Raw genomic sequence first — 248,183 nt, forward strand, 5'->3', positions numbered from 1 at the left:
GAAAATTGTATTTTAAATTGTGCATGCTGCAAACAGATATAATACCTGAAAGTAGTTATGTAACAATATATGTACCTACGCTGTAATTACATAGGCATTATTACACATTGTAAAAAGGGTTAAGTGTTGCTGCTAAAATGGCTATTCAACATAGTAGTCCTTTCACCTATCCACTAAGGTACTGGCAACAAAGACGGGAAGCTATTCAATATTATGTTCTTTATTCTGTAAACCCAGAGTAAACAGGGCCTAATTAAAAAGTGCTGTGAGACATTGCCATATCAGCAGTTCATCAGCACAGAAAGCTGATACATATTTACATAATCTAGCTTTAAAAAAATAATATACTCTTTTTAATCATCTCACTCATTTTCAGATTGTTTGTTTTGAGTAACATGTTTTGAGTCCTGAAATCACCTGGGTAATATTACTTAACATGCAACTATCTGAGCCACAGGCAAAGGCTGCCTAATGTCGTCCTGGAGGAAACCCTGTATTTCAAAAAAGTAATTTTTTATGAACAAGGCTTTATTCTATTAATGGGACATCACAAGGCATTTTGCGTGACTTGTATTAGACCTAGTGTCATGAAACCTTCACAACTTCAGTTTAATTTATCTGTATTTATTTGTATTATTTTACTGCTCTAGGTTGTTATTATTTCTTGGATAACCTTATCTACTATTATGTATTGATTTATTTTTCATTCACTCCGTAAAACACCGGAGGAATTGTCACTAAATTATCACTGTGAATCATTGCAATGTTTATGTATCAATTAATCCCGTAAGGGATGGGTTGCCAACTGGCAATTTGACACAAAAATAAAATGTAATTCATTCATTCACTGAATATTGAGGGGAATGACTACTTTCAATGTATGTGAAAAAAACAAAATCGCCAAAAAATGAGATCCAAGGTTTTTCCAGGACGCCGATGATATCGAAGAGAATAAGTCTCCACATTGTTCGAGAAGAACGAGACAACACTATCTCCCAGAAGAGCCTATCCCACACAGACAGTTCAATCTAGTTTCTAGTTAACACTATATTGCATTTAACCATAAAGCCAAAATTCACAGGTTATATCAAAGGTCATTACAAACAGATGAATCACATGATTGACTCATCTCGGTGACTTATCTATATTACATGCAGTTATGTTAGCTACAAACAATAACTGTGCAGTGTTAGTTGTAATCTACGTTGAACGAACCGGCAGTTGTGATATCCAATTTCATGCCACTTGTATCAGTGTAAGGATATCTAGCCTTGCAATAAAAGGTCCCTCCCTTTCTGAATGTTAGCCTCTAGTCTGGATGGCTGGAGTATTTAAAGGTTGTCCAAACCATCCCTCTGTCACACTCTCTCCCTCTAACTCTATGCTGAAATATATTGCTCTTCTCTTCCAAACTCCTTAGGTTGATAGAAGATGGCAACTGCAGGAAAAGTATGTATCTCTGTCTTCACCCCTCTCTTTCTCGAATACACATCTGTATATATATTTTTATTAATATATCTACTGCAACTTTTATCACTTATTTATTTTGTATTTGGGTTCATGTACAGTACACATACAGCTGTACACATACATTTTGCTTCCTACCAAGTGATTGTTATTGAGAGATATGCATGTGTAAAGATGTAACAATAGAGAATCCTCTGCATTTGAATTAGTTGATCAAGCCTCTCTCTAACTGATATTGAACTGACATGTGATGATGCACAATCTGTGATTTAAAGTGTTTCGGTACGATTTGATTAAGGTTGAGTGTGTACTTTAGAAAATGACAGTGAGTGGTGGCAGTAACGCAATTTTTGGATTATCCAAACTAATTGGATTGCTTTCAGTTCCTTTTGCATTAATTTCCCCTTAAAAGGCATCAGAATAAGACAAAAAGAATCCATCAAACGCATTTGGTGTGTCATCATAGTGCTCTCTGACTTGTGATGAGATTACTCAGGTGGAACAAACTTAAACTTGCACCCTTTTTCACTGCTGAATTTAACGGCATTGTGAAAATTTAAGAAATGTAATCCAAGAAGTAATCATCTAGTTTTTCAAAAGTATCTGTAATTAGATTACAATATAACGTTAAAAAACAATGATTAACTTCCCAACGCTGGGCTTACTATAGCTCTCTAGTAAGTTATTTTCAAGTTCATCAGAGATTTGTCCTGCAGAATAACAACCTCTTCTTTGGGATAAATATCCTTTTGGAATTACACAATAACTGGAATGGTCTTCAAAACCTGGCAACTGCGGTCACTCACTCACTCCCTCACACTCACACACGCTCACGCACACACACTGTAAACTCCATGCCTAATGTGAAGCATAATATGTTTTTTGGGGAGAGTCACTCTGAAACTATCCAAATTGTTTTTGCACAACCATTGACTTTGGCAGAGAGTGCATCTGGGATAAAGCCAATGGACAAAAAGATAAATATTTATATAGGGTTTTAGTTGCTCAACAGTTGAATGAATCAGATTGTACTGTAAACAATGAAGTATATAAAGACTGAAATGAAGCCCTTCGCTGAATTACACAACATAACCAAAAGTATGTGAACACCTGCTTGTCGAGCATCTCATTCCAAATTCATGGGCATTAATATTAAGTTGGTCCCCCCTTTGCTGCTATAACAGCCTCCACTCTTCTGGTAAGGTTTCCACTGAATGTTGGAACATTGCTGCTAAGACTTGCTTCCATTCAACCACAAGAGCATTAGTGAGGTTGGGTACTGATGTTTGGCGATTAGGCCTGGCTCGCAGTCTGCGTTGTAATTCATCCCAAATGTGTTCGATAGGTTGAGGTCAGGGCTCTGGAAGCCATGAAGTTCTCCCACACCAATCTCAACAAACCGTTTCTGTATGGACATCGCTTTGTGCACGGGCATTGTCATTCTGAAATAGGAAAGGACATTTTCCAATCTGTTGCCACAAAGTTGGAAGCACAGAATCGTCTAGAATGTCATTGTATGCTGTAGCGTTAAGATTTCCCTTCACTGGAACAATGAGGCCTAGTCCGAACCATCAACAACAGCCCAGACCATTATTCCTCCTCTACCAAACTTTACAGTTTGCACTATGCATTCGTGCAGATAGTGTTCTCCTGGCATCTGACAACCCAGATTAGTCTGTTTCCACTGCGCTAGAGTCCAATGGTGGTGAGCTTGGCACTGTGCATGATCTTAGGCTTGTGTGAGGCTGCTTGGCCATGGAAACCCATTTCATGAAGCTCCCAATGAACAGTTCTTGTGCTGACTTTGCTTCCAGAGGCAGTTTGGACCACGGCAGTGAGTGTTGCAACCAAGGACAGACAATTTTTACGTGCTATGCGCTTCAGCACTCGGTGGTCCTGTTCTGTGAGCTTGGCCTACCACTTGTTAGATGTTTTCACTTCACAATAACAGCACTTACAGTTGACCAGGGCAGCTCTAGTAGAGAAGAAATTTGATGAACTGACTTGTTGGAACGGTGTCATCCTATGGCGGTGCCACATTGAAAGTCACTGAGCTCTTCAGTAAAGCCATTCTACTGCCAATGTTTGTCTATGGAGATTGCATGGCTGTGTGCTCGATTTTATACACCTGTCAGCAACGGGTGTGGCTGAAATAGCCAAATTCACTAATGTAGTGAAGTAAAAGTAAAAGTTGTCAAAAAGATAAATATTAATGTACAAAAAACGACTTGAGTAGTACTTTAAATCATTTTTATGTAAGTACTTTACACCACTGGACCTGTTTTGGGTCGTGTTGTGTTTTATAGGTGATTAAATGCCGCGCTGCAGTGGCATGGGAGCCAAGCAAACCCCTGGTGATGGAAGAAATTGAGGTGGCTCCTCCCCAGGCACATGAGATTCGCATCAAGGTGAGAGAGACTACAATTAATGCAAACACACACACACAAGCTCTCATTTATGCAGCGCATAGAAGGCAATGATCAAGTGTTGATCATCACCATTGATATTACCCTGGCCAAGTATGAGGGCACTGCTGAGGACACACAGCACACATGAGTACACATAACGTGCCATGGGTCCAGTACACATAAATACTCATGAATACACATAACATGCCATGGATCCAGTATACATAAATACACATAATGTGCCATGGGTCCAGTACACATAAATACACATGAATACACACAGCGTGCCACACATAAATAAACATGAGCATACAGAAACACTTCTGACACTCACATTAGCATATTTTTAGAACACTTCTCAAAATTCATACCGCTTTGTTTTTGTCCTGTTGAGTGTAGATAGTGGCCACGGGTGTGTGTCACACTGACCTGTACCACCTGTTTGAGGGGAAACACAAGGATGGCTTCCCTTGTGTCCTGGGCCACGAAGGGGCTGGGATTGTCGAGAGTGTGGGGTCGGAAGTGACCAAGTTCAATCCAGGTTGGAAATATAGCTAGTAAACCTGTATTTTCAAATTGGATACAAATAACAGCATGTACGAAAAAGCTGTGTACTCTGCCTCTCCTCCTGTTAGGTGATAAAGTCATCCCTCTGTTCATCTCCCAATGTGGCCAGTGCCGGTTCTGCAAGAGCCCAAAGACCAACCTGTGTGAGAAGGGCTGGTGAGGTCCCATTACTAGCCTAGTCTTGAGAAACTTTCACAATACCTATTTTTTAAAATGTTTAATATAACTTTTGCATGTTATTCTTGCACTGAACATGAGCCAATCCCACCAGGGCCAGTGATAGGTATGATGTGATGTCAGAGTCAGACACCCGGTTCACTTGTAAGGGGAAGAAGGTTCTGCAGTTCATGGGGACCAGCACTTTCTCAGAATACACCGTGGTCAATGAGATCGCCGTGGCCAAGATCCATCCCTCAGCCCCTCTCGACAAGGTCTGTCTCCTTGGCTGTGGAGTCGCCACCGGATATGGCGCAGCCCTTAACACAGCCAAGGTGTGTTAATTGTAACTATCAGGTTTAGTTGTTGTGATGTCTTCATATACTAAAGTGTTGATGCATAGGACACCTTTCCCCCAGGTGGAGCCAGGGTCTACATGTGCTGTGTTTGGCCTGGGAGCTGTGGGGTTGGCAGCGGTCATGGGTTGCAAAAACGCTGGGGCCAAGAGGATCATCGCCATTGATATTAACCCGACCAAATATGAGAAGGCCAAGGTCTTCGGTGCCACAGAGTTTGTCAACCCCAAGGACCACAACAAACCCATCAGTCAAGTGCTGCATGAGATGACCAATGGAGGAGTGGACTTTTCCCTGGAATGTGTGGGGAGTGTGGCCGTAATGGTGGGTTTAGATTGTGTGTTTGTATGATGTTGAGATAAGTGCGTGCGTGTGATGTCTTGATTGAGTCAAGTGGTATAGATCTATAATTCTCTATCTATTCCTGTCTCTCTTTAGAGGAGTGCTTTGGAGTCGTGTGTTAAGGGATGGGGAGTAAGTGTGCTGGTCGGATGGACTGACATGGATGACTTTGCTGCCAGACCCATTCAGCTCATAGCTGGCCGCACCTGGAAAGGATCTCTGTTTGGAGGTGTGCCACCTATCAATCAACTGTCAAACATTATACATGTATTTGAGTGTGTGTGATATATTTCTAAATATGTGTCTGTCTGTGTGTGTGTGTGTGCGTGCGCACGCCAGGTTTTAAGAGTAAGGATGGTGTGCCCAAGCTGGTGAATGAGTACCTGGAGAAGAAGGTGAAGCTGGATGAGTTTGTCACCCACAACATGACCCTGGCTCAGGTCAACGACGCCATCCAACTCATGCAGACAGGAGACTGGTAACTTTCACCTTAGTACTGTTTGTCCCTGTGAGAAGTTGAATTTAATATTCAGAAAAATAAATGCTCGTGTTCTCCTTGTTTTGCAGTATACGGTCAGTCCTGAGTGTGGCACTGCAGTAAGAGGGTCAACTCAACCCAGCCAATATCACTTACTTTTCCTGCTCAACCAATCAACGAGCAAAACTATACAATATGGCTTGATAAACCAATGATTCACTATATCACAATATGTATTAGTAGGGGTGAATGGTAGGTAGCATACTGCAGGCATGCTGCTAGTAACCATTGTAACAACAATGATAATCATGTTTTGATTTTGTTATGTTGCCTGGAAGCCAATTATGTTTCTGCTTTAGTCATTGTCAAGTGGGAGTAGGATAAAGTACAAAGAGATCTGGCTATCATGTGTCAGTTTTGAATAAAACCATTCCCTACTTCTCGGTTGTTGCTCAATCAATGCTAGGTCAATAGATTGGCGGTTATTAGTTATCCTATCTCCTACCTTAGTTTGCGCATCTAAACAAAGTCGCTGTGAGCGACGATAACTTATCAGTATGGTATCCGGGCCTTTCAATACCCTTTATCAGTGTAATGTCTGTGCTCATACATTATTATTAATATATAAACAGAGTACATTTCCACACAAACGTGTTTCAACAACACTTACATGCTTCTCCGGGTTAGTCTGTTATGATACTTATTGTCGTGATTGTGTTTGTCAATGAGTGACAGTGACCCAGTTGTTTCTTTCTGATTTTTTTAATCAGACAGTGTAGTTATTTGTAATAAAATTGTCTGGGATCAGCTTGTCCCTACATTTGATGATATTCTGTCGTTAGATCATTATAAATATATGTGATTGAAATAAGAGTAGGATTGATTCTGGCATTAAAGATATTTATAACACATTGCTGCTATCAGAACATTGACTAAAAACCACAGAGTGATAAAGATACAGGCAATTTGTGTCACTTCAATGACTGCATTAGACTCACACAGATGAAAAGTGACAGAAGCAGCCTGGATCAAACACACAAACATCAAAGTGGTGAAGTGACACACACTGCATGTGATCACAAGCATACTTGCAGAGCAGCACACACTGCACACACTGACAGGGAATGGGAACCTGATCACATAGAAAATTAAAGCGAAATGTGTTTCAGAATATAACAAATAAAAAAGTACAGGTCTGATTACAGGTAATAAAAGCACTGCTTCAATTCCAATTCGATGCATCTTTATTTTCCCAGAAGACCAACTTGTTGCAGCATTAACAGAATGAAAACAAAAAACATACATTGGTAAATCATAACTGATTTTAAAAAGTATTTTGAGAGACTGAAGTAAAAAATTTTTTTTTTAAAGTCTGAAGATAGTACTTCCAGAATATCCTTATCCATGAGTTCACATTTTCTAACATTACAGTAAAAACAAAGTATTTTACAATAATACAAGCGAACTGTCTACTGTACATGGGTGGAGAAAATGTGTTTGAAGTCATTTGGGATTGTTAGGACAGATGTATTGTATCATTCAGAAAAGATGGGGAACAAAAACAGATGAACTTCAGATGACAGTTATTTGCTCTTCCTGAAAGGGTGCACACACACACACACACACACACACACACACACACACACCCCTTTGCCTATGCATGCATACACACTTTTTAAATGTAAAAACATTACAAAAAAGGTTTCACCTAAAATGTGATGGACCCCATTTTAAAAGACTTAGATTTCACATGGAGGAATATTTAGTGATGTTTGTGAGAACTCCATCCACATAATAATTCTGACCTGGTCCTTCAAAGTCAATACCACAGTCAACAGTTTACACAGTAACAACACACAGTTACTGGTTAACCAGCAGTGATGTGGAGTCAGGGTAGGCAGGATGGGAAATGCTTACCCTGTAATAATAATGATTTACTGTCATTTCTCTTTGCTTATTTGAGCTGTTCTTGCCATAATATGGACTTAGCCCTATTTGGTACAATACCATCTTCTGTATACTGTGCCAATTCCACAAATGAACTTTTAACAAGGCACACCTGTTAATTGAAATGCATTCCAGGTGACTACCTCATGAAGCTGGTGGAGAGAACACCAAGAGTGTGCAAAGCTGTCATCACAAGGCAAAGGGTGGTTACTTTGAAGAATCTAAAATCTTTTTTGATTTATTTAACACTTTTTTTGGTTAATACATAATTCCATGTGTTATTTCATAGTTTAGATGTCTTCACTATTATTCTACAATGTAGAAAATAGTGAAAAAAAGAAAACCCTTGAATGAGTAGGTCTGTCCAAACTTTTGACTGGTACTGTAGGTCACACAGGAACATTCAATGTCGTCTTGGTAAGCAACTCGTGTATATTTGGCCTTGGGTTTTAGGTAATTGTCCTGCTGAAAGGTGAAAGTGTGTTGGAAAGTGGACTGAACCAAGTTTTCCTCTAGGATTTGGCCTGTGCTTAGCTCTATTCTGTTTGTTTTTATCCTAAAAACTCTGTAGCCCTTGCCAATCATAAGCATACCCATAACATGATGCAGCCACCACCATGCTTGAAAACAGAGTGGTTCTCAGTGATGTTATGTTTGGGGCAAATTCAACACGTATTGTATTCAGGACAAAAATTTCACCTCAAACTCAAAGCAACACCACATAGTCAACAAAGCGTCTCAACACTTTTCATAATACCCAGATTAACGATATTGGACGCAACGGATTCACCTATTTTCGACGGGCCCACACGTGAATGCTTAGCTGAATGGAAAGGACTCCTTTTTCAAGGTTTCCACCAGTTCATCACACAGGACTTGTCCTTGTTGGATTAGATTGCAAAGGCATCGTGACTGTATTCATGGGTTTGAGAGACATTGTAGCCTCTCAGCAAAATGCAGCAATATCGCAGGTATTGTCTTTTATCGATGGCAGTTATATTGTTTAGGACCTTGAGCGTGGCTGAGGTGCACCCATGACCAGCTCGGAATCCAGATTGCATAGCGGATAAGGTACGGTGGGATTCGAAATGGTCGGTGATCTGTTTGTTAACTTGGCGTTCGAAGGCCTTTGAAAAGGCAGGGTAGGATAGATATAGATCTGTAACAGTTTAGGTCTAGAGTGTCTCTCCCTTTGAAGAGAAATTACCACGGCAGCTTTCCAATCTTATGGGATCTCAGACGATACGAAAGCGAAGTTGAACAGCCTAGTAATAGGGGTTGCAACAATTGCGGCAGATAATTTTAGAAAGAGGGTCCAGACTGTCTAGCCTAGCTGATTAGTATAGGTCCAGATTTTGCAACTCTTTCAGAACATCAACTGTCTGGATTTGGGTGAAGGAGAAATGGGGGAGGCTTGGGCAACTTGCTGTGGGGGGTGCAGAGCTGTTGACCGGGGTAGGGGTAGCCAGGTGGAAAGCATGGCCAGCCACAGAAAAATGCTTATTGAAATTCTCGGTTATCGTAGATTATCGGTTGCGACAGTGTTTCCTAGCCTCAGTGCAGTAGGCAGCTGGGAGGAGGTGCTCTTATTCTCAATGGACTTTACAGTGGCCCAGAACTTTTTGGAGTTTGTGTTACAGGATGCGAATTTCTGTTTGAAAAAGCTAGCCTTTGCTTTCCTTACTGCCTGTGTATATTGGTTCCTAACTTCCCTGAAAAGTTGTATATCGCTGGGGCTATTCGATGCTAATGTAGTACGCCACAGGATGTTTTTGCGCTGGTCAAGGAGAGAAGTTTGGAGTGAACCAAGGGATATATCTGTTCTTTGTTCTACATTTTTTGAACAGGGCGTACTTATTTAAGATGGTGAGGAATGCACTTTTAAAGAATATCCAGGCATCCTCTACTGATGGAATGAGGCAAAAATCCTTCCACGATACCCGGGCAAGGTCGATTGGAAAGTCCTGCTCGCTGAAGTGTTTAAGGGAGCGTTTGACAGTGATGAGGGGTGGTCGTTTGACCCATTACGGACGCAGGCAGAGGCAGTGATCGCTGAGATCCTGGTTGAAGACAGCAGAGGTGTATTTAGAGGGCAGGTTGGTCAGGATGATATCTATGAGGGTGCCCGTGTTTACAGATTTAGGGTTGTACCTGGTAGGTTCCTTGATAATTTGTGTGAGATTGAGGACATCTAGCTTAGACTTCTTACATATCATACGGTCAAGCTACTCTCACAACAGCTCAATAGGGTTGAGATCCGGTGACTGTGCTGGCCACTCCATTATGGAAAGAATACCAGCTGACTACTTCTTCCCTCCCTAAATAGTTCTTGCATCGTTTGGAGCTGTGCTTTGGGTCAATGTCCTGTTGTAGGAGGAAATTGGCTCCAATTGAGCGCTGTCCACAGGGTATGGCATGGCGGTGCAAAATGGAGTGAGTCTTCCTTCAAGATCCCTTTTACCCTGTACAAATCTCCCACTTTACCACCACCAAAGCACAACCCAGACCATCACATTGCCTCAAACATGCTTGACAGATGGCGTCAAGCACTCCTCCAGCATCTTTAAATTTTTTCGGCATCTCACGATCATCACACTTCTTTGTGATCCGAACACCTCAAACTTATATTAGTCTGTCCATAACACTTTTTTCCAATCTTCCTCTGTCCAGTGTCTGTGTTCATTTGCCCATCTTAATCTTTTATTTTTATTGGCCAGTCTGAGATATGGCTCTTTCTTTGCAACTCTGCCTAGAAGGCCAGCATCCCGGAGTTGCCTCTTCACTGTTGATGTTGAGACTGGTGTTTTGCGGGTACTATTTAATGGATCTGCCAGTTGAGGACTTGTGAGGCATCAGTTTTTCAAACTTGACACTAATGTACTTCTCTTGCTCAATGGTGCAATGGGGCCTCCCACTCTTTCTATTCTGGTTAGGGCTGTTCTGTCAAATCAAATCAAATTTTATTTGTCACATACACATGGTTAGCAGATGTTAATGCGAGTGTAGCGAAATGCTTGTGCTTCTAGTTCCGACAATGCAGTAATAACGAACAAGTAATCTAACTAACAATTCCAAAAAACTACTGTCTTATACACAGTGTAAGGGGATAAAGAATATGTACATAAGGATATATGAATGAGTGATGGTACAGAGCAGCATAGGCAAGATACAGTAGATGGTATCGAGTACAGTATATACATATGAGATGAGTATGTAAATGATGTCCTTGATGATCTTTATGGCCTTCCTGTAACATCGGGTGGTGTAGGTGTCCTGGAGGGCAGGTAGTTTGCCCCCGGTGATGCGTTGTGCAGACCTCACTACCCTCTGGAGAGCCTTAGGGTTGAGGGCGGAGCAGTTGCCGTACCAGGCGGTGATACAGCCCGCCAGGATGCTCTCGATTGTGCATCTGTAGAAGTTTGTGAGTGCTTTTGGTGACAAGCCAAATTTCTTCAGCCTCCTGAGGTTGAAGAGGCGCTGCTGCGCCTTCTTCACGATGCTGTCTGTGTGAGTGGACCAATTCAGTTTGTCTGTGATGTGTATGCCGAGGAACTTAAAACTTGCTACCCTCTCCACTACTGTTCCATCGATGTGGATAGGGGGGTGTTCCCTCTGCTGTTTCCTTAAGTCAACAATCGTCTCCTTAGTTTTGTTGACGTTGAGTGTGAGGTTATTTTCCTGACACCACACTCCGAGAGCCCTCACCTCCTCCCTGTAGGCCGTCTCGTCGTTGTTGGTAATCAAGCCTACCACTGTTGTGTCGTCCGCAAACTTGATGATTGAGTTGGAGGCGTGCGTGGCCACGCAGTCATGGGTGAACAGCGAGTACAGGAGAGGGCTCAGAACGCACCCTTGTGGGGCACCAGTGTTGAGGATCAGCGGGGAGGAGATATTGTTGCCTACCCTCACCACCTGGGGGCGGCCCGTCAGGAAGTCCAGTACCCAGTTGCACAGGGCGGGGTCGAGACCCAGGGTCTCGAGCTTGATGACGAGCTTGGAGGGTACTATGGTGTTGAATGCCGAGCTGTAGTCGATGAACAGCATTCTCACATAGGTATTCCTCTTGTCCAGATGGGTTAGGGCAGTGTGCAGTGTGGTTGAGATTGCATCGTCTGTGGACCTATTTGGGCAGTAAGCAAATTGGAGTGGGTCTAGGGTGTCAGGTAGGGTGGAGGTGATATGGTCCTTGACTAGTCTCTCAAAGCACTTCATGATGACGGAAGTGAGTGCTACGGGGCGGTAGTCGTTTATCTCAGTTACCTTAGCTTTCTTGGGAACAGGAACAATGGTGGCCCTCTTGAAGCATGTGGGAACAGCAGACTGGTATAGGGATTGATTGAATATGTCCGTAAACACACCGGCCAGCTGGTCTGCGCATGCTCTGAGGGCGCGGCTGGGGATGCCGTCTGGGCCTGCAGCCTTGCGAGGGTTAACACCTTTAAATTCTGACAATTTGCTGCACAAATTGTCAGAAACCGTCTCGTGTACAGTAGACATGGGTCACAATAGCACTTAACATTAGGCACCACTTTATTTTGATTACTTTAGATAGGATTGATTTAGCACCTTATATTGCTATATGAGATTACTGTAAAGATGGGTGTTGGGAAGGGAGAGAGTGAGTGGGCAACCAAGAATCGTAGGCAAGAGTCCATTTACCCTTCAATTATTAACATCATTGACACTTAGGTGGTTTCATACTTGCCTTTGAGGGAAAACACTGCAGTTACTGTAATTACCTTAGTAGACAACAGTAAAGTTGAATCATCTCCTTAATTGGCTGAATTAAAATATATTTACTTAGCCTGTGTGTTGCAGATTGTTGCCACGGCAGCAATTGGGACTCTTCCAAAGCCATGTTTCTCCTTAACCCAGGGTGACACAGAGCATGGGGGCAGATGCCAGATGGAACCTCCCGATTATCCTGTAAGGGGAAGTGTCTGGCCCATGGCTGGAGCACTTTGAGTGCACAAGGTGGACAAGGCGGCATCTCTGGACAGGGTCTGGCTGCTGTGCTGTGGGATTTCCACAGGCTACGGGGCAGCAATTAACTCACTCCAGGGGGACAAAAACACTTTCTAAAAGCTTTAACAAGAACAAGGAAAACAGCATGACATTTTGTAAATGCAGAATATTTCCTCACTAACACATCTGATTCCAAGTAACAACCAAATGATTGCAGCATTACCACAAATGGAAAAGGCAAGTGGAAGAAGGTAGGGAACTTTGAGGGCAAAAATGTTGACAGCTATGCCATACAGGTTGCAAAATAGCTGGGAAAATATTTTTGAAGTACCGATTCCATGGAACATGGTATATGACCTCATACAAGAAACACTTCAAATAGTTCAATTTAAATTACACAAAATTATTGCCACCAATATAATGCTATATATATGGAGCATAAAACAATCTCAGCTCTGCAGATTTTGCCACGGAGAGACAATCACTAGATAATTTATTCTGGTATCGCCCTTATTTTATTCTGGTATGTAAGCTCGTTTCTTGTCACAGGTTCAGGAATGGCTAAAAAAGCAAAACATTCATTTAAAATGAACTATACAAATAGCAGTGTTGGGCGATTTGGAAAGCCATAGTCAATCAACAATATAATAAAACTGGTAGCAAAGGTTTTCATCTTTATGTCACAATATGTGGATACTATGCAATTAGAAAGGTTCAAAATACATGTAAAACAGCACAGTTAGAAAAATATATGGCACATGGACACCAAATGAGCGGGGTCTACGATGGTAGGGGCTGAGAGCAGCTGAAGGGTAAGATTAAGGAGCTCATGATCGTTAATATGTCAAGGGAAAGCTGTATATAAAAGTGCCATGTTTGTCAAATGTATCTATGTAACAAAAAAACTAGAAAAAAAAATTATTTATTTTTGTCCTCTGAAGAGGTGGTAGTTGGATTGATTTTTTTGTTTTTAATACACCCGATTCAACTGATTGAGTATAGCAGGACAACTCTCACCTACTGGCTTTGGTGTTTCATTTCCATTCCCCTACAGGTGGGGGCGGGCTCCACCTGTGCAGTTTGGCCTTGGGGCTTTGGGCCTGGTTGCCATCGTGGGATGCAAAGCTGCAGGGGCGACCAGGACCAATGGGATCGACCTCAACCCAGACAAGTTTTAGGTGCCCAAGAAGTTTGGAGTCACTGAGCTGGTGAACCCCAGCAATCCCATCCAGGAGGTTTTGGTTGAGATGACTAAAGGACTGGATTAGTCTAGAGTGTGTGGGCAATGAGGTGAATGTCACCTTTACTGACCACTCCCTTGAGTGTTTGGGGAGTAAATGACTATTTTGTTGACAATATTGAGGAAGAAGAGCACACAGTGCTTTTCTCAATTTTATCTTATTGAATAATACATAAAAAGTGGTTCAAATCTTAATTGCAGCAAATGTTCTGTTACACCCAATGGTTAGAGTGGCACCATAGTAAGGTGACGGTTACCTAAGTGACATACTGTGTTCCAGAGGGTGGCAGCAGCCGGGCAAGAGATTTTCAATTGCCCATTCCAGCTGGTGACAGGACACACCTTGACTGGAACTGCTTGGATGAGACTGGGATGGGTCTAATGATGTCACAGTTAGAGCCAATAGCTCTGTGTAGTTGGCACCCCACAATATCCAATCATCAGTTTTCCAGCATTTTCTGGGATGTGGTCTTTGATTAGATTGAGGTCACACTTCACATCTGCTTTCCACAGGGTATAAAAGTGTGGAGAGTTTTCCTAAACTGGTCAGTGAGTACATGAACAAGAAGCTGGATGAGTTTGTGACCCATACACTGCCCTTTGAGAGTATCAGAGGGCTTTGGTTTAATGCATGCTGGGAAATGGTAAGGCATTGCAGAAGAATCACATTAAAGCCAGCTTTCTATTTACAAGGTTATAAATTAATACCATACTTTCCCCTTTCTTACTTTGCAGTATTTGTGTTATGAAATTCTAGAAAATTTATCAATTTGAATTTAATACAATAAATCAAAGAATTGTCTTACTGGTCAATTTCATTTGAACCTCTTCGCCAGGCTAATTGCGTATAGCATTGGGAGTAAGAATCTAGTCTAATTTATCATTTTCTAATGTGCACATTATGGGAAGAAAAACAAATGCAGAACTACCAGCTAATGTAAAACAATACTTCAAATGATTACTATTTTAATACAGTATTCTTGAATCGGGTATTAACTCACAGGTCGGTGGTAAACCCAAACTTCTGCTGCAATAGAGCCTTTGGCATTTATACAGTCCTCACACTCAAACAAAAAAAAACACACACAACAGCTGCTTATCACTCCATCATAGAAGAAATAAAAAGGTGGCAGAAAAACTGTGGAAAGACTGGAAATGGAGACTCAAGGCTGTTGCTCGCACCAGTAAATCGACAGCATATCAAGGTAAATAGTGATTGACTGGACTGAGGAATAACAGATATATGCTGCCTGGACATTAGCCAGCATGCTCTTTCTTAATTCACAAAAATTAAGGCCCAACGCACTACACCAGGACAAGTCCAATCCAGACCCCAGGGTTCGTAGCACTGCTGACTTCAATCCCGATTCAAACCAGACCGGGGGATGCCAGGTGAGGGACTCCAATTATTACTAAACTAGTTCACTCCTCAGGGCTCAGATTTGAATAGACCTGGACGACACACCTTAACAGAACACTACAGGTGAGCTGAACAGCCGGTCAATAGGAGCATGGCTGCCTTGCAATCAATTAAGCAATACAGTAAGGTAGCACATGTCTAAAAGTCATGGGGTCAAACTAAAGCCTGATCCCTTCCATGCCTCTTCAGTTATACACATCAACAGAATCCAAGCTAACAATCAAGGTAAGAATTCAACCTGCAACTGCGCAAAGCCACATTTCATGAATACACTTCCCTTCTCTTATTTGTCCTTTTTATCTCCTGATGAGACATTTTTTCTTAAAACAGCCTAGATTAAAAAAATCCACACAGCTGATATCAAATGTATTCAAGTACTTTCCGTTAATTTTGGAGAAGGACAGTAAATTCGTTGAACAGTGAGAGCTGGGCCACGGCGGGCGGGCCTCCAGGGGGTGTGGTGCCTCAGGTTAGAGGTGTGTGTGATACAACGGGGGTGCAAAAGAGAACGCATCCCGTGAGACAGTCCATGTGATGCTGTGTCGCCCCCCCCCGTTTAGATTTGGTTCAGGAAGTGGGGACGTCCGTTGTCATCCAGCCGGCGCGTCAGAATGTCACAGCCCGTCTCAGTCACCAGGAGGGTGTGCTCAAACTGGGCCGAACGCTTTCCGTCCCGGGTCACTGCTGTCCAACCATCAGGCCATGTCTCGTCCTGCCAACCACCTACACAGAACACACACACACACAGTATTAGACATAGGTATATAATTACCAACCATTACACACAAAATTACACCCGTCTCAGAGGGCCCTTACCTTCACAGATCATGGGCTCGATGGTGAATACATGGCCGGGCTTAATCACTCCGACTGCTTTGTTTTCTGCAAAGGAAAGAGTAAACCCACTGCTTTATACATCTTCCCCAAATCACAGTTGGGATTAATAAAGTAGGCTACTATGATATCTGAGAATAGGATGTCAATTTCACAAGCTTATTGGTGTAAGGAGAGGAAGTAGGGCCGGAACAATACCAGTATCTATTTTTTCCATGGCAAAAATGAAGGAAAAAAAAGCAGACATCTCTTTGGTCCTTTAAAAACCTGCTGTATGTAAAATAGTGTGCTGTAGCTTGGAAAATAAATATGACTAAATAAATGACAACAATTGTTTGTTTCCAACATTAGGGCTGTTTTACTAAACAAGTTACATCGGCTTTGTGTTGTTTCCTTGCCACGATACAAATGAGTATCGTAATACAGGTATCATCCCGGCCCTAATAAGTATTGTTACGTACTGGCATAGTGCGGCACGTTAGGAGCAGTGTGGAACAGTTTGTGGATGCCGTGGCCACAGTAGCTCCGCACCACAGAGAAGCCGTTAGCCTGGGCATGTTTCTGGATGATGTTACCAAGTTCCCTGTAGCGGATACCTGGCTTCACTAGAAAAGGGAGGGAAAAAAACAAAGTGGCAATCAGCAGTTGAAACAAAGCATTCTCCCCACCAGTTTTGGTAAAAAGCTGAGGGATGGGGCTGAAGAAAAGTTACCTCTCAAATTCAAAGACAGAACTGTGGATGCAAGGACTGACCATCCATGATATCAAAATCATAGTTTTAACCATGTTGAGGCGTTTGTTTACAAACATTGGAGTAAAACATATTTAAATTTTGGGTTAAGGATGGGGTATGGCAGTTGAACTAAGCTCATGAGGCATTTATAAGTTATTTTCTTCAAGAATCAAATGGTTACATATTAGAGTACGACCGATTATGATTTTTCAACGCCGACGCCGATTATTGGAGGACCAAAAAAGCCGATACCGATTCATCGGGCGATTTTTTAATTTGTAATAATGACAATTACAACAATACTGAATTAACACTTATTTTAACTTAATATAATACATAAATAAAATCAATTTAGACTCAAGTAAATAATGAAACATGGTTGGTGGTTCCTTTTAACATGAGTCTTCAATATTCCCAGGTAAGAAGTTTTAGGTTGTAGTTATTATAGGAATTCTAGGACTATTTCCCTCTATACCATTTGTATTTCATTAACCTTTGACTATTGGATGTTCTTATAGGCACTTTAGTATTGCCAGTGTAACAGTATAGTTTGTCCCTCTCTTCGCTCTTCCCTGGGCTCGAACCAGCAACACAACGACAACAGCCACCATCGAAGCAGCGTTACCCATGCAGAGCAAGGGGAACAACTACTAGAAGGCTCAGAGTGAGTGATGTTTGAAACGCTATTAGTGCGCGCTAACTAGCTAGCCATTTCACTTCGGTTACACCAGCCTCATCTCAGGAGTTGATAGGCTTGAAGTCATAAACAGCGCAATGCTTGAAGCACAATGAAGAGCTGCTGGCAAAAAGCAAAGAAAGTGCTGTTTGAATTCATGTTTACGCGCCTGCTTCTGCCTACCACCACTCAGTCAGATACTTAGATACTTGTATGCTTAGTCAGATTATATGCAACGCAGGACACGCTAGATTATATCAAGCAATATCAACCATGTGTAGTTAACTAGTGATTATGATTGATTATTTTTTTAATAAGATATGTTTAATGCTAGCTAGCAACTTACCTTGGCTTACTGCATTCGCGTAACAGGCGAGTACAACGAGAGAGAGGCAGGTCGTTATTGCGTTGGACTAGTTAACTGTTAAGGTCCCCAAGCCGACAAGGTGAAAATATGTTGTTCTGCACCTGAACAAGGCAGTTAACCCACCGTTCCTAGGCCGTCATTGAAAATAAGGATGTGTCCTTAACCGACTCGCCTAGTTAAATAAAAAAGCTATAAAAAAAATAATCAAATCGGCGCCCAAAAAAACCAATTTCCGAATGTTGCGAAAATTTGAAATCGGCCCTAATTAAATTCAGCCATTCCGATTAATCGGTCGACCTCTAGTACATATCATTCATTTGAGTCCCAAAATGGATGTAGCAACAGCTGACTTCCCCTTTAACTTTGAGATAGTGACCTAATTGTTAAAGAAATCATCATCATCATCATCTGGCAACAGGTAAGAGATCCTACCGGAGTCGATGGCTTGCATAAGGCATTCGAAGGTGGTCTGGACAAGTTTTTTCGCCCCTTCATCTGCCTCCCCAACGAAGAAGGTCTCGTTGAGGTCTCCGTGAAATCCATTGTGGTACACAGTAATATCCACTGCAAAGGAGGGGGAAAGAGATGCCGAACATGAGCAGAAATATATGCATGCTAGGGAGCAAAATGGCAAAGCTGAACGCTAATGAGACCATTTGTCTTGTCTAACCATGCTGTAAAGTCATTTTTTGGCTGCGTCACCGATTGGATATGGCTCTTCAGAAGAGACTTAACAGAAATTTATAGGACGAAGCCTACAATTTGGCTGAAGTCCTATAGACTGTTGCTAAATCAAATAATTTCTCTTGTCAAACCATACTGTGAGCAAGAAGTCTACGGCAGTCTGTCGATTGGGAACAGCCCATTCTCTATGTACATCTCAATAGTCTAAAGTGGCCGTCTAGTTAAATCCCATTATACTCAATGATCTGATAGCACACCCATTAGGTGCAGCAGGGTAGCCTAGTGGTTAGAGCGTTGGACTAGTAACCGGAAGGTTACAAGTTCAAACCCCTGAGCTGACAAGGTACAAATCTGTCGTTCTGCCCCTGAACAGGCAGTTAACCCACTGTTCCTAGGCCGTCATTGAAAATAAGAATTTGTTCTTAACTGACTTGCCTAGTTAAATAAAAGGTAAAATACAATTTTAAATTTAAAAAAAAAAGGATGCCAAATAGGGATTTGCTTTTTACCTGCCCTGTCACATCAGTAAAGAATAAGGGAGTGACATGAGGAAGCCACGAGACTATGGAAATTCCTCCCGGGAAGCCTACCGTTGAGGATATCCCCATCCACCAGAGGTCTCCTGTCTGGGATGCCGTGGCAGATGACCTCGTTGACTGACGTGCAGCAGGACTTGGGGAAGTTATAGTAGTTGAGAGGGGAGGGGTAACAGTTTCTGGCTGTGCAGGCCTGGAGCGAGAAATAAAAAAGTAATTACACAACAACCAAGATGAGGGAGAGAGGAGAATAGAGCGGGAAAGGAAGAGAATGAGGGGATGGGAGAGGGGGAAAAGGAGGCCAGGGTCTTTACCAAATGCACAGTGTAGTCAATCTCCTCCGTGGTCATGCCAGGTTTTACCATCAGGGCGGCGATGTCAAGCACCTCTCGGGCCAGCTACAAAAAGACAAATGTCTTTCCATTTCAAACTGTTTTTAGAACCATGTTAATAACGGCAACGGAGAAAGGTGACAAAGCAATTGAATAATTTACCTTACACACAACTGTCATGCCTTCTATGTCTTCGGCAGAAAGGATCTTGATCTGTGAAGTGCCCTTCAAAGACTGCTCCGACTCAGACATGCCTTTAAAAAAAAGCAAAGTGAGAGTTGACATACAGGATTTGTTTTAACATCAGTATTCCATCCATACACCAAACTCACCCTGATCAGCAGTCCATCAAACGGAGTCAAAGAAAGTCACTAAGACTTTCACTTGAAATGGACTGCTCAAACATAACTACGTAGTGTTATTACACTCCAAAGCACACAGCTACTATGTCAACCTCCTTGCTATTAACATAGAAAAGAGCTTAATGTGGAGTACTGACCATAGAACTACCTTCATCATCACACATCCTGAACAGGCAGTTAACCCACCGTTCCTAGGCCGTCATTGAAAATAAGAATTTGTTCTTAACTGACTTAAGTGTGTCCCTAGCTTTACTTAGAAGCCCACATGACAGAATAGTCATGAAGTAGACACGAAATGTCTTCACCTTACCTGGCTATATTAAAAGAATACAATGAAAACACCACGAGGATGTGGACCTACACAAATCGACCAAGAGGCATGATAATGTTGATCTGCAGACCTCCGGAAGCCATTCTCTGAATTCTGCAGAGTTCCAAATGAACCTCTACCCCCTATATTAGACACACCTGTAGAGCTGAAAGGATCCCCGTCTTCCAGCTGTGTGGAATTCTCTCTATATTATTTACTCCTGTGGAAATATATAACATCTACATATTTCTGTGCTATGGGGGCCTTGTATTGACATACTGTTATTATGGTTGAGCCACATAGTCTATTAAACTATTTTCATTGGAATGAAAATTACATTCTTATTGTACAGTTCTTATCTGTCATGAGATCACAAAACCAAAAACGATGTTTACATACAATGTGTAGACCACAGCATTGATATGCACTTCATAATCAGTGTAGGCAACATCGCTGACACATGGGCCACAACCAGAGTAGTCATCAACCACTTAAGAGACATGACTACTGTACAACACCCACATCACCACAATAAAATACAAACCATAGCTCTACTACAGCAACAAAGGATGAATGAAAAGGCCATGCAAAAATGTTGGGCCATGCTTTGGTTTCCTGCCAGGTGTTCACCAATTGAGACATATGAAAGAAACAAAATAGTTACACAATAAGAGAGCGACTGTGTGTGTGGTCATGTACCGCACATATGTAAACAGACAGCTGGGCGTGGGATGGGGGTGTTGTGGAGTAGGACGTACCTGCCATAAGACCCACTTCTGCTGCTGAAGTGATGAGTAGAAGAGCTTCAGACACCGGCCTCAGACTCAATCGCGCAAGCACACTTCCTCTCAAACACTCACAAGCGCTTGCATACATAGCCACACACAAAGTGGGAATGATTGTGGTATTAACCAAGACGAATAAGCTTCTTTCAGAGGGTAGCAAATGTATACAGGAATGTTCTGCTACAGAAGGTAAAAATGTTTACTAGTCTAAAGCACTGAGGTGGAGTCAATTTCATCTCAGTTTAGTAAATTAAGGAATAATTTCTTAAATGGAAAAGTTTGAGAGATATTGACCCAAATCTTGTTAACAACCTCTTGATACTAGCCATCCCGGATCCGGGATCGTGAATACAGCCTCAAGCTCATTACCATAACACAACGTTAACTATTCCTGAAAATCGCAAATGAAATGAAATAAATATGCTAGCTCTCAAGCTTAGCCTTTTGTTAACACTGTCATCTCAGATTTTCAAAATATGCTTTTCAACCATAGCAAAACATTGATAGCTAGCGTAGCATTTAGCATAGCATTTAGCGGGCAACATTTTCACAAAAACAAGAAAAGCATTCAAATAAAATCATTTACCTTTGAAGAACTTCGGATGTTTTCAATGAGGAGACTCAGTTAGATAGCAAATGTTCAGTGTTTCCAAAAATATTCTTTGTGTAGGAGAAATCGCTCCGTTTTGTTCATCACTTTTGGCTACCAAAAAAACCCTAAAATTCAGTCAAAACGCCAAACTTTTTTCCAAATTAACTCCATAATATCGACTGAAACATGGCAAACGTTGTTTAGAATCAATCCTCAAGGTGTTTTTCACATATCTCTTCGATGATATATCGTTCGTGGAAGTATGCTTTCTCCTCTGAATCACATGGAAGAATGCTTGCAGCTGAAGATTACGCACCAATTTCGACAAAGGACACCGGGCGGACACCTGGTAAATGTAGTCTCTTATGGCCAATCTTCCAATGATATGCCTACAAAATACGTCACAATGCTGCAGACACCTTGGGGAAACGGCAGAAAGTGTAGGCTCGTTCAGGGCGCATTCACAGCCATATAAGGAGACAATGGAAAACAGAGACTCAAACATTTTGCTTACTTCCTGTTTGAAGTTTCATCTTGGTTTCGCCTGTAGCATCAGTTCTGTGGCACTCACAGATAATATCTTTGCAGTTTTGGAAACGTCAGTGTTTTCTTTCCAAAGCTGTCAATTATATGCATAGTCGAGCATCTTTTCGTGACAAAATATCTTGTTTAAAACGGGAACGTTTTTTATCCAAAAATGAAATACTGCCCCTAGAGTCTCAAGAGAGACTAGCAAATAGTCAGATGGTACCTGAAACAAATATCTACAACAGCCATTTAACTCGGGGATTAAAGCAAAAATAAATCCCATGACAAACTTAATTGATCTGAGATCGATTTTGTCTGGGGACAAATTAACCTACCCTTCAATTAAGTCATGACCATCATGCTTTTAGGGAAAGATTGTAATTTTGTACATGCACTGAAACGGCGAGTTGCCCTTTTAAAACACGCCATTGTCCCCTTTGAGCTCTGTCACGTAGTGATGGGTATTGTGTTTTTTCTGTGAGCCGGTTCATTTGGCTCCCAAATGGTTCTTTGTTCATTAATGCTTAATAACTGACCTAACTATTAAGCCACTTTTAAAGCCTAAAATGTTGCCTACCATTATGCCAGATCATGAAACATGAGTTAAAAAAATTAGGTAAATAAATACCTGACCAAATTATATGGCCTGCAATGTGGTGTTAGCAACACCCGTGCATGTCAGTAGGGGGCATAAAGTTTAACAGCGAAAATAAAATGAGAATACATTTGGGAATATATATTTCGCAGAACAGACATGCTTCTGTATTAGGCAGTGTCATCTCCAAACCAGGACCCCTGCCCACCCCCAGATATGTTTTATTGAGGATCTACACTGATCTCAAAAGAGACCTAAATACATATGATGGAAATCCGCCGCAGGGACAAACCTTTAACCCCCGCCTCTACTCTAACCTACACAGATTAATTCATCCTGTTAACCTGTTTGAAGAGATATTGTGTGCACAACACTAGCATTCCAGTTCAACAATGAGATGTTGGTTCTCTGAACCAACATAAAAAGCCTAGGGGTAGATCAACTATGCTATTTAGCAAACAATCTTACTAGCCAGGTTCACAATGTGTAGACTAGACTCAGAACAACAGGAATAGATTGGATGCCATTAACAATTAAACAGCACTGTGGCAGACAGGCCAGACTGTCTAGTGATCAATGCTGGGCAAGGACAGCAAAGCACATTGACAATTAAACATTCAAATATTTCCAGATGTGCTGCTTATGGTTATATTATGTAACCCAGCCAAGATGTATTAGGCCCAGAATTTTCTAATTTAGAAAAGTGGAACAGTAGAAAAATAGAGGTTACGTTCTAATTTTGCCAAGACAGCAGTATATAGAACATCAGAACAGGGGGAGTGACTCATGTGAAATGGGTTACCTTGATGTGGGTGGGGGCCACAAAATTTGAATGCATGAGGGGCAGCAGTGGCTCGCGGTTCTGTGTACGCACACCCAAACATGTAGTCAACTGAATTTTACAATCAACCCATTTGTGCAGTTAAACCACAACTCGATGCATTATACCAGTGGGATTCAAAATCCTTGACATTAGATACAAATAATACCACAATAAGATGTTCTATACTTGTATAGAAACTGCATTCAAGGAACTAAAAAAACTAATATTTCAATAAAAATTCATTGGTACTTGAGTTAATTTCAAAACAAAGGGCAACAGATCAGTGCAGCCCTCACTACTTCCATTGAGTATTAAACACATAAAATGTCAATCTGCCTTTGAGATTTCTTTAGCCTAACAGTAAAATAAATTGAATTTTTTGGGGACAAATTTTTAAGAACTAGTCTCCTGCAAAAAACAGAACTAATCGAGGCTAATAACCAGAACATGTGGAATTGTCATCACCAATGCTCATAAAAAGTGAAAACAGATAAGTGACCCTGTACTTGTCAATACATGCAGCAGGTATATTTATGGTAGGCTACTGTAATGCTCTCTATTCCTATGTAGCTAATTTTCCCAATAAGTGCAGGCTTTTAAGTAAAACTACTTTAACACTAGTTCAAGTAGTTTGTTGTTGGTATCTGTACTTTATTTTCTTTAGGAATGTAGTGACGTAAAAATGGTCAAATAAACAATTTACTCCATACATTTTCCTTGACACCAAAAAGTACTTGTTACATTTTGAATGCTTAGCAGAACAGGAAGATGGTCCAATTCACGCACTTATCATGAGAACATCCTTGGTCATCACTACAGCATCTGATCTGGCGGACTCACTAAACACAATTGCTTAAATTTGTAAATTATGGTCTGAGTGTTGGAGTGTGCCCCTGGCCATCTGTAAATTTAAAAAACACGAAAATCGTGCCGTCGGGTTTACTTAATGTACGGAATTTGAAATTATTTTACTTTTGATACTTACGTAAAAGTCTTCAAATATTTGGTACAGTCATTTTCTATTAACGGGTCTTTACTCAAGTACGACAACTGGGTACATTTTCCACCACTGATTATATCCTGCCCTACCCCAAACATTGTTTAATAATTCATATCCCACAATGGTGCAGGAGACATACTCCTCAAATGGAAAAAATATAATGTGAGGGTTAGGTTATAGAAATAAGGGCAACCAGCAGCAACAACCACTTGTAATCAGTTGTCTTTTAAAATGTGACACTTGTGTCTCTCATGTGCACGCACAAGGGAGGGATGGTTGTACATACCACACACATGAGATGGAAGTGTTTTGTGAGTCTGTGGAAAAGCTGCTCCTACAAAATGTTCTCCCAAAAATGCTGGCCAGTGAAAGTGCAAATTCTCAAGTGTGGGAAACTGGACTCTGGCAACAGTTTCCAAAACTCAATCCCCCTCTCGTTCCATTTTGATTGAAAGAAGGGGTCGGCCTGCAACTCTCAAAGCTCAATTTGCTATTCGGTGGGCTGTTCATTCACAACAGAGGAGATCGGATCAGTGAACAGATGGATGCGAGGCTGCATATCGTGGAAGTCTTGAAAGCGATCTTTGAATTGCTCCTGTAATAATGTGATGTCAGCTGTGTACCAGCTGAAGGGGACAGTGTTCTCGCATTCAGACATGTCAGTGTGCAAATCTGCACATGTGTGAAAGTGGGCCAGATTCAGCAGGTCTAATGACAGGTGGTCTTTGAACAGTTCAAGATTGCGCCGAAACCCATTCACATTGGCGTAAAGAGCTACCAGTCTGATTTCGTCCTTGTGTCAAGCAGTTGGTTATTCTTTAGTAACACAGACCAAAGCAAATCAGGGGGACGAAAATAGGTGTATTCAAAGCAGACAAATCATGCTTGGAAGTAGATGGTAGATGTTCATGCTCTCCAGTGGTTCTCTCCTGTGGTTCCCTCCACAGAACAAAGGGATAGGATGTAGTTTTACAACAGCCCTAGCCTGTGGTTGACCAATTAGAATTCCTTGCAATAAAATGGGGCCAATGGCCAAATAACAAGTATCCCATTTCAGGTTGGACCAATAAGAAGGTGCCACACATAGGAATGTCAGTCCTGAACTTATAGCTACCAGATGTTGTACTGAAAACCAACCATATCCATTGATAATTCTCTATTGACCATTAGTACTCAATTTACTTTTAGTACTTTGACCTCTCGTCCTCTGCGTTTGTGTATTTATCTGCAAAATATTCTTACACCTTCAAATGCTGGGTTGTCAGTAAGAAAGGCCAGATCAGAGAGAAAGCTGATATCCCTAAATTCTTCACAAAAAACACTCGTATCCACACGGATGCTCTCCTCCAAAAACAGAAGACTGTGCACAACGAAAATAACCTCCAGGCATTTACCGCAGGTCTGCCATCGTATCCCTGTGAAGTTGAAGACATCAGAGGGAGGCCACAAACATCGATGTTTGACAGCTCTGTTCGCTCCTCGGATCAAGTTGGTAACTTGTCACAACATCCATGAATGAAGTTCAGCGTCTTTCCACAGAGCTTCCTACAATTATAAAATAAGCACAATTTGACTGCAAACATAAGCTCCATTTAATCTCCACACAGACACGTAAAAAAAACAAATAAAACTAAGTGATGTTTGTATTTTTATACACCGAAAAAATATGAAATGCAACTATTTCAAAAGTTTACTGAGTTAACTGGAACGAGCTGTCGTACATGTCGATCCAGAGCATTCCAAACATGCTCAACGGGTAACATGTCTGGTGAGTATGCAGGCCATAGAAGAAATAGGAAAATGTTCAGCTTCCAGGAATTGTGTACAGATCCTTACGACATGGGGCCATGCATTATTATGCTGAAACATGAAGTAATGGCATCGGATGAATGTCACGACAATGGGCTCAGGATCTCGCCACGGTATCTCTGTGCATTCAAATTGCCATCTATAAAATTCAATTGCGTTCATTGTCCGTAGCTTAAGCCCGCCCATACCATGGGGCACTAACCTTTAACTAAGAAAAACGCACAACGCCATACACGTGCTCCGCGGTTGTGAGGCCGATTGGACGTACTGCCAAATTCTCTAAATATGATGGAGGCAGCTTATGGTAGAGAAATTAACATTAAATTCTCTGGCAACAGCTCTGGTGGACATTCCTGCAGTCAGCATGCCAATGCACCCTCCCTCAAAACTTGACATCTGTGGCATTGTGTTGACAAAATTGCACATTTTAGAGTGGCCGTTTAATATCCCCAGCACAAGGTGCACCTGTGTGATGATCGTGCTGTTTAATCAGCTTCTTGATATGCCACGCCGCTCAGGTGGATGGATTATCAGAGCAAAAGGTGAAATGCTCACTAACAGGGATGTAAACAAATCTGGGCTCTTATTTCAGCTCATGAAACCAACACTTTACGTTAATATTTTTGTTCAGTTTATTATGTGATATTCAAATCAAATCAAATTTTATTTGTCACATACACATGATATTAAAGCCGAGTATAGCCTATGAATTTATGAAAACATGATTGAGTGGTCTTACTTGGTGAATGACGCAGTGCAGTCCACACCACTCTGGTGAAGCAATCCTGCAAATCCAGTGGGGCATCCTTACCCAATAGCGCAAGTGTAGCACAAGTATAGATCAACTGGCTGATATCGGTCACATCAGTACTCTCATACAACGCAAGGTAAAAGGAGCAAAATGTCAGAAAGTGGAGTCACAACTCAACGGCTCAGACACGAGACGTATGTGGCAGAGGACTCCAGACAATCACGGATTATAAAAACGGGAAAACTAGCCGTGGCATGGACACCAATGTTTTGCTCCAGGACAAGCTAAAACACCTTTGTCCACTTCGAGGGAAACACTGCCGCCGATGGGGGCCACCGCCTCTACCATTGACCGTGAGCTCTTGTTCTCCGTGGCCGAAGTAAGACATTGAAAGGTGTTAACCCTCACAAGGCTGGCGGTCCAGACCGCATCCCGAGCCACATCCATAGAGAATGTGCAGACCAGCTAGCTAGAGTGTTTACAGACATAGTGAATTCAAAAAGTATTCTGACCCCTTGACTCGTTCAAATCCCCCCCCCCTCAATCTACAGCCAATATCCCATATTGACGAAGCAAAAACTGTTTTAGACAGCTTTGCAAATGTATTTTTAATTTAAAGAAAACACATTTACATAAGTATTTAGCCCTTTACTCAGTTCTTTGTTGAAATGCCGTTGGCAGCTTTTACAGCCTCAAGTTTTCTTCGGTGACACTTAAAGCTTAGCACACCTGTATTTGGGGAGTTTCTTCCATTCTTCTCTTCAGATCCTCTCAAGCTCTGTCAAGTTGGATGGGGAGCGTCGATGGACAGCTATTTTTAAGTCTCTCCAGAGATGTTTGATCGGGTTCAAGTCCAGGCTCTGGCTGGGCCACTCAAGGACATTCAGAGACTTGCGCCAAAGCCACTCCTGCGTTGTCTTGGCTGTGTGCAAAGATCACTGAACTACATGACTATGGCCCTGTAGAACTCACTTCTGTCATGAAGCTCTTCGAGAGGCTAGTAAAGGATCATATCACCTCCACCTTACCAGACACCCTAGACCCATTGCAATTTGCATACCGCCCTAATAGATCCAAGGACTATCGCACTGCCCTATCCCATCTGGACAAGAGGAATGCCTATGTAAGAATGTTGTTCATTGACAATCTGAAATGGTCCACACAGAAAGTATGGTGAAGGCGGCGCAACAGTGCCTCTTCAACCTCAGGAGGCTGAAGAAATTTTGCTTGGCCCCTAAGACCCCCATTAACTTCTACAGATGCACAATTGAGAGAATCCTGTCGGGCTGCATCACAGTCTGGTACAGCAACTGCACCAAATGCAACTGCAGGGCTCTCCAGCGAGTGGTGCGGTCTGCCCAACGCATCACTGGGGTCACAACCCCTGCCCTCCAGGTAATCTGTCCCAGCTACAAAGCTGGGACAGCGACTGAAAAACAGCTTCTCTCAAGACCATCAGATTGTTAAATAGTCACCACTAGCTGGTATCCTGCCCTGAACTTTAGTGACTGTCAAAAGGTTACTGTACCTTAGACACTGCTACACTATGTACATAGTCAAGGAACCCTGGTCACTTGAATAATGTTTACATACCGTTTTACCCACTTCATATGTATATACTGTATTCTAGTCAAGGCCTATCCTATTTAACCATTGCTGTACACAGTCTTCAGACCCCTCTACTTTACACAATGTTACGTTACAGCCTTATTCTAAAATGAATTAAATTGTTGTTTTTCCGCAATCTTCACAATACCCCATAATGACAAAGAAAAAAACATGTTTTGAAAGTTTTGTAAATTTATTTTAAAATACTAATATCACATTTGGACACACCTACTTGTATTTTTACTATTTTCTACATTGTAAAATAAGAGTGAGACTTTTTGGTGACTACATGATTCCATGTGTGATTGAGATATAGATATATACTGCTCAAAAAAATAAAGGGAACACTAAAATAACACATCCTAGATCTGAATGAATGAAATATTCTTTACATAGTTGAATGTGCTGACAACAAAAATCACACAAAAATGATCAATGAAAATCAAATTTATCAAACCATGGAGGTCTGGATTTGGAGTAACACTCAAAATTAAAGTGGAAAACCACACTACAGGCTGATCCAACTTTGATGTAATGTCCTTAAAACAAGTCAAAATTAGGCTCAGTAGTGTGTGTGGCCTCCACGTGCCTGTATGACCTCCCTACAACGCCCGGGCATGCTCCTGATGAGGTGGCAGATGGTCTCCTGAGGGATCTCCTCCCAGACCTGGACTAAAGCATCCGCCAACTCCTGGACAGTCTGTAGTGCAACATGGAGTTGGTGGATGGAGCGAGACATGATGTCCCAGATGTGCTCAATTGGATTCAGGTCTGGGGAACGGCGGGCCAGTCCATAGCATCAATGCCTTCCTCTTGCAGGAACTGCTGACACTCCAGCCACATGAGGTCTAGCATTGTCTTGCATTAGGAGGAACCCAGGGCCAACCGTACCAGCATATGGTCTCACAAGGGGTCTGAGGATCTCATCTCGGTACCTAATGGCAGTCAGGCTACCTCTGGCGAGCACATGGAGGGCTGTGCGGCCCCCCAAAGAAATGCCACCCCACACCATGACTACCCACCGCCAAACCGGTCATGCTGGAGGATGTTGCAGGCAGCAGAACGTTCTCCACGGCGTCTCCAGACTCTGTCACGTGTGCTCAGTGTGAACCTGCTTTCATCTGTGAAGAGCACAGGGCGCCAGTGGCGAAGTTGCCAATCTTTGTGTTCTCTGGCAAATGCCAAACGTCCTGCAGTGTTGGGCTGTAAGCACAACCCGCACCTGTGGACGTCGGGCCCTCATACCACCCTCATGGGGTCTGTTTCTGACCGTTTGAGCAGACACATGCACATTTGTGGCCTGCTGGAGGTCATTTTGCAGGGCTCTGGCAGTGCTCCTCCTTGCACAAAGGCGGAGGTAGCGGTCCTGCTGCTGGGTTGTTGCCCTCCTACGGCCTCCTCCACGTCTCCTGATGTACTGGCCTGTCTCCTGGTAGCGCCTCCATGCTCTAGACACTACGCTGACAGACACAGTAAACCTTCTTGCCACAGCTAGCATTGATGTGCCATCCTGGATGAGCTGCACTACCTGAGCCACTTGTGTGGGTTGTAGACTCAGTCTCATGCTACCACTAGAGTGAAAGCACCGCCAGCATTCAAAAGTGACCAAAACATCATCCAGGAAGCATAGGAACTGAGAAGTGGTCTGTGGTTACCACCTGCAGAACCACTCCTTATTGGGGGTGTCTTGCTAATTGCCTATAATTTCCACCTGTTGTCTATTCCATTTGCACAACAGCATGTGAAATTTATTGTCAATCAGTGTTGCTTCCTAAGTGGACAGTTTGATTTCACAGAAGTGTGATTGACTTGGAGTTACATTGTGTTGTTTAAGTGTTCCCTTTATGTTTTTGAGCAGTAATATATATATATATATATATATATATATATGAATGAGATACTTCAAAGTAGCCACCCTTTGCCAGCTTTACACACACTTATTATTCTCTCAACCAGCTTCACCTGGAATGCTTTTCCAACTGTCTTGAAGGACTTCCCACATATGCTGAGCACTTTTTGGCTGCTTTTCCTTCACTGCGCATGAAAAACAAATGATAGTCCCACTAAGCCCAAACCAGATGGGATGGCGTATCACTGCAGAATGCTGTGGTAGCCATGCTGGTTAAGTGTGTCTTGAATTCTAAATAAATCAGTGTCAACAGCAAAGTAAAACCACTCCTCCATGCTTAACGGTGGGAACCACACATGCGGAGATCATCTGTTCACCTACTCTGCATCTCACAAAGACATGTCGATTGGAACCAAAAATCACATCCTCGAGTCTTCTTGGGTATGACGCTATAAGCTTGGCACACCTGTATTTGGGTAGTTTCTCCAATTCTTCTCTGTAGATCATCTCAAGCTCTGTCAGGTTCGATGGGGAGTGTCCCATCTGCACAAAGGAACTCTGAAGCTCTGTCAGTGACCTTCAGGTTCTTGATCACCTCCCTGACCCTTCTCCCCCGATTGTTCAGTTTGGCTGGGTGGCCAGCACTAGGAAGAGTCTTGGTGGTTCCAAACTGCTTCTATTTAAGAATGATGGAAGCCAAATATGTACTTGGGGACCCTCAATGCTGCAGAAATGTTATAGTACCCTTCCCCAGATCTGTGCCTCGACACAATCCGGTCTCGGAGCTCTACGGACAATTCCTTCAACCTCATGGCTTGGTTTTTGCTCTGACATGCACTGTCAGCTGTGTGCCTTTCCAAATCATGTCCAATCAATTGAAAAATGTGGAAAAGGTCAAGGGGTCTGAATACTTTCTGTATACTAACCAACATATTCTTCAGATATACTACATCGTCTATACTAGAGGTCGACCGATTAATCGGAATGGACGATTAATTAGGGCCGATTTCAAGTTTTCATAACAATTGGAAATCTGTTTCTGGGATGCCGATTATGCCTTTTTTTTTTACAACTTTATTTAAAGAGGCAAGTCAGTTAAGAACACATTCTTATTTTCAATGACGGCCTAGGAACGGTGGGAACCTCTTAGAGGTTAGGGTCATTTTTTTCAACTTTTTGATAAAAAGCGTGCAAAATTTCAACGTCCTGCTACTCATGCCAGGAATATAGTATATGCATATGATTAGTATGTGCGGATAGAAAACACTGAAGTTTATAAAACTGATTAAATCATGTCTGTGACTATAACAGAACGTGTGTAGCAGGCAAAACCCCAAGGAAAAACTGTTCACAAAACAAATATATATATATCCCTCCGCCAGTTCCCTGTATTGTCTATGGCAAGGGAAATTAGATAGCGCCCAGTTTACAGTTCCTACAGCTTCCACACAATGTCGCCAGTCTTGGGAATTGGGTTGAAGTTAATCTTTGGTGAAATGAAGAATAGGCACTTCCTGTCAGAGGGTACAGGGTGGAAAGTTATGAAAGAGAGAAAATCGTCCATGATTTCTTGACTTGCTGCTATTGAATACAGATCGCCCCATCATCAATTTGATCGATTATTAACGTTTTCAAATACCTAAAGTTGGATTACAAAAGTAGTTAAGTATTTTGGCAAAGTTTATAGGCAACTTTTTTCATTTTAAAAAATGACGTTGCGTTTTGGAAAGCTGTTTTTTTCTGGATCAGACGGGCTTTATAAATGGACATTTTGGGTATACATGGACGGAATTAATCAAAAAAAATAACCAATTGTGATGTTTATGGGACATATTGGAGTGCCAACAAAGAAGCTCGTCAAAGGTAATGCATGTTTTATATTTTATTTCTGCGTTTTGTGTAGCGCCGGCTACGCTAATTCTTTTGTTTACGTCTCGTTCAGGTATTTCGGGGGGGGTGCATGCTATCAGATAATAGCTTCTCATGCTTTCGCCGAAAAGCATTTTTAAAATCTGACATGTTGGCTCGATTCACAACGAGTGTAGCTTTAATTGAGTACCCTGTATGTGTGATTTAATGAAAGTTTTAGTTTAATCTCGTACTATTTGAATTTGGCGCTACGCATTTCTGCAGGCTATTGGCCAGGAGAGACGCTAGCGTCTCTATAGCCGTAAGAGGTTAAAACCTGTTGAGGCGATGGGTTCCCCTACGGGAACTCCACCCCCCCGTTCAGCTGAAAAGGTGGCGCAGGGAATGCAAAAATATTCTTTAGAAATATTTAACCTCCACACATTAACAAGTCCAATACCTCAAATGAACGATGAACAAGGTGTTTATCTACCCAGCGTGTCAGATTTTTTAAATGTTTTACGGCGAAAACACAACATATTTATGTTAGACCACCACCAAACCAAAGAAAAAACATAGCCATTTTTTCCAGCAAAAGATAAAATCACCAAAGCAGGATAAAAAAAAAAAAATCAAATCACTAACCTCTTGAAAATCTTTATCAGATGACAGTCATATGACATGTTACACAGTACATTTATGTTTTGTTCGATAATATGCATTTTATATCCATAAATCTCGGTTTACATTGACGCCATGTTCAGAAAATCTTCCAAAATATCCGGAGGAATTATAGAAAGCTACGCCAGATAACAGAAATACTCATAAACTTTGACTAAAGATACATGTTCTAAATATAATTAAAGATACACTGATTCTTAATGCAACCGCTGTGTCACTTTTTTTTTACGTTACGGAAAAAGCTTAACATTGCAATAATCTGAGACACAGCTCAGACGTAACAATATTTCTCCGCCATGTTGGAGTCAACAGAAATACAAAATTACAACATAAATATTCCCTTACCTTTGATGATCTTTCATCAGAATGTAGTGCAAGGAGTCCTAGTTCAACAATAAATCGTTTTGTTTCATAATGTTCAATTCTAGTGTCCAAGTAGCAGCATTTGCTACCACTTTCAGCTCACATGCCCAAAAAATGACTTCTGGTCCAGGATAAGTTTGCATGGAAACTTCCAAAAGACATATTACAGGTCGAAGAAACTGGTCAAACTAAGTGCAGAATCAATCTTCAGGATGTTATAATCATATATATCCAATAGCATTCCAACCGGATCATTCGTTTTCATCTGGGGCTGATTGGAATAGCCGAAGCACTCAAAGACAAACGCGCCACAACAAAATGGTATTCTTTTGCGACACCAATTACTTTCCTTCCCATTAGGTCAAAGTTCACAGCAAATGCTCCATTACACTTTCTACTGAATGAGGACATCTAATGGAAGACGTAGGAAGTGTTTCCAGATCCATAACTTGTTGGGAAGGGAGGGGGCGATGACGTCAAAGTTGCCCCAACTTTCAGGATTTCAAAACTTGTTTGGAAGATTGCCTGCCCTGTGAGTTCTGTTATACTCAGACATAATTCAAACGGGTTTAGAAACTTCAGAGTGTTTTCTATCCAATATTAATTATAATATGCATATATTAGCAATTTAGGACAGATTTTGATGCAGTTCACTATGGGCACGCAATTCATCCAAAGTGAAAATACTGCCCCCTATCTGTAAGTGGTTTTAACTGCCTTGTTCAGGGGCAGAACGACAGATTTTTACCTTGTCAGCTCAGGGATTCAATCTTGCAACCTTACGGATAACTAGTCCAACGCTCTAACCACCTGCCTCACGAGGAGACTGCCTGTTACTCGAATGCAGTAAGAAGCCAAGGTAAGTTGCTAGCTAGCATTACACTTCTTATAAAAAACCATCATAATCACTAGTTATAACTACACATGGTTGATGATTACTAGTTTTATTACTAGTCTATCAACTCCCGAGATTAGGCTGGTGTAACCGATGTGAAATGGCTAGCTAGTTAGCAGGGTGCGCGCTAATAGTGTTTCAAACATCACTCGCTCTGAGACTTGGAGTAGTTGTTCCCCTTGCTCTGCATGGGTAACGCTGCTTCGAGGGTGGCTGTTGTCGATGTGTTCCTGGTTCAAGCCCAGGTAGCGGCGAGGAGAGGGACGGAAGCTATACTCTTACACTGGCAATACTAAAGTGCCTATAAGAATATCCAATAGTCAAGAGGTATATGAAATACAAATCGTATAGAGGGAAATAGTCATTCAGTATTGTTGTAATTGTCATTATTACAAATAAATTGAAATCTTTAAATTATTATATATATTTATTATAATTTTTATTTGATTTAAATTGACCGATTAAATCGGTATCGGCGTTGAAAAATCATAATCCGTCGACCTCTAGTCTATACATCCCATAACATATTCATATTCCGGATTCTGACATTGCTCTACCTAATATTTCTAAATGTCATTATTTTACTTTTTAAATATGTATCGTTAGATATTACTGCACTGTTGGAGCTAGGAACAAGCATTTAGCTACACCGCAACATCTGCTAAATACAGTGAGGCAAAAAAGTATTTAGTCAGCCACCAATTGTGCAAGTTCTCCCACTTAGTAAGATGAGAGGCCTGTAATTTTCATTATAGGTACACTTCAACTATGACAGACAAAATGAGAAGAAAAAAAATCCAGAAAATCACATTGTAGGATTTTTTATGAATTTATTTGCAAAGTATGGTGGAAAATAAGTATTTGGTCAATAACAAAAGTTTCTCAATACGTTGTTATATACCCTTTGTTGGCAATGACAGAGGTCAAGCGTTTTCTGTAAGTCTTCACGGTTTTCACACACGGTTGCTGGTATTTTGGCCCATTCCTCCATGCAGATCTCCTCTAGAGCAGTCATGTTTTGGGGCTGTTGCTGGGCAACACGGACTTTCAACTCCCTCCAAAGATTTTCTATGGGGTTGAGATCTGGAGACTGGCTAGGCCACTCCAGGACCTTGAAATGCTTCTTACGAAGCCACTCCGTTGCCCGGGCGGTGTGTTTGGGATCATTGTCATGCTGAAAGACCCAGCCATGTTTCATCTTCAATGCCCTTGCTGATGGAAGGAGGTTTTCACTCAAAATCTCATGATACATGGCCCCATTCATTCTTTCCTTTACACGGGTCAGTCGTCCTGGTCCCTTTGCAGAAAAACAGCCCCAAAGCATGATGTTTCCACCACCATGCTTCACAGTAGGTATGGTGTTCTTTGGATGAAACTCAGCATTCTTTGTCCTCCAAACACAACGAGTTGAGTTTTTACCAAAAAGTTATATTTTGGTTTCATCTGACATTCTCCCAATCTTCTTCTGGATCATCCAAATGCTCTCTAGCAAACTTAAGACGGGCCTGGACATGTACTGGCTTAAGCAGGGGGACACGTCTGGCACTGCAGGATTTGAGTCCCTGGTGGCGTAGTGTGTTACTGATGGTAGGCTTTGTTACTTTGGTCCCAGCTCTCTACAGGTAATTCACTAGGTCCCCCTGTGTGGTTCTGGGATTTTTGCTCACCGTTCTTGTGATCATTTTGACCCCACGGGGTGAGATCTTGCGTGGAGCCCCAGATCGAGGGAGATTATCAGTGGTGGTCTTGTATGTCTTCCATTTCCTAATAATTGCTCCCACAGTTGATTTCTTCAAACCAAGCTGCTTACCTATTGCAGATTCAGTCTTCCCAGCCTGGTGCAGGTCTACAATTTTGTTTCTGGTGTCCATTGACAGCTCTTTGGTCTTGGCCATAGTGGAGTTTGGAGTGTGACTGTTTGAGGTTGTGGACAGGTGTCTTTTATACTGATAACAAGTTCAAACAGGTGCCATTAATACAGGTAACGAGTGGAGGACAGAGGAGCCTCTTAAAGAAGACGTTACGGGTCTGTGAGCCAGAAATCTTGCTTGTGTGTAGGTGACCAAATACTTATTTTCCACCATAATTTGCAAATAAATTAATTTAAAATCCTACAATGTGATTTTCTGGATTTGTTTTCTCATTTTGTCTGTCATAGTTGAAGTGTACTTATGATGAAAATTACAGGCCTCATCTTTTTAAGTGGGAGAACTTATACAATTGGTGGCTGACTAAATACATTTTAGCCCCACTGTATGTGCATGAGACCAATAACATTTTATTTTATTTGTTCTATCTTCCCATCTACATGATGGTGAACATCAAATTCTGCAAGTCACTGTGCGGAGTGAGACAAACTCGAGTTCTAGGCCATCTTGTCTGATGGAGACACAGTGAAAAGATCAGTTCAGATGGCTAAGGCTTTTGGGGATGACAAGGGCTTCTTTGCTTTCCCTAATTCAAGTGCTACTTGATAAAATGCCTTTACACAACATTCTTGTGTTGTAGTGGCTTCTGTAAAAAGGCACTGCTGTTTGTGTATCTTGGATTTTAGATTTGTAACGATGGCTGCACTAGCAGCACCAGTGTACTTGCCATATTTCTCTTTATGGTTGCTGTTGTAGTGGCGACTGACGTTCTAATCTTTCATCACAGATACATTCTGCAAGCACACCAAACATTGTGGTCTACCTTTGAATTCAGTGAACAGATAATCAGTCTCCCATTTTGGTTGAAATATGCCATTTTAATGCTAAAATTTCCTTTTTCTAGAGCTCATGATCGCTTGCACGAGCCAACTTGCTTGCTGGCAGGCGTTTTACCTGCAGCTCTTCCATTCTAGTTCAGCACAGTTCACCCTATTGGTAAAGAGTAATTACTACAACAATGTATTACGCTTCAGTAGCCATACAGGAGCTCCCCAAGTGACCAAAGTAAACATTGCTAATATTACATTGCCCCCCCCTCCATTTATTTTGTACACTGCTGGTACTTGCTGTTCATTATCAATGCATAGTCCCTTCACCCCTACCTACATGTACAAATTACCTCTAACCTATACCCCCGCACACCGACTTGGTACCCCCTGTATATAGCTTTGTTATTGTTATCTTACTTTAGTTCATTTGGTAAATATTTTCCTAACTCTTCATGAACTGCACTGTTGGTTAAGGGCTTGTAAGTAAGCATTTCACGGCAAGGTCTACATTTGTTGCATTCGGAGCATGTGATAAATAGTTTGATTTGAAATATGACGGTAAAGTTAAAGTAGCCTATTGTTAGCTGACATGGGCTAATTGAGTGATTGTCAGTGACTGACATAAGATAAAAACTGCTAATTCACAAGACAATTTTGAAATTGCACCTTGTGTATTCTACTATAAGTCTCAAGAGTTAGTCGAGACCTCGAATGAGTTCCAAGTGAACATACATTTTTGTAAAAATATATATATTTTTTGTAATTTCTACACAGACCACCAGTTGCCCATCCCTGACATGTAACATGGTTAGTGCTGGCTAGTTTATTGGTCAAATCTATGTTATCCAGTAGTTGGCCAGTATCAACATCCTAATCAGATTCATATTCCAATCATGCTCATGTCTATCCAAGTTTGCATGGTTACCTAGCAACATTAGGTGTTTTACCAGGATCATTTGGTCATGGAGGAAAATGTTCAAGCCACTTGCCATCCAGAGAACGTGAACTGGAATACACAGTGAGAGTGAGGACTGGCTACTACTTACTCTCAGACTCTGCAGCTTCAGTAGAGAACTACACAGGTGTTGTAACATCATTCTAAACTAAATTACTTTTTGCATCTTTAGAAGGGTTGTGGAATTATAGGCAAATTGATGCATGGGATTCGCCTCAAGCCAGGTTCGAACATTGAAAATCTATAGCAAAATGGAGCCATTTAATACGTAGAAACAGAATTATTCAAACAGCCAAATCATTGACTTGGAATCCCACTCTATTCATTCTAATTCTATGCATTTAATCCCATCCTACAGCTGCAACATCAAGGGCATCCTGACCGGTTGCATCGCTGCCTGGTACGGCAATTGCTCGGCCTTCGACCGCAAGGCACTACAGAGGGTAGTGCATATGGCTCAGTACATCACTGGGGCAAAGCTGCCTGCCATTCAAGACCTCTACACCAGGCGGTGTCAGAGGAAGGCCCTAAAAATGGTCAAAGACCCCCAGCCATAGACTGTTCTCTCTACTACTGCATAGCAAGCGGTACCAGAGTGCCAAGTTTAGGACAAAAAGGCTTCTCAACAGTTTTTACCCCCAAGCCATAAGACTCCTGAACAGGTAACCAAATGGTTACCCAGACTATTTGCATTGTGTGCCCCCCCCATACCCTATTTTACGCTGCTGCTGCTACTCTGTTTATCTTATATGCATAGTCACTTTAAATATACATTCATGTACATACTACCTAAATTGGCCCAACCAACCAGTGCTCCCGCACATTGGCTACCCGGGCTATCTGCATTGTGTTCCACCACCCGCCAACCCCTCTTTTTACACTTCTGCTACTCTCTGTTCATCATATATGCATAGTCACTTTAACGATACCTACATGTACATACTACCTCAATATGCCTGACTAACAGGTGTCTGTATATAGCCTTGCTACTCTTTTTTCAAATGTCTTTTTACTGTTGTTTTGTTTTATTTCTTTACTTACCACACATTTTGTCACGCACCATTGGTTAGAGCCTGTAAGTAAGCATTTCACTGTAAGGTGAAATACAACACCTGTTGTATTCGGCGCATGTGACAAATAAACATGGATTTGATTTGAATTCAGATAACTTTTGAAAAACTGGGCTCTGATGATCACGAATAACAGACATGACATTCTCACTCGCGTCCCGGTGTGCCATTTGGATGGATGTGCCATGAGTGGAGAGACTAACCATGGCTACCTGGTGGCTGATCAGTAGTCAGGTGACAGTTAACTTATGCAGTGAATCCTCACCATTGAGGTTACCATGGTTACATAATGAGTGATCAGCTTAGGTGGAATCTATGGCTGGGGCAGAAACCCATTTTTCTATGAATGATGTCACCTGATGTTAAACATAGAAACAGTACACATTTCTCAGATAAAGTGTCATGTTTCAATAACACAATTCATGACAAAGAATACTAGCCTTGAGAAGATTTTCAAATGGACAGCAAAGGATTTCTTAAAACTTAAAAGCAACTGGAGGCAGTCTAGGAGGAGTAGCATTACCTAGTGGATGGTCGGCATAGTCAGGTCTTTCGATGTTACCGGGGACATGCCTCATGGGAGTCTACATGGGGAACCAATGACAGGAGAGATTGATTACATGGAGCTCACAGAAGGAACCAACAAGACGAGAGTTGAGACATGATTACACAGCTTCCAGGGGCTAATGAATAAACTTTACACAAAGCTTGTGTGGCTTATGTCTATTAAATCATGTTGTGTTGACATATGTTGGACTACTATGTAGTCAAGAAAAAAAGCTCCTACATAAAAGCTCTTATCGGCGCATTAGCCCAATTTAGAAATGTACCAGAAAGGTGGCCTTACGAGTGGGTAGTGAGGGCGTAGTCTGCCCGTGTAGCGGTAGCCAGGCCATGGATCTGTGTTGGTGTCGTTCTCCACGCAGTTCTTTGCCTCAACCTGGTTCTTATCCTCCTCTGCAAAAAGAGAATGTAATATAGGACATCTGATTTGACAACATTTTGAAAGATCACAGTTAGGTGTTCACACATACAGATTAGACTACTCTTGGGCAAGTTTATCTTGTGAGGGCCCAGTGTGGGTTCAGGTTTTTCTTCCAGCCAAGCAGTAAAATGCCCAAGTCAACAAAAGAATTGCTTCTTTTTTTTTTTACATTGATAAATGTAATCCAGTGTGTTGCTGCCTGGCTGAGGGGGAAGCCTGTACCGGATATCACAGATTGTCCACCCCTGCTCTAATGGCTGGTATGTATTACAATGTCAAAGTCCATTTTGAATGGCTACACCATTGCTCTATTTCAACATCAAAATTAGAGGAGGGAAAGGTTGGGCATTTATGCAGGCTTTCACATATTCTATGCCTTCAGATGATAGGTCATGTAGGAATGGGAACAATGACAGAAAGCCCATGAAGCAACATTGTGATCCGTTTGAAAAATTATTTGGAAGTGAGTTGGTCTGTGTGATAGGATATTGCTAACGACACTACCTACTTGCTTTTTTGTGCATCTGCTTGTGAGTAGCCCAGCTCCCTTTGAAGCACTCCTGAATGAGGGGACAGAGAGGAGAGATATATCCATATGAGACTCTGCACATCAGGGGTGTGCGACCTTAAATCATCAATAGCAGCAGTATCTGCTGGCTGTTTGTTTCTCATTGGCACAAATTGCAGAATCAATTCCTCTAATCGTCTGTGGACTGGGATTTGTGCTTTCCTGCTCAATATTATACAAAGGCAGAGAGACCAATGGGCCCTGTATTGCACACATGCTACATAAACCACTTAACAGTTTATTTCAAGACTAGGGAAAACAGCCAGTTGACCATGACTAACATCTCTGCTGCTCAGTTAATGGATATTTTGACCAGTGACCACCAGAACAGTGAGAGCAGCAGGAAAAAAATATCCCACCAACCGGCTGGCTTCATGGATAGAGGCTCTGACAGAGCAGATCTGCCTACCTCCCAATCAGTCTCTGCCAAAACTGAATCTAGGCCTACTGCCAGACTGTGATAAGCTTTAAACGAATTACACTGCCTTTTACCTTTAATGACACACAGCTAAACCACAGACAGATGGCTTAGTTAGAAATATGTTTGGCTAAACTGAAACTGGGGCCTGCATTCTTCTTTCCTTGAATCCTTGGCAATTTCAATGATTGACATTTAAAACAAACAAGCCACAGGTGGGTTACTACAGCCAGGCCAGGATCAGAGAAATCAAATTAATTAGCATGGCTACATCAACATGTAGAAAGCATGCCTCATGCACAGTGTAATTTAATTCATTGCAATAACCAATACCAATGGGTAAACTAGGCTAACTACCCAACAAGCTTGCTAGACTTCAAAGTTTATGCTTTTTAAACAAACACAGCGCAGTCAAATGAGTTAACTAGTTAGAATACACAAACAACAATAAACTAAACAAGCATTTTTTCATACGGGAGGATAATGTTAGCTATTGGCTTCAAATAAAGTTCCTAGCTAATGTGTTTGCAAACCATTGCTTTTTCGCTACGGTTTTAAGCAGAACATGCTTGTAGTTAGTTAGCTACTGTAGCTAACTAGCATCATATGCTAGGCTACTTAAAGGGGTGTGAGGAAACTCAATTAGGGCAACTATGTCAGCGCTAGCTACCTCGTGATGAAGGATGCTGGGCCGTTGTGTGGATCATGTCAGACCCCTTTCAAATTGAATGAATTAGAAAACGAATGCTACCTGAGAGCAAAAGTATGAGCCTTGGATCCCGAGCTTGATACAGGTTGGACATTGAAGTTTGGCCTCGCTACTACAGCCTTCTGTTTCGCATTCCCGTGTCTCGATAGCCGCCATGCCTGCCCGCAGTCTATAGGGGTGGAGACTGGGAGGAGTGGACGGTCTGTCGGCTGGAGAAAACCTCGCCAGCGGGAGATATGTGTTCCCTTTTGCAGGGACATCACCGGATAGAAATTACAATATGGCTGCCACCGCAATGCCATATATGGACATGTGTGTGTGACGACCAAACTCAGTTGCTCTACTCGCATGTATCCTCTTTGTTTACGTTTTTTGCCTTTAGCTTGCGACACAGCCGTCAAGACATCATGGATGAGATTAATGGATCATCGGAAATGGGGATAAATATATGTATTTTTAAAACTCATCTGAATACGATGCTCACAAGTTATGTTCATAAAACGATCAGCTAGCTAGTAAACTAGCTTGGTTAGCTAACGTTAGTTTAGCTAGCTACAAATAGAAAGATGAGAGAGATGGGTAAATATAGTGAAGACATCAAAACTATGAAATAAAACATTTGGAATGATGTAGTAACCAAATATATTTTTGGCATTCTCTCAACCAGCTTCATGAGGTAGTCACCTGGAATGCATTTCAATTAACAGGTGTGCCTTGTTAAGTTAATTTGTGGAATTTCTTTCCTTAATATGTTTGAGCTAATCAGTTGTGTTGTGACAAGGTAGGGGCAGTATACAGAAGATATCCCTATTTGGTAGAAGACCAAGTCCATATTATGGAAAAGACAGTCCATCATTACTTTAAGACAGGAAGGTCAGTCAATCCAGAACATTTCAAGAACTTTGAAAGTTTCTTCAAGTGCAGTCGCAAAAACCATCAAGTGCTACGATGAAACTGGCTCTCATGAGGACCGCCACAAGAATGGAAGACCCAAAATTATCTCTGTTGCAGAGCATAAGTTTATTCGAGTTACCAGCCTCAGAAATTGCAGCCCAAATAAATGCTTCACAGAGTTCAAGTAACAGACACATCTCAACATCAACTGTTCAGAGGAGACTGTGAATCAGGCCTTCAAGGTCGAATTGCTGCAACAACAAAAACACCACTAAAGGACACCAATAAGAATAAGAGACTTACTTGGACCAATTAACAAGAGCAATGGACATTAGACCGGTGGAAAGTTGTCCTGGTCTGGAGTCCAAATTGGAGATTTTTGGTTCCAACCGCCATGTCTTTGTGAGACGCGGTGTGGGTGAACGGATTATCTCTGTATGTGTATTTCCTACAGTAAAGCATGGAGGAGGAGGTGTTATGGTGTGGTGGGTTACTGGTGACACTGTGATTTGTTTAGAATTCAAGGTGCACTCAACCAGCATGGCTACCACATCATTCTGCAGCGATACGCCATCCCATCTGGTTTGGACTTAGTGAGACTATCATTTGTTTTTCAACAGGATAATGACCCAACACACCTCCAGGCTGTGTAAGGGCTATTTTACCCAAGAATGAGAGCAATTGAGTGTTGCATCAGGTGAACTGGTCTCCACAATCCCCTGACCTCAACCAAATTGATAAGGTTTGGGATGAGTCGGACCGCAGAGTGAAGGAAAAGCAGCCAACAAGTGCTCAGCATATGTGGGAACTCCTTCAAGACTGTTGGAAAAGCATTCCAGGTGAAGCTGGTTGAGAGAAGTTTGCAAAGCTGTTATCAAGGCAAAGGGTGGCTATTTGAAGAATCTCAAATATAAAATATATTATGATTTGTTATATTATGATTTGTTTTTTGGTTACTAAAATCAAATCAAAGTTTACTTGTCAAGTGCACCGAATACCTTACAGTGAAATGCTTACTTGCAAGTCCTAACCAACAGTGCAATTTTTTATAAAAACATAGGTATTAGGTAAACAATAGATAAGTAAAGAAAGAAAAAAAACTGTAAAATGACAATGAAAATAACAGTAGCGAGGCTATATAAAGGTGGTACCGGTACATTGTCAATGTGTGGGGGCACCAGTTAGTCGGGCTAATTGAGGTAATATGTACAGTTGAAATCGGAATTTTACACACACTTATGTTGGAGTCATTAAAACTCATTTTTCAACCACTCCACAAATGTCTTATTCACAAACTATAGTTTTGGCAAGTTGGTTAGGACATCTACTTTGTGCATGACACAAGTCATTTTTCCAACAATTGTTTACAGACAGATTATTTCACTTATAATTTATTGTATCACAATTCCAGTGGGTCAGAAGTTAACATTCACTAAGTTGACTGTGCCTTTAAACAGCTTAGAAAATTCCAGAAAATTATGTCATGGCTGTAGAATCTTCTGATAAGTCAATTGGAGGTGTACCTGTGGATGTATTTCAAGGCCTACCTTCAAACTCAGTGCCTCTTTGTTTGACATCATGGGGAATCAAAAGAAATCAGCCGAGGTCTACAAAAATTGTAGACCTCCACAAGTCTGGTTCATCCTTGGGAGCAATTTGCAAATGCCTGAAGGTACCACGTTCATCTGTACAAACAATAGTACGCAAATATAAACACCACGCAGCCGTCATACCGCTCAGGAAGGAGACATGTTCTGTCTCCTAGAGATGAACATACCTTGGTGCGAAAAGTGCAAATCAATCCCAGAACAACAGCAAAGGACCTTGTGAAGATACTGGAGGAAACAGGTACAAAAGTATCTATATCCACAGTAAAACGAGTCCTATATCGACATAACCTGAAAGGCCGCTCAGCAAGGAAGAAGCCCCTGCTCCAAAACCACTATAAAAATCTAGACAACGGTTTGCAACTGCACATGGGGACAAAGATTGTACTTTTTGGAGAAATGTCCTCTGGTCTGATGAATCAAAAATAGAACTGTTTGGCCATAATGACCATCGTTATGTTTGGAGGAAAAAGGGTGAGGCTTGCAAGCCGAAGAACACCATCCCAACCATGAAGCACAGGGGTGGCAGCATCATGTTGTGGGGGTGGTTTGCTGCAGGAGTGACTGGTGCACTTCACAAAATAGATGGCATCATGAGAAAGGAATAGGATGTGGATATATTAAAGCAACATCTCAAGACAAATGTGTCTTCCAAATGGACAATGACCCCAAGGATACTTCCAAAGTTGTGGCAAAATGGCTTAAGGACCGCAAAGTCAAGGGATTGGAGTGGCCATCACAAAGCCCTGACCTCAATCCTATAGAAAAGTTTTGGGCAGAACAGAAAAAGCTTGTGTGAGCAAGGAGGCCTGCAAGCCTGACACCATCTCTGTCAGGAGGAATAGGCCAAAATTCACCCAACTTATTGTGGGAAGCTTGTGGAAGGCTACCCAAAATGTTTGACCCAAGTTAAACAATTTAAAGGCAATGCTACCAAATACTAATTGAGTTTGTAAACTTCTGACCCACTGGGAATGTGATGAAAGAAATAAAAGCTGAAAGATATAATTCACTAATATTATTCTGACATTTCACATTCTTAAAATAAAGTGGTGATCCTAACTGATGTAAACAGGGAATTTTTACTGGGATTAAATGTCAGGAATTGTGAAAAACTGAGTTTAAATGTATTTGGCTAAGGTGTATGTAAACTTCCGACTTCAACTGTAGGTATAGTTAAAGTGACTATGCATAGATGATAAACGGAGAGTAGCAGCTCCCGTTGCCGTACCAGGCAGTGATGCAACCATGCTCTCGATGTTGCAGCTGTAGAACCTTCTAAGGATCTGAGGATCCATGCCAATTCTTTTCAGTCTCCTAAGGGGGAATAGGTTTTGTCGTGCCCTCTTCACGACTTATTCCATATGTGTTATTTCATAGTCTTGATGTCTTCACTATTTACAACATAGTAAATGTACAATATAGTAAAAATAAAGAAAAACCCTTGAATGATTAGGTGTTCTAAAACTTTTGACTGGTATTGTAAATTGCACAATAATTAGATATTTTTAGATGTTTTAAGGCAGGCTATTGTTTTCTGTTTATTCAACCCGCCCTAAACCCACTCGCTCTTCATCCACACAATATTTTTTTTAATTTCACCTTTATTTAACCAGGTAGGCCAGTTGAGAACAAGTTCTCATTGACAACTGCGACCTGGCCAAGATAAAGCAAGCAGTGTGACAAAAAACAACAACACAGAGTTACACGTGGGATGAACAAAAGTACTGTCAATAACACAGTAGAAAAATCTATATATAGTGTGTGCAAATGGAGTAAGGAGGTAAAGCAATAAATAGGCCATATTAGCGAAGTAATTACAATTCAGCAAATTAATATTGGAGTGATAGATGTGCAGATGAGGATGTGCAAGTAGAAATACTGGTGTGTAAAAGAGCTGAGGGATGAGGTAAGTAAGTTGGATGGGCTATTTACAGATGGGCTGTGTACAGCTGCAGCGATCGGTAAGCTGCTCAGATAGCTGTTGCTTAAAGGTAGTGAGGGAGATATAAGTCTCCAACTTCAACTTTACTGACCCTAAACCCACCTGACCTGTACCTGTGCATCACTAGTGACCACCTTGGCTGGTTATTTTGTAGGTTGAAATTAAGTGTATTTGTGTGTGTACAATAAAGCTGTGTATTATTGACTGTGAGCACAAGTCATGTAATTTCTGATTAGTTACACAATAAAAGTATACTTATTATCTATTTTTTATTATCTTCTTTGACGATTATCCCATCAGTTGAGGATGCCTGGTCATTCTTTAAAAGTAACTTCCTCACCATCTTAGATAAACATGCTCCGTTCAAAAAAATGCAGAACTAAGAACAGATATAGCCCTTGGTTCACTCCAGACCTGACTGCCCTCAACCAGCACAAAAACATCCTGTGGCGGACTGCAATAGCATCGAATAGTCCCCGCGATATGCAACTGTTCAGGAAAATCAGGAACCAATACACGCAGTCAGTCAGGAAAGCAAAGGCCAGCTCTTTCAAGCAGAAATTTGCATCCTGTAGCTATAACTCCAAAAAGTTCTGGGACACTGTAAAGTCCATGGAGAACAAGAGCACCTCCTCTCAGCTGCCCACTGCACTGAGGCTAGGTAACACGGTCACCGCCGATAAATCCATGATAATCGAAAACTTCAATAAGCATTTCTCAACGGCTGGCCATGCCTTCCTCCTGGCTACTCCAACCTCGGCCAACAGCTCCACCCCCCCGCAGCTACTCGCACAAGCCTCCCCAGCTTCTCCTTTACCCAAATCCAGCTAGCAGATGTTCTGAAAGAGCTGCAAAACCTGGACCTGTACAAATCAGTTGGGCTTGACAATCTGGACCCTCTATTTCTGAAACTATCCGCCGCCATTGTCGCAACCCCTATTACCAGCCTGTTCAACCTCTCTTTCATATCGTCTGAGATCCCCAAGGATTGGAAAGCTGCCGCAGTCATCCCCCTCTTCAAAGGGGAAGACACCCTGGACCCAAACTGTTACAGACCTATATCCATCCTGCCCTGCCTAAGGAAAGCCAAGTCAACAAACAGATCACCATCTCGAATCCCACCGTACCTTCTCCGCTGTGCAATCTGGTTTCCGAGCCGGTCACGGGTGCACCTCAGCCACGCTCAAGGTACTAAACGATATCATAACCGCCATCGATAAAATACAGTACTGTGCAGCCGTCTTCATCGACCTGGCCAAGGCTTTCGACTGTCAATCACCATATTCTTATCGGCAGACTCAGTAGCCTCTGTTTTTCTAATGACTGCCTTGCCTGGTTCACCAACTACTTTGCAGACAGAGTTCAGTGTGTCAAATCGGAGGGCATGTTGTCCGGTCCTCTGGCAGTCTCTATGGGGGTGCCACAGGGTTCAATTCTCGGGCCGACTCTTTTCTCTGTATATATCAATGATGTTGCTCTTGCTGCGGGCGATTCCCTGATCCACCTCTACGCAGACGACACCATTCTGTATACTTCTGGCCCTTCCTTGGACACTGTGCTATCTAACCTCCAAACGAGCTTCAATGCCATACAACACTCCTTCCGTGGCCTCCAACTGCTCTTAAACGCTAGTAAAACCAAATGCATGCTTTTCAACCGTTCGCTGCCTGCACCCACACGCCCGACTAGCATCACCACCCTGGATGGTTCCGACCTAGAATATGTGGACATCTATAAGTACAAACTTACCCTAGTAAAACTGACTATCCTACCGATCCTCGACTTCGGCGATGTCATCTACAAAATAGCTTCCAATACTCTACTCAGCAAACTGGATGCAGTTTATCACAGTGCCATCTGTTTTGTTACTAAAGCACCTTATACCACCCACCACTGCGACCTGTATGCTCTAGTTGGCTGGCCCTTGCTACATATTCGTCGCCAGACCCATTGGCTCCAGGTCATCTACAAGTCATTGCTAGGTAAAGCTCCGCCTTATCTCAGTTCACTGGTCACGATGGCCACACCCACCCGTAGCACGCGCTCCAGCAGGTGTATCTCACTGATCATCCCTAAAGCTAACACCACATTTGGCCGCCTTTCCTTCCAGTTCTCTGCTGCCTGTGATTGGAACGAATTGCAAAAATCGCTAAAGTTGGAGACTTTTATCTCCCTCACCAACTTTAAACATCTGCTATCTGAGCAGCTAACCGATTGCTGCAGCTGTACATAGCCATCGGTAAATAGCCCACCCAATTTACCTACCTCATCCCCATACTGTTTTTTTAAATGTACTTTTCTGCTCTTTTGCACACCAGTATTTCTACCTGCACATGACCATCTGATCATTTATCACTCCAGTGTTAATCTGCAAAATTGTAATTATTCGCCTACCTCCTCATGCCCTTTGCACACAATGTATATAGACTCTTTTTTTCTACTGTGTTATTGACCTGTTTATTGTTTACTCCATGTGTAACTCTGTGTTGTTGTCTTTTCACACTGCTATTCTTTATCTTGGCCTGGTCGCAGTTGTAAATGAGAACTTGTTCTCAACTAGCCTACCTGGTTAAATAAAGGTTAAATAAAAATAAAATAAAACAATTAGTATTGCTTGTTTAATTCACAATTATTGAAATAAATGTAACTTTGAGTTGTCTCGAGATGGCTATACATATTCATGGTACGAGGCTAATAGCATGGCATCTCTGCATTAAATGCAGGCGGTAGTGGGCAACAACCTCATCGAATATTCAAAAGAAGATTACAATAATGAGATGTATCCACCAATCCAAAGAAAGGATAGGCGGGAGCTAGACATTTCGCCTTGCCGCTTTGGGAATAACGATTCTCATTGTTAGGGCAGAGACTGAGATATGTATCTCGTCAGTATATCCATAATCTTTGGCTCTAATAAATGTATTTAAAAAATGGAAGGCAGTCGGGGGGAGGCAAGACTAGGTGAGACCATTCTAGCCAATGCGAAGGGCAGATAATGCGTTTGAACAACAGGCTAGTTGTCCACTAGTTACCCCAGCCACAACGTCATACTGTCTCTTATCGTAAAAAAATATTTACGGCTGGGATTAGGCAGAAAATTAGCACTGTAGGTAAAATTAGGGTTAGGTTTAAAATCACATTTACGAAGTTAAATTGTAGAAATACACTTGGATTACGACGTTGTGGCTGTGGTAACGAGTGTCAACTAGGCAAAACTCCGATATAAAGTGTTTTTTTCTCAGTTGCTGGGGTGTCACGTGTACTACTTTTATCAGTACACTCGTCACAACCTAATAATTACTCAACTTCTATTGATCAAATAAGTCATACGTAGCAAATAAACCATTAAAATTGTGTTTACCAAATTCGACACTCATCAATTTCCATTAAAAAACTCGTCGCTTGGTGAGCAAAAAAAAACGCCACCTGCTGGAGAAGACAGATTTAGGTATGTCTAGTTACCACAGCCACAAAGTCAAAATTGGCTATATAGTGGACAATCAAAAATTATTTTTGGCCTTAGTTTAAGGTTCGGGTTAGGCACACGGTTATCAGTGTGGTTAGGGTTAGGTTTAAAATCACGTTGAACACACATTTAAGAAATAGGCGGGGTTTATGACTTTGTGGCTGTGGTAACTAGTGACGACCGTTATCCCTCTCTCTTCGCTCTTCCTCTCTGGTCCAATGAATTTCAGCGTTCTACACCAAGACTCATAAGATGGCGACCGCGGAACCGGTGAGTACCTTTACCGAAGAAAATATTTTATAACGTTATTGGAATCCGTTGTCCAATATACATTGTTATCCAGAATGTAATATTAATAGCTCGAATCTAATCAATTCGAAGGAAATGCATGTTTACATGGTTGTATTTTCAGATATTCTTGCCCTTGTAGAAACTTTTTGTGCCACGACCCAAGCAGTGCAAAGACAACTGAGAGGGGAATGTACACTAGCTATGTGAATCGCCTACTGTAGCTAACTAACAACAAGTTCGGTAAATGTTGTCACAGCTGTTAAATTCGCTCAGTCGGGCATTTGCGCGTACCTACATTTAGTACATTTAGTACAAATGTACAGTAGTACATTTCCAACATGATGTATTTTGTCAAACAAATGTGTTTTAATGAAAAAAAGTGCACTATAAATGGTATAATTAGCTAGTTGTCAGCTTGGGCTTTCTTGGACTAGTCTGTTGCTTCCACTTTAGGCTAGCTAGCTAACTAGCTGCCAGACAGTTCACCAACTTGCCCAATCATTATGGCTGGTGCAATACATTTACGCACAACAGTATTTACACCATAGATGAAAGTAAACTGTTTCTTTCATTGATTTGAAATACTGTTGGACCATCTAGCCTATGTAAATAGTGTCTGGAAATTATGTTGCAAAAAACTAAAGTCCGATGTCATTACCTATACTCACGTTCAACCCAGCGTTGTATATAAAAACGAAAACAATCAAACTTACCAATGACCCAAGACATGGCAGTCCTGCAAGGTCATACTTCTTACTAATTTCAAGTTGTTTTCCACTAGGAAATAAATATAAATCCACCCCAACATGCTGAAGAAGGAGCAGAAGCAGAGACTGGTCAGGAGATCGTGAGCCCTGAGAGCTACATCAAACACCCCCTACAGAACAAGTAAGTTGACCCAGGCTACTGCTTTCTGATGACCATTACAGGCTGCTACTCTGTGTTAAGGAAAGTTTACCTGTGAAACTTTTTAATATATTTGAGATTCTTCAAAGTAGCCACTAGAGGTCGACCGATTATGATTTTTCAACGCCGATACCGATTATTGGAGGACCAAAAAAGGCGATGCCGATTAATTGGCAAATATTTATTTCTTTATAATAATGACAATTACAACAATACTGAATTAACACTTATTTTCACTTAATATAGTACATAAATCAATTTAGCCTCAAATAAATAATGAAACATGTTCAATTTGGTTTAAATAATGCAAAAACAAAGTGTTGGAGAAGAAAGTAAAAGTGCAATATGTGCCATGTAAGAAAGCTAACGTTTAAGTTCCTTGCTCAGAACATATGAAAGCTGGTGGTTCCTTTTAACATGAGTCTTCAATATTCAGAGGTAAGAAATTTTGGGTTGTAGTTATTATAGGAATTATAGGACTATTTCCCTCTATACCATTTGTATTTCATTAACCTTTGACTATTGGATGTTCTTATTGGCACTTTAGTATTGCCAGTGTAACAGTATAGTTTCCGTCCCTCACCTCGCTCCTCCCCGGGCTCGAACCAGGAACACAACGACAACAAGGTAACAGACTTTTTGTGGAGTGCAAGACTTTTTGTGGAGTGCAGGCAGACTTTTTGTGGAGTGCAATGAGAGAGAGGCAGGTGGCTAGAGCGTTGGACTAGTTAACTGTAAGGTTGCAAGATTGGATCCCCCGAGCTGACAATGTGAAAATCTGTCGTTCTGCCCCTGGACAAGGCAGTTAACCCACCGTTCCTAGCCCGTCATTGAAAATAAGAATGTGTTCTTAACTGACTTCCCTAGTTAAATAAAGGAGTAAAAAAAAATGGCCAAATCGGTGTCCAAAAATACCAATTTTCAATTATTATGAAAACTTGAAATCGGCCTTAATTAATCGGTCGACCTCTAGTAGCCAACCTTTGCCTTGTTGACAGCTTTGCACACTCTTGGTATTCTCTCAACCAGCTTCATGGTGGTATACAGAAGATAGCCCTATTTGGTGAATGACCAAGTCCATATTATGAATGCATTTCAATTAACACGTGTGCTTTGTTAATTTGTGGAATTTCTTTCCTCAATGCGTTTGAGCCAAACAGTTGTTGTGACAAGGTAGGGGTGGTATACAGAAGATAGCCCTATTTGGTAAATGACCAAGTCCATATTATGACAAGAAAAGCTCAAATAAGCAAAGAGAAACCACAGTCCATCATGACTAAGACATGAATGTCAGCCAATGTGGAACATTTCAAGAACTTTTAACGTTTCTTCAAGAGCAATCGCAAAAACCATCAAGCACTATGATGAAACTGGCTGTCATGAGGACCGCCACAGGAAAGGAAGACCCAGAGTTACCTCTGCTGCAGAGGATAAGTTCATTCGAGTTAACTGCACCTCCGATGCAGTCAAATAAATGCTTCAGAGTTCAAGTAACAGACACATCTCAACATAAACTTTTCAGAGGAGACTGCCGTGAATCAAGCCTTCATGGTTGAATTGCTGCAAAGAAACCACTACTAAAAGGACACCAAAGAGACTTGCTTCGATCAAGAAACACTAGCAATGGACATTAGACAGGTGGAAATCTGTAATTTGGTCTGATGAGTCCAAATTTGATATTTTTGGTTCCAACCACCGTGTCTTTGTGAGATGAAGAGTAGGTGAACAGATGATGGAGGAAGAGGTGTGGGGGTGCTTTGCTGGTGACAATCAGTGATTTAATTTAGAATTCAGAATTTAAGGCACACTTAACCAGCATGGCTACCACAGCATTCTGCAGCGATACAGCATCCCATCTGGTTTGCGCTTAGTGGGACTATCATTTGTTTTTCAACAGGACAATGACCCAACACACCTCCAGGCTGTGTAAGGGCTATTTGACCAAGATGGAGTGCTGCATCAGATGACCTGGCCTCCACAATCACCTGACCTCTACCCAATTGAGATAGTTTTGGGATGAGTTGGACTGCAGAGTGAAGGAAAAGTAGCCAATAAATACTCCTCATATGTGGGAACTCCAAGACTGTTGGAAAAGCATTCCTCATTAAGCTGGTTGAGAGAATGCCAAAAATGTGTGCAAATCTGTCATCAAGGCAAAGGGGGGCTACTTTGAAGAATCTAAAATATATTTTGATTTGTTTAACACTTTTTTTAGGTACTACATGATTCCTTATGTGTTACTTACTTCATAGTTTTGATGTCTTCACTCTTATTCTACAATGTAGAAAATAGTCAAAATAAAGAAAAAACAATGAATGAGTAGGTGGGTCCACAGTTTTGACTGGTACTGTATATATAGTGTGCGACTCACTTTATTGTTATAGCTAATAAGTGTTCGTAACACAAGCTGGGTCTGTCTGTGCATTTCACTTTGTAACTGCAGTCAAGCTCAATTGAACTGCCTAAGGATTTGACATTGAATGAATATGGCACAAAGCAGTGAACCATGTGTGTGTCCCCCCCCCCCCATCATCCATAACTTCCTAATTTGCTTTGAGGCTTATGGGCTGTTGATTACGTTTGTTTACCAGCCGTTTAATTAGTCAGTGTTTACTTTATGTAAATACCATTTCTGTTTTGCCCCAACAGATGGTCTCTCTGGTTCTTCAAAAATGATAAGACCAAAACATGGCAGGCAAACCTCCGCCTCATCTCGAAGTTTGACACGGTTGAAGATTTCTGGGCGTAAGTATCAATAAGACTAAAGTTAGTTTTTTTGAAGACATGGATTGAATGAGTATGAAAAGGTTAATTGGAGATTATACCAACATGTCTTCTTTCATCATCTTGATCGCTTTCAGTTCCTTTCCAATATACTGCAATTGTGTGTGTTGTACTAAGAAAATTATCTTGTCATTTCAGTCTGTATAATCATATTCAGTTGTCAAGCAATCTGATATCTGGATGCGACTATTCCCTCTTTAAGGTAGGTTTGTGGCATTTCAAAAAGCGAACAAGGAAGTCATTTTATGTATTTTATGTAACTTCATGGTATCTTTGCAACTAAGCCTAATTGTAAAGTGTGCCTGGAAGGAAATTGTTCAGGACTATTCAGCCATGGCATTTTCTCCTGTGGTTTTAAACCAAGTAAAGCTGTCTCTCTCCTCTGGTGTGACAGGATGGCATTGAGCCCATGTGGGAGGATGAGCGAAACAAGCAAGGAGGGCGTTGGCTGATCACGCTCAACAAGCAGCAGAGGAGACAAGACCTGGACCGCTTCTGGCTAGAAACAGTGAGTTAGTGTGGGGTATATGTCTCAGTGTGTGTTTTTGGAATGAAATACAGCCTCAAGCTTCTACCTGTGTAGCTGGATTAAGGAATTCTGTGATGCCACTGAAATGTTAATGTATGGTTCCATATTTTTTCCGGGCACATCACCTGTCCAGCTTCTCTGCCTCGTTGGGGAGGCTTTCGATGACTATAGTGACGAAGTGTGTGGCGCAGTAGTCAATATTCGCACTAAAGGAGACAAAATCGCCATTTGGACCGCAGACTTCGACAACAGGGAAGCCGTAACACACATAGGGTAAGTTGGATCAATTTGAAGTCAATGTTTCTTAGTGTAGTTAGCGTTCCAACTTTGCTCTTGCTTTATAAAACAGACTCCGCAAGAAAATGTATTGACTTACTAAAGAGTGTATAGTCTTAGTATTTCAAAATTATTTTGCCTTTGGTTAAATTACTAAGATCAATACATTTTTTAAATGTATTTTGCTACCACCTCCCGTCTCATTGCCCTGTGTGTGTCAACAGGAGAGTCTATAAGGAGCGCTTGGGAATCCCCATGAAGATGACCATTGGCTACCAGTCCCACTCTGACACCGCCACAAAGAGCGGCTCCACCACCAAAAACAAGTTTGTTGTCTGAAAATGAACCGTGTGCCTTGTTTTGTTTGGTCTACTTTTCATTGTGGGTAGGTTATATTTACTTAATATAGCAATGGCTGCGTGACGAAATCTGGGAAAAATTCATGACTATATACCAAAGCTTCGACAGAAACAGCCCTAGACCTGTGAACACAGGAAAAACTTATTAACAGGACACACTACTTTCTCTGGAACCCACGCACACACACCTGCCAATGCTATTAATTCACATGTCATAGCCATGCAGGTGAACATGCAAACCTCAAAATGCAAATGAAGACTGTTCATAGTAGGAAATGTAAGATGTTTTGAGTGTTCTTAAAAAGAAAATTATTTTTTTGATTTATTTAATGGCAGGGAATTCATTTGAAATGCAAAAATAAAACATTTCTCAGTGCCCTTGTATACAGCATTGTAATTGCTGTAATCCTTAATGATGTTACACTTTTTTAATTTATTATACCAATTTGCTTTTTAGCATTTTTTTTAACTTGTTCTGTGCTATGGCCTTAAAGGTGATTTGTTTTTTGTCATTTTTCTTTTTTTTATGCTAAATGACATGTTATAGAATATCCTTTTTTGTGATTTCACTTGTTTTTGAGAAACTTACCCTAACCAGCAAATCACTTCTTCATCCTTGTGTAGTTTTAGGGGCCCTTCTATAACATGCCATTTACATCAAAAATAGGGATTTGGTTGTAAAAAAAATTACTTCTCCTTTGAACCTCAAGCGCATGTAATCAAGCCTTTCTGATAATTTCATGACTCAATTAGTCTTTGTTAACTACATGATTAAAACTTTGGTTTTGCAATTCGGTAGAAGCTGTTTTTATATTATGGAATACTTTTTGCAACTTGTAATTTGTACATTCCTTGTTAGAAATGGTTTGATATTAGACTTAGTGATGCTGTATTGCAATATATGCATTTATTAGTGATTGGTTTTGAGCTTCTGCCTGCAATGGAAACACAGCACGAATGAGTCTTTAAATAATGTTTTTCTGTGACTTCAGATAATTTTTAATTATATAATATGGGCCTAATAATATACCATTTCAACCCCAGGAAACAATCTAACTTTCTATGCCACTTGTATTGCCATAGCTAGTTGGTCTGCCCCTGTCACCCCTAGAGACTTAATGTAGAGCTGAATAATGTATAAAGCAATATTATAGTAGCTACACCTACAGTATCACCTGTTGTGGCATTTCATGAAAGCCTACAACCCATGCAAATCAGAATATGTTGTTTACATGACAATGTCTTGACACCAAATTAGAGTGCTCAAATACTTACCATTTCATGGCTCATGAAAGTATGAGTTGCCATTATGCCAGGCATGTTTCATTCTTTTGGCCAAACACAAGTGCTACCAGTTACTTTCATAACTGCTGTTCAACATTCATACATTATGAAATGCATTTGGGTATTTTATTCCCAATTCATAAATAAACTGAGCTTTGCACTTCAGTTTGAAGTATTATCCAATTGCTTTACTGTTAAGGTCAGTAATTCACTCATCTGAATGAAGTCACCAAGTTTCATCTCCTTTTCTTCCATCTAGAGGGTGCTATGTACAACCAATCTTTGTATAGGTGCTTATTTGATCAATCAGTATGGGACCTTGATTGTCAGTTCTCTGCAGACCAGCATCAACTAGATCCACTGCATACAACTAGATCTAATAAATGAATGCCTGATCTAGTGATAACAGGTGACTTTTTGGCTTTCTGCCAAGGTTGCTAATCATATGGGCAAGGCTACAATTTAGAAAATTGCATGCACAGTGAGTCTTTTCCAGAGGTGTTATTTTGAAATGTAGACATTGAATCAGAAATAAAGAAGTCCAACAAAAACAAACCCTTAACAGTAAAACTTTATTTCAGGGGTACCTACGTAAGGAGTGCTTCATTTTTCAAGTTTTATTTAACTAGGCAAGTCAGTTAAGAACACATTCTTATTTACAATGACGGCCTACCAAAATGCCTCCTGCGGGGACGGAGACTGGGATTAAAAATAAAATATAGGACAAAACACACATCACGACAAGAGAGACCTAAGACAACAACGTAGCATCACCACAACATGACAACAACATGGTAGCAACATGGCAGCAGCACAACATGGTACAAACATTATTGGGCACAGTCAACAGCACAAAGGGCAAGAAGGTAGAGACAACAATACATCACGCAAAGCAGCCACAACTGTCAGTGAGAGTGTCCATGATTGAGTCTTTGAATGAGGAGATTGAGATAAAACTGTCCAGTTTGAGTGTTTCTTGCAGCTCGTTCCAGTCGCTAGCTACAGCGAACTGAAAAGACGAGCAACCCAGGGATGTTTGTGCTTTGGGGACCTTTTAACAGAATGTGACTGGCAGAACAGGTGATGTATGTGGAGGATGAGGGCTGCAGTAAATATCTCAGATAGGGGGGAGTGCGACCTAAGAGGGTTTTATAAATAAGCATCAAACAGCAAGTCTTGCGACTGGTATACAGAGATGACCAGTTTACAGAGGAGTATAGAGTGCAGTGATGTGTCCTATAAGGAGCATTAGTGGCAAATCTGATGGCCGAATGGTAAAGAACATCTAGCCGCTCGAGAGCACCCTTACCTGCTGATCTATAAATTACGTCTCCATAATCTAGCATGGGTAGGATGGGCATCTGAATCAGGGTTAGTTTGGCAGCTGGGTGAAAGAGGAGCGATTACAATAGGGGAAACCAAGTCTGGATTTAACTTTAGCCTGTAGCTTTGATATGTGCTGAGAGAAGGACAGTGAACCGTCTAGCCATACTCCCAAGTACTTGTATGAGATGACTACATCAAGCTCTAAACCCTCAGAGGTAGTAATCACATCTGTGGGGAGAGGGGCATTCTTCTTACCAAACCACATGACATTTGTTTTAGAGGTGTTCAGAAGAAGGTTAAGGGCAGAGAAAGCTTGTTAGACACTAAGAAAGCTTTGTTGTAGAGCATTTAACACAAAATCCGGGGAGGGGCCAGCTGAGTATAAGACTATCATTTGCAAAACATTTAATTTCAAGGGATCACCAGGATAATAATTCATTTATTACTCATATACAGCATTCCAAAGCAGTACATAAACATTTAATACATCATAGTGCTATGGCATTGGCTCTCAGGACTGCAGATGTTAGCATACACACAGGAGACAAAGTCCTGTTTAAAGAGTTTACGTATCTATTCCTTTCTGTCCTTGTATTGTAGGCTATAGTGGAGAGGATGACAGGTGATCAATTTCCAGAGGGTCTGGTCAGGGCTTTCATTTCACTCCCGTCAGGATCAATGGGAGAATTTGTTGTATGGGATTATGGGAATGAAAAGGATAATCAGAGAACCACTTAAGGACTTTGTAAGGTTGTGTTCCAAGGTGCGAAGGATTTAGTTAAATGCGTTTGGTATAGAATTACAGTCAGGTCCATATTTACTGGCAGCCTTGATAAAGAAGAGCAAAAGAGACTGTATAAAATAAATAATACAAATACTGAGCTTTATTTTTTTATTATTTTATTATTGTGAAATTATATTATTTTATACTAATACAATTGCTCAGAGAAAGACATTTTGTTTAACAAGTAATACATTTAAAAAATGAAAAAAGATAGGGGTCAAAATGATTGCCACTCATGTTTTCAATACTCCAGCACCCTCCCCTTGTGAGGATAACAACACTGAGCCTTTTTCTAAAATGTTTTATGAGATTGGAGAACATGTTGGGAGGGATCTTAGACCATTCCTCCATACAGAATCTTTCCAGAATCTTGACTACCTTCATCTGCGTTTATGGACTCCCCTCTTCAATTCAAACCACAGGTTTTCAAAGTGGTTCAAGTCGGAAGACTGAGATGGCCATTGCAAAATGTTGAATTTGTGGTAAATTTTACCGTAGGTGTGAGGTACTTTTCTGCATATGCTTCTGTTTTTCAACACCAAATCCACTACTGGTGTGCATGGCAAAATAGCTTTATTTTCATGTCATCTGACCTTTGCATCGTTTGGAGTTTGATAAACGGCATTGGCACTTGAATTGGAACCAGTACTATGATCAGATGACATGAAAATAGAGCTCTTTGGCAAAGCACACCAGTGGTGAAGTGTACTCTATCCAAAAGGGAGAGGCAGATGTATGGCTCTGGTTAGAGGGTGCATGAGCCAAAAGAGAAGTGTGGGAAAAATACCTAACATCTGCAATCCTAATGGGGACCATAGGGGATAGGGCTCACCATTTAGGTTTATTAGATTCATTACTAGTGCAGCACTAGTTTACTGTGGGCATTATTAGAACTGCTCAGTTGGTTGGATGACCCCCATTGATCTGGCAACACCAGGGCACTGTTCAGTAATCTAATGGATGATTTATGCTCTGGATTCCATTACGACTGGATTTAATTATACTGCTTATTATGTTGTAGCATGGATGTTATTTCCTGAAATGGTACATTTGTTGAACTGCTAAATGTAGACCTGCATTGATATGTTATGCCATTTTGTATGGAATTGCAAATCAAAATATGTTGTTTACTTGAAAATACTAGATGGTATTTACATTTAATTATTGAAAACAATATAGGTTGTACACTAATTATAGAAATGCTTGTGCCTGAATTATGGAACAGCTTAGATGTTTCCCACTGCACATTATGGAGTAACATTGATGTGTTATGCTTCCTACACAAAGCAGCATGGATGTCATGTCATAGTTCTGCCATTTCCTTAAGTCTAGAGCAGTGGGATGCTGCATCTATTTTGGTCTCCCTCTTCAGTCCTCTGTGTCAGCTGGCTCAGAGGGAGGCAGCAAAGGCGGTCTGTCACCGCGGGGAGAAGCAGAGGGCTAGCTACAGTGGGGTAGCTAACCCTCAGAGATGCTAACCCCACAGGTACATGCTAATGAAGCAAGCAGAATCAATAGCACAGCCTTTCCACCCCTATTTCACCTACTTCCTCTATTACCACAGCAATCATGACTCCTCTTTGTACCATGCACATACCAGTCTCCAGAGATATAGTTAGAGGAGGATGTGTCCGAAAATAGGAAGGAAAGGGAGAAATTGAATTAAAGAGAGCGAGATGGAGAGGGGTGAAAGAGAAAGCCAGGGAGAGGTATAAAAAACCTTTTTGAGCAGATGTTTCAGAGAGAAGCTTAGAGGGAGAGAGAGAGAGGCTATAAAATAGAGAGGGGAGGAGTAAAAGCCCTCCCTGTAGGTTTTTCTTCACCCATTCAGAGTGCTGAGGTAGGGCTAGGGCTGATCACAGGTGATGAGCAAGAGTACAGTGAAGAGGGGGGAGGATCAGAAGAGCAAGGGGGATAACTGAACCGCTGCCGCGCCTCGACAAAGGAGCTCACACCAATGAAGAGCCTTTCTTTATTTCTCTCTTTCCCGTTCTCTCTTTCTCATCTCAGCTCATCCCCCCCAGTCGCCTGCCTGTTCCAGTGTTTTCACAGGGCTTTCGAGATGGCTCATTAGAATAGTGGGAGAAATTAGGAGTGTGACCGTGGGGAGGAAATGCACAGTAATCAAATAGATAGTGAGATGAAAGTATATTGTTCCCATTAAGGGCAGAGTAGAAGGGGCTGACACAAAGCGGATTGAGCGGGCACTCGGAAGCTGTGTGTGCGTGTTAGAGTAAGTCTGTGTGCGTGTGTCAGCTTGGCTGCGTGACCCTCAGTGAGCTAATCTGGAGTATGGATTTTGTAATGAGGAGCAGCACTTAAAGGTAAGAATCACCTCAAAATATCCCTGTCACTGAGAATATGCCATATTATTAAGGAATTGTCTTTTTTTTCCAGAGGGGAGAATTCTTACCAACTGTACTCGTGTTTCAAATCTGTAACTGACATTTCTAATACAGGGAAGATTTGACTGAAATGATCCTTTCTCCAAAGTCTGTCTTCTATTGCGCATAGGCACTCTTTCAGAAGGAGAGAGTGAGGGTTGGAGATTTCATAATTTTCTTGTTGAAAACCCTCCTGAAAAGGCGTAGTCCTATTCTGTTGTGCATGGGTTATGTGGATAAGTGATATAGGGGCGAGTGGGAACTGTCTGGGTGAAGTGAAATGAGTGGATGAGGTATGTATATGAATTAGGTGGATGCTGTGTGTGAGATTATCAGTGGATTTGGGGAGTCTGGATGAAAGTGTGGTTGAGGTTGACAGAGCGGATAGCTCTGTTGATGAGGTGAGTTTTGTGGATATGTAACTGTTATAATCACATTATAAATCAGTGTATAAGTGAGTAATAGTGGGGATAAGATTGAGGAGGAAATTAATGGATGAGGAGTACTGTATGGACGGAATAAATTGATGAAGTCTTTGGATGAGGTTGACGACATGGGCGAGGTCTATGGATGAGGTGTGTGTGTATGAAAAGTACATTAAGGTTGAGATGAACTGGATGGGATGAATGAATGAAGTATGTGGATGATATGAACTGCTTTGTTGAGAAACATGGATGAAACATATGCAATTAATGAAAATTGCGGAAGAGGTGAAATGTATGGATGCGACTTATAGATGAGGGAGTCGGTTACCCACTGAGCTGTCCTGATGAGGTGAGGTTAGTGTATGAATTTCTTCTATGTGGATGATTGCACTTTTGAAAGCTTGCAGATAAGGTGAGATATTGTGTGGCCGTAGCCCTTCATGCAGACGAGTGCTCAACGAAACCCATAACTTAATACACACATCTCCCCTGACCTTAAACATGAGCAAATCCTTCTGAATTATACATGAGCTGTGCTACTGAAGAGGTCTCCAGGCTGGACCTACTGTCTGTCTATTCTGTCTGTCTGTCTGTTGGAGCTGCTAATGGAGGGAAGAGGAGCCCAGTTTCCAGTAAAGAGGCGTTACCGCTGCCCGCGCAGGGATATGAGAGAGTGTGTGAGGTGTTACCATGGCAACCTGTGGTAACGCCATGGCAGCAGCTATTCTTGATTCTTGCTGGGGTACAAACAGAAATAAAACAATTACATCACAACAAAACTGTAGCCTACATGATAAATAAACCAATACATCTTACAGGATATTACACTGAACAAAAACATAAACGCAAGATGCAATCATTTCGAAGATTTTACTGAGTTACAGTTATAAGGAAATCAGTCAATTTAAATAAATTCATTAGGCCCTAATCTATGGATTTCACAATACTTGTCACGACCGTGGTATGAATAATTGGACTAAGGCGCAGCGTGAGTAGAGTTCCACATTTTAATGATAGCGAAACTTCCAAAAAACAAAGATATAACGATCGTGAAATACATAGCGCACATAGGCACTCATACAAAACAATATCCCACATCGCAGGTGGGAAAAAGGACACACTAAGTATGATCCCCAATTAGAGGCAACGATTATCAGCTGCCTCCAATTGGGAACCATACACACACCAACATATAAATATAATAGCTAGAAACCCCCCTAGTCAAGCCCTGACCTATTACACCATAGAGAACCCAGAGGGCTCTCTATGGTCAGGGCATGACAATACTGGGAATACATATATGCATATGTTGGTCACAGTCACTTGGGCTCCTGAGTGGTCTATGGCACTATATCTCAGCGCTAAAGGCAGCACTACAGATCCTGGTTTGATTCCAGGTTGTATCACAACCGGCCGTGATTGGGAGTCCTGTAAGGCGGTGCACAATTGGCCTGATGTCGCTGGGGTAGGCCGTTGTTGTAAATAAGAATTTGTTCTTAACTGACTTGCCTATTTAAATAAATAAAAGATACCTTAAAAAAAAGTAGGTATGTGGATCAGAAAATCAGGCAGTATCTGATGTGACCACCATTTATTTGCCTCATGCAGTGCGACACACCTCCTTCACATAGCGTTGATCAGGCTGTTGATTGTGGCCTGTGGAATGTTGTCCCACTACTCTTCAATGGCTGTGCGAAGTTGCTGGATATTTGCGGGAGCTGGAACACGCTGTCGTATACTTCGATCAAGAGCATCCCAAACATGCTCAATGGGTGACATGTCTGGTGAGTATGCAGGCCATGGATGAACAGGGACATTTTCAGTTTCTAGGAATTGTGTACAGTTCCTTGCAACACGGGGGTGTGCATTATCATGCTGAAGCATGAGGTGATGGCGGCAGATGAATGGCACATTACAATATACAATATTACATTGTGTGTGTGTGTAGAGTGAGTGTGATAGAGTGTGTATGAGTGTTTGTGTGCATGTCTCTTCACAGTTCGTGTGGTGCCATGAGGTGTTGTTTTATCTGTTTTTAAAATCTGATTTTACTGCTCACTTGAGTTTCTTGATGTGGAAGAGAGTTGCATGTAGTCATGGTTCTATGTAATACTGCGTGTTTCCCATAGTCTGTTCTGGACTTGGGGACTATGAAGAGACCTCTGGTAGTATGTCTTGTGGGGTATGTATGGGTGTCTGAGCTGTGTTAGCTGTTTGAACAAAAGGTTCACTGGTTTCACCACGTCAATACCTCTCACAAAGACATGTGTTTTCTCCCCTGAATCAGAGAGGAGCGGTGAGGAGAAGAGAACTATCTCTCGTGAGGGGCAATGGGCATATTGTTCTCTCATTTAGCTCTCATATAGTTTGTTGTTCCACTCTTTGCAGCCATTTATTCAAGGGAAGCAGTTTATAAAGCTTTGTTTTTTACAGCCACATCAGACCAAGGATATGAGCTGAACACAAGGGAGTGGCAGATAGATCGGAATACTGATAACAGTCGGCACACTTGAGCATTTCCCTCTCTCGTACACTGAATATGGATGGTGTGCTACGTAGCACAGTTCTCTGAATGTAGTTGTGCCACTCATCTTCCTCTGAGGCAAGCTGGGGTGTTTGGTTGTTATTGGCGACTGGGTTTGTAGTTCTGACAGGAAGACGAGGCTCCTCTGTAGTGTCCTCAGTCTGGGATAATTAGAATTGCAGATGTAGTCTTCTGTAGGCGTTTGTTTAAAAAAACTCAAGGTTTTCCTGTCTGCGGTGACTCAGAAACACTCTTGTGCAGATCATTCACAAGAGCAAGGGCATATTTGTACGCACAAAGGACCTATTTTGTTTCACACAGACAGGTACGCTACCCATCGTACCACTGGCATCAATTGGACTGCCATGAAGCCTGAATTGGTACAGAATACCCACCCCAGAAACACACACACACACACACACACACATGCACACACACTCACAACTGTACATGGAAGATATTTTCCAGTGCAATACAGTATTGTATAAGAACTCATAAAATGACAGACTTTCTGGAGGGTGCTTCCAGAGGCTCATGATTTCCCAGGTACTGGAATGTTGTCATGAAATGTAAGCTTCATCTTGAGGCTGTTCCTTTATAGCTTGGTGGTTCAGATCTGTTTTGTACTCCTCCCAGCCATGTTTGTTGACTGTTACACCCAAGTAACATGCATGGCTTGGCAACGATAGACAGATTTAGCTATACAGACAGCACATAAAAATAGGACCAATGTTATGACATTAAAAATGAATGATGACACTAGTTTGCACCAGAGACTTCACATGCCCTATAATGGCTGTGACCTCTTTTGGTTTACTTACTGTTTATTTGATCCGCGGGCTATATCAGGAAATAATTACTGTTGACACTTTTCTTTGAACCACCTGTGTGTAACACACTTTGAATACATTATCAACCATGGCTCTGTTTTAGAGTATTGTGGTTAATTCAACATTTGTAGACGTTATGATTATTTTACACAATGTTGTATACATTGAGTGTACAAAACATTAAGAACACTTTCCTAATATTGAGTTGCACTCCCCCTACCCCTTTTGCCCTCAGAACAGACCTAATTTGTCGGGGCATGGACTCTACAAGGTGTCTAAAGCGTTCCACAGGGATACTGGGGCATGTTGACTCCAATGCTTCCCACAGTTCAATGTCCTTTGGGTGGTGGACCATTCTTGGTACACACAAGAAACTGTTGAGCGTGAAAAAACCCAGAAGCGTTGCAGTTCTTGACAAAAACCGGTGTGCCTGGCACCTACTACCATATTCTGTTCAAAGGCACTTAAATGTTCTATATTGCCCATTCACCCTCCGAATGGCACACATACACAATCCATGTCTCAGTTGTCTTAAGGCTTAAAAATCGTTCTTTAATCTGTTTTCTCCCGTTCATCTACACCGATTGAAGTGACATCAATAAGGGATCACAGCTTTCACCTGGATTCATCTGGTCAGTCTATGTCATGGAAAGAGCAGGTGTTCGTAATGATTTTTACAAGCAGTGTACACGTTTGAAGAAAGGCAAGTATACACTACCGTTCAAAAGTTTGGGGTCACTTAGAAATGTCCATGTTTATGAAAGAAAAGCACTTTTTTGTCCATTAAAATAACATAAAATTTATCAGAAATACAGTGTAGGCACTGTTAATGTTGTAAATGACTATTGTATCTGGAAATGGCAGATTCTTTTATGGAATATCTACATAGGCGTACAGATCCCCATTATCAGCAACCCTCACTCCTGTGTTCCAATCGTACGTTGTGTTAGCTAATCCAAGTTTATAATTTTAAAAGGCTAATTGATCATTAGAAAACCCTTTTGCAATTATGTTATCACAGCTGAAAACTATTGTCCTGATTAAAGAAGCAATAACATTGGCCTTCTTTAGACTAGTTGAGTATCTGGAGCATCAGCATTTGTGGGTTCGATTACAGGCTCAAAATGGCCAGAAACAAATAACTTTCTTTTGAAACTCATCAGTCTATTCTTGTTCTGAGAAATGAAGGCATGATGATCCATTACACATCATTTCTGGTTAGATGGGTTGCTGCATAGCTATTTTCAGGTCTTTCCAGAGATGTTAGATCGTGTTCAAGTCCGGGCTCCGGCTGGGCCACTTAAAGACATTCAGTGACTTGTCCCAAAACCACTCCTGCGTTGTCTTGGCTGTGTGCTTAGGGTGGTTGTCCTGTTGGAGGGTGAACCTTTGCCCCAGTCTGAGGTCCTGAGCGCTCTGGAGCAGGTTTTCATTAAGGATCACTCTGCACTTTGCTCCGTTCATCTTTCCCTCGATCCTGACTAGTTTCGCAATCCCTCCCACTGAAAAACATCCCCACAGCATGATGCTGCCACCACCATGCTTCACCGTAGGGATGGTGCCAGGTTTCCTCCAGTCGTGACACTTGGCCTTCAGGCCAAAGAGTTAAATCTTGGTTTCATCAGACCAAAGAATCTTGTTTCACATGGTCTGAGAGTCCTTTTGGTGACTTTTGGCAAACTCCTCACGGGCTGTCATGTGCCTTTTACTGAGGAGTGGCTTCTGTCTGGCCACTCTACCATAAAGGTCTGATTGGTGGAGTGATGCAGAGATGGTTGTCCTTCTGGAAGGTTCTCCTATCTCCACAGAGGAACTCTGGAGCTCTGTCAGAATGACCATCAGGTTCTTGGTCCCCTCCATGGCCAATACCCTTCTCCCCCGATTGCTCAGTTTGGCCAGGCGGCCAGCTCTAGGAAGTCTTGGTGGTTCTAAACATCTTCCATTGAAGAATAATAGAGGCCACAGTGTTCTTGGGGACCTTCAATGCTGCAGAAATGTTTTTGTACCCTTCCCCAGATCTGTGCATCGACACAATCCTGTCTCGGATCTCTACGGACAATTCCTTCAACCTAATGGCTTGGTTTTTGCTCTGACGTGCACTGTCAACTGTGGGACCTTATATAGACAGGTGCGTGCCTATCCAAATCATGTCCAATCAATTGAATTTACCACAGGTGGACTCCAATCAAGTTGTAGAAACATCTCAAGCATGATCAATGGCAACAGCATGCACCTGAGCTAAGTTTAATACATTTGCAAACATTTCTAAAAACCTGTTTTCGCTATGTTATTTCGGGGTATAGTGTGTTGATTGATGAGGAATTGTTTTTATTTAATCCATCTTAGAATAAGGCTGTAAAGTAACAACATTTAGAAAAAGTCAAGGGGTCTACATACTTTTCGAATGCACGGTATATATCAGTATTAGGCAGCTTGCTGTGCCATGAGGTGTAATGGATCATGATGGACGGATATCAAACCCGTCAGGCAAATGAACGTTCAATGATAAGACCACCTATTTCCACAATCATCAGTTTTAATGACAGTCACTGGCAAAGTTACCATTAGGCAGAAGAGGCAATAGCATCATCAATGAGCCTCATGAGCTGGGCATAATTATTACCTTGTATTAATAATAAAACAAAAAATACAAATAAAATATGTAAATAATTTCTCCCCTTGAGGCCCCCACATCCTCCGTTCAAGGAATTTCATCATGGTAGCACATTTAGAGATAGATTTATAGCCATTCATCTAAAATAATAAAAATAGATTAAAAATACATGTAAAAACACTTTCTGTTTGTCATAGATGGATAAGACTAATATGAGATGAAAGGTGAGTTCCTAACAGGTGCAGAAAGCCAAGCTAGATCTCTGTGAGACGTTCACAGCGATGGGGGCAGGCGTTCTGATCAAGAGAAACCTTCATTTTCTCTAACACTAAACATACAAATGTGTATTTTACAGTTATAAGGAAGGTGAAATATTATAGTTAGTCTTTTTATAATTTTATTATACTATATTTAGAAAAATATATAAGTAATTTCAAGCCTTAGTCACACAGTTTTGTTGAATAGGAAATACATATTTTATATTATTTCATATTTTTATAATATTTGTACTTTGTACCTGAGTTGGTGTCCTCAAAAGTGACTACACTTTTATAAAATTATAACTATCTTTACCAGAAAGGCTGCGATTTTAACCTTTCTTGGAGTGTGCAACATTACATGATAAATAATAACTTTTGGAATTACATAGATTACATTTACGATTGCATTTAGTTACATTTAACTTTAAACCATGTTAAAGATTAAGAGACAATCACAGAAAGTAACTAATCAGAGAGATGAAGTAAAACACATATACTGTATGTTTATATTATCAGTAAAAAACACTTATTTTTACGGCTAATCTTATTTCCCTGGATTTACTTTGATTATTTACATTTGAATAACTTATTGTGTTTTTACTCAAAAACATAGGAAATTACATATACTTAGTAATATTGTGTATAAATTATTGCCTTAATTTTTTCAAGTAGATTTAACATCTCATTTTCTATAGTGTACTTTGATCGATTGTGATTAGGTTGATAAAGTAAGTTGTGATAGCAAGGAAACAAATTTGACTCAACCACGTTTTGCTCAGAGGCAAGATCCCTGTTGCACATCCCCACCGTTTACTATAATGTAGGTGCTGCCCTATAGAGGTAATTCCTCAAACTTTCTGCAAACAAAATAAATATTCAATGTTTCTCATAATTCTCCAAGCTGATTCATCTGAGGTAATATTCAGGTCCATGGCACGAAAGTGAAATATTGGAGTGTTGTGACTGAATTACTGTTGGGAGAGAGAACGGGCTTAGGGGACAATGTAGGGTAGAGCACATCGGTGGAATGTGAGTATTTGATAAGCAAGTACTGGGAGAATAATGAGAGAGTGTTCAGAGAGTGAGTTTTGGCAGAACAAATATTTATGAGCATTGCATTGCAGAAATGAGTGACTGAGCTAAGAGCGTGGCCGCTGTTGGGACATTGAGAATTTGAAGCAGGAGTGTTGCAAGTGTGTTTCTTCTCCCTAATCTTGTGAAATGTGTCAGCATTCCTTGTCACTGGGATTGTCAGCTACTTTGGGGATTAATTAGCATACCAGGATCTGAGAAGTATCCACTACATGTTAAGTGTGACTCTCCCCTCTCCTTCAATCTATAGGCTTCTAGTACCCAGCACACCCTTGTAAATTACATTTAACTTGGGAGTGGTAGTGATATAACAGTATATACAGTGCATTTGAAAAGTATTCAGATCCCTTGACTTTTTCATAATTTTGTTATGTTATAGCCTTATTCTAAAATTGATTACATTGTTTATTTTCCTCATCAATCTACACACAATTCCCTATAATGACAAAACAAAAACACGTTTTTAGAAATGTTCAGACCCTTCACTCAATACTTTGTTGAAGCACATTTGGCAGCGATTACAGCCTCAAGTCTTCTTGGGTATGACGCTACAAGCTTGGCAAACCTGTGTTTGGAGAGTTTCTCCCATTCTTCTCTGCAGATCCTCTCAAGCTGTGACTAGGATGGGCATTCTATGTCCTTTTTTCTATGTTTTGTATTTCTATGTCTTGGCCTGGTATGGTTCTCAATCAGGGACAGCTGTCTATCGTTGTCTCTGATTGAGAACCATACTTAGGTACCCTTTTCCCCCACCTGTTTTGTGGGAAGTTAACTTTGACTTTGTTCAGGGCACATAGCCCAAAGATTCACGGTTTGTTTTTTGTTGGCATCATTTTTAAATAAAGAAAATGTACGCTTACCATGCTGCACCTTGGTCCAGTCCTTCAGCCAGCCGTGACAGAACTTCCACCACCAACGGACCAAGCAGCATGGTAAGGTGGACTCCTGGACATGGGAGGACGTTCTGGACGGCAAGGGAGTCTACACATGGGAGGAGATCCTGGTGGGAAGGGATCGCCTTCCATGTGAACAGGTGGAGGCAGCTAGGAGAGCAGAGGCAGCTGGAGAGAGGAACCAGCGGTATGTGGGAACACGGCTGGCAAGGAAGCCCGAGAGGAAGCCCCAAATATTTGGGCGGAGGCACACGGGGAGTGTGGCAGAGTCAAGAAGCAGACCTGAGCCAACTCCCCGTGCTTACCGTGGCGAGCATGGGACTGGTCAGGCCCCGTGCTATGGGGTGATGCGCACAGTACCGCCCTCCTGTCCGGAGCTGCCAGAGCCGCCCTCCTGTCCGGAGCTGCCAAAGCCGCCCTCCTGTCCAGAGCTGCCAGAGCCGCAGCCCCTCAGTCCAGAGGCGCCCCTCAGTCCAGAGGCGCCCCTCAGTCCAGTGGCGCCCTCTACGAGGGTCTTCAGTCCTGGGCCCGCTAATGGCCTGGTTTTTGCTCTGACATGCACTATCAACTGTGGGACCTTATATAGACAGGTGTGCTTTTCCAAATCATGTCCAATCAATTGAATTTACCACAGGTGGACTCCAATCAAGTTGTAGAAACATCTCAAGGATGATCAATGGAAACAGCATGCACCAGAGCTTAATTTCCAGTCTCATAACAAAGGGTCTAAATACTTATGCAAATAAGGTATTTTTGTTTAGTACTTTTTATAAATCTGCAAAAATGTCTATAAACCTGTTTTTGCTTTGTCGTTATGGGGTATCGTGTGTAGATTGATGAGGGGAAAAAAATATTGAATCCATTTTAGAATAAGGCTGTAATGTAACAAATTGTGGAAAAAGGGAAGGGGTCTGAATACTTTCTGAATGCACTGCATAATAATATTAATAATTATTGCCATTTTAGCAGATGCTTTTATCTAAAGTGACTTTCACTCATGTATACATACATTATAGTTTTTATTTTTATTTTTTACAGTCCATTGAATCGAACCCACTATCCTGGCATAGCAAGCTCCTTACCCTAGAAAGAAAGAAATTAAAAAGAGAGAAAAAAGGCTTTATTTGAACATATCAAAACACTTTACTTGTGTGTTATAAAGCCCACATAACACTGTCATAATAATTAAACGATAGATGATAGTTGTGGCAGCTTGTATCATATTACAACTCAGCATGTTAAGTCTCAAACCCTTTTTCTTAAATGTGCACACCTCTTTCAATTTTCAAAGGCTCATTCTTAGATCATTCACATTTAGCAAGATTCTATGGAGTCTGAAACAACTGAGTCAATGCAAACGACGACAAACATGATATAAAATCATAACATGCCCTAGCTGAGTTTCTCTACTTCACGATCTCAAAGGAGTTGAAATACATTTTTTATTTAATTTAACTAGGCAAGTCATAAGAACAAATTCTCATTTACAATGACAGTCTACCCTGACCAAACCCTCCCATAACAAATTGTGCGAGATACAGCCCGGGATCGAACCCAGGTCAGTAGTGATGCCTCTAGCACTGTGATACAGTACCTTAGACGGGGTGGCAGGTAGCCTAATGGTTACAGCATTGGACTAGTAACTGAAAGGTTGCAAGATTTAATCCCCGAGCTGATAAAGTAAAAATAATCTGTCGTTCTGCCCCTGAACAAGGCAGTAAATCCACTGTTCCTAGGCTGTCATTGAAAATAATAATTCTTAACTGACTTGCAAAGTTAAATAAAGGTAAAATAAAATATTAAAAAAGACTGCTACGCCCCTTGGATTCCTCACCACTGGATCCCCTCAAGTACATTGAGTAGCTGTTTGTCGTTGCGAAGAAAGTTTTATTAACAAGGAGCAATAAAACTGGTCTTCTTTGGACTAGTTGAGTATTTGGAGCATCAGCATTTGTGCGTTCGATTACAGACTCAAAATGTCCAGAAACAAAGAACTTTCTTCTGAAACTATTCAGTCTATTCTTGTTCTGAGAAATGAAGGCTATTCCACGCGAGAAATTGCCAAGAAACTGACGATTTCGTATAACGCTGTGTACTACTCCCTTCACAGAACAGTGCAAACTGTCTCTAACCAGAATAGAAAGAGGAGTGGGAGGCCCCAGTTCACAACTGAGCAAGAGGACAAGTACTTTAGAGTGTCTAGTTTGAGAAACAGATGCCTCACAAGTCCTCAACTGGCAGCTTCATTAAATCGTACCCGCAAAACACCAGTCTCAACGTCAACAGTGAAGAGGCGACTCTGGGATGCTGGCCTTCTAGGCAGAGTTGCAAAGAAAAAGCCAGATTTCAGACTGGCCAATAAAAATAAAAGATTAAGATAGGCAAAAGAACACAGACACTGGACAGAGGAAGATTGGAAAAAAGTGTTTGAGGTGTTCGGACCACAAAGAAGAACATTCGTGAGACGCAGAACATTTTAAAGATGCTGGAGGAGTGCTTGATGCCATCTGTCAAGCATGGTGGAGGCAATGTGATGGTCTGGGGGTGCTTTGGTGGTGGTCAAGTGGGAGATTTGTACAGGGTAAAAGGGATCTTGAAGAAGGAAAGCTATCCCTCCATTTTGCAACACCATGCCATACCCAGTGGACGGCACTTAATTGGAGCCAATTTCCTCCTACAACAGGACAATGACCCATAGCACTTCTCCAAACTATGCAAGAACTATTTAGGGAAGAAGCAGTCAGCTGGTATTCTGTCTATAATGGAGTGGCCAGCACAGTCACCGGATCTCAACCCTATTGAGCTGTTGTGGGAGCAGCTTGACCGTATAGTACGTAAGAAGTGCCCATCAAGCCAATCCAATTTGTGGGAGGTGCTTCAGGAAGCATGGGGTGAAATCTCTTCAGATTACTTCAACAAATTGACAAGTAGAATGCCAAAGGTCTACAAGGCTATAATTGCAACAAATGGAAGATTATTTGATGAAAGCAAAGTTTGAAGGACACAATTATTATTTCAATTAAAAATCATTATTTATATCCTTGTCAACATCTTGACTATATTTCCTATTCATTTTCAATTAATTTAATGAATGTTATCATGGAGACAAGAACATTTCTAAGTGACCCCAAACTTTTGAATGGTAGTGTATACTGAGTTATATTGTATGCTCATAAAAATTACATCAAAGATCCACCACCATATTTTACAGAAGTGATGAGGGATTTTCTGCATATGCATTGTTCTTTTGAAGGCCAAATGCACTGCTGGTGTGCGTGGCCAAAGACCTCTTTTTTCGTGTCATATGACCATTGCTTCGGTGCATAGTGCCAATGACGTTGAGCAAAAACCAGGCAGTGTTATGGTCAGATGACATGAAAATAGAGCTATTTGGTCACACACACCAGTGGTTGGTTTGGCCTTAGAAAGAACGATGCATATGCAGAAAATACCTCATCCCTACTGTGAAATATGGTGGTGGATCGTTGATGTTTGGGGGATATTTTATTTAAACTTTTCCTGGGGCCCTTGTTAAGGTCAACAGCAAAATTTACTTTACAAAGTATCGGAACATTTTAGCCAAAAACCTGGTTGCCTCTGCCAGGAGGCTGAAACTTGGCCGCAACTGATTCTTCCAGCAAGACAATGACCCCAAGCATACATCTACATCCACAAAGAAATGGATAATGGACCACAAAATCAACATTTTGCAATGACCATCTCAATCTACGGACTTGAACCACCATTGAAAACATGTGGTTTGAATTTAAGAGGGCAATCCATAAGGGCAGACAAAGGATATCAAGGATCTGGAAAGATTATGTATGGAGGAATGGTCTAAGATCCCTCCCAGTGTGTTTTTCAATCTCATAAAACATTTGAGAAAAAGGCTCAGTGTTGTTATACTTGCAAGGGGATGGTGCTGGAGTATTGAATAATAATCATTTTCACCCCTAGATAGATTGTTTGAAGCATACAATATACAATAGCCCAGTATTTGTATTATTTATTTTATACAGTCTTTTTTGCTCATCTTTGTCAAGGAATCCAATAATTCCGGATCAATTGAGATGGTATAATGTATATCATGGAGTTGAGAAACCCAGCTAAACAGGCCCTAGACAACTTTTTAAAGAATAATCTACATGACTTAATTTACTATCTTCCAAAACTTCATTGGGAAGAACTGAATAGGCACTGGATTACTTTGTAAGATTACCACAAATACTGTATATAGCGAGCGAGATGGCCACCACAGTTAATTCTAATTATACATTCATCCTATATACACCATGCAATCTACACCTTGTAAATACCAGATATCTCTGGCAAGCAGTGAGGCATACTTATTTGATCAAATTAAATTAAAGATAGACAGCACACCCACTGTAAACCAAAAAGTTAATTATCAGGCACAGTGAATCAAGGCTAGTTTTTTTTTTCTCGCTTTTTGGTAGAAATCTGTATGAATGGTAATTGTTGCTTTTTCTTTACCTTAAGGCACAGTTTCAGAGTGACGGATATAGTAATAGTTTATGAACCATACTGAAAAGGGCAATATGGAAAGAACAGATCTGAGCCAGAACTGTACAAGTCAGGTTGGCACTATAGTGAGAAAAGGGTATAGAGATGTTCCATTCTTTATTTAAATGTCTTGCTTCAGTTTGACGCCAGTCACACCGGTAGGCCAATAACTTACAGTAGGGCTAAATCATATAGTGCCAAATGACATAATAGCCTACAGGGCATACAATAGAATAATGTGGGCATTCATTCACTTCAAGTGAAGTGGAACTGAAACATTTATTCCAACGTTGAGTATTAGGCTAACCTGCCAAGCAGTGACAGAGAAACAACAGAAGTGGTTGTCTTTCCCTACTCCCCATGTCAACGTGGTTTTCACACAGAGAATAATAATTGAAGCCAGTCAGGCCAAATTCTGTGACAGTACAAGCTGCTAATCCCTTGGTATGATTTGGTGACAGGGGAGAGTGCTAATCCTTCGATACGATTCAGTGCCAGTGAGGACTGCTTAATCCCTTGGCACAAGTCTGATGGAACTCTTCAGGAATAAAACATGAGCATGCCGGGAACCAGGGCCAGTCGCTCCAAAGGACTTCCTGTTGTTATCTGGCAGCCATTGTGATAATTCAAAGGAGGGTTGTCAGCATATCAAAAAATGAAGATCTATGGATTTTCCTTGGATGACATGCAAGAATGCCAGTGTATTGTGGATAGCATGCAAGCCTCCTTGACAATGAAATAGGCTAAATAGAATAATACATTAATGGATGTATTTAAGGTGCATTTGGAAAGTATTCGGATCCCTTCACTTTTTCCACATTATTTTACGTTACAGCATTATTCTAAAAATAATAAAACATTTTCCCCTCATCAATCTACACACAATACCCCATGCTGAACATGATTTGGAAAGTCACAGAACTGTCTATATAAGGTCCACAGGTGACAGTGAATGTCAGAGCAAAAACCAAGCCATGAGGTCGAAGGAATTGTCCGTAGAGCTCTGAGACAGGATTGTGTTGAGGCATAGATCTGGGGAAGGCTACCGAAACATTTCTGCAGGTTTGAAGGTCCCGAAGAACACAGTGGCCTCCATCATTCTTCAATGGAAGAAGTTTGGAACAACCAAGACTCTTCCTAGAGCTGGCCGCCCGGCCAAACTGAGCAATCAGGGAAGAAAGGTCTTGGTCACGGAGGTGACCAAAAACCCGATGTTCACTCTGACAGAGCTCCAGAGTTCATCTGTGGAGATGGGAGAACCTTCCAGAAGGACAACCATCTCTGCATTACTCCACTAATCAGACCTTTATGGTAGAGTGGCCGGACAGAAGCCACTCCTCAGTAAAAGGCACATGACAGCCCGCTTGGAGTTTGCCAAAAGGCACCTAAAGGACTCTCAGACCATAAGAAGCAAGATTCTCTGGTCTGATGAAACCAAGATTTAACTCTTTGGCCTGAATGCCAAGCGTTACATCTGGAGGAAACCAGGCACTGCTCATCACCTGGCCAAAACCATCCCTACGGTGAAGCATGGTGGTGGCAGCATCATGCTGTGGGGAGCACACAGCCAAGACAACGCAGGAGTGGCTTCAGGGACAAGTCTCTGAATGTCCTTGAGTGGTCCAGCCAGAGCCCGTCTTGAATCCAATCTAACATTTCTGGAGAGACCTGAAAATAGCTGTGCAGCGACTCTCCCCATCCAACCTGACAGAGCTTGAGAGGATCTGCAGATAAAATGGGAGAAACTCCCCAAATACAGGTGTGCCAAGCTTGTAGCGTCATACCCAAGAAGACTTGAGGCTGTAATTGCTGCCAAAGGTGCCTCAAATATTTTTTTTTATACATTTGCAAATCATTCTAAAAACCTGTTTCTGCTTTGTCATTATGGGGTATTGTTTGCAGATTGACTATTTAATACATTTTAGAATAAGGCTGTAACGTAACAAAATGTGGAATGTGGGTCTGAATACTTTCCGAATGCACTGTAGTTAAGCACTGTATTTATTCATATTTTCATTAAATCTACATTCACCATAAAAGTAACTTCTTTCATCATCATATGTTATTCAACCAATGTTACATGATTTGAAATAACATAGAGGCACTGCACTGAAGACGTTCACAGCCAAGCATCTTGCATGAGGAGTTCTTGGAACAATTAATATTGGATGAACAAGCCATGATATATTTCCCTTGTTCTCATTTCCTTTGAAATCCAAGGAATCCACTGTTGAATCTCATAACACCGAACTTTGGTGGTCAATAGTTTGGATCAATATGTCACCACATAATTGCAACAGCCTTCCACGCATGTATTACAAATGTCTCCCTAGGGCTTAGTGGGAACCATAAAAATGTTGACAACAAGGAGAGAGTGCGCTTTAAAGAGGGTTTTCCCCTCCTTTTTTATTTTTATAGCCTCTGAATAGATGTATGTTAACACTTGACCTTTGAAAGGATCCCTATCTGTCATCTTTCTCTGTCAGTTTATGTTGACAGTTACAGACACAAAGCCTTTAAGGAAGCATATCATATTACAATATTTCACTGCTGTTTCGGACTGCAAATGGCAATATTCATGCCCATAGGGGGCACAGGGGCACGTGTCCCCTCAGATTTGTCCTGTTAAATGTTTTAATTAATTGTTGTTCTTTCTCTGTAATAGCCACCTAGCACTTTTATGAAGGTGACTTAGCTAACACAGATAGTTTCCCAATTCTCCCAACTCATAACTAGCTATCAAGAAGCAATTGCAGGTTGTCAAGCTAGAGTAGCTAGCTTGTCTAACTATCTTAGCTGGCATGCCTGCTGGCAAGGTTGGCACCAATAACTAAATGTACTAAATAAGACTCACATTCCTTTCAATCTTTACCCAGAGTTTTGCAGAGATGCAGAGAAGCATATACAGTTGAAGTCGGAAGTTTACATACACCTTAGACAAATACATTTAAACTCTGTTTTTCACAATTCCTGACATTTAATCCTAGTAAAAAGGTCAGTTCGGATCACCACTTTATTTGAAGAATGTGAAATGTCAGAATAATAGTAGAGAGAATGATTTATTTCAGCTTTAATTTCTTTCATCACATTCCCAGGGGGTCAGAAGTTAACATACACTCAATTAGTATTTGGTAGGATTGCCTTCAAATTGTTTAACTTGGGTCAAACATTTCGGGTAGCATTCCACAAGCTTCCCACAATAAATTGGGTGAATTTTGGCCCATTCCTTCCTGACAGAGCTGGTGTAACTGAGTCAGGTTTGTAGGCCTCCTTGCTCACACATTCTTTTTCAGGTCTGCCCACAAATTTTCTATAGGATTGATTTCAGGGCTTTGTGATGGCCACTCCAATACCTTGACTTTGTTGTCCTTAAGCCATTTTGCCACAACTTTGGAAGTATGCTTGTGGTCATTGTCCATTTGGAAGACCCATTTGCGACCAAGCTTTAACTTCTTGACTGATGTCTTGAGATGTTGCTTCAATATATCCACGTAATTTTCCTTTCTCATGACGCCATCTATTTTGTTAACGTGCACCTGTCCCTTCTGCAGCAAAGCACCCCCCACAACATGATGCTGTGTTGGGTCATTGTCCTCTTGAAAATTAAATGATAGTCCCACAAAGTGCAAACCAGATGGGATGCCGTATCGCTGCAGAACGCTGTGGTAGACATGCTGGTTAAGTCTGCCTTGAATTCTAAATAAATCACTGACAGTGTCACCAACAAACAGTGGGATAGGGCTATCTTCTGTATACCCCCCTACCTTGTCACAATACAACTGGTTGGCTCAAACGCATTAAGAAGGAAAGAAATTCCACAAATGAACTTAACAAGGCACACGTGTTACTTGTAATGCATTCCAGGTGACTACCTCATGAAGCTGGTTAAGAGAATACCAAGAGTGTGCAAAGCTGTCATCAAGGCAAAGGGTGGCTACTTTGAAGAATCTCAAATATAAAAAATATTTTGATTTGTTTAACACTTTTTTGGTTACTACATGATTCTATATTTGTTATTTTATAGTTTTGATGTCTTCACTATTACTATGCAATGTAGAAAATGATAAAAAATTAAGAAAAACCTTTGAATGAGTAGTTGGTATCCAAACCTTTGATTTATATATACATTTTTAAGAACCACCAGTACAGACAGCTCAAGAGGTATGCTTAGATTCCAAATGTAGAAAAATAGAAATATTTTTTCACATAGAATTAAGCATAATGATTATGTCTAGATTGCAGGAAAAATCTGTTTCAGGTAATTGAATAATGTAACATTCTCTAACTTATGGCCCCCTTCCGGACCCCCCCCCCAGCCAATCTCACATACTTTGTGCCCCCTTTGGAGTGCATGACTCCCCTGAACATCAAGTTACATTTTATAGGACTTTTAAATCCATTATAATAATGTTTCATGCTACATACTGTACCTCTGTTAACGGTCTCTGTATGAATCAATACTCTGTGTGGTTTTAGAAAGGTGGTGAAACTTTGGGTGTGGCATCTATTTAAAGATGAGCCTCAAGTGGGTTAGAAAGAAAGTGAGCTCTATGAAACAGTGACGGTATATAACATGAAAAATGGATGAGTTCTACCTTCTGAGACTAAAATTAGAGAGAAACCTAATACGCAGAGTGTCCTTCAAGTAACACTTGATTTAAAAGCAACAAGCTGGATGTGAAAAAAATGTGGCATTCAACAGAACACCCGGACAAGATTGGTGGGAAAATGTAGTGCCAGTTGACACACCTGATGATCTCTGTTGCTGGAACCTAAGCTACCAATGAAAATAAAAACATAATCTTTTCAACCATACATTACACGCAGCCTGATTTATTTGTATCATTATTGTAACTGCTCTCTGGAGAGAATATAAATAGCAAAACTATCATGCAAGCACCCTGTATGGTCTACTGCATCATATAATTACTTGCATCAGGCTTGCATCAGGTGAGTAGGACATGCTCCATGTCGACCTGTGCTGGTAGACTAGACTTAAGCATCCATGAGCACTTGTGAATATTTTTGCAGTGCTTATGTATGTGTAATGCTTTGCTTTTGAGCATAAAATTCCCTTTTAAGTCCATTTGCTCATAACCCTTGATCACCCATCCCCTAAGGAAAACAACAACAGACAAATATTTGGTTTGTGTCTTTGAATCCAAAAACTAGGGGCACCGTAAGCCATATGCAACAGACCTTGTAACCCACAGTGCTGTATGAGAGAGAGAAAGAGAGAAAGAGAGAGAGAGAGACTGCTGAGTTGATAACTCTACAACAGTGCTTGAGAGCATGCAGGTCTAGTGGTGCAGAAAGGAGCTGTTTAATTGGCCAAGTTCAGAATGCACAAACACTAATTAGCACAGAAGCGTACAGATCAACTGCGAAATCTCAACAGCCTCATGATAACCTGGATGACATTTGCACTCTGCAGGACATTAAATTGCTGTTTGCAATTTCCGAAGCTATCATATTTTGGTATAATGGCGCCGGAGGGTATGGCTGCCATTTTACAGGATCCTAAGCAACTGTGCTATTTTGTTTGTTTCTTCGCATTGTTTGTAACTCATTTTGTACATAATGTTGCTGCTACCATCTCTTATGACCGAAAAAAGCTTCTGGACATCAGAACAGCGATTACTCACCTCGAACTGGACGAAGATGTTTAATGAGCCTGACGCAAAGGATATACTGCTTTGTCAAGACAAGGCCCAAATCCCCATCACAGCGTGAAGAAAAGATGTTGGAAAAGGGGGAGGAGGGCGGGGTACCTTGTAAGAATTTGCTGACGAATTGGTAAACCTTCCCTACGTATTATTGGCCAATGTGCAATCATTGGAAAACAAACTGGACGATCTACCCCCAAGCCTGGTATGGCAACTCCTAAACATCTGACCGTAAGGCGCTACACAAGGTAGTGTGTACGGCCCAGTACATCACTGGGAACAAGTTTCCTGACATCCAGGACCTACAGTATATACTAGGCGGTGTCAGAGGAAGGCCCAAATAATTGTCAAAGACTCCAGTCACGCAAGTCTGTTCTCTCTCCTACTGCACGGTATCGGAGCGCCAAGTCTAGGACCAAAATGCTCCTTAACAGCTTCTTCCCCCAAGCCATAAAACTGCTTAACAAATAATCAAATGGCCACCTGGACTATTTTACATTGACCCCCTGTCCCCACTGTCCCCCATAGGTTTTTCCACTGCTGCTACTCGCTGTTTATTATCTATGCATGGTCACTTTACAAATTACCTTAACTAACTTGTACCCCCGCACATTGACTCAGTACCGGTACCCACTGTATATAGCCTCATCATTGTTATGTAATTTTGTTGTGCCACTTAAAAAATAAATCACTTTAGTTTATTAAGTAAATATTAACTCTCATAACTCTATTTCTTGAACTGCATTGTTGGTTAAGGGCATGTAAGTAAGCATTTCACGGTAAGGTCTACACCTGTTGTATTTGGCGCATGTGACAAATACAATTTGATTTGATTTGATGTCTGGAATGTGGTCTCATACACAAGCACAAATACCTATACAGTGCCTTGCGAAAGTATTCGGCCCCCTTGAACTTTGCGACCTTTTGCCACATTTCAGGCTTCAAACATAAAGATATAAAACTGTATTTTTTTGTGAAGAATCAACAACAAGTGGGACACAATCATGAAGTGGAACGACATTTATTGGATATTTCAAACTTTTTTAACAAATCAAAAACTGAAAAATTGGGCGTGCAAAATTATCCTGAAATGTGGCAAAAGGTCGCAAAGTTCAAGGGGGCCGAATACTTTCGCAAGGCACTGTATATACTGTACAATCTGGGTTTTTTATGCTTGCATTGTCTCTGCAGAATATATATTGCATGGACAGTAGTTCCACTATATTGGTGACCATTCTTATAAACAGTTATTAAATGACCTAAAACCGTTGTTAAATTACAGTTGAACAGTTAAATCACAGTTGTTAAATTAATCTAAATGCTCAGTAATTGGTTAGTAAATGTGTGCAGTTCATCTCTATTATACAGTAAGTGAACACAAAATATTATTATGTCTAGCCCAATGACGTCTCACTCCAAGTCAGCAAGGCAAATGTGTGTTATCATGCAGAACATGTAATGGGTTCTGCTCAAGTCGCTGCGCTAAATGCATACATGTGAACTCTCTCATGTGCAATCATCTCATTCTGAGACTTGACTGTGCATAAATATTGTGTGCTCTGTAGTATGACCACAATAACTGTGGGGCAAATGTAAGAAAACAAATAGAAAAAGCAAGGGGTTAACCAAATATAAAAGCTGTTCATAACTACAGTCCAGACCAAAACTATACACACTAAATATACAAAAGTATGTGGACACCCCTTCAAATTGGTGGATTTGACTATTTCAGCCACACCCGTTGCTGACAGGTGTATAGAATCGAGCACACAGTCATGCAATCTCCATAGACAAACATTGGCAGTAGAATGGCCTTACTGAAGAGCTAAGTGACTTTCAACGTGGCACTGTCATTTTTATTTATTTATTTATTTCACCTTTATGTAACCAGGTAGGCCAGTTGAGAACAAGTTCTCATTTACAACTGCTTCCTGGTCAAGATAAAGCAAAGCAGTGCGACAAAAACAACACAGTTGTTTATCCCAGTTACACATGGGATAACCAAATGTACAGTCAATAACACAATAGAAAAATCTGTATACAGTGTGTGCAAATGAAGTAAGGAGGTAAGGCAATAAATACGCCAATAGTGGCGAAGTGATTACAATTTAGCAATTTACACTGGAGTGATATATGTGCAAACGAGGATGTGCAAGTAGAATTACTAGTGTGCAAAAGAGCAGAAAAACAAAACAAATATGGGGATGAGGTAGGTAGTTGGTTGGATGGGCTATTTACAGATGAGCTGTGTACAGCTGCAGCAATCGATAAGCTGTTCTGACAGATGATGCTTAAAGTTAGTGAGGGAGATATAAGTCTCCAACTTCAGGGATTTTTGCAATTCGTTCCAGTCATTGGCAGCAGAGAACTGGAAGGAAAGTTGGCTAAAGGAGGTGTTGGCTTTGGGGGTGACCAGTGAAATGTACCTGCTGGAGCGCGTGCTACGGGTGGGTGTTGCTATGGTGACCAGTGAGCTGAGATAAGGTGGAGCTTTACCAAGCAAATACTTATAGATGACATGGAGCCAGTGGGTTTGGCAACAAATATGCAGTGAGGACCAGCCAACGAGAGCATACAGGTCTCAGTGGTTGTAGTATATGGGGCTTTGGTGACAAAACTGATGGCACTGTGATAGACTACATCCAATTTGCTGAGTAGAGTGTTGGAGGCTATTTTGTAAATCACATCGCCGAAGTCAAGGATTGGTAGGATAGTCAGTTTTACAAGGGTATGTTTGGCAGCATGAGTGAAGGATGCTTTGTTGCGAAATAGGAAGCCGATTCTAGATTTAACTTTGGATTGGAGATGCTTAATGTGAGTCTGGAAGGAGTTTACTTTCTAACCAGACACCTAGTTATTTGTAGTTGTCCACATATTCTACGTCAGAACCGTGCAGAGTAGTGATGCGAGTTGGGCGGGTGGGTGCGGGCAGCGATCGGTTGAAGAGCATGCATTTAATTTTATTAGCATTTAAGAACAGTTGGAGGCCACAGAAGGAGTGTTATATGGCATTGAAGCTCGTTTGGAGGTTTGTTAACAGTGTCCAAAGAAGTCATAGAAGTTCGTCAAATTTATTATATTCTAAAGCTGCCCTGGTCACTGTAAGTGCTGTTATTGTGAAGTGGAAACATCTAGGGTCAACAATAGCTCATCCGTGAAGTAGTAGGCCGCACATGCTCACAGAACTAGACCGCCGAGTGCTGAAGCACGTAGCATCGTAACAATCATCTGTCCTCGGTTGCAACACTCACTAACGCTTTCCAAACTGCCTCTGGAAGCAACATCAGCACAAGAACTGTTCGTCGGGAGCTTTATGAAATGGGTTTCTATGGCTGAGCAGCTAAACACAAGCCTAAGATCACCATGCAAAATGCCAAGTGTCGGCTGGAGTGGTGTAAAGCTCTCCGCCATTGGACTCTGGAGCAGTGTAAATGCGTTTTCTGGAGTGATGAATCACGCTTCACCATCTGGCAGGCCAACAGGCATTTCTGGGTTTGGTGGATGCCAGGAGAACGCTACCTGCCCCAATGCATAGTGGAAACCGTTCAGTTTGGTAGAGGAGGAATAATGGCCTGGGGCAGTTTTTCATAGTTTGGGAAATCTTAAAGCTACAGCATACAATGACATTCTAGACGATTCTGTGTTTCCAACTTTGTGGCAACAGATTTGCCACATAGCGAGGTCCATACAGCGGTCCATACAGAAATGGTTTGTCGAGATTTGTGTGGAAGAACTTGACTGGACTGCGCAGAGCCCTGACTTCAACCCCATCAAACACCTTTTGGATGAATTGGATCGCCGACTGCCAGCCAGGCCTAATCGCCCAACATTTGTGCCCGGCCAAACTAATGCTCTTGTGGCTGAATGGAAACAAGTCCCCGCAGCAATGTTCCAGCATCTAGTGGAAAGCCTTCCAAGAAGAGTGGAGGCTATTATAGCAGCAAAGAGGGGAACAACTACATATTAATGCCCATGATTTTGGAATGAGATGTTTGATGAGCTGGAGTCCACATACTTTTGGCCCTGAAATGTACTTTGGACTTCACTTTTTGTGAATGCAACAAAGAAGTGCTTCTGTCTGTAGAGAATGCAATTCTCCCAATGCTTGTGTGTACATTTATTTACATCAATGACAGGGTGGGTAGAATAACATCATAGATGAAACATGCACCACACTTCTGTCTGTAATACTAGTATCAAAGACACACTTAGCAATATGACATCATCATTTAACGGGATGAGCAACGAAAACAAACTTAAAATCTGCCAAGACGGTCACTATTGGCTCTTCACGATTTGCGCCCTCTCTGGAGGCAAGCCCACAATGTGAAGCGCCAACAGTGTCAGTCTTTAAATTGTATTATTGTGGTTCTCTGTAAGCAGGAAATTGCCCTATTGTGCATGATAATACCACATTGCTGCATATATCATGCAAGGCAGAACATGGGTCTAATAAATACCCTCCAGCAAGTCCGAGGCATGCAAGTTACATCTATACGGGTACTAGGCGAGACCCAGATGCAGACACGGGAGGCAGATGGTTTGAGTCTTCGATATTTATTATAATCCAAAAGGGTAGGCAAAGGAATGGTCGTGGACAGGTGAAAGGTCAAAACCAGTTCAGAGTCCAGGAGGTACAGAGCGGCAGGCAGGTTCGAGGTCAAGCCAGCCAGAATGGTCAGGCAGGCGGGTACAGAGTCCAGAAACAGGCAAGGGTCAAAACCGGGAGGACTAGAAAAAGGAGAATAGAAAAAGCAGGAGCACAAGAAAAACATGCTGGTTGTCTTGAACACACAAGACGAACTGGCACAGAGAGACAGGAAACACAGGGATAAATACACCGGGGAAAATAAGTGGAGACAATCACAAGGACAGGTGAAACAGATCTGGGCGTGACAATTCCAAAATAATGGCTTGTAAATCAATAATTAAACATGGCTGGTGAACATTCATTCTAATTAAATCATTGGGATCTCCCTGTGCACTCATGCATTGTACACTTGTGTCAGAAAAAGAGAAAACACAACCACTAATTGGCTGGTCATGTAATTGATCTGGAATTGAGTGGATATGGATTGATAACCACAGAAAATGGAGAGGCGGTTCTGAGAGTAAATCAAATCAAGTCAAAATGTATTGGTCACATTCACCATTTAGCAGATGTTATAGCGGGTGCGAAATGCTTGTGTTTCTAGCTCCTAACAGCGTAGTAAAATGTCAAACAAGTACACAATAATAACTAATAAAAATCGAGAAACAAGAAATCAAGAATGTCAGATCAAATCCGGTTAGCAAACCAAATAACACTGTGTCAGTCATCCAAATACAATCTATGCGTATATACACCAAAATACACTGCTCAAAAAAATAAAGGGAACACTAAAATAACACATCCTAGATCTGAATGAATTAAATATTCTTATTAAATACTTTTTTCTTTACATAGTTGAATGGGCTGACAACAAAATCACACAAAAATGATCAATGGAAATCAAATTTATCAACCCATGGAGGTCTGGATTTGGAGTCACACTCAAAATTAAAGTGGGAAACTGCACTACAGGCTGATCCAACTTTGATGTAATGTCCTTAAAACAAGTCAAAATTAGGCTCAGTAGTGTGTGTGGCCTCCACGTGCCTGTATGACCTCCCTACAACGCCTGGGCATGCTCCTGATGAGGTGGCGGATGGTCTCCTGAGGGATCTCCTCCCAGACCTGGACTAAAGCATCCGCCAACTCCTGGACAGTCTGTGGTGTAATGTGGCATTGGTGGATGGAGCGAGACATGATGTCCCAAATGTGCTCAATTGGATTCAGGTCTGGGGAACGGGCGGGCCAGTCCATAGCATCAATGCCTTCCTCTTGCAGGAACTGCTGACACACTCCGGCCACATGAGGTCTAGCATTGTCTTGCATTAGGAGGAACCCAGGGCCAACCGCACCAGCATATGGTCTCACAAGGGGTCTGAGGATCTCATCTCGGTACCTAATGGCAGTCAGGCTACCTCTGGCGTGCACATGGAGGACTGTGTGGCCCCCCAAAGAAATGCGTCTCCAGACTCTGTCACGTTTGTCACATGTGCTCAGTGTGAACCTGCTTTCATCTGTGAAGAGCACAGGGCGCCAGCGGCGAATTTGCCAATCTTGGTGTTCTCTGGCAAATGCCAAACGTCCTGCACGGTGTTGGGCTGTAAGCACAACCCCCACCTGTGGACGTCGGGCCCTCATACCACCCTCATGGGGTCTGTTTCCGACCGTTTGAGCAGACACATGCACATTTGTGGCCTGCTGGAGGTCATTTTGCAGGGCTCTGGCAGTGCTCCTCCTGCTCCTCCTTGCACAAAGGCGTAGGTAGCGGTCCTGCTGCTGGGTTGTTGCCCTCCTACGGCCTCCTCCACGTCTCCTGATGTACTGGCCTGTCTCCTGGTAGCGCCTCCATGCTCTGGACACTACGCTGACAGACACAGCAAACCTTCTTGCCACAGCTTGCATTGATGTGCCATCCTGGATGAGCTGCACTACCTGAGCCACTTGTGTGGGTTGTAGACTCCGTCTCATGCTACCACTAGTGTGAAAGCACCGCCAGCATTCAAAAGTGACCAAAACATCAGGCAAGAAGCATAGGGACTGAGAAGTGGTCTGTGGTCACCACCTGCAGAACCACTCCTTAGTGTTGCTTCCTAAGTGGACAGTTTGATTTCACAGAAGTGTGATTGACTTGGAGTTACATTGTGTTGTTTAAGTGTTCCCTTTATGTTTTTGAGCAGTGTATATAGTACGAATGATACTACAGCAGTATATATACAGTTGAAGTCGGAAGTTTACATACACCTTAGCCAAAAACATTTAAACTCTGTTTTTCACAATTCCTGACATTTAATCCTAGTAAAAATGCCCTGTCTTAGGTCAGTTAAGATCACCACTTTATTTTAAGAATTTTAAGAACAATTGTTGGAAAAATTACATATTACAAAAATTACTGTATATATATATATATACAGTTGAAGTCGGAAGTTTGCATACACTTAAGTTGGAGTCATTAAAACTAGTTTTTCAACCATTCCACAAATGTCTTGTTAACAAACTATAGTTTTGGCAAGTCGGTTAGGACATCTACTTTGTGCATGACACTTGTAATTTTTCCAACGATTGTCTACAGACAGATTATTTCACTTATAATTCACTGTATCACAATTCCAGTGGGTCAGAAGTTTACATACTAAGTTGACTGTGCCTTTAAACTGCTAGGAAAAATCCAGAAAATGATGTCATGGCTTTAGAAGCTTCTGATAGGCCAATTGACATGTTTTGAGTCAATTGAAGGTGTACCTGTGGATGTATTTCAAGGTCTACCTTCAATGCCACGAGTGTGCAAAGCTGTCGTTATAAGGTACAGTGTGGCTCCTTTGAAGAATCTCAAATATAACATTTATTTTGATTTGCTTAACACTTTTTTGGTTACTACATGATTCCATATGTGTTATTTCATAGTTGTGATGTCTTCACAATTATTCTACAATCTAAAAAAAAAAGAAAACCCTTGAATGAGTAGGTGGTCCAAACTTTGGAATGGTACTGTATATATTACAGTGAGCTATGTCAAGAATCCAGTATATAAACACGCAGTGTGTATAAGCAGTGTAACAAAAAGGTAATGTATAGTAGTAGATATATTAGAATGAACTACAGTATGTGAAGAACGCAGTATATTAATACACAGTATTCATATATCTCTTTATACATATTCAGTATGTCTTATATTGAGTTTGTATGAACACTGAAAAATTGAACAATTGAAAGTAAAGCAAGTGAATATGTAAGATTAAACTAAGTGAACATGAGTTGTCTCTCTGAACAATAACACAGTCAGTGAGTGTGCACTCATATAGTATAAAATAGTTTAAAAAGTTTAAAAGTCTCCTTTTATTTTAACTTGTGTTGCTGGTATAAACTACAAACTCAGCAGGCAAATTAGGCTTTTACCCAATCTAGCACAGGCTTTTTTCATAATTTCTTATATTTCCTGTTTATTTTGTCTCTCGCTCTCTTCCTCGCCCCAACCGTGACTCATGCGTCTACCCTAGGCTCTCATTCGCCTGTCAGATTTTCTACAGTTTAACTGCATATCAAATCCAACTGCGTCTCTTATCCTAAAAAGCTCTATACCCTGTAGGTCTGTACTTCTGAATGACCCCTCACCCTTCTCTTCTTATCCAGACTTCTCAGGGTTGTTCTCCATTGTCCAACAATTCTAGTGGTCCAAAGTGGCAACAAACATTCTGGCATAGTTTCAAGGGAGTAAGGATGTGCCAGACCAGACCAAGCACACTGGCATCCTGTCAGAAAGACTGACTAATTGACATACTGTACAGACCAATAGATACACCAGCAGAGAGACAGATAGACAGGTAACTTGATAGACTGATAGAGACAGATACAGACACAGACTTAGTCTCACTGACAGATTGTCGGAAAGACTGATTGGCACACAAACAGACACACACTCACATACAGAAACAGACACACACTCACATACAGAAACAGACACACACTCACATACAGAAACAGACACACACTCACATACAGAAACAGACACACACTCACATACAGAAACAGACACACACTCACATACAGAAACAGACACACACTCACATACAGAAACAGACACACACTCACATACAGAAACAACACACACTCACATACAGAAACAGACACACACTCACATACAGAAACAGAAACACACTCACATACAGAAACACACACATACAGAAACAGACACACACTCACATACAGAAACAGACACACAGACACACAGACACACAGACAGACACAGACAGACAGACAGACAGACAGACAGACAGACAGACAGACAGACAGACAGACAGACAGACAGACAGACAGACAGACAGACAGACAGACAGACAGACAGACAGACAGACAGACAGACAGACAGACAGACAGACAGACAGACAGACAGACAGACAGACAGACAGACAGACAGACAGACAGACAGACAGACAGGTACCCGATAGGTAAAGGCAGAGGGATAAGAAGACCCAGACCCAGACAGGCTTGAAGAAAGGCAGATAGATACCCAGAGATACTTAACAGACCAGCAGACGGGTAGGCAATCAGACAGCTCGACAAATAACCAAGCAGGCTGACAGTTGAGACACTGTAACCTCGACGCTTGCGTGTTAATGAAGCAGAGATTTTAAATATATTCAATGCATGTTTTGTGCAGACCTTGAGAATATTAAAAAACGAGTCCTCTTTTTTTCATTAATTTGATTGGCAGACCACATAGAGCGGATGGGAGGGAGGGTTTGTGGTTGCTATGGCAACGGCCTGCTCTTTGTAAAAGGCTACATTCCTGGTATCTGATGTGTCTGTGTCACAATCGATAAAACACAGCCCGTGGGGATTGGAGAATATAGAGAATGGGGGTTCTTCCAGGGCAATGACGGCGAGAGAGAGAAAAGGTGTGAGGAAGATGTGTGAGAAGGGAGGACCAGAGGACAAGAGAACAGTAGAGGAGCAGAAGCAAAGAGAGAAAGAGAGACAGAGAGACAGATAGATACTGAAAAGAGCGAGATATATAATAAGGGAGAGCGAAAGGGTGGGAAAGAGAGAAAGATGGTAGTGAAGACACCAGAGTGCAGCTCTTCAGAGTCGGGGAGAGGGATGAGTGCTGTGTGTGTTTTTGCGTGTGTGCATGACGTGCGTATGTGCGTACTCACCCCATCTTTTCAGTGAATGTGTCACTCACCTCAGCGGAAATGTGCACGTATGTCTGTCTTTGTGCTTACCATCTGCTCACCTCGACATGGTTTTGTGTTAGTTTATTATTTTTAAATTGTAACAGGACATAATAACCGGAGTAGGATCCATAATAGGCAAGGTTTATAGAATACACAACAGATGCATTCAGGCAAACGTCTCAGACCATCTACTATGCCAACAACCTGTTGACCAGGAGGCATTTTCTTCCCTATCCTTCTATTTTCTTCCTGTGGGAACAGAGCAGCCCCTGGTTCAACTCCGTCTCCCGCCTCCTTGCATATCCAATAGGGTCTCTGCCTCGTCTCTGAGTTGCGACCAGGGTCAGTCCTGGCCACAAGCATTGTAACAATGTGCTCCTGTTTTTTTTCACATGACAGATACCATGTCCTATTCTGATGCAGCTGAACGTCATAGCACATTTTTCAATGAAGCATATTGCTTTGTGTCAATGCACTTGATTTGAATTTCTTTTGACAAAAATCTGCTGATAAAGGAAAAGTGTTGATAGTGTGATAGGAAAGAAAGTGTTAGAAAGGATGGCGTGAGAGCAAGAGATGGGGAACAGGTGAAGAGTGACGGAAGGTGGGGGGAAAGAAAGCAGCAGGGGGAAAGCTTTGTTGGCAGTAAAGCTTTTTTTAATAAAAAACAGTGCTATTTTGCATGAAAATTAATATTAGATATTCTAATGTGCTGCACTTTGTGTGTGTTTTTGTGCTGCAGGGCTGTACCGTGATGGTGGTCTGCATGGATACCAAGCTGTGCCGTGACAGAGGGCAGCGTGGGTAAAAGTCATGCGGCGCTCTGCCCTGTACCACTGCTACCCTCTTCTGGGCGGGGCTGTACTGCTCTTGCTGGTTAGCTGCGTCCTGGGTTGCCCCGCTCGCTGCGACTGCTCCGCCCAGACCAAGTCAGTCAGCTGCCACCGCAAAAGACTGCCTACCATCCCCGAGGGCATCCCCATTGAGACTCGGCTTCTGGATCTGAGCAAGAACAAACTGCGGAGCATTACACCGGACAACTTCTCCTCCTTTCTACAGCTCGAGGATCTAGACCTCAGCGATAACCTGATAGGCGTGGTCGAACCGGGCTCCTTCAAATTTCAGCTTTCCCTGCGCTCGCTGAACTTCCACAGCAACCTCCTCCAGCTGGTCCCCGCCGGTGTGCTCTCTGGCCTGGCCAATCTCACCAGTCTGGACCTCAGCCACAACCGGTTGGTGGTGCTGCTGGACCATGGCTTCCAGGACCTTCGGAAGCTGATGTCTCTGGAGGTGGGTGACAATGAGCTGGTGTTCATCTCCCAGAGGGCCTTTACTGGCCTGCTGGGCCTACAGAGCCTCACCCTGGAGCGCTGCAACCTGACTGTTGTGCCCACTGATGCCCTGGGGCACCTACACAGCCTGGTGGAACTCCGCCTGCGCCACCTGGGCATTGGTGCCCTGAAGCCCTACTCCTTCAAAAGACTTCCCCACCTTCGCCACCTGGAGATTGACTACTGGCCCTGGCTGGAAGTCTTTCCCGCTCTGTCGCTACACGGTCTCAACCTCACCACACTCACCGTCACCAACACTAACCTGTCCTCTTTTCCCGGCCCTGCTCTACGCAACCTGCCCTACCTCACGCACCTAAACTTATCCTTCTGCCGCATCCAGCACATCCAGCAAGGGGTGCTAGACAAGCTTCCGCGACTGCAGGAGTTGCACCTGCGAGGGGCTCAGCTGGCTTACATTGAACCCCTGGCCTTCCTGGCACTACCAAACCTGCGCATGTTGGATGTGTCGCACAACCAGCTGGACTCTGTGGAGCAAGCTGTGTTTGCGTCCCCTGACAGCCTGCAGACGCTGCTTATGGGGGGGAACCCTCTGGTGTGCGACTGCCGGCTCCTATGGCTGCTGAGTGGCCGGAAGCCACCCTTGCTGCAGCTCCCTGACCCCCAGCCCGAGTGCAGTGCCCCTGAGCGCATCCGTGGGAAACCCTTGCGGGACCTCAAGGAGCCGCTGGTGTCACGGTATGTGACCTGCACCAAGCCACGGATCGGGCCCAACACCACCCAGCTGCTGCTGACAGAAGAGGGGCAGCCTGTCTGGCTCAACTGCATAGCAGACGGAGCTCCACGGCCATCCATGGCCTGGGTGACGCCACACAGACGCTATGTCACAGCCAAAAGCACCGGGAGGGTGACAGTCCATACCAACGGCACCCTGGAGATTAAGGCTGCGGAGCTGCACGACAATGGTGTGTACCTGTGTGTGGCCAGTAATGCGGCGGGCAATGCCAGCATGTCAGCCTCGCTGGCTGTGAAGAGCCTGGGCATCAGCGATAGATCGCTCTACACCAACAAGAGCGGACTCTTGGCGGACTCCAACGGGACCTGGGCCAACGGCACCCTCCTGTACAATATGACAAACCCCATAGACCTGAAGACCATCATCATCTCCACAGCCATGGGCTGCCTGTCTTTCCTGGGCGTGGTCATCTTCTGTTTCCTCCTCCTGTTTGCCTGGAGTCGTGGGAAGGGAAGGCACAAGAGCAACTTCGACATTGAGTACGTTCCCCGCAAATCGAATGGGACAGCAGCAGAGGCAAATGAAACAAGCGGGCCCAGACGAGTCAACATGAAAATGATTTAAATTTACAAACACATATGATAGTAACAAACAAAATACAGTGCATATCATTTTCAAAGTTTTCTTTGATACAGTGGAGTTGTGAAAATGAAAGTGATGTACCGATATAGTGGTGTTGATATGAAGGTGATCTAGTGATTCAGTGGACATGTTGATATAATAGTGATATATGATACTGTGGAATTGTTTATATAAAATGATGTTATCATACAATACACTGGATATAATACTATATAGCCCACATATCAATGAGAGTGAGGCAGTGATACAGCGCTGAGCCTGTGCTACGCTGGTGATGTGATGACTAATGATGTTGTAGACTCGGCGTGACACCAAGGTGAGAAAGGAAGTCTCTGGGAGTGACAAGGGAGAAGTTGAGATGACAGTGGAGCTGTCATTGCTCTGTCATGTCTGGAGAAAATTGTGTCTAATAACCATCTAAGCAGCAGGTGTGTTTGTTGAGTAAAATGTAGTGTTACGTATGTTTGTATGCACATGCAAATCACTACGAACAATATCCAAGAGACCTGCTTCATAAATATTTTTAAATAGGCCATTGTTCCTCTTTGTACCACCTCAAGATATGCATAGCGGGATTTTGGCAACTCGAGCTTCAACTCAAGAAACATGTATACACACGATATTTACAACTTCAAGTGGGATTTCAGCTAAAAGCACTAGAAGAACTCAAGGTATCTTCCTGCTGAAGAAATAGTAGCAGCTGAAAATTTTGGTTATTGCTTGGAAAAAAACACAGAAGATAAATATCTTATGTTAAATCCCCTTTTATTACATTATAAATCAATTGCAGATTTTCCTGCCAGCAAAATCCCCTGATGTAATGTAAAATAAACAGTCAGTGACTAGACTAGACACTAGCAAAGATTTACTGGCCAATGTCCCCTTTGAACAGGACAAATCTCAGCCTGGTGAGTTATGGGTTGTATTGTATCCCCTCTCATTTTTCTTTGGCCCCAATGCTTCAAGCTGGCATGTCCCGAGGCCTCTCTTGGGTTAAAATAGGTTTCTGGGTATTTCATTGATGGCATTTGAAAGTTGTGGTGTTTTTGTGGAAATGTTTTAACTGTTGAAAAAAAATGTGTATAAAAGAATAACATTAAGGGCAACTCTTTGTAAAAGCGGGGATTTAGGTGTCAACATGTGTGATCCAGTTGTGATACAATGTTAAAGGTTGTTTAAATGTTTTCATATGATAAATTTATGGGTATATTTTCAAACGGAAATAAATCATAATCATACAGCTTCATGTGGTCATTAATATTTTGTCATTTCCAAGACGTATCAGTACTTTCATTTTTCCTTGACGTCATAGGCCTAAACTGTATGATAGTGTAATAGCGAACCAAAGATGTGCAGACTCCTTAGCTAAATGTAAACTAGAAACTAACACGTGGTGTGTTGTTGCAAGGATATAGATAGGTTGTTGTAGCGATCCTATGACGCAGGCCAAGGAAAGATGACAAATGGGTATATATTGTTTTCCCACCAGATGTTTAATTCAGCGCTCTTCTAAAACCACACCGAATATACCCAACGACCCTGAATCTCTCCGTCTCCTGAAACTCAGATAAATGCAGCTCCTGCTGACGTTTTCATTCAGCACCCTTCTCTTTACAGAGATCTGTTAAAGCACTTGATGCTATCACGTTAATGGTTAAAAGTTGATCTATCTTTGGAGAATGCACACAGGGAATATTCAAGAATACAAGATCAAAGTCCCACCTATCTGATTTTTATCACTTTTGTTGCAGTTGTTTCTCCACAGAGTGCTCCAGTAAAGAATAGGGAGAAATATCACATGGATAATATGACTGTCTCCTATCCGTAGGCCATTTCTCTTAGATGAAGAGGATTTACTAATCAGTGCTTTAATGATTGGTGCTAACACAGGCGCCTAAGCATCTGTGAATCATTTGAGATGCTCTGCTTTGTGATCTGGAGAGGAAACATTATGTTATTAGCTTTATTTTATGCCTGTAATTAAACTTGGTGTCTCTACATGGATTATAGCAAACATATTGTGCCAGCAGTAAAATAAAATTAATTGAAAATAATGCAGGGAAACGTTCCAACCGCTTCTTAAAATGTTTCTATAAAGAGTCAGACCAAATAATATCCCCTACAACACAAATGGCATGCATTCTGATAATCGCACAGCAGCCAGGCAGAATTACATCCTCATCTCTACTTAGAATGAGGCCCGAAGCACACCATTAGCTTGAGCATCCTGCTTAACCTCACACGGGTCTAGACCACTAACCTCACTGCTTCCCTTTGCAATTCGCCATTAAAACAAGGCAAGTGTCAGTAAGACACACACTGTGAAAGATGAGGGAAATAAAAAGATTGAAGCGCATCGCATCATACATTGACGTTGTTATATCAGAATATGGATTCACACCCGAGGAAAGCACTGGAGGGAGAGTCCACTATGACGTCATCAAGCCCAGGTTCTTACTCCTTGAGCACATTAAATCAGGATGATTTCCCCCTCACTAATTACCTTGGGCTCTGAGACTTTAGGACCCCATTGAGTGTCACTATGAATACTGAGAGAGAGGAGAGACAGAGAGGGGGGTAGAGAGAGAGAGGTAGAGATGGTAGCACGGGAGGCTACTGAGGGGAGGACGATTCATAATAATGAATGGAATGGTATCAATGTTCCAGCCATTACTATGAGCCCGTCCTCCCCAATTAAGGTGCCACTAGCTACCTGTGGATGGTAGGGCTAGCCGTAAAGCTATGGTGTTGCAGGGGACTACAATCACCTTAGGGATGAACACGCCCTGGCTGTGAGAGAACACAATCCTGTAGGCAACTGAACAAACGGGCCGTATTTAGATAGGCATCATAGTGCGATAGCTATTAGATCAATTGGATATACACTGAGGGTACAAAACATTAAGAAAACCTTCCTAATATTGAGTTGCACCCCAACCCCCCTTTTGCCCTCATACCAGCCTCAATTTGGGCATAGACTCTACAAGGTGTCCAAAGCGTTCCACAGCGATGCTGGCCCATGTTGACTTCCCACAGTTGTGTCAAGTTGGCTGGATGTCCTTTGGGTGGTGGACCATTCTTGATACACACAGAAAACTGTTGTGTGTGAAAAACCCAGCAGCGTTGCAGTTCTTGACACCAACAGGTGCGCCTGGCACCGACTACCGTACTCTGTTCAAAGGCACTTAAAACATCTGTCTTGCCCATTCACCCTCTGAATGGCACACATACATAATCCATGTCTCAATTGTCTCATGGGTTAAAAATGATTCTTTAACATGTCTCCTTCCCCTCATCTGTACTGATTGAAGTGAACAAGTTATATAAATCAGGGATAATAGCTTTCACCTGGATTATGTTAAGATGGCGCTGAAGAGGATGGCTGACATTTTACATGCTCCTAACCAACTCTGCTATTTTGTTTTTTGCATTGTTTGTAACATATTTTTTTACTTAGTTTGTACATAATGTTGCTGCTACCGTCTCTTATGACAGAAAATTACTTCTGGACATCAGAACAGCGAATTCTCACCTCGAACTGGAAGAAGCTTTTTCCTTTACCGAGTCCAACATGAAGGATATACTGCTTTCCCGGGAACAGGCCCAAATCCCCGTCATTTGCTTGAAGAAAAGAAGGCGAAAAAGGAGGCGGAGGTTGGGCTGCCTTCTGAGAATTCATAGGCGATCGAGTAAACTCCCACTGCCATCCGTTCTATTGGCTACTGTGCAATCATTGGAAAATAAAATTAATGACCTACAATTAAGATTATCCTACCAACGGGACATTAAAAACTAATATCTTATGTTTCACAGTCATGGCTGAACGACGACACGGATAATATAGATCTGGCAGGATTTTCCATGCACCGGCAGAACAGAGAAGCTACGTCTGGTAAGACGAGGGGTGGGTGTGTGTATCTATTTGTCAATAACAGCTGGTGTGCAATGTCTAATTTTAAAGAAGTCTCAAGGTATTGCTCACCTGAGGTAGAGTACCTTATGATAAGCTGTAGACCACACTATCTACCAAGAGAGTTCTCATCTATATTATTCGTAGTCATCTATTTACCGCAACAGACCGATGCTGGCACTAAGACCGCACTCAACCAACTCTAGAAAACACAAGAAAATGCTCATCCAGAAGCGGCGCTCCTAGTGGCCAAGGACTTTAATGCAGGCAAACTTAAATCAGTTTTACCAATTTTTTTTACCAGCATGTCACATGTGCAGACAAAAGAAAAACAACGACACTTTTACTCCACACACAGAGATGCATACAAAGCTCTCCTCTGCCCTCCATTAGGCAAATCTGACCATAATTCTATCCTCCTGATTCCTGCTTACAAGCAAAAACTAAAGCAGGGAGTACCAGTGACTCGCTCAATACGGAAGTGGTCAGATGACTCGGATGCTACGCTACAGGACTGTTTTGCTAGCACGGACTGGAATATGTTCCGGGATTCATCCAATGGCATTGAGGAGTATACCACCTTAGTCATTGGTTTCATCAATAAGTGCATCGCTGACATCGTCCCCACAGTGACCGTACGTACACATCCCAACCAGAAGCCATGGATTACAGGCAACAGCCGCATCGTGCCAAAGGCTAGAGCTGCCACTTTCAAGGAGTGGGACACTAATCTGGACACTTTTAAGAAATCTCGCTATGCCCTCAAACAAGCAAAGCTTCAATACAGGATTAAAATTGAATCCTACTACACCGGCTCTGACGCTCGTCGGATGTGGCAGGGCTCGAAAACTATTACGGACTACAAAGGGAAACCCAGAGTTTGAGGGCAGTGACGCAAGCCTACCAGATGAGCTAAATGTCTTTTATGCTCGCTTTGAGGCAAGCAACACTGAAGAATGCACGAGAGCACCAGCTGTTCTGGACGACTGTGTGGTAACGCTCTCGGTAGCCGATGTGAGCAAGACCATTAAACAGCTCAACATTCACAAAGCCGTGGGGCCAGAAGGATTACCAGGACGTGTACTCAAAACCCACGCGATCCAACTGGCAAGTGTCTTCACTGACATTTTCTCCCTGACCAAGTCTGTAATACCTACATGTTTCAAGCAGACCACCATAGTCCCTGTGCTCAAGGAAGCGAAGGTAACCTGCTTAAATGATTACCTCCCTGTAGCACTGATGTCGGTAACCATGAAGTGCTTTGAAAGGCTGGTCATGGCTCACATCAACAGCATCTTCCCAGATACCATGAACCCACTCCAATTCGCATACCGCCCCAACAGATCCACAGATGAGGCAATCTCAATCCACACTGCCCCTTCCCACCTGGACAAAAGTAAGACCAATGTGAGAAAGCTATTAATTTACTACAGCTCAGCATTCAACACCATAGTGCCCACGAAGCTCATCACTAAGCTAAGGACCCTGGGAGGTCAGAGAACTGGCAGTGTGGTGCCAGGACAACAACCTCTCCCTCAATGTGAGCAAGACAAAGGAGCTGATCGTGGACTACAGGAAAAGGTGGACCAAACAACCCCCATTAACATTGATGGGGCTGTAGTGGAGAGTGTCGAGAGTTCCCAGTGCCTTGATGTCCACATCACCAACAAGCTATCATGGTCCAACCACACCAAGACCGTTGTGAAGAGGGCTTGACAAAACCTTTTCCGCCTCAGCAGACTCGAAAGGTTTGTCATGGGTCCTCAAATCCTCAAAAAGTTCTACAGCTACACCTTCGAGAGCATCCTGACCGGTTGCATCACTGCCTGGTATGGAAACTGCTCGGCATCTGACCATAAGGCGCTACAGAGGGTAGTGTGTACTGACTAGTACATCACCGGGTCCAAGCTTCCTGCCATCCAGAACCTATATAATAGGCGGTGTCAGAGGAAAGCCCATAAAATTGTCAGAGATTCCAGTCATCCAAGTCATAGACTGTTTTCTCTGCTACCGCACAGTAAGCGGTACCGGAGTGCCAAGTCTAGGACAAAAAGGCTCCTTAACAGCTTCTACCCCCAAGCCATAAGACTACTGAACAATTAATCAACTGGCCACCGGACTATTTACATTGATACCCCCCCTCCATTTGTTTTGTACATCTATGCATAGTCACTTCACCCCTACCTACATGTTACGGTTTTCTTCCGTCGAAAGAGAGTCGGACCAAAATGCAGCGTGGTTAGTTAGATACATGTTTAATAGCGAAGAAAAAACGAACAAAACAAAAACAACAAACGTAACGTGAAAACCTAAACAGTCTATCTTGTGCTAACACACACAGAGACATGAACAATCACCCACGAAACACTCAAAGAATATGGCTGCCTAAATATGGTTCCCAATCAGAGACAACGAGAATCACCTGCCTCTGATTGAGAACCGCCTCAGGCAAACATAGACTTTGCTAGAACACCCCACTAAGCCACAATCCCAAAACCTACGAAAAACCCCCATACATAAACACAACACAAAATAAACCCATGTCACACCCTGGCCTGACCAAATAAATATAGAAAACACAAAATACTAAGACCAGGGCGTGACAGAACCCCCCCCAAGGTGCGGACTCCCGGCCGCACACTTAAACCCATAGGGGAGGGTCCGGGTGGGCGTCTGTCCACGGTGGCGGCTCCGGCTCGGGACGTGGACCCCACTCCAACCAAGTCTTAGTCCCCCTGTAACGCGTCCTTTGATTGGCGACCCTCGCCGCCGACCTTGGCCTAATAACCCTCACCAAGGACCCCACTGGGCTGAGGGGCAGCTCGGGACTGAGGTAGAAGCTCGGGACTGAGGGGAAGCTCGGGACTGAGGGGAAGCTCGGCACTGAGGGGAAGCTCGGCACTGAGGGGAAGCTCGGCACTGAGGGGAAGCTCGGCACTGAGGGGAAGCTCGGCACTGAGGGGAAGCTCGGCACCGAGAGGATGCCTAGTATCGAGAGGAAGCCCAGTACTGAGAGGAAACTCAGGCAGGTAGTAGGCTCTGGCAGATCCTGGCTAGCTGGTGGTTCTGGCAGATCCTGGCTGACTGGCGGATCCTGGCTGACTGGCGGATCTGGAAGATCATGGCTGACTGGCAGATCCTGGCTGACTGGTGGATCCTGGCTGACTGGTGGATCTGGAAGATCATGGCTGACTGGCGGATCCTGGCTGACAGGGCGGATCCTGGCTGAATGGCGGATCTGGAAGATCCTGGCTGACTGGCAGATCTGGCTGCTCCATGCAGACTACCAGCTCTGGCTGCTCCATGCAGACTAGCAGCTCTGGCTGCTCCATGCAGACTAGCAGCTCTGGCTGCTCCATGCAGACTGTCAGCTCTGGCTGCTCCATACAGACTGGCAGCTCTGGCAGCTCTGGCTGCTCCATGCAGACTGTCAGCTCTGGCTGCTCCATGCAGACTGTCAGCTCTGGCTGCTCCATGCAGACTGTCAGCTCTGGCTGCTCCATGCAGACTGGCAGCTCTGGCTGCTCCATGCAGACTGGCAGCTCTGGCTGCTCCATGCAGACTGGCAGCTCTGGCTTCTCCATGCAGATTAGCAGCTCTGGCTGCGTTGAACAGGCAGGAGACTCCGGCAGCGCTGGAGAGAAGGAAGGCTCTGGCAGCGCTAAACAGGCGGGAGACTCTGGCAGCTCTGGAGAGGAGGAAGGCTCTGATAGCGCTAGACAGGCGGGAGACTCCGGCAGCGCTGGAGAGGAGGAAGGCTCTGGCAGCGCTAAACAGGCGGGAGACTCCGGCAGCGCTGGAGAGGAGAAAGGCTCTGGCAGAGCTGAACAGGCGAGGCGCACTGAAGGCCTGGTGCGTGGTGCTGGCACTGGTGGTACTGGGCCAAGGACACGCACAGGAAGCCTGGTGCGAGGAGCTGCCACCGGAGGACTGGTGTGTGAAGGTGGCACAGGATGGACCGGACCGTGAAGGTGTACTGGAGAGCCTGAGAGCAGGACTGGCACAGGATGTGCAAGGCTAGGTAGGTACACAGGAGGAGTAGTGCGTGAGGCTGGCACACTCTTCACCAGCCGTCTAACACGCACCTCAGGACGAGTATGGAGCGCTGACCCAGGTGCCATCAAATCCCCGACACGCTCCGTCGGGCGAATATCGTATCTAAAGCACCAACCTAGCAACTCCCTCATAACTCTCTCCTCCACTTTCCCCATTAACTCCTTCACAGTCTCTGCTTCACTCACCTCCAACACCGGCTCTGGTCTCCTCATTGGCTCCTCACGATAAACAGGGGGAGTTGGCTCAGGTCTGAACCCTGACTCTGCCACACTCTCCCTGAGCCCCCAATACATTTTTGGGGCTGACTCTCGGGCTTCCATCCACGTCGCCGTGCTGCCTCTTCATACCAGCGTCCAGGGTCCTTTTCCGTTCAATATCTCCTCCCACGTCCAGAAGTCCTGTGATCACTGCTCCTCACGATAAACAGGGGGAGTTGGCTCAGGTTTGAACCCTGACTCTGCCGCACTCTCCCTGAGCCCCCCCCCCAAGAAATTCTTGGGGCTGACTCTCGGGCTTCCTTCTGCGCCGCCGTGCTTGTCTCTTCGATTCCATTCTCCTATAGCCCTCTTCGCACTGCTCCAGCGAATCCCAGGCGGGCTCCGGCACTCTCTCTGGGTCGACCGCCCACCTGTCTATTTCCTCCCAAGTCATATATTCCAACCTTGGTTGCTCCTGCTGCCGCTGCCTGTCACCATGCTGCTTGGTCCTGGTGTGGTGGGTGATTCTGTTACGGTTGTCTTCCGTCGAAAGAGAGTCAGACCAAAATGCAGCATGGTTAGTTAGATATATGTTTAATAGCGAAGAAAAAAACAAACAAAACAAAAACCACAAACGTAACGTGAAAACCTAAACAGTCTATCTTGTGCTAACACACACAGCGACATGAACAATCACCCACGAAACACTCAAAGAATATGGCTGCCTAAATATGGTTCCTAATCAGAGACAACGAGAATCACCTGCCTCTGATTGAGAACCGCCTCAGGCAAACATAGACTTTGCTAGAACACCCCACTAAGCCACATCCTAAAACCTACGAAAAACCCCCATACATAAACACAACACAAAATAAACCCATGTCACACCCTGGCCTGACCAAATAAATATAGAAAGCACAAAATACTAAGACCAGGGTGTGACACTACATGTACAAATGACCTCAACTAACCTGTACCCCTGCACACTAACTCAGTACCGGTGCCCCTTGTATATAGCCTTGTTATTGTTATTTTATTGTGTTACTTTTTATTTATTTTTTACTTTAGTTTATTTGGTAAATATTTTCTTACCTCTTCTTGAACTGCACTGTTGGTTAAGGGCTTGTAAGTAAGCATTTCACGGTAAGGTCTAGACTTGTTGAATTCGGCACTTGGGACAAATAAAGTTTGATTTTATTTTATTCACCTGGTCAGTCTATGTCATGGAAAGAGCATGTGTTCATAATATTTTGTACACTCAGTGTATTTGACTTAAAAGGACAAAGGGCGAGAGAGAGACTGGAGACGAGTACGAAATTAACATAGTTATTAATTTGTTAAAAAATATATTATTAATTCATTAATTTATTTGACATCTGCTGCAGTTAGACAGTCTACAATTTTAATGTATGAATGATTAATTAGCTAGTGTGACTTTCCACCCATTGCCCCTACAGCAGACACTAAATCATAAAGGAAGACAACCACGATGATAGGTTCTGATTAATTCCGTCTTTTATTCTCCTTAGATATATCTTAAAAGTGTGCTTTAAATAGTTCCATTCTATTGATGCTTGTTTGAGCTGGTGTAGCCTTTTCAATACATGATTCCTGTTGCTAAAACACAAAGGTATTCAGTTTTATGAAATCAGTATATTTTGGTTGCAATACCAGGGCCTATAACTTAGAGCATATTTTGAAGACACAAAACAGCTATTCCTTAATTTTGGTTAGTGGTTGTATGTCAGACAACGGTCAAGGCAGTGAGGCAGAAGTCAAGCACTTTAGCTGATGGAGAGGTCATAGCGGTGCTTAGGGGGTCATGGCTAATTAGTGAGAATGAATGACCATGGCCTTGAGGGCGAAACCCAATTACTGACTAAATGGAAAAGTAAGGCACCAGTTATCAGTAATGGAAAGTTTTAGCGTTAAACTCCTATTACCTCAAGTTCTAGGCAAATGTTAGCAATTAAATTGTTTTTCTGTGTGGGATGAGGTTTTTATTGAATACAACAGCAGACCACAGGAGGTTGGTAGCACCTTAATTGAGGATGACGGGCTCGTGGTAATGGCTGCAGCGGAATAAGTGAAATGGTATCAAATACATCAAACACATGATTTCCATGTGTTTGATTCCATTCAATTCTCTACTTTCCAGGCATTATTATGAGCTGTCCTCCCCTCAGCAGCCTCCACAACAGCAGACATACCACCCTGGCTGTCTTTTTGCCTGAAGCTAAAGCAGGGCTGGGCCTAGTCGGTGTTTGGATGGGAGACCCCCCTGGCTAAATCAGACAGATGCTGGGATCAGTGGCTCAGGCTAGCAATGGAATACAGTTCCCAATGGTATACAAATTGAGACATAGTGACAAGCACAGAATAAATGCAACCATTCATCATCTGTCCATTCATGGGTGTTGTTATTGGTCTTTCAAATACTCTAACCCAAGATGATGCCTAAGAGATGGCCTGCTCTGTGTCTTTCTCTGATCATTGTCAGTCTGATAGTCTTATCCAAAATCCACAGTTTATTGGCTTGTTAGTTTTTCAGTATGGCGTCGAAGTGCAGCTGTCAAAAAGGGATTTAAGCCAGCTGAGACTGGATTCTTTGAAGTTCTCTGTTTCCAACCATTACAGAGATGATTGTGTGTGTGCCTCATTTGGAATGAGAGTAAAAGGGCTCTGGGTTATTATTGTGCCCAGCACCCACAGTTTCTTCTTTGAAATATGGCAGTTGAACCCTCTTGAGAAGCCTGAGTAAAATGTCCTATCATCACTTGAAAAAAAATTGTTGATGTGATTTGGGCTTATAACAGCTTATTTTCACAGCCTGCCTCTTTTTATACTTTTATCTGACAATTTCATAACATAACCAAGGATTCCATGATTCAATATTGTTTGATGTAATCCAATCCCAATAATTTAAAGAGAATTTGTTAATGATCTACAGTGAGTACTGTACTTCGTTACAAGGAGAGGGTGGTAAAGAGGCCCTGGGAAGAGAAGTGGATGAGTTGCTACCCTAGACACTCAGTGATATAAGGTCAGTTCATAGACCGTATATAAACATATGGTCAGTTGCACATTTCCACCCCTAATGGATTGGTGAGGGTAAGATTATCCTACATGGCTAAAAGGGAATTAAAAAGTTAATTTTAAATGGGCCTAGCTGGAGGTATAATTCATTGACCTTCCTTCAACAACAAAAAATCCTCCCTGCCTCACTCAACGCAACCCAGATACCTGTTGCTCATGCAGTGATGTTTGTTTGTAAAGCAGGTGCAAGTCAAGAGTCAAGTAAAAGTAAATATAAACAGAAAGATATATGAATCACCACCTAATTTGTATTATTATTTTGTTTTGCAGGGGAAATAACATAATCTCTTTTAGATACCTTCATATTTCGCCAGAGGGCAGTATGCCCTCACGGCAAATTACGTAGTATTGACAAATGAGGAAGTGATTATTATGTTGTTTTTTCAACGCTAAACCTTCTGTGGCTCTTCATGGGAGCTACAATTGAAATACGATGAGACTTTGGTGAGTAACTCCTCTCTTTCAAATGTAGATATAATTGAACATGACGAAATGGCTACAAGTGGGATGCACTGTTGAGCTCTACATCCCGAGGGGTTCATACTGATTGTGGCAGCCGGTTAAATGGCGTCCTTTGACAAGGCAAGAAGAAGAAGCAGATGTATGTCAGGAGTGTAGTATTATCACAAGGAGACTTATACTTGGAATACGGAGGTGGAATGGAGGGAAATGAGGATGCAGAAGAGGTCTAAGAGCGAGAGGGATAAGAGCGAGAGGGATAAGAGCGTGAGGGATAAGAGAGTGAGCTTGAGTCTGTTAAAAAAGGGAGATGGTTTGTTAAAGAATAATGTTAGAAAGTGTAAGCAGGGTGAGAAATGTAAATGAATGAGGGTGTGGTGGAGTTCTCGGAGCCCGAGGCTTGCACCGAAGGTCGGGATAAAGATGATAATGACAGTAGGAGTGACATTTTTGGAAAAAGTTGACTCTTGCCTTTTGGCTGATCCATTTGTGGCTTCAAGGGTGTGTGAAAACCGACATGGGTGCTGTGGAATCGGTGAGGGTAACCAGAAGTGGTCTTGTGATAATTGTTTGTGTTTCTGCTGGTCAGAGGGACCAGGCGCTCCATGTTAAACGAATAGGGGCAAGAGATGTGAATTGTTTTGCTCTCAAGAAAAGGGCGCCATTGAAAGGAGTGTTCTGACCAACTGAAGGGGAAGATTCCCGGTGTTTGTGATGCTCTTCGTTTGGTGCGACGAAGGCAGGGTGGCGTGGGCAGTGAATCATAAGTCATTATTTGCCAACAAAGTGATGTTAGGATATAAGTTATCCTGTACGACCTCTTGTGCCGAATACATTGTTGTTACAGGTGTCAAGCGCATCTGGCAGCAGTGTATAGGAGGCAGGTTCCTAGGTGTGCAGAAGGGCATAAAACAAAGGAATGTGTAGCATTGGGGGAAGCAGTGGTCTGTGTTAATTGTAGGGGTGCCCATGGGGCTGAGGATCAGAAATGTCCAGTGCTAGAGAGGCAGGTTGAGGTTTCCAAAGTTAGTGTAATGCAGAAGTTGTCATATGCTGAGGCAGTGAAGAAGGTAAATGATTTTATTTATTTATTTATTTTATTTTACCTTTATTTAACCAGGTAGGCAAGTTGAGAACAAGTTCTCATTTACAATTGCGACCTGGCCAAGATAAAGCAAAGCAGTTCGACAGATACAACGACACAGAGTTACACATGGAGTAAAACAAACATACAGTCAATAATACAGTATAAACAAGTCTATATACAATGTGAGCAAATGAGGTGAGAAGGGAGGTAAAGGCAAAAAAGGCCATGGTGGCAAAGTAAATACAATATAGCAAGTAAAACACTGGAATGGTAGTTTTGCAATGGAAGAATGTGCGAAGTAGGAATAAAAATAATGGGGTGCAAAGGAGCAAAATAAATAAATAAATAAATAAAAATTTAATACAGTTGGGAAAGAGGTAGTTGTTTGGGCTAAATTATAGGTGGGCTATGTACAGGTGCAGTAATCTGTGAGCTGCTCTGACAGTTGGTGCTTAAAGCTAGTGAGGGAGATAAGTGTTTCCAGTTTCAGAGATTTTTGTAGTTCGTTCCAGTCATTGGCAGCAGAGAACTGGAAGGAGAGGCGGCCAAAGAAAGAATTGGTTTTGGGGGTGACTAGAGAGATATACCTGCTGGAGCGTGTGCTACAGGTGGGAGATGCTATGGTGACCAGCGAGCTGAGATAAGGGGGACTTTACCTAGCAGGGTCTTGTAGATGACATGGAGCCAGTGGGTTTGGCGACGAGTATGAAGCGAGGGCCAGCCAACAAGAGCGTACAGGTCGCAATGGTGGGTAGTATATGGGGCTTTGGTGATAAAACGGATTGCACTGTGATAGACTGCATCCAATTTGTTGAGTAGGGTATTGGAGGCTATTTTGTAAATGACATCGCCAAAGTCGAGGACTGGTAGGATGGTCAGTTTTACAAGGGTATGTTTGGCAGCATGAGTGAAGGATGCTTTGTTGCGAAATAGGAAGCCAATTCTAGATTTAACTTTGGATTGGAGATGTTTGATATGGGTCTGGAAGGAGAGTTTACAGTCTAACCAGACACCTAAGTATTTGTAGTTGTCCACGTATTCTAAGTCAGAGCCGTCCAGAGTAGTGATGTTGGACAGGCTGGTAGGTGCAGGTAGCGATCGGTTGAAGAGCATGCATTTAGTTTTACTTGTATTTAAGAGCAATTGGAGGCCACGGAAGGAGAGTTGTATGGCATTGAAGCTTGCCTGGAGGGTTGTTAACACAGTGTCCAAAGAAGGGCCGGAAGTATACAGAATGGTGTCGTCTGCGTAGAGGTGGATCAGGGATTCACCAGCAGCAAGAGCGACCTCATTGATGTATACAGAGAAGAGAGTCGGTCCAAGAATTAAACCCTGTGGCACCCCCATAGAGACTGCCAGAGGTCCGGACAGCAGACCCTCTGATTTGACACACTGAACTCTATCAGAGAAGTAGTTGGTGAACCAGGCGAGGCAATTATTTGAGAAACCAAGGCTGTCGAGTCTGCCGATGAGGATGTGGTGATTGACAGAGTCGAAAGCCTTGGCCAGATCAATGAATACGGCTGCACAGTAATGTTTCTTATCGATGGCGGTTAAGATATCGTTTAGGACCTTGAGCGTGGCTGAGGTGCACCCATGAGGGATCCTGAGAGGAGTGGTGTGAGTAGTCTATCTGTACCAATACAGAGAGATGAACCAACAAGTGATATTTGCTTCAGTAAGATTGGATTTTTGGCTTTTATAGCAATGGTTATCAACTGTACTGCAAGGATGGAACGTAGCCGCAGATAATAAGAGGTTGTGGTGGCAGCTGCAGAGAGGTATGTGTGTGCGAGTCTTGATGTCAGAGTTACAGGGTGTGTTGAGTGGTGGTGTCCCATCCTTTCAGGCTGTTGGCCTGAAGTAGGACTAAATAGAGGAGTATTTATTTGAGTGTAGTGTTAGATGGTAGGGTATTTATTATTATTTTCTTCAGTGAAGTACAAGGGAGTTATACTCCAGTCTAGTAGGTGGCGGTAATGCAACATGTATTGGATGCCAACTGCCGTCAAACCTCAGAAGAAGAATGTATTCAGACATGCGGCATGTCAGGATGTGTAGTACGTCGTTTGTTTCACATTTATTAAACCCCTGAAAAACATGAACCTTGAACGCTGTAGACAGTAACCCTAAACCGTCAAAATAGATTTCAAAAGTGTTTTTTGATGGTGATTGATTTGTATTTGTGAAGGTGCTAGAGTGCAGTATTATAGGTGATACTATATTCTAACATGTTTATTTGATCTTCCTATAACACAGGTTGAACAATAAAGAGCTGCATAATTCTACCAACCAGGCTTAGGCCTGGTCACACTATGTTCCTCCTGTCTAGTCTTCTTCTTGACACCCCTCCCAGGAACAGTAAATAGTTACAGTAACATGTCTTCAGGCCCACCTCAGTCGCCCACAGTGGCTAAGACAGAGGTGACTGTTGAAGGAGAATGCCCTATCTTCGCTGCCACCTTTGCCTACTGGGACAACATCCTGGGTCCGCGGGTGTGTCACATCTGAGCTCCCAGGTGCGAGCAACCACTGTTGCTGAGCGATGGCGACGTCATCTTCCTGGCCAATCACACGCTGAACGGGGAGATTCTGCGCAGCACAGAGTGCGGCGCCGTGGACGTCAAATTCTTCTTCCTAGCTGAGAAAGGTGTCATCATCATCTCGCTCATCTTTGACGGCGAGCTGAAGGGTGAAAAGAACACCTGTGCCCTGTCCATCATCCTGCCGCAGACAGAGCTGGCCTTCTACCTGCCCTTGCACACTGTCTGTGTGGATCGGCTCAAACACATAATCCGCAAGGGACGCATCTGGATGCAGAAGGCAAGTATTCAGACGCCATGTTCCAAATCTGCCTCACACTAGGCCATCCCCATTCCTAGAGAAATTGATGTTCTTGTTCTAACCCAGTACGTGAATGATCTATGCTCCCCAAAGAGCGAAATGGTTAAAATCAAGTAAGTCAGGACTAACACCTGAATCATGAAGCCTGCCATGCCTTTTTTTGTAATTGACGTACAGGGCTACAACACAATTTCTGTGCTGTCATCAGAGATTGTCCCCATCATGGAGCTGCTGTCATCCATGAAGACACACAGTGTCCCAGAGGACATAGACGTGAGTATCTGAAGCGATCATGCACATTGGGCAACACTTTCACCACGCAAAACAGTACTTTGCAAATACTACAGTAGAACTATGCATACCCATTTATGTAGGAACTTTTCTTAAACAGTTACGTCCACGAGAAGGAGACTATTATCACTATTGTCACATTATTACATCCAAGACTGACATCGAACTAGTTTCACTGATTTGTTAAGTCTCACACGGCTTTCGTTACACACCCCCAAAATGACGTTGAAAAGGAAACTAAAACTTCAAAGCCTCCACATCATTCATCTATGTGAAAAATGTTCTAACCACTGAGGCTCGACTGAAGCTTTAATTAATATTTTGATGTTCAATGAGACAAATTGTTAACTCACTATTCCACTTGTCTCGCTATAGTAGGTATAATTTTTTTTTAAAGTATCTTGTCCTTCGTGTTGATTATTTCACCAAGAATTGTGTTTGTTCCCTGATTGCTAGATCAAGGACACCATCCTAAATGACGATGACATCGGAGACAGCTATCATGAATATTTCCTGCACAAGTAAACACTTAGGAAACTTTGTCTGGGATTCAGTCCTAGGCCTACCTGGTATAGAAATGTAATTATGAAAATTGGAAGCATCTGCTTGCGAGTTGTCTACCTGGTATTTTTGCAGTGGCTAAAACTATTATTTCACCATATTTAACCAAAAATGATGAGTAATCGCACTTGCCCACTATCAAGAAACAACTGAGTGCTCCTGGGGTTTTATTTTCTGGGATAGTCACAGGGTTGAAGAATGTTTCACTCTCCCTCAGTTTTAGCACCTTTCCTCTCCTTTTTTGTCCAAGCTGGGTTGGTCCATTGGGTACACATGGCTTACCTTGCACACTATATTTGTGATTAGGTCATAGTTATCAGTGGAGTGCAGTTATGCACCCCTGACAGATCTGTCGAAACAATTATCTTAGCTGCCAGTGGAGATGACAAATGCACTACAATTTATTTACTCCGCTTTTGAGTGTTCTTGCAGTAGTCAGGAAACACTTGTGTCATGAGATGTATTTGATTAATCCTCTCATTTAGATATTTAGAGACCGATATTGAATGACAGACACACACACAGCAAATCTTTTACTATCTTTGTGGGGACCTAACATTCATTTCCATTCAAAATCCTAAACCTCCTAACCCTTAACCTAACCCCCAAACCTAAAATAGCCTTTGTATTTGTGAGAATCTGGGAAATGTCCCTGGACTTTTGGTGATTTCTCGTACCCACAAGGATAGTAACACACACAAGGACACATTTCATTACATTTTAAATCTTGCTCATGTTCTCATTATACTAAATTAATATCAAGTGACAATCCCTCATCCTTGTCATTAATAAATAATACACCAAATGAAATTTGCCTCCGTCTCTCAGGGCAGTCAGTTCTCATCTCCAAACTTGTGGCTGCTCCATGGTGGTCGGAAGCAACCCAGACAAAGTCAACAAGGTACTGACAGGCTGCCAATACTCTGTGCTAAGCACATGCATACACTGGCTGATGTATCAGCATATGTATTCACACTCATCCACACACTAGCTGTATCAACATGAATGTTCTACACACAGATGTGACTGCATATGTTATTGTGTATCTAAAATAATACAGCATACAAAATCCCACAATATTGGTTCACACACACCTCCAAATCCTCTCTCCCCCTCGTAAATGCAGCTGTTGTTGAGGTATTCCACATTGATATTCATTCATGTTTTCTTGCGCTCTAGGTAGTGCTCACGCTGTGCCTCTTCCTCACCCCTGCTGAGAGGAAGTGCTCTCGGTTCTGTAAAGCTGACTCTACTTTCAAGTATGACACAGGACTGTTTGTACAAGGCCTCCTCAAGGTACCCAACAACACCACTCTAAATGACAGTTTTCCTACTGGGTGTACCAGCCCAGCACTAACACACCTGTTTCAAATAATAAACTAATAATGAGCTTCGGTTCAATGAGAGATACATTAAAGCCTTGTTTTACTCACATCGATATTAACCCATTGTAAGTGCATGTAAATGTAATGCAAATGAATAGTCTTTATTCAAACCAAGGCCTCAAAAGATGAACAAACGCTCATACCTTTACAACAGACTGCCACTTTGGCATTGTGATTTCCCCCCTCATTACTCTCCCACTCCTTTCTCCCACCCAGGACTCCATGGGCAGTTTTGTCTTGCCCTTCCGCCAGGTGCTGTACTCACCCTACCCGACCACTCACATCGATGTGGACATCAACACGGTGAAGCAGATGCCGCCCTGCCACGAGCACACACACATTCAGCGGCGCTACATGCGCTCAGAGCTCAGCGCGCTCTGGAAGGCGGCCAGGGAAGAGGACATCGCCCCCGACACTGACACCGGCATCCACACCGAGTCCTTCACCCCCGACCTGTATGCTCTCTTCTCTCCTGTTCTGTTCTTCCAATTAGATTGGAATTGGCAATGTTTATTTTGCTGCATAACTCATTGCTTGATTTATTTGAAATGTATCAAATTTGTATTTGTCTTGTTTACATTTACATTAATGAAAGAAATATGGATGTTATTCTGTTTTTTGACCACTAAAAGCTCCACTCTTTTCTCAGAAATGTTTTTCAGGACGGTATGCATAAAGACACCCTGGTAAAGTCATTTATAGATGAGGTAGGACACTGGCACAAAGTAAGCAACATTATTTGTGGTTCGAAAAATGTTGTCATTTGTCAGCCGTTAATGGCTTATCAGGTCCAACTGTATTAGTTAATTCTGTTTTGTTCCCAGGTGTTCATGCTGAAGCCAGGTCTCAATCTGCGAAGTACTTACTTGGCCCAGTTCTTGCTGATCCTTCACAGGAAGGAGCTCACACTACTCAAATACATTGAAGATGAGACGTGAGTTACCTCTCACCATGGAAGCAGATGTAATTGGTTTTAATATGACTTTTGCCACAGCACAGCAGCACACCATGTAGTACAACTTTTGATAACAGTTTGAATTCCTCACCCACAGGCAAAAGGGAAAGAAGCCTTTCCGATCCTTGCGCAGCTTGAAGACCGACCTCGACCTGATGGTGGAAGGCGACCTGAATATCATCATGGCGTTGGCTGAAAAGCAAAGGGCTGGACTGCACTCCTTTGTATTTGGGAAGCAATTCTACACCAGTGTACAGGAGCGAGATGTGCTCATGAGCTTTTGACTCTTACTCTCATGACATGTTTATCAGCTTTTAAGAAATGGGAAAGAAATTGACATATGACTTGTCCAAAAGCTGCCTTTACTAGGTTACATGTTTTGTCCACTAAAGAGGGTTGAAGTGTTAAAAATAAATACAGTATGACAACCAGAATATCAGATGCCCATTTAAAGTCCAAAAACTTTGTGCTGCTGTCCTTTATTGCTAATCTTCATTGTTTTATTCAAAGCATGAGTCTAGTGTCTTCCATGTCTGTGTTGTACAACAAGCCCTTGATGGGACTCCACTTTATTTGTGAAACTTAATTGTTTGGATACCATTTATATCAATAATAGCACAGATTGTACAACAAATGGTACTTCCTCTATCTATGACTGAATGACCACAACAGCCATGTCCAGGTTATGAACCATGTATTGCCCTTTTGCAGTATGCACTGTATGTCTGAGCATTCATGCTGATTGTTGACTAGAGACAGGTTTGTTTAAGTTTGACATGTACATCATGATGTGTATAGAATTGAATTGTTTTGACATTTTGTCATCATAATTAACGTTTGACATGATATTAAATGTATCGTAATGTGTGTAAGGCTTTCATGTGGCAACTTTGACTCATCTCACAGTGGCCTTTAACGTACAGTATTTTTCTCACTAGCTTTCATTTGGTAGATGTGGTATATACTAGTGAAACCATAATGTTATTAACCCCACTTGCCTTCATGCTGATGCAGCCTTATTCTCTAACATTTGTAAATGCATCCATGATGATAAAAACATTTGTCAATACAAAATGGTATGCATATTTACTACAATTAGTTTACACACATTTACTAGTCTTCCAGAATGTGCCTTGAAATTTCCCAGTGTTGTCTGAATGACCTATTTGGTACAGCCCCTCCCATAGGCTGTTTGGCAACCTTTTATGAAAATGAAAGAACTTTGGATTACCTTGGTTCTCTGAGTAGAGTAACGGGTTGCCAAACAAGTCATGTGAACTCCTTCCTGTCACGCAATGTGATTGAGATAAAGATGTATAGTCACACCACACCTTTACTGTACCCACATGACCTGTCACTATGAAAAGGTGGTGTGGTGTGACTTACTATTATTTCAATTGAAGTATAGAGGTGGGAGGAATGCCATGAAAGCTTGGTGACCCATTACTTTACTCAGAACCAAGGTAATCCAACGTTCTCTTTCATTTTCTAAAAGGTTGCCAAACAGCCTATGGGAGAGGCTGTAACAGAGGTCTTTTGGACAACGGAGTGGGAAAACTCACCATTTATCTTAGTCCAGATGAGTCCCTAACAGGGTAACAGAATTTCAACTGTGGTATACAACTAAATACACACGCAAGCTGAAAGCTTGCACTTAAAACATGATGCTTCACCAAGAGTGGAAGGCCTCTGTACAGAACATCCATTTCACTGACGGTTGATAAGTATGTACAAGGTTCTCGGCATGCTCAGAACCACAGACTCCACGGATGGTGTGGACATAACGTTAGGTATGTAGTACCTCATGAAAGTCATGGGTGTTGACCAACTTGCAGCAACACAGAGTCCAGGGAGCTCCATCTGAACAGTGCTATGAATAGACCATACCCCTGGTGGAGTTGGCTACTACGCCATCTGGAGTTGGTCTATAGCTCAATGCCAGACAGATAGGTCCGGCAGGCCAGATAGCTAGGCTGTCATTGTAAATAAGAATGTGTTCTTAACTGACTTGCCTAGTTAAAAAAAAAAAAGAAGGTCCGGCCAGATAGCTAAGTCAAGCTGGCCGACAAGACCTTGCTTTCTGGACGGCCGAACCTTGCTATCTGGCCAGCAGGCTGGACATACCTATTTGGCCAAAAGGCAGGCCAGTAAACATTCACATGCGTGAATAGGAAGGAGTTCTCACAGATTGTTGGCGACCCGTTACGAAAAACAAAGAGAACCAATGCATTAGGTAGCGCCCATGCATAATAATACAACCTTACAGTTGATACGCTGAAATAAATGCCTATCTTCAAGTAGGATGTACAAAATCCTTTGTATTGGTTGATTTATCGACCACCATTTACCCATTGGTCAAACTTTGCATGTGGTGTTTGCGATAGTAAAACCAGTAAACTAGCTAGATCAGAGATACTTTTGAGGAGATGGGAAACTCTAATGGAATCTAAGTTAGCGCCCATCGTGTACATTGGCCATGCTACGTCAATGGACCGTGCGGTGCATTCTGGGCGATTCTGGGACATGGCGAGCTCTCCTTCAAGGAGTGAATGGGAGTCAATTGGGCGCTAGCTCAAAAACGCAACCGTAGCATGAATTTCGTTAACAAGAAGTACAACATTACAAATATTTTCCATGATGTGAGATAAGTAACTTGCAGTATGTAATATTGTATAGCATTGGAATCGTACAATTGCGTACTTTTCAGTAAAATAAGCACGTTTCTCGACTCACCCTGACTTTGAGAAGGGATTGCTTGGCATCTGCGCGATGGATCATAACAACGTGATCGCGATTGGTCGATAGTCTGTTGGGTTATACGTTCATCCATTCATTTCCCAATTGGATCGCTATCTCCTCCTTTCCGTAATATCTCTGGCTAGATGGCATGTTTTCTGGAGAGCCGCTAAGGATGTCTAAAAGAACGAAAGGATAGAACTCCCGAACAATTGGAGCAAAATGAAATCGAATGTCATACAAAGTATATCAAGGTTTGTGTTATCTGTTTTTGCCCTTAGACTTTCTATACGGAGAAAGACCAAGTCGTTGGGTGCGGCCTGGCTGTTGTAACATGCTAACTAGTCTAGCAAACGTCATTAGCTTGCTTACCTGAAGCTTTGGGGAACCGTGGCTGTCAACAATGCTGCAAGGCAGACATGGCGTTGCAAGTGTCTGTTGGTTTACTTGAAATGACCCTATTCATGTGTTTTGTCCATAACTTGTAGATACATTAATGACCTCAGAATTCCCCAAATCTCAAAATAATTGTTAGCGGACCGAGTGTATAAACTGGCGCTCGTGCCCACACAGCAAACAAATCTAGCTAGCGAACGTTACTAGCTAACTGATCAACTGAAGTAGTTTTCAAAATGTTGATCATTACCGGCGGACCCTCCCCTGGTCGTTGGATACAATAGATTCAGGACCCCCCCCCACCCAAACATGGATGTGCACAGCAGCCAGTATTCATTGCAATCATGAAAATGGTGATGGAATTGAGAGTGCGAGGTCGTACACTGTTGTTCTGAAAGCCACATAACGTTAGCTAGCTGGCTAGCTAAGCCAGCTTGCCTCTTGGCTAGCTAACTAACTTGCAAACAGAAATACTCCCATTTATGACCGTCACAGAATTATGTAGTCAAGTATATTTCATCAGGCCAGACAAAACTATTTGTCATGATGGTTGCTTCACTTATGCTGTTGTCAAACATCCAATTTACCATTGCAACATGTTTAAGCCTGCCTTGAAAGATTTAAGCAGCAGAGGCTCTTTAGAGGAGGAAGGGGAGGACCATGCTCCTCTGTGAATTTCATAAAAATAGTAAAACATTAAAGCTATCCTTTTAGATAAAACTATACTAAATATATTCACGTCACCAAATAATTTCTCAATACACACCGATTTGCAATGAATGTCTACAGTGTCCTCAACAGCACTCTGTAGGATAGCACCATGGTGTAGCCAGAAGACAGCTAGCTTGTGTCCTCCTCTGGGTACATTGACTTCAATACTAAACCTAGGAGGCTCGTGGTTCTCAACATCTTCCGGCTACACAGTAATTATGACAACTTCCGGAGGACGTCCTCCAACCTATCACAGCTCTTGCTGCATGAACTGACATGTTGTCCAAAGAATCAGATACGTAATCTACTACTGAAAGCACAAGCTACAGCTAGCCTAGCACTGCATAGTGCATCAATGTGTTGAGTAGTTGACTCGGAGAGAAAAAGACAGTAGTTTAACAGTTAACTAATTAATTTCTTCAAAAATGGAGAACCGAGAGAGAGTTATATTTCATCTATTTGTTTTACTTCCACTTACTTAGCTAGAAAATGCAGCTAGCTAGTTTAGTCTACTCAAACACCATGCTCAAACAGAGGGATGCTATGTTAGCTAGCTGCCTTTGACTATCCAACACAAGACTGGAACAATTCAAAGTCAAGGTTGAAATTACTGTCTGCTTGCATAAGTGTCAAAGAACACATTTCACACCCATTCACATTTTCTCAAGAGATACTGAAAGAAATCATATTTCTCCACTCGTGTTCCCGAGACAAAACGTACATTTGTTTAATTTCACTGCGAGAAATGTATAATTCTGCAGGAGTTGATAGTACAGTTGAAGTCGGAAGTTTACATACACTTAGGTTGGAGTCATTAACTTGTTTTTCAACCACTCCACAAATGTCTTGTTAGCAAACTATAGTTTTGGCAAGTCGGTTAGGACATCTACTTTGTTCATGACATATGTCATTTTTCCAACAATTGTTTCGAGACAGATTATTTCACTTATAATTCACTGTATCACAATTCCAGTGGGTCAGAAGTTTACATACACTAAGTTGACTGCTTTTAAACAGCTTGGAAAATTCCAGAAAATGATGTCATAGGCTAATTGACATCATTTGAGTCAATTGGAGGTGTACCTGTGGATGTATTTCAAGGCCTACCTTCAAACGCAATGCCTCTTTGCTTGTCATCATGGGAAATTCAAAAGAAATCGGCCAAGACCCCAGAAAAAAATTGTAGACCTCAACAAGTCTGGTTCATCCTTGGTAGCAATTTCCAAACCCCTGAAGGTACCATGTTAATCTGTACAAACAATAGTAAGCAAGTATAAACACCATGGGACCACGCAGCCTCATACTGCTCAGGAAGGAGACGTGTTCTGTCTACTAGAGGTGAACGTACTAGAGGTCGAGCAATTTAGATTTTTCAGCACCGATACAGATTATTGGAAGACAAAAAAAAAGCAGATACCGATTAATCGGCCGATTTTTATATATATTTGTAAGAATGACAATTACAACAATACTGAATGAACAATGAACACTTATTTTAACTTAATATAATACATCAATAAAACCAATTTAGTCTCAAATAAAGAAACATGTTCAATTTGTTTTAAATAATGCAAAAACAAAGTGTTTGAGAAGAAAGTAAAAGTGTAATATGTGCCATGTAAGAAAGCTAACATTTACAGTGCCTTGCGAAAGTATTCGGCCCCCTTGAACTTTGCGACCTTTTGCCACATTTCAGGCTTCAAACATAAAGATATAAAACTGTATTTTTTTTGTGAAGAATCAACAACAAGTGGGACACAATCATGAAGTGGAACGTCATTTATCGGATATTTCAAACTTTTTTAACAAATCAAAAACTGAAAAATTGGGCGTGCAAAATTATTCAGCCCCCTTAAGTTATGCTGCGATTACAGCTGTAAGTCGCTTGGGGTATGGCTCTATCAGTTTTGCACATCGAGAGACTGAATTTTTTCCCATTCCTCCTTGCAAAACAGCTCGAGCTCAGTGAGGTTGGATGGAGAGCATTTGTGAACAGCAGTTTTCAGTTCTTTCCACAGATTCTCGATTGGATTCAGGTCTGGACTTTGACTTGGCCATTCTAACACCTGGATATGTTTATTTTTTTAACCATTCCATTGTAGATTTTGCTTTATGTTTTGGATCATTGTCTTGTTGGAAGACAAATCTCCGTCCCAGTCACAGGTCTTTTGCAGACTCCATCAGGTTTTCTTCCAGAATGGTCCTGTATTTGGCTCCATCCATCTTCCCATCAATTTTAACCATCTTCCCTGTCCCTGCTGAAGAAAAGCAGGCCCAAACCATGATGCTGCCACCACCATGTTTGACAGTGGGGATGGTGTGTTCAGGGTGATGAGCTGTGTTGCTTTTACGCCAAACATAACATTTTGCATTGTTGCCAAAAAGTTCAATTTTGGTTTCATCTGACCAGAGCACCTTCTTCCACATGTTTGGTGTGTCTCCCAGGTGGCTTGTGGCAAACTTTAAACAACGCTTTTTATGGATATCTTTAAGAAATGGCTTTCTTCTTGCCACTCTTCCATAAAGGCCAGATTTGTGCAATATACGACTGATTGTTGTCCTATGGACAGAGTCTCCCATCTCTGCAGTTCATCCAGAGTGATCATGGGCCTCTTGGCTGCATCTCTGATCAGTCTTCTCCTTGTATGAGCTGAAAGTTTAGAGGGACGGCCAGGTCTTGGTAGATTTACAGTGGTCTGATACTCCTTCCATTTCAATATTATCGCTTGCACAGTGCTCCTTGGGATGTTTAAAGCTTTGGAAATATTTTTGTATCCAAATCCGGCTTTAAACTTCTTCACAACAGTATCTCGGACCTGCCTGGTGTGTTCCTTGTTCTTCATGATGCTCTCTGCGCTTTTAACGGACCTCTGAGACTATCACAGTGCAGGTGCATTTATACGGAGACTTGATTACACACAGGTGGATTGTATTTATCATCATTAGTCATTTAGGTCAACATTGGATCATTCAGAGATCCTCACTGAACTTCTGGAGAGAGTTTGCTGCACTGAAAGTAAAGGGGCTGAATAATTTTGCACGCCCAATTTTTCAGTTTTTGACTTGTTAAAAAAGTTTGAAATATCCAATAAATGTCGTTCCACTTCATGATTGTGTCCCACTTGTTGTTGATTCTTCACAAAAAAATACAGTTTTATATCTTTATGTTTGAAGCCTGAAATGTGGCAAAAGGTCGCAAAGTTCAAGGGGGCCGAATACTTTCGCAAGGCACTGTAAGTTCCTTGCTCAGAACATGAGAAGATATGAAAGCTCGTGGTTCCTTTTAACATGAGTCTTCAATAGTCCCAGGTAAGAAGTTTTAGGTTGTAGTTATTATAGGACTATTTCTCTCTATACCATTTGTATTCCATAAACCTTTGACTATTGGATGTTATAATAGGTACTTTAATATTGCCAGCCTAATCTCGGGAGTTGACAGGCTTGAAGTCATAAACAGCACACTGCTTGAAGCATTGCGAAGAGCTGCTTGCAAATTCACGAAAGTGCTGTTTGAATGAATGCTTACGAACCTGCTGCTGCCTACCACCACTCAGTCAGACTGTTCTATCAAATCATAGACTTAATTATAACATAATAACACACAGAAATACAAGCCATAGGTCATTAATATGGTCAAATGGTCATTTCGAAAACAAAACATTTAATGGGTGGCATCTATGAGTAAATATTGCTGTTACATTGCAAAACCTTCAATGTTATGTCATAATTACGTACAGTTCTGGCAAGTTAGTTTGCAAAAAGCCAGGCGGCCCAAACTGTTGCATATACCCTGACTCTGTTGCACCGAACGCAAGAGAAGTGACACAATTTCCCTTGTTAAAAGAAATGCATGTTAGCAGGCAATATTAACTAAATATGCAGGTTTAAACATATATACTTGTGTATTGATTTTAAGAAAGGCGTTGACGTTTATGGTAAGGTACACATTGGTGCAACAACAGTGCTTTTTTTCTCGAATGTGCGAGTTAAATCACCCGTTTGGCGAAGTAGGCTGTGATTCAATGATAAATTAACAGGCACTGCATCGATTATATGCAACGCAGGACAAGCTAGATAAACTAGTAATATCATCAACCATGTGTAGTTAACTAGTGATTATGTTAAGATTGTTTTTTATAAGATAAGTTTAATGCTAGCTAGCACCTTACATTGGCTCCTTGCTGCACTCGCATAACAGGTAGTCAGCCTGCCACGCAGTCTCCTCGTGGAGTGCAACGTAATCGGCCATGATCAGTATCCAAAAATGCTGATTACCGATTGTTTTGAAATCGGCCCTAATTAATCCGCCATTCCGATTAATCGGTCGACCTCTAGAACATACTTTGGTGCGAAAAGTGCAAATCAATCCCAGAACAACAGCAAAGGACCTTGTGAAGATGCTGGAGGAAACGGGTACAAAAGTATCTATATCCACTGTAAAACGAGTCCTATATAGACATATCTTTATGAAAAACTGAATTTAAATGTATTTGGCTATGGTGTATGTAAACTTCCATATTCAACAGTATATTACGCTACATGTGAGAGGTTGGCAAGATGGCGCGACAGAGAAGGTCGCCTCTCTTCGAGTCCTTAGGAAACTATGCAGTATTTTTAGTTTTGTTATGTATTATTTCTTTCTTTGTTAGCCCAGAAAATCTTAAGCATTTTTACATACACCCGGAAAGAACTATTGGATATTAACATTACGATCAGGAATACGACTTTCCCGAAGCGGATCCTAAGTTCGGACCACCACACAGGACATTGGATCTAATCCCAGAGGCCGACCCAAAACAACGTCGCTGCAGAAGAGGTAGACGGACTGACCTCCTGGTCAGACTTTTGGAGGCGTGCACACCACCCACCGCTTCCCAGTATATTTTACTCGCTGATGTCCGGTCTCTAGACAATAAGGTGGATGAAATTAGGGCAAGGGTTGCCTTCCAGAGAGACATCAGAGATTGTAACATTCTGTTTTTTAGAACCATGGCTCTCTCGGGATATGTTGTCAGACTTGGTACAGCCACCGGGTTTCTTCATGCATCGCGCCGACAGAAATAAACATTTCTCTGGGAAGAAGGGCGGGGGTGTTCCAACCTCAACTCCATTTTGCTCCTACCGTCCTACAGGCAGAAACTGAAACAGGATGTACCCGTGACTAAAATCATTCAACGCTGGTCTGACCAATCGGAATCCACGCTTCAAGATTGTTTTGATCACGCGGACTGGGAAATGTTCTGGGAAGCCTCAGAATAACATCGATTTATACCTTGACTTGGTGAGTGAATTTATAAGGAAGTGCATTGGAGATGTTGTACCCACTGTGACTATTAAAACCTACCCAAACCAGAAACCATGGATGGATGGCGGCATTTGCGCAAAACTGAAAGTACGAACCACCGCATTCAACCATGATAAGATGACTAGGAATATGGCCGAATATAAACAGTGTAGTTATTCCCTCTGCAAGGCAATCAAACAAGCAAAATGTTGGTATAGGGAGAAAGTGGAGTCACAATTCAACAGCTCAGACACGAGACGTATGTGGCAGGGTCTACAGGCAGTTGTGAAAACCAGCCTCGTCACAGACACCGATGTCTTGCTTCCAGACAAACTAAACACCTTAGACCGCTTTGAGGATAATACAGTGCCACTGAAGCGGCCTGCTACCAAGGACTGCGGGCCCCCCCTCTTCTTCTCTGTGGCCGACGCGAGTAAGACATTTAAACATGTTAACCCTCGCAAGGCTGCTGACCCAGACGGCATCCCGAGCCGCGTCCTCAGAGCATGTGCAGACCAGCTGCTTCAAGATGGCCACCATTGTTCCTGTACCCAAGAAGTCAAAGATTACTGAACTAAATGACTATCGTCCTGTAGCATTCACTTCTGTCATCATGAGGTGCTTTGAGAGACTAGTCAAAGATCATATCACCTCCACCTTACCTGCCTCCCTAGACCCACTTCAGTTTGCATACTGCCCCAACAGGTCCACAGACGATGCAATTGCCATCATACTGCACACTGCCCTATCCCATCTGGACAAGATGAATACCTATGTAAGAATGCTGTTCATTGACTACAGCTCAGCATTCAACACCATGGTACCCTCAAAGCTCATAATCAAGCTGGAGGCCCTGAGTCTAAACCCCGCCCTGTGCAATTGGGTCCTGGACTCTCTGATGGGCCGCCCCCAGGTGGTGAAGGTAGGAAACATCTCCACTTCGCTGATCCTCAACACTGGGGCCCCACAAGGGTGCGTGCTCAGCCCCCTCCTGTACTCCCTCTTCACCCATGACTGCGTGGCCAATTCAGACGACACAACGATAGTGGTTTTGATTACCAACAACGACAAGACAGCCAACAGGGAGGAGGTGAGGGCACTCGGAGTGTGGTGTCAGGAAAACAACCTCTCACTCAACGTCAACAAAACAAAGGAGATGATCATGGACTTCAGGAAACAGCGGAAGGTGCACCCCCCTATCCACATCGACGGGACAGTAGTGGAGAAGGTGGAACGTTTTTTTATTTATTTAAAAAAAAAAGTTCCTCGGCATACACATCACGGACTAACTGAAATGGTCCACTCACACAGACAGCGTGGTGAAGAATGTGTAACAGTGCAACTTCAACCTCAGAAGACTTGTCACCTAACTTCAACCTTTGGCTTGTCACCTAAAACCCTCACAAGCTTTTACAGAGGCACAATGGAGAGCATCCAGTCGAGTTGTATCACCGCCTGGTATGGCAACTGCTCCGCCTTCTACCCGCAAGGCTCTCCAGATGGTGGTGCGGTCTGCACAACGCATCCCCGGGGGCAAACTACCTGCCCTCCAGGGCACCTACAGCACCCTATGTTACAGGAAGGCCAAAAAGATCATCAAGGACAACAGCCACCTGAGCCACTGCCTGTTCACCCCGCTACCACCCAGAAGACAATGTCAGTACAGGTGCATCAAAGCTGGGACCGAGAGACTGAAAAACAGCTTTTATCTCAAGGCCATCAGACTGCTAAACAGGCATCACTAACACAGAGAGGCAGGCTTCTGCCTACATAGACTCGAATCATTGGCAACTTTAATAAATGGATCAATAGTCACTTTAAAAAATGCCACTTTAATTATTTTTTACATATCTCACATTACTCATCTCATATGTGTATACTGTATTTTATACCATCTATTGCACCTTGCCTGTGCCGCTCGGCCGTCGCTCATCCATATACACTGCTCAAAAAAATAAAGGGAACAATTAAACACAATGTAACTCCAAGTCAATCACACTTCTGTGAAATCAAACTGTCCACTTAGGAAGCAACACTGATTGACAATAAATTTCACATGCTGTTGTGCAAATGGAGTAGACAACAGGTGGAAATTATAGGCAATTAGCAAGACACCCCCAATAAGGAGTGGTTCTGCAGGTGGTGACCACAGACCACTTCTCAGTTCCTATGCTTCTTGGCTGATGTTTTGGTCACTTTTGAATGCTGGCGGTGCTTTCACTCTAGTGGTAGCATGAGACGGAGTCTACAACCCACACAAGTGGCTCAGGTAGTGCAGCTCATCCAGGATGGGACATCAATGCAAGCTGTGGCAAGAAGGTTTGCTGTGTCTGTCAACGTAGTGTCCAGAGCATGGAGACGCTACCAGGAGACAGGCCAGTACATCAGGAGACGTGGAGGAGGCCGTAGGAGGGCAACAACCCAGCAGCAGGACCGCTACCTCCGCCTTTGTGCAAGGAGGAGCACTGCCAGAGCCCTGCAAAATGACCACAAATGTGCATGTGTCTGCTCAAACGGTCAGAAACAGACTCCATGAGGGTGGTATGAGGGCCCGACGTCCACAGGTGGGGGTTGTGCTTACAGCCCAACACGTGCAGGACGTTTGGCATTTGCCAGAGAACACCAAGATTGGCAAATTCGCCACTGGCGCTCTGTGCTCTTCACAGATGAAAGCAGGTTCACACTGAGCACATGTGACAGACGTGACCGAGTCTGGAGACGCCGTGGAGAATGTTCTGCTGCCTGCAACATCCTCCAGCATGACCGGTTTGGCGGTAGGTCAGTCATGGTGTGGGGTGGCATTTCACAGCCCTCCATGTGCTCGCCAGAGGTAGTCTGTCTGCCATTAGGTACCGAGATGAGATCCTCAGACCCCTTGTGAGACCATATGCTGGTGCGGTTGGCCCTGGGTTCCTCCTAATGCAAGACAATGCTAGACCTAATGTGGCTGGTGTGTGTCAGCAGTTCCTGCAAGAGGAAGGCATTGATGCTATGGACTGACCCGCCCGTTCCCCAGACCTGAATCCAATTGAGCACATCTGGGACATCATGTCTCGCTCCATCCACCAACGCCACGTTGCACTACAGACTGTCCAGTTGGCGAATGCTTTAGTCCAGGTCTGGGAGGAGATCACTCAGGAGACCATCCGCCACCTCATCAGGAGCATGCCCAGGCATTGTAGGGAGGTCATACAGGCACGTGGAGGCCACACACACTACTGAGCCTCATTTTGACTTGTTTTAAGGACATTACATCAAAGTTGGATCAGCCTGTAGTGTGGTTTTCCACTTTAATTTTGAGTGTGACTCCAAATCCAGACCTCCATGGGTTGATAAATTTGATTTCCATTGATCATTTTTGTGTGATTTTGTTGTCAGCACATTCAACTATGTAATGAAAAAAAGTATTTAATAAGAATATTTCATTCATTCAGATCTAGGATGTGTTATTTCAGTGTTCCCTTTATTTTTTTAAGCAGTGTATTTTGTGAAGTGCACTAGTCCCTCCTGCAGCAAAGCACCCCCACAACATGATGCTGCCACCCCCGTGCTTCACGGTTGGGATGGTGTTCTTCGGCTTGCAAGCCTCCCCCTTTTTCCTCCAAACATAACGATGGTCATTATGGCCAAACAGTTCTAATTTGGTTTCATCAGACCAAAGGACATTTCTCCAAGAAGTACAATCTTTGTCCCCATGTGCAGTTGCAAACCGTAGTCTGGCTTTTTTATGGCCGTTTTGGAGCAGTGGCTTCTTCCTTGCTGTGCGACCTTTCAGGTTATGTCGATATAGGACTCGTTTTACTGTGGATATAGACACTTTTGTACCTGTTTCCTCAAGCATCTTCACAAGGTCCTTTGCTGTGGTTCAGGGATTGATTTGCACTTTTTGCACCAAAGTGCGTTCATCTCTTGGAGAACGCTTCTCCTTCCTGAGCGGTATGATGGCTGCATGATCTTGGCTGATTTCTTTTGATTTTCCCATGATGTCAAGGAAAGAGGCACTGAGTTTGAAGGTAGGCCTTGAAATACATCCACAGGTACACTACCATTTGACTCAAATGATGTCAATTAGCCTATCAGAAGCTTCTAAAGCCATGACATAATATTCTGGAATTTTCCAAACTGTCAACTTAGTGTATGTAAACTTCTGACCCACTGGAATTGTGATACAGTGAATTATAAGTGAAATAATCTGTCTGTAAACAATTGTTGGAAAATGACTTGTCATGCACAAAGTAGATGTCCTAACTGACTTGCCAAAACCATAGTTTGTGAATAAGTGGTTGAAAATGAGTTTTAGTGACTCCAACCTAAGTGTATGTAAACGTCCGACTTCAACTGTATAAGTACAGGTAAAAACACATTTTTGACTACACTGGGTCTTTAAATGGAAATTAGTTCATTTTAAATGTATGGTTTCCACATGTTGCTATTCCAGTCTCAATAGTCTGTTACTTGTTTGCCACACTCTGCACATCTATAAATGATCGATTCTTCCATGCTCTGAAGTGAAGTCTGCAGAGTTTCTTAACTTCATCCAGCAGCTAATTTTTTTACATATATTTTTTAGAGAGACAATACTTAACTGTAGCTTCCATTTTAAGAACAAAACGAAACTTAACAGCAATTGGAGTAGCATAAATGGTTTCTTTTCAAAACGTTTTGCAACAGAATCGTCGTAATGAAGACACCCCTGGTTTCACTTAACACTCATACGCACAGGAGTGTTTATGAACGGCAGTGCTTACAATGCCTTTGGAAAGTATTCAGACCCCTTGACTTTCCACATTTTGTTACTTTACAGATTTAGTCTAAAATGGATTAATTACAAATTCTCAGCAATCTACACACAATACCCCATAATGACAAAGCGACTTAAGGTTTTTCATTTTTTTTGCAAATGTATTAAATAGAAAAAACAAAACCTTATGTAAATAAGTATTCAGACCCTTTGCTATGAAAATCGAAATTGAGCTCAGGTGCCTCATGTTTCCATTGATCATAGAGGTCTGTGACAGGATTGTGCCGAAGGCACAGATCTGGGGAAGAGTACCAAAAAATGTCTGCTGCATTGAAGATCCCCAAGAACACAGTGGCCTCCATCATTCTTAAATGGAAGAAGTTTGGAACCACCAAGACTCTTCCTAGAGCTGGCCACCCGGACAAACTGAGCGATTGGGGGAGAAGGGCGTTGGTGGGGGAGGTGACCAAGAACCAGATGGTCACTCTGACAGAGCTCTGGAGTTCCTCTGTGGAGATGGGAGAACATTCCAGTGGCCAGACGGAAGCTTTTCCACTAAAAGGCACACAACAGCCCGCTTGGAGTTTGCCAAAAGACACCTAAAAAGGCACATGGTGGCATTATGCTTTGGAAGTTTTTCAGCGGCAGGGACGTCTATCGAGGGAAAGATTTATGGAGCAAAGTTTAATTTTTTATTTATTTTTTAAATGTAACCCTTTTATTTAACTAGGCGTTCAGTTAAGAACAAATTCAATTTTACAATGGCGGCCTACCGGGGAACAGTGCCTTGTTCAGGTGCAGAACGACAGATTTTTACCTTGTCAGCCCAAGGATTCGATCCAGCAACCTTTCGGTTACTGGCCCAATGCTCTAACCACTAGGCTACCTGCCGCCCCAGAGTAATCCTTGATGAAAACCTGCTCCAGAGCGCTCAGGACCTCCGACTAGGGCGAAGGTTCATTCTCCAACAGGACAACGATCCTTAGCTCTCAGACAAGACAATGCAGGAGTGGCTTTGGGACAAGTCTTTGAATGTCCTTGATTGGCCCAGCAAGAGCCCGGACTTGAACCCGATCTAACCTAACAGAGCTTGAGATGATCTGAAGAGAAGAATGGGAGAAACACCCCAAATACAGGTCTTCCAAGCTTGTAGCTTCATACCCAAGAAGACTCAAGGCTGTAATCGTTGCCAAAGGTGCTTCAACAAAGTACTGAGTAAAGGGTCTGAATTACTTATGTAAATGTATTAAAAATACAAATATCACATTTGCAAAAATGTTGTCATTATGGGGTGTTGTGTGTTGATTGCTGAGGAAAAACAACAACAATTTAATACATTTTAGAATAAGTCTGTAACGTAACAAAATGTGGGGGAAAAATCAAGTGGTCTGAATATTTTCCGAAGACACTATCTCCATTAATATGTATTAACATTTGTGTAATAAACATTTAGAATTTCTTCACTACACGCACTGTCCTGTTTTTATTAAAACTTTTCTACACAGTGCGAACTCAGGTGGGTTAGGTAGGGATTTACACTCTGGTTCTGTGTGTGTGTTCACCACTGTACTGACCTCTAATTTTACTGCTTAACAACTGGCCACACACACACCATGCTTGTGCATTCAGCCTTACTTACACACACACACACATAAGAGGTGTCACTCTTGCCTCACTCCACATGACCTGCCTGAGAAACACTTGGCTCCATTCATTCAAAACTATACTAAATAAAAATATAAACCAACATGTATAGTGTTGGTTTCATGTTTTGAAATAAAACATCCCAGAAATGTTCCATGTTCCATACAATAAGCTTCTCAATTTTGTGCACAAATTTTTCCTTTAACCAAGATAATACATCCACCTGACAGGTATGGCATATCAAGAGCTGAATAAACAGCATAATCATTACACAGGTGCACCTTGTGCTGGGGACATTAAAAGGCCACTCTAAAATGTGCAGTTTTGTCACCCAACACAATGCCACATGTGTCAAGGTGAGGGAGCGTGCAATTTGCAAGCTGACTGCAGGAATGTCCAACAGAGCTGTTGCCACATAACCGGATGTTCATTTCTCTACCATAAGCCGCCTCCATAATTTTAGAGAATTTGACAGTACATCCAACCGGCCTCAACCGCAGACCACGTGTAACCACGCCAGCCCATGACCTCCACATCTGTCTTCACCTGCGGGGTGGGGGGCAGGTATTTCTGTCTGTAATAAAGCCCTTTTGTGATAAACTCATTCCGATTGGCTGGGCCTGGCTCACAAGTGAATGGGCCTATGCCCTCCCAGGCATAACCCAACCATGGCTGAGCCCTTGCCCAGTAATGTGAAATCCATAGATTTTACATTTTTGCATGTTGCGTTTTCTATTTTTGTTCAGTAAACAATCTGGAAGTGTCTAGGTTAAACAATGTCGGACTGTACCGTGAGAGAGCACGTCTTAGCTTACGCCTGAACCCCAAGAGATGCTGGTTAGTTTTACGACCTGGCTCATAGTTCGTAACAACTAGCATGTCATGCAAATCATTTAACAATGTAGTCTACTAGTTTGGAAAACCTTTCTGTTTTTCAGGGTCCCTCAGCTGTTGCACATTTTTGTGGCACACCTGATTCAACCATGAAAAGGCATTGATGATTAGTTGACTAGTTGAATCTGTTCTAGTGCTGGGACCGAACAGAAATGTTATGTCTGGGGTTTTCCCAGAAGAATGGATTTTGAAACACAGAGTTGTTTGGCTGTCTGCTTTGAGTATCACTGTACTCATCTTATGACCCACTTTGGTATGTTTCAGTGCTGGTTGTCATACTGAGCCACAGCTGTAGCCATGGATGCTAAAGCTAACGACAGCACCTTCCCCAGTTTTGGAGACTTGGATGAGTTCCTCACCAAGCATGACTCCAATTTTGTGTGGCTCCTTGTGGGTAAGTGTTGAGGGAATTTTCTAGACTTGGGGGTGGGGGCAGTACCTGAGTTAGTGGGAGTGCAGGCTGCATTGAATCACAGCCATTTCTCACATTTGATTTGATGAATGGGGAGCACTTAACTCTAAGTATACTGGTGTGAAGCCTCATTTAACACTATCATATCATAACAATGATTTGAGGCATAGCCATTTGAGGCATAGCTATCTACAGTGCTTTCGGAAAGTATTCATACCCCCTGACCTTTTACACATTTTGTTACGTTACAGCCTTGTTCTAAAATGGATTCAATTGTTTCACCCCTCATCAATCTGCACACATTACCCCATAATGACATAGCAAAAACAGGTTTTTAGACATTTCTGAAAATGTATAAAAAAACGATCACATTTACATACAGTACCAGTCATTAAAGGGTTTTTCTTTATTCATACCCTTTACTCAGTACTTTGTTGAAACACCTTTGGCACCGATTACAGCATTGAGGCTTCTTGAGTATGACGCTTCAAGCTTGTCACACCTGTATTTGAGCACACCTGAGTTTCTCCCATTCTTCTCTGCAGATCCTCTCAAGCTCTGTCAGGTTATTTGCTGCACAGCTATTTTCAGGTCTCTCCAGAGATGTTCAAGTCCGGGCTCTGGCTGGGCCACTCAAGGACATTCAGAGACTTGTCCGGAAGCCACTCCTGCGTTGTCTTGGCTGTGTGCTTAGTGTCATTGTCCTGTTGGAAGATAAACCTTTTCCCCAGTCTGAGGTCCTGGGTGCTCTGGAGCAGGTTTTCATCTAAGACCTCTCTGTATTTTGCGTTGTTCGTCTTTCCCTCGGTCCTGACTAGTCTCCCAGTACCTGCCGCTGAAAAACATCCCCAAGCATGGTGCTGCCACCACCGTGCTTCACCATAGGGATGGTGCAGGTTTCCTACAGACGTGATGCATGGCATTCAGGCCAAAGAGTTCAGTCTTGGTTTCATCAGACCAGAGAATCTTGTTTTTCATAGTCTGAGAGTCCTTTACATGCTTTTTGGCAAACTCCAAACGGACTGTAGTGCATTTTACTGAAGAGTGGCTTCCGTCTTGCCTGATTGGTGGAGTGCTGCAAAGATGGTTGTCCTTGTGGAAGGTTGTCCCATCTCCACAGAGGGACTATAGAACTCTGTCAGAGTGAACATCGGCTTCTTTTTCACCTTCCTGACCAAGGCCCCCCCCCCAATTGCTCAGTTTGGCCCGGGCGGCCAGTCTTGGTGGTTCCAAACTTCTTCCATTTAAGAATGATGGAGGCCACTGGTGTTCTTGGGGACATTCAATGCTGCAGAATTGTTTTGGTACCCTTCCCCAAATCTGTACCTCGACACAATCCTGTCTCAGAGCTCTACCGACAATTCCTTCGACCTCATGTGGGACCTTATATAGACAGGTGTGTGCCCTTCCAAATCATGTCCAATCAGTTGAATTTACCACTGGTGGACTCCAATCAAGTTGTAGAAACATTTCAAGGATGATCAATGGAAACAGGATGCACCTGAGCATAGCAAAGGGTCTGAATACTTATGTAAATACGTTTAATCTTTTAAAATAAATGTGCAAAAAAAATATCTAAACCTGTTTTCACTTTGTCATTATGGGGTATTGTGTGTAGATTGAGGAAATGCTCTGTTTTTTCTTCCAGCCACCATTCTGTCCTGTGGATGGATCATCTACCTGACCTATTACAACTCCCGCAACATCGGCCTCATCTTAACCCTCATCATCAACAGACTCTGCAAGAATGGCTACATTCACATCGGTGAGTGCAAATAATGAAATTAAGCTTGCAGACGTGTTATGGTGAAAATTGCCTGAGATTTGCAGAAGCAGACTTTTATCGGTCACATACACATGGTTAGCAGATGTTAATGCGAGTGTAGTGAAATGCTTCTGCTTCTAGTTCCGACCATGCAGTAATATCTAACAAATAATCAAACAATTTCACAACTACCTTATACACACAAGTGTAAAGGAATTAATAAGGATATGTACATATAAATATATGGATGAGCGATGACCGAACAGCATAGGCAAGATGCGGTAGATGGTATAGAGTACAGTATATACATATGAGATGAGTGATGTAGGGTATGTAAACATTATATAAAGTGGCATTGTTTAAAGTCACTAGTGAGACATTTATTACATCCAATTTTTAATTATTAAAGTGGCTAGAGACTTGAGTCAGTATGTTGGCAGCAGCCACTCAATGTTAGTGATGGCTGTTTAACAGCCAGATGGAAGCTGTTTTTCAGTCTCTTGGTCCCAGCTTTGATGCACCTGTACTGACCTCGCCTTCTGGATGATAGCGGGGTGAACAGGCAGTGGCTCGGGTGGTTTTTGGCCTTCCTGTGAACATCGGGTGGTGTAGGTGTCCTGGAGGGCATGTCATCTGCCCCCGGTGATGCATTGTGCAGACCGTACTACCCTCTGAAGAGCCTTGCGGTTGTGGGCGGAGCAGTTGCCATACCAGGCGGTGATACAGCCCGAAAGGATGCTCTCGATTGTGCGTCTGTAAAAGCTTGAGTGTTTTTGGTGACAAGCCACATTTCTTCAGCCTCCTGAGGTTGAAGAGGCGCTGTTGCTCCTTCTTCCCCACGCTGTCTGTGTGGGTGGACCATTTCAGTTTGTCAGTGATGTGTACGCCGAGGAACTTAAATTTCCACCTTCTCCACTACTGTCCCGTCAATGTGGATAGGGGGGTGCTCCCTCTGCTGTTTCCTGAAGTCCACAATCATCTCCTTTGTTTTGTTGACGTTGAGTGTGAGGTTATTTTCCTGACACCATACTCCGAGGGCCCTCACCTCCTCCCTGTAGGCCGTCTCGTCTTTGTTGGTAATCAAGCCTACCACTGTAGTGTCATCTGCAAACTTGATGATTGAGTTGGAGGCGTGCATGGCTACGCAGTCATGGGTGAACAGGGAGTACAGGAGAGGGCTGAGAACTCACTCTTGTGGGGCCCCAGTGTTGAGGATCAGCGGGGTGGAGATGTTGTTTACTACCCTCACCACCTGGGGGCGTCCCGTCAGAAAGTTCAGGACCCAGTTGCGCAGGGCGGGGTCGAGACTAAATGTTGAACTGATTATGATTTTTCAACGCCGATACCGATGATTGGAGGAGCGAAAAATGCAGATACCGATTAATCGGCCAATTTTTATATATATATTTGTAATAATGACAATTACAACAATACTGAATTAACACTTATTTTAATTTAATATAATAATAAAATCAATTTAGTCTCAAATAAATAATGAAACATGTTTAATTTGGTTTAAATAATGCAAAAACAAGTGTTGGAGAAGAAAGTAAAAGTGCAATATGTCCCATGTAAAAAAGCTAACGTTTACAGTGGGAGCTAGCATGTTGGAGTGAACGGCTGTGCGTGAGAGGCTCCTGCAACTTTTTTGCGAAATAATCTAATTTAACCTACTTTATGGCACTTTTTACAACAAACGTTTCTTTCTAATACAAGATTGTACTTTTTATATGAAAATGCAGAGTAATAAGCGACCAAAGGACAATAAATCCACAGCGGAGGCCTACTCCCCACTAAACAACGAGACAGACATGGCGGGAGGCACATGCAACAACGTGACACTTACAGAACTTACCCGGGCTTTGGGGGAGCTACGTGTTGCTATAGCTGAGGATCTTAAGGCCACTATTGCTGAACTGGACACCAAAATCGAGAGCATCATTCGAACGGTCGCTTCGCATGGCCAGAGTATTGTGGACCTTGAGAAAGCTTCTGAATTCAACGCTGGTAGGATCGACGAGTTAGAGAAGCTATGCACGTCATTGCAGGATACTGTGCAGAGGCTTTCTGTGAAAGTGGTGGACCTGGAGGGCCGATCCAGACGTAATAACCTTTGCGTTGTTGGTCTGGCAGAGGGGGTAGAGGCGGGCTCTCGCCCCACCGACTTCTTCGCCAAGCTATTGAAGGATGCAATGGGATCGGATGTTTTGGATTCGGATCCCCAGCTGGACCGCGCACATCACTCCCTTGTCCCAGTGCCTGGACCGGGCCAACGTCCTCGCCCAGTAATCATCTGTTGTCACAGTTTCAAGACCAAGGATCTTATCCTGCGTGAAGCTCGAATGAGGGGCAACCTGTCACATAAAGAGCATCCATTCCGTGTCTATGAGGATTATGCGCCCGATGTGGCAAAGCATCGCGCCGACTACAGAGATGTCATGACCAAACTCTACAAACTCCATCTTCGCCCAGCCTTACTCTTCCCTGCAAGACTAAGAATTACCCCGCCTTCCGGTGAGAAGATTTGTCTCTCCTCGGTTTTGGACGCAGAGAAGTTTATCCGGGGATATACACCAATCCCCTGTACAGGTTAGAGTGCCTTGTTATTGCATGTTAGGGTTTGCTCAAGGACTCGAATCCATACTATACCATATTGGGTGAAAATGTATTAAACGGGCTCAACAAGGGCTACCGAACATGTAAGACGCTGAGCAGACCAATGAATTGCGGTCAGAGCTCTCATTTAACGTTAAATTCACTTTCATCCCGGCTGTGCTCAGAGCGATGCATATTTTTTACTTCCAGGTTTGATCACTGACACCTTCTGACGGATATACTTAGATTCCCCCACTTTTGTTTTGTTTCGTTATTTATTTTACAATCCTTACATTATTCTTACTACCATACCATTTATTTATTGCTTGCGGGGGACTGGGGGTGATGGTTGGGAGGGGGCAGACACCTGGTTAGCAAGTTGATGTTTTGTGCCGTTCTGCCTTTGTCTGGCCGTGGGCCTCTCTCCCGACTAGAGTCCCACCAGCCCTCTGCAGTGCTTATGTCTCTGTAGGTGTGCGTACATATAATTACTAATTGTACTTTATTACTATTTTCTCTTAGCATTCAACAACAAGTGGGACACAATCATGAAGTGGAACGACATTTATTGGATATTTCAGACTTTTTTAACAATTCAAAAACTGAAAAATTGGGCGTGCAAAATTATTCAGCCCCTTTAAGTTAATACTTTGTAGCGCCACCTTTTGCTGCGATTACAGCTGTAAGTCGCTTGGGGTATGTCTCTATCAGTTTTGCACATCGAGAGACTGACATTTTTTCCCATTCCTCCTTGCAAAACAGCTCGAGCTCAGTGAGGTTGGATGGAGAGCATTTGTGAACAGCAGTTTTCAGTTCTTTCCACAGATTCTCGATTGGATTCAGGTCTGGATTTTGACTTGGCCATTCTAACACCTGGATATGTTTATTTTTTAACCATTCCATTGTAGATTTTGCTTTATGTTTTGGATCATTGTCTTGTTGGAAGACAAATCTCCGTCCCAGTCTCAGGTCTTTTGCAGACTCCATCAGGTTTTCTTCCAGAATGGTCCTGTATTTGGCTCCATCCATCTTCCCATCAATTTTAACCATCTTCCCTGTCCCTGCTGAAGAAAAGCAGGCCCAAACCATGATGCTGCCACCACCATGTTTGACAGTGGGGATGGTGTGATGAGCTGTGTTGCTTTTACGCCAAACATAACGTTTTGCATTGTTGCCAAAAAGTTCAATTTTGGTTTCATCTGACCAGAGCACCTTCTTCCACATGTTTGGTGTGTCTCCCAGGTGGCTTGTGGCAAACTTTAAACGACACTTTTTATGGATATCTTTAAGAAATGGCTTTCTTCTTGCCACTCTTCCATAAAGGCCAGATTTGTGCAATATACGACTGATTGTTGTCCTATGGACAGAGTCTCCCACCTCAGCTGTAGATCTCTGCAGTTCATCCAGAGTGATCATGGGCCTCTTGGCTGCATCTCTGATCAGTCTTCTCCTTGTATGAGCTGAAAGTTTAGAGGGACGGCCAGGTCTTGGTAGATTTGCAGTGGTCTGATACTCCTTCCATTTCAATATTATCGCTTGCACAGTGCTCCTTGGGATGTTTAAAGCTTGGGAAATCTTTTTGTATCCAAATCCGGCTTTAAACTTCTTCACAACAGTATCTCGGACTTGCCTGGTGTGTTCCTTGTTCTTCATGATGCTCTCTGCGCTTTTAACGGACCTCTGAGACTATCACAGTGCAGGTGCATTTATACGGAGACTTGATTACACACAGGTGGATTGTATTTATCATCATTAGTCATTTAGGTCAACATTGGATCATTCAGAGATCCTCACTGAACTTCTGGAGAGAGTTTGCTGCACTGAAAGTAAAGGGGCTGAATAATTTTGCACGCCCAATTTTTCAGTTTGATTTGTTAAAAAAGTTTGAAATATCCAATAAATGTCGTTCCACTTCATGATTGTGTCCCACTTGTTGTTGATTCTTCACAAAAAAATACAGTTTTATATCTTTATGTTTGAAGCCTGAAATGTGGCAAAAGGTCGCAAAGTTCAAGGGGGCCGAATACTTTCGCAAGGCACTGTATGTATGTGTGTGTATGTGTATGTATATATACGTATATGTGTGTATGTGTGTATGTATGTATGTATGTATGTATGTGTATGTATATATATATATATATATGTATGCATATATTTATATTTATTTCTTATTAAACATGTTTTTTTATGGGGGGAACGTTTAATTTAACAAATCCTTGTTCCGATCTCCTGACCCACAGTATGTAAAGGTACGGCTGACTATGTCGGTTGCGGATGGTTTATTTTTTGACCGGCAGTGCTTAGCAATCTAATCTTGAGGCTATATCTTGCTTATCTCTGGGATTGACCCAGGATGACGCTTAAATGCGCAATATGTTTAAGTTGCAACTTATTCGGTTTAGGTTTATTAGATGCTAACTGAACACTTAACTCGCGGGAGCCTCCTCAGTTCATATGTTAGTAGAAGTTCTAGGATAGTGAGAGGTGAACATATAGTTGGGATTTTATTTTTGTTTTACCTCTTGTTCGAGGTCGCGCTGTGCTTTTTGGCATCGGCCAGACAATGTGTTTATTATTTTATTTTTCCTTTTTTTCCTGTTTGTACATGCCTGTTAAATGTGGGTTGATGGAGGGGTAAGTGTTGGGGAAATTAGGGGTACAGGGTGGGAAGTAAAGGTGCTTGCAGGGGGAGGGGTGGGTTGGATACTGCTCGGGTGTAGGTGCTACATATGCTGATCGTGATGGTTTGGTGCGCTTTCTTACCTTTTTATCAAGTTACATGGTATGCAGGCCACCATAGGAACTACAAACGAGAGGAGGGCGGGGCTTACATTCACTTCCTGGAATGTCAAGGGTTTAAACGAACCAATTAAGAGGGGCAAGGTCCTAGCCCACTTGAAAGCACTCTCGTCTGATATTATATTTTTGCAAGAAACCCATCTGAAGAATAACTCTCATAGCAGACTTAAGTGTAGGTGGGTGGGGCAAGTGTATCACTCTAACTTCTCTGCCAAAACGAGAGGCACAGCGATTCTGGTACGGAAAGGAATTCCCTTTCTACATAAAACCACTATTGCGGATAAAGAGGGTCGGTATGTGATCGTAATAGGAGAAATCCATACCTCAGTAACTCTACTAAATATCTATGGGCCAAACATTGACAACCCCTCTTTTTTCAAAAGAGTCCTTGCCCTGATTCCAGATATCTCCCATACTAACCTGGTCATTGGAGGGGACCTTAACTGTGTGCTAGACCAATATTTGGATAGATCCTCTACCCGGCGAACCCCTACCTCCTATTTAAGCGAATTCTTGAATACCTACATAAAAAATGTGAACTTATTTGGTATATGGAGGATCGCTAACCCTACGGGTAGGGAATACTCCTTTTACTCTCATGTTCACAAGGTTTACACTCGAATTGACTACTTTTTGTTGGATGCTAGACTACTCCCCTATACCTGTAATGTGAGGTATCATGATATTATAATCTCGGACCACAGTCAACTCACCTTCTTCCTGAGATTGGGTGACATTGTACCAAACGAGAGGGTCTGGAGGTTGAATCCTCAGCTCATCACAGAACCAACATTCTGTGAATATCTTAAAGACCAAATTACATTTTTCTTTGATACCAACGACAACACAGAGACCTCCCCAGCATTATTGTGGGAAACACTGAAGGCTTATCTGAGAGGCTGTATCATCTCCTTTCAGGCTGCCAGGAGTAGGCAAAACAGAGGAAAACTGGAAGAACTGGAGGGACAAATTCACTTACTGGATAGGGAGAATGCTAGCCACCCATCTATGGAGAAACATAAAAAAATTACCTCTTTAAAATTTGAATATAATCAGATTCTCTCAACTAAAATTGCTAAATCTTTGCTCTATGCCAAGCAAAAATATTTTGAGTTTGGTGACAAACCACACAAATTACTCGCCAGACAACTTCGAAAAAATGTGAGTGACCGAATGATTCACAGGGTTAAATCTGCATCTGGGGAATTACTCTCTTCCCCCAAAGACATCAATGACAGATTCCGGCAGTTTTATGAGACTCTATATACATCTAAAGCGGATCCTAACCCCTTAATTATGCAAACATTTTTGGAGGACTGTAATCTTCCTGCCCTGAACCAGGAAGATTCTAACTTCCTGAATAAGGAAATATCTCTTGATGAAATTCGAGAAACAATTAAATCTCTAAAGAGTGGCAAGACCCCGGGCCCAGATGGATACCCTGGTGAATTCTATAAAACATTCAGCAACATGCTCTCTCCCTACCTGCACAAAATGTTGGTTCAGGCCTTTGAGGATGGAGCTTTCCCTTCTACTTTGGACGAAGCGTTCATTACAGTTATACATAAGAAGGGTAAAGATCCAGAAGAGGTAGGGTCATACAGACCAATATCTCTCCTTAATACAGACCAAAAGAGTTTAGCAAAAACTCTGTCTAACAGGCTTAGCACTTTAATTGGCAAATTGGTCCATTCGGATCAGACCGGCTTTATCCCTAACAGAAACTCATTCTTCAATCTCAGGCGCCTCTTCAATATTATGTATTCTCAGAGGTTACCCAACGTGGACCTTGCCGTCATATCTCTTGACGCCGAAAAGGTCTTTGACCAAGTTGAGTGGCCCTATCTATTCAAGGTCCTACAGAAATGTAATAATGGAGATAGGTTCATAAATTGGATCCAGCTTTTATAAAGGAACCCCTGTGCCAGAATACTCACTAACCAATCATTGTCGCCCCGATTTAACTTCAATAGGGGGACAAGGCAGGGTTGTGCGCTGTCGCCTATGCTCTTCGCCCTAATTATCAAACCGCTCGATTAGATCACGATTAGACGATTAGATCTCATGCAGCAATACACGGCTATAATACTAAAGATACCCTAAATAAGATCTCCCTATACGCAGATGACATCCTCCTCTATGTAACAGAACCCCAGGCTAGTATCCCAGCTATTCTTAATGTGATCAATTTGTTTGGTACCTTCTCGGGATACAGAATAAATTGGAACAAGAGTGAATTAATGCCCATACGGTCGCAAAATACCTCCTGGCTAGAACATCTCCCATTTAAGTTATCTTCAGAAAAATTTACCTACCTAGGAATTGTAGTTACCAAACAGTACTCTACTATTTAAAGAGAATTTCCCCTCTCTGATACAAAAACTCAAAGCAAACATACTATTTTGGAGAACTCTACCAATTTCTCTGCTCGGAAGAATTAATGCCATTAAAATGGTCTTCCTCCCACAACTGCTCTACCTATATCAGAACATCCCAGTATTCATACCTAAATCCTTTCATAAACAACTGGACTCAATTATCAATCCTTTCATCTGGGATTATAAAACACACAGGATAGGTAAAAAACACCTCTGTAAATCCAAGATGGAAGGAGGATTGTCTCTCCCAAATTTTATATTTTATTACTGGGCCGCTAACCTCCGCGTTGTTACGTTTCTGTTGGACGACGTACTTCCGGCATCCAGCTGGCTTAGTATGGAACGTGAGGAGTGTCACCCCTTCTCTATTGGCGCTGTGATTTTGTCACCTGTCTATCTGGAGATGTCACTTTATTGTAACAATCCTATTATACATAGCACAGTCCGAATCTGGAAGCAAATTAAAGTCCACTTTGAGCTTAGATCAATGTCATTCATGCTCCCTGTCGCCAGGAAATCCCTCCTTTGCCCCTTCTAACCTTGATAACACCTTTGAGCGATGGGGAGAGTTGGGGATAAGTACCATAGGGGATTTATACATAGAGGGGACCTTTGCTTCCTTTGAGTTGCTGAGGGAAACTTATAATCTTCCCAGATGTAATTTTTTCAGATACCTACAAATTAGAGACTACGTTAGAAAACACCTCCCAACATTTGGGAATGCTAAACCTTCCATGTTTGACGGATGCATAAAAATATGCCCCACCTCAGATAAACTGATATCGCGTCTATATGATGCTTTTCAATCTGTTAGCACACCTTCTACAGTTGCCATCAAGGCAAAATGGGAGGAAGAACTAGGGACTGACATCTCGGTGGCAGACTGGGAAGAGAGCTTGGAGTATATCCACACATGCTCCATTAATTCCAGACATCGTCTCATACAATTCAAGGTATTACACAGATTACACTATTCCAAAACTAAACTGCATAGGATATTTCCTGACACATCCCCTACATGTGATAAATGTCAGGCTACGCAGGGTACACTACTCCACTGCTTTGCCCTATGCTCTAGCTTGCATGGTTATTGGTGTGGAATTTTTGGGATCCTCTCTGAAGTTTTGGAGACTTCAATAGATCCAGACCCACTTCTGATAATCCTGGGAGTATCTGAGTCCCTAAACGGATTAACCAACCCCCAAAAACAACTAATCTCGTACGGTCTCATCTCGGCAAAAAAACTAATCTTGTTGTTTTGGAAAAGGAGGGAAGCGCCCTCTACCAAATTATGGCTCAGTGAATTGGCAAACACTGTACACTTAGAAAGAATTCGATATATTCTGAACAATAAATTATCAACATTTGATCAAATCTGGCATCCTTTCCTCTCCTACTTGGACGAGTCAGCGCTGTGAATTTGTACATATTAACGCACTCTCAATTGTAATATTTTAATCTACCTTTGGGCAGCATGTGCTGGCCCTGCCACCCGAGCAGTTGGGGGTGGGGGATAAGAGGGGGGGAGGGGACATCTTCCCTCTTTCTTTCTACGTGTCCTTGTTTTGTATGTCGTGTTTTGTATTATTTGTTCTGCACCCAGAACTCTGGGTCTTGTTGTTCCTCTATGCTCTTTTATGTTTAGATAAGAATTGTATACCTGTCTTGTATACCTATACACCATTCTTGTGTGTGTTTAATAAAAATATTTGAAGAAAAAAAAAAAAGAAAAAAAAAGCTAACGTTTAAGTTCCTTGCTCAGAACATATGAAAGCTGGTGGTTCCTTTTAACATGAGTCTTCAATATTCCCAGGTAAGAAGTTTTAGGTTGTAGTTATTATAGGACTATTTCTCTCTATATCGTTTGTATTTCATAAACCTTTTGACTATTGGATGTTTTAATAGGTACTTTAGTATTGCCAGCCTAATCTCAGGAGTTGATAGGCTTGAAGTCATAAACAGCGCAATGCTTGAAGCACAGCGAAGAGCTGCTTGCAAATTCACGAAAGTGCTGTTTGAATTAATGCTTACGAGCCTGCTGCTGCCTACCACCGCTCAGTCAGACTGCTCTATCAAATCATAGACTTAATTATAATATGATAACACACAGAAATACGAGCCTTAAGTCATTAATATGGTCAAATCCGTGAACTATCATTTCGAAAACAAAACATTTATTTTGGTGAAATACGGAACCTTTCCATATTTTATCGAACTGGTGGCATCCATAAGTCTAAACATTGCTGTTACATTGCACAACCTTCACTGTTATGTCATAAATATGTACAATTCTGGCTAATTAATTACGGTCTTTGTTAGGAAGAAATGGTCTTCACACAGTTCGCAACGAGCCCGGCGGCCCAAACTGCTGCAATAACCCAGACTCTGCTTTCACAGAACGCAATGGAAGTGACACAATTTCCCTCGTTAAAAGAAATTCTTATTAGCAGCTAATATTAACTAAATATACAGGTTTAAAAATATATACTTGTGTATTGATTTTAAGAAAGGCATTGATGTTTATTGTTAGGTACACATTGGTGTGCAACGACTGTGCTTTTTTCGCGAATGCGCTTGTTAAAACGCCCGTTCGGCGATGTAGACTGTGATTCAATGATAAATTAACAGGCACCGCATCGATTATATGCAACGCAGGACAAGCTAGATAACTACACATGGTTGACGATATTAATAGTTTAACTAGTGATTATGTTAAGATTGATTGTTTTTTATAAGATAAGTTTAATGCTAGCTAGCACCTTACCTTGGCTCCTTGCTGCACTCACATAACAGGTAGTCAGCCTGCCACACAGTCTCCTCGTGGAGTGCAATGTAATCGGCCATAATCTGTGTCCAAAAACGCAAAATCGGCCCTAATTAATCGGCCATTCCGATTAATCGGTCGACCTCTAGTCGAGACCCAGGATCTTGAGCTTAATGACGATTTTGGAGGGTACTATGTTGTTAAATTCTGAGCTGTAGTTGATGAACAGCATTCTTACTTAGATATTCCTCTTGTCCAGATGGGTTAGGGCAGTGTGATTGCGATTGTGTTGTCTGTGGACCTATTGGGGCGGTAAGCAAATTGGAGTGGGTCTAGGGTGTCAGGTAGGGTGGAGGTGATATGGTCCTTGACTAGTCTCTCAAAGCACTTCATGATGACGGAAGTGAGTGCTATGGGGCGATAGTCGTTTAGCTCAGTTACCTTAGCTTTCTTGGGAACTGGAACAATGATGGCCCTCTTGAAGCATGTGGGAACAGCAGACTAGAATAGGGATTGATTGACTTGGCCCCTCAGTTGACCTAATATATGGAATTCGGTGTGAATAATTTGTTAGCGTGTCTGAAACGCGTTGTTAATCTGACTTACTCGGCTGAGTTTTAGTATCACTGTCTGTCTTTTCTCTCCACAGGCTCCTTCTCTTTCTCGGTGCTGTCGGGGAAGGTCATGTTCAGGGATGTGTACTTCATCAACAAAGACATGTCCATCAGGTGCTTACTTTTACACTATTCTGTTATGTTTTCTGCTTTCTATATAATACATGCTTATATTCTAATACTATTTTATTATACTTAATGTATTTTGTGTTACAGAATACAAGATGGTTTCTTTATATTCCGTTGGTGGAAAATGTATAACCCTAAGCAGAAACAGCATGGTGAGTGGACTGTAGGAGAGACATAATGGTTTGGATTTGGATAACAAGTCTGTAGGAGTGGCGGGATGCCACAGGAAACTCAAATAGCTTGTACTCAGGAGTACTCTTCTCCATGATTCTTGACCAAAGTTACAGATGACCTTGTTCTTGTCTTCTCCAGACCCCAAAGCTGAGACCAGGCTCTACGTGACCGTAAATGGATTTGAGTTCCACGTTTACAACCGGACAGACCTCTATGCACGTCTAGAGGAGACCTTTGGGTTGGACCGCACCCTCATACCGCCCAAAAAAGATGAGGAAAGGGAAAGAGAGGAACAAGAAAAGATCCTGGACAGTGTTAACATCAAAGGAGAGACTCCAGACCCATCGTCATCTTGGAGATCCCTCATCCCCGTCATCAAAGTCAACATCAGCACTGTGAGTTGCCTTTAGCTTAGCTACATATGAGACATCACTCCCACACACAAGTCAATGTTTAGGTTCTATGAAAGTGCACATATGTATAATTCTCATCATCAACTCTGTGTATTTCTCCAGGGTCGCTTGGCATTCGGGAACCACCACCTCCCCCAGACGATATGTGTGAACTTTGAGGATGCCTTTCTGACTTACGCCACCAAGCCCCCGTCCAGCCACCTAGACCAGTACATGCACATTGTCAAGGGCTCTCTGGAGAATGTTCGGGTCATGCTAGTACCCAGCCCACGCTACCTGGGCATGCAAAACGATGAGTGAGTTGACCTTCGATCTAATCCCAAACAGTTAATCCCTGACCCCATTACACGAGCATGCAAAACGAGAAGTGTTTAACATCTTAGGAGCCACATTAATAGTGGTATAGCAGTATTCTGAGATTCTGTGTTCTCCTCTATAGGCCGCCCAGACTGATGGGAGAAGGGTTTGTGGTCATGCAGTCCAATGATGTGGACATCTACTATTACCAGGATGAACCAGGTACGACCATAGTATGTAGAACTCTGGTCATGATGAATCGTGTAAGATATGGGTGTATTGGCACTGTTTCTACATGGATTTGGGTTTGACGTGGTTTCATGAATGTTCTTGTGTTTTGGAATGACTATTTATGTTTGTGTGTGTGTGTGTTATCAGGCCTGGTCCCAGAGGAGCAGGAGAGTGGGGATCCAGAGCTATGTGGAGAAGGAACCAAACTGCAGGATCTGCCTCCCTGCTGGGGTCTGGACATAGTCTGTGGGAAAGGAACTGACTTCAACTACGGGCCCTGGGCGGACAGGCAGAGGTACACGTACACACATACGCACACTCTACATTCTCTCCTGTGTGCAGAGACCATAAAAATAGAATGACTAAGGGTTATATTTCTGTATGCAGGGATTGCCTGTGGAAGTTCTTCCTACCAGCAGACTACCAGTCCATGGGTGTTACGGAGGTGGCTCAGCCCGGCAAACCCAGACAGATTCTGGCCTTTGAACTCCGCATGAACATTATCGCAGACGCCACCATAGACCTGCTCTTCACCAAAAACAGGGTACCAGGAGAGCAGGCTTCTCACTCTGTTTCTCTTCTCTTCTATTCTGTCTCTTTTTTTGTTAGTATTAGATAATGACAGATCTAAATAGCTCTAAACTGTTATAATCCATTTCACAATGGGATCATGCGTTTCTCTAAATATGTGATCTAATGATTTTCCTGCTCTTAGGAAACCAATGCCATACATGTGAATGTCGGAGCAGGCTCTTATCTGGAAGTGAACATCCCCATGACTGTGGGGGAGACTGGTGAGTGGACAGTGAGAAAGAACTGAGGTTAGAAGAAAGTGGATGTCTGTGTCTATGGTTACAGGGTAAGATGCCGGTGCGATGCCATGAAATCATGCATTAATCATGACAATATTACCATCACCGAACTTCAGCTGTGAGCATTTGTTTGATCCTCTCTCCCCAGGCTACTCTCCCACCATCAAAGGCCAGTTGCTCCATGTAGACACCACCACCAGCATGCAGTACAGGACTCTGCTGGAGGCTGAGATGCTGGCTGTAAGTACAGCACAGTAGGAATCTGCAGGGGTCCTATTTAGCCACAAGCCATATCCAGAGTTTCCATTACACATTTTTTTAATGAGTGATTGAATCAAAACAACTGTGTACAAATGAATTACCAAGCCCTTGATGAGTTAAATCAGGTGTGTTAGTGCACCTCCTTGTGAACATGAAAGCGTGTTGACATGATTGTTGCCTCTGACACTTCTCCCCTTAGTTCCATGTGATTGCCAGCTATCCCAGTGTATGGAACATGCCCCAGTCCTGGAACTGTGAGATAGAGGTGTACAAGGCCACCTATCACTTTATTTATGCCCAGAAAAACTTCTTCACTGGTAAGACCTTCTCTCAATCTGTTTATAGGGCGATTCCACACCAGCTTAGTCCGAAAATATTTGTGGTATCTGAGATTTTTCTGGCAATTCTCACATAGTTACTTCTTTGTGAACAAGGATTTCTGACATGCTTTTTACATTTGTATCACTAAGTGGCCATTTTATACTATTTTTAGAGCTATACATGCCTCCTGTAAGACCCTATGATCTGTGAACCGTACAGGATACAGACATCTTGGTGTTATTGTTCTCTCAAATATGGAGTATGTCTAGATTCTGAAATAAAAATTCGGACTTTAATTTATTCAATATTTAAAATATCAATCTCTCAAAATGGCCCTTTTTGGATTTAGCTTAACTTTAGACATAATGTTTGTAACAATATACTCTTCAAACACGTAGCATTTCCAGAGTGGGCTTTTAAAGGCAAATTTCACCGGTGCTTAATTTCACTATATACAGTGGTAATTATTATTATTATTATTATTATTTTTTTAACTAGGCAAGTTAGTTAAGAACAAATTCTTAATTACAATGACGGTCTAGGAACAGTGGGTTAACTGCCTTGTTCAGGGGTAGAATGACAGATTTTGACCTTAACAGCTCAGGAATTCGATCTAGCAACCTTTCGGTTACTGGCCCAACACTCTAACCACTAGGCTGTCTGCCGCCCCACTAGGCTACCTATAGGTATTCAGACCCCTTGACTTTTTCCACATGTTGTTACGTTACAGCCTTATTCTAAAATGTATTAAATAAAACATTTTCCTCAGCAATCTACACACACTACCCCATAATGACAAAGCGAAAACTGTTTTTTGGAAATGTTTAGATGTAAATAAGTTCTGTTTTTTGTTTTAATACATAAGTATTCCGATTCTTTGCTATGAGACTTGAAATTGAGCTCAGGTGCATCCTAATTCCATTGTCCCCCAAAACACAGTGGCCTTCATCATTCTTAAATGGAAGAAGTTTGGAACCACCAAGTCTTCCTAGAGCTGGCCGCCTGGCCAAACTGAACACTCGGGAGAAGGGCCTTGGTCAGGAAGGTGATCAAGAAACGGATGGTCCCTCTGACAGAGCTCTGTAGTTCCTCTGTGGAGATTTTATCTCTGCAGCACTCCACCAATCAGGCCTTTAAGCTAGAGTGGCCAGACGGAAGCCACTCCTCAGTAAAAGGCACATGACAGCCCTCTTGGTGTTTGCCAAAAGGCACCTTAAGACTATGAGAAACAAGATTCTCTGGTCTGATGAAACCAATATTGAACTCTTTGGCCTGAATGCCAAGCATCACGTCTGGAGAAAACCAGGCACCATCCCTACGGTGAAGCATGGGTGGCAGCATCATGCTGTGGGGATGTTTTTCAGCGGCAGGGACTGGGAGACGAGTCAGGATCGAGGCTAAGATGAACGGAGCACAAAGTACAAAGAGATCCTTCATGAAAACCTGCTCCAGAGACCTTAGACTTAGACGACCCTAAGCTCTCAGCCAAGACCACACAGGAGTTGCTTTGGGACAAGTCTCTGAATGTACTTGAGTGACCCAGCAAGAGCCCGGACTTGAACCCAATCGAACATCTCTGGAGAGACCTGAAAAAAGTTGTGCAGCAACGCTTCCCATCCAACCTGACACCCAACCTGTTTCAGGATCTGAAGAGAAGAATGGGAGAAACACCCCAAATACAGGTGTACCAAGCTTGTGGCGTCATACTCAAGAAGACTCAATGCTGTAATCGCTGCCAGAGGTGCTTCAACAAAGTACTGAGTGAAGGGTCTGAATACTTATGGAAATGTGATAATTATACATTTGCAAAAAGTTCTAAAAACCTGTTTGTGCTTTGTCATTATGGGGTATTGTGTGTAGATTAATGAGATTTATTTAAAAAACTCAATTTTAGAATAAGGCTGCTGCGTAATAAAATGTGGAATAAGTCAAGTGGTCTGAATACTTTCCGAAGGCACTAGCTCCATTAATATTTATTAATAATAAACATTTATTTCCTCACTACACGCAAATACAAGCGTTTTTGCATCTCACGGGTAGAAACGGGCCAGCTACATTGCCTGGTTGTAAGCAAACCACAATGTCCAGAATTCCTAGGGATTTCAGAATGTCCAGGACCGCCCGTGGAGGTGTGAGAAATATAAAAATGTCTGTTTTGTAGCCAGCACTTTCAGCCAGAGGATTTCTGACGGATCTGAAGTCTCAACTGATGGGGTTGCCATGTCGTCGAATGTTGAAAAGTGATGCTATTCTATCGATTTTCCCCTTCACTTCAAAGAGGGAGCTAACTGATCAGACCAACATCACCCGTGAAAAGAAGTCAAGCTGAGGTAACGCAGCTAATGTTACCAAGCTAACTGGTTAGCAAACAAATTTGTTTATCTAAACCAACATCTAGCTAGCTTTCATAATACACTGGCCAAACATTCCAAAGCATATCAATGTAATTAGGCAGCTGCTATCTGGCAATGTGATTTAACGTTGTAAGTTAATGTCAGCTTCCTTAGGTTAGGTAAGTGAACCATTAGCTAGATAAAGAACTTCCACAGAGCCTGACTTGACTGTGTTCTATTTAGAGTCCGATCCCATCAACATCTGCAAAGATATCAGCACCAGGAGCTAGTGTAAGTCTCCTCAAATCTAACTTAAATCTTTCCATGACTCCATGATGAGCAAAAAAATATACTGGAGCTAGGCATAAACTTGGTCCATGTCTTGTTATCATAGTTGGTATGTTTACAATGAGGCTACAACTTCTACTGTAGTTCTCTGTATTATTGTTCATGCAGGACTTGACTGACTGGTGTCTGTTGGGGGTGGGTGTGTAAAGGTTAGTATGCATGATCTATTGACGTGAGGGGGGTGGGTGGATGTAGTTCGTTGCTTTGCGTGTGTATTGATGGGGGAAAAGTAGTAAAATGTTGGTTAATCACTGACTACTGAGTGTCCTACCCACTAACCCTGCTACTGATGACAATAACATTGATACCAGCTTTAGTAGTACAGAACCTGTAGACCCATTTAGATTAAAGCTTTCGGCCTGGAATAAACTCAAGATCAACATCATCTTACTTTGAAACCAGCCAGGACAGCCAAAGGTATTTATAAAAGCACAATACCCTCTTGAGAAAACAAAATCACCAATACACTAAACTGTCTACAAAATTGTGCTTCTCAAACTTTTCTTATCCTTGCAGTCAGTTCTGTGGCAGGCGGGAGAGGGGCTGTTGGTATACTCTTCTAGCTTGTCTACTCAACAGCACAACTGTAGTTGCTTATACACAGCTAGACTGCCTACAAGTCAAGCAAAACGCATACCAGTCTACTGTGCCCTTATTTGTTTACAGACGAACATGGTCTATTGTATGGTTACACATCCTCATGATCAGTCTTCATGTCTTTCCAGGAGACTTGCAGTACACACAAATCTTCTAAAAGAGGTCGAAGCAGTGTGCGGTGAAGAAAGTGTACGAGAGGCTTGTCCACCTGGTTGTGGAGTGCAGAAAGGACCAGACAGTTCTCTACAAGGAGCCAGAGTCAAAGCCCCCCCCAAACCCAACATACCCAAAGCTTGCTAAAAACAGCTGCCATTACCCAACACAAGAAGAGGTTAACCATCTGAAGAAGATTCTGGAACTTGCCTGGAACATTCAACCAACATTGTGGTGTATATATTGCTAGCTGTCAGTGGTGATTTTAGCATGTTAAATCTTGGTGGGGCAAACAAATGTTTTTTTTATGCATGCCAGCAAAGCCACAACACAACGTCAAACAATACATTAGTTGCACTAGAGAGGACTAAGACTGAATCCTACTACACCGGCTCTGACGCTTGTCGGATGTGGCAGGGCTTGCAAACTATTACGGGCTACAAAGGGAAACCCAGCTGCGAGCTGCCCAGTGACGCGAGCCTACCAGCCTACTAATACCTTTTTATGCTCGCTTCAAGGCAAGCAACACTGAAGCATGCATGAGAGCACCAGCTGTTCTGGATGACTGTGTGATCACGCTCTCGGTAGCCGATGTGAGCTTTAAACAAGTCAACATTCACAAAGCCGTGGGGCCAGACGGATTACCAGGACGTGTACTCAAAGCATGTGCGGACCAACTGGCAAGTGTCTTCACTGTAATAGCTGCATGTTTCAAACAGACCACCATAGTCCCTGTGCCCAAGGAAGCGAAGGTAACATCCCTAAATGATTACCTCCTCGAAGCACTCACGTCGGTAGCCATGAAGTGCTTTGAAAGGCTGGTCATGGCTAACATCAACATGGCTCACATCAACACCATCATCACGGAAACCCTAGACCCATTCCAATTCACATACTTCCCCAACAGATGACGCAATCTCAAATCGCCATCATTGCCCTTTCCCACCTGGAAAAAGGAACACCTATGTGAGAATGCTGTTCATTGACTACAGCTCAGCGTTCAACACCATAGTGCCCAAAAATCTCATCACTAAGATAAGGACCCTGGGACTTAAACACCTCCCTCTGTAGCTGGATCCTGGACTTCCTGACGGGCCGTCCCCCAGGTGGTAGGGTGGGCAAATACACATCTGCCACGCTGATCCTCAACACTGGGGCCCCTCTACGGTGCGTGCTTAGTCTCCTCCTGTACTCCCTGTTCATCCACGACTGCATGGCCAAACACGACTCCAACACCACCATTAAGTTTGCTGACGACCCAACAGTGGTAGGCCTGTTCACAGACAACGATGAGACAGCCTATTTGGAGGAGGTCAGAGACCTTGCAGTGTGGTGCCAGGACAACAACCCCTCCCTCAATGTGAGAAAGACAAAGTTTTTTATCGTGGACTAAAGGAAAAGGCGGGCCGAACAGGCCCCCATTAACATCGACAGGGCTGTAGTGGAGAGGGTCGAGAGTTTCAAGTTCCTTGGTGTCCACATCACCAACAAACAATCATGGTCCATCATCAACCCAGAAAGGAAGATCACATCAGTGATTAGGCCTATGTGGTCTAAAAAGGAAGGAAAATACAATATCAACTATTTTCTACATTGTAGAATTATAGTGAATACCTAAACTATGAAATAACACATGAAATCATTTAGTAACCAAAAAAATGTTAAATCAAAAAATATTTGCACACTCTTGGCATTCTCTCAACCAGCTTCATGAGGTAGTCACTGCATTGCATTTCAATTAACAGGTGTGACTTGTTACAAGTTAATTTGTGGAATTTCTTTCCCTAGTACGTTTGTGCCAATCTGTTGTGTTGTGACAAGGTAGGGGTGGTATACAGAAGATATCCCTTTTTGGTAAAGACCAAGTCCATATTAGGGCAAGAACAGCTCAAATAAACAAAGAGAAACGACAGTCCATCATTCCTTTAAGACATGGTCAGTCAACCCGGAAAAATGTCAAACACTTTTAAAGTTTCTTCAAGTGCAGTCGTAAAAACCATCAAGCGCCTTGATGAAACTGGCTCTCATAAGGACTGCCACAGGAAAGGAAGAACCAGAGTTACCTCAGCTGTAGAGGATAAGTTCATTAGAGTTACCAGCCTCAGAATATGCAACCCAAATAAATGCTTCACGGGGTTCAAGTAACAGACACATCTCAACATCAACTGTTCAGAGGAGACTGCTTGAAATCAGGCCTTCATGGTCAGATTGCAAAGAAACCACTACTAAAGGACACCAATAAGGAGAAGAAACTTGCTTGGGCCAAGAAACATGAGCAATGGATATTAGGTTTAAATCTGTCCTTTGGTCTGATGAGTCCAAATTTGAGATTTTTGGTTCCAACCACCGTTGTAGGTGAGTGGATGATCTCGTGTGTTAAAAAAACCAAAACAACTTTAAACCTTTATTTAACTACGTCAGTTAAAAACCAATTCTTATTTACAATGACTGCCTAGGAACAGTGGGTTAACTGCCTTGTTCAGGAGCAAAACGACAGATTTTTACCTTGTCAGCTCGGGGATTCAATCTTGCAAACTTTCGGTTACTAGTCCAACGCTCCAACGACTAGGCTACCTGCCGCCCCGGTGGTTCCCACTGTGAAGCATGGAGGAGGAGGTGTGATGGTATGGGGCTGCTTTGCTGGTGACACTGTCAGTGATTTATTTAGTATTCAATGCACACTTGACCACCATGGCTGCCAGAGCATTCTCCAGCGACATGCTATCCCATCTGGTTTGCGCTTAGTGGGACAATAATTTGTTTTTCATATGTGGGAACACCTTTAAGACTGTTGGAAAGCTTTCCAGGTGAAGCTGGTTGAGAGAATGCCAAGAGTGTGCAAAGCTGTCATCAAGGCAAAGGGTGGCTACTTTGAAGAATAAAACATGTAACACTTTTCTTTGGCTACTAAATGATTCCATGTGTTATTTCATAGTTTGTCTTCACTATTATTCTACAATGTAGAAAATAGTAAAAAGCAAAACCTTTTTTGAGTAGGTCCCCCCCCAAACTTTTCACTGGTAGTGTGTGTGTGTGTGTGTATACACCGTTCCAGTATTCAGGGCAGAGCTCCACCTGTTTAGAAAAAAATATTTATAATTTTTTTGCTCAACAGGTGGAGCTCTGCCCTGAATGATGGGTCACCACTGGCTTTTGAACATATGTATATAATGGTGTTATTAAAAAACCAATCAAGTGCTGACTTCGACTTCTTTATCAATTCATTGTGATATTCATGAATTGTATTTGGATAAACTAGCTTCAGTCTTACACCAACTCCCTGCATCATTTGTTTTAGTGGTATCGTTTAAACAAATGTTGGCAAGTACACGTGTTTTAACAAAATGGTAGATTAGGGTTGATGGGAGTAAAATACATTTTGTCCGTAAATTGTATGTAGCATGTATAAGATGGAAGTAGAAGCCCAAGTGTTGTTGTCCATTAGTTTTATCCAATTAAGGGAGGGGTGGTAGGGCTAGGGGAACATAAAAGGAAAATATACTAAACAAATAGTGTGTATAGTGCCTTTGGAATGTATTCAAACCTATTGACTTTTTCCACATTGTGTTACGTTACAGCCTTATTTAAACATTCTTAAATTATATTTTTTTCCTCAATCTACACACAATACCCCATAATGACAAAGTGAAAACAGTTTGTTTGAAATTGTTGAAAATGTATTAAAAATAACATACCTTAATTACATAAATATTCAGACCTTTTGCTATGAGATTGGAAATTGAGCTCAGGTGCATCCTGTTTCCATTGATCATCCTTTATGTTTCTACAACTTCATTAACCTGTGGTTAATTCAATTGATTGGACATGATTTGGAAAGACACTCCTGTCTATATAAGGTCCCACAGTTGACAGTGCATGTCAGCAACAACATGTATTCAGCATTGAAGGTCCCCAAGAAGTGGCAGAACACTGGCCTCCATTATTCTTAAATGGAAGCTGTTTGGAACCACAAACTTTTCCAAGAGCTGGCCACCTGGCAAAATTGAGCAATCGGGGGAGAAAGGCCTTGGTCAGGGAGGTGACCAAGAACCCGATGCTCACTCTGACAGAGCTTCAGAGTTCTTCTGTGGAGATGGGAGAACATTCCAGAAGGACAACCATCTCTGCAGCACTCTACAAGTCAGGCCTTTATGGTACAGTGGCCAGACGGAAGGCACTCCTCAGTAAAGGCACATGACAGCCCGCTTGGCGTTTTCCAAAAGGCACCTAAGACACAGACCATGAGAAACAAGATTCTCTGGTCTGATGGGGTATTTCCTCCAGACGAGATGCTTGGAATTCAGGCCAAAGAGTTTCATCAGACTAGAGAATCTTGTTTCTCATGGTCTGAGAGTCCTTTAGGTGCCTTTTGTTAAACTCCAAGCGGAGTGCTCAGTTTGTTTTGCCGGCCAGCTCTAGGAAGAGAGCAGGTTCAGTCAACCAATGACGACACTGCAGGCGCGAAAAAATTTAAATACAGCCATAGTGCATAATTTTGTCTGAAACATCCTCTCATAAATATGTAGGGAGACTGAAAAAACACCCAAATAATGTCTAGCGGAGAAGTTTCTCTGATATGACCCATTTTATACATACAAATGTATAGGTAAATAACCAATCACCGCCATCCTTTAGGATCGCACATTCAGCAAGTCAGCAGCAGAGGGAGTTACCTTTTGAATCCATTTTCCACATTCACTGTGTTGGTGGTGCTCATCAATTGATCATACCTTCAGAATTACGAAAGAGCATACTCTGGATACACTGAAATGTGATGTACTTGTAGAGTATTTTGTGACAAACGATGTCTTAAAATAATCTAAATCTACAAGGGTAGTAATAAAATATGTTATGTTGGATAAATTCATGTGAAATATTTCATTTCAGGATCAAGACATACTCCATATTTTAGAGCACACTATAAGGACTATAATGACACCAAGATGCCTATCATGCACGGTTTACAGAGCCTAGGGTCTTACAGTAGATATGTCCAGGTCTAAAAAGGGCATAAAATGGCCACTCATCATTACATTTTTGTTGTTGATACAAATGTAAAAACCATGTCAAACAATCTTCCTCCCAATTAAGAATGAAAATTGAGGGCTTATTTGGCATGGAATTGCACTATAGACATTTGATGTACACATATTGTACTGAATCAAACGCTGCTGAATGTAGACACTTTGGTTCGCTCTTGTCTGTCTCTAGACCTGATCGGAGACTGGGCCAGTGACGGTGCCCCGGATATCTACTCTTTTGTCCCTTACGCCTGGAAGTTCAAGGTTGTCTTCCACCAGTTTGAGATGCTCTGGGCTGCCAACCAGCACAACTGGATCGACTGCTCCACTAAGCAACAGGAGAATGGTGAGACAGCTGTTGGAATTAAATGATGAACAAACTCAAGAATTCGCAAGGAGTGAACTTAACATTGTATGTAGTGAACATATACAATTTGCCTGCACTTTTGATGCACATAAGAATCAAAATGATTAACGATTTACTGATATTGTATAACCCTTTGTCTTTCAGTGTATCTGGCTGCTTGTGGGGAGACTTTGAACATTGATTTCACGTTGCCTTTTAATGAGTATGTCCCTACCACCTGCAATACAAGGTTCTGTCTGAGGGTGAGTACAGTAGCTAATAGCAGATGGAATTTTTAATGATTTCAAGATCATGTCATGTAAGGAGTACCCTTACAGTACTTCCCGATGTGGGCACGTATAAGTCTGTGTCTCTGTGTTAATCCCAGGCTGAAGACACAGACTTGCGGCTCTCCCTGCCAGACTGCCACCCCAGCAGGTACCCACTGCTCACCCTGGCCAAGGACTACCAGAATAGCAAGTTGCCACCTGACATGTGCATGCCTGGGGAGAGCCAGGGCCAGAGCCATGGCGGCCCTCCCAAACTCAACAAGTCCGGCTGGAGGAACATTACCCACGCAGAGTGAGTCAGACCCACTAACACTTTAATTAACGGTATTCCACCAGTATTTAGCCATCATTTACTAGGAAACTGTGTGGTAGAGGTGCTAGGGCTGTTGCGGTGATTGTATTACCGCCACACCAGCAGTCGGAAGTCATGACCACAGTAAACACAGTAATCTTTTATGTACTTTGGATACGCATTACTGGTACCCAACTCGCTAAGAATCCTCAGAGTGCTAATGGCCTCATACTCAGGGTTCTATTGTCCCTCTAACCACTCTGACAGCAATGCAAATGCAATTGAAAATCACATCAAACACTTATCAAAACAGTATGTTCTTTTAAAACTCACCTTACTGTGATTGATGAATTTGAAGAAAGAAGTTCAACAACAGGTTGAAACAGTGAAAAACATGGTTGTTTCAAAGCCTAACAACGAAATGGACATCGCTTTCTAAGGTGATGATTAATTCAAACCACCCATATGCATATTAGATCTTGTGCATAAATATAGGCCTATATATGAGCCCAAGCCCGAAAAAAAAACCTGAATTAAAATAATGATTGTGCCTTTATACAATACATAGCCTACTGCAAATTACACATGACAGAAAATGTTTTATAAACAAATACTGATTTAAGATAGTATCTTTGGTATATTAGCTTAAATTTAAACAAATTCAGATTTAACCTACAATTAGTGAAATTGTATTTGATTTTGAATAGCATAGTAATAGTTAAAAAAAAAAAAATTGTTTCATAATTAATATGAAAATATTTGTATTTTAGTATTGACTGACAGTGGTCTCAGGACAATTTGTGTTTGAAGAAGTCATCCATCTTGTTTTTAATATTTTTTATTTTATTTTGTATAGTGCAGTAGAGTTCTTAAGCTATTTAGAATGGTATCATGTTGGGGGTTAAGACAATGGGATGATTCTGTAAGGTGTTCCGGGAAAGCACATTTTTAGAAAGTGTCTCACTTTGACAATACTCACCCTTATAAAATAATGGCATGGGACTTTTAAGCAGATCTTGTCTGCTAAATGAACAAACCAACAGCCTATGGGCTGGCACATAGCCAGATAACATACCGTAGGCCAACTCATTTTCTGTTCTTCTGAAATACATTTTCTTTAGACCTAAAATAAATAATGGCGTTATTGTGATGGTGTATATTCAATTGATTTATAATAGTTTTTTAATGTAGATGTTCCAAAGCCGTGCATGCAGCTTGTATGCGTGGAGGCCTAGAGATGCTAAATGCGTTTATGTTAATTAACGGTCAATTACTGTGATACAATAACCGTCTGACAAAATTTCAACCACAGCCCTTTGTGGTGCTTGTTTCGCTGTATCCCAAAGAAATAAACAAGTAAATAATTATTACTATGTAATTACCATTTCACTATGCCATTTGTTCCTTGTGCTTCAGAGCTGGCTGGGTGGACTGTTGGACCGTCCCAAACTTCCTGCTCATCATTGATTACACCTGGCACCCCATCTACCCCCAGAAGGCAGACAAACAGCTCAAGCAGTCCTGTGAGCAGATTCCTAAGATGTTTAACTTCATTTGCGTTTATATGTTCCTGCTCTGTACTTCTACGTGAGTGTTTCTCTGTCCCTGCAGTGTCGGAGATGGAGGATGCCATGTTGTCGTCCTTACGCCCCCCTGAACACTCGTCTGTGCCCCACCCGCCACCACCTCGCAGCTCTGCCCACAACAGCAGGGTGACCACAGATCCCTCTGAGCTGCCCCCTGACAGGCTCCATGTGGAGATAGAGATGTCCCCCGACTCCCAGATCATCCTTTACGGGCCCCTGCTCAAGGCCCTCGTCTCCATCAAGGTACAGGCAGGGAGACAACATACAGCACAGGAAACTGTGCAGACTCATAGACATCCAGAAACCCCCTAGGGAGGGTAAATGTGAGATTTGAGGAAAACATTTGAGTAAATTGTACATTCTTCAAATCAAGGATTCAGCCCTTTGGTTAGAAAATGTCACAAGATTTAACCCTCCACACATCCCTCTCCCCCTTCTGTAGGAGAACTACTTTGGTGAGGACGACATGTACACAGACTTTGAGGAGGCGGTGTCCAGCCCTGTGCTGTCCTCCCTGTCCACCTCCTCCACCCTGGGTTGGTCTCCACTGGGCCTGGACGATGACGGGAGGGATGGTGCCACTCTCCACCCCCTGGCCCTGCGCCCCTGGGAAATCACCGTCCTCATCAACCTCTACAAGGTGCACGGACGCCTGCCCATGGTAAGTCCATCCCCACCTACCCCTGCAACAACCAGCAATCTTTATCAGCAACTAACACATTATGTTGTCTATCAGCACCACTTTGTACCAGTTGTACCAGTGCTGGAGATACCCCTTAACCCAGACATTCTTCTAACTCTCTCTCTCCACGTGTGTCTGGACAGCACTGCGGCAGCGACAGTCCTGAAGCCCCCTCGGGGTTCCTAGAGAAGCTGTGTTTTGAGATGAAAAAGGGCTACAAAGAGACCATGCTCCAGCTTGTGCTCTCACCGGCTCACATATTCATCAGTGACAACTACCAGGTGAGTCAATCATAATCGAAAGGAAAGGAGCTTTAGTGATACATTCATACAAGAGCCCTCACATTTCACTTCAAGGGGTGCACTTGTTCATGTTGACAAGGATTTAAAAGCACTGGATTGATGTAGACATGGCACAGAACATGGTTTATGATTGTATGCTTAGCAGTAGCCATGGGTTTGTTATTACTGGAGCCTCAGAGCTAAGAGATTTACCTGAAATGCCCTGGTTGGTAATCTCTTCCCTCATGCAATTATCTGCAGAACTGAGTTCTGCTGAGAATAATAGACTGCAACATTTTTGTTGTGGGTATGTGGCTCAATGTTTTGAGAGTACTGTGAATGTGGATCAACTGGCTGAAGATTTGAATTGCAAAGAATCAAATAGACACTTTTTACCTATTAGCAATGCACATCGCACAATACTACCATTTGACTGTCAAACTGTAGGAACTAACCATTCTAAGAGGTTGTTTTGTGCTTTCACAAGATTGTATGCATGTGATGGATGTATGATAGATGTGCATGCATAATGTCTGGATGTTTGTGTGATGTGTGTATATGCATATAGGAAGCTAATCCCACCTGTCTTTAGGCTCCAACAAGTTTATTATTATTACTAGCACTGTAATGCGATTAAAATAAGGAATAAAAATAATGGCATTGTTCACAATTTTTGAATTTGCTAAAATGTGCCAAAAACTACTTATAGGCAATCTGTTTTGATTGTAAGGGAAATAAACACTAAATACTCTTCATCAGAACCTTTTAATGGTATTTTCAACATAAACAACACAAAAGTCACTGACATACAATATAGCCAGTGGTGGAAGAAGTAAAGATACCTTAATAGAAAATGACTCAAGTAAAAGTCACCCAGTAAAATACTTGCGTTAAAGTCTAAAAGTATTTGGTTTTAAATATACTTAAGTAACAAAAATAAATGGAATTGCTAAAATGTACTTAAATATCAAAGTCAAAGTAAATGTATAAATAATTTCAAATTCCTTATATTAAGCAAACCAGATGGCACAATTTTCTCTTTTTTTTATTGATGGATAGCAGGGGCACACTCCAACACTCCAACATAATTTACAAACAAAGCATTTGTGTTTAGTGAGTCCGCCAGATCAGAGCCAGTAGGGTTGAATGACCAGGGATGTTCTCTTGATAAGTGTGTGAATTGGACCATTTTCCTGTCAATGTACTTTTTAGGTGTCAATGAAAATGTATGGAGTAAAAAGTACATTATTTTCTTTAGTTATGTAGTGAAGTAAAAGTTAGGTTTGGCAAAAATATTACAGATACCCCAAAAACGACTTAAGCAGTACCTTAAAGTATTTTTACTTAAGTACTTTACACCACAGCTATTAATGCTCCCAATGTTTAAGTAGGCCTAATCCATCTTGTTCTTGAAATTTAACACTTGCATGAACACACAAGTTGTTAAACATTCAGGGTTGACTTTAGGGAAAAAGGTTTTAAACCTGTCCAACATGGTTATCAATTCCACAGAAGACAATAACAACAGATCAACCAGGTCTGAGTTCATGTAATATATAAAACAGCTATTCGATCTAACCTAGGCTACTTATCCATGTTCTTCAACATGAACTAGTCACAAGCTGCTACTACTAAAAATGTGTGACCATTTGCTTAAATAGTTTGACCTGAGAATTACAACAAAAACATTAGCTAAATGGAATGGATATCCTGTTCTGATCAAAATCATTGTGGGAAATTAGAGTTGAATCAGCCATGGCACTGTAAACATTTTTTTGATTAGCTAGCTAGCTAACATTAGCATAACTAGCTAGCTGGTTCTGTACAAATTATGCTTTTCCTGTTATCTAAAGAGAGGCCTAGGAATGTATTTATGGTTGAACTTTCTATAAGTTTTCCTTCAAATAGTTGCTCAAAGCTGTGTGCATAGTGGATGTTTAAGCACCACAGTAGAGATAGAAAGCGCTACAGAGATGGAGTGCACACTGTAAGCAGCACAGAGCATGTTGTGTGTTGCACTTAAAAGTTTTTGTGTGGAAGCGCGTTCGCTTAAGCGTGTGTTGAAGAAATGGAGATGTGATTAATGCGTTAAGACGTTAACTTTGACAGCCCTAATTATTACCTGTATCCACACAGCGGCCCACATCTGATGGTGTTCTGAGGGACGGCCACCTGAGTCTGTCTGGTCTGCAGATGCGTGCCCACGCCATGTTCTCAGCCCAGGGCCTGCCTCTAGGCACAGACACCCTGGAGTACGCCTGGCTCATAGACATGCAAGCCGGGGCCCTCACTGGGAGAGTCACCATGCCACAGGTCTGTCTACACTGCTGTTCTCTCTGTGTGTGTCTGTGTGTATATCTAATGAATGTGTTGTTCCTCAGCTGGCCAGTGTGATGGAGTGGGGTGAGACGTACATGTTTCACGTCTTCTCCCGGGAGTTCCAGCTGGAACAGCCCAAGCCCTCTGTCATCTGCCAGCATGGGGTGGACCGCCGTGTGTGTGACTCCAAGGTAACACTTAGACACTTTCCCGTGCATGGAAATCACATACTAGAGAATCTGTAGTCTGCTGGTTTTCTATATTTGTGTAAAAAATATAAGACAGTAATAAACCAGTGTAACTATTCTGTTCTCTTCTCTTGTAGATGGCCTGCCTGCCTGGACACTGCCGGACTTCTGAGGAGCTCAAGTACACCATGACCCGTCTGGCTGTGGATGGGGCCGACCTCTTCATAGTGGAGCACAGCTGTGCAGCCAACATCAAGGTAATTCTTAAACTCCAGAACAAAATATTTAACGTTAGGGGGTACTTGACAGGACTCGACATTAACGATTATCCTCATGGCTGGGACAAGTAAAAAAATGTATTTAAATAAGTCAGACAAGAAGAATACAGATTTAAGTTGTCCAAATGGACAAGTAAAAAAATATCCCCCGAAAATCACAATATCAAACAATTACTCCAATCAGAATTGGATCAGAGAGACCAACATTGGATTAATATTCAAATAAATGTTTCATGTAGGCCTACATAAATAAAAAAGCTCACATGTCAAAGTGTAGGTGATATGCATATTAATTACAGCCACCTGTCCAAAGCGATGCTGACCTGGAGGCGGCAGAAAATGTAGCCAAAGGTTAATGAGACTTTTAATTACATAAATAATGTACCTTCAGAAAGTATTCATACACCTTGACTTATTCCACATAATTTTGTTACAGCCTAATTTCAAATTGGATTAAAAAAGATATATATATTTATGATCTCACCCATCTACAAAAAATACCCCATAATGACAAAGTGAAAACTTGTTTAGAGAAATTTTAGCAAATTTATTGAAAATTAAATACAGAAATATCTCATTTACATAAATATTAGGTTATTGTCCTGCTGAAAGGTTAATTAATTTCCCAGTGTCTGGTGGAAAGCAGACTGAACCACGTATTCCTCTAGGATTTGCATGTGCTTAACTCCATTCCGTTTAAAAAAAAAAAATCCTGATAAACTCCCCAGTACTTAACGATTACAAGCATACCCATAACATGATGCAGCCACCACTATACATGAAAATATGGATTGTGGTACTCAGTAATGTGTTGTGTTGGATTTGCCCCAAACATAGAACTTTGTATTCAGGACAAAAAGTTCATTGCTTTTTTCACATTTTTCACAGTATTACTTTAGTGCCTTGTTGCAAACAGGATGCATGTTTTAGATGATATATATATATTTTTTTACTCTTTCAATTAAGTTAATACTACAATGTTCTTCAATTTTCTATCACAGTTTAATTGTTTTAAAGTCACCATTGGCCTCATGGTGAAATCGCTGAGCGGTTTGCTTCCTCTCCCACAACTAAGTTAGGAAGAACGCCTGTATCTTTGTAGTGACTGGGTGTATTGATACAGCATCCAAAGTAGAATTAATAACTTCACCATGCTCAAAGGGATATTCAATGGCTGTTTTTTTAAACTAATATTTGCCCTTCTTTGTGAGGCATTGGAAAACCTTTTGTGGTCAAATCTTTATTTGAAATTCACTGCTCGACTGAGAGACCTGTATGTGTGGTGTACAGAGATGAGACGGTCATTCAAAAATTAGGTTAAACACTATTATTGCACACAGAGTGAGTCCATGCAACTTATTATGTTACTTGTTATCAAATATTTACTCCTGAACTTATTTAGACTTGCCATAAAAAAGGGGTTGAATACTTATTAACTCAAGACATTTCAGCTTTTCATTTTGAATCAATTTGTAAAAATGTCTTAAAACGTAATTCCATTTTGACATGGATATTGTGTGTAGGTCAGTAACAATTTAATCCAATTTAATAAATTTTTTATTTCGGCTAACGCAACAAAACAACAAAAGTCAAGGAGTGTGAATACTTTCTGAAGGCACTGTAAACACATTGAAACCAGCATTTTTCTCTTGTTCTATTGGTTTTCAAATCAACGTTATTTTATTGTCCGGCAGCCAAAGGAATAATCCTAGTCATATTAGTAACCCATGCTAGTTGATGCATCTTTAGGTTTCCCCTCTTTCTTTATTTCTAACTGATATTTTCATCTCTGTCACATGGATCCACTCACGCGTGCGGTGTGCTTTTGAGAACAGTGTTTTCCCGCTAATTGCATTTTGGAATATTTGCGCATAGCCTACAGCCATGTGCACATTGTTGAGCTTATATTATAAAGAAATAAAACTTTATCAACATCTTAAGCTAAACGGTCTGATCTGTTGCATCATTGCTTTAAAAATAAAACAAATTATGTGCACTGTTTGTATGGATCTGTCGTCCCAGACGTGTCCCAGAGTCTGTTTTGAACCGTATAAATATTTTTGATCATCCCAGGGATGACAGGACGCACTTAATTTCTAGCCCTGGAGGGAATTATTTTATAACGATGTAAAAAAAGTATTTGGTTGTAATTGTAATGTTGCAATGTTTTATAGGCTACCAAGGGTGGCCAACCATCCTCCAGGAGAGCCTTAAAGGGGCAGTGTTGTATTTTGAGACAGGTTTGAATATGCAAAGATGCCAATAGGAAGTGTGTAGCCTACATTTTTGTATATTTCTTTATGGTAAAAAAAAAGATAGTAATACATTTTATTTTGTAAAGTGGTTCCTTGAATCATAAAATGATGTAAAAATGTAAGCTTTTGGACAAGTAAAAAAATCTGTCCTACTTGTCCAGAGTGACGAGTGTCAAAAATGTTAGAAAGTTAATGTCAAGCCCTGCTTGAGGACAGGAGTTGAAAAACACTGCCTTCCCTTCACCTAGACCGGCGCCATCCGACTGGCCAACTGCAACCTTCACAATCAGGCGGTAGGAGAAGGGATCAGTGCTGTGGTTCAGGACGTAGAAATCCACCAGTACATTGAACAGCAGCAGCAACAGCCCCAGTCAGACGGGGTCCGACCAGGGCCCTCTCCAGGTCAGGGGTTAGGGCTGGGCCAGCCCCCTGTACTGCGGAGATCCTTCTGGTTGGAGGCTGGCTCGGTCAACTTTGCCCTGATCACAGCTGACGTGGCACTGGCTGCGGACCACCCAGCCAAGTACGAGGTGCAGAGGCGGTTCCTGGAGCTCCATGACGCTCACACCAAGAGGTAGGAATGGAGGAAGGAATGAATACACTTTATTGATCCCAAAGAAAATAGGGGGAAATGGATCCCTAGAGAAAATTGGTCTTGCCACCACCAGCAGCAGTCACAGACACAGAGACATGAGTGTGCTGTCTCTCTCTTTCCCTTCCTCCTCCTCCCAGTCTATGGTTCCTGTGGCCAGATGAGACAGGGCGTAACAAGCGAAGCAGGAATAAGTGTGGCTGCCTGGGGGGCTGTCGTTTCTACGGGGGTACCAACACAGGCCTGGACTTCTTCCATCTGGAGGAGAAGACCCCCTCGAGCTCTGCCTTCTCCTCCAGCGTTGAGTCAGACATTTGCTACGGCCAATCACTGCTGCAGCCTGGAGAGTGGATCGTCACCAGGGAGACAACCAAACTGTCCGATGGTACGGGAGTTATAATTTATTTATCAAACGGTACAGGATTATAGTTCATAGAGATTGTAGACCGATGCAGAGGTCATATCTGGGTTCACTGTGAAAATTGTTAAATGTCAAGGATGCTGTTCTGTTCCATTTCAGCTTTGATCTGTGTATCTGGAACACACGTAACCTACAGTAGTGTGTATTCCCTTCTATAGGTAAGGGTTTGGCGGTGATGAAGGACACCTGTACCCCCAGTCCGGCCCCGGATCCCGGAATGCGGGGTCAACGCCTGAGCCTTCAGGTGCCTCCGCGCTCCCACAGTTCGGCCTCCTCCTCTGAGGAAAATAGTTCCTCCAGCGCTGCATTGCCCCTACTGGCCGGGGAGAGGGACAGCCCGTCGCCCAGCACTGAGGAACGCATGTTCCCCATGAACGGCAAAAGCACTGCAGAGTGAGTAGCAGATGAGTGCTCCAGGGGTGCAACAGGCATACACAATGCTCGCACATATTCACAATTGACCAACAGCTCCCATACTAGCCCACGAAGAGTGAAGAAGCTGACTTTTTGTTGATTCCAAAGTGCATTATCTTGGTATTCTCAACCCCTTCTCCTTTCTACACAGTACTCTTACAGATGTTCCTGAGGGCTCCCCAATCTCTCCCAATAGTGCCCAGGAGCGCTCCTCCCTCCGCTCCCCTCTCCGCTCGCCCCTCAAGCGCCAGTCCTCCATGCAGTCTGCCCGGCTAGGCAGCACCAAGAGCCTGTCGGCGGCCGTCTTCACCGACAAGCCTCCGCCGCCCCTCGCTGGCGTCCAGTTCAGCAGCGAGGTCTCCCGTAGTGACGAGAATGCCCTGGACTCTCCGCGCCGGAGCTACAGCTCCTTCCCCTTCACGCCGTCCGCAGACTCCTGCACCTTCCACCAGTACCGCTCGGCAGACTCCAGCATGTCGGTGGCTGACAGCGAAGCTTACTTTTCAGCAGCAGAGGACTTTGAGCCCATCAGCAGTGCAGATGAGGGTCCAGGCACCTACCCTGGGAGGAAGAAGAGGAGGCAGCAGCAGCAGATGCAGTATCAGCCCCAGCAGCAGCCCTACCACATGGACCACTACAGGTTGGGACTGTAGCTGCTAAATGACTGCACCTCCTTTCCCGACCCTTCTCCCTCTTACCTAAGCACGTACTTTCTAAGAGAATGTGTTCTCAGTCAACTTACCTAGTAAAATAAAGGGAAACAACACATGCTTGCAGTATTTAAACCAATCTGTTGTGATTCCAGCCGCAGCTCCATCTACCACAGCGTGGAGGGCCCCCTCACCTATGTGTTGAACGGGGATCTCATCACAGAGCCCAGGCCTCTACCCATGCCCCCCATCCTGCCCCCGCTGCCAGCCCACCCCATCCCCAGCCACCAGTCGCAGGCCTCCTTTGTTTCGGCGCTGGGGTTGGAGGAGGAGGGCTCGGTGGAGGTGGAGAAGACCCCCGAGCCAGGCCTGGTGACACGACAGCCCCACGTCATGGCCTGCTACCAGAGTTACCTGGCCCACTACCAGGTAAGGCTGAGCCACATTATTAGATAGGAAAAGTAAGACGTATTGTACATACATTTGACACCCCTGTATAGGGAGGGTATATTACTGTTAACTTTCATATCAACTTAGTGAAGTTGAATTGAACCATATGGCCTATCCACTAGAAACTCATGGACAATATGGACACATACAGTTGAAGTCGGAAGTTTACCAACACTTAGGTTGGAGTCATTAAAACTTGTTTTTCAACCACTCCACAAATGTATTGTTAACAAACTATAGTTTTGGCAAGTCAGTTGTGTCATGCACCAAGTAGATGTCCTAAGTAATTTTTCCAACAATTGTTTACAGACAGATTATTTCACTTATAATACACTTTATCACAATTTCAGTGGGTCTGAAGTTTACATACACTAAGTTGACTGTGCCTTTAAACAGCTTGGAAAATTCCAGAAAATGATATCATGGCGTGTACCTGTGGATGTATTTCAAGGCCTACCTTCAAACTCGGTGCCTCTTTACTTGACATCATGGGAAATTCAAAAGAAATCGGCCAAGACCTCAGAAAAAAATTGTAGACCTCCACAAATCTGGCTCATCATTGGGAGCAATTTCCAAATTCCTGAAGGTACCACGTTCATCTGTACAAACAATACTACACAATTATAAACACCATGGGACCACGCAGCCGTCATAACGCTCAGGAAGGAGACGCGTTCTGTCTCCTAGAGATGAACGCACTTTGGTGTGAAAAGTGCAAATCAATCCCAGAACAACAGCAAAGGACCTTGTGAAGATGCTGGAGGAAACAGGTACAAAAGTATCTATATGCATAGTAAAATGAGTCCTATATTGACATAACCTGAAAGGCCGCTCAGCAAGGAAGAAGCCACTGCTCCAAAACCTCCATAAAAAGCCAGACTACGGATTGCAACTGCACATGGGGACAAAGATTGTACTTTTTGGAGAAATGTCCTCTGGTCTGGTGAAACAAAAAATAACTGTTTGGCCATAATGACCATCGTTATGTTTGGAGGAAAAAGGGGGAGGCTTGCAAGCCGAAGAACACCATCCCAACCGTGAAGCACAGGGGTGGCAGCATCATGTTGTGGTGGTGCTTTGCTACGAGAGGGACTGGTGCACTTCACAAAATAGATGGCTTCATGAGAAAGGAAAATTATGTAGATTATATTGAAGCAACATCTGAAGACATCAGTCAGGAAGTTAAACGCTTGGTCGCAAATGGGTCTTCCAAATGGACAATGACCCCAAGCATACTTCCAAAGTTGTGGCAAAATGGCTTAAGGACAACAAAGTCAAGGTATTGGAGTGGCCATCACAAAGCCCTGACCTCAATCCTATAGAAAATGTGTGGGCAGAACTGAAAAGGCGTGTGCGAGCAAGGAGGCCTTCAAACCTGACTCAGTTACACCAGCTCTGTCAGGAGGAATGGGACAAAATTCACCCAACTTATTGTGGGAAGCTTGTGGAAAGCTACCCGACACTTGCTACCAAGTACTAATTGAGTGTATGTAAACTTCTGACCCACTGGGAATGTGATGAAAGAAATAAAAAGCTGAAATAAATCATTCTCTCTACTATTGTGACATTTCACATTCTTAAAAAACATTCTTAAAATAAAGCGATGATCCCAACTGACATAAAACAGGGAATTTCATGTCAGGAATTGTGAAAAACTGAGTTGAAATGTATTTGGCTAAAGTGTATGTAAACTTCCGACTTCAACTGTATATAAAAAATGTATACTTCATATGAATACATTTTTAAAAAGTAATACCGAATTACCAAAGATTGGTAATTAACATGTAAGCTATGGCAAAGTTATCAGAAATGTGGGTAACTTTTGTAAATTACCAGTAGTTTTGCAAACCTACAACTGCATTGTTGTTTATCAGGGAGAATAGGGAATCATGACAGCTCTCTTCGTTACATCTTAAACCTTCTGACCGTCTTCTGAATACACCCCAGGTGTCTAACTGGTCTCAGAAGCAGCCCACCAATAAGAGGACCTCCAAGTCCTCACTACACCGCCCCCTGGACCTGGACACGCCCACCAGTGAGGAGAGTTCTGCCTCCTTCGACCAGCTCTCTGTTCCCAGCTTTAAGGTAAGAAACACATTCTATATAGACAGTGTGTGTTACTGTGTGTGTCTGTTCATCCGTGGAGTACCCTGAGGTCTTAACCATTTCTCTTATGTTGTAGGTGGTTAAACAAGGCCTCTCTGCCAGCTCTCTACTAGACAGAGGTCTTTCGTTGATGGGAGACACACACAAGTATTTCAAATTTATTTTGCTAGGCTTTGTTTGTGTGTGTGTCTATGTGTGTATGTGTGTGTGTGTGTGTGTGTGCGCGTGTGCGCATCATATACACTGAGTGTACAAAACATTAGGACCTCCTGCTCTTTCCATGACATAGACTGTCCAGGTGAAAGCTAGGATCCCTTATTGATGTCACCTGTTAAATCCACTTCAATCAGTGTACAGTGCGTTCAGAAAGTATTGAGACCCCTTCCCTTTTTTCCACATTTTGTTACGTTACAATCTCATTCTAAAATGTATAAAATATCTTATTTACAAAAGTATTCAGACCCTTTCCTATGAGACTTGAAATTGAGCTCAGGTGCATCCTGTTTCCATTTATTGTCCTTGGGATGTTTCTACTACTTGATTGGAGTCCACCTGTGGTAAATTCAATTGATTGGACACGATTTGGAAAGGCACACACCTGTCTATATAAGGTCCCACAGTTGACATTGCATGTCAAAGCAACAACCAAGCCATGATGTTGTCTGTACAGCCCCGAGACAGGATTCTGACGAGGTATAGATCTGGGGAATGGTAACAAAACATTTCTGCAGCATTGAAGGTCCCCAACAACACAGAGTCCTCCATCATTCTTAAATGGTAGAAGTTTTAAACCACCAAGTCTCTTTCTAGAGCTGGCCGCTCGGCCAAACTAAGCAATCGGCGGAGAAGAGACTTGGTCAGGGAGGTGACCAAGAACCTGATGGTCACTCTGACAGAGCTCCAGAGTTCCTCTGTGGAGATGGGAGAACCTTCCAGAAGGACAACCATCTCTGCAGCTCTCCACATGACAACCCACTGAGTTTCCCAAAATGCACCTAAAGACACTCAGACCATGAGAAACAAGATTGCCTGGTTGGATGAAACCAGGATTTAACTCTTGGCCTGAATGCTAAGCGTCACCTCTGGAGGAAACTAGGCACCATCCCTATGGCGGTGACAGCATCATGCTGTTGAGATTGTTTTTGCGGCAGGGACTGGAAGACTAGTCAGGATTGGGGGAAAAATAGACTGAGCAAAGTACAGAGAGATCCTTGTTGAAAACCTGCTCCAGACACCTCAGACTGGGGCGAAGGTTCACCATCCAACGGGACATCGACCCTAAGCACACCGCCAAGACAGGACAAGTCTTTGAATGTCCTTGAGTGGCCTAGCCAGAGTCTGTACTCGATCATCTCTGGAGAGACCTGAAAATAGCTGTGCAGCGATGCTCCCCATACATCCTGACAGAGCTTGCAAGGATCTACCCAAGAAGACTCGAGGCTGTAATCGCTGTCAAAGGTGCTTCAAGAAAGTTCTGAGTAAAGGGTCTGAATGCGTATGTAAATGTGATGGTTATACACTGCTCAAAAAAATAAAGGGAACACTAAAATAACACATCCTAGATCTGAATGAATGAAATATTTGTATTAAATACTTTTTTCTTTACATAGTTGAATGTGCTGACAACAAAATCACACAAAAATTATCAATGGAAATCAAATGTATCAACCCATGGAGGTCTGGATTTGCAGTCACACTCAAAATTAAAGTGGAAAACCACACTACATGCTGATCCAACTTTAAAACAAGTCAAAATGAGGCTCAGTAGTGTGTGTGGCCTCCACGTGCCTGTATGACCTCCCTACAACGCCTGGACATGCTCCTGATGAGGTGGCGGATGGTCTCCTGAGGGATCTCCTCCCAGACCTGGACTAAAGCATCCGCCAACTCCTGGACAGTCTGTGGTGCAACGTGGCGTTGGTGGATGGAGCGAGACATGATGTCCCAGATGTGCTCAATTGGATTCAGGTCTGGGGAACGGGCGGGCCAGTCCATAGCGTCAATGCCTTCCTCTTGCAGGAACTGCTGACACACTCCAGCCACATGAGGTCTAGCATTGTCTTGCATTAGGAGGAACCCAGGGCCAACCGCACCAGCATATGGTCTCACAAGGGGTCTGAGGATCTCATCTCGGTACCTAATGGCAGTCAGGCTACCTCTGGTGTGCACATGGAGGGCTGTGCGGCCCCCCAAAGAAATGCCACACCATGACTGACCCACCACCAAACCGGTCATGCTGGAGGATGTTGCAGGCAGCAGAACGTTCTCCACGGCGTCTCCAGACAGTCACGTCTGTCACATGTGCTCAGTGTGAACCTGCTTTCATCTGTGAAGAGCACAGGGCGCCAGTGGCGAATTTGCCAATCTTGGTGTTCTCTGGCAAATTAAAAACGTCCTGCACAGTGTTGGGCTGTAAGCACAACCCCCACCTGTGGACGTTGGGCCCTCATACCACCCTCATGGGGTCTGTTTCTGACCGTTTGAGCAGACACATGCACATTTGTGGCCTGCTGGAGGTCATTTTGCAGGGCTCTGGCAGTGCTCCTCCTTGCACAAAGGCGGAGGTAGCGGTCCTGCTGCTGGGTTGTTGCCCTCCTACGGCCTCCTCCACGTCTCCTGATGTACTGGCCTGTCTCCTGGTAGCGCCTCCATGCTCTAGACACTACGCTGACAGACACAGTAAACCTTCTTGCCACAGCTCGCATTGATGTGCCATCCTGGATGAACTGCACTACCTGAGCCACTTGTGTGGGTTGTAGACTGCGTCTCATGCTACCACTAGAGTGAAAGCACCGCCAGCATTCAAAAGTGACCAAAACATCAGCCAAGAAGCATAGGAACTGAGAAGTGGTCTGTGGTCACCACCTGCAGAACCACTCCTTATTGGGGGTGTCTTGCTAATTGCCTATAATTTCCACCTGTTGTCTATTCCATTTGCACAACAGCATGTGAAATTTATTGTCAATCAGTGTTGCTTCCTAAGTGGACAGTTTGATTTCACAGAAGTGTGATTGACTTGGAGTTACATTGTGTTGTTTAAGTGTTCACTTTATTTTATTGAGCAGTGTAGTTTATAAATTGTTTATAAATGAATGCCTGGCTGGGCTGATGAGACAGTGGATTGCACAGTCAGATGGAACAGAGTATATAGGCATTTTATTGTCATAGATTTAGCCTGTGGTAACTTGTGGAATAGGCACCGGCTAGAATTTGGTTTTAACCAATCAGAATTCAGGAATTAGACCCAGCTGTTGCACAAAGCTAGCTATGTCAGCCATTTGCTAGGCCATCAGAAGCATCTGCAATTCAACTGTATTAGGACAAAGTTTTGGAGTGGAATCAACCAATCACATTGACTTGTAATGGGTGGAACTGCTTTTACAAAAAAACGTATAGAAACTTCTGGCATCTCAAAGGCCAACAGGCCACTGTGCAATATCGAGCAGTAGTTTTCCCACGGTCTAGCTAGCTAGCTTTTGTTGTAGGCTAGTTTGTAGCGGCTGTAGCAGGTGTTATCAAAGAGGATGTTCTTGCTAATTTGTTAGGTTCTCCTTTTACAAGAATAACTTTCAACAAGAAGTTAGGTTTCAAAGGTTCATCTGTTGAGTGAAACTAGTTTTTATTGAAACTCGCATGCTGTTGTTAGCCATTAATAACTTAAGTGAGTGTGAAACTTATTTGCATTTAAACTGTAGTTCACTGGTTACTTTGTGTGCTAAACGTGAAATGTGTTTTGCCATGGGAAGTAATAGTTGTACATTTTGATTGGGAAATGCTTAGCCTAATGTTTGTGTTTTTGTATTCCTATGATTGGGACCTACTGGCTTATTATGTATGAGTGAATGGACTGCTAATGTTCTATTGGCCCTATGCAGTGGTAAAGGTGGGTCCTGTGTGAAAAATTCAATGTTTTCCTATCGATTTCAGATTTTCACTCTCAAAATAATAAGAAAAATGACAATGTGATGTTCTAAGTCCACAACAATGCTTTAACCACATCATGAAAAACATTGTTCCCAAGTCTGGGAACATTTAAAAAAATATATAGGGTGTCGTTGCCCTTTAATTCAATTGAGCAAAACAAATGCCCTCCCCATTGATACAACTCAGCATTATATAATTCTGTCAGGTAGGCCTACATTGCAGTGAACTTTTAACTGGAAAGGTTTTTTGGTTAAGCCTTTAGAAATTATCATGATGACTGAATTACGCATCTAACCAAGACCACGGAACAACTTTTTCAATACCTTGTTTACCTACCCATTGTTGCCTTAGTTGGCATTTACTGGTAGATATCAGGAGTTACTGATGTCATTCTTCTGTGAGCTGCTCAATGCGACAACCAGTTGAGAGCTGCACGCTCTTCCTGCCTGCAGATGATATTCCATTGACACTAGGCTATGTGTACTGCTCGCTTTGTGATTGTGTAGGCTAATTGGTGCATGATTTCACTATTATACTACAGTCGTGGCCAAAAGTTTTGAGAATGACACAAATATTAATTTTCACAAAGTCTGCTGCCTCAGTGTCTTTAGATATTTTTGTCAGATGTTACTATGGAATACTGAAGTATAATTACCAGCATTTCATAAGTGTCAAATGCTTTAACCTGTTGAGCATGTTGAGTCCCAATTGGGAACCAGCCCTCCCACCGTCAGCTGGAATGTGGCGCATGGAACGCAACAAATATTCTTAAAAATATTTAACCTCCACACATTAACAAGTCCAATAGCTCAAATGAAAGATAAACAACTTGTTTATCTAGCCAGCAAGTCAGATTTCTAAAATGTTTTACGGCGAAAACATAGCACATATTTATGTCAAACCACCACCGAAGACACACCGAAGACCAAGCTAATTTCCATAGCCAAATTCCACAAAATATGCAATCACCAAACGCAGGATTAAAAGAAAAATAATTGCACTAACCTTTTGAAATCTTTATCAGATGACAGTAATATAACATGTTACACAGTACATTTTTTTTTTTTCAATAATATGCTATATATATCCATAAATCTGTTTACAATGACGGCATGTTCAAAAAAATGCTACTCAAATGTCCGGAGAAATGACGATAGCTCCGCCATATGCCGTCAGCTAACATGGAATACACAACATAAACTTAGACTAAATATGCATGTTCTACATATATATAGAAAGATACACTTCTTCTAAATGCAATCGCTGTGTTACTTTTATTTTTAACGTTACAGATTTCGTTCACTAGGCTATAATATGAGTCGGCGCTCAGGAATTAGCATTTTGGCTCCTCTACTGGAGTCCACAGAAACCCATAATAAACACACAAATATTCCCTTACATTTGCTGTTCTTCCATCAGTAGACCTGGAAGGGTTTATACTTACCAAAAACAGCTTTAGTTTGGAAGTCTGTGTCTTTCGGTGATCAAACACGACACATTTCGGTTGAAATGCAGCCAAAAGTCAAGTGGGTGCGCACCAAAACGTCGAAATTACATATTATATGTCGACTAAACTTGTAAAACTATGTTCAGAACACAGCATTAGCATGTTATCTAGCTTCACAGCAATTCTCAGGACGAAGAGAAACACACGAGTCGTTTAATCAATCTTGGAACAAAGACAGAGCGCGCATGAGAGTAGCCTGTTTTCTCGCGTGACCGCAAGGTTTCGGCCCGACAAAACCCTCGTGAGCGCGTGATTCTCGCAATGAGAAGCCCCATTGAAAGCATTCATCGCGCTGAAGAGATAGAAACTGTTCCCAGGACTGTAAGTGCTTGGGAAGGGTGGGGGCGATGACGTCAAAGTTGGGCCAACTTTTATGATGACAAGAGAGAGTTTGGGAGAATGAGTGCCCTGAGAGTTCTGCTTTACATAGAGACATAATTTAAATGGTTTTAGAAGCTTTAGAGTGTTTTCTATTCAATAATAATTTTTATATGCATATATTAGCAATTTTTGACAGATTTTTTTTCTGTTTACTATGGGCACCCAATCACCCCAAAGGGGGCAGCAATCAGCCCTATTTGTCAGATGTTACTATGGAATACTGAAGTATAATTACCAGCATTTCATAAGTGTCAAATGCTTTAATTAACAATTACATGAAGCCATCCTGGCATGCTGTCAGTTAACTTCTGGGCCACATCCTGACTGATGCATCATCAATGCTTGGAGTTTGTCAGAATTTGTGGGTTTTTGTTTGTCCACCCACCTCTTGAGGATTGACCACACGTTCTCAATGGGATTAAGGTCTGGGGAGTTTCCTGGCCATGTGCCCAAAATATTGATGTTTTGTTCACCGACCACTTATCACTTTTGCCTAATGGCAAGGTGCTCCATCATGCTGGAAAAGGCATTGTTCATCACTAAACTGTTCCTGGATGGTTGGGAGAAGTTGCTTTTCCTGAGCAAGCCTTCTTCACAACAATTGAACCGCTCTCCTTTAAGTTCTTGATGATCTGATAAATGGTTGATTCAGGTGCAATCTTACTGGCAGCAATATCCTTGCCTGTGAAGCTCTTTTTGTGCAAAGCAATGATTTTGCAGGTAACCTTGCAAGTAACCATGGTTGACAGAGGAAGAACAATGATTCCAAGCACCACCCTCCCTTTGCAGCTTCCAGTCTGTTATTCAATCTCAATCAGCATGACAGAGTGATCTCCATCCTTGTCCTTGTCAACAATCACACCTGTGTTAACGAAAGAATCACTGACATGATGTCAGCTGGTCCTTTTGTGGCAGGGCTGAAATGCAGTGGAACTGTTTTTGGGGGATTCTGTTCATTTGCATGGCAAATATTGACTTTGCCATTAATAACATTGTGGAGTATATGCAAATTGCCATCATACAAATTGAGGCAGCAGACTTTGTGAAAAATAATATTTGTGTCATTCTCAACTTTTGGCCACGACTATACATAATGAATAAGTCGTATACCTCCATTACACTACTTTGATATGCAACAGTAGGGATTAAGAAGTGAGTATACACAATGCCCACTGAAAAACAAAGTGGGTATAAGGCCTATACCTGCATATATAGCCTCCACTACACCACTGACACTTTGTGTTTTACAAAATGTGCACTCTCTTACATGTGTGCTGGTATTACGATTGCTGTCCTTTCAGCATCACAAGCATGTCACACACTGAAGGCCTAGATCCAATAGGTTTGCCACTGCGCAAACATGTTTATTATAGATATAAAGACTGTTATAATTTCCCCCTGTCTCCCCTTACTAATAGTGAGCATGCAACTTTCCAACAATTTCCCGACTCTTCCCTACCAGCGAGTCAAGGAAATTCGGACAAAGTTTGAGGAAATTTTTCAATGAAAGTAAAGGACAGTAATGTTACGAGTAAAGTAGGAATCACAGGTTTCAATAGGCGATAAGATAAGTGAAAGTGAAAATGTATCCGACACCGAGACAAGACCGAGACACCGACACAAGACTGAGACACTCAATATGTGGTCTCCAGACTGGACTCTACAACACTGAACAAGGTAGTAGGTGCCAGGCGCACCTGTTTGAGTTAGTCAAGAACTGCAACACTGCTGGGTTTTTCACGCTCAACAGTTTCCCATGTGTATCAAGAATTGTGCACCACCCAAAGAACATCCAGCCAACTTGACACAGCTGTGGGAGGCATTGGAGTCAACATGGGTCAGCATCCCTGTTAAACACTTTCGACACATTGTAGAGTCCATGCCCCGATGAATTGACGCTGTTCTGAGGGCTAAAGGGGGTGCAACTCAATATTAGGAAGGTGTGCCTTATGTTGTTGCACACTCAGTGTATGTATGTCTGTTCCATATAATTACATATAGAACTAATTTAATAGAATCTCTATGGTCTGCTCTGTGTTTCTCACACACAGATCTGTAACTGCATCTCTCTCTATGTGACTATAGCCAACCGTACACTCCTCTGGATAAGAAGGCGATGGAGAACACAGACGACACCACCACTGAGGACTGGACCTTGGAGCAGCCCCTCTCCCAGACCAGAACCACCGCCATCGTGGAAGTGAAAGGGGCAATCAATGTGGTGCTCACCCCTCTAGTGGCTGAAGCTCTGGACAGGTAACATCAACTGGGTTTATATTAAGTTCTTGTATGCTATAGCCACCAAAGGCTTGTGTAAAAATACTGTTATAGGTAATCTTATAGACCAGCTCATCATAGAAAATTCTAAACATATTGCCTTTCCATCTGCAATCAGTGTCTCCCCACAGCAGCTGTGCCCAACAAGTCTCCTTGTCATATTACAGGAATATATATTGCTAATGTCATTGACAATGTATGAGGTGTTATTACAGATACATTGAGTCTATGGTCCACTACGTCAGTATACGTCACCCTGCAGCCATTCTGGATGACCTGCATGGGATGGTCCTAAACGAAGCCTATCAGATCAGCAAGTCCACTGTGACTGAATCCGTAAGTAAATCTCACCACGGAGTAAATCTGGCTAAAAGTAGAGCGCTATAAGGGTCTGTCTATAAATAATGTGGCCAATGTGTGACATTGGGATCAACATTTCTTAATGGTTTGAAACAAAAATAAAAATGATTTTCATGCAGTTCCACATGTGTACTTAGTGGAATAAAAGTGAATATATACAAATGGACCCATAACTCCACCTATACAACAACATTGGCCAAGGACATTCAGGGGCTTTTACAAGTACTTCATTTACATTTTCAAGGTCCTCAATAATTACAATTTACACTTAGTGTACAAAACATTAAGGACACCGCTCTTTCCATATCAGACTGTGACCAGGTGAATCCAGGTGAAAGCTACATTACGATTCCTTATTGATGTCACTTGTCAAATCCACTTCAATCGGTGTAGATGAAGGGGAGGAAACAGGTTAAAGAAGGATTTTTGACAATTGAGACATGGATTGTGTATGTGTGCCATTCAGATGGTGAATTGGCAAAACAAAAGATTTAAGTGCCATTTGAACCAGGTATGGTTGTAGATGCCATGCATAGTGCTGTTATGGTGACCGTATTACCGCCACACCGGCAGTCAGGCGTCATGACCACAGCCAAATAACATGTGAATGTTCACTCACGGTAACTAGGCTTCTTCAAAACTGTGCTCAGATGCCTCTGATTGTCATTAGTTTTGAATGGTCATCCAACTCGGAATTGCAAGTCAGAAACTATGGCATCTTTCTAGACCGCCGACTTTCCGACCTGAAGAACACTGAGGTCATGATTTGACCTAGTGTAAAAAAGCAAATTATTTGCAAATTATTTTAAAAAATGGTTCAGCTGTGCCTAGCAAGTGCTACACCAACTGATCTATTTTGTAATCAAAGCTTGAGTTTTGAAATATAATATGGTTAGAGAAGAACAATATTACCAGGCCAGGCATACAGCCAATATGCTGTGATAATGTATTAGGCCTACTGCTCAAACCCCATACTTACAGAGCTGTTTTTATTAGCTTAATGTTACGTTTTTTAAGTCGTGTTTTAAAAAAAATCAGAACGCTAGATCTCAGCTTGCTTTTTGACTGTGAAAGTGATCTTGACTTAGAAAAGGTTGGTGACCACTGGGAGATGCCTACTATATTTATTTCTCAACATTCTATTGTTAAGCACATTGCTTCACTTTACAACCAAAGTAGCCTACCTGGCTGGCATGAAAATTAACCGCAGGAAAAGCATCCTCCATTTGCTTTTCAAGTGCATATGGATTTTTGTTTTTACCCTGCTCCTGTTCTGACTGGTGCATGATAATGGCCCATTCTAAATCAGAACTAATTTCACACATATTGTTTAGTATATATAAAGACCAGATTAAATTGAGAATAGTCTGAATGGTGAGAATATTATAACCTGTGAATTTTTTTGCGACTTTCAAATCATATTTGTGTGCATCATTTGACCTAGCCCATAGGCCTATATGTTTTGCTACGGTTAGTATTACAACTGAAATGGCCAAATAACTTCAAACGTATCCTATAGGCCCAAGACACCTGGAACATGCTCGGAGAGCCCATAGCCTACAGAGTCTAGTGAAAAATGTTCTTATAAGCCCAGTCGCGCGTGAACTGAGTTTTGACTGGCCACTATTTAATAAAAGCGGATCCCCGCTTTCTCCCGCTGCTATAATTATTGCTCAATTCTTTAAAATGAAGTACATTAACCCGCTTTACATACGGTGTAGCCTACCTGGCATATTAAAAAAGTAACTGCATATAACCTTCATTCACTATTCAAGGGCAGGCTATGGATGAGTTTTTGTTTTTGTGGGCCATTCTAAATAAATTCAAATATTTCACAGGCTCTATGTGTATAGATCAGATTGAATTGAATGTACTGTGTGAGAATATTATCAAGTGCTTGTCAAATTGAGAATGAGAGACTGATGAAGTGTGTGCACCGGCATGGTAATAGATGCCAGGCGTAGGGCTGTTATGGTGACCCTATTACCGCCACACTAGCTGTCAGGAGTCATGGCCGCAGTCAAATTCCATGTGACCATTCAGTCATTGTAACTAGGCTCCTCCAAAACTGAGGTGTGATGCCTCTGATGGTCATTAGTAGCCTACCAATCTTAGCCTGCGCAGGAAACAGAGCGGAGCACTTCTTTCATGCCTTTTTTCAAATCATCATTTGTCACATCATGCAGCCTTAGAATATATGTTTTGATTTCTAATATAGCTGGACCTGTTTATTTTAAACCCCTCAACACAGAATAGCTGCATGTGTGCATGCCCTCAAATCGTTCAGGGAAAAATATCCTTTCCATTTTATTCAGCTATGTTCAATTGTATGGTTCTTGCTATAAAATAATGCCATGGGAAATATTAGCAAGTCTTGCCTGCTAAGTGAACTAGTGTAGCCCACAGCCATATGGCATAGCCAGATCAGGGCCTAACATAAGGATGACTCAGAATATCCTATTCTGTTCTTCTGAAATACATTTTCTTCATATCAAAATGTTTCATTAGACCTGCCTAAAATAAATCATGCATTTACTGTGATGGTGTAGACTATATTGCATCTATTTTAGACTTTTTAAAATGTAGATGTTCCAAAGGTCTGCATCAGTGGGTTGTAGGCTATGAGTAGAAGCCGGAGATGTTAATGTTAATTGACGGTCAATTTCCATGAGACCCGGCAGTTATTTCAATGACAATCACCAGCTGGCAAAATGTCATGACCGCAACAGCCCTAGCCAGGCGCATAGCTGCGGAAAGTAGGGGTGCTGAAGAGGCTGCAGCACCCCCTGAAAAATCATAATAAACATTTTAAAAAGTAGAGCACTCGCCCTGGGCCGTCAAAAAGATTTATAGCACCCCCACACACAAACTACATCCCGAGGCTATGGCCAGGCACACTGATTTATGTCAAGAACTGCAGCGCTGCTGGGGTTTTCCACGCTCAACAGTTTCCCGTGTGTATCAAGAATGGTCCACCACCGAAAGGACATCCAGACAACTTGACACAACTGTGGGACGCATTGGAGTCAATTGGTAATTACATTTTTGCATCTGAGCTCCTAGATTGTGCGGCTCTTTTATTTTCAAGGAAGCATTGGAGTTGACACAAAGCATGCAAAAAGTGTCCAAAAAAGTGGGCCATTAACACTAAGAATAATGTATTTGTTAGGCCTTGCCAATACATTGATATTCTAATTATTATTACACCTAAAATATGATTTGATTTAGAATAATGTGGACATTGCCTGACTAAATAGATTGGATGTGTGCATGGCTGGTGTAGGCACACATAATAAAGTCATGAATAGTGGTAGCATTATCTCACCATTGCTGTATTTATAATGAGAAAGGGACCAAAAGCAAAGTTCATTTTTTAATGGGATTTGTATGGAAAGCCCAGTTGAAGCCAGCATTAGATGTTTTCATCCTCGTAAAAACCGCACGTGGTTTTGGCACAACACGTGGTTTTACTGCAACAGAATAGAGCAACACTGATCAATAATGAAATCACGGATAATTGTAACATGTTGATTTTGTCCACCCACAGTAGATGTCGAAAAGCATTAAACATTTATGGCAATTTAGCTAGCTAGCTTGCTGTTGCTAGCTAATTTGTCCTGGGATATAAACATTGGGTTGTTATTTTACCTGAAATGCACAAGGTCCTCTACTCCGACAATTAATCCACAAATAAAAGGGTAAACCAAGTTTGTTTCTAGTAATCTCTCCTCCTTCATGGCTTTTTCTTCTTTGGACTTTATGGCAGTTGGCAACCAACTTAAAGGTGCATTACCACCACCAACTGGACTGGAGTGTGGACCTCAGTTTCAATGCTCCTAAAACCAATAAGGAGATGGAAGAGGCGGGACTTGCAGTGGGTAAAGCCGATGCTTGTTGTCACGTGCGAGCGGTGTGGTCAGCATGTAAAGGAGCAGGAGAACTTACAAATTGGCTACAATAATTATAAGGACTTTTCGGTGAGGAAATTACTGATATTCTTGGTAGGCCTATTCCAATACTTGAATTTCTGAGCTCCAAATTCAAGTTCAAACAGGCTACTTCAAGCCCCTTGTATTGTTTTTGAAATTGCAGGTGTAACATGGAAAACAAAATGTATTTGTCATGTTATTTCATTACCAGATCATGTTGTGAAGAAGCCCACTAGACTATGTCACTTGTTGTCATTATATCTAGAATAGTTCATAGGAATAGTGTTGGGTGTTGTGCAATAGTCTATCCTATGCAATTGCACACAGTAGACTCTGTGTCTAATCCGAGGCACAGAAAACATGAACACATTACCATGATACTTTCTCTGTTAGATCTAACGAGAACCTGCTGTAAATCAAGCAGACAACAACAGATGATCAATATCAATTCAGTAGGGATATTAGATCCAATGTGGATCCAGGCACAACTTTCTTCACCAGCATAACAAACCAGACACCAACATATTCTGGACATTTTTTGCAAGCACCTTTTTTCCAGCACTTGGGCTGTTGTTGCGTCACATGCGCTATCACAACAGCTGTTTGTCACTTAACTGTCCTTCTGAAAATTCCTTCCTGGATCAGATATGTGAATATATCATGGCGTGACTAATCAGCTGGACACCAAATGCGCATCCAACAAGTATTATACATAATTATTGAAGAACCCCTATAATGACAGTATTGATTTTGGTTTTAAGTATCAAGGTACGGTGACCATTTCGGTTAGAAGCGTTCGGTTTTGCAATTGCATTTATTATTTTGGATTTGGGTTTTCACCCCGTAACATAAGGAGACATGAAATGTTACGGAATTTTACGTAGTTACACTGCATTTCTGAGATTTCTATACAAAAAACTGTACGACAGCTAGATCCAAGATTCTTACAGTGTTCAAGTTAAATGTCTAATTTAACTGAATAATGCTTAATATATGATATAATGACAACTTACGCTGCCATAAATGCGAGGACAGAAAAGTCATGTTTTATGTCATATGATTTTGGACAAATCCATCAAGTCACCAAACATGATAAAGGGTCAATATTTTATATCAACTCGTGAATTTTATTGAATATAGCTATGAACCCATCTTACCTTAAATTAGTGACATGAAAAAAATTTATGAAAAAAACTTATCAACAGCAGTTACAAGTTGTCAAGCGTAGGAATTCCTCATGGGTACCGTAGTTTATAGAAAGACCCGTAAAGGGTATAGAGTGCAATTTTAGATTTACCCTAAGATTGTCCTGTTTTGAAATGTTTCCCCCATTATAGAGCTCAGCCAAGCAGGAGCACAAGCTGTCCAAGACGGAGGGTACCACAGGCTCCCTCAACATGCCACATGGCCAAACGGACCTGAAGGTCAAACCAGACAACGTGAAGATCAAGGGCCTACAAGCTAACGTGTCAATCCCTAAGGTAGGAATTGTGCCAGGAAAATTGTATTGGACTTAAACAGAATTTAAACTAATTTGACTGTAGTTCAATGCTGATTCCTAGAGTTGCGTCTCTAATGCCCCAAAAATCTTTCTCTCTGGCTGTACAGGTGAACCTGTGTCTGCTCCAGGCCTCTATAGAAGAGTGTTCTCCCTTCAGCTCCAGTAAGAACCACATCACACACGTCTCTCTGGTTGCTCTCTGCTTCGACAGGATCGCCACACAGTTTCGCATGAACAGGTAACCTCATTTCCACCAGACTGCACCTGTCTCCTTAAGACACACACACACACACACATAGTTACACTCTGTGCATACCCTCCTGTCTGTCTCCACAGGGGCATAGTGGAGGAGACACCCAATACTGCAGAGCACGGACGTCCCTCCGTAAACTTGGAGAAGTACGCCTCGGCCACCAAGATGCAGCCACAGTCTTCAGGCTCACTGCGCTCCAACGCCGGCATTGAGAAGGGCAAGGAGATTGCTGCCAAGCTTAACATCCACCGCATCCACTGCCAGCTACGGGGCCTGGATTCCAAAGGTGGGAATATGCTCTTTTTTATTGAATGCTCTACAATGTGTTTTTTGAAACACCAGCCTTCACACCCAGCAGGCTGTCCATGACTGGAGTTAGAGACTTCTGCCCTAATATAATATTAAGTGTTAGCCAGTTGTGAAGCAAAACGTTCAAATTTACTCATTTTTCCTGTCCTGTGGTTAAGACATAGGGACATGTGCCATCACGGCCATCCCTTTTGAGAAGTCCAAAGTACTGTTCAGTCTGGAGGAAATAGATGAGTTTGCCCTTGTGGACGAGACGGAGAACTACGCGGCTGCAGACCTGGTCCGCACCGCTGCCTCCCTGGAGAAGTGGGGCTGGATCATGTTTGAGTGCGGAATTGAGAACCTCACCGTCAAAGGTAATTTGTCATTACAAAAGATATGCATATGCACTGTATATACATATTGGAATTTAGATTAACTTTGAATTGATTGAATTGATGTTATTAACCCCAACCCTGTAACACTTTTGCCTGATTGTGTGTGGATATGTGCAGGTGGACGTCAGTCAGGTGCAGTGCTGTACAGTGCGTTTGGCATGATGGGGCAGTCGGGTACTGGCGTGAACACTGGCATGTCCAAATCCAATGGCTCATCAGGCTCTCAGACGGGCAGCGGCTACAGCACTGATGTATCTGATGACAACCTGCCTAACGACGCCACAAGCCCCAACTCTGATGCCAACGGAAACTCAGACTCTGACGATCTGGTAACTCATCACTTTCAACTGTTGTACTTGATCCAACCTCATTTCAGTAACGGAAAGCGTTCAGACAAAATATACACTTGCTTCTCTCTCTTGCTCCCCTCTCATTGGCCTCTGTGTGGTGTCGATTGCTCTTGCAGGATGAAGGGGTGGAGTCTGACGACCTGAAGAAGGACCTCCCCCTCATGCCCCCGCCCCCTGACTCCAGCAGCATGAAGCTCACCATCAAGGAGATCTGGTTCAGCTTCGCTGCCCCAACCAACGTACGCTCCCCATCCCAGGCCATCTCCAGGCAGCTGAATCTCCTGAGCACAGCAACACCGGCAATCGGAGCCTGGTTGGTCCCCATCGACCAGCTCAAGTCTTCTCTGCGTAAGCTGGACATGGAGGGCACCTTGAGAGTGTGTGCTGTCATGGGCTGCATCATGACTGAAGCCTTGGAGGTCAGTACTGCACAGGTTGAGGGCTCCAATGCATTTTATCCATGAATTAGTCCTATATTTTCACGTATTGTGTATATACTGTATGTAGAATGTGTACATTTGTCTGTCTATATTCTGTCTGTATATTTTGTCTATTGCTGTCAGCACCATTTTACCAGGTCAATTCAGGGTATATGTAAATGTATTTGGCAAATAAAGGTGATTCTGAGTCTACAGTGCATTCGGAAAGTATTCAGACCACTTGACCTTTTTCAACATACTGTTACGTTACAGCCTTATTCTAAAATGGATGGAGAAAAAAAAATCCTGGGGTATGTCTCTATAAGCTTGGCGCATCTATCCACTTGGATTTTTGCCCATTCTTCAAGGCAAAACTGCTCCAGCTCCTTCAAGCTAGATGGGTTCTGCTGGTGTACAGCTATCTTTAAGTCATACCACAGATTCTCAATTGGATCCTCTGTCCCAGTCTCAAATCTCTGGATGACTGAAATAGGTTTCCCTCAAGAATTTCCCTATATTTAGCACCATCCATCATTCCTTCAATTCTGACCCGTTTCCCAGTCCCTGCCGATGGAAAAACATCCCCACAGCATGAGAATCCTAGTTCTCGGGGTGATGAGAGGTGTTGGGTTTGTGCCAGACATAGCGTTTTCCTTGATGGACAAAAATCTAAAAAATGTTAGTCTCATCTGACAAGAGTACCATCTTCCATATCTTTGGGGAGTCTCCCACATGCCTTTCGGCGAACACCAAACGTGTTTGCGTATTTTTTTCTTTAAAGCAATGGCTTTTTTCTCGTTGCACTATTTCGAGTATGTCTATTACATTAAATCAAAATCTATTTAAGGTTGTAATGCAACAAAATAGGAAAAAACCCAATTGGGGATGAATACTTTTGCAAGGCACTGTATGTATTCAGATCCTTTACTCAGTACTTTGTTGAAGCACCTTTGGAAGCGATTACAACCTTGAGTCTTCTTGGGTATGACGATACAAGCTCGTCACACCTGTATTTGGGGAGCTTCTCCCATTCTTCTCTGCATATTCTCTCAAGCTGTACAGCTATTTTCAGGTCTCTCCAGAGAAGTTCAATCGGATTCAAATCCGGGCTCTGGCTGGGCCACTCAAGGACATTGAGACTTGTCCCGAATCCACTCCTGCATTTTGGCTGTGTGCTTAGGGTCATTGTCCTATTGAAAGGTGAATCTTCACCCCAGTTTTCATCAAGGATCTCTCTATACTTTGCTCCGTACATCTTTCCCTTGATCCTGACAAGTCTCCCAGTCCCTGCCGCTGGAAGACATCCCCACAGTATGATGCTTCCACCACCATGCTTCACCGTAGGGATGATGCCAGGTTTCCTGCAGATGTGACGCTTGGCATTCAGGCCAAAGAGTTCAATCTTGGTTTCATCAGACCAGAGAACCTTGTTTCTCATGGTTGAGAATCCTTTAGGTGCCTTTTGGCAAACTCCAAGCGGGCTGTCATGTGCCTTTTACTGAGGAGTGGCTTCTGTCTGGCCACTCTACCATAAAGGCCTCATTGGTGGTGCTGCAGAGATGGTTGTACTTCTGGAAGGTTCTCCCATCTCCAGAGAGGAACTCTGGAGCTCTGTCAAAGTGATCATCGGTTTCTTGGTCACTTCCCTAACCAAGGCCCGATTTCTCAGTTTGGCCGGGCGAATCTTGGTGGTTCCAAACTTCTTCCATTTAAGATGGAGACCACTGTGTTCTTGGGGACCTTCAATGCTGCAGACATTTTCTGGTACCCTTCCCAGATCTGTGCCTCGACAAAATCCTGTGTCAGAGCTCTACAGACAATTCCTTCGACCTCGTGGCTTGGTTTTTGCTCTGACATGCACTGTCAGCTTTTGGGCCTTTATATAGACAGGTGTGTGCCTTTCCAAATCATATCCTATCAATTGAATTTACCACAGGTGGACTCCAATCAAGTTGTTGAAACATCTCAAGGATGATCAATGGAAACAGGATGCACCTGAGCTTAATTTCAAGTCTCATAGCAAAGGGTCTGATTACTTATGTAAATAAGGGATTTCTGTTTTAATTTTTTTATACATTTGCTAACATTCTAATAACCTGTTTTTGCTTTGTCATTATGGGGTATTGTGTGTACATTGATGAGGATGATTTAAAAAAAAAAAATAATAATAATAATTTTAGAATAAGGCTGTAACATAACAAAACGTGGAAAAAGCGAAGGGGTCTGAATACTTTCCAAATGCACAGTGTATGAGACACATTCCCTTTTCTTTCCTTTGTTCTCTACAGAAAAAGAGTATCCACATCCCCTTTCGGAGCAAGTACAACAGGGTGACTAAGCGAGCACGCTACCTCCACGAGAACCCCTCCTGTCTGCTGTGTAACATCCTGCATCGCTACCTACAGCAAGCTAACTACTCAGTGATAGAGGAGGCCACTATGGTGAGACATGTGTGTTTGCATTTAGAGGCTTGAGAACTTCAGTCTGTGCCATGATTGCCTGAATCTGGTTTGTTAGTGCTGGGCTGGAAGTAGCTCTCATGGATCTACCCTAAGTTAACTCCTAATTATCCTTTTAACCCATCTCATCTTGTCCTCTTTAGAATGACGGGCTGCCTGCCCTGGTGACCCTGAAAAAGGGTCTGGTAGCTCTGGCCCGTCAGTGGATGAAGTTTATTGTGGTGACCCAAGGCTTCAAGGCCATCGGCCTGATGAGGCCCAACCAGCTGCCCAAACCCAAGGAGACTCCCCTGCAGCAGACCTACCAGGTCCAGGGCCTGGACAACGGAGCTGCGCTGCAGAGTGACACCAGCGCCGACGGGGCCGAGTTCGAGTTCGACGCAGGTAGGAACCTTTTCCCTGAGTTTTTTTATTTTTATGAATATTCTGGTAAATGAATACGACAGAGACTTTATCAAAACAAGTGTACTGAAAAGTCCCCCCACATGTTAATGAATTTGATGATGGGGATGACAATAATGCATGCAGTATGTTGGTCCAATGGGTTATATCATGTTGTAAATGCTGTCCAGCCACAGTGAGTGAACACACCATGCTGCTGGAGGGCGCATGCAGCCGCCCTCCGCCCACAGGAGACAAATCTGGACCAGTCAGCGGGGTGGAGATCATGAGGAAACTGTCCAAGTCCCACACACACAGTGAATCTGCCCTCAAAATAAAGGTAAAGGTGTGTGTCTTAACTGTGTATCCACCTGTCTGTCTGCATTGTCTACTGAAGAAAAATATAAATGCAACATGCAACAATTTCAATGATTTTACTGAGTTACAGTTTATATAAGGAAACCAGTCAATTTAAATAAATTCAGTAGGCATTTATATATGGATTTCCCATGACTGGGCAAGGGCGCAGCCATAGGTGGGCCTGGGAGGGAATAGGCCCACCCACTGAGGAGCCAGGCCCAGCCAATCAAAATGTTTTTCCTCCACAAAAGAGCTTTATTACATATAGAAATACTCCTCAGTTTCTTCAGCTGTCTGGGTGGCTGGTCTCAGACAATCCCGGCGGTGACGAAACCGTATGTGGAGGTCCTAGGCTGGCGTGTTTACACGTGGTCTGCGGTTGTGTGGCCGGTTGTACTTATAGGAGAAATGCTCACTAACAGGGATATTAACAAATTTGTGCACAAAATTAGAGAGAAAAAGGCTTTTTGTGCACATGGAACATTTCTGGCATATTTTATTTCAGCTCATGAAACATGGGACCAACACTTTACATGTCGCATTTATATTTGTGACTCACCACCTGGAATTCGGTCTTATGTAGCGAAATTTAAAAAAAAATTTTTTTTACATTGGATAAAAGTAGAGACTCATAGCTACAAAATGGTATATCATACACTGCATTTGAGGAACAATGGGAAAGTAATTCTGCTTTGAAAGTTGATAAACTCACTTTTGAGAAAAATTGCCTTTGAATGTTTTGGTATCTAGTGAAGAGCTATTTTTTGTCTACACCCATTCAGCATCATTCACACCCTCTTAACTTTATCCTCACCCGTCTCGTTTCGCTCTTGGAGCGCACACTTGACGCTCTGGCTTATGATTTGCTTACCTCTGGATAACATGAAAACAGCCTAACCAACTCTGCTGGCAACAATTTCATTACACTTTTTTGCATACGTTTACTGACACCAACCATATTCAACGGGTGTTGTACATACACCACGTTATGTTAGCTAGCTAGCTAACAGTACACTTTAGCTTGAAAGGAAACCACTTTCTGTCAAAATTAAAAATGTGTCATATCTGAAAATGTAGCTAGCTATCTTTCCTGTATCACTCATTATCTCAGCCAATCATGGCTAGTTGGAAGGTTGCTCTCTTTTTCTGTGGCTTAACCAACAAGGCTTGTAATTTTAACAATTTTATTCATATTTACAGTTGGCATACAAGTTTGTTGTTAAGGCACATGAAAGGTCACATGTTCGTGAAGGTATTTCTGCCAAAAAAACGCATTTTCATAAAAATATATTTGTACGTTCACACGGCTCTCCTGTGAAGTCGTGACTTGCGACATACGCCTAGTTTCCTGAATCGGGTCACATTTTTGTTCAGTATATATAGGTGGACAGGGGCGACAGGGAAGTACCACTTTCCATTAGTATACAATATGAAAGCATTTGTTTTCACACTATTGATATGGGTGTGTGTCTTCCTCAGGGCTCCCACCCATACCAGTCCCTGAGCTACACCAGTGGGGACACAGCGGCTGACTCTCCTGCCCATGTGAGTCGCGTGGGCATGCCTGCCAAGGACAGTCCCCGTAAGGAGAGTCTGTTGAGCTACCTGACTGGCAGCTTCCCCAGCCTGCACAACCTGCTGGAGGGTACACCCCAGAGGAACGATCCCACCACCAAGAGCACAGGTAGACTGCCATTGTCCTTAGAACGTTACCATGGGATAGACCAGGGTTTCCCACACCTGGTTCAGACTTGGGTTGCCTTCCCATTACATACCCTCGTCCCCAAAGTGTGAACATTGTCGTAAAGTATGGCTTATATGGAATTTCCACCATATTTTTATACTAGTTCTAATCCTTTTCGAGCCACAATGATAGAGAATTGGTAGAGAATTGGACTGTAACATTACATTACATGTTTGTGCCCCCCTTTAGGTAACAGTGTGGGCCCAGATGTATTGACGGTACACCCCCTGCTGTCAGAGCCCTCTTCTGTCAGCTTTTACAACTGGATGTCCAACGCTGTGGGCAACCGGGGCGGAGGGAACGCTGTACCCCAGGAGTCCCCCATCAACCGCTCCCAGCACAACAGCCTGCAGACAGGTAGAGGGAATGTTTTGAGAATCTTAGGGGCGAATGTTGATCAGCAAGCCGCTGTGCAGCTCGCTAACCAACCCCGAAGCTCACAGTAGAAGAATGTCAAAAAATGTCACCCTAAGTGTCTGTTACCCATTGCTCCTCAGGCGTCACCTGTAACCTCCCCACCATCCCATCAGCATCAGACTTCAACACGGTGCTGTCCAGCGACCAGAACACTCTTGATGGAACACAGTCTCAGCACTCTCAGCACAGCACCAGCCAGGATGACATAATGATGGCCGACATCGAGGAGGGCAATCAGTGTCCCGCCGCTGTGCAGCTCGCTGACGCACAGGTAACTTGTTGAGAGTGCGGGTGTTTGTGTTTGTGATAAATCTAATGATTCCCTCTCCCTTTCCTCAATTCACACAGGTTGTGTTCAAGCCTCTGCTGAGTCACACAGGGATCCAGGCTCAGGATACCACTCCTCTCAGCTACAAGATGTATTTTGGAGAGCACCTCTCTTTCTCCGGCACCTTGGAGTGTCTCAGAGCAGACATTGTGGACTCAGACACGTCCAAGGAGCGGAAGAACAAACGCTCCAAAAGGTAAATTAACCTTTTTTAAACCTTTTATCTAAATAAAGATACTGTATGCCTGGTTATTATTTGTCCCATTATTTACCACTCATAAGTAATCTTGCTCTCTACCCCTCTCCATCTCTCCCTGCAGACAGGGCATGCCTAACCTCCCTCCGCTGGAGTTCAAACCGGCCCTGCTGATCGAGACCTTCAGTCTAAACTCTGTGTTGATGGAGAAGTCTACCAGCACTGGCCCCCCCAACTCCACGGCCGTTCCTTTCGCCTTCCACGACCTCAACCGGCGCCACTACAACACCTTCCACTGCGACTTCACCATCGCCTGCCAGGCCATCAGCCAGCGTGTGGACATGGCCCTGGTGCGCCTCATCCACCAGTTCAGTACCATGGTGGACGACATCAAGGCCACGCAGACAGACATCAAGCTGAGTCGCTACACCGCCGGCTCCGCCTCCCCCACGCCCACCTTCAAGGCAAGGCCCTACCGACACTTCCGCTCTTCTGACTTCAGCCGCAGCTCACGGGGAAGCATCAACGGAGCCGGGCGGAGTGGGGCTGGCGGCGGGAACACGGCTCAGAGAAGCAAGCGAGGTGGAGGAGGGGGTCAACCACCCAACGTCCCCCCTTCAGGATTGGACACACTGGGTCGGAGGGAGCCCCGGGGACGCAACACGCTGGGTCGCTCGGAGCGTCGGACCTCCAAGGTACATCAACCAGTATGTGTCTTCATTTTGGAATGTTGTATGTACACTGAACAACAATATAAATGCAACATGCAACAATTTTCAAAGATATTACTGAGTTACAGTTCATATAAGGAAATCAGTCAATTGAAATAAATTCATTAGGCCCTAATCTATTGATTTCACGGATCAGGAAACCAGTCAGTATCTAGTGTGACCACCATTTGCCTTATGCAGAGCATAGAGTTGATCAGGCTGTTGACTGAGACTGGTAAATGTTGTCCTACTCCTCTTCAATGGCTGTGCGAAGTTGCTGGATATTGCCGGGAACTGTAATACACTGTCGTACACATCGATCCAGACCATCCCAAACATACTCAATGGGGGACATGTCTGGGGAGTGTGCAGGCCTTAGAAGAACTGGGACATTTTCAGCTTCAATTTTTGTATTAATTTTGTATTGTATTTTCTGGTGTGCGACATGGGGCCATGCATTATCATGCTGAAACATAAGGTGATGGCGGATGAATGGCACGACAATGAGCCTCAGGATCTCATCACGGTATCTCTGCATTCAAATTGCCATCGATAAATACAATTGTGTTCATTGTCCGTAGCTTATGCCTGCCAAGACCATAACCCCATCGCCACCATGGGGCACTCTGTTCACAACGTTGACATCAGCAAACTGTTCGCCCAAACAACGCCATACACGCTGTCGGCCATCTACCTGGTACAGTTGAAACCTTGATTCATCCCTGAAGAGCACACTTCTCCAGCGTGCCAGTGGACATCGAAGGTGGCATTTGCCCGCTGAAGTTGGTTACAACGCTGAACTGCAGTCAGGTGAAGTCCCTGATGAGGACGACAAGCAGATTCTTTGGTTGTGCAAAACCACAGTTTCATCAGCTGTCTGGGGGGCTGGTCTCAGACGATCCCACAGTTGAAGAAGCTGGATGTGGAGGTCCTGGGCTGGTGTGCTTACACATGGTCTCCGGTTGAGGCCGGGTTGGACGTACTGCCAAATTCTCTAAAACGACATTGGAGGGCGGCTTATGGTAGAGAAATGAACATTAAATTCTCTGGCAACAGCTCTGTTGGACATTCCAGTAGTCAGCATGCCAATTGCATACTCCCTCAAAACTTGAGTTGTCTGTGGCATTGTATTGTGTGACAAAACTGCACATGTTATAGTGACCTTTTATTGTCCCCAGCACAAGCTGCACCTGTGTAATGATCATACTGTTTAATCAGCTTCTTGATATGCCACACTTGTCAGGTGGATGTATTATCTTGGCAATGGAGAAATGATCACTAACAGGGATGTCAACAAATTTGTGCACAAAGTTTGAGAGAAAAGCTTTTTGTGCGTATGGAACATTTCTGGGATCTTTTATGTCAGCTCATTAAACATGGCACCAACACTTTACATGTTGCGTTTATATTTTTGTTCAGTATATATTTGTCAGTGATCTATCAGATGATGTATGCTCTGTTTCTATTGGTAAATTGAATGAATCAATTGATGAAGGTGTCGCGGAAGGGCTCTCGGGACGTAGCTGACCACACAGCCATCCAAATGGATGACTCTGACTCCATCACAGTGTCAGAGCAGAGCGAGCCCTCTGCAGAGTGCTGGCAGAACATGTACAAGCTGCTCAACTTCTACTCCCTCATCTCTGACCCCACGGGTATCCTGGAGAAGAGCTCCCCTGAGAACTGCCTTTCGGGTAAGGCTCTCTCTCCCCCTCACCCATCTCTAGCCCCTACCCCCTAGGCACTTAGAAATATCAATTATTAAAAGTATTTTTTTGTGTGTGATCTGTGCAGACGGTGGCCGCAGTCCCTCGGAGCCCCTGTGCAGGGTGATCTTTGAGAACGAGCAGGAGGACCCCACCACCCCCACTAACAAGCCCTCATCTGGGCTAGGTGCTGGGGGCAGACGGCGCAGCCTGGTGAGTTCTGAGCCACAGCACGTCACCCTCATCGTGTTTGGCATCGGCATGGTGAACCGCACCCACCTGGAGGCCGACATCGGGGGACTGACCATGGAGGCAGAGCTGAAGAAGATCCACGGCAGCTTCACACTCAAGGAAAAGATGAAGGGTGAGGCTCTTAGTAGTGATGCGTGGGTTGACTCATAACCTGCAGTCCCTGAGGTTATATCCGTGGGGCGGGCGTGTTTAGGGTTATTAAATACTGTGGATGAAGGGTGGGTGGCGGGCGGGTTGGGTGAAGAGAAAACGATAGCCTATCTGAAAACATCCATAAATGTCTAATTTAAAAAAAAATATTTTGCAAGTTATATAGGCTATATTACTGAGTTACAGTAATGTAACATGTGTTTGGTGCCGACAGAGATGGACGCCTCGCTTCGCGTTCTTAGGAAACTATGCAGTATTTCGTTTTTTTATATATTATTTCTTACACTATTACCCCAGGAAATCTTAAGTCTTATCACATACAGCTGGGAGGAACTTTTGGATATAAGAGCAACGCCGACTTACCAACATTACGACCAGGAATACGACTTTCCCGAAGCGGATCCTCTGTTTGGACCACCACCCAAGACAATGGATCGGATCCCAGTAGGCGACCCAAAACAACGGCGCCGCAGAAGGGGCAGACGGCGCGGTCTTCTGGTCAGGCTCAGCCCACCGCTCCCGAGTATACTACTCGCCAATGTCCAGTCTCTTGACAACAAGGTAGATGAAATTCGAGCAAGGTTTGCCTTCCAGAGAGATATTAGAGATTGTAACATCCTTTGTTTCATGGAAACATGGCTCACTCGGGATACGTTATCAGTCCGTATAGCCACCCGGTTTCTTCACACATCACGGCGGTGGTGTATGCCTTATGATTAACGAGTCGTGGTGTGATCATAACAACATACAGGAACTCAAGTCCTGTTGTTCACCTGACCTAGAATTCCTTACGATCAAATGCCGACCGCATTATCTACCAAGAGAATTCTCTTCGATTATAATCACAGCCGTATATATCCCCCCCCCAAGCAGACACCTCGACGGCCCTGAAAGGACTTCATTGGACTCTATGTAAACTGGAAACCACATATCCTGAGGCTGCATTTATTGTAGCTGGGGATTTTAACAAGGCTAATCTGAAAACAAGGCTCCTATTGAATGCGTGACCCGGGCTGGCAACACTCTGGATCATTGCTACTCTAATTTCCGCAACGCATACAAAGCTCGCCCTCCTTTCGGTAAATCTGACCACGACTCCATTTTGTTGCTCCCAGCCTATAGACAGAGACTAAAACAGGAAACGCCCGTGCTCAGATTTGTTCAACGCTGGTCCGACCAATCTGATTCCACGCTTCAAGATTGCTTCGATCACGTGGACTGGGATATGTTCCGGATAGCATCAGATAATAACATTGATGTATACGCTGATTCGGTGAGCAAGTTTATTAGCAAGTGCATCAGTGATGTGGTACCCACGGTGACTATTAAATCCTTCCCCAACCAGAAACCGTGGATTGATGGCAGCATTCGTGCAAAACTGAAAGTGCGAACCACTGCTTTTAATCATGGTAAGGCGACTGGAAACATGACCGAATACAAACAGTGTAGCTATTTCCTCTGCAAGGCAATCAAACAAGCTAAGTTTCAGTATAGAGACAAAGTAGAGTCGCAATTCAACGGCTCAGACACGAGACGTATGTGGCAGGGTCTACAGTCAATCACGGACTACAAAAAGAAAACCAGCCCCGTCACGGACACCGATGTCTTCCTGCCAGACAAAATAAACAACTTCTTTGCTTTGAGAACAATACAGTGCCACTGACACGGCCCGCTACCAAAACCTGCGGGCTCTCCTTCACCGCAGCCAACGTGAGTAAAACATATAAACGTGTTAACCCTCGCAAGGCTGCCGGCCCAGACGGCATCCCCAGCCACGTCCTCAGAGCATGCGCAGACCAGCTGGCTGGTGTGTTTACGGACATATTTAATCAATCCCTATCCCAGTCTGCTGTTCCCACATGCTTCAAGAGGGCCACCATTGTTCCTGTTCCCAAGAAAGCTAAGGTAACTGAGCTAAACGACTATTGCCCCATAGCCCCACTTACGTTATGATGAAGTGCTTTGAGAGACTAGTCAAGGATCATATCACCTCCACCCTACCTGACACCCTAGACCCACTCCAATTTGCTTACCGCCCCAATAGGTCCACAGACGATGCAATCGCAACCACACTGCCCTAACCCATCTGGACAAGAGGAATACCTATGTAAGAATGCTGTTCATCGATTACAGCTCAGATTTAACACCATAGTACCCTCCAAACGCGTCATTAAGCTCGAGACCCTGGTTCTCGACCCCGCCGTGTGAAACTGGGTCCTGGACATTCTGACAGGCCACCCCCAGGTGGTGAGGGTAGGAAACAACATCTCCACCCCGCTGATCCTCAACACCAATGCCCCAGAAGGGTGTGTTCTCAGCCCTCTCCTGTACTCCTTGTTCACCCATGACTGCATGGCCATGCACGCCTCCAACTCAATCATCAAGTTTGCAGATGGCACTACAGTGGTAGGCTTGATTACCAACAACGACGAGACAGGAGGAGGTGAGGGCCCTCGGAGTGTGATGAAAATAACCTCACCCTCAACGACAACAAAACAAAGGAGATGATCGTGGACTTCAGGAAACAGCAGAGGGATCACCCCCCTATCCACATCGACGGGACAGTAGTGGAGAAGGTGGAAAGTTTTTTCAAGTTCCTCGGCGTACACATCACGGACTAACTGAAATGGTCCACCCACACAGACAGCGTGGTGAAGAAGGCACATCAGCGCCTCTTCAACCTCAGGAGGCTGAAGAAATTTGGCTTGTCAAGAAAAACACTCACAAACTTTTACAGATGCACAATCGAGAGCATCCTGTCAGGCTGTATCACCGCCTGGTACAGCAACTGCTCCACCCACAACCGTAAGGATTGGGTAGTGAGGTCTGCACAACGCATCACTGGGGGCAAACTACCTGCTTTCCAGGACACCTACACCACCCGATGTCACAGGAAGGCCAAAAAGATAATCAAGGACAACAGCCACCCGAGCCACTGCCTGTTCACCCCGCTATCATCCAGAAGGCGAGGTCAGTACAGGTGCATTCAAAGCTGGGACCGAGGACTGAAAAACATATTATATCTCAAGTCCATCAGACTGTTAAACAGCCATCACTAAAAGTGAGTGGCTGTTGCCAACATACAGACTCACTCTCTAGCCACTTTTATAATTAACATTTGGATGTAATAAATGTATCACTAGTCACTTCAAACAATACCACTTTATATAATGTTTACATACCCTACATTACTCATCTCATATGTATATACTGTACTCTATACCATCTACTGCATCTTGCCTGTGCCGTTCGGTCATCGCTCATCCATATATTTATATGTACATTTTCTTAATCATTCCTTTACACTTGTGTATAAAAGGTAGTTGTGAAATTGTTAGATTACTTGTTAGATTTTACTGCATGGTCAGAACTAGAAGCACAACCATTTCGCTGCACTCCTATTAACATCTGCTAACCATGTGTATGTGACCAATAAAATTTGATTTGATTTGATACATTGAGGTTTTTCTTTCGTTATTTTAGGCTATCTGACATTAGAGCGTATGTCTAAGCTTCAGGGCCTAATTGTACGTGTGCCAATTAGCCTACACCAATTGCCAAATGCTTTTGGGAACGGGCATAAAAAGTTCATGTTGATCCACAGAGGAAAAAAGGACAGAGTCATGTCAGAGTTGAATTCAATAAGAGAAAAGCTGCGAAATAAAGAGAAGGGAGGGCCAGAAAAGTAATGTTTAGGAAAGATTTGTTAACATGGTAAAAAAAAAGGATGATAGTATCGCTGGCTATGTTATGTGTGATTGTGAGAATCTATACAAATTCAACAGTCACACGATGGGGACTTCAAATAGGCCTATGGCACGTCAAGGGAACTGTAGCCTGCTGTTCAGATCAGTTAAATGGAAACTGAAATCTGGTCTGTAACTGTAGGGCTATAACCTCTGACATAGCCTTAATGTTAACTCCTGCAGAATTAAGCATTTCTTGCAGTAAAATTATATCCCAAATGTAGGCTAAATTTGGACTCAGGAACAGGACTAGAGAAATATGTTCTCTTTCTTTTCAGCATCGTGAGAGAATGCGAAGTTAGATCATTATTTTTTTTGGTATTGCATTTTCTCCCCGGTCCCTGAACGTCTTTGCGCCGCGGAAGAAGCATGCCAGAGAACTTTACCGATGTCAACTGAATTGAAGCATTCATTCTACCGATTTATGGCATTGTTCTGGTGAGCAAGGGTTTATATAGTCTTCTAGGTCAACCTATAATGACAGAAGATAAGCTGCTTGTATCTAATTGTTGACAAACAAATAGCCTATCAAAATGTCAGAAATTATAAACAGAAACATGTCTAAATTAGGCAAATAAAATCATGCACCCCCTGTCAAAAATGGTTACGTTGTCTCTGACTGTAGACTACAGCGCATTTTCTATGTTAGCAAGTTATGGTCGGGTGTGAGCCTCAGATTTTCACTTTATCACATATAGTCGGGAGGGAGTGGATCGGTTATTAACAATTGCGTTCCGGCGCGGGTGAACAAACCAGTGACCGGCGCACCATTAGCTCTTGGTTTACGTCACTAGTTCAATACACTGCCTCTTTGTATTACATTTTGCAGTACCATATCTGGATGATATCTCCAAAATCTGTTTTCAGACATACTGCACCAGAAGATGACAGAAACTTGTGCATCAGCCCACATAGGAGGAGTTAACATTGTGCTCCTGGAGGGTATAACACCAGACATTCAGTAAGTACTGCTCAAATTTAGGCACATAGCTGCTTCATTTGCATTTTTGTATTGAGGTTTGAAGTTTGATAGTGTGCATTAGGTCTCTGTGAATTATAAGACCTAAAATAACCTTTCTAGTTCATTTGCCTGTCATTTTGATAACTTGTAAAAAAACTAATTATATGGAATGTTTTAATTTCCTACCCCACTGTGCCATTGATTGCATGTCAACATACTGTGTGAGTTATTCCTACAGTTACTTCACAGTAATCAAATCCTACAAATATTCAAATTACTGTAAATATTCTGCTGGCATCACTGGAAATACTTTTGGCAGGCGAAGGAAGGTGGATAGCTATTCTAATCTAGTCTGTTGTCAGTATCTCTGCGTGAATACTCAATTTTTCATTTGCTCTCTTTTTTTACTTTCCCTACTTTCTCTTCCATCATTTTACATAGACTGGAGGATTTCCCCACATCTCCTACCAGCACAGCCAAACAAGAGTTTCTGTATGTGTTTATAACTACTGCACCTTGGCACATCATAGCAATGCCACAGTAGTACCTAGTTAAAACACAACTTTCATTTTGTCTGGAGTCTGTGGTAACGCAGTGTTTCTTCAGTGTACAGCTCTAGCTGTGTTATTGTCCTTCATCGTGTTAGATTGGTAATCCCCCACTGTCCTTTTCTCCTGTTTCTGTGTTCCTTCCTTTATGTGTATAGCGGGTAGAGTATCTTTATAGATCAGCTATATCGCAGCGATTCATCCTGTAATCGTGATCTAATTTATTGTTGATTTTTTTGGCAACGTAATGGAAGAGCCTATAAAACCCTGTCATTCTTATGCCCCCATAACATGGATGTCGTTATGTGCTTCTTAGTGTGTAGTATGCCTGCTGTCTTAACAAAAATGACCCAAACACTTTTTGTACATTGTTGTTCTATAGATGTTGTCCTGTCTTAACCTGTTGTCAAACAGTCATAAGAATCGCTGACACTCTACTCTGCCCTTTCCAGAACGGTTGTGAAATGCAACGTAGCTAAGTCCCAGGCCCTGTACAGCGCTCAGCGGGGCCTGAAGACCAACAACGCAGCTGTGTTCAAGGTGGGCGCCATCATGATCAACATCCCCCAGCACCCAGCCACACTGCACAGCATGATGGTCCGTAGCTCCCATCAGCTCTCAAAGCAGATCTCCGACCTCATCCGCCAGCCGTCCAACGTGTGAGTCTAGGAGGAAATTGTTGTATTATTCATAGGATATTGTATTATTTAAACTTTGAGTCCCATTGAAATCTATAGGTATCTCCTAGGTGAGCCCCTCCCAAGAACTGGGGCTGGGTAGGCAGAACTGCTTGCTCAGTGTGGTCCTCACCTATGTGTCTAGTATGACAGAAAAGTATTTCAGTGAGAGAACCATTTTCTTTCCTCTGAATTTCCTTCATGGACTAATTAAAACATCTTCATCCTGAACTATGTTATTTCTTTTAGGTCACCCCCCAACAGGGAAGACACCCCCACCCCTCAGCCCTCTGACAAGGCGTCCAGCATCAACCAGACCCCCGTGGAGGCCAATGAGTTCCCCCAGCTGCCAGAGGGTCTTGAGAAGAAGCCTATCGTCCTCAAGTTCAGCGCTATGATGGACGGCATCACCATAGGAGCAGCCCTTTTGCCCTCCCTCAAGGCTGAGTACAAGATGGGCCGCATGAAGAGTCACGGCATGACAGGTACAGTGCCTTCAGAAAGTATTCATACCCCTTGATTTATTCCAGATTTTGTTGTTACAGCCTGAATTAAAAATTTATTAAAAAGATTTGAAAAAGTTCAAACATGTTTTTAGAAATGTTTGCAATATTACTGAAAATTACATTAAGAAATATCTAATTTACAGTACCAGTCAAAAGTTTGGACACACCACCTTATATTTACTATTTTCTACATTGTAGAATAATAGTGAAGACATCAAAACTATGACATAACACATGTAGTAACCAAAAAAGTATATGTATGCAAAAATATATTTGAGATTCTTCAAAGTAGTCACCCTTTGCCTTGATGACAGCTTTGCACACTCTTGGCATTCTCTCAACCAGCTTCACCTGAAATGCTTTTCCAACAGTCTTGAAGGAGTTCCCACATATGCTGAGCACTTGTTGGCTGCTTTTCCTTCACTCTGCGGTCCAACTCATCACAAACCATCTCAATTGGCTTGAGGTCGGGTGATTGTGGAGGCCAGGTCATCTGATGCAGCACTCCATAAACTCTCCTTCTTGGTCAAATAGCCCATACACAGCCTGGAGGTGTGTTTTGGGTCATTCTCCTGTTGAAAAATAAAGTATAGTCCCACTAAGCGCAAACCAGATGGGATGGCGTATCGCTGCAGAATGCTGTTGTAGCCATGCTGGTTAAGTGTTATTTGTATTCTAAATGAATCATAGACTGTGTCACCAGCAAAGCAACCCCACACCATCACACCTCTATGCTTCATGGTGGGAACCACACATGCGGAGATCATCCGTTCACCTACTCTGTGTCTCACAAAGGCATGGCGGTTAGAACCAAAAATCTCAAATTTGGACTCATCAGCCCAAAGGACAGATTTACATCAGTCCATTGCTCGTGTTTCTTGGCCCAAGCAAGTCTCTTCTTCTTATTGGTGTACATTTGTAGTGGTTTATTTTCAGCAATTCAGCTACGAAGGCCTGATTCACACAGTCTCCTCTGAACAGTTGATGTTGAGATGTCTGTTTTTATTTTTATTATTAGTATTTTTATTTTAGTATTTTTAAAAATCTTTATTTAACTAGGCAAGTCAGTTAAAAATAAATTCTTATTTACAATGACGGCCTACACCGGCCAAACCCAGACGATGCTGGGCCAATTGTGCGCCGCCCTATGGGACTCCCAATCACAGCCCGTTGTGATACACCCTGGATTCAAACCAGGGTGTCTGTAGTGACGCCTCTAGCACTGACATGCAGTGCCTTAGACCACTGTGTCACTCGGGAGTCCAATGTTACTTGAACTCTGTGAAGAATTCTTTTGGGCTGCAATCTGAGGTGCAGTTAATTGCTGATTTCTGAGGCTGGTAACTCTTTTGAACTTATCCTCTGCTGCAGGGGTAACTCTGGGTCTTCCTTTCCTATGGCAGTCCTCATGAGAGCCAATTTAATCATAGCGCTTCATGCTTTTTCTCTACTGCATTTGAAGAAACTTTCAAAGTTCTTGAAATGTTCTGTATTGACTGACCTTCATGTCTTAAAATGATGATGGACTGTCATTTCTCTTTGCTTATTTGAACTGTTCTTGCCATAATATTGACTTGGTCTTTTACCAAATAGGGCTATCTTCTGTATACCATACCTACCTTGTCACAACACAACTGATTGGCTCAAACTCATTAGGAAAGAAAGAAATTCCAAATATTAACTTTTAACAAGGCACACCTGTTCATTGAAATGCATTCCAGGTGAAGCTGGTTGAGAGAATGCCAAGAGTGTGCAAAGCTGTCATCAAGGCAAATGGTAGCTAATTTGAAGAATTTCAAATATAAAATATTTATATATTTGTTTAACATTTTTTGGGTTAGTACATGATTTCATATGTGTTATTTCATAGTTTTGATCTTCACTATTATTCTACAATGTAGAAAATAGTACAAATAAAGAAAATCCCTGGAATGAGTAGGTGTGTCCAAACTTTTGACTGGTATTGTAAGTATTCGTACCCCTTTGCTATGACACTCCAAATGAAGCTCATGTGCATCCAATTTCCTTTGATCATCCTTGAGATGTCACTACAATTTGATTACAATTGTTTTGACATTTAGAAAGAAGCACACCTGTCTGTATAAGGGCCCACAGTTGCCAGTGCGTGTCAGAGCAGAAACTATACACTGAAGTCCAAGGAACTGTCCATGGATCTACAAGATATAATTGTTATGAGGCATGTACACTACATGTACATGCCTCGTCGAACATCTCATTCCAACATCATGGGCATTAATATGGAGTTGGTTCCTCCTTTGCTGCTATAACAGCCTCCACTCTTCTGGGAAGGCTTTCTACTAGATGTTGGAACATTGCTGCGGGGACTTGTTTCCATTCAGCCACAAGGATCAGTGACATTAGGTACTGATGATTAGGCCTGGCTTGCAGTCGGTGTTCCAATTCTTCCCAAATGTATTTGATGGGGTTGAGATCAGGGCTCTGTGCAGGCTAGTCACGATATCTTCTACACCGATCTTGACAAACCATTTCTGTATGGACCTTGCTTTGTGCGCAGGGCTATTGTCAGGCTGAAACAAGAAATCATCTAGAATGTCTTAGTATGCTGTAACGTTAAGATTTTCCTTCACTGGAACTAAGGGACCGAGCCCGAATCATGGAAAATATCCCCATTATTCCTCCTCCACCCAACTTTACAGTTGGCACTATGCTTTGGGGAAGGTAGTGTTCCCCTGGCATCTGCCAAACCCAGATTGTTGGAAAGGTGGCATCCTATGACGGTGCCATGTTGAAAGTCAGTCACTGAGCTCTTCAGTACGGGACATTGTACTACCAATGTTTGTCTTTGGAGATTCCATGGCTGTGTGCTCAATTTTATACACCTGTCAGCCACGAGTGTGACTGAAATATAGCCAAATCCACTAATCTGAAGTGGAGTCCACATACTTTTGGCCATGTAGTGTATCTGGGGAATGGTATAAAACCATTTCTAGAGTGTTGAACGTTTCCAAGAGCACAGTGGTCTCTATCATTGGGAAATGGAAAAAGACTCTGCCAAAGGCTGGCCATCTGACCAAACTGAGCAACCGGGCAAGAAGGACCTTGGTCAGGGAGGTGACTGAGAACCTAATGACCACTCTGACAGAACTACAGAGTTCCTTGGCTGAGATGGGAGAACATGCCAGAATGCAACAGTCTCTACAGAACTTCACCAATCTGGGCTTTATTGGAGAGTTTCCAGACGGAAGCCTCCTTTAGAAAAAGGAACATGACAGCATGCCTTCAGTTTGCAAAAAGGCACTTGAATCCCATTGAAAATCTGTGGAAAGACTTGAAGATTGCTGTTCACTGCCGCTCCCCATCTAACTTAACAGAGTTCGAGAAAATCTAAAGGGAAGAATAGGAGAAAATCCCCAAATCCAGATGTGCAAAGCTGATACAGACATACCCACGCTGTAAACTCTGCCATAGTTTCTTCTACAAAGTATTGATTCAGGGGTATGAATACTTATGTAAATGAGATATTTCTGTATTTCATTTCAATAAATGTGTAAAAATGTATAAAAACATGGGGTATTGTGTGTAGATGGTTGAGAGAATCTATTTAATCCATTTTGAAATTGGGCTGTAACAACAAAATGTGGAATAAGTCAAGGGCTATGAATACTTTTTGAAGGCACAGTAGTTAGCACCCAGCTTTAACCTCCGACTGGGGTAATGGGATATTGTACTTGTATTATGAGGATCGTATTATTTGTGGTCTGACAATGCATCTTAATTTAATTCTGAGTGGATTGATAAACTCATTGTTCTCTGCAGGAGCCCAGACAAGGTTCACGTTTGAGCTGCCCAACCACAAGCTGTGTTTCCAGTCCAAGGTGTCCCCGGTGGACACCATGTCCGCCATGCCACCCTCAGCCAACCTCAACCTCCCGCCAGTCACCATGTCTGGAGAATACATAATGGAGGACCACGAGGGCCACTCGGATTTTACTGACGACTTCCCAATCCCCATGAAGCAGGGCAACTACCTCCAGGGGAATTACCTGCGCTGTGTGGCTGAGGTGAGGCTGCCATATTCAAGTAGAGTAGCTCCGGTATTGCAGACTATACCTTTTATTAATCTAAAATATATGTCAACACAGTTTTGTTCTATTTAGATTTTTTGTTCATTTGTTTGGATATTATTTGAGCTAGATTTAAATTGGCGTCGCGCGTAATGCTCATGCGAGGTGAAATTTGTATATATTTGTGGATGTGAGTACTCAGTCCGTTCGACCTGACGAAGATATTTGTGAATCGAAACATTGTAGATAAAGTGGTAATTGGCAGCATATTCAGTCCGTGTGCCTTTCTGTTATTTTCATTCATTTCAATCCCCCTTCACGTAGATTGGTTCTTTTGAGCACAACCTCACCACGGACCTCCTGAACCACCTGGTGTTCCTGCAGAAGGTTTTCATGAAGGAAGTCAATGAGGTCATCCAGAAAGTATCAGGTCTGACCCGCTGTATAACACAAGGACATTGAAAGTTGTTGTTGTGTTTCAGTATTTTGCTTAGACACTTTGGGTTAAATGTTTGTCTATGCAGGAGGAGAGCAGCCCATCCCTCTGTGGAATGAGCACGACATCTCAACAGACGCTGACAAGCCCAAGATTTTGCTCTACTCACTCAGTCTGATGTTTAAGGTACCAGTATTTAAAACAAGAAATGTGCTGCAGTTTACATTCTTGTTACTTATTGCTTGAGTACGGGAATGAAACTGATGACTTTTTCCTGAATTCTTGTGGTTTGCAGGGGATCCAGATGACAGCCACCACTCCATCCATGAGAGCGGTGCGCTTCGAGACAGGGCTGATAGAGCTGGAGCTCTCCAACAGGATCCAATGTAAAGCCCAGCCCGGCGGCAGCAGCAGTTACCTCAAACTGTTTGGGAAGTGCCAAGTGGACCTGAACCTCGCCCTGGGCCAAATAGTCAAACATCAGGTAGGCTACAGCGAATTAATATAGGTTGTGTTTGTTTCAATTAGCTGCTGCAATCAGATTCCTCCTTTTGAGGATCAATAAAGTATTGTGTCTGCCCCTGTTTTGTGAGATATAACTATTTATTTATTCCACAGGTGTACGAGGAGGCGGGTTCAGACTTCCACCAGGTGGCCTACTTCCGCACTCGTATTGGCTTACGGAACGCTCTTCAGGAGGAGATCAGTGGCTCCTCAGACAAAGAGGCAGTACTCATCACTCTCAACCGGCCAATCGTCTTTGCTCAGCCTGTGGCCTTTGACAGAGGTCAGGCCTTAATAAGTTTTCAGATTCTCGGAATCTAATTCTCTAAATTGCAAAACCTCCCCAAGAAAATTGTTATAGAAAACTTCATCACTGTTTCCCTTCTTGTTGCAGCTGTACTCTTCTGGCTGAACTACAAGGCGGCCTACGATAACTGGAACGAGCAGCGTCTGGCATTGAACAAAGACATCCACATGGCCACCAAGGAGGTGGTGGACAAGCTGCCGGGCATCCAGCAGACCTCAGCCCAGGCCTTCAGCACCCTGTTCCTACAGCTCACCGTCAACGACCTTGGAATCTGTTTGCCCATCACTAACAACTCACTGGTAGGAGGAGAATGATGATCTTAAAAACGTGGTCCTTTATTTTGCACCCTAATGTTTTTGGGAGAAAGCCTTTGCAATGAGGTATGTTAAAATGGTATATACTTTTTAAGTACTGTATATTAATGAATGTTGCAAGTTGTGGCTTGTAGAGAAAGAGGGCACACATCTTGGACACACAATGTTACTAAGAATAGTTACATATTACAAATAATAGTTATTACATTACTGTGTATTTTACTACAACAACCCTGACGGTGTTAAATTTAGTCTTTGACCCTTAGACTCATATTTTGTTTATGTTTTTCTGTTTCAGACCTTGTCCTGAAACTGTTTGTGTGTTACATTGATATGAGCTAAATTGTAAGAAATTTGCTTGTCTGAAAGTGGCACACAGTGTGAGTAATCATCAAATCATGGGTCATCTCGTTCGCAAAAGAGCTGATCCAATGTTTTCTCAAATGTGTTATTCTTTTTTACAACCATTTTTGTCACAATGTTCATTTGAACCAATTATAAAAACAAAATATAGAAGAATGAATATATACTAGTAGGAATTTGGTCACTTTTAATAACTTCAGTGACTTTATTAAAATTTAGTTGGTTATATACACGCAGTGGACAGTTTATTACGTACACCTATCTTTGTCGGACCCCACTTGCCTCCAGAACAGCCTAAATTCTTTGTGTCATGGAAACTCACATGTTAGGTCCCTTGATGCTCAATTGGTATCAAGGGACCTAACATGTGCCAGTAAAACGTTCCCCACACCATTACACCACCGCCACCAGCCTGTACCGTTGACACCAGACAGGATGGGGCGATGGACTCATGCTGCTAATGTCAAATTCTCTGCCATCAACATGATGCTACAAGAACCGGGATTCGTCGGACCAGACAATGTTTTTCCACTCCTCAATTGTCCAGTGTTGGTGATCGCCTGCCCACTGGAGCCCCTTCTTCTTGTTTTTAGCTGATAGGAGTGGAACGCTGTGTGGTCGAATGCTGCGATAGCCGTTTTCCTTAGACTTGTCATCACAAGCACCCATAGGACTGATGCTAACTGGATGTTTTTTGTTTGTCTCACCATTCTCAGCTAACCATAGACACTGTAGTGCGTGAAAAGCCCAGGAGGCGGGCCGTTTCTGAGATAAGGAACTGGCGCGCCTGGCACCGACGATCATACCACGCTCAAAGTCGCTTAGGTCACTCGTTTTGCCCATTCTAACGTTCATTCAAACAGTAACTGAATGCCTCGATGCCTGTCTGCCTGCTCAGCAAGCCACGGCCACGTGACTCACTGTATATAGGAGTAAACCATTTTTGTGAAAGGGGTGGTGTACCTAATAAAGTGTAGCTAGCTGCATTGGTATGTAGCTGAATAGATACAATTGGGAATGGTGGAGAAAGGTTTTTCAGTGCAGTTTCCTTTGCATTAGCAGCAAATTGCAAAATGAATTCAAGGTAAATGTCTTCATAAATGCTAAAGATTTCATTTGTGAATTGGTGAATGACTGACTAATAGTGGAAAATAGTTAAAGGATTAATCAAAGTTGGAATTTGATGACTACATCCACAGTCCCTGGTTGTTTCTCTTACAAGTTAGTCAAAGTTATAATTGTGTTTCTTATCTCCATAGAAAGGACATATACCAGGTTTCGATGGCATTCGCTCTGAAGCTGGGGCCAGCAGATCTGTAGGCCCGCAAAAATATGCACGAAAAGTAACTTACAATCTATTCAATCTCTTGTGAACACTTGTGTGATGTTATTCAATGATTTATTACTGTTTTACTTGTAACAACCTGTTATAAATGTTTGTGATGCAATCTTGACACAATGCTGACATAACAGGTTATAGGCAACCAGCAATTTTATTGATACAACTGGCATAACTTTAATGAAGCTTGAAATTGTTTGACTGGTTGAATGTCTCACCGTTACGGTCAATTGGCACAGGTACTTTATTGTTATCATGAGTGTTATGGCATGCACAACGTCACAACTGCATTAACTATCCATCAACTAAATGGATTTTTCCATGGAGCCAATGTGTTTTTCAACATTACACACAGGCACATTTCCTATTCCTAAGTAATATACTTTATTTGAAGGTTGGCCAATATGCTTATAAACCATTATTAAATACTTTTTAACCATTAGTAAACCATTATTAGGTTTCTAGCAGCAAACCTGTGTATAAATTCATATAATTTCATGAATTATTACAAACACCTCTAATCATAATATGATGCATGGATAACTAACAGGCCTTAAGTGTGTTGAGTTTAATTCTTAACAAACTATTTAATGTTTATAAACAGACCGTCAAATAAAACGTTACCGTAACCCTTCACCTACTCCTAACACATGACTGACTGTTAACCTTAATGTTATCCCTGTGCTAGACTTATCCGGTAACCTAACTTTAACATCTTACTGCCCCATCCACCCTCAAACCTCGATCCTCACAGGCCAACCACAGCATTGACTTTGACACGGGTTCTGCCCTGGTGCTGACCATCGAGAGCACGCTGATCACCGCCTGCTCATCTGAGTCTCTGGTTAGCAAGGGCCACTTCAAGAACTTCTGCATCCGCTTCGCCGAGGGCTTTGAGACCTCCTGGGACGACTGGAAGCCTGAGATCCGAGGAGACATGATCATGAACGCCTGTGAGTGATTGGACCGCAAGATGTTGGCTTTTACATACAGAATGGAATTGCAAATGCATGAAGTCAGGAAATGAGACGGCTTGTCTATATTTAGAGCTGGGCCTGGAAAAGCTGAGTTTTTAAGTTTAACATCAGAACATGACTTTATATAGAATAAGTACATTCAAAATACATAGGGAAAGTCTAAAGCGTCACCCATATATTGAGTACCAAAGAGACCGATAGCTTTTGATATACCACCCTAATTAAGCTCTAGATGTGCCTAACTTCCTACAGTGTGGTCCACTACACTGTGCCGGTCCTCTTATTGATGTAATATTTGAATGTGTTGATTTTGTAGGTGTTGTTCCAGATGGCACATATGAAGTGTGCTCCAGAACCACAGGCCAGCTGTCAGCAGGTAGGTACTGCACAGATAATGGGCATCAAACTTTGTGTATATTATGAAATGGGGTTAGTTTGACTGAACGTTGTCAAGCTTTTATCCAAAACACATCACAGCTATTTTCTTCTTCTCCCTGAGCAAGATATTTGTATTCTAGTGAGTGATAGATGGATTTAGTGTAGGATAATATTGTCCCTCCCTCCCTGTGCGACCATCAGAAAGCAGCAGTGCAGGCACCTGGGCGCTGAACGTGCTGTGGAAAATGTGTGGTATCGACGTCCACATGGACCCCAACATTGGCAAGCGTCTCAACGCCCTAGGCAACACACTGACCTCGCTGACGGGAGAGGAGGATGTGGATGACATCGCTGACCTCAACTCAATCAACATGGTCAACTTGTCTGATGAAGATGAGGCCGACACCATGTCGCCGACCATCCATATGGTCAGTGTTTTCAGTCTTTCCCTAACCATGATAACAATACTGAATATTTGTGTATTACTTTGAACATGTGAATTGTACAATTCTGAGTGTGATTGTATCCTGTGAGTTTGTTAATGCCTGTGATTTGGTGCACTACTACCTCAAGACGATTTAAGAGGCTGTTAAAGCACTCTGATTGTGTTAGAGATTATAGTAGCTCTGTGTGCGTGTGTAAAATCCCTGACTGTGTGTCAAGAATGTAAAAAAGTACTGAGTGTCAAGACTGCATGTCTGTTCAACCCATTACAACCACTGTGACAGCACTAAAAGCTATCCAAGCTGCTTAGTCCATGCACCCAGTTGAACCTTGCCTTGGGCGTATCCATCCCGTTGATTGCAGGGGAGCCCAGAGGGAGAGTGCAGCAGCCCTAGGCTCACGTTCAGGACACGGCTGGTAAACAGCATCCTGGGCCTGAAAAGCCCCAGTGTCCAGAGTGTCTCGGTACCAGGCGACTACCTAAACGACTATGCCCTTCCCCCGTCCAGAGGGAACATGGCCAGGGCTCCCAGACCCCTATCCTGGGGATGTGTATGTACTGTAGCCCATCCTCAACTGCCCCACTCTCTATTGTCCTACCTTCTAGGCACGTTAATTAAGGGTAACATTAAGGCTCTATGGTCCAGATTTCAAGCTGCAGAATGGATTTCAATTGCTAAGTGACTCAATGAATTGTGATAATGTCAGAGGGCTCGTAGCAATTGTGTATTTGGAGAACAAACTAACGGCAAACTAGGGATGGGCACAATTCAAAAAATATCAAGTTCACAATTAGAATAATATCATAACATTTTTGGGGGATATCTGGATAGTTGAAATGCATGTAAATACATAACCTGCGTGACTTGGGGGAGAGGTTCCGCTCTGCTTTCATGCAGAAATTGAGGCAATTTTGCTGCACTTCCTGTCCTTAATTCAGATGAATGATTGCCGATGGTTGCTCCTTGTAGCCTACTACTTCTCATTTAGCTAACTTAATTATGTAATTTCAATTCCATTTTGTGTTGATTAGAGATCTCCAACGCTGCTTGCTACTACACATGGAGCCACTGACTAGTGCCACTTTGATTGGCTGACAATAACAACAAACCCCCTAGACTACAGTATGTGTTTTTATTGAATAAGAATGTCAAATGTCATGGTATATCCCTGTGTGTAGCAATGTCACTTATATACTTTTATTTCATTTTAATAACGCGTTTTCATTGTTAAAATAGGACTATGATTTATTATTATGTTTATGAATACTCTCGCAAGTATTCAAAAACTAGCGTCCGTTCAGATATTCGAATAACCATGCTCATCCCTATGGTAAAAATAATATGGTCACTTAGCAATTGACTCTTTGGGGTTTAGGCTCTTCTAGTTCTCTTTTCACCTGGTTACACATGTTTTGTTAACTCCCTCATCTGAGATTTGGGTTACCAATCGGTCCCAAAGGTCTCTAGTATTATGGGGATGGTGACTTTCATTTCACATATTTTTCTGCTGTTTATGTATATGTATAACATGATCATTGGTGTGAGTATAAGATGTGACTAAGGTGGTGAATCTTTCTCCCTCCTTCCTCCTGATTCTGCCGCTTCGACCCTACTCTCCTCCCTTTCCACATCCAATGACTCACACTGTCCCCTTTCCTCCCGGCCGGCTCGGCCCTCCCCTCCTGCTCTGTGGCTAAGTGACTCATTACGAGCTTACAGAACAGGGTAGCAGACAGCTAAGTTTAAATGGAGGACCTATTGTCCTGTCACTCCCTCTTCTCTACCTTCTCTTCCTCTGTATCCGCTGCTAAAGCTTTCTACCACTCAAAATGTCAAGCTTCTGCCTCTAGCCCTGGTCAACTCTTTTCCACCTTCTCCTCCACCCCCACCCCCTTCCTCTCTGCGAACGACTTTGTCAACCACTTTGAAAAGAAGATTGACGACATCACTCAGCCTACTAAGTCCACTGGTCTCACTCACACAGAACTACCCTGCATCTTGATCTCTTTCTCCCCTCTCTCTCCAGATGAAATCCTGCGACTAGTGAGGTCTGGCTGCCCGAAAATCTGCCCGCTCGACCCCATCCCCTCCACCCTTCTCCAGACCATCTCTGGGAACTTCTCCCATTTCTCACTTCCTCAACAACTCATCACTGGCTGCATCCCCTCTAACTTAAAAATGGCCCAAGTCGCTCCCCTCCTCAAGAAACCAACACACAACTCATCTGACGTCAAAAACGATTGACCTGTATACCTTCTTTTCTTTCCAAAACACTTGAGAGTGCTTTCTCGTTATCTCTCTCTCAGAACAATCTTCTTGACACTAACCAGTCAGGCTTCAAGACGGGTCACTCAACCGAGACTACTCTTCTCTGTGTCATGGAGGCTCTCCGCACTGCCAAAGCTGACTCTCTCTCTTCTGTTCATGCTCCTAGATCTATCCGCTGCCTTTGACACCGTGAACCATCAGATCCCCCTCTCCACCCTCTCAGGGCTGGGCGTCTCAGGCTCTGCACACACTTGGATTGCATCCTACCTGGCAGGCCGCTCTTACCAGGTGACATGAAGAGGATCTGTGTCTACACCACGCGCTCTCACTACTGGTGTCCCCCAGGGCTTGGTTCTTGGCCCTCTTTTTCTATACACCAAGTCACTCGGCTCTGTCATATCCTCACATGGTCTCTCCTATCATTGCTATGCTGAAGACACTCAACTACTTTTCTCCTTCCCCCCCTTCTGACACCCAAGTGGTGACACGCATCTCTGCGTACCTGGCAGATATCTCAACTTGGATGTCGGCCCATCACCTCAACCTCGACAAGACGGTGATGCTCTTCCTCCCGGGGAAGGCCTGCCCGCTCAAAGACTTCTCCATCACGGTTGACAACTCCACAGTGTCGCCCTCCCAGAGTGCAAATACCCTTGGCATGACCCTGGACAACACCCTGTCGTTCTCTGCAAACATCAAAGCACTGTTTCGCTCCTACAGATTCATGCAGATTCTACAACATCTGTAGAGTATGACCCTACCTCACACAGGAAGTGACTCAGGTCCTAATCCAGGCACGTCTCCTCTCCTGTCTGGGCTACTGCAACTCACTGTTGGCTGGGCTCCCCTCTTGTGCCTTCAAAACCCTGCAACTCATCCAGAACGCTGCAGCCCGCCTGGTTTTCAACCTTCCCCAAGAACTCTCATGTCAATCCGCTCCTCCGCACACTCCACTGGCTTCCAGTCGAAGCTCGCATCCACTAGAAGAACCATGGCGCTTAACTAAGGAACAGCAAGTGGAACTACCTTCGATATGCTCAAACCCTACACCCCAACCTGAGCACTCCGCTCTGCCACCTGAGGTCTCTTGGCCCACCCTATGGGAGGGCAGCTCTCGCTCAGCCCAGTCTTCTCTGTCCAAATTGTGGAACCAGCTTCACCCCCAGCTTCACTCTGAAGCTAGGACGGTAGAGCAAACAGTATCTTCAATAATCCTACTCGTCACTTTGACCCTCCTCCCTGACTCTACTGATGGCTACCTTACTGAGGAAAATTTTACTTTCTATGCCTGTGATATGTGGTTCTTTCACCTAGTTATCTTAAGATGAATGCACTAACTGTGAGTCACTCTGGATAAATGATTAGAATGTCAAATGTGGCTGTGTAACTTTGGTGTAATAATTAATTATTGGTTTAATACCTTAGTTTTGTGGTGTGAATAACCCAGGTTGGAGGTGTAATCTAATTTAGGTTATTTAATTGTGGTGATTGTTATAAAAATACATAAACATTATGTGGTGTAATATGTGAATTACAGGTTGTAATTTGTCCTTTATACTCCACAGGAGACCATAGACCTCAGGCGGCAGGCGGCAGTGGGCAACCAGATCTTAGATCCAAGAAGAGGGAAGTTAAACAAAAGAATTGTGGACATCAGAGAGCTGAACGAGCAGGCCAAAGTCATTGATGACCTCAAGTAAGAGTTCTTGTCAAACACCAAACCCAAGGATCAATCCTTGAAGTCAGATCACTCATCTCCATTTCATGTAATGTATACTGTATGTTCTCCTTTCACAGGAAATTGGGAGCGAGTGAGGGCACAATTAACCAGGAGATCCAGCGCTACCAGCAGCTGGAGTCTGTGGCCGTCAACGACATCAGGAGAGATGTCCGCAAGAAACTACGCCGCTCCAGCATGAGGGTGAGACCACTACGCACTTACTTACCCCCCTTTTGCTGGGCTTAATACTTCTGGACTGTGGGAGTCTCCATTTGTAAATCCTGCAACTTACAACTCCATACATCTCAATTTAAATGGAAAGAACACCAGCACTGATAAACCCTGATCACTTGTTTGTATGCTTCTCCATCAGGCTGCATCTCTAAAGGACAAGTGGGGTCTGGGATACAAACCCAGCTATAACCGTTCCAAGAGCATCTCTACAGCAGCAGGGAGGCCTCCACTTAAAAGGATGGAACGCCAAAGGTACTGTAAGATCATTCCTTGTCTGCAGTTGAAACCTAGCAGGCTATGGGTCAATTCTGTATCAATTCAGTAAAGTCAGGATTGGGAATTGAATTTAAATTCCAATGGGTTGGATTATTTTTCCTAATTTCCTGCTCAGTTCCAGAATAGGAGACGTAGATGACTTGCCAGACATCAGAGTAGATGCATCCTCCCCTGGACCAAGAGTTACCTTCAACATCCAGGACACGGTAATGTATAGAATGACGACAATGGTAGTTAATAACAATAGGATTCTCCAAAATGGCAGTTGCACAGCGTTTTATTGAGTTAGGGCATCATTTCATCCTCCATGTCGTTTGTTTGTTTGTTTGTTTAACACTATGACAGGCCTCTTGACCTGAGGCTGTGTGTGTCTAAACATTGTGGAAACGCTCTGATATGTCAGCGGAAGCTAAGTGTTAGCTTTTCAGCTTGCTTGTAGCTTGAAGGAGAGTTAAAAGAATAATCCACTCAAAAACAATCTAGTATTTTTTTCATTAGTCCACTGTTGATACAGTCCCAAAATGTTTTGCATGTGAGCAGTCAAGTTTTCAAGATGATGGACTTTCAAAAAGCAAATTGTGACTTGCCACATTGTCATGATGACGCAAAACACAAATTACAATAGTTTTGGAGTGGATTATTCCTTTAAGTGTGCCTTTTGAGTGCAAAATCCCCTCTTGAACGTGTTGCCATGCTTTCATTTTTTGGATGGATTCCATTGTTCTCTTTCTGTTCAACTGAAGATTAATAATCAGGACTCTACAAACCGACCAGTCAGTCCAGGAGAGGTCTTCAAGGTATTTGTAAAACAACCAAAAGCAATCCCAAACAAATGAAAATCAAAAAAGAACCTTCTTCTTCCGCTTCTTCGTCTTCCACTTCTTCCTCTTCTTCTAATAAAATGTCAACAAACTGATTTGTTTGAAAACATGGAAATTCAAAACAGGAAGATGAGAATATGTATCAATCAATGCTTGATTTTCATGTATGTTGGATTGATGCATGCCGTACCATCTTCAGTAGCAAGAGATCAACAAGTCAAGTGCACTCGAGCTAATATTTTTTTATGCACTTACAATACAACTCAAATGGCAATATGGTTAGTAGGGAGTAATATGCTCTTAATACCAGCCATTGCATCTGATTATGTGTTTCAAAGAAAACTGTAATTATTCGCCGCATGGCTACGTCATCGGCGATATTGCGGCTCTATAGATATGGTTAGACTTGTGTATATGTGTATTTATTTACCTAGGCAAGTCAGTTAAGGACAAATTCTTATTTTCAATGTCAGCCTAGGAACAGTGGGTTAACTGCCTGTTCAGGGGCAGAACGATTTGAACTTGCAACCTTCTGGTTAGTAGTCCAACGCTCTAACCACTAGGCTACCCTGCCGGTAGTAGTATGCCTGCATAGTATGCTGTACATGTAGATACTAAATGTTTGAGATTATATTTCAATGTGCCATTGATTCACACACACGCATCCTGTTATTAAATTCCATGTCGCTCCAAATCAACTTCTTTCAATCACAGATCTCCTTTTCTAACTGCAGCAGCTATGCCAACCCTAGTAGCTATGATTTAAGACTTTTAGGATCTATCGAGCCTCTGAGCCTTAAACTCTAAACCCTTAGCTTGGCCAACCTCAGAATAATTGTGCCTCAAAGCCGTGACTAAAGGAAACATTGAGGTTTCCTCCTTTTACTTTTTGAAAATGTATACTTTATGCAAACTGCTCAGGACAGTGGTTGTTTATGGCTATACTGTCCTTTGTGAGGGGTTGCAATGTTTTTTTGTTTTGGGAGTTGATCCGCTTCATCCACTGTCCTAAGAGAAGACGTTGTCCTGCAGCTTCTTTCTGCCCAGGTGTCTTCATCCTTCACTTCATCCTCTTCATCTCTGACTCCATATCTCTTTCCTCTGTCTTCTCCCAGAGCACTGCATGAAAAAACGTCAAGCACATAGCAGTCTGTATTACAGGACATTGTAGCCTCTAGTTATGTACATTACATCTAGCAATAGCCATGATATTGGCCATGTTTAAAAAATGTTTTTGAAGATACCAAGCTGGAGTAAATTATGACTGTAACGCACATTGTGTATTGGCAATTATAACAAATCGTTACAAATGTATTACTACACAAACATACAGATACTTTCAAAAGGATGTTATCTGCTACAGAGTTTAGAGCACTTTCAAAATGTTGACCTTTTCTAATTAAAAGAGTCTAACTGTCCCCCTCTCAACCCCTCCCATATGTTCTCTGCTGAAGTTTCCAGAGGAGACAGAAATGGACCTGTTATCCATCACCATTGATGAGCCACTCCATCATCATCTTCATCACCTTCATCATTTCCCATCTGTTAGCGAAGGACCCCACTCAGTGTTCAGTGCCCCTGCAACCCCCGCCGTCTTCTCACCTGGCATTCCCTTCCAGCACGACGACATGCGGCGCGACGAGCTCTCCTCCTCTTCCTCAGAGGACTCCGACAAGGAGGAAGAGTTTGACCGCGAGAGGTCATCCAGCTACTTCAGGAGGACTGTGTGAGTTATCCCCCCTCCCCTTTCCACCTCTCTCTCGTCTTTGTTTGGCCGGTTCCCAGACCCTTATTAAACCTACTACTAGACTAAAAAGCATGCAATTTCTTTTTTTTTTGTAACTTTTTCCTGCCTACTAAACACGACCCCCGTTTGTTCTGCTGTCACAGCCAACCACCACACAGAAAACCATCAGGCTTCGCCGCTGTCAGCCAGATGTTCAGTGAGCGCTGGCCCAGCACACCCACCAACCGCAGCCTCATGAGCTCAGTCACTGAGAGGAACATTGACTTTGAGCTGGACGTGCGTGTGGAGATTGACAGTGGCAAGTGTGTCCTGCACCCCACCACCCAGCAGCCCGAGCACGAGGATGTCTCCTTCAGAAGGTACGGCACCTGAACCCTAGGGATCTTCTAACTATTTAATAACTTATGCCTTATTATAACCTAGACAAATCATAAAGTATTATACCTGCAGGCTTTAAGTTAACCCCCTTGAGTCGATGTCCGTGCCCGCCACAGAAATCTAATTAGCATAATAAAAAATCTCTATCAAAATCCATCTGTTTAAGCTAGAGATATGCATGGGCTGCGTCTCAATCCACCACACCTGCGGTGGAAGGTCTCTCATGGTTTGTCAGAAAATCAGTCTTCTCACAAAAACGTCTGTAGCATCTGAACTGTTTGGCCTAAAAAACTAATATGACCAATCTATGGAAAGATGAGACTCACGAACAGAATGATATTCTCTGGTATCCTCTATGATGCCCACCAGCCTCACAAGCTCATCTGTTATCCTCTATGATGCCCCCCCCCACACACACACACACACACCTTTTGCCTTCAGAACAGCCTCAATCCATCAGGACTTGGACTCTACAAAGTGTCAAAAGTGTTCCACAGGGATGCTGGCCCATGTTGACTCCAATGCTTCCCACAGTTGTGTCATGTTGGCTGGATGTCCTTTGGGTGGTGGACCATTCTTGATATACACGGGAAACTATTTAGTTTGAAAAACCCAGCAGTGTTGCACACAAACCGGTGCGCCTGGTACCTACTACCATACCCTGTTCAAAAGCACTTAAATATTTGGTCTTGCCCATTCACCCTATGAATGGCACACATACACAATCCATGTCTATTGTCTCAAGGCTTAAAAATCTTTCTTTAACCTGTCTCCTACACTGATTGAAGTGAATTTAGCTAGTGACATCAATTAGGGATCATATCTTTCAATTGGGTTGACCTGGTCAGTCTACGACATGGATAGTGCAGGTACTCATAATGTTTTGTATACTCAGTGTATATGAAAGTAGTATAGAGACTTTTTTTTTGTGTACAGTTTTTTTTCAATATAATTTCATGATGTGATATCTCTCAGGTATTGGACAGCCACTTTAAAACAAACTTCCCATTGATTGATTCTTTTTACTGTTTTTCCATTTATGAATCTGTTATTTAAGGTCAAATTCAATGTTTCATCAAATAATATTTGTTTATCCCTTACGGGGTCATACAATTCAAAATCAAATAGCCAAATGATCCTTGGTATGACCATCTTAAAACCATTCCATATGTTAGCTTAGTATCCCCCTCCCCCACTCCCGGGTAAGACTTAAGGATTAAGTGTTACCAAAGTTTCTAGAAAGCTATTTATCCTCCTGTACTGTAGGAGTTGTGACCGCAGCTCCAGGAGTCTGGACCAGGAGTCTCCACCCAAGAAGAAGAAGCTCCAGCCCACTTACACCTCAACCACCCACCTCCTGGCCGGGAAGAAGGTGCCTTCCTCTCTGCAGACCAAATCCAGTGACCTGGAGACTACTGTCTTTTACATTCCGGGAGTGGATGTCAAGGTCAGTTAATTTGCTTTCACTCCATTACTGTTATCCTATCTATAGCATGGTATAAATAATGTGTTTAAACGATGACCCATCAATATCATGCATTAAATGGTAGGAACTATATTGCCATTGATGATTTTAAGAGTTAAACTATTCTGATACGTAACTATTTAGGGATATAATGTTTCCCCATACGCATCAGTCCCTGATTCAAATGTTTAAAATACAAGATCATCGTTCCGCTGGACCCCAAACTAATCCAAATATAGCTTGCATCGGTCAGAAAATCAATTAAACATTCTGAACCGGTTCACTTTTTTTTCTACCTTCCGAAAATACTGTACCTCAACTTTTGTGACAACTGATACATCATCTCCTTTAGCATCGAACTAAGCATGTAACTGCATTGACAGTAGATCATTTATCTGCAAGTCATTTTGCATGGCGAACAACCCCAGGCAATATCAGTAGCCTAGTAAAATGCGCACTGTCAAACTGGGCACACCCCCATCAACGGGGCGACATGGAGACGGTCAAAAAGTTCCTCGGCATACACATCTTCGAGGAGCTGAAATGGTCAAACCACACAGACATGTATGTATGCGCATGACTCAACACTATACATGTCAGCTACAACAGTGACTGAAATGACTGCAACACTTAACAAAGTATTGTAGTTAGTTTCAGAGTAGGTGGCAAGGAATGTTAGTCCTAAATATTTCTAAACTAAAAGCATTGTATTTTGGACAAATCATTCACTGAACCCTAAACCTCAACTAAATATTGTAATAAATAATGTGGAAATTGAGCAAGTTAAGGTGACTAAACTGCTTGGAGTAACCCTGGATTGTAAACTATCATGGTCAAAATATATTGATACAATAGTAGCTAAGATCTGGAGAAGTATGTCCATAATAATGTGCTGCTCTGCCTTAACAGCACTATCAACAAGGCAGGTCCTACAGGCCCTAGGTTTGTCACACCTGGACTACTGTTCAGTCGTGTTGTCAAGTGCCACAAAAAAAGACTTGGCTCAGAACAGGGAAGCACGGCTGGCCCTTGATGTACACAGAGAGCTAATATTAATAACATGAATGTCAATCTCTCCTGGCTCAAAGTGGAGAGATTGACTTCATCGCTACTTGTATTTATGAGAGGTATTGACATGTTGAATGCACCGAGCTCTCTGTTTGAACTACTGGCGCACAGCTTGGACACCCATGTGTGGTAGTGGTGGAGTAGGGGCCTGAGGGCACACAGTGTGTTGTGAAATCAGTGAATGTATTGTGATGTTTTTAAAATGGTATAAACTGCCTTCACGACAGCGACTATTCAACCTCAAGAGGCTGAGAAAATGTGGCCTGTCCCAAGGACCCTCAGTGTTCTACAGGAGCACAATCGAACACATACGGCAACTCCACCGCCGCTGACCACAAGGCACTACAGAGGGTGGTATGCTCAGCCGAACACACCATTGGGAGCACACTGCCTGCCCTCCAGGACACCTACAACCAATGCTCCCTCTAAGCTCCTCCGGGATTGCGGCACAGAAGAAATATCAGCAAGCGCAGAGAAACACGACATTGAATTTCACTCAACATTCTAGAGTTTTCCCCGTTAGTTAACACTGAACGTTTCCTTCTTCTGTGGAAATTGTGATCGAATCAATGCAATATTAGCCACAATCAATGCAACATACCAAAACTAAACGAACTATGCAAGACTTAGTATGCAAAATGAACTATGCAAGAGATTTTGTTGTAGGCAGAACGCATCGGGGTTAGATTCTATTGCATTGACAGGCACGACCCAGGCCCATACACTACACAAACCGGTGCGCCATAACCAATCAAAGCTGCAGCAGGCCTATATGTAAATAGACCATTGCCATATATGGATCTGTGCCATTCACTTTGAACTTGACAACATCTATTCTTCCGCGCCCAGAAACCTGCTCCTTTTACTCTCTGTACAAGAGAAACAAGTCTCTCACCGTTGCCGCTTGTTATAGAATAAGCATGCCCCGTTCAAAAAATGTAGAACCAGAAACAGATATAGCCCTTGGTTCACCCCAGACGTGATTGCCCTTGACCAGCACAAAAAGATCCTGTGGCGTTTTGCATTAGCATCGAATATCCCCCGCGATATGCAACCTTTCATGGAAGTCAGGAACAAATATACTCAGTCAGTTAGGAAAGCTAAGGCTAGTTTTTTCAAAAATAAATTTGCTTTCTGTAAAACTAATTCCAAAAAGTTTTGGGAAACTGTCCATGGAGAATAAGAGCACCTCCCCCCAGCTGCCCACAGCACTGAGGGTATCTACGATAATCGCTCATTTCAATAAGCATTTTTTCCATGGCTGGTCATGCTTTCCCCGCTTCTCCTTCACCCCAATCCAGACAGCTGATGTTCTGAAAGAACTGCAAAATCTGGATCCCTACAAATCAGCTGGGCTCGACAATCTGGACCCTCTCTTTCTAACATTATCTGCCGAAATAGTTGCAACCCCTATTACTAGCCTGTTCAACCTCTCTTTTGTGTCATCTGAGATCCCCAAAGATTGGAAAGCTGCTGCGGTCATCCCCCTCTTCAAAGGGGGAGACACTCTAGACCCAAACTGTTATAGCCCTTTATCCATCCTGCCCTGCTTTTCTAAAATTTTCGAAAGCCAAGTTAATAAACAGATTACCGACCATTTTGAATCCCACCGTACCTTCTCCACTATGCAATCTGGTTTCTGAGCTGGTCATGGGTGCACCTCAGCCACGCTCAAGGTCCTAAACGATATCATAACTGCCATTGATAAAAGACAGTACTGTGCAGCCGTCTTCCTCGACCTGGCCATGGCTTTCGACTCTGTCAACCACCGCATTCTTATCGGCAGACTCAGTAGCCTTGGCTTCTAAAAATGACTGCCTCGCCTGGTTCACCAACTACTTCTCAGATAGAGTTCAGTGTGTCAAATCGGGGGGCCTGTTGTCGAGACTTCTGGCAGTTTCTATGGGGGTGCTGTATATATCTCTGTATATATCAATGATGTCACTCTAGTTGATGTTGAGTTTCTGATCCACCTCTACGCAGACGACACCATTCTGTATACATCTGGCTCTACTTTGGACACTGCTAACAAACATCCAAGCGAACTTCAACGCCATACAACACTCCTTCCGTGGCCTCCAACTGCTTTTAAATGCTAGTAAAACTAAGTGTATGCTCTTCAACTGATTGCTGCCCGCATCCTCCCGCCCGACTAGCATCACTACTCTGGACGGTTCTGACGTAGAATATGTGGACAACTACAAATAACTAGGTGTCTGGTTAGACTGTAAACTCTCCTTCCAGACTCACATTAAGCATCTCCAATCCAAAGTTACATCTAGAATTGGCTTCCTATTTCACATCAAAGCCTCCTTCACTCATGCTGCTAAACATACCCTCATAAAAACGGACTATCCTACCGATCCTTGACTTTGGCAAACACTCTACTCAGCAAACTGGATATAGTCTATCACCGTGCCATCCTTTTTATCACCAAAGCCCCATATTGGGGCGGCAGGTAGCCTAGTGGTTAGAGCGTTGGACTAGTAACCGAAAGGTTGCAAAAGCGAATCCCCAAGCTGACAAGGTAAAAATCTGTCGTTCTGCCCCTGAACAAGGCTGTTAACCCACTGTTCCTAGGCCGTTGTTGAAAATAAGAATTTGTTGTTAACTGACTTGCCTAGTTAAATAAAGGTTTGAAAAAATAATTTAATGAAAATATACTACCCACCACTGCGACCTGTATGCTCTCATTGGCTGGCCCTCACTACATATCTGTCGCCAAGCCCACTGGCTCTAGGTCATCTATAAGTCCTTGCTAGGTAAAGCCCCGCCTTATCTCAGCTCACTGGTCACCATATCAACACCCACCCGTAGCATGCACTCCAGCAGGTACATTGCACTGGTCATCCTCAAAGCCAACACTTAATTTTGCCGCCTTTCCTTCCAGTTCTCTGCTGCCAATGACTGGAACGAATTTCAAAAATCTCTGAAACTGGAGTCTTATATCTCCCTCTCTAACTTTAAGCATCAGCTGTCTGAGCAGCTTACCGATCACTGTACCTGTACATAGGTAATCTGTAAATAGCACACCCGACTACCTCTTCCCCATATTATTACTTACCCTCTTGCTCTTTTGCACCCCAGTATCTCTACTTGCACATCATCATCTGCACATCTATCACTCCAGTATTAATGCTAAATTGTAATTATTTTTACCTCTAGGACCGATTTATTGCCTACCTCTCTACTCTTCTACATTTGCCCACAATGTACATAGATTTTTCTATTTTTCTTTTCTTTTGTGTAATTGACTGTGCGTTTGTTCATGTATAACTCAGTTTTTTTTTTTTGTTGCACTGTTTTGCTTTATCTTGGCCAGGTCGCAGTTGTAAATGAGAACTTACCTGGTTAAATAAATAACAATTAAATGAATGGACTGTTTTACAGCATGAGCGGTCCTGAGTAGATGCCCTTGTTTTGAGATCAAAGCGAGAGCTACATGTAGCGCGTGTGTGCTAGTTAGTGAGTTATTATCCCAGTTATAGATTATTTGTAGACAGCAATGGGGGAGTGATTTGCTATTTGTCTTAAATGGGCAGTGTTGTATTTTGAGACAGGCTTGAATAAGCTAAGTAGCCAATTGGCACAGTGTAGAATAATTTGTCTGATTCTCTGTAATAATGGTATGGGAATAATGATGCATCAAACAACACAACAACATTTTCAGACACCTCCTTGTCTAAAGGACAAGTGTATAAACAGGTTCATGTCAAGCCCTGCAGGTTTTTTCTAAAGTCTCATGGAATGTAGGCCTAGCTTGAACACCACACATTGGCTGCAACTGTAGGCTGAACGACAGAACAGCAATTTCCATGTTAAAATGTTATGGGATGCATTTTCTCCATTGTTTTTGATGGTAGACCACTCTGGTAGGCCTACATTATGATCAAATAGCCACAGTAGCCTACTTGACCACTTTTAAAACTAACTTAGTGGGTACAGCGTCAGTTTTCACAGTAAACGCACGGTGGAAGTTGCACAGAATTTCCTAAACGTTCAAATTTGCTCAGTCATGAACGAAAATTGAGGGAACATTGCATACAACACCAGGTGTCGCAGGAAGGCCAAGAAGATCATCAGGGACCTGGGCCACAGCCTGTTTGCCCCACTTCCATCACTCAGACGTGGGTAGTACAGGACCAGTCTGGCTGCCTACCCCCAGACCATCAGGCTGCTGAATAGCCCACTTTAGTCATTTATCATGTTAAATAGCCACAACTACTCCAGGAAAACATTCCCCCACTATTAAACCACCGCCACCAGCCTGTACCGTTGACACCAGGTAGGTAGGGCCATGGACTAATGCTGCTTAAGCCAAATTCTGACTCTGCCATCAGCATGATGCTACAGGAACTGGGATTCATTGAACGAGGCAAAGTTTTTCCACTCCTCAATTGTCCATTGTTGGTGATTGCGTGCCCACTTGAACCGCCCACATCTTCTTGTTTTTAGCTCATAGGAGTAGAACCCAGCGTGGTCGTAGCCAATCCGTGACATGGATCTACAAGTTGTGCGTTCCAAGATGCTGTTCTGCACACCACTGATGTATTGCGCCCACAGGACTGCCGCTGACTGGATGTTTTTTGTTTGTTGCACTATTCTTGAAAAACCCTAGACACTGTTGTGTGTGAAAAGCACACACACACACACACACACACACACACACACACACACACACACACACAAGACAAATCCGCTCAGACAGTTTCAGCTCATGAACTCCATCAGCAGCAGATTTCATTTAGAATGGAAAATGAATGTTTATGCAACTAGCAACTAGTTAGTGCATCGAATCACATTGAACCGAATCTCACCGATTCGTTCCTCTAATCAGACCGCATCGTGCCGTTTTAAACTTCAACCTATCATTCCTGTATCGTATCGGAGCCCATGTATGTAGATACATATTAAATTGTCTTGAAAAGGAATGTTGCACATCCTTAGTAACCATTTTTCTATTTCCTCCAACCCCAGTTGCACTACAACTCCAAGACCATGAAGACTGAGTCACCCAATGCCTCGCGAGGATCCTCCCTCCCCCGCACTCTCTCCAAAGAGTCCAAGCTGTATGGTATGAAAGATAGCGGCCCTCACAACCCTCCCAATGCTGCCCAAAGCAAGACTAACACGCTCCTTCCTCCCACACCCCCACCTCTACCATCAGGTACTGAGAGCTCTCATTATTACTTGCATGTCCTTTCACCTTCTGTGTTGACCTACAGGGGGGGGATGGCCATAGACATCCTCAATCAACCCACCCAATCAATGTAATGCATGCTTGTGTAGTCATGTCCAAGGCTTTGATCTGTGAATGTTGAAGACAATTGGGATTTCTGTGTTGGAATGTTTTAAGAAGAATTAATTTAATAATTTTGTTTCAGACACGTAATGGGTGGATAGATAAAGGGGCTGTTTTATTAAAAACTGTTATTCTCCAGATGAAAGAAAACATAAAAGGTGGAACCAGAAAGTTCTGTAAATGAAAGAACATTTGATAAGTTTGTCCCACTATGTGTTTCAGTTCATCACTAGTTAGGTAATGGGTTACACTAAACACAGCATATTGTAATTACCAATGTTGGTGTAAGTAGTGAAGCTTTGTGTGACCCTGTCAAACTCAGATCATGTGTCCTCTGCAGCCAAAGGTAAGGGTAGTGGTGGGGTGAAGACAGCCAAGCTGTACGCCTGGGTGGCCCTTCAGACCCTCCCAGAGGAGATGGTCATCAGCCCTTGTCTTCTGGACTTCCTGGAGAAAGCTTTGGAGACCATTCCAATCACCACTGTGGAAAGGAACTACACTGGTATGTAGGGTCATTTAATTGCAAATCCATCGCCTGTTTGCCGTGGGAGAGAGATGGTTAGAATGGGGTTGCTGGGCCTAAAGGACCAACAACATACTAGACCGTTGCTCAAATCTGACCCTGTTTTGTCTGTGTGTGTCTCAGCTGTGAACTCCCAGGAGGAGGACATAGGCCAGTTTGAGCCAGTGGATCCCCTGGAGGAGTCCACCACCTCCCTGGTTTCCTCCACCTCTGCCTACTCCTCCTTCCCTGTGGACGTGGTGGTCTACGTGAGAGTACAGGTAACCTACCTCAAATTGCCCACCTTACTATGGCTCGCGAAGCTCATGTCACTCTGTTCGCCATTGTACAATATGAGTGTTTTAAATGAGTATGTTTTGCTGTCACAATGTCCATACCCTGAGACCCCACACACAAATGAATAAAGTTTTATAATCTGACTCCATGTCTCTAGCCCTCTCAGATCCGCTTCAGCTGCTTGCCCATGTCCAGAGTAGAGTGTATGCTGAAATTGCCATCTCTAGACCTGGTATTCTCCTCTAATCGCGGTGAAATGGAGATCCCATCCAGCACCCAACCTACCGACAGCCCACACCCACCCTCCTCCACCCCCCCAAGCCAACACATCCTCAAACCGCCCCCTATGAAAGGAGGTATGGATAGCAATGCACCTGTAAAGCAGCCTATAGATGTGTGAGTGGCTGCATTTCATTTTCTAAATCTATCTAGTCCATAATAACACCTCGTTGATCTAACCTCCAGGTCCCTCTCCATCTCTGGGTAGCCCTCTGGGCCGGACCCGTCACAGCAGCAGCCAGTCAGACCTCACCTCCCCCCCCAGCAACTCCTCAGGGCTCAGCTTCACCGCCTGCATGTCAGACTTCTCTCTCTACGTGTTCCACCCCTACGGTGCAGGGAAACAGAAGTCTGCCGTCACAGGGCTGCCCCCAGGCCCAGGACCTCTAGGTATGGAAAAGTGTGGTGAAAGTTTATCATCCTGAAAATGTATTCATATATTCTAAAGCCTATTTTTATTCCTGTGCATTATAATTGCAGTTCAGTCTACCAACCTCGCTGTACAGCATGCCTCATAGTGATACAGGGTTGTTCAGACTTCCATCCGCCAGTGTGTAGCATTATAACAGCGCTATGAAGTCTCGTCTCATATCTGTTCTTTCCTTTTAAGGTACAGTGGATGAGGAGCCTTCCTCTGTGACTGGGAGGAAGGATTCCCTCAGCATCAACCTGGAGTTTGTCAAGGTCAGCCTGTCCAGAATGAGACGCACCGGAGGACCCACCTTCATTGAGAGCTTTGTACCTGGCAAGGGAGGCAAGATGGACACCACCCTTATCAATATCTCAGGTGCTCCATCCGCTCTTGGAACAGGTTTAATGGTTGGAAACAGTCAAATCTGAAAGAAGTCTTTGGTCTTCCAAATGGGAATGTTATGTATAGTAACGTCCCAAATTATTGCCACACTTAAAAGAGATGAGCAAAAAATTACTGTATTAAATAAATAATAGGGGTGTAATTGTTTCTTCAAACTCACTGTTCGGTCTGTATTGTGGTTTTGGGTCCACGGTTCGGATTTGGTACTGCGGGAAAATTAAATGCCAATACTTACTGTAGTACATTTTTGTTTTGGCAAAAGACATGAAACTAACCCAAAATATATAAATCTGCTGTGTCTATTAATTGTCCAAACTCACTGCCGCTTTCCCACTCTATATTGCAGAAAGAAAAAGATTTAATGTTGCTAAAATGCTGTCAGTTCCACTTTAATTGAAAAGGTTTTTAGTAAAGCCTTTTACATCTACCAAAAGACAGTTGTCATTGGCATCATCGCTAACAGCTACATAGTGGCAGACAAACACACACAGAGACAGGGGCATTTCCACGCTGTTGCCTTTTCAGAAAGTTGAAGGAAAATACAAATCACTTAAGCATTTTGTTCATGTCTTATTATCATCTTGGTCAAATTAATGAATGTTCTAATAAATTCAATACAGTTAGTTGATTTCCTACTAAGTTCAATACATTTTTTTCTTCTACTGGGAAGCGAAAATGTTCCCAAACTGGAGATTTAACGATGATGGAGGATCCTCAAATTCTGGTTTATCAACCCCACCATTCGCCTTGGTACAGAACTAGTTCCCGGCTGCGCCTCACAAAAGGATAGTTTGAAATGTGCAAATTAAGATTACTGTTTTGATTACAACGTGCGCATAGGCTCTAGTTGTTTTAATGGAATAGACTACAATGTTTTTTTTGCACAGATTTACTCTGCATACAATGCAGTGTAGGCATAGACTATAGGCTTAGTGTTTTTAATTTTGTATATATATATTTTTTTGATGCATTCATTCGGGTACACATTCGATACTGTTACACCTGTAATAAATAATACAAATACTAAGCCATATTGTATGCTTAATATTATTTTATACTAATATAATTGCTTAGATAAATATATTTTGTTTATAAGTAATAATAAAATAAAATTGTATTAGTCACATGCCCCGAATACAACAGGTGTAGTAGACCTTACAGTGAAATGCTTACTTACGAGCCACTAACCAACAATGCAGTTTTAAAAAATCTTGATAAGAATAAGAAATAAAAGTATCAAGTAATTAAAGAGCAGCAGTAGAATAACAATAGCAATACTATATGCGGGGGGGATACTGGTATAGAGTCAAAGTGCAGGGGCACTGGTTAGTTGAGGTAATATGTACATGTAGGTAGGGTTATTAAAGTGACTATGCATAGATGGTAACAGAGAGTAGCAGCGGTGTAAAATAGGGGGGGAAATGAAAATAGTCTGGGAAGCCATTTGATAAGATGTTCAGTAGTCTTATGGCTTGGGGGTAGAAGCTGTTTAGAAGCCTCTTGGACCTAGACTTGGCACTCCGGTACCGCTTGCGATGCGGTAGAAGAGAGAACAGTCTATGACTGGGGTGGCTGGGGTCTTTGACTATTTTTAGGGCCTTCCTCTGACACCGCCTGGTATAGAGGTCCTGGATGGCAGGAAGCTTGGCCCCAGTGATGTACTAGGCCATTCACACTACCTTCTGTAGTGCCTTGTGGTCAGAGGCAGAGCAGTTGCCATACCAGGCAGTGATGCAACCATGCTCTCGATGGTGCAGCTGTCGAACCTTTTGAGGATCTGAGGACCCATGCCATATCTTTTCAGTCTCCTAAGGGGGAATAGGTTTTGTCATGCCCTCTTCACGACTCTTGGTGTGCTTGGACCATGTTAGTTTGTTGGTGATGTGGACACCAAGGAACTTGAAGCTCTCAACCTGCTCCACTGCAGCCCCATCGATGGGAATGGGGGCATGCTCGGTCCTGTTATTCCTGTTGTCCACAATCATCTCCTTTGTCTTGATCACGTTGAGGGAGAGGTTGTTGTCCTGGTACCACACAGCCAGGTCTCTGACCTCCTCCCTATAGGCTGTCGCGTCGGTGGTCAGGCCTACCACTGTTGTGTCGAATCAAATCACATTTTATTTGTCACATACACATGGTTAGCAGATGTTAATGCGAGTGTAGTGAAATGCTTGTGCTTCTAGTTCTGACCATGCAGTAATATCTAAGTAATCTAACCTAACAATTTCACAACTACCTTTTACACACAAGTGTAAAGGAATGAATACGAATATGTACATAAAAATATGAATGAGTGATGGCCGAACGGCATAGGCAAGATGCAGTAGATGGTATAGAGTACAGTATATACATATGAGATGAGTAATGTAGGGTATGTAAACATAATATAAAGTGGCATTGTTTAAAGTGGCTAGTGATACATTTAATTACATCAAGATGCAGTAGATGGTATAAAGTACAGTATATACAAATGAGATGAGTAATGTAGGGTATGTAAACATAATATAAAGTGGCATTGTTTAAAGTGGCTAGTGATACATTTATTACATCAATTTTTCCATTATTAAAGTGGCTAGAGTTGAGTCAGTATGTTGACAGCAGCCACTCAATGTTAGTGACGGCTGTTTAACAGTCTGATGGCCTTGAGATAGAAGCTGTCTTTAAGTCTCTTGGTCCCCGCTTTGATGCACCTGTACTGACCTCGCCTTCTGGATGATAGCGAGGTGAACAGGCAGTGGCTCGGGTGGTTGTTGTCCTTGATGATTTTTTTGGCCTTCCTGTGACATCGGATGGTGTAGGTGTCCTGGAGGGCAGATAGTTTGCACCCGGTGATGCGTTGTGCAGACCTCACTACCCTCTGGAGAGCCTTATGGTTAGGGGCGGGGCAGCTGTCGTACCAGGGCGTGATACAGCCCGACAGGATGCTCTCGATTGTGCATCTGTGAAAGTTTGTGTGTTTTTGGTGACAAGCTGAATTTCTTCAACCTCCTGAGGTTGAAGAGGCGCTGCTGCGCCTTCTTCACCACGCTGTCTGTGTGGGTGGACCATTTCAATTTGTCTGTGATTTGTATGCTGAGGAACTTAAAACTTTCCACCCTCTCCACTACTGTCCCATCAATGTGGATAGGGGGCTGCTCCCTCTGCTGTTTCCTGAAGTCCACGATCATCTCCTTTGTTTTGTTGACATTGAGTGTGAGGTTATTGTCCTGACACCACACTCCGAGGGCCCTCACCTCCTCCCTGTAGACCGTCAAGTTGTTGTTGGTAATCAAGCCTGCCATGGTAGTGTCTTCTGCAAACTTGATGATTGAGTTGGAGGCGTGTATGGCCACGCAGTCGTGGGTGAACAGGGAGTACAGGAGAGGGCTGAGAACGCACCCTTGTGGGGACCCAGTGTTGAGGATCAGCGGGCTGGAGATGTTGTTACCTACCCTCACCACCTGGGGGTGGCTCGTCAGGAAGTCCAAGACACAGTTGCACAGGGCGGGGTCGAGACCCAGGGTCTCGAGCTTAATCACGAGTTTGGAGGGTACTATGGTGTTAAATGCTGAGCTGTAATCGATGAACAGCATTCTTACATAGGTATTTCCCTTGTCCAGATGGGTTAGGGCAGTGTGCAGTGTGATGGCGATTGCGTCGTCTGTGGACCTATTGGGGCGGTAAGCAAATTGGAGTGGGTCTAGGGTGTCAGGTAGGGTGGAGGTGATATGGTCCTTGACTAGTCTATCAAACCACTTGATGATGACGGAAGTGATTGCTACATTTAGCTCAGTCATTTAGCTCAGTTACCTTCGCTTTCTTGGGAACGGGAACAATGGTGGCCCTCTTGAAGCATGTGGGAACAGCAGCCTGGGATAAGGATTGATTGAATATGTCCGTAAACACACCAGCCAGCTGATCTGCGCATGCTCTGAGAACGCGGCCGGAGATGCCGTCTGGGCCTGCAGCCTTGCGAGGGTTAACACGTTTAAATGTTTTACTCACGTTGGCTGCAGTGAAGGAGAGCACACACGTTTTGGTAGCGGGCCGTGTCAGTGGCACTGTATTGTCCTCAGAGCGATTAAAGAAGTTGTTTAGTCTGTCTGGGAGCAAGACATCGTGGTCCGCAATGTGGCTGGTTTTTCTTTTGTAGTCCGTGATTTACTGTAGACCCTGCCCACATACCTCTCGTGTCTGAGCCGTTGAATTGCGACTCCACTTTGTCTCTATACTGACGCTTAGCTTGTTTGATTGCCTTACGGAGGGAATAGCTACACTGTTTGTATTCGGTCATGTTTCCGGCCAACTTGCCCTGATTAAAAGCAGTGTTTCGCGCTTTCAGTTTTGCGCAAATGCTGAGATCAATCCACGGTTTCTGGTTGTGGAATGTTTTAATAGTCGCTGTGGGTTCAACATCACTGATGCACTTGCTAATAAACTCGCTCACCGAATCAGCATATTCATCAATGTTGTTGTTATGCGGAACATATCCCAGTCCACGTGATCGAAGCAATCTTGAAGCGTGGAATCCGATTGGTCAGACCAGCGTTGAACAGACCTGAGCGCGGGTGCTAGGCTGGGAGCAATTTTCCCCCATAATTTGCAAATAAATTCATTAAAAATCCTACAATGTGATTTTCTGGATTTTCTTTTCTCATTTTGTCTGTCATAGTTGAAGTGTACCTATGATGAAAATTACAGGCCTCTCTCATCTTTTTAAGTGGGAGAACTTGCACAATTGGTGGCTGACAATACTTTTTTGCCCCACTGTATATCTTGCCATGCCCTCTGACGAACCATCAAACAGGCAAAGCGCCAATACAGGACTAAGATTTAATCGTGCTACACCGTCTGACACTCGTCGGATGTGGCAGGGCCTGCAAACTATTACAGACTACAAAGGGAAGCACAGCCGTGAGCTGCCCAGTGACACGAGCCTACCAGACGAGCTAAATCACTTCTATGCTCGCTTCGAGGCAAGCAACACTGAGGCATGTATGAGAGAACTGTGTGATCACGCTCTCAGTAGCCGACGTGAATAAGACCTTTAAACAGGTCAACATTCACAAGGCCGCTGACCAACTGGCAGGTGTCTTCACTGACATTTTCAACATGTCCCTGATTGAGTCTGTAATACCAACATGCTTCAAGCAGACCACCATAGTCCCTGTGCCCAAGAACACTAAGGTAACCTGCCTAAATGACTACAGACCCATAGCACTCAAGTCCGTAGCCATGAAGTTCTTTGAAAGGCTGGTCATGGCTCACATTACCACCATTATCCCAGAAACCCTAGACCCACTCCAATTTGCATACCGCTCAAACAGACTCCACACTGCCCTTTCCCACTTGGACAAAAGGAACACCTACGTGAGAATGCTATTCATTGACTACAGCTCAGTGTTCAACACCATAGTGTCCTCAAAGCTCATCAGTAAGCTAAGGACCCTGGGACCAAACACCTCCCTCTGCAACTGGATCCTGGACTTCCTGACAGGCAGCCCCCAGGTGGTGTTGGTAGGTAGCAACACATCTGCCAAGCTGATCCTCAACGCTGGAGCCCATCAGGGGTGCGTGCTCAGTCCCCTCCTGTACTCCCTGTTCACCCACGACTGCATGGCCAGGCATGACTCCAACACCATCATTAAGTTTGCAGACGACACAACAGTGGTAGGCCATCACTGCCTTGTACGGCAACTGCTCGGCCTCCAACCACAAGGCACTACAGAGGATAGTCACTGGGGCTAAGCTGCCTGCCACCGAGGACCTCGACACTAGGCGGTATCAGAGGAAGGCCCTAAAAATTGTCAAATACCCCAGCCACCACTTGCCATGCTACCGCATGGTTCCCGGAGCACCAAGTCTAGGAACAAAAGGCTTCTCAACAGCTTTTACACCCACGCCATAAGACTCCTGAACAGGTAATCAAATGGCTAACCAGACTATTTGCATTGTGTCCCCCCACCCACCAACCCCCTCTTTTACGCTGCTGCTACTCTCTGTTTATCATCTATGTATAGTCACTTTAACTATACCTACATGTGCATATTACCTCAATTAGCCCGACTAACCGGTGCCCCCGTACATTGACTCTGTACCGGTACCACCTGTATATAGCCTTGCTACTGCTATTTTCACTGTCATTTTACTGCTTGTTTTTTTATTTCTTTACTTATCTAAGGTTTACCTAATACCTATTTTTTTACTTAAAAATTGCAGTGTTGGTCAGGGCTTGGAAGTAAGCATTTCACTGTTGTATTCGGCTCACGTGACAAATAAACCTTAATTTGAATTATGGATGGTAACTGTGAACGAACTAAAAATATATTGTCTTTATACATTCATTTTTAGGAGAAGGGGGATTCAACTTTATATATATACAGTGCATTCGGAAAGTATTCAGACGTCTTCCTTTTTTCCCACATAATCTTACGTTACAGCCTTAATCTAAAATGTATTAAATAAAACATTTTCCTCATCAATCTTTACACAATAACCCATAATGACATAGCGAAAACTGTATTTTGTATTTAAAAAAATAACTGAAATACCTTATTTATATAAGTATTCAGACCCTTTGCTATGATATTTGAAATTGAGCTCAGGTGCATCCTGTTTCCATTGATCATCCTTTAGATGTTTCTACAACTTAATTGAGACTTAAGAGTGCACCTGTGGCAAATTCAATTGATTGGACATGATTTGGAAAGGCACACACCTGTCTATGTAAGGTCCCACAGTTGACAGTGTGTGTCAGAGCAAAAACCAAGCCATGAGGTCGAGACAGGATTGTGTCGAGGTACAGATCTGGGGAAGGGTACCAAAAAATGCCTGCAGTATTGAAGGTCCCCAAGAACACCTGAGGCCTCCATCGTTCTTAAATGGAAGAAGTTTGGAACCATCAAGACTCTTCCTAGAGCTGGCCGCTCGACCAAACTGAGCAATCGGGGGAGAAAGGCCTTGGTCAGAGAGGTGACCAAGAACCCGATGGTCACTCTGACAGAGCTCCATGAGTAACTCTGTGGAGATGGGAGAACCTTCCACAAAGGGAAAGGGGGATACCTAGTCAGTTGTACAACTGAATGCCTTCAACTGAAATGTGTCTTCTGCATTGAACCCAACCCCTCTGAATCAGAGAGGTGTGGGGGGCTGTCTTAGAAGGACAACCATCTCTGCAGCACTCCATCAATCAGGCCTGTATGGTAGAGTGGGAAGACAGAAGCCACTCCTCAGTAAAAGGCATATGACAGCCTGCTTGGAGTTTGCCAAAAGGCACCTAAAAGACTCTCGGAACATGAGAAACCAGATTCTCTGGTCTGATGAAACCAAGATTGAACTCTTTTGCCTGAATACCAAGCGTCACGTCTGGAGGAAACCTTGCACCACCCCTACGGTGAAGCATGGTGGTGGCAGCATCATGCTGTGGGGATGTTTTTCAACAGCAGGGATTGAGAGACTAGTCAGGATCAAGGGAAAGATGAACGGCGCAAAGTACAGAGAGATCCTTAATGAAAACCTCCAGAGCGCTCAGGACCTCAGACTGGGGGCGTAGGTTACCTTCCAACAGGACAACGACCCTAAGCACACAGCTAAGATAAAGCAGGAGTGGCTTCGGGACTAGTCTCAATGTCCTTGAGTGGCCCAGCCAGAGCCCGAACTTGAACCCGATCGAACATCTGTAGAGAGACCTGAAAATAGCTGTGCAGCGACGCTCCACATCCAACCTGACAGAGCTTGAAAGGATCTGCAGAGAAGAATGGGTGAAACTCCTCAAATACATGTGCGGCAAGCTAGTAGCATCATACCCAAGAAGACTTGAGGCTGTAATCGCTGCCAAAGGTGCTTCAACAAAGTACTGATTAAAAGGTCTGAAATACTTCATTGTGATATTTCAGTTTTACATTTTTTATACATTTGCAAAAGAAATGTAAAGCCTGTTTGATTTGTCGTTATGGGGTAATGTGTGTAGATTGATCAACAACAACAAAAATATTTTAGAATAAGGCTGTAACAAAATGTGGTAAAAGTCAAGGGGTCTGAATACTTTCCGAATGCACTGTAGTTTACCCAATAGCAGTTTTTCATTTTAACATGGTTGGTCCATTTTGTAAACATTTTACGAACAGAATGGCAGGGTCGGGATGAGAAGCAGAATTTCCAAAAGTTCCAAGCAGTTAAAACCATACATTTTTGAGACCAGTGTAACCAAAGCTGTGATGTATTCATTAAAATCAAAACATTTTAACAAAAATAACAGATATAGGCCTCCCTCCCGGCTGCGACAGAGCATGAACTCGAACCAGCATCTCTAGTGGCACAGCTAGCACTGCAGTGCCTTAGACCAATGTGCCACTAGAGATCATGGTTCGAGTTCATGCTCTCTCGCAGCCGGACGCGACCGGGTGGGCGTTGTGTCAAGATGCAGTGCGGCTTGGCTAGGTTGTGTTTCGGAGGACGCATGGCTCTTGACCTTCACCTCTCCCGAGTCCCTGCGGTAGTTGCAGCGATGGGACAGGACTGTAACTACCAATTGGATACCATGAAATTGGGGGAAAAGGGGGGTTAAAAAAAGACATGACATTTATTGTTACCCCAAATTCCATAATCGTCACAGCCCTACATCCAATATAGTTTAGTATTTGTAATATTTTGAATGTGACTGTATATCTTGTCACTAAAGCTGATCCATTTTGATCAATTAATTCCCCTCCACAGAAACTTAGATTCCTGGCCTACTTTGAGTGTTTTTTCTCTCTCTTCTCAGCTGTGTGTGACATTGGCTCGGCCTCCTTTAAGTATGACATGCGGAGGCTAAGTGAGATCCTGGCCTTCCCCAGAGCCTGGTACCGGCGCAGCATCGCCAGACGCCTCTTCCTGGGAGACCAGACCATCAACATGCCAACAGGTTGGGATGTTGGGAAATACACACCTCCTTAATAGGCCTTTGCACACTTATGGCTCCATTTTCCTCATGCAATAATTGATCAACATTTTTACTCTGTTCCCTTTCAATCTCCAACTCTGCTAATGTCGGTCCCCTTTAAAACAGTATGCATTTTTCCCAAACCTGTGTTTATATTTGAAAATATGCCCTTTACCTCAACCTGCTTCTCTCCTCCAGCCTCGGGTCCTACCACCCCGGACTCTGTAGAGAACATGACCCAGCACCTGTCACCAGAATCCAGCCGTAAAGCCTACTGGAGGACCTGGGATGGTAGCACTGGGCAGTACATGCCTCAGTCCCCCAACGTGTTCTCTGACCACTCCACTGGGAGTAACATGTCCCCCGGGGGCCTGTCCTCCCACCTCAAGTCCCCAGCCCCCGGACGCACCAGGAGCGTCTCTGATTCCTCCGCCCCCAGAAGAGGTACCAGCTAAAAAATGAGTGCTCAACAGCACTGAGGAACGACACGATCGGATTAAAGCGGTGTTATAGCTGTTTTTTTTAGCTTAGTGTAGAGATTATTTTCACAACGTAGGCTTAAAATGCAGTAGGAATAATGAATGAATACTATATCCCTCATTTATACTTGAGCTAGTGTGTACTCTTTGACACTTTTAGATTAGGATTAACTCTCTCTAATTTAGACATACAGTGGGGAGAACAAGTATTTGATACACTGCCGATTTTGCAGGTTTTCCTACTTACCAAGCATGTAGAGGTCTGTAGTTTTTATCATAGGTACATTTCAACTGTGAGAGACGGAATCTAAAACGCTAATAATTGCGCCAACAGTTGTTGCCTTCTCACCAAGCTGCTTGTCTATTGTCCTGTAGCCCACCCCAGCCTTGTGCAGGTCTACAATTTTATCCCTGATGTCCTTACACAGCTCTCTGGTCTTGGCCATTGTGGAGAGGTTGGAGTCTGTTTGATTGAGTGTGTGGACAGGTGTCTTTTATACAGGTAACGAGTTCAAACAGGTGCAGTTAATACAGGTAATGAGTGGAGAACAGGAGGGCCTTACAGAAACGTTTGACCTCTGTCATTGCCAATAAAGGGTATATAACAAAGTATTGAGATAAACTTTTGACCAACTACTTATTTTCCACCATAATTTGCAAATAAATTCATAAAAAATCTACAATGTGATTTTCTGGACTTTTCCCCCTAATTTTGTCTGTCATAGTTGAAGTGTACCTATGATGAAAATAACAGGCCTCTCTCGTCTTTTTAAGTGGGAGAACTTGCACAATTGGTGGCTGACTAAATACTTTTTTGCCCCACTGTATGTCATGCAATAAAATGCTAATTAATTACTTCAAAATCATACAATGTGATTTTCTGGATTTTTGTTTTGGATTCCATCTCTCACAGTTGAAGTGTACCTATGATAAAAATTACAGACCACTACATGCTTTGTAAGTAGGAAAACCTGCAAATTCGGCAGTGTATCAAATACTTGTTCTCCCCACTGTAGCTTTGGGGAGAATGCTGTTACATCATACATTTCCCTTCCATATAGATTCTGTGACCAAGACGTCCACGCCGTCGTTCAATAAAAACGGCAAGGCAGCCGGCCCCCAAGGGACCCCATGGGAGACACTAGTGGTGTTCGCCATCAACCTGAAGCAGCTCAACGTCCAGATGAACATGAGCAATGTCATGGGCAACAACACGTAGGTCTCCCTTTTTCCCCTCTCACGCAACACACTATACTCTACTCCAGGGCTCTCCAACCCTATTCCTGGAGAGCTACCATCCTATAGGTTTAAGCTCCAACCCCAGTTGTGACTAACCTGATTCAGCTTATTTACAAACTAATTATAAAAATCAGGTGCGTTAGATTAGGGTTGGAGTGAAAACCAGCAGGACAGTAGCTCTCCAGGAACAGGGTTCGAGAGCCTTGTTCCACACGCTAGGGGCCAGTTTCAGTACACAGATTGTCTATTCCATCTAATTCATATCAGCACATTACCTAATGTTTATATCTGCAGGGGTTAAAGTTATCTGTCACTGCAATTAATTGCCGTGATATGGGTTCAGGAGAGACAATAAAAATATCCGGGGAGATATATTCCCGATGTTCAGATGAAGGGAATTATATAGTCTATAATGCTGTGGGGCACAGCAGCGCTCAACTCAGACACCGGTATGTAGCCTACTATAGCTGCTGGCAAATGAAAGCAGTTTTGGCATGTGTTTAAAAAAAACTGGGGATCCCAGTTTTACATTGCAATTGTTTCTCTACTCCTTCAATTTCGTTATTTGCAATTGTTTTACAAATGCATTTTTAGAACCGGAATTTCAAGCATGGTTTAGGCGCAGCTGCACAACAGAGCTCTTAAAGGGGGGAAATGTCGTCTTAAAAGGGCAACGACATACTTTCTAATAGAGACAAACAAAAAATTATCATTATTTCAATATTCATATTTATAATAAAATATATATATATTTTTTTAAATACAAACAGGATATTGTGTCCAATGGGGTAAATGCAGATAGGCTGAAGCATGGGGTTTGTCTGTGTAAATTGTATCGGCACTATGCTTCATAAATTGGGCTGCAGGTGATGATGCTTATTGCTAATAGCATGGCCTATATCTAATAATATAGGGCATGCATAGGCTATATGCATGGTCCAATATGCTAAAATAATTGTAACATAATTTTTACCAATTTGCTATTGGGCCCGTTTCTAACTATTTTTCAGATGGTGTCAGCATCATTTTATTTTCATAAATTTTGGAGTAGAATGTCCTTTTAAAAAGTCACCAGAACTGAGCTTCTCAGTCCTTTTAATAGGACCCCGGGTAGGACCCTGGAACCCCTAAGCAAAGGGACTGGAATTTGTCAAGCTCGCAGTTTTTACATGTACAAAATTATCATCTTTCCCTTAACCTCTTGGATGTAAAGTCCTCTGTTTAGGGGATCTCAAACCCCTTGAAACTGGGATGTCCCTCCTACCATTTAATTCGCTCTTCTGACTGTCCAAGCACATGCCTGCAATCCTTACATCCTAGCGTAGCAGGGGCAAGTGGTTTCATCACTGTAGCACATTCAGCGCTTGATTTATAGCCATTAATCTAAAATAATTCATAGATTTTAAACAAAAAAACACTTTCTGTTTGTCATAGACAGACAATATTAATATGAGATGAAAGGCAAGTTCCTAACGAGTTCAGGGAGATGTTCACAGTGATGTGGGCAGACGTTTTGATTGAGAGACCTTTCGAAAATATGCACATTTTCTCTAACACTAAACATACAAATATGTATTTTACACTTATAAGGTGAAATATTATAGTTAGTCGTTTTATAATTTGATTATACTACATTTAGAAAGAATATAAGTAATTTCAAGCCTTATTCGTACAGTTTGTTGAACAGGAAATATATTTAATATTTTTATTGTATTTGTACTGTGTACTTGAGCTTGTGCCCTCATGATAAATAACTACATTTCTGATTTACATTTAGTTACATTTAACTGGTTTAAGGTATGATGGCCATGACATGAAAGGGGAGGTTAACTTGGCCCCAGACAATCGATCTGAGATCGACTTAAATTTGGGATTTATTTTTGCTTTAACCCCTGTAAATCAAATCAAAGTTTATTTGTCACGTGTACCGAATACAACAGGTGTAGACCTCTCTGTGAAATGCTTACTTACAGGCTCTAACCAACAGTGCAAAAAGGTATTAGGTGAACAATAGGGAAGTAAAGAAATAAAAACAACCGTAAAAAGACAGTGGACAAATAACAGTAGTGAGGCTATATACAGTAGCGAGACTATAAAAGTAGCGTGGCTACATACAGACAACGGTTAGTCGGGCTGATTGAGGTAGTATGTACATGTAGATATGGTTAAAGAGACTATGCATATATGATGAACAGAGAGTAGCAGTAGTGTAAAAGAGGGGTTGGTGGGTGGCGGGACACAATGCAGATAGCCCAGTTAGCCAATGTGGGGGAGTACTGGTTGGTCAGGCCAATTGAGGTAGCATGTACATGAATGTATATTTAAAGTGACTATGCATATATGAAAAAACAGAGAGTAGCAGCAGTGTAAAAGAGGGATTGGGGGGGGGCACAATGCAAATAGTCCAGGTAGCCATTTGATTACCTGTTCAGGAGACTTATTGCTTGGGGGTAAGAATTGTTGAGGAGCCTTTTTGTCCTAGACTTGGCACTCCGGTACCGCTTGCCATGCGGTAGTAGAGAGAACGGTCTATGACTGGGGTGGCTGGGGTCTTTGACAATTTTTAGGGCCTTCCTCTGACACCGCCTGGTGTAGAGGTCCTGGATGCCAGGCAGCTTAGCCCCAGTGATGTACTGGGCCGTATGCACTACCCTCTGTAGTGCCTTGCGGTCGGAGGCCGAGCAATTGCCGTACTAGGCTGATGCTGTCAACCTGCTCCACTACAGCCCCGGGGCGTGCTCTCGATGTTGCAGCTGTAGAACATTTTGAGGATCTCAGGACCCATGCCAAATCTTTTTAGTTTCCTGGGGGGGAATAGGCTTTGTCGTACCCTCTTCACGACTGTCTTGGTGTGTTTGGACCATTCTAGTTTGTTGTTGATGTGGACACCAAGGAAGGAACTTGAAGCTGTCAACCTGCTCCACTACAGCCCCGTCGATGAGAATGGGGGTGTGCTCGGTCCTCCTTTTCCTGTAGTCCACAATCATCTCCTTAGTCTTGGTTACGTTGAGGGAAAGGTTGTTATTCTGGCACCACCGGCCAGGTCTCTGACCTCATCCCTATAGGCTGTCTTGTCGTCTGTGATCAGACCTACCACTGTTGTTGTCTTCAAACTTAATGATGGTGTTGGAGTCGTGCCTGGCCATGGAGACGTGGGTGAACAGGGAATACAGGAGGGGACTGAGCACACACCTCTGAGGGGCTCCAGTATTGAGGATCAGCATGGCAGATGTGTTGCTACCTACCCTCACCACCTGGGAGCGTCCTGTCAGGAAGTCCAGGATCCAAATGCAGAGGGAGGTGTTTAGTCCCAGGGTCCTTAGCTTAGTGATGAGCTTTGAGGGTACTATGGTGTTTAACTCTGAGCTGTAGTCAATGAATAGCATTCTCACGTAGGTGTTCCTTTTGTCCAGGTGGGAAAAGGGCAGTCTGGAGTGCAATAGAGATTGCATCATCTGTGGATCTGTTTGGGGTGCAAATTGGAATGGGTCTAGGGTTTCTGGGATAATGGTATTGATGTGAGCCTTTACCAGCCTCTCTCGGCTACGGAGAGTGTGATCTCACAGTCGTCTGAAACAGCTGATGCTCTCACGCATGCCTCAGTGTTGCTAGCCTCGAAGCAAGCATAGAAGTGTTTTAGCTCGTCTGGTAGGCTCGTGTCACTGGGCAGCTCGCTGCTGTGCTTCCCTTTGTAGTCTGTAATAGTTTGCAAGCCCTGCCACATAAGACGAGTGTATCTGTATCTGACAACCTATATAAAAACTGAACAATTCTACATATAACCCTTAACAAAACAATGCCTCCTACAAAGCAGATGTTACTTATTCATGAGGAGGTGGGTGGAACTGTTTCCCCTTGCTCTTGTTTACCTCTAGTTGGACCACCAGTGGGCTGAAGAGTCAGGGTCGTCTGTCAGTGGGTAGTAACCGAGACCGAGAGATCAGCATGTCTGTGGGCCTGGGTCGTTCCAAACTGGACTCTAAAGGCGGCGTGGTGGGGGGCAACATAGATGTCAACACCCTGGAGATGGTCTGTAAGTACAGGGATGAGAAATAATGTATTAAGCCACTGGCATGTACTGTTCACTTTTTGTGCAATTCCAAATACATTGTGATGGATGTCAAAGATTGTACTCTAGCCTCTGGTCTTGGCATTTAAATGATGAACAAATTCAGCTCCAACTTAAACATCCCTGACAAACTAGTAGAATTTGACAGGGAGATCTCTCTGCCGCACCTAACAAAACATATTTGTTTGTTGAAGCACACATCTCAGAGCACCCCAACCAGCAGCCCAGCCATAAGATCCAGATCACCATGGGCTCCACGGAGGCCCGTGTGGACTACATGGGCTCCAGCATCCTCATGGGCATCTTCAGCAACGCAGACCTGCAACTCCAGGACGAGTGGAAGGTCAACCTGTGCACTGTTGAGACCAGCCTATCAGAGAAAAGGTAAATAAGCTAGCCTACTAGAGAAAATGTAGAACCAAAACTCCTGTGGCTACATTCTTGTCTGTTCTCATTTTCTGACCATTTCTCACTCACTCCCTCCTTTTTTCTATCCCATCGCTCTCCTTTTCTGCCTCTCTTTCACCTCTCTTTTTACTTATCCTTTCCCCTCTCCAGTGAGATCTTTGTCCACGGTGACTTGCAGTGGGATATCTTCCAAGTGATCATCTCGCGCTCCACTACCCCCGACCTCATTAAGATCGGGATGAAGCTGCAGGAGTTTTTCACCCAGCAATTTGACACCAGCAAACGAGCGTTGTCCACATGGGGTCCAGTCCCCTACCTGCCCCCGAAGGCGCCGGTCATCAACATCGAGAAAGAAGCTGCAGAGCTATGTAAGAATCCGTTATCACTGGTTTCCTGGGTTTCTTTTGGTTTCGATCGAAATGCTCTTTCCCCTGCTCCTCCCTTTTCCTCTCTCTTTCGTCCCTCTCCTTCTATCGTCATTGCTCCTTCTCACTCTCGTCATTGCTCTCTCTCCCAGACATGGATGCAGCCCACCATCGTCACTGGCCTGGGGTTCTGAAGGTGATCGCTGGATGCCACATCTCCCTCTTCCAGATGCCTCTCCCAGAGGACGCCGTGCAACTGGGTGGCTCCATGAGTCTCCATGGCAACCACATGACCCTGGCCTGCTTCCATGGGCCCAACTTCCGCTCCAAGTCCTGGGCCTTATTCCACCTGGAGGAGCCCAACATAGCCTTTTGGACCGAGGCTCAGAAGATATTGGAGGATGGTAAAGGCTTTCAAGAGACAGAGAGGGGGGGATGTGGGCTAAAGCAAGTCCCCAAAATACCACTAACCTCAACCTATTTTTTATCCAATCAGGCTCCACTGATGACTCCACTTATATCGTGCAGACATTGGATTTTCATCTGGGTCACAACACCATGGTAACCAAACCCTGCGGAGCACTAGAGAGCCCCATGGCCACCATCACCAAAATCACCCGTCGCCGGCACGAAAACCCCCCTCACGGTGTAGCCACAGTCAAAGAATGGTTCAATTATGTGACTGCCATGAGGAATGAGGGTAAAGGCTACTAAATTCTACCAATGTTATATACACGGTCTACTGTTTCCCTTGACCCAATGTACTCAAGACACCTGCCTCATTCTAATGTATCCTGTTCCCCAGAGCTATACCTCTTGCGTAACGTGGATGCCAACAACACAGAGAGTGGGGCTGCCTCCAAGAGTTCTAGCCTGCTAAGCAGCTTCCGAGGCTCATCCAGCTATAACCATGAGACAGAGACCATCTTTGCCCTACCCAGGATGCAGCTGGACTTCAAGTCCATCCATGTTCAGGATCCAGACGAACCCTCCTTGACTGGTAGGCTCAGTTGGTATTCGGTGCACCAGTATGAACAGACCACAATTAGCAATGGTATATATTTAGGGGCAACGTTGTTGTTGAAGTCCACTTGTATTGTCCTCCAATAATATTTTTGTCATTTTCAGTTTGTTCCCATTAATATATCTTTGTTGGAATGACTCTGTTGTTTCCCCTCTGTTTCAGACTCCAACAGTAAGCCCAAGGTGGAGTGCAGCGTGGTGACTGAGTTCACAGACCACATATGTGTCACCATGGACGCCGAGCTCATCATGTTTCTGCACGACCTGGTCTCTGCCTATTTGAAGGAAAAAGAGAAGGGTGAGAGCCCCTGAAATGTCAACAGCAGCAGCCCACTCTACAGTGGGGCAAAAAAGTATTTAGTCAGCCACCGATTGTGCAAGTTCTCCCACTTAAAAAGATGAGAGAGGCCTGTAACTTTCATCATAGGTACACTTCAACTATGACAGACAAAATGAGGGGGGAAAATCCAGAAAATCACATTGTAGGATTTTTAATGAATTTATTTGTAAATTATGGTGGAAAATAAGTATTTGGTCAATAAACAAAAGTTTATCTCAATACTTTGTTATATACCCTTTGTTGGCAATGACAGAGGTCAAACGTTTTCTGTAACTCTTCACAAGGTTTTCACACACTGTTGCTGGTATTTTGGCCCATTCCTCCATGCAGATGTCCTCTAGAGCAACTTTCTGGAAAGTTATCATGAAACACGATAACTTTCACTGATAACTTTATATAGAAAAAAAGAGCAATGTAGGTACAACTAAAATATAACTGAAGCTGAATTATAGGTGCTCTTTGTTTTAGGAACTAGTAGTCATAGAAGAACATGGAGAACCAAGGCACTCTATAGTTTCACACAAACTCTCTCTCCCCCCCTCTTCCCTGGTCTGCAGCCCTTTTCAACCCCCGGATCTTTGCCACTCGGCCTGGCCAGAAGAGCCCGACAGCCCTGCATGATGAGAACTCCACAGACAAGGAGGAAGGCATCAACTACACCACGGTGGACTGGAGAGAATTCATGTGCAACACCTGGCACCTGGAGCCCACACTCCGGTAAACCAGACCCAAGCCCTCAGACCAATAATATATGCCACTGTGCAGACACTTTTTGTTAACTCGAAATGACACAACGACAAGGTTCCAGTTTAACAAAGTTTACTATACTGTATGAACACTCTACAAGGTAGCCATTCCACTCAAGGCTAGGTCCATCAACATCAAGACTTCCCGTGCAGGCGCACTCTTGACTGAGTGATAGCCCTGAAATAACAGAAATATAGGGATACTTAAAACATGAACTTAACACTTTTATCCAAACTAACAATACAGTACATTTGTAGTATGTGTAATCGATCCCTGTGTTTTGTGACTCCTTAACCCCTCACCTGAGCATTTCAACTACTCCATAAGCCCACTTTTAGGCCTATACCCTAAACGTAAACCCTTTTGTCCATACATCTGTGGGTTTCTTGACTCAGTCTTAATTAACAATTTCCGTAGGCTCATCTCCTGGACAGGACGGAAGATCGATCCTGTCGGCGTGGACTACATTCTGCAGAAGCTAGGCTTCCACCACGCAAGGACTACAATTCCCAAATGGCTCCAGAGGGGGGTGATGGACCCCCTGGACAAGGTCCTCTCTGTCCTCATCAAGAAACTTGGCACGGCCCTGCAGGACGAGAAGGAGAAGAAGGAGAAGAAGGAGAAGATGGGACGAGACAAAGACGAGCACTAACTCATACAGCCATATGTTCTAACACAACACTTTAAAAGCTGGAGGTCAGACAGTAAATCCTCAATGAACAAAACACTGGATAACTGGAAACACTGGATATTTCCTTGACTACTGTGCATTTGTCATAGGTGCATTTACCGCTAAGCCGTGTGCATTTAAGCATAGATGTTTACAGTGGTGCATGCCACTATGGGTTTTGACTGAAAGTTTTGCACTGTTTTTATGTGTATTTTGAACAAAGTAGTAAGGGAGGTCTTATTTGGCTGCTTGAAATGATAACCCTGAAAAACCCCAACATGGATTATATGTTATACATGCTTTATATGGTGTTATCAGAACAAATTGAAGACATCGTTTATTATCCTTCTTTGGAGGTTCATTAACTTTTTCTGTGGGGGGCACTTCTAAATCATTGCCTGTGCTTTGTTTACAATGGAACAAACGCATGGTAAGGTTGGAAAGAGCAATATCATCAGTTTTTCTAAATTCATCCCAATGACAACGTTTTTTGAAGATGGTTCCTGTTAACAAAAAAGCATTGGATCGTTCAGATCCACTTAGGTCAATCTAAAACGTGATAAGATGTATTGTAACGATAAACAATGGTTAATTTTTTTAATTTATCTTAATTTAATGGGTATCTGAAATGTATAGTCTTATAACCTATGTGTACTGGGTGTGTCAAGCCTGTTTTTTTTATATGTGCAATAGACCAGTGTATATAAAATAACTGTGAATTTCTTAAATGTGTTGATTTCTTAACATAATAAAATCATTGCCATCCTATTTTACATCTGACTTCATTGTCTTATATAGCCTACTGTTATTTCTCAGATTTCCTAGATTTGAGGCAAGTGACAGAAGTTGTGTTGCTCTCTAAATATGCTTTATCTTGGTTTCTGAGCTAATTCCACATGAAGTATTTAAACTTTTGAAAGATATTCCAGTGGCTTTGATCCAGATCTTTGTATCAGCCTGCCTAATTTCACTACCTCAGTCGTATCTCCTCACTCACATCCCCTCATTATGAGGCAAGTTCCCATTTGTTTAATGCTGTGTATTTTTAGATTTTTTGATTGTGCGTTGGTAAGGAAGGAAAAGACTGGCAGAATTAAGTGATGGAAAAGGTGGACTTGCTTTGTGATGTTGACTGATATTGCTGCACCATTTTACCAGGGCCTCCGATAACTGTGCGTGCGCGAGAGAGAAACGTTATACAACACTCAAGACCTCTTGTGGGTTCTGTTCAGACTATCCTGCAGATATTTTGCTACAGTTATGCAAACTTCAAAATACAGAAATCATTCGGGGCTAATTTCTGTATTTTGAAAGTTACGTATCTTGAAAACTTGATTGCTGACAAGTAAAACATTTTGGGACTATGTCAATAATGTACTAATGAAACAAATACCAATAGATCGTTTTTGGGTGGGGTTTTCCTTTAAGTAGGGAAATTGTTTAAATGAGGACAGCTAGTTAAATTAAACAACGACAAAGGGACTCTAAACCTAAGTCTTTTGATTGAAAGTCGGACTCCATTAGGCTACATGGTGTGTTCTAACTAACAACAGTAGATAAATGGTCCACAAAGGTACTCAAACTATCACTCTTCAGATTGTGAATCATATGCCTTATCCATTAGGCCACGCAGTCTCTGATAACAAGATACATGGTTTATGTATGAAAAGTGTCTAAATGAAGAAAACTAGTCATATTTATCAACTTCGAAGAAACACTATCACTCAATCTTCTGATGCAGAATCAGATGCCTGAATAACAAACCTAAATACCAATATCCTACCTTTTCCCTGCAACAAGAGACATGTCAGGTTCCCGATTTCCCTACATAAGACATGTCTCTTGTTGCTTTCATACTAAAACGCTGTGTATTGTTTTTGCTGTAAGCTTCTCTACAAAAGGCTACAAAATAATAAAGGAAGGTGTGAATGACCGGTCAAATCTCAACGCCATTCTGAAACACCACGAGGGTAGTCCTGAACACACAGACAATATGATTAAGTGGAGAGAACTTGATCTGCGCCTAAATCGGGGACAGACTCTTGACCAGATACAAATGACAATTTTGGAGGCTGAAAGAAAAAGATGGCGGGATGTCCTTACACATTTCATAAGTATCACCCAGTCTCTGGCTGAAAGAAAAAGATGGCGGGATGTCCTTACACGTTTCATAAGTATCACCCAGTCTCTGGCTGAAAGAAAAAGATGGCGGGATGTCCTTACACGTTTCATAAGTATCACCCAGTCTCTGGCTGAAAGAAAAAGATGGCGGGATGTCCTTACACGTTTCATAAGTATCACCCAGTCTCTGGCTGAAAGAAAAAGATGGCGGGATGTCCTTACACGTTTCATAAGTATCACCCAGTCTCTGGCTGAAAGAAAAGATGGCGGGATGTCCTTACACGTTTATAAGTATCACCCAGTCTCTGGCTGAAAGAAAAGATGGTGGGATGTCCTTACACATTTCATAAGTATCACCCAGTCTCTGGCTGAAAGAAAAGATGGCGGGATGTCCTTACACATTTCATAAGTATCACCCAGTCTCTGGCTGAAAGAAAAAGATGGCGGGATGTCCTTACACGTTTATAAGTATCACCCAGTCTCTGGCTGAAAGAAAAAGATGGCGGGATGTCCTTACACATTTCATAAGTATCACCCAGTCTCTGGCTGAAAGAAAAAGATGGTGGGATGTCCTTACATATTTCATAAGTATCACCCAGTCTCTGGCTGAAAGAAAAACAGTCTCTGGCTGAAAGAAAAAGATGGTGGGATGTCCTTACATATTTCATAAGTATCACCCAGTCTCTGGCTGAAAGAAAAACAGTCTCTGGCTGAAAGAAAAAGATGGCGGGATGTCCTTACACGTTTCATAAGTATCACCCAGTCTCTGGCTGAAAGAAACCTAGCATTCAGGTTTTCATCAGACAAACTCTTCCAAACTGGTTTTTTGGGGATGTGCAAAAGCTCTTCACTTTCTTTTCAGCGGGCACACAAAGATTGAGTGTTTTGAAGAAACACGTGAACATAACCATGAAGTCATGGAGTGACACAAGATGGGAGAGTAGGCTCCAAAGTGTTCATGCAATCAGGTATCAGGCTTCTGAGGTTAGGGAGGCATTACCGGAAGCCAGACAGACGATCAACGATCCTGTAGCCAAAGGTGAGGCACATGCACTTGCAGAGGAAATTGGGTCCCACCTCTTCTTGATTTGCTGTGTCGTATGGTGTGAGATAATGAAAATGACAAGGTGAACAAGCTCCTCCAGTCCGCCTCAATGCAGTTGGATATCGCAGTGAATTTAATCTCGCAGTGAATTTAATCTCAAATGCAAAGGCCTCCCTCAATACATACCGGGAAACTGGATTCTCTGAGGCCAGGACAACAGCCAAAAGCATTTGTGAAGAAATAATGTGGAGGCTGTTCTGAAAGAGACTGACAAACAGCAAGCAGCATTTCAGCTATGAGGCTCCTGATGAACCAGTGACTGATGCACTGAAAAAGTCAACTACTTCAACATTGTGGTCGACTCTGCTGTGACATCCATGGATGAGAGATTTGAAACGCTCAACCAGGTGAAAACCAAATATGGAGTGCTGCTGAACTTTCTCTCAGATGTCCAGTGAATCTTTAAAGACTCACTGCATGGAAGTTGAAAACACTCTAACCTTCAGAGATGACTGTGACATCAGTGGAATGGATCTGGCACACGAGATTCAGAATTCACCTGATCTGCCATCAGATAAGATGACTGCCTTTGATCTGCTTTCCTTTCTCTTTAAGAAAACCAGGAGGAACTCTATCCTAACCTTTGGATAGCCCTTAGAATTGCAGTCACTCTACCAGTAACAGTAGCATCGGCAGAGAGGAGCTTTTCAAAATGAAAGCTCATCAAAAGCTATCTGAGGTCTTCCATGTTACAGGAACATTTTGAGTGGTCTGGCCATCATGAGCATAAATCATGACATGGGGAAACACATGTCCTATGATGACATCATTGATGATTTTGCCTCAAGAAAGTGCAGAAGAGGAATATTTTGATGGTAAGATTTTAATTCAAACATTCAAATGTTTACACACTTAGTAACATTTAAGATTTTATGGCAGAAGTGCATTTGTATAAAGGACTGCTTCACTAACTACAGTATGTGACATACTTTCTCAATTTCTCCCACACATTGCAGATAGACCGGTGAAAATGCCCAGGCTGTAGAGGGAACCAAAGTTAATCACACAGCTGTATAGGTTTTATTTTACTATTTTGAGACGTATAGCTGCAGCCATAGCCTATAGGCTTATGTTTACATTGTGTAGACAAAGTTAATTGTATAATATTGTGAGGCCTGGACTAATTACCAGGCGGCAGAGCCAAAGCTCAGGGTTATATTTTATTATTTTCTACATTTTATATCTTCTACAATTTCTTATTTATGTTAATATTCACTTATCTTAAGATTCTATAGAAAATATTACATTCAATAAATATTGTTTGTTTATACCTCATTCTGTTCTGTATAGGTCTAAATCAAATCAAATGTATTTATATAGCACTTCGTACATCAGCTGATATCTCAAAGTGCTGTAGCTGATATCTCAAAGTGCTGTACAGAAACCCAGCTTAAAACCCGACACAGCTGTTCAAATGTTCATAAATGACCAGCATGGTCAAATAATAATAATCACAGGCAGAACAGTTGAAACTGGAGCAGCAGCACGGCCAGGTGGACTGGGGACAGCAAGGAGTCATCATGTCAGGTAGTCCTGAGGCATGGTCCTAGGGCTCAGGTCCTCCGAGAGAGAGAAAGAAAGAGAGAAAGAGAGAATTAGAGAGAGCATACTTAAATTCACACAGGACACCGGATAGGACAGGATAAGTATTCCAGATATAACAACCTGTCCCTAGCCCCCCGACACATAAACTACTGGAGGCTGAGACAGGAGGGGTCAGGAGACACCGATGACACCCCCGGACAGGGCCAAACAGGAAGGATATAACCCCACCCACTTTGCCAAAGCACAGCGCCCACACCACTAGAGGGATATCTTCAACCACCAACTTACCATCCTGAGACAAGGCCGAGTATAGCCCACAAAGATCTCCTCCACGGCACAACCCAAGGGGGGGCGCCAACCCAGACAGGAAGATCACATCAGTAACTCAACCCACTCAAGTGACGCACCCCTCCTAGGGACGGTATGAAAGAGCCCTAGGAAGCCAGTGACTCAGCCCCTGTAATAGGGTTAGAGGCAGAGAATCCCAGTGGAAAGAGGGGAACCGGCCAGGCAGAGACAGCAAGGGCGGTTCGTTGCTCCAGAGCCTTTCTGTTCATCTTCACACTCCTGGGCCAGACTACACTCAATCATAGGACCTACTGAAGAGATGAGTCTTCAATAAAGACTTAAAGGTTGAGACCGAGTCTGCATCTCTCACATGGATAGGCAGACCATTCCATAAAAATTGAGCTCTGTAGGAGAAAGCTCTGCCTCCAGCTGTTTGTTTAGAAATTCTAGGGACAGTAAGGAGGCCTGCATCTTTTGACCATAGTGTATGTGTAGGTATGTACGGCAGGACCAAATCAGAAAGATAGATAGGAGTAAGCCCATGTAATGCTTTGCAGGTTAGCCCTTGCCTTAACAGGAATACAGTGTAGAGAGGCTAGCACTGGAGTAATATGATCACTTTAAAAAATATATAATGAATCACTGCTGAAGTGAAAGCCATCCTCTCTTGAGGAATGCTGCTTTTAAGTTTTAAAAATACATTTTGGATTGTTCTTATTTTATTTTCAATTAAGTTGGAAAAATAGGATGATCGAGCAGCAGTGAGAGCTCTTCAGTACTGCACGGTACTGTCTTTCCAAGCTAGTCATAAGACTTCCAGTTTGGTGTAGCGCCATTTCCGTTCCAATTTTCTGGAAGCTTGCTTCAGAGCTCTGGTATTTTCTGTATACCAGGGAGCTGGTTTCTTATGAGAAATGTGTTTTGTTTTTAGGGGTGCAACTGCATCTAGGGTATTGCGCAAGGTTACATTGAGTTCCTCAGTTAGGTGGTTAACTGATTTTTGTACTCTGATGCCATCTATTTTGTCAGAGTACAAGTCAGGGCTTTGTGATGGCCACTCCAATACCTTGACTTAGTTGTCCTTAAGCCATTTTGCCACAACCTTGGAGGTATGCTTGGGGTCATTGTCCATTTGGAAGACCCATTTGCGACCAAGCTTTAACTTCCAGACTGATGTTTTGAGATGTTGCTTCAATATATCCACATAATTTCCTCCTCATGATGCCATCTATTTTGTGAAGTGCACCAGTCCCTCCTGCAGCAAAGCACCCCACAACATGATGCTGCCACCCCCGTGCTTCACGGTTGGGATGGTGTTCTTCAGCTTGCAAGCCTCCCCCTTTTTCCTCCAAACATAACGATGGTCATTATGGCCAAACAGTTCTATTTTTGTTTCATCACACTAGAGAACTTTTCTCAAAAAATAACGATATTTGTCCCCATGTGCAGTTGCATACCATAGTCTGGATTTTTTATGACGACTTTGGAGCAGGTTATGTCGATATAGGACTCGTTTTACTGTAGATATAGGTACTTTTGTACCTGTTTCCTCCAGCATCTTCACAGGTCCTTTCCTGTTGTTCTGAGATTGATTTGCACTTTCCGCACCAAAGTATGTGCATCTCTAGGAGACAGAAAGTGTCTCCTTCCTGAGCGTTATGACCGCTGCATGGTCCCTTGGTGTATATACTTGCATACTATTGTTTGTACAGATGAACGTGGAACCTTCAGGTGTTTGGAAATTGCTCCCAATAATGAACCAGACTTGTGGAGGTCTACAATTTTTTTTCTGAGGTCTTGGCTGATTTCTTTTGATTTTCCCATGATGTCAAGCAAAGAGGTACTGATTTTGAAGGTTGGCCTTGAAATAAATCCACAGGTACGCCTCAAATTGACTCAAATGATGTCAATTAGCCTATCAGAAGCTTCTAAAGCCATGACATCATTTTCTGGAATTTTCCAAGCTGTTTTAAAAGCACAGTCAATTTAGTGTATGCAAACTTCTGAACCACTGGAATTGTGATACAGTGGATTATAGGTTAAATAATCTGTAGTAAACAATTGTTGGAAAATTAGATGTAGATGTCCTAACCGACTTGCCAAAACTATAGTTTGTTAACAAGAAATTTGTGGAGTGGTTGAAAAACTAGTTTTAATGACTCCAACCTAAGTGTATGTAAAACTTTAGATATTCAACTGTAGATATTCCATTATTCCGTTTCCAGCAACAAAAGTAATTTACAACATTAACAATGTCTACACTGTATTTCTGATCAATTTAATGTTATTTTAATGGACAAAAATGTGCTTTTCTTTCAAAAACAAGACATTTCTAAGTGACCCCAAACATTTGAACGGTAGTATACATATATATTTGTTTTTGATACTTCAAGGGGTCTTAAAATTCAAAATCAAATAGCTAAATTATCCTTTGTATGACCTTAAAACAATTACATATAGTTTAGTAGATTGCCAAGCAACAGAAGAGGGAGGAGCTCCGGAGGCTTAGGGTTAGGGTCACATACAATCCCGCTTCTAATGACCAGTCATTATGTTAATCCCAAGTGAGTACATCTTCCTCTCTCCCTCAGTCCAATTTGACATAGTGTTTTGTTGGCATTATGAAATATGCAAATATTGCATAAGAGTCCCTGTAGCCAATAGACTAGTATGGTTTGTATCTAATCCACATTAGGAAAAACATGGAGAAATTGATTTTAGAATCAATCAATCTCTCCATCTCTCTCTCTCTTACTCTCTCCTTCACAGACACCAAATTACCACACTCCCGTTCAGCCACACTGGGATGGTAGTCATGGCAACATCGATGCTAATCTCCAGTGGACACGGAAAGAGAGAGGCAGAAAGTGAGGAGGCTGGTTTGTGCTTCATCCCTCCCTCATCCCTCTAATTTTTAAATACTTATATTTGCTCCTCCTCTACCCCTTACACTCTCTCCCAACTCCCACCCATATCTACCTCCTCTCTCTCCCTCATTCTCTCCATCTCTTCTCCCCTCCCCTTACTCTGGCAGATCTCACACACACACACACATACACACACATATGTTATGGGTGATTAGGCTGGCTGAGCTGTTGGCCAGAAGCCTTCTGAGGGAGAGAAGAGAGGGGGGTTGGAGAGAGTGTGTGTGTATAGATGTGTAGATGTTGTATCTAGATTTACCACTAGGAGGCAGAGTGTGTTGAGTTTAGCAGCGCAGAGGGCTCAAGCAGCGGGGAGGAGCAGACGGCTCATAG

At 42.8% G+C, this 248,183-nt stretch overlaps 6 protein-coding genes and 1 pseudogene across 21 annotated transcripts; 6 read left to right on the plus strand and 1 right to left on the minus strand.

Annotated features, from left to right (window-relative positions):
* The first annotated feature begins 1,338 nt into the window (after positions 1-1,338).
* On the plus strand, positions 1,339-6,214 carry LOC112261663 (alcohol dehydrogenase 1). The gene is made up of 9 exons (XM_024437160.2): positions 1,339-1,449; positions 3,774-3,875; positions 4,275-4,416; positions 4,511-4,598; positions 4,714-4,933; positions 5,018-5,278; positions 5,393-5,525; positions 5,636-5,774; positions 5,864-6,214. The coding sequence occupies exons 1-9, from the start codon at positions 1,432-1,434 to the stop codon at positions 5,895-5,897; spliced, it is 1,137 nt and encodes a 378-aa protein (XP_024292928.1). The 5' UTR covers positions 1,339-1,431; the 3' UTR covers positions 5,898-6,214.
* Positions 6,215-13,340: 7,126 nt separating this feature from the next.
* On the minus strand, positions 13,341-41,989 carry LOC112261662 (methionine aminopeptidase 1). Of its 3 annotated transcripts, none has more exons than XM_024437157.1 (12): positions 41,753-41,989; positions 40,524-40,575; positions 39,878-39,987; positions 39,554-39,614; positions 20,939-20,962; positions 19,671-19,762; positions 19,491-19,574; positions 19,231-19,369; positions 18,389-18,520; positions 16,642-16,785; positions 16,163-16,228; positions 13,341-16,069 (listed from the first exon to the last, which is right to left on the minus strand). In XM_024437157.1, the coding sequence occupies exons 1-12, from the start codon at positions 41,864-41,866 to the stop codon at positions 15,903-15,905; spliced, it is 1,185 nt and encodes a 394-aa protein (XP_024292925.1). In that variant the 5' UTR covers positions 41,867-41,989; the 3' UTR covers positions 13,341-15,902. The 3 variants fall into 3 exon arrangements, with proteins under 3 accessions (XP_024292925.1, XP_024292927.1, XP_024292926.1); XM_024437159.1 differs by lacking the exon at positions 41,753-41,989 and adding an exon at positions 41,672-41,694; XM_024437158.2 differs by lacking the exon at positions 20,939-20,962 and having other exon boundaries at positions 41,753-41,988.
* A 7,082-nt stretch (positions 41,990-49,071) lies between these two features.
* LOC112261664 (eukaryotic translation initiation factor 4E) lies at positions 49,072-56,216 on the plus strand. Its single transcript, XM_024437162.1, has 8 exons — positions 49,072-49,117; positions 49,852-49,892; positions 50,695-50,801; positions 53,469-53,564; positions 53,742-53,805; positions 53,998-54,111; positions 54,266-54,405; positions 54,633-56,216. The coding sequence occupies exons 1-8, from the start codon at positions 49,087-49,089 to the stop codon at positions 54,745-54,747; spliced, it is 708 nt and encodes a 235-aa protein (XP_024292930.1). The 5' UTR covers positions 49,072-49,086; the 3' UTR covers positions 54,748-56,216.
* Positions 56,217-59,950: 3,734 nt separating this feature from the next.
* On the plus strand, positions 59,951-93,037 carry LOC112261665 (leucine-rich repeat and immunoglobulin-like domain-containing nogo receptor-interacting protein 2). The gene is made up of 2 exons (XM_024437163.2): positions 59,951-60,485; positions 89,878-93,037. The coding sequence occupies exon 2, from the start codon at positions 89,949-89,951 to the stop codon at positions 91,782-91,784; it is 1,836 nt and encodes a 611-aa protein (XP_024292931.1). The 5' UTR covers positions 59,951-60,485; positions 89,878-89,948; the 3' UTR covers positions 91,785-93,037.
* A 13,184-nt stretch (positions 93,038-106,221) lies between these two features.
* LOC112261667 lies at positions 106,222-108,321 on the plus strand (annotated as a pseudogene).
* Positions 107,724-111,510, plus strand: LOC112261666 (guanine nucleotide exchange C9orf72). Its single transcript, XM_024437165.2, has 7 exons — positions 107,724-108,263; positions 109,132-109,204; positions 109,483-109,599; positions 109,905-110,143; positions 110,338-110,395; positions 110,513-110,622; positions 110,741-111,510. Exons 2-7 carry the CDS (start codon positions 109,169-109,171, stop codon positions 110,925-110,927), a joined length of 747 nt encoding a protein of 248 aa, XP_024292933.1. The 5' UTR covers positions 107,724-108,263; positions 109,132-109,168; the 3' UTR covers positions 110,928-111,510.
* A 1,921-nt stretch (positions 111,511-113,431) lies between these two features.
* Positions 113,432-240,640, plus strand: LOC112261668 (transmembrane protein KIAA1109 homolog). Of its 14 annotated transcripts, none has more exons than XM_024437166.2 (89): positions 113,432-113,633; positions 127,314-127,443; positions 129,110-129,226; positions 140,412-140,490; positions 140,593-140,657; positions 140,818-141,074; positions 141,195-141,388; positions 141,532-141,611; positions 141,768-141,915; positions 142,008-142,164; positions 142,336-142,414; positions 142,581-142,672; positions 142,893-143,010; positions 151,657-151,812; positions 151,978-152,075; positions 152,201-152,394; positions 153,811-153,917; positions 154,006-154,223; positions 154,423-154,641; positions 154,806-154,943; positions 157,080-157,256; positions 157,325-157,453; positions 157,588-157,707; positions 160,232-160,557; positions 160,716-160,960; positions 161,155-161,389; positions 161,562-162,050; positions 162,216-162,489; positions 164,458-164,595; positions 164,693-164,763; positions 172,514-172,684; positions 172,921-173,041; positions 178,332-178,475; positions 178,603-178,733; positions 178,832-179,034; positions 179,216-179,413; positions 179,552-179,763; positions 179,901-180,203; positions 182,492-182,644; positions 182,806-183,046; positions 183,235-183,389; positions 184,883-185,087; positions 185,337-185,504; positions 185,645-185,835; positions 185,913-186,088; positions 186,213-186,795; positions 188,294-188,492; positions 188,593-188,868; positions 193,520-193,613; positions 194,055-194,105; positions 194,614-194,820; positions 195,088-195,323; positions 199,143-199,387; positions 199,715-199,820; positions 199,915-200,012; positions 200,122-200,310; positions 200,445-200,613; positions 200,725-200,936; positions 202,574-202,657; positions 203,408-203,606; positions 203,947-204,006; positions 204,210-204,436; positions 204,816-205,004; positions 208,288-208,418; positions 208,520-208,643; positions 208,816-208,928; positions 209,068-209,158; positions 209,696-209,749; positions 211,228-211,499; positions 211,664-211,879; positions 213,165-213,345; positions 219,409-219,598; positions 220,056-220,235; positions 220,380-220,516; positions 220,690-220,888; positions 220,998-221,201; positions 221,422-221,598; positions 230,369-230,509; positions 230,726-230,971; positions 232,068-232,221; positions 236,121-236,278; positions 236,509-236,698; positions 236,873-237,090; positions 237,240-237,491; positions 237,584-237,787; positions 237,893-238,087; positions 238,274-238,408; positions 239,008-239,167; positions 239,615-240,640. In XM_024437166.2, the coding sequence occupies exons 2-89, from the start codon at positions 127,347-127,349 to the stop codon at positions 239,847-239,849; spliced, it is 15,570 nt and encodes a 5,189-aa protein (XP_024292934.1). In that variant the 5' UTR covers positions 113,432-113,633; positions 127,314-127,346; the 3' UTR covers positions 239,850-240,640. The 14 variants fall into 14 exon arrangements, with proteins under 14 accessions (XP_024292934.1, XP_024292936.1, XP_024292944.1 ...); XM_024437168.2 differs by having other exon boundaries at positions 221,428-221,598; XM_024437176.2 differs by having other exon boundaries at positions 219,409-219,505; positions 220,074-220,235.
* Positions 240,641-248,183: the final 7,543 nt, after the last annotated feature.

Source organism: Oncorhynchus tshawytscha, linkage group LG11, assembly GCF_018296145.1.
Source record: "Oncorhynchus tshawytscha isolate Ot180627B linkage group LG11, Otsh_v2.0, whole genome shotgun sequence".
Taxonomy (NCBI): Eukaryota; Metazoa; Chordata; class Actinopteri; order Salmoniformes; family Salmonidae; genus Oncorhynchus; species Oncorhynchus tshawytscha.

What these genes read in the sequence shown, in the direction of transcription:
- LOC112261663 (XM_024437160.2), top strand. An exon ending in CACATGAGATTCGCATCAAG is followed by an intron (nt 3,876 to 4,274) that starts GTGAGAGAGACT and finishes TGTTGAGTGTAG; the next exon opens with ATAGTGGCCACGGGTGTGTG. An exon ending in CTCATGCAGACAGGAGACTG is followed by an intron (nt 5,775 to 5,863) that starts GTAACTTTCACC and finishes CTTGTTTTGCAG; the next exon opens with TATACGGTCAGTCCTGAGTG.
- LOC112261662 (XM_024437157.1), bottom strand. Translation starts at nt 41,866, where the DNA reads ATGGCGGCTATCGAGACACGGGAATGCGAAACAGAAGGCTGTAGTAGC. An exon ending in CTATGCCGACCATCCACTAG is followed by an intron (nt 20,963 to 39,553) that starts GTAATGCTACTC and finishes TCATCACTTCAG; the next exon opens with CAGCAGAAGTGGGTCTTATG. An exon ending in AGAAGTGGGTCTTATGGCAG is followed by an intron (nt 19,763 to 20,938) that starts GTACGTCCTACT and finishes TTTTTTTTAAAG; the next exon opens with GCATGTCTGAGTCGGAGCAG.
- LOC112261664 (XM_024437162.1), top strand. Translation starts at nt 49,087, where the DNA reads ATGGAAGGCAGTCGGGGGGAGGCAAGACTAG. An exon ending in ACGGTTGAAGATTTCTGGGC is followed by an intron (nt 53,565 to 53,741) that starts GTAAGTATCAAT and finishes TTGTCATTTCAG; the next exon opens with TCTGTATAATCATATTCAGT. An exon ending in GCGACTATTCCCTCTTTAAG is followed by an intron (nt 53,806 to 53,997) that starts GTAGGTTTGTGG and finishes CTGGTGTGACAG; the next exon opens with GATGGCATTGAGCCCATGTG.
- LOC112261665 (XM_024437163.2), top strand. Translation starts at nt 89,949, where the DNA reads ATGCGGCGCTCTGCCCTGTACCACTGCTACCCTCTTCTGGGCGGGGCT.
- LOC112261666 (XM_024437165.2), top strand. Translation starts at nt 109,169, where the DNA reads ATGGTGGTCGGAAGCAACCCAGACAAAGTCAACAAG. An exon ending in TTGTACAAGGCCTCCTCAAG is followed by an intron (nt 109,600 to 109,904) that starts GTACCCAACAAC and finishes TCTCCCACCCAG; the next exon opens with GACTCCATGGGCAGTTTTGT. An exon ending in GAGTCCTTCACCCCCGACCT is followed by an intron (nt 110,144 to 110,337) that starts GTATGCTCTCTT and finishes CTCTTTTCTCAG; the next exon opens with AAATGTTTTTCAGGACGGTA.
- LOC112261668 (XM_024437166.2), top strand. Translation starts at nt 127,347, where the DNA reads ATGGATGCTAAAGCTAACGACAGCACCTTCCCCAGTTTTGGAGACTTG. An exon ending in ACCGCCCCCTATGAAAGGAG is followed by an intron (nt 220,889 to 220,997) that starts GTATGGATAGCA and finishes TCTAACCTCCAG; the next exon opens with GTCCCTCTCCATCTCTGGGT. An exon ending in GACCATCAACATGCCAACAG is followed by an intron (nt 230,510 to 230,725) that starts GTTGGGATGTTG and finishes TCTCTCCTCCAG; the next exon opens with CCTCGGGTCCTACCACCCCG.